The 288,358-nt window shown below is 39.1% G+C and overlaps 1 protein-coding gene and 1 long non-coding RNA gene across 9 annotated transcripts; one reads left to right on the plus strand and one right to left on the minus strand.

The window, feature by feature from the left end:
• Positions 1–19,556: 19,556 nt before the first annotated feature.
• Positions 19,557–67,339, minus strand: MAP3K7 (mitogen-activated protein kinase kinase kinase 7). 7 transcript variants are annotated; one of them, XM_058019608.1, is made up of 18 exons: positions 67,119–67,339; positions 56,032–56,142; positions 54,377–54,442; positions 53,435–53,480; positions 52,632–52,770; positions 51,230–51,354; positions 47,560–47,688; positions 45,339–45,469; positions 44,834–44,915; positions 43,502–43,653; positions 42,730–42,889; positions 40,090–40,170; positions 33,825–33,889; positions 28,194–28,302; positions 26,233–26,319; positions 25,362–25,423; positions 24,707–24,822; positions 19,557–22,660 (listed from the first exon to the last, which is right to left on the minus strand). In XM_058019608.1, exons 1-18 carry the CDS (start codon positions 67,206–67,208, stop codon positions 22,480–22,482), a joined length of 1,932 nt encoding a protein of 643 aa, XP_057875591.1. In that variant the 5' UTR covers positions 67,209–67,339; the 3' UTR covers positions 19,557–22,479. The 7 variants fall into 7 exon arrangements, with proteins under 7 accessions (XP_057875591.1, XP_057875590.1, XP_057875593.1 ...); XM_058019607.1 differs by having other exon boundaries at positions 33,825–33,892; positions 67,119–67,337; XM_058019610.1 differs by lacking the exon at positions 40,090–40,170.
• A 325-nt stretch (positions 67,340–67,664) lies between these two features.
• Positions 67,665–202,516, plus strand: LOC131082085 (uncharacterized). 2 transcript variants are annotated; one of them, XR_009114309.1, is made up of 5 exons: positions 67,665–67,695; positions 118,317–118,418; positions 119,317–119,423; positions 197,053–197,103; positions 202,368–202,516. It is a non-coding gene; the product is annotated as an uncharacterized LOC131082085 (long non-coding RNA). The 2 variants fall into 2 exon arrangements; XR_009114310.1 differs by lacking the exon at positions 119,317–119,423.
• Positions 202,517–288,358: the final 85,842 nt, after the last annotated feature.

Genomic DNA, 288,358 nt, shown 5'->3' on the forward strand with positions numbered 1-288,358 from the left:
CAGTGACTGCACCTGCAGGCTCACAGGATCTGGGCTGCAGTCACACGTGGCAAGGCTCCCCCCCACCACCAGTGCTGTTTGCTCTGGCTCCAGTGAGAGGGGATGCAGGAAGGAGAGAACCAGGACACAGAGTGTGCGTGTCCTGCTTGTGGCAGCATCAGATGTGCCTGCTCAGCACTCTGGCCTCTGCTGTGGGCTGGAGAGGGCATGTGGTTGATGCCTTGACAGCATGAGACTCCAAGGAGGCGAAGTCCTCTTTGTGGAGAGAGGCACAGCCTGGGATAGGCCTCTTCCTCTCCTGGGGCACTGCAGAGTGCTGCAGGGGACGTGTGGGATGGCTGGGAGGTGATGGAGTCTTGGCCTGTGTGTCCCCCTGCCCTGTCCTCTCTGCAGACGTGCTGCTCTCCATAGTGTCCAGGCTCCTTCACCCGAGGCTCCTGGGCCATTCCCAGTTTTGCAGTGGGCAGGGCTCTGTGGGATGCAGGAGCCAAGGCCAACTGAGGCACGGCCCTTCTCTGTCCTGCAGGAAATGGGGTCAGTGTGCACAGCAGCGTGAGGAGCTGATGCTCTGCAGCAAAGCACGCTGCTGATGTTGCAATGCCTGAGGTGACACGGGAATGTCTCCCTGATGGAGGCCAGAGGAGTCCTTGTGAAGGACACGTGAGAGAATGCCAAAGGTAATGTCTACTTTAGCTGTTTCTGAGGAGGATGGCCCAGAAAGGCAAAACACAAAGGCCTGCTCACGTCTACACACAAGAACATTTTGTGGTGTTGTACGTTAGGATGGTGACTGTGGTGGAGAGAGGTAACAGAAAGTCTGCCCAGGAAAATGGCAATTATAAGCAAAGCTGTCCTGTACAAAGGAAATGCACTACAAGTGAAAGGACTATTTTCCAATTAGAAAACCTTGATGGTTAACTTTGTTTTTTTAGGGGAAAAAACAAAATCTTATTTCTAAATATAAAGCTGTGCTTATAGTGGCACCTAGTGGCTATTCTGCTTACGGAGTTCTCTACAGGATGGCTGCGAGGATCGGGCTGCTGGCAACAACAACTTTTGTGTCCAAGGTTCATTTTCCAGCATTTTTCTTGTGCTGACACTTTTGATTAGAATATTGTTTGATGGACCAATGCAAAGTTCAACACTGAAGTCAGAGGAGTCCCAGACTTCGAGGTGAATGTTGGGTTAAAACACCTTAAAAAAAATAGGTGAAGTTCCTGACTCAGATTTTCACTTTATTTCAGAATTACAGAGGACAACTCTAGAAAGACAAAAATTTAGGGTGGTTCATCTTGCTGAAAGGTGGTGGCAGCTCAGATCCAAGTTCCTATTTCATGTGAACTTTCAATGTGTCAGAAAAGGGAAATCCACAGGGACAGGTTTGCCAAAGGGCATGTGAGCCAGGTTCTGTCTGTGCCCCTGCCACATTCCCTCAGTGGGACAGAGTCAGGGCATTTGGTGAGAGATGGGCTGTGCCTTCTCCTGCTAGTGAGCACCCTTAGCAGCACTCTTACAGCCAGGCTGCTGACAAAACAACCCAGTAAATGCCCTCAAGAGACTAATCTTGTAGGAGAGGTCTTCCCACAAGACAGAAGGAAGGAAGAGAGGTCAGTGTGAGCCCATGCCTGTGGCCTGGCTGCCTGTCTCCTGCTCCTGCCCGCCATCTGCAGCCACCTGACACGGAGGGGACCCTCTCCTGCCTCCTCTTGGCTGTCTGCTGGCTCTGCCTCCAGGGCAGCCTGCTCCTGACACAGCTTCCCTGCTCCTGACACAGCTTCCCTGCTCCTGACACAACTTCCCTGCTCCTGACACAGCTTCCCTGCTCCTGACACAGCTTCCCTGCCCTGCCACCCCAGCTCCTCACTGCTCACAGCTCCTGGCTTTTCCTGACCTCCTCCCTCAACCTGCTCCCCAGCTGCGTTTGTCTCTTTCCAGTTCTGTGGACATCACCAATAGAACTATTAGGGTTATGCTGGGTTTTCCCAGTTTCCCCAGTGCAGGCCCCTATTCTGGTTTATCTGTCTTTGCACTAGCTGGTCTCTCCACCTGCACTGAGACCTACACCAGGAATTTCAGCTCCTCCTTTGGCCCAAGCTTGTCTCTGCCCCTGCAGCACCTCCTGCTGTCCCTTTCTCAGAGCTCAGCAGGTTTTGCTAAGAGAACCAGTGAGCTCTGCTGTGAGCTGCCATCTCTCCTGTTCGACCCACTCTTCCTTCTACATGAGCACAGCTTTGACTAACACAGATATTCTGGGGAGTCCAAACTCTCCCTGTGAAGGGCAGACACAGCAGCCGTGCCTCTGCTGCAAAGCTCCAGTGGCCAGGGAGCAGGGCCTTGGGCAGGGGCATGCCATGCTCTGCATGGTTAACTAGCAAGGTCTTGACACACTAGAGCTCTCTCCTCGGAGCTGAGGCACACTCCAGGAGTATTCCTAGCTGACAGCAACAATTGGCCAAGGTTACCCAGGTGCTGTGAGAGGATGGGTGTTGTTGGACTCCAAAAGCAGTCTCAGGCACATTTTATTTAGTAAGGTAGCTGTAATTAGCCTGATCAATGGTGTTACGATGAATGACTCACCCATCAGCCAGAAGATGAAACAATTCCTCAGTGAACAGCTCTCTGCTCCTTTCCTCTCAGCAAACAAGGGCTGTCCTGGCACGGCTGTGCACCTCCCATGAGTCCTGCCCTTCCCTGACATGCCTGCCAAAAAGGTGCCACACATTAGGGGAAGCACTGGGATAAACTCACACCAGAAACACCCACCAAAGAGATTCAGACCCTTCATTCTCTCTTCAGAGATTCCCAGGCGGCTGTGAGGTGAGAGGGGGAGCACCTCACACCTGCTCTGTTTCTGGCATGTTCCCCACGCATCCCCCACTGGCCAGACACAGAGAGTGGATGTGCCCCCGATGGCTTTGCCTGCCCTGTATGCAGCCACAAAAGCAAGTCCAAGGACAAGAGCACTAAGGAGGATGTTTTCTTTAGTGTGAGGGCAGATAGAATTACACACAATAAATGTTAATGTTAAAACAAGTCAGGCAACAGCACTGGGGAAGACTCAGAGAGCTGCAAAAGCCCAAGGGACCTTTTTCTTATGTGCATACCTTATATTGTAAAGTATGAAATATTGTAGCTAATGAGTCCCATTTACCTGAGATGTTAATACATCCACATCCTGTGCCACTTTATCTTTTGACATTTTACAGCTTCCTTTTTTTTTAATGGAAGCCATAATTTCCTTGGGTATATTATCATGAATTCATTTCAACACCTAAAAGCTCAGCTATACTTTAATTGTGACACAGATATTGGCAATATGAAATCTGATTTTGCAATGCAAATGTCTGTCTATTAGCAGAATATTGTAAATTTGATCTGGACTCTGGAACAGCAGCTGTTTATTCAGTTCGCAGGTTTCTTGCGGTTTGTGGTTTCTTGTGGTTTAAACATTTGCAGGGTGTAGACACTAACGAGAGCACTGAATTGTTTATGGTGATCTTTGAAGCAGAATTGCAGATTTGTTATGAATTTTTGCCAGGCCAGCAGAAACCTATTAACCTCTCCTTATGCAAAGTCCCACATGCAGAGGAACCTCTCCAACCCAGCACTGTGGGACCATGACATCATGCAGGTCAGGGAGAGTTTATGCTGCTACTGCACAGCAGCTGGTCATGTCCTGCCTTCTGATCCCTTGTCTGGAGGATGGGCTTTTCACCAGAATACACCATCCTGGCATTAAGCAAAAAGCCCCATCAAACCAACAACTCCCCAAAATGCTTGCAGGAGCCCATGTAAGAGCACTGGATAAGGCAGCAGGTTAGTGGCCATCTCAGCAACTCGTGATCTAGCTTTGTAAAGCCAGCTCTGCCCTGGGAGTGATTGAAGGGATCCTCCTCATGGGAAACGTGTAACTGTCAAAACAATACTGCCCTACAGAGGAACAGGAAAATTATTCTCACAATAGTCTCTCTTTTCTACCTAATTCTTGACGACATGCCTTCTTCCTTTAGGTACATAGCAAGAGGGAGCCCTCTAGAGTAAGTGTCATATAGAAAGATCTTGGTTTCCAGATGCTTTGCAGTTGGTTTCATTTTGTACTTCAGCAGCTGTGAAGGTTCATGGAACATGGTGATTTATGTTTCGACCTCCAGCTCAAGGGAGGCACAAGCTGCTCACATGGGCCTGGGACATGCTGCCAGAAGAAAGATCTCATCATCTGTGCCCTGTTTCTCTAAGCATTCATCAAAGACTTCATCCATCAAAGGCAGAAAGCTTTGGGAAACCATTGTACTGGCTCAGACTGGCCATTCTCATACTCCCTAAAATGAACAGGGGAATGAAGGCTAGGGAGCAGACACCCCTCTCACCATGCTAGCTTTCACCTTTTAACACTTCTCTGAATCTTTCACAGCTCCTGAAGTCCCTTGTAAGTGCAATGCTTCTCCTTTTCCCATTGTTATCCATCATGGTGCATTGCTCCCAGTCCCACTTACCCATGTGCTGCCAGTACTGCAGCACAGTGGGTGACATGAGTGAGTGTCATGTCCTGTTTATTTCCTTTGTCTGTAATGACCATGCCTTTTCCTCCCCCTGCTTTCAGACTCCTGCAGCAAACCAGCAAACCCAACCTGCTCAGCTTGTGTTAGCTGCAGTGAGGGGAAGGAGCAGAAGGGCAGGGAGAGAAGAGTCATCAGGGTATCAGTGGTGGGCCAAGGAGAGAGATAAAGGAGATAAAGGAGGATAAAGAGACAGCTAGAAGGAGCGGGATGAAAATTGAAAGCAGAACTTTGGCCCTAGCAAATCAAGGAGCCTCTGGTGTATGTATGGTCTCTTCCTTGCAGGTGACTGAATGCCAGACTCAGACCTGCTCTGTGCCTGTGACAGCAGCCCCAAGGACAGGAGGGTGCAACAAGCTCCTCAGTGCCCATGGACATCCTTCAAAGGGGACATGGCAGACCTTGGTCAGCTGCAGCCCTCCTGAGCTGCCTCACCATCCCACACCTGATGGGCCCCGTGGCCTCCTGACGTCTCCTCATACAGAATTACTGCCGTGCCAAGGCTAACAATTCACAACTGCCTCCATTCCCCATGCCATTCTGGCTAAAGCACAGAGCAGTAGCTCAGGTAAATTACAGGCCTGCACCAAAAATTACTGGGTGTAACTCCCTGGCCTGAGTTGAAAGGATGATAGACCTGGGGATTGCAGATCTTCCTTGTGAGCCTGGGAAACCATGAATCGCCTTGTGGAGCCTGTGGCTTTACTCAGTATTGCAAAGTTGTCTCCCTTTGCAGCCCCTTTTGTTTACAACCCCAGGGGCAGTGCTTGCACCATCTCGGGCAGCTGCATTGCTCCAGGGTTACACATCTGTGTGTTCCCTGGTCTTTCCTTCTAACCCAGAAACACCATGGAGAGTAAGAAATTCTTGCTCAGAAATGACTGTCTGGGAGGCAATGTAATGCATCTTGATTTTGATGGGATTTCCCATTTCTTCTTTTTCAGCTTTCACATCAAAATAACAGAAACAAGCAATTTTTCCTTGGGTGCCAGCCTGTGGTGGCTTCTCCATCATGTGGCAGCTTGGCCTTAGGCTTCCACCAGGACTGAATACTCTGCACAGTGCCCAACTGCAGGCAATGAAATATGTGAGAGAGTGAGGTTGTTTGGGTGAGAAAGACACAACTTTTGTTATTGCTGTCATTTTTAATATTGGACTAGAACAAGGGTAGCAACAGCAAAATTAATTTCCATTTCTTTCCTAATCAGATGCCATAGAAGAATCAGAGATAATTATGTGAAAGCTTCCTCTCAGACTTCACTGCTGCCCTGGAGTGGGCTTTACATTTCAATGCTTTAATTTTTGTAAAATTTCTGTCCAGTTTTGTACTGACTTAACGTGGGAGACATCCCTGTGCCAATGTGTCCCTCTGCTCTCTGCTGGGGTGCCTGGTGGGTGCTGTGGGCCAAGCCCATGGTGCTTCTCCCTCTGCAGGGATGCATCTCCTGTCACTCCTCACTCTCCCATCTGCCTGCATCTCTGAGCTGCATCCTGCTTAGCACACAAACACAGAGGGGCTCCAGGCATGGGAACACAGCTCACAGGAGCTGGAAGGGCTCCACTGGTGCAGCTTATAATGAGATCCATCTGGGGGAGAAGGCAAAGGGAGCACTGGCTGGCAGGGCAAAACATTTTCAGGAGTTGTCATCTGGCACAGTGCCCTTACCTTCCCCTGATGGGAACAGCCTGTCTTCGTCAGAGAGGCATGAAGGCTTCGTCTTGAGTCACCAGTCTCCAAAAATACCTTCCTGCTTCTGGCACAGCCCTGGTTATTAGGTCAAGCACATTCAATACCCAGTAAGTAATACAGGAGTTTGGCTGTGACACATGCTGATTGCAAAAGGCTTCACCTGATGAAGAATTGCTCAATTAGTTAATGAGTTCCTCTGAAGGAACAGAGAGTGGCAAAAGACCAGATTTTGAGGTATTGGCTGCTGCTTCTGGAGTGACAAAAATCAGAGTGTAAAATGGTGTACACAGAAAAGTCAGACTGTTTCCAACCAGTGTACTTGTCTCTGAATCAGAATGGGGGGATTAGGTATGACTGTCTTTTCTTTCAAAAAGCTCTTTCCATCCCAGCAGGCTCCATGTTCCCAACACTTATGCTCCCTTTTATCCAAACACTCCTTCTCTGGAGAAAAACACTTTAAAAAAGATTTGGCAAAAACCCATCCAAGAATAATACACCAGCAAGCAGAAACTTTGGGACCTCCCTCAGGACAACATTTCTACTGCTTCTTGTATTTGTGAATCTTGAATTTGTGAGGCTTGTTTCCCATGGCAGTGGGGCAGCACCATAATGCCTAGCTAAGCAGGGATCAGGCCACTTGCAAATTAGCATCAACAACTGTACTACAAAAATTGGTTTGTCAGATGCTCATACAGATGTTGTAGCTCCAGAGCATTTAAAGAGGCAAAGTGTAACTGAACAGCTCCAAATTGGCTTTTAGAGGAGGAAGGATTGTGCTTAAGGTTCACCAAGAAAAGCAGCACAAGCAATTCTTCTGAGCAAGCAATGCTGCTACACCTCGTGATGCTTTAGCCTCCTGTGGTGCCAGATGTAGCTAGTGTTTTACTATTTCTTTCTTCAAATAGCAGTGCTCAGGGGGGATAAACTTTACTTAACCTAATTAATTTTAATCACAGCTTTCAAATCTCATACTGTGCAAAGAATTACAAATTGGAATACATTAATAGAAGCCGTGGTTTGTGCTGCAAGCTAATCGGGAAGTATGCATTTACATTTTCTGCATGAGTTTGCAATTACCATTAAAATAAAATTCAGTTATGTCCTTTTAAATTACTAAAATGTGAAGAACAGATTGAGCTGGTGCCATTTGTTGTAGAAAATTACTTGAAAATGGACTAGATTTCAAAGAATTAAATGATTCTTAGTGAAAAAGAGGCTTTAGAAAATGATTTCCAGTCATCTAGAGTTAAGGTGCTTCCAGGCATTCTGGTTTATACAATCTTTCTTTAAAAATAAGAGATTGCCTACCTACCTGCTTCAGTAGAGGTTCATGGAGGGAACAGAGAGAGCTCTCCCATGAAGCCTTGGCTATATCTTCCTTTAGGAGTAAAGCAGAGAAACATCTCAGCTGACCACATGCAAACTGTAACTCCAAAATACCACAGTACTGAGCACTAGGTTAGGAAATTTTCTTTCCTGTGGGGAGGTTCCTTTTCATGTTATGAAAGAGGGGTGGTTTGGGAATAAAGATACCTCCAAGTACTAAAATGAATCAACTCTGGATTGTTGTTACAACCATACAACTCCTCCATGTGTCTGAAATTGTAATTCTGGTATGACCAGGCAAAAAGTTTTACACACACTCAGTGATTTAAGAGTCTTTGTGCCATTTAAAAAGAATAAATGCATGCACTTGGGAGACTGGGGGATCCCTCTGGCCACTGCTGGTGACTGGGGCCCATTCCCAGTGCCTGGCTGTGAGATCACTGGGCTACTTCTCAGCAATGCCCACTCTTGTATCTGGAGAGTCAGGTGTCAAATTCCTGTGGTCTGTGTCACCTCGAGGCCAAGGCCACCAATGACCACAGAAGAAGTGATAATAATAATAATGAGGCCTTGGCTTTTGCTGATACATTTGCCAAAAGACTTGAATTTTTTTTTTATGCGATTGTTACTCCAGATAAAAATGGTTTGACCAACTGGCATTCATCTTCAAAAGCAACTTGATCTTTTAGGAATGCCAGTCGCATCCATTTCAGTGAAATGCAGGTTTCAGGGTGCCAAACACTCTGCTGAGCATGGAGCTCACATCCCTAAGTCATTCAGTTCTTTGAGAAAGTGTTATCTCCTTAGAAATGGTCTCATTTGCTAGAAAAGCTGAATTGCTCTGACAGGAACATTGTCCTGAGGAAAGTATAGGGGTGCAGTCTGACAGTGTGCAAAGCTGGTTTTAATTTAAACCTTTACATCATAGCGACAACGTTCAAGAGAGTACAGCAGTGTTTGTATTTAATTTGTGGCATAAACATGCTGCTGCAATTTTCTTTTTCTTTAAATTCAAAATCATGTAAAACGAGCAGTGCAAACTCTAGAGGGAAAACCACAGTGTCATCATGGTTTGTACAGACACAGAAACAGTTTATTCTTTTGTATAGCAAAAAGGTCAAAAAGCATGACTTTGAGGAAAACACAAGCAGATGTATCTATTATAGATGATAACCTTTAGCTAAGTTGTAAGCTCCATGCTTATTAAATAATTGATATTACATCAGAACGTCAGGAAAGCCTTGTTTAACATGCTGAGTTTAAAAAAAAAGGCTTGTCATAATACTTTTTTCTAGAACATAATAAAAAGAACAAACACAGACACAGAGACCAACAGGATGGAACATTTCCATGTTATTAAACAGATCACTCTATGTAAAATAGCTCTAAACCTCCCTGGAAGAGGGAAATTAACCATGTTTTCATGGTGAAATATCACTTCAAACTTGTATTTGCAAGAGGAAACTTGCCAAGGGTTTATACTCTTTAAAAAGGCAGCCTAAATGCTCTGTAGAGTGCTCATAACCACAGAATGATATAAGTAGCTTTAAAGGAAATGATGAGCTGATTCTTAACTGATGTAAATCACCAGAGCTCTGCTAGAGTAAATGGAAATTTATTCAATGGACAATTTTAATTTTAAATAAGGTACAGATTGCAGATCCACCAAACCAGTTTCCATATACTTTCTTTAAATTGCAATGAGAAAAGGAAAATTCACTTTTCCACCCTTCCAGTTTCCGTAGGTGACTGTGAGACGGTGTGCTCGTTTGGCAGAAGGAAATGTAAAAACACACCTCATTTTCCTCTCTGTCACGCTCCAGTAAATCTCCGGTAAGTTTAAAAAGGTTGCAGTGCTGCAAAAAGGTAGTCAGAGGCAGCATGTAGCTAAATGCAGAGATGCTTCACCTCCAAGTGATTCATCTGCATCTTTTATGCCAGTTAGGAGGATGAGAGTGGTACAAAAACCCCACTGCTTCCCTCTGAAGAGCCCTGCCCAGTGCTGAAACAGAAGCTGGACTCCAGCAAGTGCTTTTTCAGCTTCTCAGGGTTAAAGGCAAGTGGCCACTGTGGATATGGAGGTTTGCACCAGGGCTTGGAGCAGGAGAGCCCTGCAGTTGTCCTGCTGCTTTTTGGCAGCTGCTGCAAGTACTGCAAGCATCCTCTGGTTGAGGCTACTCCAGTGATTCATCTTTGGGCCTAAGGTATTATGCTGTGGTTTGGTTGAGTTTGTTTAAATGTGGAATTTTCTAAATCAAAAGAAACACGAAAGGTATTTATGAAAATAAATACAGGTTAATTTCAGATACCTCTGAGATTAATACTTCTTAATGGCTACAATCCAACTTGTTTTTGCATTCGAGCCTGGCCAGCTACAATCAAGATCAGCCTAGATTGTAAGTAGGCCCTTGGTAGCAGCTGCAAAGCCCAGCCTCTCCCCAAGAGCACATTTTCCTTGTTCTTACATTATTAACAATGTCTGATTTTAGACACAAGAAAACCCCAAACCATTTTGCACCCATTAGAGATGCTTTGTGCATTGACTAGGCTCTCCCTGTGATGTTCCTTCCCAACAATTCCGGACCATAAGGAGGAAACCACTGCAATTCCCATTTCCAAGTGGTGAAACAGCTCTCGGCACCACCAGCTGACTACTGACTGCATTTTAATTAGCTCCAGAATGTTCCCAGGCCACTGCCTTGAAATGAAATGTGCACACAATTGAAGACTTGCTCATTGGCAATCAAATTTTTAAGTTACCAAGCCTGCCGGGTTCTCTTTGCAGAGCAAAGCCACTTCTTCAGAAGAAGTGATATTCCTCTGGGGGCAAGGGGGAGAAAAAAAGACCCTGTTTTTGCATAATCACAGTTTTCAGTAGTACAAAATTCACTGCTCTTTGGGAAATGGAAAGACAAAAAGTCTTAGTGAATATGAAGTCGTCAGTGCTCTGGCATGTTAATGCAAGGGAAAAGTTGCCTTGCACAAAAGAGATTATGAGGGCTATTTGGCACAATTTCTCTGTCCCCAGGTCATTTCTCAGGGTTTCATGACTGTTACAGAGCAGAATGCCATGGTGTGAAGGGCTCTGTGAGCAGCATAGCTCAGAAAAAGGGGTTCTGTCCTGCTGCTCAGCTCTCCTTCTGCAGAAGTCTCTCACCTCCAGGAAATCCAGGTTATAGCATGATGTAATTCAGCCCCTGCTGGCAGTCTCAGTATTGGCTAATTAATTTTTTCAAATTTATTGCAGTTTCTTGCAGACCCAGCGTAAATGCTCTGTCTTGGCTACTGCAAAGCTGACACCAAGGAATTTTGCAGAAAAACCACTTGCACTTATGATCACTTACATAGTGAAAAAAATACTGCTTTTGTGTACTGGTGTGCTCAATTAAAAAGGAATAGCACATTTTTCTTTTCCACTTTGCCTGAATTGAAAGGCTTATGTGTGTCTATGATATATTTATCTCTATGTTTCGGCAAATAAGTTCAATGATTAGGTAGTTTAAAACTCATGTGTGCCCACATCCAGTCTTACAATAAAGATTACAGGTAGAGGGTGACCTAAGGCCTCTGTACTCAGCTAAGCTTCAATGACAGAAGAATATGGAGAAAAAAGAAACCAGAGCTGGGCACAAAGAAGACATTGATCAAAACACTGACTGATCCTTTCGATCACAGTGTAGGGTATAGGTGGCACGGGCTGTGGGCAGTTCCTCCCACATTGGCCTTGGCTGGCTCTCTGGCCAGGATGGGTAACAGAGCCCCAGGATGAGCACGCACAGAAATTTCTGCGCGACTCTAAGAGGTTCTCCAGGAGAGGTCAACTCTCCTGGCAAGAGGTGATAAATCAGATCTTCACTAACACAGCAATGATACGCCGAGAGTAAGCCCAGAACAGTGCCATTCTGTGGTGTGCTGGACTCTGGTGTGTGCTTTGGATTACTGCAAGAAACGCTGGCATTGTGTTGGAATTTATAAAGTTAGAGGGTTTTTAGGAAATGGTTAAAAAAAGTATGTAGGCTTTAGACTGGAGTTCTGTTAGCATTGCAGAAATAGTAGAAAAGTTTCTACTATTTCTGTAGAATTGGCTTTAAGATGGCAACAAAGTTATTTAATGTATATCTTTAGAAGGTTAGCATGAATAGAACTCTGTTCTTTGTCTCTTATAAACTAGTCTTTGTTTTAGCTACCATTACGTGTGTTTTATAAGATTAGATAGAATGCTTGTCAATATGTGTTTTCCGTGTATGATTAGCTGAAATCTAGACTGAGATGATTTTATGTCTTTCTGTATTATCCCACCCTCAGCAGACATTTTGTGTAGATCAGTGAGCTGTTAACATCATGTCTTGGTTGTTTTGAGACTGATGTTCTGAAAATAAAAGTAAATATCTCTTCACTAGTCTAGTTCCAATGTTATCCATATTTAGACGTTTTGCCGCAGCATAGTGAGTTCCTTTTGTAAAACGTGAGTTCCTGACACAATTAGACTTATATCTACCCTTCCCTCACAATAGCATTAATATTTTATTTTTACTTTTTTCCAAGTAAAGGAAGCTTGACCTGGTTTCTCAAGCCAAGTAGGCCACAGTGCTTTCAAAATGATGGGCCTCCAGGGAGCCAAGTGTAACTGAGCTAAGTCAAGAGACTCCCACAATTTACTCTTCCGTAGAGCCCTAAAGGTTTTCTGCAGATGGAAGGGAAACATTTATTTATTTAATTCTATTTGCTCGCTCACAGGCATCCCAAGAAAGAATTGTATTTTTATTTACAGCTTTGCAATCACTGCTAGATTCATAAAAGAAAGATGGTCTTATGTTTCCTGTGTTCTAAATAGCAGAGAAGATAGGATTTGAGGTTGGTGAGAAATTCTTTCTTCCTATGAGCACTGCATGTGGAGATACAACTTTAGGCACATTCTTTGCTAACTGCACAGCATTTAAATGTAATTAAGCACAGTCACTTGTACCAACCAACATCATGAAGTGTATAATGTAAATAGATCTCTGTTAACCTCTTCCATCAACAAAAAATGATATCTTGATTTTAAAATTATTTTGCAGAATTTTTAACAAGTAATAATGTGTTTGGTTTAGAATATTTTACTCTCTCCTTGAACTATAAAGTTCTTTGAGGCATTACCAAAAAGTTGTCTCTTAGGGTTTTTATTTCTTTAACAGTTATGATCCTGAACAAGATTAGGCACAGTCAGCTAGTTTGCAGCAAGCCCAAAATTCATGGGCTTTTATTAAAGCCTTTTATATGTAGGAGACACCTTATCTCTTACTAAGATGTAGTTTCATCACCCACCCTACTATGCATACCCAAAATATGTACCCATTCATTCACTCATTTACTGCCATCCCACTTTCACAACGACAGCTGACCTGGTATGTAATTGGTTTGTTTCCATTTGCATCAGCTTAATCAACTCAGACAGCTGAGAAATTAAAAACGTACCAAGTCCTCACTAGCTAAAAGGATGTTTCCTGGACCTGGCTTAGCTAGATCCAGGAAACTTCTCCTGAACTCTGCTGCTTAACTGATAATTATTCAGTGACAGAATCACTGGAGCCCCCCACATACATTAATGGAAGGATAGGCAGGAAGCATGAAACTTACTCCAAAATTCTTACTCCTTTCTGGAAGGTCAGCTGTGCTCCCTTGGGCCTCTATTTTCCTGTAATCATGCATTTTGGAAAGTGATTTGAAGCCTTCAGGTGAGAAATGCTCTGCAAGTGCTATATATCAGTAATAAAATAGGCCTAATGACCTCATCTTTTTCCTTAAAGGCTTCCCATGGAGCCATCATCAGCCATGGAAAGGGTTCTGCAGGATTTTGTTGGTTTTTTTTACCCTAGGAATTATTGCAAGATGGGCTCCAGTTATGAGTTTATCGTCATAAGCCTGTGCTGAGACTTGTACATCTAAATACTGCTGAAAATTCAATCACCAATGTAAATTTCCCTATTACTTATGCTCCGTGCATTTCCAAACAAGCTTGTGCCTCCTGCTTGCTGCAATGACATTTTTTACAAGGCACTGCTGCCTGTGAGACCAGATGACAGTGCTAATGACCCATGTCCTTGTTCTCTGCTTCCCTTGCTTACGCCTCTTGTTTCTCCACACTCAATTAAGGAAAAGGAATTGAGGTTAATATTCCCGTCCTTGAAATTAAATCTACCCTTGCCCCACAGTGCAATTAATGAAAACAACTTGGATACAGAGCCTTTCATCTCTAGTTCACTGGTTTATTTAGTAGGAGTTGACAATGACTCACACCATTAATTTGTCTGCTGAGTGGCAACCACAGAGTGAATTAGTGACGTTAGCTGGGATTGTAGGCACAAACCTTGCAAAATCAGTGCCACGAGTTAACAACCCTGCTGCTCTTTGAGGTGAGGAGTTGTGGTGAATCTCAGACTTCTCCTTGTGTCACAGGTCCTCCTGCAGCCTGCCTGCAGACACACAAAGGATGAACATGGCCTGTGCTGCTCTTGGTAATACTAATTCTAGGGGTAATTACATAAAAATGGCTATTATACATAAAACATTAGCCTTGGTCCAAATGACAGGGCAAGTTATGCTGTGCACTCATACTACGAGAAGTGTTATTCAAGTATATATTTGGCTATTAAAAGATCTTAAAGTCCAAAATAATGTTCAGCAACAGAAACACAACAGATGGGTCAAAATGAGGGCAGGTATAATCTCTGATTTTCCTCACTGGCAGATGCTGATGAGTTCTGGAGGCATTCACAAATGCTAAAGGCATCTGAGAGTAATCTCTCCTGTATGCACCTGTGTAGCCTCACTTGTAAGGCAGAGAGAGTTATTTTCTGGTTCTCTGGGAGAGTAACAATATCTCAGACCAACTGACAGAGCAGGACAAAAGCAAATGTTTTGGAACACCATCTTTCTATGCAGGGTAATATGTGATTTACTTCCTTGCCAGCCAGTTTTAGACATCTGGATGAACACGCCAAAATGACTGTAAATTCATTTTCCTCATTGGTATTTTCTTCCATTTTTCTTGTCAATTTTGGAGATTTCAGCTTTTTGCTTGATTTCAGAAATGAACTAAGTAGGTTTACTCTCTATGATCCCAAAGTTCTGATTTTTCCCAGCAGATAATTTCAATGTCCAGACTAGAAGGAACTGTTCAGGCCAGGGAAGCCACAGTGCTGGTTAAAAACTTGCAATATCAACACCAGCCATGAGACTGGTGCTCTACCTGATAAAGATATTCTGAAAATCACTCACTTGTGAAATCTGCCCCCAAATAAATCAAGTAAGGGCTAAACCTCAGTAGAATCATCTTTAAATTTATATTTTGCTACTTTCCTTAGCAACAGTCTAAACTGTACATAGAATCACAGAATCATAGAATCATTTAAATTGGAAAAGACCTCAAAGATCAAGACCAACCACTAACACAGCACTGCAAAGCCCAACATCAAACCACATCCCTAAGTGCCACATCTACACAGCTTTTAAACACCCCAGAGATGGGGACCCAGCCACTTTTCTGGGCAGCCTGTTCAACACTTGGCAGCCCTTTCGGTGAAGAAATTTTCAATCTAAACCTCCCCCAGCAAAACTGGAGGGCATTTTCTCTTATTACTTGTGAGAAGAGGCTGAACCCCACCTGGCTACACCTTCCTTTTCAGGGAGCTGTAGAGAGTGACAAGGTTCCCCATCAGCCTCCTTTTCTTCAGGCTAAGCACCCACAGCTCCCTCAGCTGCTCCTCAGGGGACTTGTGCTGCAGACCCCTCACTGAACCTCACTGACAGAAACTAAACTTGGAGAAGCTGGATACAATACAGAAAAGCTGTGTGCAATTGGTTATATTTGCATCTTTTCTCACTCTGGGACTGGGCACCAGGGAAGAAAAAAAAAATCACCAAAATCTGAGTTTTCAGATGATTAAACCCAAGTTAGATTCTTAATGTTCATCACTGCACCTTTTGTGATTTGCCACAATAGGATTTTATTAAAGAGATATCTTTACCTGATGTCTGCTCCAGGAATATTTAGATAAAAACTTCTGCTTTACAGAGGAGCAAATACAGCTCTGAAGGCCAGGTGGAGGCTGAGGTTTATCCAGGAGGTGCAGATCACTTGGTCCTAAAACCACTGAATTAAAGCAGCTGGGACTGGAAACTCAGTTCCACCTCTAGCTCTTTTTGGGGAGATCATGGCATAATATGCAAAATTATTAATAAACCAGCCACATTCATCTCCCTAGCTGTGTTGTTATGGCTTTTTCTTTTTTTTCCTCTTCTTCCTTCCAGGTTTGAGAACTCAGAGCCCTCAGGGAAGCAGCCATGAAAGCCTTTACCCCTTGTTTCACCACATGGTTCTTTTGGTAGCACACTCAGAGAAGGGCTTGTACCAAGGCTACAGGTGTACTTCCCTGATCCAGAGGTGTGGGATAGAGTGCTCTCAGTGACCCTCACCCCAATTTTGTTTTCTACCCCAAAACAAACACACCAGATCCCTCCTTAGCCATCTCTTTGGAACGAGGGTTTTTGATAAGCATACAGCTATTGCCCTAAATCTCACAGTTCAGAGCAGCCTTGGTGTCTGCCAGCACCCAAGGACACCCAGAGGGGTGGCTAAAGGTTACTGATGAAAAGCAGCAGCCCTGCTCTCACCACCAGCCCTGTAACCTCAGCCATGGCACTGTGCTCTGGTGCAAAGCACAGCAGCACTGACCTAAGGTGCAGACTCTTCTGAGGTCCCATTTAAGCACATCCTTGACAGTTTGCTCCCAACAGCCCCACAGGCCCCAGACAGCCCTCAGAGGATGAGCTGAATTATCTACACCTCTTACCTCATGAACAATTCCTGGCTGTGCCAGGAATTTGCTAATGATGAAGATGATCTAAGAAATGTGAATAAGAATCTGATTCACACGCGGTAGCTTTGCAAATATGGATATCCTCACATGATAGGATGATTTACTCGCTCTTTTAGTCTAATCTTTGTAACTTTGCCTGGTTTTGGAAGGAGTCTGAGTAGTCTAAAGCATCTACTGTATAGATACAGTAGCAAAGCTGATTGAGCTCCATTTCTTAAGCAGCTTTTTGGCCACCCCTCTTTCCACACTGCAGGAGCTAGCAGCTCAGTCATGTGGCTTTGCACAGCACTCAAAGGGGGCCACAGCTGTGACATCCACACTACTACTCTTAATGAGAAAGAAGGGGAACAGACCCAGGCAGAGCCCTTCACATATCCACCTCATCACAGAATGGTTTGGGTTGGAAGGGGCTTTAAAGATCATGAAGTTGCAACCTCCTTGACATGGGTAGGGACACTCTTCACTGGACTAGGATCTCAGAGCTCCATCCAGCCTGACATTGAGCACTGCCAGGAATGGGGCATCCACAACTTCTCTGGGCAACCTGCTCCAGTGCCTCAGCAACCTCTGAGCAGAAAAAATGTAAAGATTATATAATCTCCAAGCTGCCTACAGATAGGAATTTTTTTCTAATTTTCTGATATAAACTAAGATTTTGTTCCACAGCACATGTTAAACCCATATGAATGCAAGTCACCACTTGTCTTTTGCCCAATTACCACAGGAGAGCAGTCTGCGTGCAGTTGCTCCATTGCTGTTCCTGTTCAGTATCACTGGGGGGGAAAGCATGACCAGGCAAAGGGAAGACCAGTGCATTTCCACCAGGCTGCACATCAGTGTTAACTGATTCACAGAATGTGTAAGGTTGGAAGGGATGACAGTGGATCACCTGGTCCAGGCTCCAAAGGTTTCCTAGATCATGCTACTCATTATTGTATTCAAACATCTCTTGAATACCTCCAGTGAAGGGGACTCCACACTCTCCCTGGGCAGTCTGTTCCAGTGCTCAGTCAGCCACACAGTAAAGTTCTTCCTCATGTTCAGGTGGAACTTCCTGTGCATCAGTTTCTGTGCATTGCCTCTCATCTTACTGCTTGGCACCACCAAGAAGAGGCTGGAAACACCCTCTTGTCAACCTCCTTCAGACAGCAATACACATTGATGAGATCCATTGTGTCACCTTTTCTCCAGGCTAAATAGGCCCACCTACCTCAGCCTTCCCTCATGAGAGACATGCTCCAGTCCCACCATCATCTTCACTGCCCTCCACTGGACCTGCTCCAGTAGCTCCATGTCTCTTCTGTACTAGGAGCCCAGAACTGGACACAGCAGCTCACCAGGACTGAGCACAGAGGCAGAATCACTTCCATAAACCTGCAATGCTTTTTCCAACACCACGCGCCTTCTTGGCCACAAGGGCATTGCTGGCTCACAGACAGCTTGTTGTCCACCACGTCTTTTCCAACCTTAATGATTCTGTGAGTCTACGTGCTCCTCTCTATCCACTTGTAAAAAGAAATGGTTCCCAAGTGCATGGCTGTCTTTATTCCAGTTAGAAGGGGACTACTGACAAACTATGTGGAATTATGCACACACAAGCCTATTGTATCCTTTGGAGTATCTCAAATTTTTAGCTACTTAGTGTAAAGCACACAGCTATGAACAAAATTTTTTTCTTCATTAATGCTTGTTTAGGCTAAAGCCCTAGGATTAGTAGTGCTACAAGTATTTTAAGACAGTATTTTATTAATAATTAAAAATGAAAACTACTTAGTCTAAATTCCTATTTGCCCTTTCATTAAGTACTGCTCCATGACCAGACAGATGTAGGTTCAAAGTCAAAACATTTGCAGCAAACCTCTCCAAGTTTAGTGGAAGATGTGAATTACCCCTGCAAGAAGCAGGAAACTGCTACACTGGCACATAAAATAAATGATGCACTCTCACACCTCTATTTATCTGCCTCTAAAGAACATGATCTTCACAGGCATAGAATATCACCAATCTAGTGACATTACCAAAATAAATAAAAACTAAAGAAAGCTCTAATTTTGGAAAAAGATATATATCAATTCTGATTTGATATATGCAGCTGTCTACAGAATCAATGAGGTTGGAAAAGACCTCTGAGATCATCAAGTCCAACCTATGACTGAAACCACCACGTCAGCCAGACCATGGCGCCGAGTGCCACCTTCAGCCTTTCCTTAGGCATCTTCAGGGACAGTGACTCTGCCACCTCCCTGGGCAGCCCATTCCAAAGTCTAATCACTCCTTCTGTGAAGAAGTTCCTCCTAATGTCCAACCTCAATCTCCCCTGGCACATCTCAAGGCTGTGTCCTCTCCTGTGGGTGGTTGCCTGTGAGCAGAGGCTGACCCCCATCTGGCTGCATCCCCTTTCAGGTAGGTAAGAACACACAAACAGGTAACCCCGTGTTTATACTTGAATATATATCTACACAGGGTTGCTTTTCTAACATCCTCCTCGCCAACCAGCTCACCAGGGATATCTTTATTCTGAGGGGTTGGGTGTGCCACACTTTTTTTCTTTCCCCTTGTTTTTTCAAACTTTCCTGGCAAGTTACAGCAGGGCACCTGAAATCAAGCTGTTCAGAACACTTCAGAACAGATCTGAAGCACAATTTTGTGATCTTCACAGGCAATGAAACACTTTTGGGGGTCATCTCTGTCTCTGGTATGGCAATGGAACATCTCAAACTGTAACATCCATTATGAACAAAACAGGTAAGTTACAGGGAATGGAATTTTTCTGACCTTAACAACAGAAGACAAACACTTATCTCTTTGCATTACATCCACAAGGTAAATGTGGCATTCTTAAAATATCTTTATACTCAGTTATGAGTAAGACTATTCATCCTACACCCTAGTTCTGCATACAGGAAGGAACAAGCTCATAGCAAAAGAATTTTTTTCAGCAGTGGGAACAACTGCAGGATGATTATCTTCCACCCAGTGTGGGATTCCATGAGAGATCACGGATGCTCTGGCAAGTGTTGGGGCATTACTACATGTTTGTGGAAGTCTCTCAGCTTTTATTAATTAGACTCCTGACAAAGCAGTTAAACCCTGTAACAGAAAGCCACACTGCTCATTCCTGAATCATATGAAATCATTCACCATTTTATGTACAAGTTTTGAATTACAATCTTCAACTCCTCATCAGAAAAAATAACAAACCAAAAAGCCTAAAAAAGCATTTTTGGAAGAACTGCATAGTATACAGAAGCATACTTCAATTACAAAATATCTTACAGAACACAGACTGTAACAAAAAGCAGAGCCTGTTACCTTTTCTGAGAAGGCAGTGCCCAGCCCGAACTAGATGTTTCACCTCCATCATTAGAGGAACGGCTTTAACTGAACAGAAGAGTACACGAAAAAAGTTCCTGAACAGTCCAAATAGTTTAACAGAAGAATAAAAGCACATTTGTAAACAACTTTAAAACAAGAGCCTTATGAAAACAATAAAGGTCACTGAAAGTTAAGCTGTTAAAACTCTTCTTAGCCCAAGCTGCCGTGATTTACCCTTAGAGTTTTTTTTTATGATAAACAAATTTTTTCATATGGAAAACTTCAGTGAGAAATCTGGGCAAGTATTTTTGAAATTTTTAGTAAAATTAAGAAAAGGAGAATTTGAAGGCAAAAAGTCAAACTCCAAATTTCTTTTGAAAATTAAGTGATAAAACCAAACTATTGATTGAAGCCAACAATGCATGGTAGCACAGCACTTATTTTATAATCTGAGACCCTTTTTGATGTAAACCCTGGAAAATCATTAACAATTTGTAGAAATTACTTTTGTATTATGTACCATTAATTTTTCACTGCATTCACTTTGATTATTCAAACCTTGCCATAAAGTGACTTTTCACATACAACAGATTGACCTTAAGCATATCTCTTTTACTACACAGCAAAAATGTAAAAACTGTCCTGAGAAATGATTTTGTGTATGTAACTATCAACGCCTCTGAAGCTGAGCATCAGTATTTATGCTGCTCTACTTAATGCTTCAGCATATGTTAAGTAAGCTGCTGATCACTGAGTGTCTCCATTTTGGTAGATAGACAGATGTATGTGAACAGCAATGCTTTGGATAACTTGTGCTATTCCTAATACTAGAGTTATTTTCTCCCTCAATTACATTTTGCTATAAATATGTGTGCCCTTAAGTTGATCCCAATATCAGTTTCAGCTAACTAATCAAATTATCTGTTAAGGTTTTGGGAATGAGAACCCTTCCTTTATTTAAATAAAATGAGGGAAAGGTTTCTAACTCCCAAAGCTTTGCCAACAATAGATTTATTTTCAAGACAGGATGTCCAGTAAGTTGTTCGTCCTCTTGGCTGTTCACAGATAAGCACAACTGTAGTAATGGTTTTTATCAAGTAGGCAGGACGAGAAAGAGAAAATAGAATGAGGTTTTTTCCCCTTAAGGTTTTTCCAAGTTCTGCTCATAGGTACGAGTAACTATTCATTTGAAATAAGTGTACTTTGAATTTCAGATTACTTCTCTGTTATTTATAGGGCTCAGCAGCTAAACTTCAATTTCCTATTTTAATTTTGCAAACAAGTGTTATTAAAACCCTGCCTGTAACTGAGAACATCAAGAACTTATGTATGTATATAAGGAGTAATTTAGCATTGTATATAGAAGTGTCTCATTTTTGTACCAGTTAAAAGTTAATTCATAATCCAAATAATCAATCTTCTATGTAAACAAGTAATTATTTTCTCCTATGTAATAACGGTAAATATCAACACTGAGCATTACATATTCCACTCCACCTCATTAAATGCAATTCTTCAGTCACAAAGGCAGCAGGCATTCTGTAATGAGCTTCCTCTGAGCTATGTTCAAATGAGTGGAATAACTGAGATTCCTGATGGAGATCTAAGCTATTTCCCTCATTTTCTTAATAGTTTCCACTATTCGAATACTCAACTCCATTTTATAATTTGCTTTTTAAAATAAAGTAATTTCCCCACACTCTTTCCCCACTCTATCTAAAACAAACTTATTTACATTTATGGTAAATGCTTTTCATCAAATAACTTTAAGAAAAAAAACCTCCTGAAACAAAATCAATAACGGAGCAAAAACGTAGAGGGAGCAAGTATTTCAAGTAGTGTATTAATTTTCTTTCTGAATTTTCTTTCAAAGATTCTACAGGGACAAAAGTTTTAAAAGTTTGAAACACACTTTTACATATTTTTGATGATATCTCTTTTACACAAGGGACCAATTCTGTCCCATGTATAAAGTGTAAAGTGTGTATTGTGTAAAGTGATCACCTTCCTAACTTTTGGCCCGTATTTAAATAAAACTGCATGTCATTCACCCCAAGAAAGTAAACAAAATACAGCCTTTTACTTCAAATATTTTATGAATGCAAGATTACAAGAAATATATTAGTCAAAATGCAGGGCTATCAAGCACTGAACTGAGAATGCTGGCATCAGCTTGCCTACCATTTTGCATGTGGAAAAATACACTGTCTACAGGTAAAAGGCACCACTAATGCATCATGAATTACTCTGATCAGCCAACATCACCTCTGCAGCTTGCTGCATGTTTCAGTTTATTATGAAAATAATCATCATAATAATAGTTTGAGATGAGACACTGGAACAAAACCATTCTTAAACAGGAAAGTCTTTTCTTTTTTGCTCTTACTGAGGCAACACCAAAAACTAAAAATAAGTTCTCACAATTTAGCAGCCTCCTCAACACTTGTTAGGCTAGCCTTCACACAAGGAGCATGCAAACAGCCACTCTTCTTGCTTTAAATTGAGGGCTATTGGTTAATTCAAGTCACTGTTTTTTCACTCTATTCAATTAACCTGTTGAACTGGATTTTACCTAGGAAAAAGAAAATTAAATGATGTTAAGTGTAGCAGACACGTACAGATCACACCAAGAAGCTAACACTCATGAGTTGTCATAATAAGGGATAATAATAACAATAAAAAAAAATCAGTCTTTTCTGTGCATATTTTTCATTCGAAAGGTCCCAGGAAATCATGATGTGCCTGGCCGCTTCTGTTGCTGATTTCTGATGACCTCTAATTGTTTTTTGCATTGCTGATAGTATGTTGAGAGACTTTTGTTTTCATCTAACAGCTTTTTATGTTCTTGTACCAGACGGGATGTATTTTGCTGGTCTTTTTCATCCTGGTCCAGTTCTGCTATTAGTTCTTGTCTGAAATGGGAAAAAAAAAAGTCATTGTCATTTATGTTCTGTTTTCATTTGTGTGTAGATGACTTCATATGTTTCAAATCAGTATTTGATTATCAATCTGAACTCACAGCTGGTGACATTCTGTGCAAAAGAAGTTGACAAAAGAATGTTATTCTTTGATGTAGTCTGGGGAAAAATTCCCTTCCAAATCAAATCCACATTTAAACTTTAAAACAGCTGAGGACTGAGCCACAGTCTCTAAACCTATCCTTCAGATAATGTCTTTCAGATGTAGTTTTACAGGTCACAGTAAAATACCTAAGGAGCCACACAAAATTTCATTAATATATTCAACTCCAATTTTAAATATCTATATGCACATTTTTAATCTCTAAAAGGTTTAAATCTATTAAAACTTCAAATACAAAATTGCAGTAATTTTTGTAACTTTTTAGTGAAGTGCTATTTTCTATCTGGACTTGAACTTATTAAAGCGGTGGAAAAGTAGAATCAAGGAAATTACTCCTGTAACTGGCATTTCCCATTATTTATGCTGTAAGTGTTCAACATGTTTTTTTAGCAAAGATTTTAGAGGCCTACACACACTGATAATCTTGTTATAATTTATAATTCTGCAAAACTGATATAGCAGTTTGTTTTACTATTTTGTTATGAGGTGACAAGAAGGAAAGCTGCCAGCAATATTTTTGCAACAAAACAGCAAAGGAGAAAGTTAATTAATTGTTGCCATATGGTTTTTAATTACAGTTAAAGAAAATTTAGTAATTATATGAGGTTTGAACTAATAACTACCTTAACCAGCATTAAATTCATCCATCACAACAACTTTTTGTGTTTTAACACTTATGGACAATTATATTCTGACTAAGAAAAAACAGTTTGGAAGAAATGTGAACACAAACTTCCTAGAAAAAAAAACCCAATAGGAATCTAAAAGCAGAAAATTAACAGTTTTGAAATAAATATATTTTAAATAATTTACTGACCATTGGGGACAACATAAATAGAATCAAAATTAAGATATTAACTCTAGCATCTAAATCTAAAAATCCTAGTTACATGTTAAAAAACCAAATTGTTCACAGACTACTAAGCCCAACGTGAATATGTGACAGGAGTTCAATCTTACAGTAACATTTTCCTCCCATTCTGTATGCTATTTCTACGGTACAAAAGGTACACACATTTTTCTCATTAGCTAATCCACAAATACCAAGGCAAGATCTTTACTAACAGCTGCCAGTGGCTTGGACACTTGTGGGTCACAAGCTCATTACTTGGTCTAGTGCACAACTATGACCTCTGAACTGATCCCCAGCATCAGGAAACAGAACACAACAGAACTTGTTATGAACTCAAATTCTGAATCAGCAATAATTTTTGACCTAATACAACAATATGTGCAGCTGCTTTACTTATACATGTAAACACTGCAAGAGAAAAGACTTTATTTCCAACACACAAGGAGAAGGCACATAACAGCTTTTAAGCATCAGGTCCTGAAGCCATGGCAGAAAAATCTAAGATGAATGTTGATAATACAGTTGTAAATGCAGTGCTTGACAGAAGTCAGAGATATGATTAAAACTAAATGCAATGAGCAACACTGACATATTACCCAAAATTCTATAATCTGTTAGGCTAAACAATTCTCTATAAATTACAACTGAAAATACTTCAATGGACAGTGTAGCAAATTAAATTCCAAGGTTCTTTAACAGTTCAGGTGTTTCATTTGAGATGATAAAATCAAACATCACCAGTTTGTTACTACTTATGTAGGACTTGTCCAGAAGAAGAGCCTTGATATTGATTAGAACTTTCAATTACTTGCTCTAAATATTTCATCCGTACTGAGCAGCTCAGTATTCCTGAGTTTAAGGTTGGAAAATAATTATGCCCTACGAAATGCTATTTCATAAAGCCAGAAATAATAGTCACAGTGACTATCATTTTCTTTTTACTATGTATTTTTATTATTATACACAGACTTTGTGGATAGGAAAGACATAGAAGAACAGAAAAGGTTAAACACATTTCACTTACTTCCTCTGCAACAGCAATGCGATTTCTGTCTGAACTTTCATATATTCTTGTGCCATTTTGCAGTGCTGCTCAAACACAGCCATAGATTCTTTGGAGTTGGGGCATGGTGCTAGAGGCTGAAAATAAATCAGACATGTAAAAGACTAATGAACTGATATCTTAGTAAATAGTGTGTTAGAATGTCTCTGCAGTGTATTTATAACAGTATTTTAAAAACCAGTAAGCATTTAAAAATAAGTGTTAAACCATCCCCTGGAAAATGTTACTGCACTGATGTCAAAGTTTACTCAAATCTGAAGTTTTTAATCTGACACTTGTCACAAAAATCAGAGCAACATTTAATCCCACACACAAAAAATAAAGTGTATACAACAATTTGATTCAGTAACACTCAAGCAAATAATGTCTTATTTTGACAGTCAAACTCAGCTTATATTTGGTTTTAGGGATCATGTTTCCCAGGGCTTGTTTTTAATAGCTTGATCAAACCTGAGTCAACCAATCTCAGATTACATAATATATTTTTTTAGCCTTGGTCAAAAATTAGACAGAACATAAACCCAGGTAAATATGTGGCACTATATTTTGCAGCCCCCAAGTCACATGTTAGAATGAAATGCAAACTTGAGAATCTAATAAACTGTATATTTATTACCTGTAACTGATGATCTAATGTGAGATATGCCATTGGGATGGAGTTATCTGACCCATTGGTCTCTGTAAAAACACCAAGAAAACTTTAATGTATTTAAAAAGAGTTAATTCTATTCTTACAGGACAAAAACAAGAAGTCTAAGTAATTACACAATACACAATCTGAATGTGGATAAGCAGATGGAAATAGCAGCGTTCCAATCCCAAGGCAGATGTATCATTTTGTTTTTCTGATAGTTAAGAACATCAAAAGTATTGTCTATCACATCAAGAAAAAAAATTATGGTTACCAACCTACACTTCTAGAAGCCATGTAACAGCACACAGATTTTACAAACACCATTTTTGTACAGTTTGCGATCATTTCTGTTTATAAAAAATTTGCCATTTCATTCTTGTTTATGAAGGATCAGCCAGCCAGCCCATGCATCTAATGATTTTAAAATTAGAAGCTGTGCAAATCAGCTCTGCCAAAATAAAATAAGCACAACCTCCTGCTCAGTTTTGAAACCTGCTCCCAGTGAGGTCTCTAAGTATCTTCCTCACAACATGCTCTAGGGCATCTTCTCTGCTCCATACAGATACTTTGTGGGTAGCAAAAAATCCAATAATCGGTCTGTCTCCTGGGCATGGCTGCTCTCTTCTTACACTGCAGTTGCTCTGGATTTCTCTAGAGCTTTCATTCCAGATTTAGTATGTTTCTGCATTCTTATCTTTCAGTAGCCCACAATCTGGGGATCACAAGGTTATGTTAAGCTTTAAGAAACACAGGAGTAAAGACACATGGAGAAACTACTGATTTTACAGCCGCATAATTGCTACTAGAGGATTATATGGAGGAGGGTAGGTGGGAAAAAAAAGGGGCTGCTTACCCATACCCCAAAAGCACCTGCCACAGAGTAGTCGTGGTAGAGAAACTAAGGTGTTGCCCTCAAAGACTATGCTATTTCCAAGAGCAGCTTCAAAAGGAAACAGAAATAAGAGGGTGGGAATGGAGAAAAAGTGGTTAAGTGTATGCTTGTAAGGAAACTGAAAGGTGGTAAAAACAAAAAGGAAAAAGAAAAAGGAAACAACCCTAAAACCAGAGACTTAATCACCATGGTATCTTAAATGCAATCAACACGAGAAGTCCTTCCCTACATTACACTATTGCCAAATACGGATATTGCGACAACGAATTGCCATGCTTCAAAAATACATCACTACATGTCAATGCTTCAGGCAACATTCCCAAGTGTTTCAGCACCACATCACAGAATTGCAAATTCTTCCTGATTGACCAGAAACGGCTGCATCCTTGTTTTATCACTTTGCTTCATTAAATTAAAAACATAGCTTCTTTTACAGAAAACCAGTATTATTTCTCTCAGAAATTTGAACAATTCTTTGTGCATGGCCTACATAAACCTAACAAGAAAAAAATATACATATGGCACATTCTGTATTTACCTGAGTATAAGGTGACCAATTTCTGTGGGCCAGAAAACAAACTTGACTTTTAGCTCCAGTGCTGTACTGCATTTAAGACCAAAAACTTGGCACAAACTTTTGCTGCACTGGTTTATGATTTGCAGCTTTTGGTTTCCAATGAACTCTTGACTGGGTAAGAGCTTGCTTCCAATGCGAGGCAGCAATTCCCATTAGTGCTCACTGCCTAAAGCAACTCAGGTTCCACGCTGCACAAGAGGGCCCAGGGTGGGCTGCAGCAGTGGGAAAGGGCTTGGGAAAGTTATGAGTGACAAGCCACTGACTTGTGGTCAGGCAAAGCAACAAAGGACAGAAAGAAGAAAATAAGGAAGCAAAACACAAGAGGAGTGTGTTGTCCTCCCACTAACATGGGTAAAAAAGAAAAGTACATCTTACATATCACCTCATATTCAGTAAAATGCAAGTGTGCAAATATACATACATATTTATGTATATATACATATGCTTATGCAAGAATCAGTCACCAAGAGTTTCCATTTTGCAGTTGGTTAGAGGAAAAGAATCTGATCACCAAGATGAAAAGATCACAAGAAAAAGATTACAGCATTTGAGGCACTCTGAAGTACCATCTTGAGACTTAATTTAAGATTCAACATGTACATTTTGGTATCAAAAATGTAATTTTTATTTATACTCTAAAACTGAATTTGTGGGGATCCATTTTTCCTGCATTACAGTACTGGTTCTTTTCATAACAGAATACATTATGACTTTTAAAATCAAACTGAACTATTCAATTATCTTCATTCTTTATCCTATTTTATAACAAAAGAACAGTGATGCTACAGTAGAAGTATTTACAATGTCTCTACAGACACGTGTTAGTGCATTCAAAACCAGCAATTTTGTGTGCACATCTACATCCTGCATAAGCAAAATAACAAGAGGTGGTAAACAGGAGTAACCTACTACAGACGATACTCACCTACATAACATTTAATTCCAGATGTCAGGGCAATGAAATCTTTAAATGTGCATTGAAAATACAACTGGACAACACTAAAATGTTCTAAGATGTCTATTCCCCTAATTCTCCAAAACCACACTAAAAAACGACGGCTAACAAGATGTTCATTAAGTATTATTATTACTGCAATTTACAGTGCCTCCTTACAAGCAAAATATTTACAAGTTTATGTAATTTACCAATTTATAAATAAGTATTCTTACAGTGTATGTGAAAAACAAGGCAGTAATGTAATGATTGGATTTAAGCAGAACTTAAAAAAATCATGATCTTCATTGCTTACTTTTATTAATGTCTGAGCACACACCCCATACTACAATCAAATAAATATTTAAATTTTTTACAGGCAAAAAATTTACAGAAGAAACAAAGGATTACCTGCATCATCTGGTGTCCATGGATTACGTGTTGGCTTTTCAGAGGTTGGTCCCGAGGTAGTGATCATTCTCACACTAGGACTAGATGATCTACTGCTGTTTCTACTCTCCTGAAATGACAAAATAAAACAAAACGACAAGTTAACAGAAGATTTTTCGAGAAGTTCATTAAAAAAAAAAAGAAATTGAAGAAATATGAACTTATAATCCTCCTTAAAAACACTTTCCCCTTTCCCTCCCCAAGCTTTTACCCTGAATGCTCTCCTACTGGTTTGGTCAACTTTACATGCATTGCAGGGATAATTTCATCCTCATTTCTTATTTACTGTGTAAAAGAAATTGATACAACTTTCCTATTCAGCATAACAAAAAGCAATGCTGAACAGTGTGTTCAAGACCTTTATAGAAAATCATGACAATATGTCTAGTGATTTTTGCACCACTGTTCAGTGAAATCTAGCAGCTCTGTAACATAAAGAGGAAATAAATTTTGTTTCCAACATTTAATTAATGAATGGAACTACATTCAATAAAAGGAATACAGCTTAGTAGCTGCACTAGACTACCATGTATTAATCTACAGTTTTCTTCTGGTTCTTTTGTTAACTCAGAGGTTATTTGATTAATCTTCAGAAAACGTGAAAAAAGAGCCTAATCAAAAAGGATCAGTCAATTGAAGCACATCAACCAGAAAATGAGTACATGCTCCCTCATGAAGCAGTTTAAGAACTAAACCAAAATTCTGAAGGTTGCTTTTTCATGTACTGTTTGACTCCTCCAATGTTTTTGTTTACCAAAGCACAAAAACATAATACAGATTTCATTATTCTCCTAAGCTGCTTTTTCAGAAATGTTATTTACAGTATATATGTTTCTATTTCACATACCCCCTCAGTGACATTAAATTAACACATGAATGGATTTAAGACTATAAGCCCCAGCAAGTTTCTCAGAAAAAAATGAAGTAAAAGGAAAGATGCTATTAAAATACAACTATTTTCAGGATGGTGTATTTATCATGAAATGATTCATTAAATGACTCCATTTTTCAAAATAAGCACTCAAATATACATTAACTAGAAACTATATTTCTTTATAACTTTATTTCCAAATATCCTATTTTAATTTAAGCTTTAAAATTCAGGATTCTGGCCCAGTAATGATCCAAAGAATAACAAGATTATACACACTGAAACATCCATTATTTCAAATGCATACTCTTTCTTCTGTGATGTTTATTAAGCATTTTGTGTTTTATGTTAATATCTAGAAACAAGACAACAAACTGTAGAAATAATTTGATGGATATTATCAAGATGATGGCATCAGACATTTTGAAAAATCTTTTGTGTTGGAGTTTTTGTTGACATTAAGTAAGATTTAAGTTGCTGAGCTTACTGTTAGTGTCCTCAAACATGAATGATAAACACACTCTGCTGATGTAAAAGATCAGAAGATAGAGAAAGCACTTGTAACAGCATAAAAGACCTTTAAGCAAAAGAGATTTGTTGTGTATCATAGTGGATAGTGAAAGGCACCTGAGAAATACTCTAGTTACAGTAACTTCTCAGTGCTTTACCAGATTGTTTTGGTCCACCAATCAAAACCACATTTCTTTGATATCTTTATTTACATGAAATTCAGTAGATGTAGAAATGAAGGAATCACATCTGAAGCATATCTAAAAAGCACTATGAAGCTGAAGGGAAGTTTCCCAAACTGAACACTGGTTAGATTACAGTGTTTTGAGAGTTTGTTGAGTGAGATGCTTTAGGCCACCTGCATGGCAGCAGCCCCTCTGACAGGTAAAGTCCATTGTCTGGACTTTGGCAATCAGTTTCTGTACCCCTTCATCCTTGCTTCCTCCAGACTTGCTAGCAGGTTACTCTCAAATCATCTTTGCCAGGTGGTCAAACTCTCATGGCATTCTTAGCTGCCATTTCTCAAAGACTTACAGTCTTGAAAAGCAGGCATATTCTGAGTAATAATCTTCCTTGAAGCTTAAATTAAACAGGCAACATGATTTAAAGAAATCATCATTACTAGTCCTGTTTCTTCATCTCAGCTGTGAATTTTATCTTGCTGTGAAAGGGGAGAAAAAAACCCAAATGTGCATCTGTGACAAATTTCACAATCTCATGGACAGAATGATTCATCTGTGCAATATCAGATCCCCAAATTATCCCACTTAGTTTGCATGCATGTGGGCATGTACATTATGACCTTGCTTCTTAACTCCCCACATCAGCACATGGCTTTCTTTAATACAGTGATTTTTTTCACTTCAAAGTAAACTGTAAAAGCTATGGAGGCGCTGCAACAGTTACAACACCTCCTCTCCCCCAAAAACAACAATCCCAAAACAAAACAAAACAGTGTTTAAAAGAGGAAGCAGGTAGTTTTGGTGTTTATGGTAGTACTGTGAAAGATGAGTACAAAACATCCAAAACAATAAAAGACACACAGGCAAGGAGATGGATACCACACTGAGCATCAGATCACAACCTGCAGATCTTGGGTCACTATGCCAGATATATTTCTCAGTATCCATATAAAACATGACATTTTGTAAACACTGCATGCAGTATTAATGGCAATTTGCTGTGTTACTTGAAATCCCCAAAAATATTAGTCGTTGCAGTTAAGAGACTGCACATGTTTCTATGTTGGAAAGGTGTTTAGGCAAGAGCAATAGCACCAGATAGAGGACACACTATAATGTTTTAAAGTGCATGTACAGAGAAATAGGCAGAAAAAACAATTCCATTCCAAAAAAAAGAAATTGACAGAGAATCACAGTATATAGACAGAAACAAATGAAAATGTAGCATTTGATTTTAGAAGGGACAGTTGCATCAGTGATGCTTATGTCACTTGCAGTAAGGACCAGTCTAAGGTCACCAAGTGCTAAAATCTGTGAAAATTCAGACCTGAACATGTGTTCTCAACACCAAATCACTCTAACAGCTGATCCAAAGATGGAAAACCCTTGACCTACCAAATTTCCTATCTAAACTGTTGATGCTGAGCAGTAAAACCCTCTGCAAAGCACTATTATTGTCTGCTGTTGAGAACACCAGTAAGAGCAATGCTGTTAAGCACCTTAAGTGTCTCAACAACATAAACATATGTCAGCCATACAAGCCACACAAAGAGCACACAGACATAAAACAGACATAAAATCATAAAACATACAAGGTGGTCAAATGAAAACAGACAAACAGGTAACAGGACCAAGAGTCTTGGACTACCCCTTTCAGGTAAGCACCCATATATAAAAATATTAATTAATGATATATACATATATTTATTTATATACAAGCCTGGTGTTTTCCTTCACCTTAACAAAAATTCCATTCTGAATTGGAAAAACCTTTCTAATTAAAAACCCGTAGTAGCAACAGAAACCATTTTCTATAGGCACAGCAGCAATTTTCAGGAAAAATACATTCAGTAAAAATATTTCTGATCAGTTTTACTGTGTCAAATAGTTAAAAGCCAGAGAAGAGGCACCGTGGCAATCCTTCCATTTTGAGTGGGATAGGGCCTTTCATGGCCTGGCTGAGGGAGCAGAGGGGCCATGGCTGCTTGGTGAAGAAGGCTGTGCCTCAGAGTGGCTGTAAGGGAGAATGGAATGCAGGGAAGAAGATGTTTGCAATGAAGGGAGGGAGGGGAAGGGGATTTTCACATTAGAAAGGATACCCTAGATATGGTACAGTGCATATGGGGAGATTGGATAAACTCACCCGAGCTATATCTCTCAGATGTTTTTTCTGCTTTGCCTCATAGATTGCTTATATGGATAGTAGCTCAATATTTTAAATAAAAAATCAAGGCACTGAGGTCCAGATGTATAGAAACCCATAAAGATTAATCTTAAGTCTTTAGCCATAATTACATTGTGCTCTGTTTCTTCATTGTTTTCCATTTTTTTTTAATATACAAGCATGTGTACATCAAAAGTTAGCATTAGTTTCAGCAGACTCCTCTATCTCTCTTCCCATCAAAAAGGGGATAAAAATTCATTATTTGTTTATATGGCCAGTGCAAAAATATCTTTGAAACTGCCTTTTTCATGTGCGTTAAAATATTATGTTTTCCAGATTTTACCATGTTTCCAAAGAAACTGCAGGATAGCAACAGACAGTTGTAATTCTTCCACTTACATTTCCAATATGTACACTATCAAAAGTATGAAAGTAAAATATCACTCTGGTACTTCTATAGACCCACAGGAGATATTGGTGAGGTAAACATAAAACAAAATTTCTATATCATTCTGTTCACAATGACAATTTAGCTAGAACACCCATACAGGCAGTAGAACAGCTTTCAAATAAAGATTATAATAATAGTTATTAAGATATGAAGGAAACAATGAAAATTTGAAATATCAACCATTCATTAAAATGAACAGAATGAAAACTTTTAAATAAAAAAGCTCTAATTAAATATATTCATACATCAATCAGCACAATTTGGTATAACTGATGTATTGTCACTTAATTTTTTCCCTCAAGTCTTGCATAATTATAATTCTACAATTAAATGAATAGGCTAAATTAGTTCCTAAATTTTGCAGATTAATTTCTTTCTAACAAACCTGTCTTCTCTGAAGATATTAAAATATATTGTGTAGACTTGTTATCTTCTGATAAATGTACACAGTAAATTTACTAATACCTACAGGCTTGATGAGGTTTCTGTGGCTGTCATACTCCATGGAATTAAAGAAAAATCAAAGGCTATTTTCCTGACAATTACACCCCCCAAGAATTACCACCCATTTTATATTATTGTAGTAGGCTGCTTAATAAGGAAACCTGATTAACCTGATCAATATGCTAAGCACCAGTATCCCACACTCAAATAATAGTAGGAATCTCAAAATTGCCAATTCACACTAAGGACCAAATAGCCTCTGTGAATTGTTGAAGCAATTAAAAACACAACCACATCTGAAAAAAACACATTAGCTATACTTTTCTCATTTAAAACTGAAATGAAACTAGGAGCATGTTATGTAGCACACCACTGTCTCTGTTTCCATGGCATTTACAATACCAGTCAAATAGCGATGTTATTATAAAATTCCTTTTTGAAATAGTATTCTTTTAAAACAAAACTTTTTGACAACACCCTGCTGTAAATATTTCACAAGAAATAGAGAGATATCTCTGTAATTTACTATCCAGAATTCAGAAATTGATAATAAGTAACATTTATTATACTGATGCACATGCTTTTTATTTTCGTGCAGAAAGTGAGTCTATATATAACTGTTTTACACAATAAGTAGTAATTACAATTATTTCCTACATACAGAAAGATGAAAAGGCTTTCCTGTGTAACATGTGCCCTCAGTCAAATTAAACAGTACACAAAAAAACATGTGTACATAAAAGTGGTAAATACTGCATAAGCTGTACAGAAAATGCTTCTCATCTAGAACTCATTCACAGCTACTCTCATGGAATCTCATTTCAGTGCAATACAAACAACACTACAGTCTGCCAAGCTTCCACATCATTTCTATGAAAGCATCAAAGGTGAAGATTTCCAGATCAGTTCCCCAGTACAGATTTGGTGCTGACTTTACTGAAAGGCAAAGAAGAGATGAGAAGGACATTACCTGACTGGACTCTGTTCCAGCAACACTAAGATCTTGAATGGATCTGCGCCTCTGCTGTCCGTTTCCTGCTGGGAAAAAAACAAAACAAAAACAAACCAGTGAAATATATTCAGAACAAAATAAGAAGGGTGCGACTGTTGCAGAGGAGCTTGGAATTTGTACAAATCCACAGAGACAAAGTGAGAGAGGGGGAGAGACAGCTGCAGAATTTTAACTCAAAACATGCTGGCCTGTCAACAAAAAGTATACCCTAATACAATAACCACTCCTACCACATGAATAGCTGCTGCACTCTACTCCACCATCTTCTGTCACATGTATTTGGTCAGGCTTAGTACTTGGGGCAGGAGCTGATGACGACATCTATTTCAAGTGCGTTACGTTATGGGGATTTCTAAAAGCTAAACCACAAAGATAACAGGCTGCCAGCTTTAACCTGTTGCTCTTTGGCTTGCTCAAGGAACACAGCAAGGACTCCTGCCTGCGTGACGCTCCCCTCAAGGAAAGTAAGAAGTGAAAGCGCTTCCTTCTGCTCTCCTGTCTCCTGCAGGGGAACGAAACTATGTCCTGTTCTCATGCTCCGAGAAGTGTGAAAAGGGGACCGTTCAACTAAATCACATCTCACCATCAACCTACGAAGCACAATGCTGTAATCTTTTCCTCTTCTCCTTCCACCTGTTCGCAATTATCCACCAGTGACAGCTACATAAAACAGTTTAAATTTTAGCACTGACAAGCAATCAAAGGCATTTTCAGGAAACAAAATCTCCTTAAAAATAAAAGGAGATTATGCAACAGAATCTCCCTGACTACTTTGATTTTTATTACAGTGATTGTTTATATTATCTCTTGAGAGCAAGTCAGCTGTCCAAAAGGAAACACCAAAATGTCCCCAGTAACAGCTGACAATGCTCAAAATTCTTGCTCTTAGCTCTGCATTACGTAACTCTGCTACTGGAGGGGAGCATCTGAAACATGTACTGCAGCCATGGCAGCCCCTCGCCCAGCAGCCCCACACTCAGCCACCAACACAGCTCACTCAAAGCCCTGCAGAAGGCATCACATTGCTGACCTTTTAGATACTTCTCATTCAGCATAATTCCCACGACTCCAAGCCTATCCTGACACATGTTTTGAATTGCAACAGTTACTACAAAAATGTAAGACTATTTAATATTAACTGATATATTTGATAAGCCTTTAAGTTTTTAAATATATGTATTATTACACATAGGAGTACACTACCACAAAACAGCAACACAAAATGCTTAGTGTCACTTTATCAATTTGTCATGATGTTTTAAAATTTATAGAAGGTACTTTAAGAAACAACCATATAAGAAAGTCAAGTAGGATTCTAAAACAGAAATATACTTTTTGGTCTGACTACAAACGGATTTGAATTGCAACTGTTCTGTGGTCTTGGTATTTTGCTTCCGAAATTCAGGGAAAGTATATACTTACCTAAGCAACAACAGCTAAGTTTGTTTAATGCTTTCATATGGGGATCTTGTGAATTACAAATCTATGTCAAAATGTCTGAACTTGTTCATTTGCAGTGAACTTTTTCTCTACGCAATTGTTTAACAAACAAGATTATACATTTAATAGAATTCTGTGCTGTGGATACTTCATCTGGCTGCCACAGCTTATCTCAATATGCAACATATGTGCAATCCACCCACAACTGATACAAAATTATGTGCACATTTCATTCAACAACATTGTTATAAAATTAGCTCAGCTGAAATAGGCTTGCAAAAATATCTGAAATTCTCATTTCAGATTAGCAACATTTGTGAATTTAAAGAACCCAGCGCATGTGTTGCTGAAATATTAGAACATGGCTGCCAAAATGTTAAAATAATCAGGGTGGGGTGCAAGAAAGAAAAGAAAATGCCTTGCGGGAAGTGAAGGGGTGGGGGGAAAAGAGGGGCCAAAACTACTGTTGTAAAAAATGAACACCTTTAAATGAAATATCTTCAAGTTAGTAGCATGAGGGAAGAGCAAGCTCAACTAGGCAATGCCATTTTAATTAGTATAATACTGCAGACATCTGGCAAATAGCTTCAACAAGGCAGAAACAGACTACGAATCAACAAATACTTATTGCTCCAGATTCAATACAAATTTCAATTGAAAAATACGCTGTACAACACAACAAAAAAATATTTATTTGAAAAGCTCATGGGTACTTCTATATGCTTTCCTCTCCCAGTTTTGATCTTGTTCTTACCTCTATATCTATTTAAAAATATTTTTTCCTCATTATAAAACTAAGAGATTTGTACATGGACAGAAGTTAATCCACAGTAACTTGATGCACAGTGTCAGGCTTTTGGTGGTTTACAGGATTTTAAGATTAAAAAGCAAAAGTCACAAATATACTTCATGGCCTCAGAACAACCCATTTCACACAGTGTTGTTTATTTTCTAAAATTAAATTCTAAAGGAACAGGAAACTTCCATCACGTCCTGCCCCACATACTCTAGGCAAAAATAAATTGTACAACTTACTAAGCTTTTGATCACCGCCCCCACCCAGCCGCCAAATATCCAGACCAGCTATGACCTCTTCTCCCTGCCCTTTAGCAGATACTTGCATCTCCTTTTACACTTTCTTATTTACTCACAGTCCTCCCTCTTCCTTACACACCTACAGGGCTCAAGCCTCTCTCACAGTGCAGGATGATTAAGTGACTGCAACACTGCTATAAGACATTCTGAAGAAGTTAAAAGATTGATCTGAATTCCAGATGAATTAAGTGATCTGGGAAGACAAGAGTGGGATTTCTGGCATACATTGATTTTAAAAGTAGATAGAAAAACTACAGACCTACAGCATCCATAATTCCTATCTACCTTCTAAAGACCCTCTACAAAATGTGTCTATCTTGAGTAATCATTTATGCAGTGTCAATGCTATAAAAATTGTAACGCTGTGGCACAGTTTCAGATGACAAAATTACAAAGCCAAATGCACACATGCCAAATGCACGAGATGTCTAACATTGCCAGTGAAGAGAAGGCTGTACTTGTAGGTATATTTGCTAGATGCTGCTTGAATGGTTTCTACCAAAAAAGTACACAAACTAGAATTCAGATTTTTTTTTTGTTTCTTTAAACATAAGGATACTTAAACTTTTTGGACTTATTAGGGTTTTTTATATATAAATATGCATATAAAAATAAAGTTGGTGCTTATAACCTGTACTATACATACTATAAATGAAAAAAAAAAGAACTGATACAGCACTAGGCTGGTTACACGATACCACCACTGCAAACTCATTTGCTAAGCTGTTACACAAAGGAGGAATTTTTTGACCCATCTTTCAGTTTTTAAGTTTTGTAAGCTAGTAACACAAAATACCATCTTAAATGAACAAATAGCTCTCTTCACTCTTACAGTACTTACTTAGAAAGAAGAGCAAATATATTCTAAAAACTTTCCCTTCTGACAATATTTTACCTTTAATTGATAAAGTTTGTATTTTACGACCTTGGAAGCATAATCAGCTCATGGACGAAATGCAGTTGAGGCAACGCATTACGAAAACCCCCAATGATAGCAGATGTAGCACTCATACCTCCAAAATAGCCCTGCCCAAAGCAGCTGACTCATGGTAACATGCCTGCCTGGTGCTTCCCCTCTCTGGGCAGCAGCTGCTGTGCCATGTGCTCAGCACAACTCCAGGCAGCAGCACAGAGCGGCGCTTGTGCGGCTCCAAGGGCAGGGACGAGCTGCTCGCCGCACCGAGGGACGCGCCCGGGGAGAGCTGCAGGAGCTGGGTCTGTGGCAGAAGCTGCATGGAACCTAACTGGGTGGGACTGAGATGGTCTGGGGGGCTTGGAAGCTTAGGGGGCTAGAAAGTGAAAAGTGTGTTCAGAGGCCAGAACTGAGAGCTTTGTGCTGAAAGAGTAAAGAAAGGAAAGAAGTGAGAACTATACAGATGAATGTAATTACTTTACTGGGCAGATGATCATGTTCTGTCATGTAATGATTAATCTCATTTTTTTCTGGCTTTGGGGTTATTACTGGAAAGCTGTTCTGACAACCGGAAAATTTTCAATATAAAGCCCAGATTTATTTGCAGACAATTTACATATTTTTTCTGTAGTGCCAATACTGTCTTTTAGCTTAAGTAGTCATCTCTTCCTAGTTTTTAGCAGCAGATTCATCTATAGAAAATAATTATTCATTCTCAGCTTTCACTTTGTGAGCTAAAAAAAGTCATGCTTTCAGATTTGTTTTTATACTCTCTATATCCCTCATATCCTAGTAACTCTTCTTCATATTATCTGAGTGCATGTATGTTTTTTTTATATGGCTGACCAGAAGAGTATGTTCAACTCCTGATTCACACTCAACAAGGGCCAGTAATAGTGTCAGTGCTTCTTTATTTTTCCTAGAAATGCACCTTAAGATTTCACAGTTTTTCACAACTACATTAAATTCGTGGCTCATACTACCTAGAATTAACCTGCATGCATGTGCTATGATCTCATGTCATCTTATTAATAGAAATTGTTGTTAGTGCATGACCCTGGATTTTACCCTATTTCTATTCAGTCACAGCAAAATTCTTCCTATGTGATATTCTAATCCTTCTCTTAATGAAGAGCTGCTTCTGATAAAGCATTAACTCAAACTCATTTCACTTAAATACTTTAGGAATAAATTTTGAGAAAACTCCTTAATATGCTTGCTCCAACCCTATACCTTTTTTTATTTTGACAGGTTCCTATTTCTTTCACATGCATTCCAAATTCTTGAAATTCCCATCCTGTCAAGTTCAATTAAAATAGACCAGGTGAAGAATTTTTAATGACTGCCTCTGCCTAAGAAACCAATAGACTGGTACAATACAATTTGTTTTGTGAAAACAACATTGTATTTTATTTCACTGACTTCTTCATTATTGCTTAAAAGTTTCAAAGCTTCTTGGAAGCCTCATGTTTTTATGGACAGACAGTGAGTGTATGGAGACAAGAGGCACTCATTAGCTTCTAGAGTTTATTTACCAGGCTCTCATCATGAGTTAACACTGAAACTGGACAGATGTCCATTACTTTTGCTTTCCTTCTTTCTCAGGATTTCGTTTATGTCAGTGCAGGCCAGGACTGCTTGAGAGTTACAGTGGAAAGCTACTCTAGTAAACTTTCTTGCCAATTTGTTAGCCTCAGTGCCAAAGAGGTTTGCTTTTTCATGGGTGTTATTGCTCTTTGGAATCTACTTTCTCATATTCTGTATTTTTACTATAACCTTCAATAAAGTTATTTGAAAGAAACCTTTGTACAAAATTATCTTTTGCATTCAACTTTTTAATACCTAACAATATCAATATATACAAGGAAACCTCCTCAGATGACAGAAATTTAGAAGAGGAGGGCCATGGTTTTAAGTGGATTCCTAGATACTTTCACTCACATTTCCTCATTTTCTGCTCCTGACATATCACTCTGAAGTGACTTGCATACTGTTAATGGTATGCCTATCACAGTTTGGGATTGATTATACTTATTTTTAGGCTTTGAGAAGTATGAAATGAAAGAAAGAAAAATGTCATTCTACTAACTAAAAAAAGACTTGGAATACATGAGAATTATTCATTAAATTCCCAAATGATATTCCCATCCATGGTGCCTGATTATATTAATTCTTTTCCTATCAAAAGCCTCTCCTAGTAATTTTAGTTGGCATTAACTTAAACACAACAGTAAAACCTCATGCACACACATTTTAGCCCTAGAAAACTGTACTCAAATATAAGAATTACACAGACTAAGTGTTAATGTTTTAATCACAAATATCACATGGATTTAAAGTTCTGTACATCATTTATCTTAGGTTTTCTTTCCACTATGATCTGATTAAAAATGGGAGCCTAAACACAACAAAGATCAGGGCAAAACAATTACCTAGACAGGAATTTTTCAACTTTTAGTTCAATTTTCACCAAATGACGTACTGTAATACAAGACTGCATATACAGTTTTCCTCTATAAGACTCTGAACATCAAGATCTTAAGGGAAAACATCCTTTATCAGCAGAAGTAAATTTGAATTAGAAGACTGAACAATTTACTGATAAAAGTAAGTTTGTAATAAAATATCATGCTCCTCTTTACTGAAGCATTATGAAAAAGTTAGTGGGATAATTTCTGGGCCTGCCCTAAAGCAACTGGAGCAAGAAGTATTTCAGCAGTCTGATCATTATTCCGGCATCTTTACCAACTGACCCGTTCACCTGGTCTGCGATACCTGGTATGATGATCTCAGGGACATCCAGAATGTTGCCAAATGAAGCAGTTTTACGATGGCCTCGTTTAGGCTTGGAATAGGCTGAAAAAATACACATATACAATACACATGCAAAACACTAAAACGGCAAGAGCAAAATTATTAAATTCCTAATACTGCATTTTTCATATATTTGGTTAAACTAGAGTTCATGCAAAAATGTGTCATGCAGAATAAACTGCATTGCCTTCCACTCATGCTTACACATAGTAAAGCAACTGTTAAAAAGCAAAAAATGCAGAACTAGCCATCATTACAACACAGTGTAATTAGTTATAGTTAGCAACACAAAAGTCAAACACAGAAAGCAGCATGGCAACACAGAAGGGAAAACCAAATGTAATTATCCAAACAGAAAACAAATTAAATAATTTCAATTCACCTATACATTCAGAAAAAAAACGAAAACAACTTGACTGCCTGAACATAACTAACATTTTCTCTTTAGTGTTAGGCACAAACTATTTTATTAAAAAGTCTAATAGCTAGGTACTTCTGCTTCTTTAAATCACCTCCTTTCAAAGGAAATCTTATCTATCTCTGAAAAAATATTTACTTTTACTATATTTGATAATCATTCCTGCCAGTTACTCTTTTGTCCTTCCAGTGAAGATTTTTTGTTCTGAAAACTGGATATAACTACCAATTTTTAAATTTTTGAATAATATTCAAGAAACACTATACACCTTGAAATAAAATCTAATTGTACTTTTTTTTTATTTCACCACTTCTGTAGTTTAAGATAAATAGTTCCTATTTAGAGAAAAATCTGAATGCATCTCCAGAGGGTAGAACATTGTAGCATACCTGTCTCAGTAAGTGATGGTGATGTGCATTACATGATTTGCTCTTACAATTAATCCAGAGGACGATGGAACAAGATTAAATCATTTTCAACTTGATTTAACAACAGCCCAATCCTCACCCAGCCATGCAATTTTTTTCAGGTTCACAGCATATTATTTCTGTCACATGGTTAACAAGATTAAAAAAAGAAACCAATACAGTGCTGTTTCACCTCTTTTTGAAAAAGTTATGGTCAGATGTGCTTGACCTAATTTCTCATAGTCCAGTACTGCAGGAAGTGATTTCCCAAAAATTATCCAAAGAACCCCAAACCAAAAATTGTATGTTCAATATGTACTTTTATTTCAAGAAAAAGAAACCCTTCAGTCATAACAAAAACCACCAAAAAGCCCTTAGATTATTCTGAATAGTAATTATTATTTCAGAGCAATGTACTTAAAGAAGACAAACTAGGAAAATTAAAAACTCTTACAAAGGAGGGCCAGGCTATCTCTGATAATGTCAATCATTAAGAATGTCAGTGACCAAAGTGAGTCCTGACATGTTTTAAAATAAAACCAGCACAGTGTTATTACCAGGTAAGTACACAGCTGCCTTCTGTGTTAAGAAACCTTTATAGATATTCAGGGTGAGATGTGCTACACAGTCATCCAGTCAAAGACTGACAATACAATAGACAGATTTTGGAATAAGGCTTTAAAAAAAAAACATTAAAGTAAAAAAAAAATAGGGCAAGATAAATATTATTTCAGTACCTCAGTATTTAATAAAACAAGATCCTGGAGTAACCATAACACAATGAAGAACAAAAATGAAATAGCCATGGTGCACAAGAAAGCCAGAATTTGGATGTGTAATTTCTTACTAATTGCAGCTACTCAACTACCCTAATTTTAATACTGGTATAAAAGTACTCAAACAGCTAAATAACCCTGAACTAACCAAAGTAATTTTGTTTAATTATTTAAAATTGTGCTTATATATCAAAACACAAAAAACTTTCACATATGGAACTTAAAACCTGAAGTTTACATATATTAACAAACAGTATCTTTGATGAAGAAAAGAGACAAGAAAGTGTTTGCCAAGTGTACACATTTTTATTAATTCACTCTTCTGGGATGAATCAAGATTGCTTTCACCATAAAATTATGTATTTATACGTACAGATAAATTCTAATTCTCTCAATGATTTAGAGATGACAGTTTATATCTGAAGGAAACCTGGCAAAACACCTGTAGCTTCTTTTTAACAAAAGACAACAATGCTTTCTTAACCGGGTGAATAAAATCTAATTATGTTTCTCATTTTGAAATCTGTCACAGTGGATTTTTACACTTATTTGGGAACATGAACTTTAAACCTGCCTTTTAATTTCAAAAGTATTATAGAGCCAACCCTGAAGAATATGTTACTATATAAATAATTATGCTAGCAGAGATGAAATAACTATTTCAGATAAAAAGGAGAAAGTTGTGCATTTGGAATAGGACTGATATTTAGAAGTCTCATAACGCTTTTTTAAAAAAGGTAAAAATCTAATTCAACAAAATCTCTAAAACTTTTTAAATACTCAATTAAAATACTCAGTCTTGCTGAGTGCATAACCATAAATAAAGGCATTTTCCCCCCACAATTAATAAAGGACAATCAAGACTACAGGAAAACTTTAAGTATTTTCATATAGCTACTGTTGTCAATTTTGTGTAAGACTATGCATGTTTTACATTTTTCCTCCTCCTTTATTTCTTTCCAGTTCTTTAGTCTACTCCCCAAACATCATTAAATTTTACCTGTGATGGAAGCTATTCTTGCTTCTATTTCAGACATGTCAGCGCTCATCCTTTTGGCTTCTCCGGAAACAAGGGCGGACGGTGGTCGTGCGCGAACATCCGACAAGCTCTCAACGCTGCTCCCACGGGATGGGGGCAAACTCAAACGGCCAGGGTCACCCTGTTTAACAGTCACACCTCGTGAGAAGAAAATTCTGCACAAGCCCCTCCATAGTAGGCACCAGTATGTTTCTACAGTATGCATTTTCAAAGGGACAAGATTTAAAATTCATAACACAATAAATGGCAATAATTGGTATAAACAAATGAAATATCTGCAGCTTTGAAAACAATCTAACTTCACACAGATAAAAAAATCAGCAGAATTAGGCCAATATTGTCATAAGAGAATCTTTGTATTTTTCCATTCTGCTTGAATTGTACTTCAAAATTCACCTAAAATGTTTAATCCCTTCATGTCATACTAGTATTTTGATTATAAATCAAGGCAACAATTCTCAAACATACTTTTTAAATCTAACAAATCCCTTTAAATACATTGGAGATGTATTTAAAGGGATTTATTAGATTAAAATTAGAGCCTTCCAGTTTAACTTTTTGGCACTGTACAACATTTTTCTGTCCCTTTTCCTCTATATTCTTCTCCTATAACTAACTGGATTCAATTTTGCACTATTTTGAATGAGGACACATGTTTCAAAACAGACACAACACTGAGGTCTACCCATGTCCATTTTTTTACTATGGCTCAAAATTGCACCCGTTGGCTCACCGGCTGCTTGGCTGTATTTTTGATTTGCTGTGCCAATTTTGATTCTAAACGTTTAATAGTGTCATTGGTAGAAGCTCCTTGGAAGTCACTTGGCTCCATGTTAGCATCGCTCTTGTTACTTGTGTTTGTAGAAGTGATGTCCATGAATGAACCTAGAAAGCAGGAACAAGGAAAAGCATTTGAGAATGTCCACTAAAAATACTGAAGTGCATCTCTTCACAGCAAAGCTCTCAGATGTCTAACTTGCCTTTAAAGCAACACTTTAAAAAACTTTTAATGAAAGACAAGTAGCAAGACTGCTACAGATCAATTAGTATAAGAAGCAAGAGGAGTGAAAAAAGGATGTGTATCTAAATAGTATGATAACATTCTGAAGTCAATCTTTACCTTTCTTTGAAATTTTTAGGGTAGCTGTTATATTAACAACATAACAGCAACCTCATTCACAATTAATGACAAAGACCATCATTAACTACAGAGCAGCCCAAACACCTGAAAAATATCAGCCAGTATCTATTCATGGTTTGATGTGATAATTTGACTTAAAATCATGTGCTGAGAGGTGAAGAAAAACTACTAAAGTTAGTAAAATGCTAAAGCTGCAAATATATTTTTAATATAAAGATCACTAAGCTGCAAAGTAGTCAGTAAAGCTTTATCCAAAATAGCAGCAATTTCTTTGGTGATAGAAAATAATTTAACCAAGCAGAGGAAGCTGGAGACATGTAAAATAAAAAAACTACCTAAGTGGAAAAAAATGTACTCTAAACAATGAGAACACGAAATGATTTTTTACTATTATTAAAAAAAAGATTTCTTTGAGGGCGAAACTACCTGAAAATCTAGCCCCCATTTTGTTCCATCCAATGAAATTTCTAGTGATTTTTCTTGCACTTATTTTAAATTACTGTATTTACATGCAACTTATCATAAAACAAATGCAAGTTTGAATCGTGGAGATTGCAACTTAAATCAGATGCAGCTTTCAAGAATAGTGAAACATTTTAAATTGACAACTCCTAAACATTACATATGAGTAAAAGAGTGTCAATTGCTAGCAAAATACATGGGGAAAAAATGGAGACATTAAACCCAGCATTGGGAGACAGCTTTTATTATAAGCTTTTTCTTCATTACAAGTACACTTCAGCAAAACCATTTGACTGAGAACACTAAGTATGAGGTATTAACAAAATAAATGGAGTCTGCTGATGTTTAAGATTTTGGAAGTATTTTCCATTTTGAGTTCAAAATCAATGTAAGAACATGCTTTACAATCTATCTGCATCATTTCATGTTACTGTTCTTTTTCTCTAACTTATACAAATGTACCTGTGCTAGTGGCAGAGTTGCTTTGGCCTTCATCTGAATACTGGCAAGGATATTGCAGAGGTTCATCAGCTCCTGGAAAGTACTGTGAAAAACCAGTAATTATTTAATTAAAAAGTAATTACAATTGTTTTAAAATGATTTAAATAGTACCTCATAATTTATAAGTGTAAATTATATATTACATTTATAATAATTTATTTAGAAGATAAGTAAATGTGATTGTTTTTAATAATGTAATACATTAGATACACTTATGACTTTGTTTATTTTCTCAAATCTATTATGAGTTATTATACTCCTTCAAAGAGGAAATATAAACATATATATATGTATATAAGATTAATTATTTCCCTTCAATAATTTGGTAATATTTGTCAAAACAGAGAGGCAAAAGAAAACACGCAAGCCCACCTTTGGAGTGGGACGAAAAGCATACTTTTTGTACATCAATTTTCCATTTTAATAGTTTAAGAAATGCTTAAAATACTTAAATAAATTTTTATACCCGCATCAAGTGTGTCATTATTTTAACAATTTCCTCCATGGATGGCCGTTGTGAGGGATCCTTGGACCAACAACGGGTCATCAGACTCTCAATTGGTTTAGGTAAATTTTTGATCAGTGGTGGCCGAGTACCTGCAATTGAAATTAGAAAACACTTTTAAACAGACTCTAAAACAACTGAAGGTGTCTGATCTTGCTCCAGTATTTTGCTATATAAATAAAGGAAAATGCAGAACTAATAGTAATATGGATGAACTGGCTTGTACTTAATTTTCTCTCTTCCAAATAAAAAACTGACAAGAAAAGTTCCTTTGCACTACACAGCAGCAGTAGAAAAAAAATCAAACTTTTCCTTCAGTACAAGTTTGAATACATTCACTGACTGACCAAATACAGCATATTACAAAGGCTAATGAAATGTTACTTCTTTCTGAAGAATAAAGTTCTAGGCCAAATTAGAAAGCAAGTAGTAACAGTCTTTGGTTCCTAATGCTGTATTCACAAGAAAAAAAAAAAAAAGTCAAAACAAAAAAAAACCCCAAACAAACAAAAAACAAAATTAAAAAAAAAAAAAACAAAAACAAAACAAAAAAACCCCAAACAAACAGAAAAACCCAAAAGACTTAAAGTATTTTTGAAAGCTACACCTAAGAACATCCTGAAAAATTATCAGGCCCTGGAACTACCAATTTTGTGTGACTTTTTCATGGTCTATACTCATTTTTAATAACATTTTACTTCAACTATTGTATAAATATTCAGCTGTTTTTTGCTTCAAGTTCCTCCTCTTATTACAATTTCTATGAGAACAACTAATGGACAACCAGTTGTGCTGGATAGATGTGATATAGGGACGGTTTGCAAAGAAAGTAGTAAGTATTCAAGAATATATTAAACAGAACAAGTAATACATGAAGTAAGAATGCCACAATAGTTTTAAGTGAGATGAAGTGCACTAACTTTCCTTCTTAAGAAAAAGGAAATGGAAAAAGATAAAGAAGATAAAATTTTAAAGCAAAAGTAGGTAGAGACAGTGAATTTTAAGGTATACTCCCACACCTTACTGAGGCCTCCAAATTTAGTACTAGATTTACACTTAGTTTTACAGTAAATGCTTTTATGCAAGGCACACATCACTCAAGCTCAACAGCCAGTGTCCTTGAAAAACTGGAGAATCTCATTCTTCACTCAAAAATGGCATTTGCAAACATCTCTCTATATGCATTATTAAGACTATAATATTAATTGATTCTGTCGCTGTCTGCCCCATTCTGTTCTTTGAATAGGATATGCCTGTGCCCACCTTATGCTTCTATCATTTACCACTGAAGCAATGACACTCAGGCAGAGTACCAGCCTTCATTGCTTGTTTGCTAATTTTTTCTTCCAAAAAGTTGGCGCTTGCCTTGATGTTGTCTCTCACAAATGGCAGAAACTCTTTGCAGATATTCAGTGAACTACTTCACTATCATTACTTTATTACTCAAGAAATTTGCCATAGTACCTAAAAACGCAGCAGTAAAGAAATTACACCTCTAGCATGAAGATACTACAGCTTACTCTACTACACTGACCAATGTTACACTACTGCTTTAAAGAAAGCAGTCCATTTGAACACAACCACTGTGTCCTGTTCATAGTCTAAGCTCCTGAAAACCTGTTCTGCATAGCACCTAGCACAGTAGAGTGCTGCTCCATGAGTGCAGGTACCTAGGCATAAAGGTAAAACCATTCAAACAACAGAATAAAAAAAAAACAAACCCCAAAACACGAGAGATGAAAAACAAAAATAACATGTTTAATGCCTAATGTTCCTGGAGGAGGTTTCATAGTTTCTAAGATTTATAAACACAGGTTAAGTTACTTAAAGTTACACATTTCTTGTAAACATCCAATTTAAAAAAAAAAGTAAAAGAAAGACAATGCAGCTAATAAAACCATCATTCAGTCAGGTAAGAGGTTTTTCTCAGATCACTTTTAAAATGGAATGTTGTAATAACGAGGACATTACTCTTTATCCTTCGTTCATACACCAGTTACACTGTAGCAGCCAAGTAAATCAAAAGCCACACTGACACAAAGTGGCAGTATCTATTTAGTCTTTGTGCATTGACAAAAATGCACAAAATGGAAACGCCAGTAATTTAAAGCTGTACAGTTAAGAATGTTTAGCAAACTTATAGGTCATATACACAACTTCAAATAAAGTATTTTCAACTCACCATTGTGAACTGCCCACATTATCCGGAAAGCTGGACCACCAATCTCATCAAAAGGTTTCCTACGGGTGATTACCTCCCAGAGAATAATACCCCAGCTGAAAACGTCACATTTTTCACTGTAATTGCTACCTGGAAGAAAGCCATCAATATAATTTGACTCTTTTCTATGTAACATGTCAAAAAGAAATAGTTTGAGCAGATCATAGAATCAGGCTGGAAAAGAGCTCCAAGATCACTGAATCCAACCTTTCACTAAACACCATGATGTCCACTAAACCACAGCACTAAGTGTCATGCTGAGTCACTTCTTCCATGCTTCCAGGGATGCTGACTCCACCACTCCCCTGGCCAGCTTGCTCCAATAAATAAATAAATAGCTTTACATACTTACTTCCACTTCACATTTAGTTTGCTGAGAAATAACAGTTTTCTAAAGCTGACTGATTCATGCTAACTTAAATCTGAAATCACTTGACAGTATGACTGTTAAGAATGTCCCTCTCTGGGAATCAATCCTTTCCATTTGGAGTCATCTTGAAATGATAAAATGCATCACTTTTCTTTATGATATAAACAGCAATTTATTAGGTTTTAAAAATCTCTTGCATTCAGGGTTTAATTGATTATGTTTGCTTCCTCTAAATATTCTTCAATTCACTTCTTCCAACCTTAGTCACAATATGCCAGCCAATAACGTCTGTTATATCCATTACTCTTAATTAATTACAGGTCTTCAGAAGAACAACTAAGTTACCATATGAACAAAACAGGAGAGTCCTCAATTCCTTGCCATCTTATTTCCTCCTTGTTTATTATTCTTATTCTTTTTGGAATGTCATTACTTAATTAAAATTCTTTGACCATAAATTCAATATTTCTAAGACTCCTAAGGTGCTGAGGACAGGTTGGAGATATAGAATAATAAATAAAAATGTTCAGAGGCTACAAAGAAAGAATGTATGCTTTGCAACCATAACTCATGCAAATGCTAAGAAATGTGAATGGCTAATGACATAAGAATATATATGTGTGAATATGAATTATAGGAAATTTGCTCACCTATCCTCAAACAAGGATTAAAATTGGCATATATTGGCCAAAAGATTTTTTTTGTTTATCCCTAATCAGAAAGTATTATTCAGACTAATCATTTCAGTAACAGTGGAATTAAAGAAGTCTAGTTCCATGTGAATACCCACCATATAGCAATAGTTGCAAGAGGCTCCATCCACCACCTGGGAGCCAAGTTCCTCTGCCCCCCTACCTCTGACAAACTGCAAGGCCAACAGCCTGTTCTCTGGTCATTCTTCCAGTCCAGCCAGTTTGCAAGGCAAACACAAGAAACAGGCTGCAGCATGAGCCACAAGCCCTCTTTAAGTGAAGGCACTAATTTGGACTTTACAAAACTCTCTAAGAATATGGATCTCAAAAACTCTTTACACCTGTATCAAAGTAGCTGAATGTGGCTAATGAGTTCAAAAGGTATGAAGAAGAAAAAGTCAGCTTTATCAGTCAGCTTATTTTCAAAAATGTTGGGGAAAAAAAGTCATGGAAACAATGGCAGATCACTAAGGAAAGCAAAATAGTCTCATCTATGCAGTCACAGAACTTCTGTAGCACACAGCCTATAAAACTAAAGTAGTACTATTCCCCTATTTGAGCAATGGAATTCTACTTTATGGCTGAGAAGTCTTGGACTAATTCTGAAAAGTGAGAGTCCAAAAGAAGTGAGAAAGTATTCTGTATTTTTCCTTATTATCCCAAAGCAATTTAATTCTTTTAAAAAGTTTCTTCTAATGGGAGTTCTTATATCAGAATTGCTCTCTTTTATTTCATCCTGATCTATAGCATATTGTTTTTATTTAGATTATTTGAACTGTACAAGGCTTTAGGTGCCCTAAAGCCTTAGGTTTAAAATGGGGGAAAAATTCTTAATATTACAGTAACTAGTTCACTAAGCAACATGTTCTGCAACAGATGCTTTTCATGCCTTTATTGTTCTCACCTAGAAACCTTGTACTAGAACAGCATCAAATTAATATTAGCCTTTATTCCATTGTTGAATTCTGCTGGAGTAACACAAGCAAAGGAATTTTTAATAATTTTGCCATTTAAAGTGGTTATTTTTAGTAGTTTAATGACTGTTCTAAGTGTAATTTGATATGCTGCATTGTAGAGGATGCATCATACTAGATTCTTTCCTCTCCTTGATACTTGTGTTTTTATAATGATTTGTCTATTTATCAGTAAATGCTTTCAGTTAAAAGCACATAAAAACAACTGTAAACTGAAGGCTTCTTGTGCTGTCCAACAATATCTGCAATACAAGGTTTCTTTCTACCTTGCTGGATTCATACACTAGAGGAACTAGGATATGAACTGCAAATCCCTATTACAATACACTTATTTATACTCATTTTATATTAAGATTTTTTATGGAAAAAAAAAATCTATCTTTAACAGTGATCATTCAATTGCTTATTTCTAAAAGAAAAAAAATCTCCTATTTATACAATTTAATTTAATAGAAAACAAGCGTTAAGAAAAGAAGCAGTCCTGGCTAAAAAACCAGAGGAAGTGCCTGAATATAAAATGACATAATGGAAAATTTTCAGGCATTTGAGTGAAACAAATAATCCTCCAGTTGGTACTCTAAGCAATATGTGGAAGAAAATGGTACCTTCAGGACAAAAGTTCCAAAGGTGATGTTTGAGAGGAATATTAAAACTGTATATGGACAGTCTCTGGAATAAGGACAGTAAAAAGAAAAGAGGTCACCTGGATCCAGAATCTGGGAAACCACTGCTGCACATCGGCACTTGCCAAATATATCAAATCAAGGACACCTGCTTCCTAAAGCAGGAGGGTGACTCTTCCAGACCACTGCTAAATTGCATTGGTAATTAAGGTACAGACAGATTAAAAGGTGTTTAGTCTGCAATTTAATATCTATGAGTTTATTTCTTTGATAATCATGCAGCAATTATAGGTATCTAATTATCAAGTATCATCAGTCTTCCCCAATTACACTCCAAGAAATAGCTTGTTTTTCTACATAACCACATTAACTGGTATTAACAAGTTCCTCAGTATGTAGGAAAGAGGAAGTACATCAAATCTCTAGATTACACAAAAAGCAGGTGAAGATGGGAGTTACAAGAAAGTGGGGGATGAAAAAAGAAAGCAATTATGTTCAATTTAGACTAACAGGGAAATTCTAAAGTTAAAAGCTAATCAGAGTAGGGAGTGAAAGTAATGACAGGGTATTTAAATGACAGAAGAGTTAGAAATGATTTAAGAATCTTAGAAACAGCAAAACTGTGGGGAAAGAGCCCTCTGGCTGTATTTTACTGACTTACAAAATAAGGAACTGCTGCTGTCTAAATGTATTCCTTATGTAAATGACGAATAAAGGTTCTACATCTTCACGTAAATAAATATCTAGTAAAACCATAGGAGAATTTGTTCAGTGCTGTTCTTCAAACCTCTGCACAATTATTTGACAATTTACACTTGTAGAGATTTTTTAAAAAATGTTAGACTTCTGCCAAAACTCTTTCAGTTTTTAGTAAACTTTATTGACTACATGACGCTCTTATTCTTACACCACATTAATTCACAGTTGCATCCCTATAAAGAAAATGTAATATTAACACTGAATTTTTATTACCTTCAAAAACTTCAGGTGCCATCCAAGCAGCACTTCCTTTGTTGTTGGTCATGTGTGTTTGAATATCACAGGCTGTACCAAAGTCACAGATTTTTAGAACTGTCCCCCCAGCTACCAAGAGCAAACTGTCAAAAAAGAAAAAGAGTATTTTATAGTCTGGGAAATAAAGAACGTTGTTTGTGTCTAATGCGAACATATTACATACTTTAAAATAACCCAATATATGATGTAATTTATTAACATTTCTATATGCTAGATCTTAAATAAATATCTTTAGCCATAGTAAACCATTAAGCATATACTGACAAAAGCAGACTTTCAGATGCCAGGGGCTGAAAACCAACAAATGCTGTAACAATTTTACCAAAAGAAGAGCAATCAAGACTCCCACCAATGTCAATCAATGTAGCTATTTATTTAAATGGAAGCACTTGAAGTTACATGTGAACTCTCTAAATCAAAACTGGGGAATACAAGAAAGGACTAAAGATTTAAATTGTGGCTTCATATTATAATTTTATCTGGTAATAACTGCAAATTACCACCAAAAAGGGATGATTCTGCTGATCCTCAAATATCTGTTTCTATCTAATCTGTGGAGCCAGATCTGAAGCTGTAAAATGAGCTGGATAACAAACTGACTGGGTAGGAAACTATTAAATTTTGTTTTGGTGGAAAGTGATGGGAGCTTCTGGCAGGGGTAGTGGAAAAAGCAGAAGGAGGGGATAAAGGAGGATGGCCATGTGGCAAAAAAGATCACACCACAACCACAACCATTCCAAAACTGGAAGATTTTAAATGCCTCTGATTAGAAGCCCTATTCCTAATAAAATCCTCTTCCATGATGGATATCGGTAGGGGGAGAGAATATAAGAAAATAAAGATAGTGTAGAAAGTAATCTTGCCCCTAAGAAGTTGCAGCTGGGCCCATTATCAAAGATTAGGAACAGGCCTGACTTTAACAGGCCACAGCTGTACCAATGAGAAGAAGATGCTATAAAAGAGTGGGATGGGCTGTTGAGAAGAGAATTGGAGTCAGTGGCTACTTTGTGAAGAAGAAAGAGTCAATGCTCTGAGGAGCTGACCATGAGAAACACCAAGGTATGAAACTTCTGTGATAGGAAGACAACAGTATGGAACCCCTGCAAAAAGATGACAACACATACCCTGCAAGAGCAGGGTATTTTTCCAGTTGAACAGAAAGTAACTGAATACAGTTAGTTTTCTGTATCATAAATCATCACTCTGCAACTGAAGTTTCATATGCACAGCTTTCATTTGGAATACAGTTAATCTAAGTGTTAGTACCAATTAAAGGTATTTCTTTTAAATGCAATAAAGCTATTCTAAATGATCTTAAATCCAACTGTAAGAAAAAACGAAAAAAGAGCTCTAAACCTACTTTGGTGGTTTCAGGTCTCTGTGAATTAGAGCCTTTGGTTTCATACTGTGGAGGTATGCCACTCCTTGGGAACATTGTAAACACCAACTCATGGCATGTGCAGCAGTATAATGAGGCAGAGGTTCAGCACCGTGCAGCACTGCAAAACAAAGGCACAAACTAAAAAGAACTTTATTGCATATTACAACAGATACAATGGAGTTAACAAAATACCAGTCAGAAAGCTCTATGGAATCTAAGTAATCATCAACACCTCATTACTGAACTAAAAATACCTTTCTGCAGACTGTTAAAATAACAGAAATGTCAAAATATTTTCCATCTTTTTTAGTACATTTTCCATAATAATTTATGTTAAAATTCAATATGAAAAGTGTTGCTTATTCTCAGCTATCCCTGGTAGAGTCTATGTTAAACAAATGCCCAGGGAATTTACAAATTAGGGAAGAATTTTTTCAGATGTTCCACTGGAAAACCTTACATTACTTGTACAAAATATAAGAAACTGCTATCAAGAACAAACCAGTGAACTGAAAAGATGTTTTAAAATGCACACTCCTTTCTCCTTACATTATTTTAAGAATTTCAAAGAACCATATAATAGCTGGAAGAGATCTCTGGAAGTCCACCAAGCAGGTTAAGCAGGCCACCTCCAGCCAGTTGCCCTGGACTGTGTTCAGGTGGCTTCTGAATAGCTCCAAGAATGGTCTCTACTGAATTTCATATTTATGAAACAACTTGGTAGTTTACATGTTTGCCCTAATAGTAGCACTTTAACTCCAGGAAGCTGAAATGATACTCACCATTGTATAGAGAACCTCCTTCAGCATACTCCATAACAAGACACACCTTTGGGGGAAGGGGACAAAAAAATAGGCATATTTTCAATGCAGAGGCAGAAAATAGCTTTTGTAAACTGAAAGAGAGGTTCTTTGAGAGCAATTGCAAAGCCCCCATCCCTAAGCTAATGGAAAATACATCAGTTTGAAATGTATGTATTTACATGTAAGAAAAATCAGAACACTTAGTTCTCACTGGAAGTTAGAAAATAAAAGAACGACTTCCCTCCTCCTCCTCAGACTTAAAAAGCAAATACTGTTTTCCAACTGCAATTCATTGTCCTTTATACCTTTAGTGGCTCACAAAAAAAGTTTGTGAAATACTATGCCAGAAGAATTTCACTAGTACAAAGAAAGAAAAGGGATGCAGCATTATTTTAAGCAATTAAATAGTCCATACAAGAATTAGCTAAGGATACATCTGTCCTGTCACAGTACCCTCTTTTCTGCTTAGAGAATTTGTGAGACTGTTTGCAGCTGTGGCAGAAAGCAAGTAAATCCAGAAAATTACATGTATGAAAATAGGAGCTGATTTACAAGACACAGTCTTGTCTTGATACTGCATTTCTTTTTGTATTGATTTGCAATTAATAGGATTGTAGATATGAATGTAATTACATTATGTAATAGACTAGATGCCATTTTTTCAAACTGAACTATAACTGGTGATGAGAAACAGATTTGGGGTGTTCTTGAAAGAATTAATTTTTTTATAGCATTAGAAAGGAAAAACAAATATCTGAAAATACCAACCAACCTACATATCTGTGTATTTCCTTATTATGGCTAAAACATGAAAAATATATAAAAGATGCATTTTTAATACAAAATACATGTTCTGTGCATTGATGCTTGCATATGTTGAGCAAGTTACCTTTTGTCATACTGACATAAGCTATAACTTACTGGGTTTAGGCAGGCTCCATATAACTTGACAATATTGGGATGGTTTACCCGTGACAGTTGTCGAAGCTGCAAGACAAATCAGAGTTTCAAACCACAGGAAAAAAAGGCTAATGCTTTATTTTCATAGCTATAAATAATACAACAGCAAGTACAGTCTTCTATGTCTGCATAACTCCAGATGGTGATTTCACAAATTACAAGATTTATGTCACTCTTTGCATTTAATTTATGTAGATAGGTTTGTGTCAAAGTGGACATGTATTTTAAAAGAAAGTTTTATGAAATTATGTTTAACGAAAGTATTTTTGTCTAAAATACAGGCTAAAGTCACTCAGGACACAAGCACTATGCAACTATGATGACTATAGATTTGGTGCTCTTCCTGAAGCCTTCAATTCTGGGACTACATAAAAATTGTCTGATTAAATTAAAAAAATCAGAATCATAATTTCTGTTTTGACAATATAGAGGACAAAAGTTCTAAAGTCCCCAAGCCCACAACCCCAAAAAATAATTTAATATTAAAATGACACAGTTCCATGAACCTCTTACTGTTTGTACTGACAACTGCATTATTTTGCATTTGGATCTTTTTACTAGTACACAGTAGAAGCAAGCAAAAAGGAATTTTTTCCCTGTACACAAACTGCTGAAGTACTTTACACTGTCTTTGGAGTAAATGCTATTTTTTCTACACACTTTCAGAAGATCCAAAAAATCAGAATGAAATATTTCAACCAATGCTTGCACTGAGCAGGGTTTCCCAAATAGCAATAATTACTGAAGCATTTCTGGGATTATCTACTCAGATCTCTTTTGAACACAAAAATCCCAGAAGACTGATTGGATTTACTCAGCATTAAACCAGACTCAAATTAATAACCTTAAAAACTTTCCATCATGATGAACAACATATAAATATTTACAGAAAGGCCTACCACAAACATGTTTTTTTCAGCCCTTTTAGTGTCACATTTTGTAAAAGTTAGTTCGAAATTTAAGAGTTTTATTTTTAACATATCTTGTGTATCCTGAACATTCTAAGCTATAACTGAATAAATACTAAGCAGCATGTCACAATATATGTCATTTTAACTAAGCTTTTGATTCTAGAAAATATTATGTATCTTGGGAAGTTTATCAGGGTATCTGAACTACTTAAGATGTTTTTAATAAGCAGACATTGAATGAAAACAGTAATTGCCTTTAAGGTAGCAATGTACTTGCACAGAAGAAAAAAAAATTATCAAATCATTAGAACCGTTGAAAAACCTCAGAAACAGTTTCAAATATCAACCTGATTGAACTGGAGAACCTATGCTGTGGCCTCTGGAAGTGTTAATCAGCTTCAAGGCTTTGGTGGGTATTCCAGCTGCACCCTGACTTCACACTGGGACAGAATCTAAAAACTGTTATTTCCCTACTTGTGTGCCCTGTCTCTCCCACACTCTTGCTTTTCAGCTTTTATGAGAAGCAAACTAAAGGAGCTGCAATGTGCTTTGGCAGGTCTCCTGCTCTGCAAGACAAGGGTCCAGGCCTGAACTGGCAGCATTTCTCTTGTGATAAAGACACAGCTTTTAGTACACTGAGTGCACCCGTGAATTTCATGAGACAAGCTCTACCAAACCTTATATTTTCCATCACACATACTGTACCTCTACAATGAAGGCTTTTCTTTCAGATTCACTTTCTATCTGTTTAATGGCTACATCTTTAGCTCGCCATTTTGCCTTGCAGACTACACCAAAGGCTCCTCTTCCAACAACCTAGATCAAAATATAAAACATTGGAGTTAAAATTTGAAACAGTTTCATTCGCTGCACAGGACTTCACAAACTTAATTTAACTTAATTTAACAAGAAAAAAACCTTAATTTAGAAAACTGAAGATACACAGGCTCGAGTTTTGCAGTAGGAATTGAATACTATGCCATTAAAGCATAACTAGACTTAGCTAAGCTTGCCCAAGAGATCATTTAGGCAAGAATTGGAAAACACATATACAAAAAAATTTTATTACTAATGTGCAGTGACAGTGTCTCAGAAAAGTAGAATATCAATTATTTAGAACAAGATTTGCTCAGAAGAAAATTAGAGGAATGAGACCTTATTTTTTTTCTCTTCAGGTTTCACCCCTGAAATGACACCTATCTGCTCTATTTGTTCATTCTTGCTAAAAAAATCAGGAACTAAGACTTCTGAAATTTAAATGTATACACAACTGCACAGGACCATGATGAAATTGGGACAAGATGTTCCATGTGCTAAGTTATCAGTTCATTTTCTCATAGATGACTCAAGAGTGTGATAGCAGTAAATTATCCTGCAAGTCCTCCAAAAAAGTGTCTATGAACTAAGTTATCCCTATTTCTGTTGAAGTCTGCTTTCTAGCTTATTTGGAAATAACATTGCCTAAAATTATGGAAAAAAACAACCCCAGACAAGAGTCATAACTCTTCACTATAAAGTTGCAAAAGCAGTAGTAGCTGCTACTGCATACTATAGTGTTCAAGTAATCCTTAACCTTTGCTGTGAACACCACCATTATTTAGAGCAGCTCTTTGAAACCAAGCATAGAAATAAAAAAAGCAGGATAGAAAGAAGGTCACTTTCAGTTACTGGTGAATTACACATAATGTTTAATTGAAAATCCACTTCTTTTAATTATTCCTCAAAGGAAAAATGGCAACATACAGGAATAATGACAAAACATGTATGTGAGATGTAAAACTGAAATGAAGGTATTGCCAAAGCAGTGACTGCAGCCACTACAGGAAAGCACAGACAAGTACGTTGTTACTCATATGGCAAAAGAAAATGATGAAGAGGAGGAAACCTAAGGCACACACAGGCGCAGAAGGAAAAGGAGCTCCTCCAAATCCAAAAAATGCAGGGCAGGCAAGATGAGAAGTAGGAGAGGAGGAGAAACAAGGGGCTGACTACCATTTATGTAATCCTTGGGTTAGGTTCTTACTATGTGCTTCCCAAATAAATAAACAGTGAAACTGATTTCCCCTGGGAATGGGATGGTAAGGGCTGTATATGCATAACTCAAGACCTGCTAAACTGTCATGATGGATATGAGAAAGTCTGCAATCAAGGCCCCAATGTGAAGAGATGAAAAATATAAATTAAAAAACCCCATCAAGATCTTACATTAAGAAAGACAGAAAGAGGGAAATTATGTTTAGTATTTCTTAAAAGTTTCATGTGGATATAAGGTAGAGCTGCCCCCGAGAGCCATGGTGATCAAAGGCACTTTCTTCTTCTGGTTTCCTTATTACTGTAAGAAATATTTTTCTCTTTTACATTACAGCATGCACTTTGCCTTCCAGGAGTTCCTGCCATCTCACGTTTACTTTCCACAGCAGTGGTTCTTATCACAGAGTCTGTGATAAGACATGCCCAGGAGATGCACAGAACATGCCCAATTCTGCTCTGTTTAAGAACAGAACCTGTTGATTGTAACCTCATCCCCCAGCCAAAGTGCCTTGCACTTTGTGTTGCCTTCTTACATCTTGTCCTGACGTAACACACACTAACTATTTTCTTGCATTCCACACGTGAGGTTGGAAACACCAAGCCATGAATGATAGATGAGCAGCCTACAAAAATAGTACATATAAACAAATTGGAAACAATGAGTCACTGGAAGACATAAAAGTCCTGAACAGTCTTCCTTGTTATTTCCTTTTCTCTCAGACCATGTTTTGAATAAAATTGCTCACTTTCTAGGGGCTGGCAGGCTCCCCACCATCACAAAAATTCTCCATTACAAAGCCCCTACCCATCTTGTACAGCACACGATCAGACCTACAGAATAAGGAAAATCTCATCAGTCAGTGTGTGTGCTGTAGGACTGCATTTCACAGAAATGGTGATTAGTGAGCACGTAAGTGCAAGCACCAGGGAAATACTAACAAGAGTTAATGACAGAAGGATGCCACAGAGCAGCTTGTGAAGGATGAAGTGTATTGGCAGAAGCAATACAGTTAGTTCCACACCTGCTGCTCCCCTACACTGAAGAAATCCAACCAGGGTTACCCAACTGAGTGGGAAGAACACTCCCTTTCACTTAGGGAAAAGGAGATGGGCATAAAATGAATTATCCTAGGTGGATACAATTGGCCTAATGGTTCAAGTCTCTGTGAGACACCTTTTAGAAGGTTCCTTTTCTTAATATACCTTCTCTCACATGCTTTCAGAGTTTTCAACTGTAACTCTGTTACATTTAATCCAATGACAGAAACAAAAAGAGTGATTTGAAAGCAGTGCATATGTGTCAGTTAAAAGACTGGTCTAAAAATTTAATGAAGTAATTTGACTTTTTTTTTCCACTTAGCCTGAATTACCTACAACAGTTTGTGATGGGTCAGGCTTACTTTTTTTCTGGCTAGTTGTATCTTTGCCTGCTGAAAAGCCTTGTATATGTGTATATGTCCATATAAACAAATACACGATATACATTATGTATATTATTTTAATATTATCAATATGCAATATATACTACATATATTTTTATACATTTTATTTATATTTATTTTTGAGATGTATAACAAAAAAAAGAAACTCCATGTATCTCTTCCATTTGATTCCACATGGTAAATTCAGCTCATAAATCAATATAAACGCATACTACTTCCCTGCAGAAAAATTCATGACTATTTGCATGTTTCATCCTGAGAACTGGTACATGTACTTCCAATTAATATACTAAAGAAATCATTATTTTTTAATGCTCTTGTATTTTTAAATAATATTTCTAATAACTGAAGAGACTCACAGAAACGAGTATACTGCCCCATGCGGTGTTTTACATTGAGCCATGAATGTCACAATATTTGGGTTTTAGCTGAAAAGTGGAATAAATTCCAAGAATTAGATTTGAGAAGTCCCACTGATGACTGGAAAAAAATAATTTAAAAAAAAAAAAAAATCTGTGCTGTGCACCAAGAGGAAGAGTCTACCAGGCAATCTAAACCTCAATTATGTAATGGAAAGCTGTGAGACCACCAAGTATGTAAATTTTATTACTGGTGAAAATAGTTTGATAAATGATTATGCAGTCAAGGTTTCATAACAATTTATCAGTGACTTGTTGCCTGCTTAGGCAGAAGGTTAAACTTGAGAAGAGGACACGGATGCAGTGAATATTTACCTAGGATACAGGGAAAACAGAAGAGCTGATCCTCCATTAAAGCAGCTCAGGCTCTTGGATGGCAAATGAAAGGAGCAACCATCAGAAACAATGACAGATCCAATACAAATTGGTTTCCCATATGTGAAAACTCAGTGTGCTTTTCCTACTTAATCTGGAAAAAGTATATTACTCATAGAAAAACCCCTTTATAATCGACAGAATGCAGCTTGTGGTGGAATCCATTTACATATAATTTTCTTCCCTTAAATTTATTCTTTAAAGGAGTAAGTCTTAGATATTGTCAGAACAGTTTAAACACTATATAGTTTCCTTCAGCACCTCGTGCTGGAACTAGGTAACTTAATATCACAGGAGGGAGGCAGTGCCTGAACTTTAGTTTCTTCATGCTCATTCCTTCTTGTCCCCTGCTGCTGGTGCCACACCATATGCTTGGGCAACAGCGCATATTCGGAATTATATGAAGCACAGTTAATGGAATTATTGACACAACAAATCAATAAACAGCAGTTGATCTGTAGCACTGTGTTTATTTGGAAAATGATCTAAAAATAAACACATTCTTTTAGTAAAAGATTCTGTTTCTTTAAATATCTTCTAGGAAAAAAAAGGAAGATATAGGGTAGATAAGAGATAGAGTAAGAACAAGTCTGCTTCTACCTTTATCACAGAAGAGAATTAAGTTTGTCAAAAAACACTTGGTACACGACACAAACCATTTTAAACTGGAAGTAATACTTAAAGAGGTTCAAAGATTGAGAAGTGTATTAAAATTTATTCTTCTACCTGTAAAATACATACCAGTAAAAAGTTACATTTTACTGTGCGACAAAGTGACATGGTGAAGGACAGTGCCACTTGCATGTTTTCCAGATAATGTATTTAGAGTCTTATTTAAAGAATATGAACCACACAAGAACCCTGGAACAAGCATTACCTCTGTCTCTGTGTACAAATAGTATCAAATGCTGTACATAAACAAAGATACATGATACTGACTTGTAAGTATGTAGACTATACTGACTGGTAAGTTATGTAGACTAGAAATCATGCAGGAAATAGAGACTGCAGATATGTTAAGAGCTTAAGGATGTATTTTGTCCTAAGGGATATGACCAAAAATTTCCCCTCCCCCAGTAAAACAAGAAAAATGCATCTCTATTTATTCAGATGCACTATAATTCCCTAACAAATGTTAAAACTTTGGAAAAATTAATTTCAACTTTGCATAAACTCCACAAGTTTTCTATTAACTCAAAAACATAAAAATGCAAAGTTTTTCTCTTTATCCATAAAGTTTCCATGTAAGGTAGTTCTGCATGCTGGATACTTAGTGCTTTTATTTCTAAAAAAAACCTTGCTGGATATATAAGACAGCAATAAAATATAATAGCTCCCTGGTTAGCAGACATAGTATTCTTTAGAGAACTAACTTCATGATTTGCTGTATCTACTGTATGACTGCTCATTTACGATTTTGGAAAGCAGAACAAGCAGTTACAAAAATCCAAAACCAGAAACCCAACAAAACCTGTGCTTCCAAAATGACAACAGGCTTTAAGTTAATATTGCTTTGTTTACTGGTATATTTGCTAATGAAATGGGATGTATGCAAACTGAATGTTTGGATCTCTCAAGCTCCAGATACTACATGAGAGAGAGTGGAAAAAAATGTTCTATTATGTGTTCTAAAAAACAGAAAAAAGATTCACATTTTAAAATTCAGTTGCTTCTACTCTGTCTGTCTACCAGAGCTCCAGCAGTACCAATAAAGTATACTAATATTTTCAGTTTTTCACGTATGTGAAATGCATGGCAGATGTAACTTAAATTTTAAAAAAAGTGCCAAAAGAAGCCATGAACAACAGTTTAGAGCTTCTAAAATTATATTCCTACACTTTCCATCATTCATTCAACCAGCGTCAAATTCCAGCTTCGGTTCCTCTGTGTGTGCTATGCTTTATTAAGTAGGTTGAAGCAAATCGGCCCCGTGCCACAAATGACTGTGGCCAATACCCTGGCAGCACTTTTAGGAAGGAGCTCACATCTATCTGCCAATTCTTACAGCTATGTTCTTTGACTGGTTAAGTTTATTTGTACTAGTGTCAGCACAACTCTAAATGTTGCTTTTCCTTTCTGGGATTCATACAGCAATGAAGAACCTCCAAATCCTCTCCACTCCCCCACCCCCAAAACCCCTGGAAGCAATCCTACTAATTTAAAGTAAACTAAGTAATTTAGTTTAGATTTAGTTTCCAAGTATGAACTTAGAAGTTATGCAAAACACGGTAGAAAAAATATTTCTTCCTGAAAGTGGTTCTTAAAAATCAACTTAGATTCTTAATATAGGAAAGTTCTGCTTGAGAAACTCATACAGTTGGTCCCTATCTAGGGTTTCATCTGTTAGAGCTGTATAACACTGTACAGTTTTCATTAAGTGGCTGGTCTATCTGAATTTAGTTCTGTTTTAAGAACTAATTCTCTTTTCAGCTTCTTTAGAACACATTTATGAAGAATCAAAGTATCATCACACATGTTCCTGAAACTATAGAAGCACAGAATGGTTTGGATTGGAAGGGACCTCAAACATCTTCTAGTTCCAATCCCTCATCGTGGGCAGGGACACCTTCCACTAGACCAGGTTACTCAGAACTCCATCCAGCCTGCTCTTGAAAATTATGTTTCCAGAAATTCTTCCTTGGCTCTGAACATGCAACCAACCCCTCCCTGCATTTTCATAGCTCAAGCCATTCCAAGAAATGCATGCATCGCAAAGATAACAGTTTATCAGGTTATACTTTCATTCTGGTTTATCACATACTGAAAAGCTTTTATGCACTGATAGGATTTTATACATCTGTCTCGAGAACTGAACTCATTTTAATTAGTGGCAATTAAAAAACATTAACAAAACAACTTTCTGGTAGTATAAATCAATTTGTTCTGTTAGAGCAGCCCAGAGAGTGAATTATTGTTTTAGAAACAAGATGTTGGATAATGAGGCACTCAGGGTACAGGACTCTAACATGAGCTCTCTGGGCTGGTGCTGTCTAAAACTACTGGTCTTTGGAAAAAGCCAAACCTGAAAACAAACAAGTATTCTGCAACTAGTAAAATACTGGTAACAATCCACTGGATGAAATGTGAAATTTGCTCTGTTGTATCAGTTTTTTTCTTTTTTTCATATTATCTCATAAATATGGATCTTGCTTTCATCACTGAAACAGGAAGATCTGTGAGGTTTCTTTCCCATGTGTTCTTTATGAAGTGAAGTATGAGTCTCTTTTACAGGATACAAACTGATTCACTGAATGTATCTGCATTTGTAGAAATGAGTGTAAAGTGTCACATTAAGAGTTTAACTAGCTTATTAGCTACCTTCTAACTCACTAGTAAATTTCATCCACATGGAATAGGTGTTGCATCACTTTTGCTATAAATTCACACCCCAGCTGACATTCCAGCTATTTTCTTGTATAAATGAATGAAGAGAATCTTCTATTGGTGTAATTAAACTACATTTAAGTAGTTATTTGAATTAATCCAGAAATCATTTAGACTAAAATCAGAGAAAATAGTGGCATATGTTTTCACCATGTACTTATTTTTCGCCTTTGTTTTTGAATACCCAGCTTTGCACCTTGATGTATAACTGAAAAAGGCTGAGAAATTTGACTGAGTTCAAATGGATTTCTAACTACCATCCTTGGTTTTTGAGAACCAATCCTTCTGTACTCATCTCAGTTATCCAATAATGCTGTTCAGATCTCAAATCACATCTGGTTCTTCTCCAAATTTCTTCCAAGTTTTCAGACTGGTATTCTACAAGTGGGGATGATCTCCCAGGACACAGAAACAACGGAGGCAGTAACAGCTCCATGTTCAACAGCAACTCACACAAATCTGCTTTACCTTGTAATGGACATAATCAGACACTGCATCTCTATATATAGTTAACTATATAAAGGGAAGCAAAACCCAGTTGCCTTGCTGTATTGCTCATTCTCGTTTTGCTCCAGAATTGGAAGGAACGCACGTAGTTCCCAGCACACTACTCAGTTAATGAAATTAATGAACTATTTAGAAAATATCTAAGATAGGTGGATATACTATAAATTCCATCTCCTTAGTTGCTGGGACCTTAAGTAAATTTTCTAAAATAAATATTTATAAAGCTTACCTCTTCATCTCAAAGAAAACATGATCCTAACTCTCTTAGAATTAACTACTGCCCAAATAGATTGTTGAAAAGAAACTTCAGTAAACTACAATATACCAGTAGAGCATTAAACAACAGTTTTCAAAAAATTTACATTTCAGACCATCCAAAAGTAACTTGCACCTATGCAAATATGGCATTAGTTTTTTAGCTTGTCTGCATCAGGCAGTGACTGGGCAGGGTTGCAGTATACATGACCAGACATGTACCTCTGGCTGTGCAATCCAAGCACACGCACATCATGTGATGGAGAGGTCTCTGTTTTGGTCATGTATGGGACTCTTACCCAGTTACCTGGTGGAGGAAAGCCTGTGGAATTTTCAGGAAAGAGTGGCAAGGAGTAGGCTGCCAGAACAATTAAAAACCAAAGACTGTTTTAGCTTAGATGTGGAAACTCCTCTGGGAAGAGGAGTTTTCAACAACCAGAGTGTTGTTCTAGATTCAAATATGAGATTTTAAAACAAGGCTATTAAGCTTTTTACTGTTGACTTGATTTCAGCTACATTAGATTTTATTTTTTCAGTTTCTAATGATTTTTCTATACAATACTAAAAACTGAATTGCCATTTTCACAATCAAAAACTTGCATAGTGAAATAGAGAGCACTTCTGTTGAACAAAAGTTTTGTGTTGTTTTTCCCATTCTAGTTCTGAAGATGCTCCTGTTGTGTCACATCAATTTTGATTTGACTCCAACTCTTTCATAATAATTGTCTCTATGGTTTACTTCATTTTAAGCACTTGAAATAACAAAAAGGCATTCTGAAACTGAAGATGTGTTTGACTGGTGGGAAGTAACACTACAGTTAGTCATGTGCATGGTAGCTAAACCAAAATATGGTATATTCTTGTTTTTATCTCAGTAGAGTTCAGACAAACCCAATGAAAGTTCACTTAAAGATCTCACATTTATTAGCAAGTTCTCTGTGCCTGCAAGTATTCCAGAACTTCAATATCTATTAATAAACCAGTGGCAGAGTGGGACTGCTATCTGCTGACAAGAGAGCCTTGATAATACAACAGCAAAGCTATGATTATAAAAGCAGTTGAGTTTCCAGTGTAGATCTCTTAACACTCCATTTTGAAACATTTGATGTTTGCCAAGCATAAATATGACCATTTTGAGATATTACAGCCACTTAAAATCCTTGAAAACCTCTGAGCCTAAAGTAAGAGCACAGAAAATCCTCAGTCAGGATGTGTGTTTTGTTATGACTACAAAGTTGACTATTTGTGCTGAAACTGCATCGTGAGTAAGAGGTCAACACCCACAGCTCAGAAAAGCAAGGCCTAAGTAGGATCTCTAATCCATCTGTTTTCTTGTAAAGTGGGTCTTATTTCTTCCTCTGTGCAATGACATTTAGACCTTGTTCAACACTAGGGTATTCCCTTTGCCTCTAAGAACTTCTGGGAAGACAGCTACACTCAAAATGCTATGCCAGCTGTGACCAGATTTTTTCATGGAGACAACACTATCAAAGTTGTCTTGCTTACATCACATGAGTTTTGTATCTCTACGAAGATACTGTGCTTAGAATAACAACAACTGCATTAAACAAATTTCTACTTAAGCTTTGTCTGGAGATACATTTTTGTACTGACAGTTCTGTTTCTGTGAGCCCCAGGCACACGTGTGGGACACAATCAAGCTCTGAGCACCAAACCTTAGTGTTACACCAATTACACACTACGCAGCTCCACATCTCCCATATGTAAAACAGCAATACAATCCTTGCTAACACCTCCCCAAGGGTGTTGTGAGGATTAAAGATTTGTACAGCACTTTATTAATTCAAAGGGCTATGTCTAACACAGCAGATGTGGTACTCACTTCAATGAGGCATCACTGGGCACCTTTTTACAATGGACAACCCACTTAAACTTTCTTCATGGGGTGAGAAATTATATTTCTCCCAAAATATGTGATTTGATGCCCAGCTATTAGTAAGTATTGCAAAAACAACAAAAAATACCTTCACTTCAGAAGAGTTAAATGCATAAAGGATGGCAGAACAACTAGACTTACAGAAACAAAAATCTTTATGATTGCCAAATTCACAAAAAGAGATAGAGGCAATCTTTTGAAATATATTGTCTTCTGAAAATTTCCAGTGCCCAGTGCTTGCTATGGTGAAAGCCAAAGTCACCAGAATACTACCTGAATACAGCAGAAGGTGCCCTGGTGCTCCATGGCAGATTTTAAGGTCCCTGAATTAACCCCAGGTGACCCAAGCCCAGTAGGATAATTACGAACAAACCAGTATCTAGCAAAGTACTGTAAAAATCTGCAATGCAGGTTTTTATAGGTTTTACCTATAAAAGCTACTACATAAAACTCCACTTCCACACAAACTTTTTAAGGAAAACAGGATAATTATTACTCTAAAAGAAAGATGTTAATCTACAAATAAAAGCACACGACCGTTTCAGCAGTCTTGGATGCCTGTTAGGCTCAGACTCTACAAGCTGGCCTCATCAAATTTGTTATGGATCTATATGAAGAAACTTAATTCCTGTAGAGAATTTAGCAGACGACAAAGGAAAAAACAGCAGCAATATTTTTGAGTAATTCTGAGAGTCAAACAACACTGTAGTATACAGAGACTACGGAGCCCTTTATTAAAGCACACAAGCTACCCTAGATGGCACCCACCTCACTTTTACAGGAACCCCTGACAGATGAAAGATACACCTGAAATAATTTCACTATGTGAATTTCACAGAATAAAGCTTCCTTCCAATTTTATTATACAATAACTGAATGTCACTTTCTACATAACAGGCACAGGTCACAAATGAAATGTTAAACATCGATGAGTGCAACACCAATAGCCTGTGTTAAGAAAAAAAACCCATGTTTATCCTTACAGCTCACAGAGCTGTAAATTTAGCAAATCATTAAGAGTGGTATGATCATCACATATACAATGGCTCAGTTTGGTGGCAGAAGGTGAAAGCAGGGGCATAGAGATCTAAAAGAAAGATTAGAATTAACACTTCTCTCTTGACAACTATGCTTGCCACCCGTACTAAAGTGAGTGGCAAAATGGGTGGCGAAACTTTTAAAGTCCTGAACAAATCTATCTCGCTTAAATAAAACTCCACAGTAAGGCATCCAGCAGCAGGGCCGGCAGGAGTAAGCTGGCACCTCCGCTCCCAGCCAGACCGCCTTTGTTCGCTGGTGCCAGCCGCCGCAGCATCCACGGGAGCACAGAGCCCCGCTCAGGTACACCGGGGGCCGCGGCATCCCGGCGCACCCGCGGAGCCCCGCGGGCCCGTCCGCAGCGCGGGGCCGGCCAGGAGAACCGCGGGCTCTGCGCGGCGGGGCCAGGGGGCCAGCCAGGGGGACGGCGGGACCCTCACTCACCTCTTCCACCTCGATCTCTTTGTAGTCGATTTCTTCGAAGTTGAGGACCGGGGGGGTTTCAATCATTTCAGCGGAGGCGGCAGCGGACATGCCTCCTCTTTCACCGCAGGGAGGCGAGGGGGCCGGGGCTACGCGAGGGTCCGGCACCGGGCAGCCGAGGGCCGGAGCCGGGGCTACGCGGGGCTCGGCGGCGGTTCCGGGCGCAGGTCGGGGCGGGCCTGGCCGAGGCGCCGCCGGGGCCGCATCCGCGGCGGCCTCGGGCCTCACTGGCGGCGGGCACAGGCCCCGGCGCCGCCGCTGCGCATCCCGCGCCCTCCCGCACCCCCGCGGGGCGCCGCGCCGACTGCCCTAGGCCGCGGCCTCTGCGCAGCTCGGGACCGCCTCGGCCGCGCGTCCCCGGGCGAGAGAAGGCGGCGCCCCCGGGGCCGCAGCCGGGCTCCGCCGCCAGCCCCAGCGGCGGCAGCGGGAGAGGGGGCCGCGGCGGGGGTGGGGGAGCCGCTCAGAGCCGCGCCGCGGCCGCTGACATCAGAGCCGCTTCCTGCTGCCCCGGCCGAGGAGGGAGGGACGGAGCGAAAGAGTAAGGAAGGGAGGGAGGGAGCGCCAGGCGGGGACGGGCGGGGAAGCGCCGGCAGCAGCGGCCTCTCGGGCGACCGCGGCGGGGCCACGGCCTGGCGGCGGCACCGCCCCCGCCCCGCCCCGCCGCCCGCTGCCGCCAGGGGGAGCAGCCGCGGCCGCTGCCCGGCCCCGCTTCCTGTTCCTGGCGCCGGCCGGAGCCGCGGGCAGAGCCGGGCCGCGCGTCCCGGCCGGGGCTGCAGGGCTCAGTCCGGCGGGGCTCCCCGCGCTCCGGGCGGCTGCCGGGCACGGCCCCCTCCCGGGGCTGCGTGTCACCGCCATGCGAGTGCCGGGCACGGCCCCCTCCCGGGGCTGCGTGTCACCGCCATGCGAGTGCCGGGCACGGCACCGTCCCGGGGCTGCGTGTCACCGCCATGCGAGCGCCGGGCACGGCACCGTCCCAGGGCTGCGTGTCACCGCCATGCGAGTGCCGGGCACGGCACCGTCCCGGGGCTGCGTGTCACCGCCATGCGAGCGCCGGGCACGGCACCATCCCGGGGCTGCGTGTCACCGCCATGCGAGTGCCGGGCACGGCACCGTCCCGGGGCTGCGTGTCACCGCCATGCGAGCGCCGGGCGCAGGCCCTTCCCCTGTGTTTGTGCTTGTATTTGTCCAGGGCAGGAGGTGTTGTACGGGGTCTCGGGACAAGGGTGGGCCTTGTGCTTTCTCAGCACAGCGGTGCTTTCTCAGGGGAAACCTGTGTTTAGGAGGGTGGCTGTGGAGTGAGGGAGAACGGAGCGGTCGATGTAAACACATAGTAAGAAAGGGATAGGGAATGAACGTATACCCTTAACCGCTCCCTCTCCAAGGGAGTCTTGACCCACTCTTTGCCAGGGCTGTCTGCTGCTCCTGCTCCTGCTTTTGGCTGCAGCACCCACCCCATTAGTGTTTCGGTGGTAAATGTGACAGACTGATGCTTCAGGGCAGTCCATGGTGTGAAATCACTGCTGAGATGAGTGAATAGAGCTGCTGTGTTCCACTGAAACAGCTGTGCTTCATTTTGATATGTTTAGCCTTTGGGCTATATATAAAAAGTTATGTTATTATACAATACTATTAATAGTATGTAATTTTAGTAGATCTAGTAAGCTTTCCTAGATCTTCCTCTGCTAGCATGCTAGTGAATGTCTGTGCCTCACAAGGAAAGCTCATAAATATGGAAAGATCTGGTTCACAGAGCCTGAGAAAGCCGCTTAAGCAGTTAACTAGGAAAAAAAAAATCAAGGATGAATGTGGGACGTGACTTAATCTTACGGTGGCCCAGCTGTTGTCAGAAAAGCCAAAGTGAAAGTACCTCTATCTGAGCTACTGCACTTTGTGACAGGTTGCTATTAAGGGTTGTTTGCTCCCCTCCTGTATTTTTCTGTCAGCTTTTGTAATTTGTCCAAGATTCTCAGATGTACACCAATCCAGAAATCGCAGCCAAGCAGTCACAGTACGTGTTGACTCTGTTGCATGCAAGATGAAACTCGTATGCAGGGCTGGTGGGGTTGGTGCAATTACATTGCCCAAGCAATATGTGTGTGCGTGGGGAGCAGACTCATATGCTGAATGTGCTGTTTCTGCTGTTGCTTTTTGATTTTCTGATATGGTTTGGTGTAGAAAGATCTAAAGAATCTTCTGTTAGTCCAAGTACCACAAAATCTGGCTAATACCTGCTTCATCCAGCAGTGATGTTATGCAGAGCCCCTACTTTCTCAGCTTGTTTATAGTTTTGGATGTTCATACTGACCCTGGCACTCCCTTATACCCAGTGAAGCATTTGATTTTCATTTTCTCAAAAGCCACTATTAGTGCTCCTCTTAGTCATGCTTTGACGCAGTCATAAAGAACCGTGTTTATACCTGGACCTCACAACTTCTCACAGGAAAGTGTATCACTTGTGTAAGCAGCTGCTGCTGCTGTCTCAGCTGCTGGAGTGTGCAATATATTGATTATTGGAAGATTAGGAATATGGATTTCTGAGGTATTGAGAAAACTGCAAGTCCAATGAAAACCAGACTCCTTTCAGTCTGGTTCATAATGGCTTCATACTGCTTCAGTTCTCTAAAAACTTGTAGATCAAGACACGAAACACCTGAAGTCAACTGAAGCCAAGGATAAACCGTGAATGAAAAGAAAGGGAGGTGTGAAAATCTATCACTGGATACTTGAAATCCATCATCCTGATACTTAGTTGCAATCATGAGCACGATCTCCGGCCAAAAGCTTAACATTTTATTTCTTTTTTGGGCAAGTATGCATTGGGAAAAGTGAACTACATCAGTAGTTTTTTTTAGAAAGAAAGTCAAGTGCATGGTTGTACTTCAGGGGCTGGCAGTTGGTGATCTCTGGTAAATATAACTGAATATTTGGCTTTTTGTTATGTTTCACAGGCCTCTCTTGAGGGTATGTATCAGGCAGATGGCAGTTGCAGTCCTCTGTTTTTCAGTGGAGAGATTTTTCTGTTACCTTTGTTACATTTTGTTGATGGGTATTAAGACAGCAGAAGAGAGCATTCCAATTATAGCTGCTTGTAAGGTTCATTTCCTCTCAGAAATTGATGTGGAAATATGTATCTCAAAAATAATGAGCTCTTTGTGAAGGCAGAGTCATCATCATTATCAAAATGTCACTGGTGTGAAGATCAGGAGGGGTTTTAAGTACGTAGTAATATTGATATTTTTTTTTCTTTTTTCCTGACTGACACAGTGTTAATTAGTTAAGATTAGCTGTTTTGTGGACTGGGTATTGCTTGTACAGTCCCAAAATATTTATTCAACAGATACAGGAGAAAAAGGAAAAGAAAAGCTGCACCTGCTGTGCTTGTCTTGGAGAAAAATGGTTCTTGTGTTTAGAAGAAAAACGTAGAAGCTGGGAAGTCCACATTCTGGGTCTCAGCCTCTCTCTAACACTGAAAAGTGGTTGCCTTGCCTGGGAGGTTGCTTGAAGACTGTTGGAAAGGTCTGGGTACCATGTCCAGAGTGTGCACAAATATTCCAATCTGAGGCAGCTGCTGTGGAGCTTTTTGTCACACCTGTCTTAGAGTGTAGGGCTGTGTTTTTTACAAAAGAGACAGCAGTAAGTCTGATGCAAAATATAAACAAAGTCCACCTGGACAGCTTAACAGACCTGAGGTTTAACCCTAATATCTGCATATGCTAATGAAAATTTATCCAATATAATATGGAATTGTACAGTTTAGAATTTGGACACATTTTCATGAATACAGACAAAGGCACAGTTACATTATCCTGACTAGCCTTCGTCCACCTGCCTTAAAATTACTCTGACAATTTTTAAAGAGGGGTGAATTATTTTCCACTGACCTAATTTAGAAAAAAGCTAAGTGATTTCTTCTTTCAAAAGACTAACTTGTGTTGTTTTTTCAGTATATGCATTTTAAAAAAATTGGTTAAAATGTCACACTTTAGGTGATTGAGGATTGAAACTAGAAAACAGTGGTGGAACGTATTGAATGGTATCTATAACTGGAATGCCTACAACAAAAAACGTTCCCTTCTAGATTAAGCGCAGGAATATGTTTCTGCCACATCTGACTCTATTTTGTCCCTGTTAAATATTGTCCTGTAAATATGAAGTTATGTTATTTCAGTTTCTGGGAACCCTTTGTGATTAAAGAGCAGGTTCCTGGTGACTGTAGTGTGGAGAACACTATGAAACACACATGTGCCCCACAAATTCATGTCCCAGCTGGGAGGTTCCCCAGAGAAGCCCACTGCTCCTGATAGTGGAGGCCTGGAAAAAGTTAAAGATAGAATCTAAAATGTTGGGCTTAGTGCTTTCCCAGACTAACTGCACCTGCATAAGCAGTATGATAAATTATGTAATTGTTAGATGTGATGATTGTTTAGTAATTAAATGTAATTATTATATAACCATAAGAAGAATAATGAGAAACTACGTTGAAAATTCTGAGAGGGGCTAAATTTATGTATACAATAGAACAATATAAGTTTAATAATTAACATGAAAGTTATGTAACAATAGAGTATAAAGCATGATCATTTCGGATGTATGGTTGGAGTCAGATTTGGGTTGAATATACCCCAATTCCCAGAGCTCTTAATAAAAAGCACCACATATAATCCCTGTGATTATGTGTTTTTGAATGCTAACACTCCTTCCAGTGCAGGAACAGTGGAAATATCTCATGAGGACAAATCACTGTGATGATACTGAGAGACTTCTGTTTCTCTGCATGGCCAAGTTGTTGCTTAATTCTTCTCATGCAACTCCTTTGGCTTGTACATTAATATTTCCCAAGAGCAGGTTGCAATATTGTGTGTGTGTGTCAGATTCCACTTAGAATCTCAATGATTTCCTCATTTATGTCCTGCATTAATGGTTGCAATCTTGGGAACCTTGATGGGAACACCCTTGTGTGTGTTCTGCCAAATACACTGAGATAGCACCCCCAGCATGCTTCATGTATTTTTATTGCTTCTTTTGTAGTCTGGGAAGACTTCCCCATAGTATGTAAAATCTTCCAAATAGCTATTAATTCCTTCAGTGGTGGTGTTCCCTATTATTTGTGATAAAATACATCTATTAAAAAAAACAAACTAAAAAAAGCCTTGCAAAATAAATGCATGAGCTGCTTTGCTAAATAGCAAACTCAGTTGTATGCAAGGAATTGTATTCACTTTAGTAAAAGGAAAAGTTCTGTTGTATGAGTATTACAGAAACTCAAATAATCACATTTGTTTCTTCACTTTATTTTGCCTCCTAGTCTGGGACATGTTAGATCTCCCAGAGTTTTCCAGCAGTCTAAACCACCAAGAGAGCCAGGAAAGTCAAATGATGCAGCAACTGTGCAGTAAGGGCTCAGCAAAGGTGAGAGCCTACCTAGATTCAGACCTGTAACCAAACAAACACATTTTCTCTGGTGCAGCTATCAGCAGCTGGGTTGGCTAAGTGGCCAGGGGGAGAAAGATAGTAACAAATTTAGCACAGAGAAAAAGGAGACAGATGGCTGTGGACTGGCTGATCTTGAACTGAGAGGTCTGAAAGATACAGTACATGAAATTGCTGATAGAAGATGTGTTAGGCAGAGGTGTAAATGTAGTCAGCTATAAAGTAACAAAGGTATTTTAGAAAGCTGCAAGAACAGATCACGACATCTAAGTGTCTCTTGCTCTGCTCTCAGTAGGCTTTAAAATAAAATGTAATGGAGAGAATAATAAAGAGCATGGAGGTAAATGGAATGAAATGTCACATCCTTTTAATCAAAGGTCAATTATCTCGGATTAACAAAAGATCATTTTTGAGATATTCAGTGATATTTTTAGGCAAGGAGAAAGGGTAGAACTATTCTATCTTGAATGTATTTGATATATTGTCTTGTGGGAAATTGTTAATTAAGCTGGACATGATAAGAATCATTAGAAGAACTGAAAATGGGTAAAGAAAGTAGGGGAGTGGTTAGGAGACAGTAGAGACTATCAAAAGGGAAGTATTGGAATGAAGTTACTAATAAAATCTTCTTTTCAGGATTGAATTTTGAGAGAAAGCTTAGTAATTTCATTAACAGTGTTGATAAAAGAATTAGGAGTATGACAGTGATTCTGAAGATGCAAGTTTAGACAGCATAGTTAATGGAGAGAAGGATAAGAATATCAAATGGGAGAAATTAGATGACTCCAAGGATAAGAGAAATAAAGTGGCTAGTATTTAAAATATTAGAATACACGTTCATAAATTAATTTGAGAACTCATGACATCTTGTTATCCTGTGAAAGGTTTACGAAGACGAGGTGAAGAAGATTACAACTTGCATGGTTTAACTGGTTTTAGGAGGACTGTGAGTGTTGTAGGTATCTAGAAATGCATCTAGAAAACATGTAAGCTTATATATCCCGTTTGACATATCCAATAAAGCTATAAAAGTTTATGCAGACCTCATCTGAAAGGCCCTACTGTGTTGGTACCTGCTTTCCAAGAAAAATGAATTGAGACCTAACTAGTTGCAGAAAAAAGCTACAAAGATGGTCAAGATTAGAGAGGGCTTACCACAGAAGGGAATATAAAACAACTTGGCATGTTTAATCTTGCAAAGCAAAGACAGAGAGGATATATGTTGCCTCTGTTTAAAGAGATTGGAAAGATAAAAAGATATTGTGAAGATAAACAGTACTGATGGAAAATGATATTCAAGTAAAAGGAAACTCCTTTTTGCACAAGAACCCTGTTAATGCATGCAGGTTGGAGACCTGTAAATATTCCTTGTAACTGGGGCAAGTCGCTTCACTGGATGGTCCTGATTAATGAAATCATTTATTTGTCATAACTATCTGTGAAAGCAAAGTATTGTATTCATTTCCTAAGGAGGTATCTTCTAATCATATGTTGAATAAAAATGTGCTATTAAAAGTGTAAATAATGTAAGAAATTCTTACTGTGGTATTTCTTTACCTGAATATAGATTGGAATGAACTGCATGTTCTTAAGATTAAGGAAGTATTGCATTGAATTGTGTGAGTAAGGTGGTATTCTAAAGAAGGAAGTGAAATTGGAAGTAGGAAAAATTTTTGATATTTTATTTCTTGGGGAAGTAATATCATTATTTTTCATTTTAAAGCTTCTAATTAATGAATCAGAGCATGTGAAAGGAATTGGTGCAGGTGTGATTTTTAACACAATATTGGGAAAGGGAGTTTACAGCCTTGTGTGTTTTATACAAGACCCAAAAGTGGGTGGAGTATCACAAAACATGGGAGCAGTAGACTGGAAATAAGAGGGGAAGCTGTTCATGATCTTCATCACAAAATGGGGATAAGACATGTAGTCTGAGCTCATACACTAAGGCTCCTGTGTATGAGGAACTTACCTTTAAAGTTTTTTTTCTAGAAGATCTGTTCTGCTATTTAAATGAGAAACAGGAATAGATGCTCTTACTTTCTGGTTTCCTACCAGCTAGAGCTGGCAGAAACACAGAACATAGAGAGCTTTTCATCAAATGGAGAACTTGTATGAGGAAAGTCTGAAGCAGTTAGTCCTTTTCTCCCTGAGAAGAAGAGGCTCAAGAGAGGATCTCATCACAAGTATTCTAATACTTAAAGGTCTTCTCCAGAGAGGATGGAGTCCCTCTCTTCACAGGGAAGAAAAGGTACAATGGGTGCTAGTTGTAGTAAGACAGCGATTGTGATGTTGGTTGGCTTGTTAGTGCGTCACTGTTTCATGTGGTTTGTAGTGTGTGGGGAAGTGCGATGGCTGTGCAGGATGCGAGGTGCAGATAGAAGAACAGGCTTAGTAGTGATGCACAAGAGACTTTTTTTCCAGTGAGAATAACCTATTCTCATTGCCTAGAACAGTATCCAGGCTCATGGTGAAGTTGCCTTCACGGGATGTTTTCAAGACACAACTGGACAGGGTGCTAGATAATCTCATCTAGCCTCCCTTTCCTGCACAAGGTTGGACCAGATAATCTTTCAAGGTTCCTTCCAACCTTGGCTGTACTGTGTTCCTAAGGATATGCTAGCAGGCTGGAAACATCTCACAGAAGGCTCCCTGATTCTTGTGTGGTTTGCAATAACCAATGGAACGAGTGTGGAGCATGGACCTGCAGCTTCAGCCAAATGCGGGGGACGGGACAGGTATAAGTCCCATGGTGTCAGGAACCCACGCCTTAAAAAAGGAACCCACTAGGCCGCGGCAAAATATCCAAATATGGATAACATGGTAACCAGACCAGTGAAGAGATTTTTGCTTTTATTTCCAGCACATCAGTCTCAAAATACAAAATGGAGACATGACAGCTCACTGATCCACACCAAAAATGTCTCCTCCAGCAGGGCTCATACAGCAATACATAAAATCATCTCATACTAGAATTCAGCCAATCAGACACAGAAAACACATATTGACAAGCATTCTATCCAATCTTATAAAACATACGTAATTGTAGCTAAAAGTAGCTAAAACAAAGACTAGTTCGTAAGAGACAAAGAACAGAGTTCTATTCATGCTAACCTTCTCAAGATATACATTAAATAACCTTGTTGCCATCCTAAAGCCAATTCCACGGAGATCTATTGTTATTTTGTCACGTCTACTGCTTGGGAAACTTTTCTGCTTGCATGGGAAACTTTTCTGCTGTATTTGCAATGCTAACAAGACTTCAGTCTGAGGCCTATGTCCTCTGTGTGGCTCTGCTTTCTTGTTGCTTGTGGATGTGTTTGGAAAACAGCCTATGAATGCACATGGAGGACCCAAAGATGCCACCAGATAATCATATTTCTAATTGATATTTGAGTCACATGTTATGTATGCTGTAAGTCAGTGTTCTGTAATGTAAAACAAAAATCAAAAAGATCTGGTTCTTTTAAAGAGGTACTTGTTAACATGCTTTGCCATGCATCATTAGGACAATATTTCTTTCTAGAAGGTATCTAAAAAATGATCAGTAAAAATAATCTGTAATCAAGACAACACATTTCTATCAGTGGAAGAATAAAGCAAATAAAATTATAGGAGAAGGAAGTAAACAGTATAAATCATTGTATCACTTGTTTGTAATGAAATACAGTAATTTTCTTCTGCTTTATACATGATGCTCCCAATTAAATAAGACTATAGTCAAAAGTCACAGTAAATATGGAAGTGATAAATCACAAATTTTTTTTGGTGTTTCCTCTAGAAAGGAAAGAACTTCTTCTAGACTAGAAGCTTCTAGTCCTGTTTCATAAATACAGCCTTCTTCAGGCCATTACTGTAGCTGTTGCTTCGACAGATCAATGCAATAGATGTGATGAGCCAGTTAGCTTGCTAAGACCTAATTTTTGGCATAATCTCAACATTTCATTGTCTAATTCATTTACCTTGATGAGACCCAGCAGCATGTGCCCTCTTGGGAATCTCAATCTGTGTCTGTTGGGCTCTACTCATGAAGATGAAGGAAAATTAGTGAAAAAAATATATACATAGATCTCGTGATTTTGTGGTGGGAAACTCAAAACATCAAAGCTACTCTGAAATGTTAACTTCAGGACTTTCATGCTTTTTATCTGAGAATGTCTGTGGGTCTCCCAGCATACATGGCTAGTGGCATGGCAGGCCCTCCAAGTTCCATGTGCCTGGTGGTGGCATCTTCTGGAAAATCATCTGCTTCTGGGATGTGTGCCAGATCCACTGAGATGGAGACTGGGAATGTGGAGATTGAACTTGGGGAATTTGTGCGATGCCATGATTTTAGGGTGTTGGTTTGTGGAGAACCTGTTGAGAGGGAGGCATATTTTTTTCTGTCTTTCTGGCAAATTAACTGCATATTTGGAAAAGAGAGGTGCTGCCTTCACTGGGAAGAGAGCATGTGATGATAGAAGAGCAGCTGGGTGCAGAGGGACTGTTCATGCACATGAACCATCCCTGGCAGTCAGACCCCAGTTGCTGGTACTGCCACCACTAATGGCATCTGAGCTTACTGGTATCCTGGAATGATGTCTGCATTATCGGCCAGATCACACTGTATAAATCCTATGTACGACATGCAACCCAAACAACAGCCAACAATGCCAATATTGTCAGCATGCAAAAAGAGAGAAAAAGTCTATAAACTGTTATACATTAACTTTCAGTTTAATCTCATCAAAATATGATTCCCTGGAAGTTAGTTCCCACTTAGTTTCAAAGTTCCTTCTTTGATCAGTAAGGACAGACAGGTGTCTTCAGAGGGCATTTCTTCCCAAATTACTCTTTGGAGATGTCTTTTTCTCTACTGCAAGCCCCTGTGACAAACTTCAGTTAGACTTCTAGGGCTTGGTTCAGCTTCCTACTAATAGTCATTTGGTGACTTTAAAGATCCCCAGGGATTCTGTGGCCTCTGCATGGGGCTGGTAAATGTGATGCAGGTCAAGAGCTGAAGGTCCAGGGAACATATTCTGGGGAATCTGAGATGATGTTAGGTAGGTATGTGTGGCAATTGGGCTGCTCACCCAATTTTTAATGAAAGTAAAGTGAAGGGAATCCCACTGTTGGGATCTCACCCCAGCCCAGGTAAAGCCAGTATCAGTCTTAGTAAAATAGTTGTACGTGGATGAGTCCTCAAACTCTAAAAGTCTAAATGTCACAACCTAGTTCTGTGTTAAGAGTAAACCTGAATACAATTTTGTTAATTTCTTGTGAGTTTGTTTCTGCACTGTTCCCATCAATGGCATGTTCTCCACCGCAAGAAGAAAAGCAAGTTGAAACTTTGTTTATATATTGGAGGAAAATATAAAATAGCCCAACAAAATCCCCTAAAGAATACTCCTCTCCCCATCTCCCCCCTACCCCGTTGGTCAACATCCAAACAACTTGGGAAAGAAAGAACTAGTTGTTCTGCTTTATTAGGGATTCATTAAATTCAGAGATGCCTATAAGAAGTTATATTTGAAAGGGTGAAAATTGCATTTAATACAGCTCTTAAAATATGATGGCTGGGCAACTACTTCTTCTGACAACCAGCAATTACTTAATCATACAAATTTCTTTCACTATATGAAAGAAATGGAGAAAGGCAGATGAAAATTCCCTTTGGGGATCTGAGGATTTGATAACCTTATTTCTTCAGATGTAGTCAGGAATATTACTGTCTCTAATATGTACATCAGTTGCAGAAAAGCAATAAAAAAGTCATCTCAAAGATCCTGGCATTAGTTTATTTGTGTCATAGCCTTTAACTTTATGAAGCATTTTGTGTGGGTGGAATTTGACATGCCTGATGCAATTGTTCTCTTGATTCAGTGTAACTAGAGAAATAAATTTGAAACAAATGGAAGTCAAGTAAAGAATGCAGGCAAATGTAAAAGGATACATTTTTCTTTCAGGAAGTTTTTACAGTAGACTTCTGAAAGATTTCATCTGGAACATGGGTTCTTCAAAAAGAGTAATTTGACCCTGGGAGAAATCATGCATCACATACATTGCTGATGTCTGGGTCTCTTTCATTTGTCTTAGTTATAATTTTATGTTTATATGATGAGTATTTCCTGAAACTGTGCAGTGGAAGAAGTCAATGCTGCAGCCATTTTTATTTCCCCACAAGGTGGTACTGTGGTACTGACTATACAGCTCTTGTTTTGGCTCTAGTGATTTATATTTCTACCCCCTTCTGCACATGTTTTAAAGACGGATTTTTGTTTCCAAAGAAGAAAGCTTCAGTGTTAAAATCAAATGTCATTGCACAATGTTCTTAAGACTCTTTTTTAAATGTGCTTTTTCCCGACTTTTTTCTCATTACAAATAAATTTTATTGCAAGTTGTAATTGTCAGAAAAATCTCCATTATTTTTGTTTAGACTTTTTCACCCTTTATTACATTAAAAAAAATTTACTTTGTTTCAGACTCCTCTGTTTTCTAACTAAAACAATAGCTGTTGTATGTTTGTTCAGAAATTAATCTTTGTTTGTCCCCCTTTATACATAAGTAAAGAGGTACCTACAATTCATTACAGATGTAAAAAAAAAAAAAAAAAATTAAGTATTTAGGAGAATGCAGTTTTTTATCTCCTGAAAATGGACCTAACCACTGTCAAGTACAGGAACAAAACAAATTAATAGTTTTAACCTAGCTCTGTGGCAGTACCTGGGGTTATTCCAGTTGCTTGCAGAGCTCTGTAGGATCTATTGTGAGCAGCTGGATGTGTTTGCACCCCACCATTGCATTTCATAACTTTTCTGTGGTCATGTCTATACCTCTATACTACTGCAGTTTGTAGTTTATAATTTATATTAGGGAATGGAATAAGACTAGGGAACACCTGAGCCCTGGCCTGGGTCTAGGGGTCTGCATGCTGCTAAATGGTCAGCACAGTCCTTGGCAGGGCTAAGGGCTCCCCAGCCAGTTTGTCAGGGTTTGGCTGCAGCCCTTACTTTGCACGGAAGAGAGTTCAGCTGTATTGATATGTGCTGTGCAGGGAATATTGGTCTCCAGAGCAGAGGACAGACCTCGGTCCATTGCATTCATCAGGATCAATGCAGCCACTGGGATACAGTGAATAATCCTTATGCTCAAAGCTAAGGATGGACTCGGGTAGGTTTTTGCTCATTTTAAGAAACACAAACTGCTGGTATTATGGCCCAGCCTTTCATCCATTGTGTTTCTCTGTGTGGCTGTTTCTATTCGCCCCCTGTGCAAGGACATACCATAGGCAGCTTGATAATGCAGTTACCCTACAGATGCTGGTGGTACAAGTTATCAAGTGTCATGAACAATCTATACTTAAAAGCAGGAAGGAACATAAAAATGGGCTCCAGTTGTATTTAAAAAATAAAAAATTAACACATATGGAGACTCATATTAACTATTATTAAAAATGTTCAGTGGTCTATGCCTTATTTAGTGATTTCTAAGAGTTTTCTAAGAATAAGTTATTTAGTTTTCTCTGGGTTTTCTATATATTCTTTATGAGTGGGAGAAACTGGAGAGTTGAGTGTTGCTATTACCTTTCAAACCTTCCTTTCAAACTGCATCCCACTCTAAGTTCTTTTGCTCCATTGAAGGTCAGGGACAACAAGGTAGATCAGAAAAGTGAGAGACCCCAAGAAAGACCCCCCCAAATAAGGGGGTGCCATCATGTGTCACAATACGACCTGTTTGGAGGCAGAGTGAATGCCTTGAATCCACAAACAGGACTTGTCAATGTTAACAGCTTGCCCTTCATGGTCTCTAGGTCAGAGGATAGAACTGATCCTGCTAGGGTGCAAACACAGCAGGAGATACTCCTCTTTTTGGAATATATGACTTTCCCACACTGAGATGGGGGTGTGGTAGACCTGGATAAGGGGACACAAGATAGGGGCTAAAAAATCTGAAAGGACCTTGGTCTTCTGGCAAGTAGTGCTTGCAAAACAGGTCTGTGGGATCTATTACCAGCATTATGGTAGTGTTGTGGTGCCAGAGGTAACATGAGAGCAGGATAGGAAGAGGTACACAAAGCACTTCTGCTCAGACATTCTGTACATTTACAAATTGGCACCCTTTCTTTAGGCATCAGATCCCAAGCAAAGAATTTCTCTATGATTATATCTTCTCAAAGCATGAAGTTATGGTCTATTAAATGTCTGCACACCCTACTTGAAAAATGACCTATCAGCATTTTCAGCTTTTGGCTCTGCTTTTGAACAATCTCCATGTATTATTGTTGATAAAGGCTTCTTTCTTCCTACTATTTTCCCTTATCACAAAGAAGTTCCCTGAATTCTGGGACTTTCCTGCAAATGTGAATGCTTAAAATTACACTTTCTCTGGGCTTTTTTTAGATTTTCATTTTTTTCTTGATGGAGAGAAAAATATATCCGGTGCCCTGGGAAAAGTGTTCTGGACCTGGTAGCAATGTCTCAAATGTGCTTGAATGAGATCTAACAAGAATAAGCATGTGTCTCAGCTAGGCTCTTGAGACTGCAGGATGGGAAAAATGTGCTCGAAGGAATCGCACTGAAGTGGTTCGCCAGTAGTACATAGACAGGATTGCTGGTAGGGATATTTAATAACATGGGTATGGTTCTTGTTTCCAGGACTTAGAGTTCATAAAGAACAGGTGAAAAGAGATTAAATGCTTCTCCGACATCATTTTTCTATGTCAGAATTTGCTGTCAGTGCCACAAGTCATCTTTGCAGGGGGAAAAGTGAGCTACATAGCTAGGAGCAGGAAAGGGAGGCGTGCTATGCCCTATAATCTGAGAATCTTGTTTCCCATGACACTAGATCCCAGTAACAGTATTTCTTTGTTACAGAAATGCACTTCAGAGATTGAATCAAAGCCATACAAAACAATTCTAAGAATCCTACTTCTGAAAGCAGAGGAATATCACACAAAGAGTAGCAGATGTTGAAAATATTTGCCCTCTGGCTTCCAGTTTTGGTTTCTATTCCTAAATGGTCCGTTTCTGAAGCCTAAGAAAACTATTAAGCTGGACTCACACCTGCACAAGCCAGACTCAACTCACATGCACTCTGAAACATCTGCAGACTGATGTAAAGCAACCAGAAACCCCACGTTTTATGAGCCATTTTGGCTTTAGAGAACCTCTACTAAAGCACAGCTTTCATATTATAGAAAGAAATTGAAAGGTTGCCAATTGGAGATGACCACGAAGGGGACAGCAGGATCCATATGAGAAGAAATCTTTTAATAATGTAGTTAAGAGGGAATAGATCCAATAAAATGACCTTTCAAAAGTCTCTTATTCTCCTATAATTTTTCAGTTGCTTTAACCAAGTCTACAGGATGCTCCAGGGTGAAGTAGCTGACCTTCAATGCTTGGGAGTCCTTGTACTTTCCTCTTCTGCTTTTATCATTTTTGGAAGAATTCAAACATTTATCTAGTCACCCACTGAAGAATGGGTTCTGATTTATCTAATAAATGATAGAAATTGCTGGTCTGGTCTATCTGGAAATGGAAAAGACCTCAGATAAAAGCCTTTCTTTATTAAGGAGCCAGAGATACTTTAGATCTCATTTGGCCTTCATGCCCTACTCATTCCTCGTTGTTTTATCTAGTGGTGCTTTGCTGATACAGTTATTATGCTTCTCTCTCAGCTACTCTAAACATATAATATTAATTCTGCACTGTCTTTCTACCTCCAGCCCTTTTAAGCGTTAGCTCTTTAAAACCCTGTAAGGCCGATTACCCTATGATCACTCTGTGTTTCTCACCTGAGCAGGCATCCTCTGGTTCCCTCTAAATCCACTTGCTCCATTTATTCCCTTGCATTCTTTTTTGTTCTTGTTGCTCTTTAGAATTTGGATCCTTTTCCAATATCAGGAAAATATTTTTGTCCTCATCTTCTGAGTATTTTTTCCTATTCTTTAGGAAGCACAATAATCCCAGAAAGAGGTGAATAGGCATGGAATTGAATTGCTCCTGTGAGGTGGGTTCAAGACCTAGGTTGAAATATTTCAGTGAATGTCCGTTTTGACATTACAGACTGTTTTCAGCATCATATAAAATGGTTGTCCTAGATTATTCTAATGATCATAATCACTGGTTTTAAAATCTGTGGGTTCTTCTTTAAAGACTCAACTCACCACTTCAAACAGTTTTCTCTTTCTCTCTTCATTAGTAATCCCCTCACATGCTCTTTGTTACAGTGTTGTTTCATCTCGTGTTTGTTTGTCCTAACTAATTTAGATATTAAGTCCTTGGTGACTGACAATGTGTCTATCTATGCAAAGCACACTTAAATAAATAAATTTAATAATAATTAATAATAAATATGCCAGCTGAAAGCTGTGCATCGGAGCTAGCAAGGACGACAGTGACATTGATGAATTTGTTTTCAGGAGCAATGCTTGCTGTTCCCCTGCCTTGGCTCTTCAGGAAGAGCTGTTAATGGCTGTTGTGCTCTGATGGCTGCCAGGTCCCCTCTTACAGCCCTCCCCACCAGAGAGTCACTCTGCCCTGCCCCTCATCACTGGACAATTTGAAATCCAACCTTTGGAACTAACACTCTCCTAAAGGCGATTGAAAAACAAGAGGAAAGCGTGGAGTCTGTTTTGGGGGAGATGATCCTTGAAAATTTCCCAAATCCCCATGCACAACTAGTTCCAGTATTTCCCTAACTGACAGCAAATTTTTTACATCTTTGTTCTCTGTGTGGAAAGTTGTTTTTTTTTTTTTTCTCTTTCTCTCTCTTTCCCCCCTTCCCCAGTTTCTTATGTGTGAAAGGTTTGGAAAGCAAGTTATCACTTCTGTGAAACAGGCTCTGTAAACACTCGGACAGAATCATTAAAACTGGCAGGAACGAATTCTTGTGGTGTGTGCTAACAGTTGTCTAAGCTCAAACACGATTAAATCTGTTATTCCTGGTGGGCACTACCTTGTAGGAAAATAATATTATTACAGATACAATCTTTCAGCTAGTAATAAACCTCAGGAGTGGTCTGGTGGAGAAGGGGGACAAGTGAGTCTTTCCTAAGCAGAAGTAAACTGGGGAAAATCTGTCCTTCGTGTGTCTGCCTGAGAAATTGTAACTTCTGATAGAATCAAGTTATTCACAGTATATATTGCTATTTTATTTCATTGTAAATGCAAGAGATTATTTGCATGTACTTTCTCTGGTCCATTCCAGAACTCTAACTGCAATAAGCCAGGAAAAGAGTAGCTGAATAATAAGTAGCAAAGGAAGAAGAATTAGAGTAATTTCTATGATTATTAATCCATCTGAAGATGACAATTTTTGTCAGAGATGGCAACATCTAGAACGTGTTCACTGTGGTAGCAGTTTTACTGTCATTAAAATCCTGAAGTATTTACTGCCACAAATAACATTTGTTCTCCCAGTTCACCCCTGGGGAGAAGGGGTTAATGTTCATGAGCTTTGTTTTTTGTAGAATCTTTATTTTTTTAGGTAAGTATAAAATAGATTTTGGAGGAAGTTGTGGGATGCTTGGTGGAATTCAGGAGCTGCAAATTAGACCACAAAGCAGTTCTTTTTCAGGCAAATAACTTTTTCTTCTTACTCCATAAGGCTTCATTGTGACAGAACTTTTTGAGGTCCCGGGAGTACTTTGAATATAAACACTGCAATCTTGAGTTTAATTCAATATTTTGTGGAGTCAGTGGAGAAAGTAATATAATTTGTTCACTGTAATCAGCTAGTAGGTATCTCTGAAGGTCTGATTACTTCATGTTCAAATAAAATGCCTGGTACAATCCAGATGGGAGTTGATGATGGCATATATAACTAATCTGGACTTGCTTAGGATGGAGTTTTTAAACCAATCAGAGATAAAAGAAAGCATTATCGATGGATATGGCTCCTTGGGAGCTTGGTGTGAGTGAGAAATCCAAACCTAAATGAAATACTGTGGGCGTACAGTGTCAAAAGAAGGTAATTGCATTGTAACTAAAACTTTTTGAAGTCTGCTGCAGAGCCTCCAACATAATCCTCTGTATCTCACAGGCTTCAGGCTGTCCAGTCACTTTTCAAACACAAGCTATTTTTGTCTTCTGGGGTTGAAAGGCCCGTATATTTGCCTTCCCCCATTCCCCAGCATTTCCCACAACAATAGCAGAGGTATGGCCACTTGTGGCACCTTTTCCACTTTTCAGTGGTGTGTGGTCCATTGGCAGTTTGGGGTTGCTGTCAGTGGGCTCAGCCACCACGGAGGTGCAGCCCTGATTTGAGCAAGAGTGGTGGGTAGTGAGGGCCGCACTGTGCTGTGTGTCACTGCTGGATTATGGCCTGCGTTGTCTGCTCCAGCCATTTCATGGGTGCACAAAGATGCTCACAAAGTCTTGAGAGAGAATGATTTCCTGCAGAGCCCTGTCTTTTAAGAATTCTGCTGAAGGATAAGCATTTTCCTTATTGGCACTTGTTAGGTGCTTCTAACCCTGAATAGACAACGTTTTAGCCTGTTCCTCATGACTTTTTCTTCTAGGCAGGACAGCAATACCTGCCAGATCTTTTAACAGGCTAAATTTGCAGTTCATCCCAGGTTCTCATATGCACTGTATTGAGGATCCCCTGAGCTTTATGTGAAGCAGAGAAATGCTACGTAATGGTCTTTTAATTTTTTGTTCCTTTTGACAGCTAAATACCGAGTCATTGTGAATAAAACTCATCTGCCCAAGCACAGCTGTCTGTAACTGAGCTAATTGTCTTTCTTCATTAATTACTGAAGAAAACTAGGCACTTCTGGGATGCAATTTGTTTCATATCAGAAGAGACACCTCAAAAAATACAAGAGGTCTTATGACTTGCTAGTTTCAAAAATTGTGACCTAATTAGATCACTATAATTAGTTCAGGCCGTGGGAAAGACTGTTGAGGCTTAGGGAACAACAGATAACAATTTATAGTTTTACTTGTTAAGAGGAATCCTGGTAATCAATATTTCCATGTTTTCAAATGCTTTACAGGAATTGTATTTCTCATAATTTCTGTCCTTTTTTTCTCTAGAAAAAAGCAACGACAGGATTCCTTCCTTTCCAATTCAAATGTAACTTCCATCCATATTTTGAAAAAGCAATTCTACCCAGGGATCCCTCAGAATGAATGAGCTGAAGCTGAAAGGTGTGTGTGACTCAGACAAATGCAATGGGCTCAAGACAGGACTAACTGGATGCTATTTCATCAGTAATACAGGAGGTCAGAATAAATGATTTGGTAGTCCCCTTCTAGCCTTAAAGCCTATTAAAAAACCTGAACAAGTTCAGTAAAAATATAACAGTGTTTTACAGAAATTACTTTAAAACGCCAAAGAATTAATAGTCATTAATGGCGTTTTTATGATATTTTCACTATATATTTCTAGTACAACAAATCCTAGAGAGAGGGTTTTTTTCTTTTTGAATTGTGATGGGAAAAAAAAGTCCTAATGATGTGATGGGAAAAAAAAGTCCTAATTTGAATGGTCAGCCTTGAATAGCATAAAAGATTGTTTCCTAGTGTGGATGCCTCTTAAACATTTGCAAGTAGGAAGAACAGTAATTTAGAAATGAGAGGGAGATCTCATTTTGCCATGAATTTTCAAAGCATCACTCTGTGTATCATTTAGACAACCTTTGGCTCTGACTGCTGAGTACAAATGCATCAGCCAGTGTGTGTGGGCAGTGTGAGCCTTTCAATTTTCCTACTGTATAATAATAAAAAAACAAATGGTGGTGAAGCCAGCATTTAGGTCTAGAGAAAGAAGCTGTGATAATGCCATGAATCCTTGCACTCAGGGATCAGCAATGATGGCATACAAAGCAGCCATAATGACAGGCAGATTTTTGCTGATCGGGTGTTGATCTGAGCCACAGGCACATTTATCCAATCTTGTTTTTATCTTGCAGCGCCTGTACCCTGACTAATACCTTTAAGAAAAAGAGTGGTTCTTTAAAACATGGTAACTCAAGCCTATAGGAATTAAACACATTTGAAAACAAGTTAATTCTTTTGGGTTAATATCACAGATTTCTGGCCTTTCTTCCTTCCTCTTATTCCCCTAAGCTATATCTGTTTTATGTTTTAATTTAATATATTGTACAGTAGAGACTGTAGTTTCAGTTCATGGTAGTGAGAAAGAATAGAAATCCAGAGCTGTTGCACTATTGCGTGCCTTCTGGGGATCCCTGTAGCAAATGTGTCTGAAGAACTTCCCTTCATAGAATATAGCTTATTCATTATTGCTGGTAAGAGACATGAATAAACATCCCATAGTATAAATACCTACTCTGCACACACAGAAAGTTTTTAATGACAAAACCTATGGTTTTATTGCTTTTATTAGCACTACTGCACAGAGACAGGACTAAGAATTGCTCTTACGAATTTTATTTGTGGTGAGACATGGGTATTTAAAGAAGATCAAGTGTGGAAAGGGAAGATGATTTCAGTAATTTTTAATAATCAGGCCATTGCATTCAGGTTTACAGGCTGGTTGTAGATAATGTGATGGTCCAAATTAAGAGAATTAGGAATGAGAACTGTCAGAAACACAGTAATAAACAGAGAAAGAGTCAAGCTTCTAATCCCATTACCGTATTCCCAGATAAAAAATAGTCAATTCAGTGGTACATAAACATAGACATGTTGACTCTAGAGAAACTTGGCAAGGCCAATCACATGAGTAGAATAATAATTCTGAAGGCATAAACCCTGCATAGTAAATTGGCTCAAGGAAGATTTTCTGAACTGCTCAGGACTCAGAAAAAAAATTCTGTCCAAAGTGCTTAAAGGGTAAAGCATTATTTTTAGGTCTATATAACTTGAACTATGGAAACTCTAAATGCTAGAAAAAAATTTCAAAATGTGCTGATGATGATGCTTAGTGATGTGAAGAGAAATGTGATATTGCTGGTAATGATAGTGTTGCATAATCTTTTCCTCTGTATTAAAGGGCCCAGAACTTGAATCAAAAGTGTGGGTATGCCATAGCAATGCCTACAGTACCATCCCTTCCCTGCTAGGCTTGGAATTCTGTCAATATTCCTGTGACATTTGGATCCAAAATGGAGCACAAATTATGTGAGGGCTGAAGACTGTTCATTGTTGCTGGAGTAGTAAGATACAAATTAATAAAGAAAGCAGCAGCAACAAAATGCTGCCGGTCACAATTTGTGATATAAAATTAAAGTAGACAGCCTGGAGGAGCTAGTGACAATAAGTAAATAACATTTACAAATATGCTGGAGGAAAAAAAAAAGAAAAAAAAGAAAAAGCAAGAGAAGCAGTCAGTCTCTTGATAGATGACAAGGGTAATAAAAAGCAGAGGGATGAGGCTTTGCACAATTCTCTTATCTTTCTGTCCTTGTTCTCACTCATGCATCCTAAACTGGAAATGTGATCCTCTCATGTCTAATGAGAAGGGACATATAGTATAAGGGAAATAAGAAAAGCAGACATGTTCCAGTGCCTTCACTGCAGCTTGTGTGAGCTTATCACCATACGGAAAACACAGAATCTGCAACCCTCTAGCAAAGCTCAGCCCAAATGCCTGGCAAGGCTTACAGCTCTGCAAGAAAATCCTACCTTTTCTGCTGGGTCTGGCCACATCTGGCCCCACCATCTTCCCACAGCCCCTGCATCCTCCTGGTGTAAGGGAACACATCACAGCCCTGTCTGGGGACTCCATGCTGGACAGATTAGAGGGCAGCAGCTCTCAAGCTTATTTCTGCCTCTGTTCAAGTTCCTCATGGAAGGCTTCATCTGCCTTTCTCCTGCCATGTGCCCCTGCACTACTTATCTAAAACTCTCCCATATTTGTTAGAGATGTGCATCACACAAAAAAGATATGGTACACTTGAGTGATTTTTTCAACTTCCCAATTCCCTCTGAGGGTAGGTAAGACTTTCAGGGGAATACACTACAAAAACAGTGCTCCAGTCTTTGTGTTTCCCCCCTGAGGTCTCTTTGGGTGCCATCAGCCACCTACTCCAGCAGGCTCTTCCAGGATTGCCATAGCAATATTGCCACAAAGCCTCCTTGACTGGTCTGTCTTCACCTCTTAGGTTCCCAGCAGCTCTCTGTTACTGCTTTTCCAGGACTCACGTATTTCTCAGTGACATTCCTCTCTCCTCCCTCCCCCTTTCCTCCTAAACATCCCTTTCCCTGGATTTTCCCAGCAGCAGCCTCTGTCTCCATGTCAGCTTGGTGCCTCTGCCTGAATTCCGTTGTTAGCAGAAGTTCCTGGCGTAACATACAATTACATGGCTATGGATTATGGAGCTCTATTTAATATTCAAATCCTCGCTTTTCCCAAGTGGCAGAATATATTACACTCCAAGTTTTGCCTTCGGTGGAAGTTTAACAGTGGAGGCAGGCCCAGTTTAAGTTTCCACTGTGTTGGAAAGGAAACTGGAAAGATTTATGGGAGGAAGGTAACGAGAGCTTGACAAATAGGAGAATTATCCCATAGAGGATGGCTGTGCTCCTCAGAGCGCCTTTCCTTTGAGCAGGAGCAGCACTGGCCTCCAGGGTTGTTCAAAAGGGGTCTGTCTGCAGACCCGCAGTGCTGTGAGTGTGACAAATGCAGCCAGAAATGTGCTGGCAGCTGGAACCTCCCTGGGCCTGTAAGCTGCTTCTAGGCAGAGAAGAGTGAGATTGAAGGGCAAAGGAAATAATGGAAACGATAAAAAAAATAAATAAAAAATAAATAATGAATAAACTTCAGGTGAAGAAGGTGCCCAGGCCGTCTGGAGCCTGAATGCTGGGAACATGAAGCCCAGGGAGGCTGTCCCATCTCCAGGAAAGGGGCCAGTCGGTGTCTGGGCTTGTTGGGCTGATTCAGATGGGGCCTGGTGCCCTGAGGGGTCAGGAGGGAGCAGATTTGGGGTCCTGCTGCCTTCAGGGAGAGCTGGTGCTCCATCGCCTCCGTCACCTTCACTCAGTGCAAAGCTTGGAACAACCAGCAGGTGTAACATACCAAGGTAGATTAACTAATGCAAAGTGCTTTTTCACCTCTGATGCAGCTATGAGCTATCTCTCATTCTTCATTCAAATAAATACAATAAATTATGTTGCACTAATATGCAGTACTTAGAGTGTATGAAAGCTCTGGTTTGACCTTGTATTTATGTTCCTTAATCATTTCTTCAGAACATGTATCATGTGTGCACTGCTTCTGTCTGGAGAACAAAAAATGTAGAGAAAGAATTGTAGAGAGATGCAGTGAAGAATTAAAAAAAAAATTAAATTCCCACAGCAATGCTGCTGAGCTGGACTGAGAGGACACACTATACATAAAAATCCTTCCAGAATCAAAGCATGTCATTTGTAGTATGCTACATGATAAAGCTAATCCCTCTCTTAGAATAATAAATTTTTGATCTCATGATTTCTGTGTGTATAACATTTTCAGAATTGTGCTGTGATAGCAATCTTTATCATTAATTTACCATCTAGTTGCAAAAACAAAGCACTGCTTTTGTTTTATTAGTTTACCTTTTATTTACTGCATTCCTACTTTACCAGAGGTATGTTAAATTATTAACAGGTTATGTCTATGTTCACAGAAAACCTAAATTGAATCCAGTACAATGTGGACTTATTAAAAGACTGGCTAACAGGTTTGCTTTGCCCACAAAACTGCACTGTGGTTTCAAATATTCTTTTTCCAATTAAAGCTATTTATTTATTTTGATTTCTAGCAGTCATGGTGAATTCTTGACAGTGGTATTTTTTTCCACAGAAATGCTCTGTATTTTTGCAGGAGTAAAACTGCATGTTTAATTGGTTATTTTAACACCTTGAGTGCAATATCTCTGTGCTTTAATAGGCCTATAATTTAGGTCCACTATTTTCTATGGCATGAACATTGGCGGATTTCTCAAGTGTCTTGCTTCTCATTGCTGTCTCTGATTTCACATTAAAATCCCTCTTTGTCCCTTTTAGTCCCTGATGATGACCCTTATTAACCAAAAGGATTTCTAGAGCCAAAAAGCTTTCCAGGTTAGAAAGGGGCATGTTACAAAAATGTGTTTTTGTTAAAACTTGAAGTAACTGTCAAGACAAAAAAAACCAAAACCTTGTCATTGTGCACTGGGGTGCACAAATATAAGTATTACATAAGTTTAGATTTTTTTTCTCTTAGTATTTTTTCAGCACAATGGATGAAGTGCTAGGCAGAATCAATAAGTTTTGCTCCACTAAAGGACAAAAATCTGCATTATCCTTCTTTCCTAGCAATTAACTGAGCCTCCATTTCAGCAGGTCAGGTCTCCATGATTATTGTCAACATGACAAGCAGGTCATCTACCTACATTCCAGATGTGTTTGGGGGAAAACCAGTGGAACCCTTGACTCTTGCTCTCTTTCTGTCCTATTTGGTAGAAAATGATGTGAAGGATTGTGGGAGAAATGGCTTTAAGAATGTCTTGTGTTGAATGCAGGAGGCCAGATTTTTAATTTGTGTCAGCTGATGTCACACCACAAATTGGTAAGGAGTTCTGTACACTGATGCTGGTTGGAATATGGCTCTTTGAGTTGTGCCTCTTTAGTAGCAGAGGTTCATCAGAACAACTCATGTGTTAGCAAAATTGGGCCAATTGTGATTTTAAAAAAAAAAAATCAAGAGTTATATCCTAAAATATGTGTTGCTGAACAAAGGGTAGGGGTACACTTAGACACTGAATGGGGAATTCACTGGGCAGTGCTAAGGACAGAGGGCAAACACAGTATTTAGTTGTGAAAGGGGGAAATATCGAGCACAAACAGGAAACTGGTGTCCCACATTGTTCAGTGTTGGGGACATCTTTATGGGACTACTAATAAATCAGGCTGGAATACCTTCAAGGAGGATACTGAAAACCATGGAAATCTTAGGGCCCTTGTCACAAATCATTCACCAAGATTTAACAAAAAAGTTTCAAGTCTTAAATTTAGAGGTGCAAGAAACTGCATGCATTTTGATTCTCCAAAGAGGATATTAAGAGTGAATTCATTATTATTTACACTTATGTAAGGAAGGTGTTTGTAGAGATAGGTCTTTAATGCAGTGGAAAGGCATTATGGGATCCAACAGTCAGAAGATAAGACTAACAAACATGATGTGTTGTTTAAGTATTGAGGATAATTAATCCATAAATTGACTTAACTTGGAATATGATCTTTTCAGCTGCCTGAGTCTTTGAAATCTGATTCTCAGATACAGGCTATAGCTCACAGAGACATTATAGACTTGGTATAGGAATCTGCTGCTAAAGTTCTGTGGAGGAAAGTCAGATTAACTTATCATATCATATCATATCATATCATATCATATCATATCATATCATATCATATCATATGTAATCTAATCTATGATTTATGAATAATATTTTAATTTATGAATAAATAATGTCATCTTGGCCAGTTCTCTATTTTGATTCCTGTTTTTATCTGTGTTTGGGTATAGAATCTTCACACAGAATAGTCTATTAGATCAGGCAGAGAATCAGCAACAATTTTCCTTGGGAAAATTTGTGAGCTACTAATTTTTCTGCCGTTCTGAAGACGTCAGCATCAACTGTAAAGCAAATGGACACAGAAACCCTCAGCAATCCCTTCCTGCTGACCTGACCAAGCTGACATATGGTAACTTGTGACTGGGTTCAGGGTTGACTGTCTCAGCCTACATTGAGATGTGAAGAAGATATTTTTCTAGCCTGGACCCCTATGAGAGTAGTTCAGGATGAGCAGAGTATGCAACAGGATTTGCATTTCTTCTCTGTTTAAGACTTCATTCCTTCCAAAGTTTGTCCCCTTTCCAACAATGCTACAGGGAGAAGTGGAAATAGAAAAAAACAGTCCTAGGAGGATTTTTTCTTTGTATCCACTTGAACTAAGAACATAAGTGAGGATTAAGCTATCTGAACAAATAGAAGGTTGATTCTCTATAAGTTGTAACATGAATCAAAGCAAAATGAAAATTCCTCTTTTACAAAATTATGTGATTATTTTACTGGTGCTATTGAAAACGCTTGTTTTATTCAAAAGCCTTGTTATAAAACCTTCATAAGACCAAAGAGATGGCTAAGAAGCAGTCCCTATAAGCCATAATTGGAGAATCATAAATGTAACAATTATTTTTGTGCTCCTGGAGTCTGTACAATTTCTTTCTCTCATCAAGGATTAAAAGAAAAAAAATGCAATAATGTTGTTCATACTTTAATTCAAAGTTTGTTGGTTAATCCTGGCAGTGGTATAACTACAGTGAAGTTTATTGAAGTTGCTTAAAAGAGGGATTAGATGCTGCTTTTTCTCCCCATGCCTTTACTTCCACTCTGATAATATACCTTTATGTAATCAGAATTTTTAACCATGGCTGGAATATTGACTGCATCATTTGCATCATTCAAAGCTGCAACTTAATTTTTATTTTGTTTCAGTAACTTCTTTGTCAATTGACAAAAAACAATTGTGAGTATGTTAAGCTTCTACTTATGTTCCAAATGGGTGATGAATGTATCAGAGCAATCAGAAGCAGAACTGTAGTAACTATGATTGATACTATTTGGAAATAAATTGTGTTAATTTTAAGCTTAATGAAATTCCAATAGTCAATTTTACACTAAAAATTATTCCTTCAAGTTCTTGAACTAGCCCCCATCTGTGATGAACTCATTCACATCACAGTGCTCTTACTTGTGAGGAAATCTCAATCTTCATTTACTTTGAAATGCAATTTGTGGCATGAAAATGCTATGTCCCAGAATGGTGCACTCCCTCTGTCCAAATGATCAATACATGATTTTTGTTTTGCAAGTAAGCCATTGTCTAAATTAAGAAGTTAAAAAAAAAAAAAAAAAGGTAAAAAAAAAAAAAAAAAGTAAAAAAAGAAACAAAAAGGTGGGCACTTATTTATAATTCTAAAGATTGTAATGTATTGCCAGTGAAGAGAAGCAATATATTCTTAGACCATGAGCACAGCAATATCTTTTGTGTCATCATGTTCTGGAGGGATTACATGTATTTAGATATCCTTTATGGAATTTAAGAAGAAATCTGAGGCTTATGTCATGGTGCTCTTAACCCTAAGATGCAGAGGCACTTAGAGAAGCTTACCTGATATCTGTACGTTGATATAAGTCTCCTGATGGTTGGTCAGCTGCACAGAAGCACAATACTGAGTGCATTTCCTGAAAAACTGAACTCTCCTGAGCTGTTCCAGTGGAAATATGGAGTGTGTCTGCATCCTCTGGGGATTGTCCATAGGAAGTGAAATAGCCTTTCCTGAATTAGGCCTGCAATGTTTGCTTAGCTCTAGAGGCCAGTGCATGGTAACTGGGGTGGGATCAGGGGGAGGAATGGACTCTTTACAGCCACCACAGAGGCCGTTTGTGCTTTACCCTCTTTTACAGGCCAGGCTGTGGGATGTCATAGCCCATTTTCTTCTAGCAGCTCAAGAGAACCCACATCAGGCAGGAAGAGAAATGCTGTCTTTCCACGGAGGGATAGCAGGGGGTGGTCCCTCCGTCTTTTACAGGGAAATAGAATTTTTTTAAAATACCTTGGAAATCCAATCATTAATGGACAGAGAGTGAGATTTCCAGATGTTTGAGACTGCATATTTTCTTGACCATATAAGTCTTCCAGCATTGATCTAGGCAGGATCTAGCTCCATGTTTTAACACTTTTCATGTGACAATTAAAGTAGCTATTCAGTATTTAACAGTATGAAGCTCACCGCAATGAACAACAAAACTCCCAAGGGCATCTGCAAGATCCAGTTATTGCCTCCTGGGCTTTGTGTATTCTCAGTTGATTGTGGATCTCCTTTTCCTGTGAGGAAGCTTCCAGGCTCTTGTGGTTACTCTAATGTCTATTGAACATCCTTTACTCCCAGTAGTGTTATTTACCCATCCTGCCCCTATATCCGCTTTGTCTCAGGCTCTTGACAAAGCTGTCAGTTGGTGTGGATGTTGTGTTTACTTTCTTCTATATTTCACTTTGAAAAGAGGAGAAAGACTTGGAATTTAAGTCATCGAAACCATGATTGTGACAATTTGACAAACTTAATCTAATAAACTATATGTAGAAAAACAATAAATTCAGTGCAGTAAGCGAATGAGTGAAGTATTTTTGTCACTGGGGAAGCGTTCTGTAAAAGCTGTGACAGGGATGAGCACTATTTATTTTGTTCTCATGTTTCATAGTTTTTCAGACTGCAATGCCAAAAAGGCCTATTAGGATCATCTAATTTGGATCTCTCCTGCATAAATAGAATTTCACTCAGTTATTTCTTTGCCGAGCCTGATAATTTCTTTCTCCAAAGATATATTCTTTTAGCAGCTTTGTGCTTCTTAATGGTTATTGATTTAAATGTCCTCTATCCTGCTCTTAAAAATGCTTTGTTTAGGGAAAGAAAAAGTACACTTTGTTTCTTGTCTGAACAAAATGAGCTTCTTTACTCAGCTTGGCCTTTCTCTTCTTTCTCTATAGCAAGAAATTTCTGCATAGCAGTTCAGGACATTTCAGGGAGTATTTTCAATTGTCAGTGGAAAAATCCTATTGATTTCAGGTAACAATTTCACAAAAAAAAAAACCCCATGAAAACAAGAGAAGAGAAAATGTGAATACATAGCATATGATTAGCAGATTCAGCAGCTTCCCTCACTACTCTAATTGTTAATAGACCAAAGGACAGATTGATAGCAATCACCCAGTTCTTCCACAATAATTATATACTGTCCACATCAGCTTTGCTGCGGTTTGAAGAGAAGACTCCCTAAAATATTTATTCATCAGTCAAAAAGAAGGGAAAAAGCAGTAATACTGTCATGACATGAATTTTTAGAAGTGCATTTGAGGATCAAGGAGCATGATCTGGAAGCATTTGTCAGCTATCTGAGCTATGAGATCACTGGTGTTAGTGATATCACTTGGTGGAATGAGTCCTGTGGTTGGAGTGCTGGGATGGAGTGCTGCAGGTTGTTCAGTAATGGGCAGGGCAAGCAAGTTCTGCACTACATGTAAGAGGTTTGACTGCACAGTCCTTACAGTTAGTGATGACAGGGGCTCTGTGTGAGGACTAGAAGAAAGAAAATGTTGTGGTAGGTGCCTACTACTGTTCGCCCAGCCAGAATGAAAGCATTGATGATTCTATAGACAATTATGAACATCTGAATCAGTAGCCCTTGTCCTTATAGGAGATATCAACTTCCCAGACATCATCTGGAAGTATACTGCTCTGATGAACAAGTCTTGGAAATCCTTGAAGTTTACAGGAGATGAAACTTCTAATCCTAGGTGCTCAGTGAGCCAATACATTTCTTTGTGGTGCAGTGTTCCAACCTGATCCTGCCTAGAGCCAGGGCAGAAACCCCCAAGAAACAAAGGAACAGAAAAGCATGTCGATAGCTGTTTTTGTTGACTTTCGGTTTCACTCATTCAGTTACAAATGGGAAGAGAAAAGAGCATAAACAGTTGGCATAAGCCATATTGTTATCCATCCTTCATTTCTTATTTCTTATCTGCTGGGAAGGCTGTAACAGCCTTGTTTGGACCTGATAAGGAGTACTGTACAGCTTAGATGTCACCGCTGCATTTGTGGTTGAACATTGGTACACGTGCTATTACATTATGAGGTGAATTCTGTTTCACAGGTTCATAGCTAACATGCCACATGGTGGAGAACAAATAGTTTCTAGTAACTGCATCTTAAATTTCAGCAAATAAATTTTGAAATATTTTTTACTTTTAAAATTTGATATAATTTATATAAAGAATTTGGTACAAATGATGACTACATAATGAATACATGATTTTACTTCTCTGGAAGGTGTCTCTTAAGTCACAAACTCCTTGTGTTTTCACTTTTTTTTCATTCTGGCGTCATCTGTTGTTATTTCTAATATGTACTTCTTAGTTTTCACCTTTGATCTTTGCAATTCCTAGGTTTTTAAAATTTTGTGGTTAATTATTACGTGATTTAGTGATGCCAGTTAAAGAATATTATCACTTTCAGTGGCCTCGTGAGAGCTTATTGGTTTACTACCTTGAGAATTGCAAATAAATAATGCAGTAAGTAAATATTATGAAGGGATGCTTGTGTCTCCACAGCTAGAGGTTGTGACTAACTGTGTTTCAGAGGTGATGGTAATGTGCTCCCTCACAGGAAAGTTCACTAAAACCAAAACAAGGTGCCTAATAAATCACACATGAAGTGTCTTGCTGCAGGTTAATCACTGTTGAAGCTTAAAGGATACTTCAACAAGGCTGGACTGGAGTGTAGCGATAGTTTTTGTCTTTTCATATACTAATTCTTCTTTTTCTTTTAAACGAAACCCTCAAAATTATTTTCTTGAGTAGCGCTGAATTTATGCATGTAAACTAAAGCAAGAAGAGTCAATCTTGCAATAGTAAATGGAAAATAAAATAAGAGGTGGTATAGCAGTTAGCACTCAACCTTTTCTTCTCTCTGGCACTTCCTACACTTTATTATAAACTAGATATATTCATGAAACAAAAAACATGCTTTCCAGAAAAGAGCAAAGCAAAAGAAAATGTTATTTATCTGTCTTTTCCCCTTTCATTGTTCTTAGTTGCAGGCTTCATTGGAGCAATTTCAGTATTCCTTTATCACTAGTCTATATTCTCATTCACATGACTATGCAAACTATTAAGATTCAAATATGGGGTTTGTTTGTTTGTTGTTTTCCAAACCCCCTGCCTTTTAACCAAAACTGGCCCAGAAAACCTGTAGCCTACATGAACATCCCTCATTTTTCTCTGACACCTGCCTGGGTCAAAGCAAGTTTTAATTCACTGCAGGATGCTTCAGGACCCCATCCTTAGATTGCTTCAGGACCCCATCCTTACATTGCTTCTCCCCATATCCCAGTGCAAGGAGGCAGGGGGTGGCTGTGGAAATCAGAGGCACACCAGAAGAGGTTCTTATACTCAACAAAATGCAGCCATAGCCCAGGCACACATAACTGCCTTATCTGTGTAATCTACTTTTACAGCCAGCAGGAGGGAGCAGGCACCTAGAAGGTACTGTTTATTTAATCTTAAAATGGATAAAAATTTAAATCAGATGGCTCATGCCTGAAGGGACCTACTTCCTAAAAGGAGGTTGAGGTGACTGGCTAGGATGTACGTGGCTGCTGCAGGTCACTGGCATATAAACACAAAGCTTTGCAGATCAGATCCTCCATCACTCAGAGTAAGCAGAAGGCACCATTTTGCTTTTATACCTTTGGTGTGCCCCATTTTTGACCACTGTAAGCACTTCTAGCCCAGTTTCAAGAAAGACATGGGAGGGCTAGGGGCCATGTAGACAAGGGTGAGTAGAATAATTAATAGGGACAGCTGCCTGATGAGGAGGGGTTGGAAGATGTGGAATACTTCAGCTGGAGAGGAAAAGGCTGCTGGGTAAGACTGAGGTTTCTGAAGTCACCAGGGTACTAGACAAGATAAAGACAGAACTGCTGCTATTCACCAAACCCTCCACTGCTGGATCTAGAGGACAGTATCAGAGGTAGGAACATTCCTTCTGACACACCTCCAGCAAAAGCTGTTGGTGCTGGGGCTATGTAAAGAAAAGGCAGTAGAAACAGCCTGGCTTGTGTGTTTTCCTTAGCAGTATCTCACTTCTTGTGCAAGTCAGCAGCATGATAGTGGGGTAAATGGATTACTGGTGAGACCCAGTGGGGCACTTCTTAACATTTCCCTCCACTGACTGCACAAGGAATGAAGAGGAGCTGTGCTCCTAATTTCTATTTCCTGACAATTAATGTTTGGCATCAGTTCCAAGTTGGGTGCTCTGGAAGCAGCTACCTCTGATGATGGTCTGACCTTCTGGAACAGCAGGAGTCCACCATGAGCTCTGTCTTTACGAATGAGGTAAGCCTAAATGACCTGGGAGAGGCCAAGTTCTCCCTCCTCCTAATGAAATCAATGAGAATTACAGGCACCGAGTCTATTCCAGCAGGTGTTCAGCATCCCACAAGGTCAGACACTTGGTTAATAGACTGAGGCTGTATAAAAAGGTGTATGCTATTAGCAGCCAGGGAAAAATCAAGAGATAGAGAAGGACATTGGGCTGAGCTGTCAATTACATATTGGATCAAGAAGAGAGAAACTGTCTGTAACACTTAGAGCAGAAAGGTTTAGACAAAATAGAAAAAGTCGCTAATGTTTGTTGCTATCAAATTTATTCTGCCTTTCAGAATACTAAGTATTTTTAGTAATGAAAAAAATTCTGCAGCATCAAATGTATTAAAGAGTCACCAACACACAATCACATTGCTCAGTGATACTGAATACTAAGCTGCCTCCAAGTCTGAACATTTTCAGGCTTAGATTATCCTTACATATTTAGGTTAAGTTGACTTGATTTTGAATGCATACCTGTATAAAATAAGAAAGTTCAAAATGTCTGGTCAATGCAGGTCAAAACAACAGTCCACAAAGTTTTTGAAATGACTGAGAAACTTCATGGAACTGGTACCTCCATTTAACAATTCACCACACCAATCATACTTGCTAAACTTAATTTATAGCATCTATACAACACTGTGTCTCACAGTAGTGTAATTAAATTCACAGAAGATTTTCATAGTTTTAACTTTGTAGCTGGGTCTAGCATTCAATAAATAATACCAATCTCATACCACAAATTGACTCTAATGCAAACAGATACAAGAATCAAACCTGTTCAAAAGAGACTATTAGCCATATAATAGAAACAAAAACTGAGTTAGTGTTGCTTAGCTAATCAGCACAGGTTTTATTATCTCATTTGTTTTTTTTTTTTCTTCAAGTTGTAAGAGTCCAAATAGGATGCTAAGTTACCGTTACCATGTTCAGTTTAATTTTTCCTCAAAAACAAAAGCTTCAGCTCTGAAGGACTGTTGGGACCCATTCCACACCTCACAGTCTGGTGGAGGCTGAGCATCCTCTGGAGGTGGCAGGAGCTCAGGCAGTTGGCAGTGCCCAGGTGCTCAGCATCTCTCAGCAGCGGTGGAATGCTGCCGGCAATATTGCTCTCAGAGAATCAATTAGACAGGAAATATTGGCAATTAGTAACATAAACCCTGTGATATTGCTATAATTGGTTTGGCAAGATATTAACATTGGTTCATTCATAGTTCCTTCATTAAAAGTGGCTGTGAAGTGCATCTACCTTTCATCAGAACTGTAGTGGTGCCATCTGCATCCATACTCTTCTCTGGCATGGGGGAAAAAGTTTTCACCCATCTCAAACTCTCTAAGCCAAGGAGGATATCCCTCAAATCTTCTTCATTTTAACTCTTCACAACACTCCTTGCCTTGTGCTGGGGTAAGGTTATCTTTTCAGTTTCTCAAGATCTGGCAGGTATTCCTTTAGGCTCATATTTGATTACTGGGCCTGTGAACACTTCAGGGCAGGCAATATCCACTGCCATAGCACAATGGTTTTCTCACTTGTGCTGAGGCTGCTCGATGTGTCTGCAAAGAGAAAAGATGATATTTTCCAGTTTTCTAATCATCTGATATTGCATTCTGGTATCAAAAGTCCCCTGAAGTAATTGTTCATCCTTCTGATCCCTAATTGCATTTATCAACTCAGTATGAAATCTATTGCTACCTGGAGCTTTGTCTTCCTTTATCCAAATATTTCCTCACAACTATTTTCATAATCTGCAAAAGAAGCTACAAAATATATCCTCACAGGAGGCACTGTTAGTATCTTTCTTAACAAATAAAGAGAAAAAAAGTCATTGAGTTTTTATGTTACATTCAAAATTACTGTTAATATGAAGGAATGTTTTTTTTTCAGCATACAAATACCATGCACCACTATAGGCTGTGAGATAGAAATTGTTTGTATATTATTAGATTCATGCTGTTTTGAACTACAGAATCACTTCAGTAATACTTTTCTTGGAAAATCAATTATATATGAAATTGTGTAGCAATTTAGTAACATAAACCCAGGTAATAATATAATTAAAAAGAAAATATTTACTTGCTGCATGGGGTATCTTGGATGCATCTTAATTATGTACCTTTGCTTGCTGACTTGTGTTGTGTTTATAACCTTTGTGTAAACCTATCAAGTGGATAGGAAAATAATAAAAATTGATACCATCGTTAGACTTTAGGTGTAATTTGAAAAATTGGTACCTAGATATTTGCTGCCAGTGGCACTGTGAATTAGGAAAAGACATAGAAAAAATATTCCTAAGGATGTAAATCTTACATTATAATGTGAGGCATCAGACTGGAAGCATCCAACTAACCATGTTTTAAGTATTTTAGGCCAGATTGGTCTAAGTGGTGTAAATAGTTTGACTCTGGCAGAGTCCAATTTTTGATAATATTTCTCTGCTATGAGTCAGCTCTGAATTAGATAATTTGTTTTATTGTTCATTTTAATGAAAAGGTTTTTTGGGAAATATTCTTCCCAGATATCTAGCAACAGTAGGCATGTACTGTGAGTGATTCCATTTTCCCTTGTTTATCAAAAGTAATTTCTTTAGTTTTTATATCAGAAAGATCCTCTTCATACATCTTGGAGTAGCTGTTTTATTAGGAGTTTCAGATGATGAGATCATCACAGTCATTTGCAGCATCACGGGAGTAAATGAGGCAGGACTTGGCCAACTAGCCAAGTGAGCATCACAGGCTTAAATATCAATATTTGTCAAAGTATTTACAGACTTTTGCAGTCTTTAATCAGCTGTTGTATCTCGAGGATTCAGTTCAGTGAAGACAAACAGAGTGTATTCACTTCAAAAGCTGGAGGAGGTTTACTGCAGTTCGAACTTGAGGATTTGTTCTGTCTTGCAAAACAAATCAAGCTCCCCATTAATCACTTTCTGCATTGTTTCCTTACCATTCCTAACAAGTTTTTTTCTACAGGACTCCTAAATTAAGTCTAAAATCGCTTAAGAGGACGTCTCCACTACTCAGTGAGCTTGGGCACTTTCTTTCAGAGAACTGCTTGACTGATTTGTCTGATTTTAGGCAAGAAGGTGTCAGGTTTGCTGTAGTGGTCACTGATGATCTAACCAAGATCATCAGTGGAGTTCATTCATCTGACCAAAAGCAGGCCAAAAAAGTTGCTTTCTGAACTCCTCTGATAAACTCAGATGTACTCATGTCTGCTGTGTGGACCTGTGTATGACATGAACGCTGCTTCTGGTGAGGAAAATCTAGGTGAAAGTCAGATACACAAGTGAGGTAGAATTGCCCTTTAAACATCACTGTTACAAGAGAAGCCTGTTGTTCAGAGATATGTGTGACTGCCTCTTGTGGCAAAGATGTCTCAAGTGTTGGTAGAGTTTGCTGCTGTTGTCACCCACCCTTTTGCTCATTTTGAACCTGCTGCCTCTTTTAGTTCTGTAAAGTTGATACTTTACAGTTTCCTTCCACCCCTTGGGCTGACAACCCCTGCTGGTATCTTCATATTTGTGTTTTCTTCACTGCATTTCTCCAATCTACCATCTTTATATACACCTCCAAGACAGGAAAAAACATGAGTTTGCTTGAAGGTCCCATCCTTTGGGAAAAGAGGAGGAAGGAAGAATTTTTTGTGCTACACAGTCTCCCTTAGAACCTGTTTTTTGTATAACTAAATTCAACTCAGAGTCTCCTTGCTGCGAGAGGCCAATGTCCTTTATACACATTCTATATTTATACTCAGCTGAAGTCAGTGTAAAATGCCATACTGGGCAACTGCCAGGGCTAGCAAATCCTTGTTTTCTGTGGAGACTCCCATGCATTTGACATTTATCAGTGTTATAAAAGGTCTCCTCTGCAAGTAATAATGGATTCAATAGATTCTCAAAAGGACAGCTTCTCCTGTGATAATGAGTAACCCAATTCAATTTCATCCAGAACATCTCACTGACTGTTCTCTGGCAGTCAACACGTTCTGTAACAAAATTACTGCTACCTCTGGCAATATAAAATTCAAGGAAGAAAGTCAATGCTTAGTTTTAAAATAAGTAGGGCTTTGAAGACTTTTTGAGGACTCTCACCCAAGACCCAGGTCCTGCTGGGAAATGTGTCCCTATCTTTTGACAAAAGCCTGGGCCACTCCGACAGAGAAAACAACTATGGTGAGAATGAATAGACCCGAACAGTGGGAGGTCATCCAGTCCCAATTCCATTGCCATCTCTATTCAGGGGGTTGCTTTACAATACAGTCTGAGGTCTTTGGGGGTGTCATGTCAGCAGGGAGCTTTGTGTCTGTGGAATGAAGGTCCTGTCCAAAACCTGCCCTGAATGCACCCCTTTTTGCCCACTGCTGGTTTTCAGGCTCTGCTATTTTCACTAGTATTGTTTCTTTTACCTACAATTACTACAATCACTGTGTTCTGAGATGTTTCATTGGAATTTTACCTGAGAAAATTCTGCTAGTTTGTTCAAATTCCTTCCTCCAGTTTCTAAAAGGTGTTATCTCAAGCAATGGTCTGTGTTTTTCTTTAGGCTTTAATATTTGAAAGGACTAAATAAAGCCCAGATGTCCTAGATCCTTTTTCTGATGTAGGTGTTGCAAGACAGCTTCTTCTTTCCCTCATCTCAGTCTTTTATTTGGTATATTCTTTCTTTACTAAGTATAGTGTATCAACTCTAATAGCCACCTCCAGCAGTATTATTTTGTGCCATTTCAAGTGGATATTATTGAATTTTCTTCCTTTATCTTCAGTGCATACTTTTGTACTTTCTTCTAGGCATCTTTCTCATTTTTTGAAGTCACACAGCTGCTGGGTTACTTTTTTTTTACCCCTTGGGCCTTTTGAGTCAGCATTAAGATGCTCTCTTAGATCTGTAATGGATCTTAAAATGAGTCAGAAGGAAAAAAGACTGGGACAAAAAGAACTCACTACGGCAACATTTTGGGTGGGTCAGCTTTCTTCCTGATGACCACACACAATACAGCATCTCTGTACTTTTGTAACCCTTTCTAGTATACAATAAAAATAGTCCAGGATTCATTAACAAATTGCACATGCTTGATGAAAAAATGAATGACTATCATTATGTAAAAAGCAAGGGTACCAAATTTGGAAAAAAAGTGTTTCTCCTTCTTTAAATCTCTGCTTGGTTACACTGCCTATGAGAAAACACAGCTAGAAACTGACTTTTGGTTAAGATAACCAAGTACATTAAAGTATTCCTCATCTCTTTGTATCCACAATCAAAAATTCACGTTTTCAGATAATAGAAAAGTTCCACACATCAACCTGAAACAACATAAATTTTGTTGACAGCTAGTAGAAAAGGAATTTATTTTTCTGATCCAGAGGAAAGAATTAGTGCAATCAAAGCAGATATCAGAACATAATCTAAAGTTCCAGGACATAATTTTAGACCTGGGTAAATTATAGGTCATATGCCACTGCATAAGGTGAGTATGCTGCATAAGGTGAGTATGATGCTAACCTCTTTCTCTGACCTAAACTAGAATGGCAACAATGGTAAATGCACCAAGTTTTCTGTCTGCAGCAGTGGATAGGCACTGAATAGGTTTCAACTTGTTCTCCAGTGTCAGGCAGTTGGGCAGCCCAGTGAGAAATCACAAAATTAGGTAAACCCAATAGATTGATGCTGAGGACATTTTGGGTAAATGAGATCTAGTTTATATATGAGGCATTGAGGTAAATGAATAAGGCAAATTGACAATCATTTTTACATGCCAGCAACGGGAGGCATCTCAGTAAAGCTGCTGGCAAGAGGTCACAGCTTGTCTGCCACTGGGACAGCCAGCAGCCAAACTAAAATTTATTCATTTTCAGAGACTATTTAGGTACTTTGTTGACCATGGAGGCAAAATACTTCTTTTTTTTTTTTTCCTTTTTCTTATTTTTAATTTTTTTTTTTTTTTTTTTTTAGCAGGCAGAAGCAATAAATCACCTAGTTTAAGAAGACCCAGCTAGCCCAACAGAGATCAATTTCACAGGGCAGTCAATGGGCTGCTAATAGAATTACAACTACATGTCAAAATAGGGAAAACATATCTGCGACAGTGACAAAGGGCAAATCAATTGAAGAAGTGTTGTGGGCTCTTTTTAGTTTTTGGGTTTTGGGGTTTTTTTGAGACATAGATGAGAAGTACAAGTGAGTCTTTAAAGTCTGCAACTGTGACAAACAGCAATGTTTATCCCTTTACAGGAGCCATCAATCCTGCAATACTGAATTCTATGGTCACTTTATTTCTACTGCAATTACTAGGCTCCCATAAAATAAAACTAAAGAGCCGTATCCAGAGCTATATAAGAAGTTTCTCATGTACTAGGAAAGCTATTTAAATAGGTTTTATTAACACCTGTAATAATTTGCTTTAGGTGAAAAACCTTGGCACATTTTGCTTACCAGAAATGGTTTTTTTTCAATTACACACATGAGCTTGCCAGTTTCAGGTGTTTTTTAGTGTTTGTACAGCTCAAGCAGAAAATCAGTTACAACAATGTTGTTGGCTCAGAAATTGCATTATAATTTGCAGTAATTAGATAAAAATTGAGTTATTGAACAGTGAAAAGTTGCCCTTGTCCTTTAAAACTACTCTGCTGCCTTTATAGCATATATATAATCTGTTCCCCGAATACTTTACATATCTATGTCAGAGATTTAAAAAAATCTATGTAATTGAAAATGTATGTCCTCATACATGTTGTTGCAACAGTTTGTGATGGCTCTGCAGATGCCATGGTTGAATATTAAAGTTGTGAGATATTTACCAAATCATGCCAGCACAGGCTTCTGCTCTACTGGTACAGTTCCTAAGCAATGAAGAAATACTAAAGGAAAGTAAGTAGGGTGGTAGTCCTTATTCTCCCCTCACTGCAGTCATTCTTAGGTCTAAAGATACCTCTGACTCTCTATAGAGAAGATCATGTATTTTTATGCATGATCTATTTTCCAAAATTTACTCCTGTTGTTTGTTTAAAATATGTGTATCTATATACACACACAAATGAAACTGGGGAAACCTCCTTGAAGTCAATTGAATTTGCATTTAAATAGATGATAAAACTTATATTGACTCCCAATGAAAGCAGAATTTCATACAGTGCAATTAAACCAGACTATAAGAAGAGGTCAAAATTCTCAGATCTGAATATCTTGCTTTTCTTACATTTTTTTCTTGTTTTGCCTATATTAAATCAATGCCCAGCCATGCTCTTTATCATGGGCTGCAACTTCTGTCGACTTTGTTGGGTTCTTCAGGCTACTGTGTGTATGGCAACAATGTCTCCAGAGGCAGAACTGTGTTTTAAATTCTTTTAAGAGCAAGGAATAAACCATAACATTAATCTTTCTGTAGAGCATTCTATGCATTTTTAACACTGCGATTTTTAATAGATAGTAATAATAGCAATTTTGAAGTACCCTGCCGATTCTAGTAAAGGACTTTTCTTCAGAAACACTATCCCCTGCTGCTAGTTTGCAAATCTTCTAATTCATTACCACATGGAGTGTCCTATGTGTACAACATTTTTTTTGCTTCAAAACAGATAAATCCGTATATTTTACCAACAAAGGTTTCCCAACAGCATGTCACCATTTCTCCCGTGTGGGAGTACAGCTACTTTAAATCATTTCCAAATAATGGTAGCGGATAATTTAAAGATCATGAATAAGTCATTTATTTAAATTAAGCATTTAGATTAGCCATCTGTATTTCAAAGCTTATAGATCCATACTAAACTAGTATATTTTTCCTGAATGGTGTTTTTATGATGTGGGTTGTACAGTGAGTCACAGTATTCCTCAGCAAGCTGCATCATCCTTAGGTTATATATATCTGTGAGAAGTGCGTTTCCGTGCCCAGCACGACGTGACTGTGGATCTTTGTGCTGCGCAGAGCTCAGGAGCCCAGCAGGGAGTGGCTGGGCTGGAAGTTCACAGCTCCTACAGCAGGGCAAACAACGGGGAAGCTCTTGCTGGAGCTCTTGGAACAAAAGGTACCCAGTGAGATCCAAGCCCCAAGTGATGACAGGGTAAGTGTCTGCCTGCCGTCCACCGTGGCTCCTTCTGGAGCCTTACTCACTTCAAAAGCAGTCTGGGGAACAGGGCAGATTCTCTGTTAGTTTCAAACAGACTTATAAAAAACTGGGTATCCAAAAAGGGCTTAACAACAGCTTTGTATTGAAACTTGGAAAAGAGCAACTGCCTAGGGCTTTGTCATCTTGGCTTCAGAGTGCATCTGGTTTTTGCAGCCCAATTTGCATTCCACGTCACTACACTTTTGATCTATGTTTATAAAATAAGGCTTGAAAACTCAAAGTTTTATATGGGAGAGTTGCCATGAACTTCTGATGTCTCACAAATAAGAAAGATTGAAGGAGAGTTTGTCTCTCCAGAAAGCTTTGCTGTGTAAGTCTGAGAAAAATGCATGTGGAGGGAAATGGGTTATGGAAACTCTGAATCCTAGAATACAAGCACAACAAATATCCTGCCAGCACAGGTCCTGGCCTTAAAATCTTGGCATCTTTGTGCCAAATTGTACCTGGGAGAGAAAGCTACTGGGGAGAGAATGAATAAGCAGAGCTTTCTGCTCAGTGTTCAATCACTTTTGTGGTTGCGTTTAGCCCACTTTTATAAGCCATGTGTTTTAATAGGCATTATGAACACTTGATTAACAAAGGTATTCACTTTCATTTAAATAGAATTTCAGTGAAATATGTTTCGAGAGGATATATGACACTTTTGAGGCAGGAAAAACTATTAGTTACTATAGAAGCCTAAAAAATATTTGTTCAGTGCTCTCTTAAGCATGTAGCCTGAATGCCTCACAAACACCATGTCACCATTATAAATTAGGCTGAGACAAAGTGCCTGACTGTCTTCTATTGTTCTGGTGTGGTACACAAAGTCCTGTGAAAAAGTCCCAGCGCTTTTCAGTAGCATCAAGTCAGGGCAACACAGTAGAAAATCAGCATGGAGGGGTATTCCTGGTGGGTTTGCTAGCACTTTTGAGAAGAGGTCATTCTTCTACTCCTTTTGAGGATTGTGTTTACTAGATAAAGTTTTAAAAGGGCTAATATTTTAATGTTGTGTTTTAGCATGTATAACATATACTGAAAGTGTTCTAAAATGCCAAGGGTCAAAAGCCTGGAACCAGCTTTTAAAAGACATCTTTGGAGGCTATTGAACCATTCAGGCTCTGGAAAGATTAAAGGAGAATCTTACTTTATGAGGTACTCAGCACTTACAGTGTAGTGCTACCAGAACTGCAGGTTTCCATTCAGTTTTAAGGTAGCTGGAAAGCTCTGTATCTCCTCTGGGTTGACATTTGAGAGGTGATCTAAAATGGCCCTAAGCATTAAATAATAGCAAGTATATCTAAAGGATTTTAGTCATCTTGTCTGCACACTCAATATTTTTAGTAATTTCCTTGCAATTTTTAGATGCAACTTAGAGAAGATTAAATAAAATGAGGAAAACATTAACTTTTTTACAATATGGTTCCATTTTAGTGCTACGCTCTATGAAAAAAACAAGCTCATTCCACTAAAATAAAATTTAAAAGAGGCAAAAAAGTATCAAAATTTGAACAAAAATAAAGTCCCTCCAAAAAAAGCCCAAGTCCCAAATGAAGCAAAGTCATTCCAATTAATGTAGTTTCAGGTCTACCCACAGTATGGAGAATTTGTTTTCTACCGAACTTTCACTCTAATTCATTAATTTCTTTATAGAGTTATAAACTGCACTGTCTCTCTTGTGCAGTAATCAACACTGTTAAGGAGCTCATGAGCAGATGTGATACAAGAGAGCCTTTTTATTTTATTTTTTTTTTAACTCAAAGAGTAATGACACCACAATATCATGTGGTGAAGAAGCAATAATTTGATAAACATTGTCTTTCCATTAGATTAGAGCAATTAATCTGATTCTAATTTAGCTGAAACATTACCATACTGGAATCCCTAGAGCCCGATGAATAATCTCTAAACACATTGACACACTCAGCAGACAAACATTATCTCCACTCATACTGTTGTTCCATATGGTCTCCTCCCATTCTGATGGAGGGCACCCTGCTGTTTCAATCAAATAAATGTCAATTATCTGAGATAGATTTTTTAGTTCACAGGCGCAGGCTCACAATTCAGCTGTGGAACAATTGTCTGCAGTTCTCCCCTGATTGCCTCTGCCTCCTTTTTCAGCTGCCCACCTTGCTGGATTGCTGTCAAGCTTTGCTGCATCCTACACAGTTTCCAACACTCTCTCTTGAAAATTGTAGGCACAGGAAATCATTTGTACCTGGGGAGAAAGCAGCAAAACACAGAAGAAATGGCAGAAGTGTTTGCCATGTAGGCTTCTTTATCCTGTTAGTTGGGATGGTCTTTATTGCCTTTTCTATTTGTAGATCTAGCAGGGTGCCAGAACTCTGTGCAGCTAAAGGCTGCTGAGGTGATCTGCTAGACTCTTACTCCTCCAAGGCAATGCCCCACAAGCCTTTTGCTTCAGTGGTTATGGGTTATGGGTTATGCTCACCACATCCCACAGACTGGCTGGCACTTTTATTTGAAAAAACTATGAGAGATGACAAGCTGTAAACTTGAAGCCTTTGGAAGCCACAGTTTTGACCATTGCTACAAGGTTCAAAGCTCATCCAAAATATCTCTTCTGAGTGGTAGAGTAAATGTAGATTAGATTTTAGGAAGAGATTCTTCATTGCAACGGTAGTGAGACACTGGAACAAGTTGCCCAGATTTGTGGATGCCCCATTCCTGAAGTGTTCAAGACCAGGTTGGATGGGGCTTTGAGCAACCTGGTCAACGGGAAAGTGTCCTATGGCAAGGAGATTGGACATAGATGAAGTTCAAGATTACCTTCCAACCCAAGCCCATACTATGATTCTGTGGTAATCAGACTGCTTGCTGTGTTTGCCTCTTACACAACTTGTGACTTCTATGGTGTCTAACAGTGAGGGAGTGTTGTGCAATTCAGGTTGCTGTCAGTAGAGATAAACTAATTGGGAGAGAAAAACAATCACAGCACCTGAAGTAGAACTCTCTGAGGGCTGGTCTGGCTTAGCACTTTACAGACAGAATTCATTATTTTATTATCCCATATATATCCTCAGTTTTCTTCCCTGGATGTGTCATGGTAGGCAAATATACACAATGCTAAGGGCAGATGGAGATGAAAAATTTTGTTGAACTGTATTTTCCTCTGCTTTCTGTTGTTTGGGTTATTAAAGTAATGTAGCAAAGACGCTCTCTCTTCATCAGTACACCTTTAACTGTGCCAGACAACCCTATTGCTTCTGCTGAAAATTATACTAGGTGATTGACCATAGCCGTACATAGTGATATGCAGCTTCACAAAGGATGCCTGCATATATGAGCTGGAAACACCTGTTGGATCAATTGGCAGTCGGACATGGAGAAAATTTTAAAATTGAAATTTCTGCAATTTTTCAATGATACTTGGCATTCAACTTGACCTTCAATGATACGGCCATTGTGAGAAGTTTGTTTTTGAATTTGGGCTGTGATCTGTGTGAGAAACTGATTATTTGATATGCATGAGGGCCATATGCATGAGGGCCAGTGCAGCATTCCTCTAGCTGAGAAAACCTTGGGCTTGAATAAGTCATTTTAGGTCCAGAGACTGAAATAGTAAGTAAGGTGTGGGTTACTTTTCAACAGCTTTAAATTATGGCTATGAAACTAGTCCATTTTGACTCTCTCAAGTAGAGTATACCTGCTCTTCTCAGCTCCCTTCCCTCTTGCCTTCCTCACCGGGTGCTCTTCAGCACTCATTGCATAGACTTGAAACACACTAATATCACTGCTTTGAAAAAGTCTTATTTTGCAAGGTGCTGGCTACCTTCCCCTCCCTGATATCAAATGGGATCCCAGATACTTCAGTACATCAGAAGCAAATTAATTAATCCATGTCCACCAGATATTATTCTTCTCTAGCACAGACATCTGGAAACAGAGAGTCTGTCAGTACAATGCAGTGATTTGCATGCAGTAGTTATCCATACATTCCCACAGAAGAGGGGGCTTTCAAGCAGAGTGGGATGGTTCTCAGTTTCTGATGTAGAATTTTAGGCTACCCGTAATTGTATCTTATAGAAATAAAATGGGTCTCTTACTATGGATTTGGGCATTATGTCACCATTAATGTGCCAAGAAAGGCTTTGCTTAAGGACATCGTGGACCAACACACTTCTGTTAATATTGCTCAATAAAACTATTAATACAATCAATTTCATTTTAAATGTCTCTTGTCTTGTAAAGTATCAGATCATTAACTTTAGCAATGACAGAGAGTTGTAACTATCCTATTCAACTAAATTAGTGTCCAAGGATTAGCTAGGACCTCATATTGCACAGAGGAAAGTATCAATGTACTACTGGATGTAAATAAACTGAGCCACCTTCAATGCTTCAGGAAGGATGTAAGTTTGCACTGATACATGCTGCAAAAAAGGGGCAATGAAAAGTGTGAGGCAGAGAAGGAAACAATAACGGTTCTTCAACTGAAGGCATGAGATAAAGAAAATGGTACTGAACATCTAAAATTTTCTTGTAATCACAGTGATTCTCAGGACCTCAGAGTACGGCAGTTTATATAATTATATTTAACTTTCTTATCTGTTTTGTTTCTGTTTGAATGATGCAAAATGAATAATTGAGCGCAAACCAAGCTCAAGTCAGGGAAAGTAAAATGAAACACACGTTGATAGACATGAGATATCATTTTCAGTCAGAATGCCTGTGTTCTACCACAAATATTTTTCTGTCTTTCTCCTTTCCCTTAACAGCCTGCCTTGTGGTGGAGTAACCATCCCTGGAAGTATTTAAAAGATGTGTAGATGTGGCACTTTAGGACATGGTTTAGTTAAAGGTTAGACTTGATGATCTTAAAGTGTTTTCTAATCTAAGTGATTGTATTTTTCCTGCTGTTGAGACACAAGGAGTAGGGTCAGGAAGTGCACAAAGAAGAAACTCATATACCTCTGCATTAGCATTTTTGTTCAAATCAGGAGAGTACCTCTGGAGCACAAATCATAATCTTTACAGTTTACAAGATTGAGTTCACATTGTAGAGACATCTTGGAGTACATAAAAGTAAAATGAAAGGTGTACGCTCACTTCGTACCTAATTCACTTTGTTCATGGCTGATCAAATCCATAGGAATAGACTGGAGCTAGTCAGAAATAAAATGCCCTGAAATTCTGGTAAAGTGTAAGCTGAGTCTTCAGCACTCTTTCACTCAAAAAATCCCTCTTTATTGGGCTGCACTTCCTGCTTGTGTGGCCATAGCAGGGAAATATACTGAAGACTTTCCCCTGCCCTACATACACTCAGGCTGTATGAACATGTATAAATAATGATCAAACCAATAGTAGTTGTCCCATTTACATTTGGAACATCATGATTTTAAGCCTGTTTTTAAAAGCATCTGTGAATGCTTTGGTACTGGCAGTTCTAACAGCTGAATTTAATAATAACACGGGGCAGAGCCTAGTGTGGGCAGTGTGAGTACAGAAGGGAGAACAAGTGGATAATGGGAATGGAACATGATATTTTTGAACTCCTATGGATGTGTTTTGCATATTTTTATTCCTGATCTGCTCCTCTGCTTAAAATATGCTTACCAATAATACTGAGAGCTGGCTGTCCAAGTGGTAACTGCTGAAAAAAACTGGGTGAATACCAAAATGAATGGGAGGTGACAATGCAGCCTCATTGAAAGGGAGGCACATCATGCAGAGTATGTTGGGAGGAGGGTGGTGGGTAGACTGAGGAAAATAACTCTTCCCCAGTCCCTGCTGGTGATGTTGCACCTAGACCAAGGTAGATTGGTTGGAGGCCAGTCACAAGGATGATAGAACTGCAGTGCTTGACAGTGGTGGCAGGTCATACAACCAGGGGCAGCAGGGAGAGGCTGCATTAAGGTTTGTCATTAGGAAAAAGCTTGTGCCATAAGTGCCACACTGGAACAGGTTGCTCAGAAAGATTGTGTGATCTCTACTGTTGGATATTTGCCCTAGGTGGGCAAAGCTGGACTAGTGCTTGTGGTGGGTCTGCTTCAAGTGGGATGTTGAACAAGGTGACTTTGGGAGACCCCTTCCAGCCTGTGCTGTTCTGACTGTGGAAGGCTGTGAACTCCAGTGCACATTAGGGGACTGACATAATTTGTTAACTAGATTTGTTAGCTAGAACATTTGGCCTGGCTTGGCTTTGCAGAAGGTCACAGGTAGCATAAGCTGTATCACTCACTGGGACATCAAAATCTGCAGCAGTTATCTGGGGAGAGTCTGTTTCTTTGCATGTAAGATTTCTTAGCAAGGAGAGAAGTAAAACTAAGGTGGAGAAAATAGAGGAAGACCCCTGGGGAGCCTGATTTATCATTGCTGAGAGGAAGAGGGGATTGGTGGTTGTTTCTTGAATAAGTCTCCTCATTCTCCCACCCAGAAGTAGCTGCTGCCCTTCATGTTTCCAGCTGTAGTCACAGCAAAGGCTGATTTCCACCTGGCAGCCTGCTGCCTGAGGCAGCTGCCTACATCACCTCACCTTGATGACTAGCTCTGCTCAGGACTTGCAAACTTGCTCTGGGGAACAGAGCAGCTGTACCCAAAATATTGAGCAGACGTCTTCATCTCCACCTCAGGACTGAAGGTTTTCCTCTTTCTCCCCATGGGGTGGCTCAGTGGTACAGGTTAGGAGCAGAGACAGGTGTCAACATGGCCTTAGTGAGACATCTAAATTTCCTCGGCTTTACTGAGGTACTGGGAGATGAAGCTGCAATCTGGCCTCAGAAATGTCACACATATGGACTGGCAACTAGATGTGACCCACAGAGGCATAGCTGAGCAGGTGTCTGCTTAAAAAACAGCTGCATTGATGATGGCTTTTCTTCACTGCCTGTGTTAATTTTCTCATCCAAAGTCAGTGGATCAGTGGCATTGAAAACACTCAGTACAATGTTTCAGCTCTGATTTTAAAATTTAAAAAATTATAATTAAAACATTTTTCTTTCAAAATACATTTTTCCCAAAGTTTGATTTTACTGAGGATATTTTTCTGGTTAACATCACAATTTACATTATTTTCCTAAGAAATCAGTGACCTTTTTTGGTTTTGAGTTCCTTTCTGAGAGTTTCAGTGAGACAAAAGAAACTTTCTGTGGTGGGACTAGAGAAGCAGGCTCCTTTCACAACACAATAGACTGTTAGCAAATGGAAAATACGACCTATGGCTGTAAGACTCTAATGGATTTTTACCTCTGCTCTATTCTCAAGATGTGACAAAATTACTGGGTAGCCTATGTATCCAAAGTCAGAAATATACTGGGAGCTGAATACTGCCAGCAAGGGCAGAGAAGCCTGATTTTAACTCCATTGCAGCACAGCAGAGTTCAGCTTTCATAGTGCACTAATTCAACACCTGCAGGCGGTCTCTTCCCTTGCTGAAATTACAGGCTGTCTACTGAGTAGTTAAGGCTTGGAACTGAAGTGTAAAGTAAAGTCGTGAGGTCTTTATTGATCAACACAGGGACAGATCCTAATAGCTGGATGCAAGCTACAGATGCTCCCTCATATTGCCTAGAATGGAGACAAAGGATGAAACATAGCTGAGATGTTTTACTGCCATGTGCAGTTTTTAGAGTTCTTCACCTTTAAAATAGAAAGTTCTTTAAATTCAAAATTATAGTGATGGAAAAAGATCAACATTCAAATGTTAGTTAACTGATCAGTGGAAATTATAATTTAAATGCCACTTCAGCATCTCAAAAAAGATTTTGAAACACAGGACTACTTGAATCACACAAAAGCCAACCCAAAATCTTTGCTTTGTCGTGTGCATTAATACATTAAATTAGAAACATTAGAGAAGCTTAATTTAATTTGAAAGTTGACAGCATTGTTTTACTGTTGGGCTGTTGAACCACTCTGGTTCCTGTGCTACTAGGAAGGGCTGTAAGTAACAGAGAGTCTAGAGAGGAGGCCATAAATAAAAAAGGCATTTAATTCGGTATCTTAGGTAAAAGTTTAACAGTCATAATGAGACTGCTGAGGGGCATGTTAATATGCTCCAATAAGCAATATGTTATTGTTGTTTCTTTGGTTTCCCTAATGTGGCAGTTGTGTTATTAGGTCTCTGTCTGGCAGGGTGGAAAATGGGGATGTTTCTGAACTCAGCAGAGAGCAAGTGCTGCTGCCTCATTCCTGAAAATCCCAGTCCTCTCCTGTGTGTGGAGCAGTGGTGCTGTTCCTCAAGTGTCCCGCACTGCACTGACTTTTGTCTCTTGGCTGATTTTCTACCTTCAGGCAGGCAGTAACTCTCCAGGCTCAGTGCCTCACCGGAGCTCTGACGCGGGAGATGCTGGCAGCACATTTGGTGGCACCAGGTCTCAGTGGTAGGAGACCATGCTGAATTCCTGCCAGTGCTGGCAGTGAGGCAGGCACCTGAGTCTCAGTGCTGTTCAGTGGGTCAGTGGAGCTGTGCATGCAGTTGCACACACTGCTCCAATCTGAACATCGAACAACTTGCACAGACTTAATGAGGACTCAATGTGTGCTGTAAATTTAGGATGTAAACCACCAGACTAGAGGAGCACTGAATGGGATTGTACCACATGGCTCTCCAGCTCTTTACCCAGTCCCTGATGGCCATCAAAAGGAGGTATCTAGGAAAGAGGATAAATCCAGGGTGAACTGTATGTGATACTTAGGCTTCCCCCTGCTTCCAATCATTTGCAGCTCAGAAACTTCCTGACCTGGAGATATTTCTTTAAATTTACAGCCTGAAAAAATTTCTGATCCGTGAACTTGCCCTTCTTCTCCTTGGATCCATGTAAGCTTTTAGCTTCTGCAACATCCTGTGGTGTGGAGTCCATCAAATGCACGTGCTTGTCTAGGATCACAGTCTCAGAGGTCAGGCTGACTCCTCGTGTCAACAAAATTCAATCCCCCATTGCCATCACGGTAGGATTGTGCTCCAAAACCAGCTCTTCTTCAGTACTCTCGCTCTGTACCTGTTAATACACGTTAATATTGATTAATGTACTCACCACATATGGTGCAGGCACTTATCTTACTCCCCATCCACCTGGGATACACATTAATCAACAGTACAGCATGGTATAGTATGTCATGTCTCATTGCTTAAAGATTTTCCTACTCCCTTATGTTGTTTTTAAATTGAAGAAAACTAAGTGCTCAGACAGAAGTAATAGATCAGTATAACTAGATTTGTCTTAATACACCCCAGATGGATTTGCCCAGAAAAGTTTAACGGAAAATCTTTTTCAGCATACAAAAAATTTCTGAGGAGTTATATCACTGAGGATTGCTTTCCACAGAAAAAGCCGAAAAGGCTCTTTGTTCTGTTCCCATGACTCCCACAAGATAAAGACATTTTTTCTCCCAATCCTCCATTAAAAACAAAATAAAAAATTTTCACTGTGAGGTGTGTTCAGACACTTGGACAGGTCTAAACCTCTCTGAACCCGGGGAGGTTGCAGATGCCCCAACCCTGGTGGCGTTCAAAGCCAGGTTGGATAAAGCCTTGAGCAACCTGGTCAAGTGGGAGATGTCCCTGCACAGGGCAGTGAGGCTGGGACTAGATGATCTTTAAAACCACAGCAACTCTTAAACATTCTATGATTTTATGATTAATTTACTGGCTTCAGAAAGACAGCATTTCATCTTCCCAAACTTTTAGTTTCTGAAAAAGTAATAGGTTATGGGCTAAGTACTGCTGTAGCTTAGTTCAGCACTCAGTTTCCCTGATGCTGGACACCAGAAGTCAGTGTCTGGTCTGAGCAGTCAGCTCTGCAGTGAACACAGATGAATGGTGCCTCCTGAGACAGATTCATTTTTGGTGTTTAAAATCAACCCCTAGGGATGCTTTATTGATTAGAGGTTATTGATTCATTGAAAACTAGACTGCACATTACCTCTGGAAAAAGTTGGACCCTGGGACCTGGAGCTTAGAGGAAAAAGAAACATGATGGAGAATGATTTCAATTATGTTTGGTATAATGCTCTTCAAATATATAACAATTTGTATTCAGTAGACATAAAGGAATTAAATAAGTCAAATTTTCACTGAACATGAGACAATAGAGCACATGGGCCAAAGAGCAGGTCCTTCCAGTGTGAGTGGTTTCTGGCGTGAATTGTTCTGTCATATATGAATAGTTCACATGTCTAACTGATCACTAAATCATTATTGTTGGTGGTCTTGGTGTAAAGTGAGGACAAAAGTGGTGGAAACTATCCTGTGATCAATGTATTTGCTTGGGGTACTAGTGACAAGAATGAAAGAGTAGGAACAGAAGGTGATAACCAGAGATTTTGCAGTGTTCGGTATTGTCTGACTTGCCTCTTGGGTGTATAAACTTTCTTTTTACATTTGTTTTGGAAATTATGAACAAAAGTGTGTTTTTCATTACTTAAGACATTTATGAGCTTATGCACAACCTAGTAATAACATGGTATATTTTAATGTGCTTACCAAAATAGGAAGGACTTGTTGCTCATGTAATCCTTATCATACCATTTTATCACTTCTGAATGCAAGTTCTATGGCCCATTAATGTATGTTTTGAAACTTTCTTTTTTAAATTCTGTCAAACAAGCCCACGGTTTCCTTGGTTTTTCAAGAGATGTCAATATGTCTTGCAGATTATTGGCACTACATGAATACCAGATAGAAACTATGATTTTCTTGCATTGACTGCATATCAGATGCTGTGTGATAAAGGATACAGTCAGGCCTTCTGAGCATTGCAAATGTGGCTTGTGATGCAAAGAGTGAGTCCAGAATAACTTTAATGCAGGAAGTATTTTGATGTATTATGAAAAGATTTTTTCATGGAATTATACTTTCCAGAGTATTTATGCAGCCTTCATCTTTAAACAACTGTATAAACAATAAATAATCCTTCTCATCAGTGTCACTACATCCTATTGAATAAGTCCCCAAGACACTATAAATAAAGGTTATCTTGCAACCATTAATAGTAAACAGAAGAAAGATTCCTTCACTGACTTTTATGAAGTTTTCAGTAGTGCTAAAATTTGGTTTGGCATTTTTGATAATGGCATCGTGTTTGCCTGCCTGCCTGGGATGTTGAAAGGCAAGGATGTTTGTTAGGTCCACACATCCCACAGGGTTCTATAGGATTTCAGAGCTTGGTGGGCTGTTTGTTAATATTACTGCAATCTAGAGCTCTCTAGGGTGTATTTGAAACCACAATTGCATTGACATGTGTCAGAACTGTCCTGCAGGATGTAAACAGGGCAACCTGCTCTTGCTCTAACCAAAGAGGGCTTGTTCAAGTTCAGGACATCTTGGATGGCTTTTAGCCAGCTCAGAATAATAAAAAATAATAGAATAATTTGCCTTGAAAGGGACCTCAAAGATCATCTTGTTCCAATCCCCCTGCCAGGGGCAGGGACACCTTCCACTTGACTCAGTTGCTCAGGACCACGTCCTGGTTTTCTCACTTATTCCTCTCTGTTGTTCACTCACTCACTTGTGATAAAGACCCTCATTTCTCCAGATGTAAAATCTATTTTGTCTTTTTAGGATCATGCCTGCTGGTAGCCTGTGTGGAAGGCTTTCCCCAGTCCTGCCTGAGCAGTGGGTTTGAGGCACCATGGTTGAATCTCCAGCCCCTGCTCAGCATCATCCTTTGAGCAAACCTTTGCCACTGCTCTCACTGGGACGTTATACTTGTTGTATTTCCTAGTTGCATGTTTCTCATGGTAGAATATTTTTCTCCCAGCAGTGGTATGAGCAAGAGAAACTAAGCTCGAACAAAGGAAGAAACTGAAAAAATCCCCGGAAGGATATTAATCAGACAAGACATGAGTAACCTGAAGAAGAGGTGAGTTATAAATTTCCACCTTCAGAGGACACTGCTAGCCTTGTACCTTTCAAACTTGTTCGTGCCGCTGCTGATCCAAGCAGTATTTCTGGTAATTCTCATTAGGATTCTCCTGCCCGAAGTCAATGGACTGTCTGTATCATAGAGCACAAGGACTAAACTTAGCTTTGCACTGCATATACTAAAAATGTGTCTGAAATACTGCCCATTCATAAGAGCAAAGGAATCAACATAATGGCCTTTGCAGGACCTATTCTGAGATGAACTCTTCCCGTGACCTTTATATCATGAAAATATTTCTCTGAGAGAAATAACCTGAAATGCTTCAAAAATATTTTTAGGCATTAATAAAAGGCATAACTTTTCAAGGGCTCCAAACATCAGTCAGTCCCGTTGTCTTTTATTAGTTTTGGAGCAGAATTTTATAGTAGTATTTTACTTCTAAATTGAGAATATTTTTTTAAGAGAAAACAAAGCAAAACATGAGCAGAAAGCCTAAGTCCAGAAATATTCTGATTTGTTTCAGCAGCAAAAAATTTGTGTATTACCAGAGGCCCATGTTGGGTTGTTATGTGCTATGCTTTTGTCATGCTTTGTCTATCTCTATTTAAATTAAATCCCAAAGCTACTGTTGGGTCGATTTTGGGTAGAGCAGAAGTGGCATAAAGCCAGTTTTTCTCAGTTGAGAAAATACATTCCCTGTGTGATAATGTCTTTTTAAAAAAGACACTATCAATAAAGTAATCAGTAAAGTAACAAACATCAAGGTAGGTTCAATAGTGACACCAGAGAGTTTACTAATGCATAGCTGCTCCTTGTGAGATCACCACAATAGACCCGATGTTTTTTGGTTTTAATTTTATGTCAGCATGAGCTCTGTTCTCTCTGTTCAATATAGCACTCTTCATACTGACAAAGTGGAAATGGCATCTATCCAAACACACTGGCTCAATGAGCCTTGGTTTTGATGACCTTATGCCTTGTTGGCCTTCTAGTTTAACTGTGGTAAGTTTATGGTTGGCTTCAAAGCAGTTAAATGTAGTCTGAAAGCCTTTTCTTGTTTACTGCTTCTTTTTTTTCTCCTTTCTCTTTTTTTTCCTTCTCATTGTAGAAAAAAATTACTATGTCAAGGACAAACACTTAGGTTACAGATTTTTTCTTTTCTATTACTGTTTTTATTACAAGGTAACCCTGAAGACATTTTCATTTTCTTGATTGTTTAAAGAGGCTTCATGAAAACATGACATCTCAGATGTAGAGATAGGTATAATTGAGTGAAAGATTCCATTTGCCAGGAGTCTACTACAGTGGGATCCTAAGGAATTCAAAAAAATGGAGAGAGTCAGTAAGGTTTTAGTGGAATTTGAATACAAATATCCAGATGAAACTCTAGCCAATTATTCTGTGCTGAATATTATGCCCTGATGAAAATAAAATACCTGAGTTTAATCTTTCATTCAGAGTAAAGATTTGTAGTATAATGAACTGATTTAGCTGAAAAAAGGAAAAAATAAGTAAGTCTGACAGCTGAGAACAGAAGGGGGATTAATCTCAAAAGCTTCTAGTCTTTGTTTCCCATCCTTTCATTATTATTCAATCAGAGCAAGGAAAGGACTAGCTGCCCTGACACAGCTCCAATTGCATTGCTCAGAGAAAGGGAGAGGCATGGTGGAGAGAGAGATTTCATTATTTACAGAATGAGGAACTGAGAAGAAAATAGGGAGCAAAGGAGCCATTTGTCCCACCCGTAGGTGTGCCTGGGGCTGTGGGCAAAGGCAGGCTGGCAGCCTTCAGCAGGGGCAGCAAGGGCAGCTGCAGGTAAGTGCGACAGGGCGGGAGGTGTCGCAAGGGGCAGGGTGCAGTAACCCACCAGATGCATCAGTACCTCACTTTCAGTCCACGCTTGACCTCCAATGTGCACATGAAGAGAAGAAGGGAGATGATGCTGTGGCCTACATTGGAGTGCTGTCTGCTCTTCTGGTGTCTTCGATGGTGGCTCCTCTTGGCACGTGACACGATCCCAGCTCTCATTCCGCTTGTGAATATTCACAACCACGAGCTCCACTACACCCCCCAAATGCCAGCGGCTGCTGCAAGTCAGACTGCTGTGCACCTACTCACTCCAGCTGACCAGAATTGCACTGGAAAGTACCATGATGTGCCTTGCACTTCTTACACCACTGTTTGAATCAATGCTTTAATCTGCTAGGCTTTAGTTTCTGCAAAAATACTGGAACAAATATTCAAAGTATCTTTAAAGATCTGGAGGATGATGAGGAGGTGAACTAAGAGCCATTATAGATTTTCCAAAATCAGGTTATGTCAGAGGTCTAATTTTCTTCTGGAACTAAATAATAACTACCCTTATAGATAAGAAAGAAACAGGCTATGACACGCTGCTTTCTCCTGACAAATTCTGATTTTATCTCTCATGACATTTCATAAGCTAGCTAAGGAATCACTCTACAGATTATAATAAGACTAGTTGCACTCTCTTCGGAAAACTGCATTTAAAAAGTTTTTAAAAGTTCACTATCACTTTTCAGTATTTTTTGTGAACTTTCATTAGATATCAATATTTAAGAAGCAAACTGTAGGACAGGATTAGTCTTGAGAAAGAATTTGACATGTTAAAGATGCAGTCTAAGGCAGCAGTTCAACAAGAAGAATTTCAAGATATTATGCTTGGACAGGAATAATCTTCTTACACCCAGAGAGAGAGAATAAGAGGCTGGATAATTGAGTATCCTCCTCACTGGAGAATAAGAGGTTAGGCTGAATCTCCCGTCACAGTGAATAACCTACTGAACAGGATAAGAAAAAAGTGATTTTGTTGGGAGTTAATAGGTTAGTTACACAAGGGTATTACCTGTAGGGTATTTGAAATCATCTTCTAGTCTATTAAGTTTTGGTAAAGGTTCATTTAGAATATTATGCCCAGTTTTGAGTACTAACTTTTAACAAACACCTGGCTCAACTAGAGAGATTACTGAAAACAGCAATTGTAGGAGCAGACAATGAGATTTATGAAGAAAGGCTTAAGAAATTGGAATGGTTAAGTAAAGAAAGAAGAAGATTATCAGGAAACATAACAGTTTTGCACAACTTAAAGGAGAGTGGGAAACTGTTCCTTTCACAGTCTACTGATAGAATAAGAAATAACAGGCTTTAACTGGTGTAATGAGGATTTCCACTGAAAGTTAGGAATAATATAATGAGAACAAGGACAGGAAAGCTTTAGCACAATCTGTGAAAGGATGTGGAATCTCCATGTGAAGAACTTGTCTATCTGGCATGGCTTGGGTATAGTTCAGTGAGGAGAAGGATTAGATGTGCTCGAGGCAATTTCAGTAGGGTTTTCTAAAACATTTCTGCTGAGTCTGTTTTTATTTTCCTTTCAAGATGAGATCCTTCTTAAGAGCAACTGTGAGGTGAAAGATGTTATTTAGCAGAAAAAAGAAATTAATTTGACTTGATTTCCACTTATGTGCTCACAATCACCCCTAATATGCTCAAAATGGATTTTTTGCATCCCGTGTGAGCCTGTGTTGTTGGCTGACTCCAAAACACTCCTGCCCTACTTGCAAATGCTTAAGAAATTTGATGAGTTTTATTGTGTACACCGCACAGTTTCCAATGAGGTAGAAGTCAACATGATATTTTCAAAAAATGTCACTGCTTTGGAAAACCTCAGGCTTTGGTTCATCTTGAGACACTTATTTGCCCTAAACTATGCTCTACAGCAAAACAGTGCATGGAATTGTTTGCACTTTGGTGAGTGCTGCCTTTCCTGATTGTAATTCAACTTCCAAAAGAAAGTCTCAACTGTCCTCACTGTAATCTTCTTACCCTCATGGTTCTAGGCTACGAATACATTGGCATACAACTTGTGATCCAAAAAGTTTTCTTGTTAATAAGTTTTCCTGTTAAATTGCAGGTTTGTAGGTCTGGGTGAAAACACTTGGGAGGTTAACCATTTCATCAGAAAACTCTGAGCTCTATTACTGGGATTGTTGATTTTGGCTGGTAATTGCAATCAAAGTGGAATAATTCAAAAAAAAAGCAGCAGTGGTTGAAAATGATTGCCAGTTGTAATTACAAACCAAAATCAACAATCCTACGGCCTACTGCCGCCATCTGTTTTTTCTGCTCACTGTGACTACAGTTTCCCTCATTTCCTTTTCTCACTCAGCATTGGATACCTTCTTTTCCTGCTTGACCACTTTGCAGGGTGTCAGATCTGGGATCTTCCAGGGGCTGTTGCTAGCAGGATGTGTCCAGTTTCAGGCATTCTACTCATGTATATGGGGTTTGTCATGCCTCCTCCCAATAACCTGTCATGGGAAAAATGGCTCTTGTTAAAAAGAAACATCAGGTAGCCAACTGAGTTGATTAAAAAACTTTCACTGTTGTTAGCTAAACTGACAGCTGGAAAATTGATTCTCGGTTAACAGTTCTAATTTCTATTACTGGATATCTAACTCCTATTTTAAAGAATTCAGGTTTGCATTTAATAACTTGAATATATTTTATTTTTGCTTATGTGTCACATACTGGATTTGCATAATGAGATTTGAAAGCATGTCTAGAGGTAAAGAACCCCTAAAATAGCCTAGATTGTCTTGAAGGAGACAAAGAGACATTTATATATAGAAGGCAGAAGAGGGTGAAGAAAGTCGTGATGGTTCTTAAATATTCTGCCAGTTTACAGTATCATCTGATTTGACACTTCATCATGGGCTATGGAGGCAAAACAATTATAACACGGAACATTGCAAACAAATGAGCCCAAAGTATAACTACGGAAAAAGCAAAAGTAAAATATTTTTGAATATAATTAGTCACACTGGTCAGGGGCTGTAGCGAAACCTCCTTCAGCTGCCCAAGTGTTCCATTCCTAGGCTTGTACCCAGTTTTGAGTTCAACCTTTTGCTGTCTGGAAAAGTAAACAGATATGTTGGTGAACTAGTTTTGGGCAGGACAGGGTTAATATTTTGGTAGTAGCCAGGAGGAGGGATAATATTATTTGATACTATCTTGGACTTGAAGGGGCAGAAGTAAGGGACTGGCATTTTGGGGGGGAAGGTTGGTATTTTGTTGCGATTTTTCTGTATAAATTGTTTCTTTGTCTTATAGCTTTTGTTATTAATGTTGTTGGTGCCACTGTTCATTATCTTATGTCATTGCTGTTTCCTGTAAATTGTTCCCATCTCAGCCTGTAAATTTCACCTTTTTGTGGCTCCAATTCTGAACTCCTTCCCCTGGGTGGGAAGGGGGAGGGCATGGGGTGAGGAACAAGCAGGTGGTGTCTGCATTCAGAAAGCCTTGTTTGGGGGATGGAGAAGGTACTGAATTGGAGAGTGCCATTCCTAAGACACAACAACTGCTTTCCAGTGATTTTTCACTCACTCTGGTGATGTAAGAGAAAGTATATACTTCTTATCATGTTAAATACTTTCAGGAGTTTTCAGAAGAATGAAGTAACTGGAAAATCACAGATTTTTTTGACTGCTTATGACTCAGTGCTGCTTATGATGAAGGTGCTCACTAGTCAATCCTATCCTCTCAGATAAAAGGTTTGTTGATCAATATAATCTGCAGAGATATAAGACCTTACCTGTAACCTCTTCAGTTTGAAAGTGAAAAAGCAGGTTACCCCACCCAAGCTGCAAGTTTGCAGATAGTACTGGAGATCACATTTTTCAAGATAGAAAGGAACTACAGAACTGGAATATTGTCTGGGGGAAAAGAACATAATCTTCTGTGGTATAAAGAACTTGGGTGGCATATTTTGTAATCTTTTGTGGAATATCTAGCATTACAATACAGTGTCAAGAAGTGGCTGAACAGCTGTCAGAATATGTCTGTACACAAACCAGACAAATTGGTGGATATCTAGTCAACAGACTTATGTGTATTGCAGCTGTGCCATCTTCCTGTTATGAAAAAAAGTCTCAACAAACAGTATTTTATTACAATTAAGCATTCTTATTTTCTTTCTCTACTATTTTATGTTAGGAATTGGAACTTTATTTTTAAAATCCCAATATAGGGAAGAAATAACAGTAATGAGGTTAGATTTGATAATTTCGTATAAATGATGAACGGGATCCCACATGCATTTGAAATAGTACTGATTGAAATTCATTCTAGTTCTCTCCCATTAATCTTAATTGTAATTCTGTACTTCACTTTAATAGGTTGCTAGACTTTAGGAAGCTGTGTTATTGTTCTTACGTACTTGATTGGTTTTTAATTGATGAAGTTTTTCTGAGTTTTGCATGTGGAAAGGAATGTGAACACTACCATTTTCTATGTGAGTGTTTCTAGGGGAAGCAGTATTGCTATGATTTGAAGCAAGTAGGGAAAATGTAGAAAGTTCTGCTAAAGAGCAGAACTGTACCTGGGATAAATTTGATGGAAGGCTTTTGTTTGTGCTAAAAATTTTGAAACAAAACCAGGTTTTCTGTCTACAATGAAACAGGGTATCTGTAAAACAAACTGACCAAATGGCTCATACATTGCTTCAGAAAGCTGTGCTCACATTTTTAATGTCCAGAAGGAAGACTTGGCATTTGTAATGCAGAACCTGGAAGGACAAAAATCTCACCCTTTCTTCTTTCACTCACTTCAAGGAGAATTGAGTGTTCTCCACACCTTGCAGGATTGAATCCTTTGTAAACTTGCTCATGATTAATATATGTTATGAATATCTATTAAATGTTACAGTAGGTTGATAACACCCAGCCATATCACTCATTTATTAAAAGAAACTGTTCAGTCAAAGTCTGGATAGGGAGGTGAGAGAGCAACTCAGCTGTACTTAGATTGATGATACTTCTAAAAATTGTCCAAGCATGTGTGCAAGAACCTGTCAAAGTAAGTTTAATAAATGAGAAAGTGAAGGACAGGTAACTTTCCCAATATACAAAAGTTGTGCACATGCACATGCATGCTTCATTTATTCCCTGCTTCCTAGCAGGTAAACAACACAGAAAGAGTCTGTTTGCCATTTTTGAGCTAGATTGTCTGGAAAAGAATTTTGCAAGTCAGTTATTACTGGGGCTACAGCAGCATGCTGCATGGCAGCACTGAAGGCTGCTTTTGCATCAGCAGATTTCCACCAAACTGAGTGTAGTGATTCTCTCCTGTCACTCCAAGAACCTGCTCTGCCTTCTGGGCAGTGCCAGCCACAGCAGGATTTGCCCCAGGAGGACAGGGGGCTTCTGAAGAGAAAGAGAGAGAGAGAGGACGGGGAAGGGAGGGAGAGGAAACAGGGGGAGATGCAGACCAGAGCCTGGGGAGCAGCTGGGCCTGTGGAGTTGCCTGCTCCAGGCAGTCTCATCCTTCCTCCACAGTGGCAGCAGCACTCCTGATTTTATAGAAATTTGCACTTTTCAGGCTCTGTTGCCCAAATTAATTGCTGATTTTGTCCCTGTTTACACCAGAATTGGTAAGGCGTTATAGCACCATAAAATTCTCAAAGGCAACAGGATATGTTAGGTATCAAAAGATTTTCCTCCCTACTGACAGTTTGGTATTGTTTGTGGTGACTATTTAGTAAACTAGATGCTTAATACATTTTGAAAAAGAATATGCCTAATACAGGGATTGAAAACTGCTTTTAGCTACTTGTCTGATGTGGAACCATCATCTTAACTCCAGGTTTTGATTGTGTAAGTCTCTGAGAACCAAATATAAAGCACTTGGAAATAGCACTCAAGCAGAAAAGGACTGTTGCCTGAGAAGTTCTTAATGCCTGAGCACTCCATAAAGAGTCTTTTCTGAGCAGTCATCTGCTTTCATTTCTCCCTCATATCTATAGAATCCATTCCATTTGTAATTACAATCGGGGGCTTGACACAGCCCACATTTCTAATGAACTGCTACAATGCTTCTTTATCAGATAGTTTGTTTCACCTCCAACCTTTTGTTTCACAACATAATTCACATGTAACACCTGATAGGTTACTGAGTGGATGCCTGGGAGTACTACCCATTCTGTATTCCTCATTGCCATTTTGACATAATCAGGACTTATATGGTTGCAGCTCAGGCATCTTTGCTTAGCAAGTGAGCTATGGATTTTCTATGGTAACATGTTGTATTGCTAGATCTCGGAGATCCAGGATTTTTTGGGAATAAAATTGCAAAGGCTGAGTTCTTTTTTTTGCTTTAATGTCTGTTTTGGACACTGTGGTTGATATCTGGTATCTGACTTAGTATGATGTGTTAGGTGGCTGACTGGAGCTGCTACCCTCCAGATGTTTGTGATTATCTGTGTTCTGGTGTGTGTACAATAAGAAAGCTTTGTGGAAGCTGGCTATGGTTAACCTTGGTATTTATTGCCTTTTAAAAGGGGAAGGATGCTCTCAGGGCCATAAGAGCATCCAAATGCCTCTGTTGCCATTATCACCCATGCATGCTCTGCCTATGGATAAGGAGTTCCATTTCAGTACAGGTCCTCGCTTTTGACTCAGAAATGTTGAACGTTGCTCAGAGTCTTTCTGTTTGACTTCCAGATGGGATTTTCTGGAATTATCTCAGATCTGTGCTCCTGTCAGATCCCCATCCCTGCCTCCCCCTGCTCCCAAAAAGTTCTTCCTGCACAGACTCCAGGTGTGACTCATTCACTTTGCCTGGTGGTCCCTGGCTGGTTGATGGCTGCCGCAGTCCCTGGGCTCCCTCCTCTCACATGTGGTGGGTCAGCACCCTGGAAGGAGAGGACACTGGCTGTTCTGTGTCCCCTTGGCTCCCAGGGGCTCCTCTTCCCTCAGGAAGAGCCCCAATCCCCTGTAGGCAGCATTTTCTGCCTCACTTGGCTCAGGCAGCTGGTCATTATATAATGACCTCTTTGAATCGCCTGTCCCGAGTCTTATTGGCAGGAGCAGGAGCCTTTGATGATTTGATAAATCCAAAATAGATGGGGGTCACTTCACGGTCATGGTCAGGTTGCCTAGAAACATCTGGTTTATCTGATGGCATTTGGTGCCTTCTTTGGGAAGGTGGATTTGTCAGGGCATGTGACGTATTTAGAGAGTGTGAGTCATCAACATCTGAAAGGACTTCAGTGCCCTCGTGTTGTGTGCTTGGCATTGGCAGTAAATGGAAGTGAAGACAGTATGCTGAGCCAGACTGGAAACATTCACACCATTGTGCCTGCAAAAGCACTGGGATATCTCAGCAATCACTTCTCATGGCTCAGTTTGTCCCTTTGAGGATGAGGAATAATAACTTATTATCAAGTTCTGTGAGATATGAGTAATGTGCAATTCTTGCACTCCTCCTTGCACTTCTTCTTAACTCCTCCTGAAATTGCACTGTGATTTCTGCTGCACACTGCTGCAAGGTAGCTTAAATGTGTTTTTGGGAAAGGGTAAACAACCCCAAACTAAACCAACAGCCCTCAAGAAAACAAAATGAATTGTTTAATAATTTACCTTGATAGAAGACGTACATGAATGGGAAAAGTTAACCAGTCAGGGAAAATATCAGCAGTAAAGAACAGTAATCAGAGTGAAATAATCACCACAGTATCTGAGTGCTTGTTCCAAGTCCAAAATTCTGCATCAAGTCTCAACCTCCTCCTGGCAGGATAGAGGTCACAGTGTGCCACTTTCTGTCATCTTGGCATTAACTGCTTGAGACAAAAAATGTAATGACCAAGAAGTCCAAATCAGGGGTATTTGCCATTTGTAAAGGAAGTATCCTATTCAGAAAAATTACTCCTATTCATGAAAGATGTAAGCCAATGTTAGAAAAAAAATTACTGCAGGTTGCATAGGAATCTGCATAATATAGTTTTCTCTAATAAGCAAAAAAACTTTGCATTCATCAATATGGGTTTCTTGGCATGCAAGTGATATTCAGGAGCACACAAGGGAGGGGAAAGGGAGGCCAGAACACAGGTGAAGAATGAGAGGAAGTTGGCACTGACACAAATGATACCAAAAATGCTGATTTAGTAAGGAAAAATGTAAATCATTTTTAGTGTCTTTTGAAGAAATGTTCCCAAGTTAAAGTTGCCTTGAAGGCAGATGACCCAGGCTGACATTGCTTTGGCAGCAGAATGTGAAGGGTGTGGATGCAGACATGAAATGTCCTTTGATGAAAAGTGCTTGCCAACAGCCTTTGTGACAGAAGCAGCAACCCCAGTACTTTTGAACACCCAGTTATTTTTTCTGTCTCAGGACAAAGACAATCAGGTACAATTTGTTAACTCTGAGGAAAAATTGATGTAATTATCCATATGTGGGGGTATTTATCCCCTCATTTCTTCACAATTAGCTAAACCTAGCACTAATTCTAAGCATATTACCGGTTCAAATCTTGGGGTTTTTTACCTGAGACAGAGACAGACACAAAACTTTAACTTTGAAATCATTATAGTCAGTTTGGGACTGAACCAGCAAACAGTTACCCCTTCAGAATGCTGAGTTGACCATAAAGGAACATCCCTGCTGGGGTGCTATTGAGCACAGGAGCTGTCTAAACTTTCTAGAACATACAAGGCCACATCATGTGAAGCCTCTCCTGCTCCCAGCCCTCCTCTGCCTCTCCCCAGCCCTGGTGTGGGCAGGAATAGCCTCCATTTCTGCACCATGATTCAAGGCCATTATGCTTGGTGCTTATCAATTCAGGTACTTCTTGTGCTCACTTGGCTCTACTCTTCTGGTCTTTGTTTTACAACACGGAACAACACATTTTTATACAGCAGAGCCCTTTATATATATTTTGAACCCTGGCAGTCCTGTGGGGTGCATCACTGTAGAAATATGTATGAGTTTCTGTACATCTGGGGTATGTATGTAGGTAGCAGAGAGCTTAGTTTTTTCTCATGCTTCTGCTTGATTTCTATAGCACAGCATCACCTACACAGTGCTGCAGCACCTCTCCATCCTCTCAAGTCAGATGTGAGTAGTAAGAGGACCCTGTGGCATTGTGCTGCAAGTGTGAAGAGTGCCTGTGCTGCTGGGGGAGCAGGGGTTATCCCTCTGGCTGAGCTGGATGCTTTACCTTTGCCACATGCCTTTGTCACATTCCTGTTTTCAAACACAGCATTTTTTTCAGTGTTAAATGCTCCGAGGGATTGTTGGGCCCAGTCATGTTAATTATGGGCTTGAACTTGGATCAAAGCTGGAAGGATTTTAGTCCCAGTTTAAACTGAGCTACGACTGGATTGAGAACGGGCTGGTTCAGCTTGTACCTGCAGGCTGCTTCAGTTTCTGAAATCTCTGTCCCTACAGAGATTACACATCTCAAATCTCCAAAGGCTGGAAAGCAGCAGCCAGTGTTGGATGGGTCGGTTATATTCTGCAACAGCAGGTCCAGCCTGAAGAGCTTTAATTTCTCCTGGTGCTTTTTTGTTCAGCTTGAATGCTTTATGCACTATCATCACTGTCCACAGCCATGGGAGCAGGAGAATTAGAAATGGCATCTTTACAGAGGCTGCCTGCGTCCTTCTGGGAGAATGGCTAAGTTTCAAGGTGCCAAATTTACTTGTGAGCAGACAGCTCCCTAGAGAGGCTTAAACCTGCTACATGCTGATGTAATGTTTTGACTTTTTGGATCTACCCTTTGCAGTTTCTTCATGTGCTCCATTTGGGGTAAGACTGACCCTTAAAGAGGGAGCCTGAAGTCCACACATAACTTGCCTCTTTATTTAACCTTGTGCTGACCAGTAACTCAGGAATAAATTGAATCCCTCCTGAATTCTGCTTTCCAATATGTATGATTAAAAAACCCAAATGAACTGAGACCTTTTCTGTTTTGCAGAAACCTTAATAACTTTCCATAGACTCTAAATTATTGGCTCAGAAATCTATTTTCTTTCTGAAGACTTCTGACTTTTAATAATAAAGGAGCTGCCTGCCCCGAGCAGAGAAATACAAGAGCATTTTCTTTTTTGGTTAGTCTTCAAAAAAGTTATCTTTAAAAAAAGGTTAATAGCTTGTGACCTGGGTATATCAACAAGGAAGCTTACTAGTATCATTTGTTTAGTCCTAGGTGGAAGCAATTTCTTTATTTATCTTTATCCTTCAAAAGGGAAATTTGTAGACCCTGTTTGGAGATTTAAGGAGATGTGCATTGCTTCATTGCCAATTTAACATTACCATTTAATGTACACAGTATGTGGGCTTCTCTTCCATGTTTTGCAATAGATGTAGAGTAAGAGTTGTAATATATCACTTTCACAAGCAATTTAGCACAGCATAAGGGAGGAAATGTAGCTGTACTGTCTTGCTACTTATTTTCTAATAAAATTCTAATAGATTTTAGGTTAATGACACAGAAGATGACATTTATATCCTTTTTTTTTTTTTTTTTAATCTGCAGCACAATGAAGCAGGAAGTTATAAAAGCAGATGATAAGATAATGCACTCCTTGCTTGTGCACAATAAAGTACCCTTATAAAGTATTGGTTTGCCTTTGACACTTCACTGAAGTCTCTCTGTGAGACAGTACCTGGCAGGCCAGAGTCAGTAAGGCTGGTTAGGCTTTCCTTCCCTGAGATTGATCTGCTCCTCACTTGAAAGATGATCTTCTTTAACTCTCCCCTGCCATGCCAAGAATTATTTGATTTTTTTTAAAAAGAAGGCAGGAAAAGCAGCAATTTTTTTCCTATGGTTAATAAAGGAAGATTTTTAAAAAGAGTCCCCTGTTGATAAGATCTAACCATTTATGTTCCTGTGTGATGAAAGGTGAATACTTATTTAAGATTTATTTAGTATTTTGTCATCTCTAATGAATCTAAAGGGCACAACAATTTGTCTTAACATTCTATAATGCAGTGAAGCTCATTTTAACAAATAACTATATAAATAACACATTTACCAAGCCCCTTGGTTGACTGATTTTGTGTTGGAACTGTAAAACACTTTTAATTGATAACAGACTGAATCTGAAATAGCAGAATAGATTCTTTCTGTATAGAAAAACAAAGAGTGTAAGGCACTTGTGGCTGTGTACATATGTTTCTGTAAATCTTGCTGTACATCTGTGTAGGGTCTCATTTCATGTTTCTCAAAGTAACTACAAATATTACATCTGATTACTTTAAACATGGCACTGGACAATAGCTACTTTCAAGTTCTTTAGAATTTAAATGAAGCACACATCACAATATTTTTTAAAATGCCACAATGTTCTTTGATTTCCAGGGCAGAAAGAAGAGTCAATATTTTCTGATATTTTTTGACTGCTAGCCAATCCTATTAGCCAATACTTGGTAGAAATGACAAGTAAAAGAATATTGTGGCTGGATTTTATGTTTACAGAATCGTGCATCCTATCAAAAAATTGTGGGACCTTAGTGCTACCCATGACTTACTTTTTAGGTCTCAGTGGATGTTTTTCTTTCAATGTATTTGATCCTTAAGCAGGCTTATGCCTGGTACTGTGAGTTGTCTCCTTTTGGAAAAAGAAGCAGCAAATTAATAGGAATTTGCCCAGTGGAAAGACTGGAAGCATAAGAATATGCCCAGTGGAAGGACTTCTCAAGCTTCCTCTATAATTATTTCAAATCACCTCTGTTCTGCTCTGTGCCTACCCATGAATAGAAGTAAGTAGAGGACCTAAGATTTAGTTTCTGTTGTGGAGGATATGCTTTGTGCAGCAGCTCTGTTAGACTCAGCTGGAGTCCAGAAGGACAAAGCACAGGTGCCAGGCTATCATTTGTACCTTTTCCCTTCTAAGACAAGCCCTGAACAACCGAAAAAGGCACTGCTCATATGCCAGTGAGTTTACTTAAGTGAAAACAAATTAATGTGATTGGGGCAGAGCGGGAGCTTCAGACAGAATTTGTCAGAGAAGTTCCTCCCATTGAGTGACAAGGTGCAGAAAGGACCTCCTTGCTTTTGTAACTGCTCTCAGAGAGGAGCCTTGGTGCGACTGGATCTTCCCAGGCTCAGTCAACAGTTCATGTCTAAATGATTATACAGGTATAATTGAACTTTTATAAAACTTTTTCCTGCAGGATTAAAGATGGCCACTCAGATATATTTATATAATTAAAATGAATTATTTATTTGAGGTAATTAAAAATGATAATAATTAGACAAAAAAAGAGATTAATCAGAATTATTTACCATGCAGCATGGTATAACTACTAGTATAGTGCTATTTTTGAAGCAATATTGAAGCAATTATATGAATGCAATTATATTGAAGCAATTATATTAAAACTAGAAAAACCAATTATTAATGACTGTGAGCAAATCTCTTTCTCTCAGCCTCAAGAAATAACCTCAAGGAAGGACCATCACACAGCTTAGGGGTGTCTGCTCAAGGGCCTCACCATGCAAAGCGGGACTGGCCTTCTAAAGTGATGGACTGTCAGCCATACATATTTTTAAGATTATGTTTTGTCAGATTTACTCAGCGAAAGATGCTTTGTGCTGAAAGAAGTTATTAGCAGCTCTGTGTTTTTTACTGCCAAACACTTCTGACTCTCACTTTTGTATCAGTGCTTTTATTTCCTCACTGGTCCCAGCCTCAGGGAGTGTCTTGCACATCCGTGTGGTGGGGCCTGATGTTTTGGTCAAACTGATCTCAGCATTCACCAATACTAAAATCAGCAGACCCTCTTTGCTCCAACACAGGGCAAACTCTCCTTGTTGAAGCCATCAACCTGTAAAAAGATGCAAGTTTTGAGCTGTTGTATCCTTGCTTAGGCAGAGCATCCTGCTACAATGTTCTTACTTAGTTTGAGACATCTGAACAAAATCCAGTACTTTTACTTAACTGTGTCTGGCTTTGAGCAAGACTTGAGTATTTTTTCAGAATGTAATACTGAAATAATTCAGCAACATTCATGCTGGCCCTTAAGCATGGTACTTTTGCAGTACTATCTGATCTCTTTTATTACCTCTTTCTGAAGATGAAAGGAGTTATTTCCAGACCTATTGCTCTCAACAGCCTACAAGAGGTCCAGGCAAGTAGCTCTCAACCTCTCGTGGCTGAGACCCAATATTAGGTATCTATATTACAGGCTCTACCTAGCAAGTCTGTTTTGCTCTTTTTCACTCTGAAGTTGAACTCATTTAGCATTTCATTTTCAATGAAGCATTCTCAGGACTAAAATACATGAGGAGGAGCTGGAGCCACAGCATTGGAGCAGAGGGACTGATTCTTCTATGGTGAGACTCCAGGAGTCCTCCAGGAGTCTTCTGCTCTGCTTCTCTATGCGGTCTCTTAGATGTACATACAATTGTTAGAAACAACAGATTGAATGCATTAACCAGGACCTTTGACTCACCTTGTCTGAAATTCTTTGTTCTATATGCTCACAGTTCTTTGCCTACATCTGAGCAGCATCTTTTAAAAGGAAAAGGGCACAGTCAATGTTCAGCTGAATAAGTACTACAATCTTGTCATATGTTGAAAGCTCTTCAGATGTTTTAAGAAAATAATCAGAATTCAGAGTGTATATTAAATTATCAACTATCTAATAAGCGTGCTACTTCCCAGCTGGGATCCTTCTGGTACATTCATTCATCTTCAACTGGTGTAATTAAAGATGAAAGGTGTAACACTGATGATCCTTCTCTAGAGATCTCATCAGTTTAATTCTAGAACTATCAATGGAAAGGGAATATCATATAAATTTTTCAGACTTAATTGGACACCTGCTGGAGGTCAAGCAAAACAACCAAGGTCTACTGAAACAGGGATTGCCTTCAGTAATTCAGTAATTTGGTAGGAGGGAATTTGGCAAGGCAATGCAATCTTTGTTTCATATTTGCTAAAACCAAGTTAGTGTCTAGCAAAGTGGACGCTGGGAAAGAAATGGAGAACAAGAAGGGCATAAAGGAATGTGCTTAAAATCTCATCATATAAACTGTTAACCTCATGCATGGAGCAACTGCAGCAAAGAATGCCGTGTCAAGGTTGCATTTAATAGCTTCCTACTGCTCCAACAAGGGTGTGCAGAACTATCTCTGGTGTCACAACTTCTTAATAAACTTCTATCTAGATCTACTGGATGAGTGAAAAAACAGCCTTTGTTTCCCTCAAGAGTGATTTTAAATCACATCAGTGTGTTTTGATGTAGTGAAAAAAAAGCCTCACTTTTAAAATAATTTTTCATATGGTGGTGTCAAAAATACTTTTTCATTGTGATGATGTCATCAGATCCTCTTGATCCATTTATAGCTGCTATTTAAATTGCTGTTTCCATAAATGTATATGACTGCCTTGAGGGTGTCTATATTTGTTACAGAAGTTGTCTCAAGAATCTTGGAGCGATCTCCCAATCTAATTAAGAGTGCTGTAATTACAGCATGAAGGGCTGTGCTGCTAATAACAAAGTTACAAAAATCATGAGTCAGGCCCCATAATTTGAGACTGCCCCCCATATATGAATATTTGCTTTTTGAAAGAGTATATTATATTTTGGGTTTGTTAATTTTTGAACTCCCTCTGCCCATGCCATGGTTTGTGTGTGTGTGCATGTATGTGCATGCATGTGTGCTGTAATTCCACAAATAATGTTATTTCTTCACCACAGGTTTAGGGAAATGCAGTTCTGGTACCTAGTCTCATTTCTGTCTATCTGCCTACCTTTAAGCACCCAGGAATTGTTACTCCACAGGTCCTCCTGTGGTACCTTACATTACCCACTCCTTGAGAAGAGGACAAATTGTAGGTTCTTGGGCTCCTCTTGGGCCTGGAAGGGAAAGAGATGGGAAAAAAGAGCTTAGGGGGCTTTCCCACATGGAAGGAAGAGACAGGTATCTTGACTTTCCAGTCACTTTGCTACTCAGATGAGGACTTTTTCTCCTCATCTTTCATTTTCCCCAGAGCTGGGGAACTACACGATGAATGGGCCAAGTTCTGACCAAAATATTTGGATTTATCTAAAGCTTAAACCAGGGCCTTCCTACAGGACAAAGCTAAGATTTGGTGATAATGGTTCGAGTTCTGTGCTGCAGGAAACAGGATTTGTTATGTAGTGTTTTTCTTCTGTCAGCATTGTATTCAAATTTTCTATGGTAAAAGATGCTCAGCTAGAACGCTGATAGGTACAATATATATCAGTCTTCCATATAAAAGAGAAAGAAGGAACCTCTAGTTGAGTAGACTGATACAAGACTTAGTCTTTGCTTACTTTTGTCAGTTTTCTATAGATTAAATAATCCCTGGAAAAATTTATTTCCATTATTCCTAGAATTTCAATTAGAGAATTATCATAAGGCGTCACCTTGTCTTACAAGGCAATTTGAATGTTTTGCCTCAGAAATGGCTGTGTTACACCTTAATGTAGGATGTGTGGCCTGTGAATGGAAATATTTTTGGTCTCCCTCCTCATGGCCATAACATAAATAAAGAAATCATTCAACAGTGCCCCCCAGACAGCCACAGCAATCTGCCTCACCACAAAATATTTGTGGCACTTCAAAGAGGTATTATACTAATTGAGATGGATTTTTAAAAAGGATGAGAAGCTTTCCTGAAAATGGTTTCTCATCCTTCAGCCTTCTCCTCATTCTCTGAATTTCTTGGCATCATTGCATATGCTTCTCTACTTGCAACCCTCCTTCGATAACTTACCCTTTTCATATCAGCTGACTCAAGGTCCCTGGGTATTTTTCTCCCTTCATGATATTTGTAACTTTTGAACATTATCTAGGAATGAGTAATGAGGTGTGCCAAGTTTGACCAGACATTCTAATAAGCATATCTGTCACTTCATTTTCATTCCTCAGTTTTGACTCCACAGTTTCTAAATTATGCATCTTCATTGACTGAGTCAACAACAAAGACCACACATCCCCATTCTTGGCTCTTGTTTGCACATCATCTGCATTGCACTTGAGCAGTGAGGTTCTCAAGCACTCTTGTCTGGTTATTAAGAACTGTATTTCTAAGGTGGAGAGGTTGGGTATGGCTCCAGTGAATCTTGCATACCCTTTTGGGAAAATGCAAAGCTTAGGTCAGAGTGAGGTCTCCTTCAGTATTTTCTAAATGCAGGCAAATCACCTTTTCTCATCATCTAAGCTACACCTGTAGTCAACAGACAGAGAAACAAGCACCATAGAGAAGGGCGTATTTTTTTGTAGAAGGCAATATTAAGCAGGAGAAATTGTCCTGTGCAGATATCCATAGTCCATCCCTTGGTTCTAGGTGAGCTGTGATGCTCTGGTTTGCACTCTCTAACTTCAGAGACACATCAAACCTGTGCTTTCAGTATCTCCTTCTCTTGCACTGAGCAAATTCCCATTGGATGAACTGGAGCACCCATCAGGGATCTCCAGGGTCAGCTCCTCCTGTCTCATGGTGTGCACCTCCCGACATGCCCCAGGTATCAGGTTTCTGAGAGATGTTTGGGGTGCTTCATTGCCTAGACAGCTCTCTGGAGTCTGGAACTTCAACTCAATAAAAGAAAAAAATCTTTTGCCTAGAAATACAGCTATTTATGTTTTGTTATCTGTTCAGGATGCAGGTATCAAGTGTTAGCAGTATGGCTTTATTGTATGCACCAAACACCCTTCCTGTTTCATAAGCCTGCTGTGGAATGGCTTTGGGACAGTGCATAATTCCCCCAGGTTCAGCCAACTCCAGTGCCTCAAAGCACAAACCATGTTCTGTTACAAATTTTTTCTTCTTAATAAAAACAGCCAGACCCTGAGAACTAATATATTATCATAAGCAGGACAATTGTATTGCTACGCCTTAACAGTGCATGATGTATGATTAAAATTTTTTTGTTAAAATATCTCAGTCCCAGAAATTTCCTTTTTACTGGCAGCTTAAGAAGGTGAATTTGTCTTTGGCAGGCTGCAATTCTTCTCTTTGAAAATCATACTTTTTTCCTAGCACTCTCCTACATTATGCTTGGGTACTACAGTGTTGCAATGTATGGCATCAGCTCAGTTCAACAAAGCTATTGAGTTATTGTACTGGTTAATGTAGTGAAATTTATACAAGTTTAATCACATTTATTATCCCTGACAACAATGCAGGTGTTCTGAATGCTAAGTGAATTTTTTAGAAAGAATATAATTAATTTTTCTTGCCCTGTCCAAAAATGCTTAGTGGTCAGTTCTGCCATGGAAATGTATTTGATAACATGTAAATCTGGCATTTTGGAAAGTAATTAAAAATAAAGTTGCTGTAGTTTTAAATTCAGCTAATATCTGTCTTGCTACATTCTAAAGTGGTACTAGGCTAAGTGCTTGAACTAATCGATTTTTAAAAGGGTTTGGTTAGTAATCTCAGGGGAAATAAGGTAGGTTGTATGAAAACATATTAATTATAAAGTCTTCTTTTTTAATGATGCATGCCCTTTTTAGAGTACAAAATATTGATGTAGTAACTCCTTCAACTTAAATTATCCTACAAACCTTTCCAGTTTTTTCTCATCTATCTCGATTGTTAGCTATATTTATTACAGGAAGAAAATAAGATTTTAGATTTTTAATTATTAGCTATAAAGGATTCCAGAGCAGCTCAGTGATTTAATTTCTTTGTGAAAAGTATACAACTTCAGCAAATTTTTGCTGACTAGGAAATTTGTCTTTCTCAAAGATTTATATTACTTTTGGGTTCAGTATGTCATATTTTGCTCTCAAGTGTGCAGAAAGCTTATTCATGAAAAAGCTTTTAGTCTTTGAAGAATATTTTATATTAGACTTAGAATGCCTGTTGCAGTTTTGCTTGATGTGAATCAATATTTTAGAGTTTTTAATTTAAAAAGAATAAAGGCATCTTAAATGCAGAGATAAAGGCTATGCCTAGCCCCTGGGTGGAGTGAAATATCAGATTGTCTGGCTCAGAGGGGCTGGGGTTTTACCTGCAGAGCGCAGGGCAAGGCTGGAACAGTTTCCAGGGAATGTGGTGGAGCTGTTCCTGTCAGGCAGGTGCTGTGCCCAGGGACTGAGATGGGGCAGAAGCTGCTCTAAAGAAGGAGGGTGGGCCTGCCAGGATTCAGTGTGGAGATGGCAGGGGTGGTGAGCAGTGGGCACAGCCTGCTGGTCAAAGTGAGACAGAATGCACAATAAGCCAAAGCACCAAGGAGGAGCTGCCTGCACCTTTCTCCTCCAGTGGGTGTGAAAGGGCATTGAGTATCAAAAACCTGGTTTACTGGACCAGCTTTGAATACATTAGGTTTGAAACTGAGATAATTGAAGTCTGCTACAGAAGAACAGAAATGAAAAGCTTTGTAAACAACTATTTCTCTTAACCATTGCTCCTTGAAGGACAGGTCCTTTCCTCGAGGTCTGCTTTCAGTTTTAGTGTCTTCCCAGGTTACAGCAGACACTATATAAAAATCTGGTCTTTGATTTTAACCCCAGTTGTTTGTCCTGATCCCCAGAGTCTCTGCTTTTTTCCACCCTGGAATCTAAAAGGTAAGTGTGCTTGGGGGCTGACCTCTACTTCCCACAGAGAGTCTTTGACCCAATGAGCACCTTGTCTCACAAATCTAATGGACAGCTTTCCCCTCCAGCTTCTTAATAAAAAAAGCATGAGATACAGCAGTCAGTGAGCTGTGGATCAACAGATAAAATAGAATCACGGGATCATTTAGGTTGGAAAAGACCTCTCAGATCATTGTGTCCAACTGTTAACCCAGCACTGTCAAGCCCACAACTAAATCATGCAACATGTGTAACATCCTAAGTGCAACATCCATACCTTTTAAAATGCTTCCAGGGATAGGGATCCAGCACTCCCCTGGACAGCCTGTTCCCATGTTTAACATTACCTTACATGAGGAAATACTTGTTCCTCTCCAACTTAAACCTCCCTGGGGTAACTTAAGGCTGTTTCCTCTTGTCCTGCCCCTGGTTGCTTGGGAGAAGAGACTGGTTCTGCTTGGTACTCCCTTCTCTCAGGTAGTTATAGAGAAGAATAAGGTCCCCTCTGGGCCTCCTTTTCTCCAGGCTAAACAGCCCCAAATCCCTCACAGGACATGTGCTCCAGACCCTTCACCAGCTTTGTTGCCTTTTTCTGGACATGCTCCAGCACCCCAATGTCCTTCTGGTAGTGAGTGGCCCAAAACTGAACACATGACTCACAGCCTCAGGTATAGGGACCTAATGAATAGTTTTTATGCTTTGTGTAACAGATGTAATAAGGAAAAAAGGGTGTATTTTCTTATTACTGTTTCATTAACTCACTAAAGTAAGATTCCCTGACTTTTTAGACTTTTTAGGTTGTTGGTTTTTTTTGTTAATTTTTTTGCATGGGACACACATTTCAAAAAGGATGTTTATTTATGAATACAAATACCTCCACTGCTAGGCTGCTAAGTGTGATCCTGTGCTGTCTCTGTGACAAATGAAACCACTACTACCAGAGCTAACACTACTTACAATGCCTAATATTAGGCAGATATTTTAAGTATTTTTAATGAAATTTGCAGATAAGATACAGGATCTTATGGGACTGGTTTAATTCTTCACATACCATCAGAGACTGTAGCTTCCAGCCAGAAGAAAATTATTAAGGGAAAATTTATATCTGATTATCCTGTTGGAAAGAAAGATGTGAACATTGTGAGTGTTTCAGCTACTGATTAGGCAGTAGAGTTTTGTTTATGTTCAGATAAACTCCTGAGGTGTCTGCCCGAATTTAACAAGGTGGTGTATGGAGAGTAGAACACCTGGAATAAATCTGACAATACACATGTTATCAGTCCCATTTTCAGTGCTGAGGTGTGGATGACAAGAAATATGCATTTCAGAATTTCAGAAGATGGTTGTGCTAATTTACCAGCCCAGGAGAGCCTGTGCCTTCCTTTCTTGTTGCACTCTGGCTGTGTGATCCTGTACATTTTCTTTTGCTGTCTCTGAAGTCAGTCTGACCCCTTGATGAGACATGTCAGCTTATTCAACAGGCAGAAAATTATCTCCCTTTTTTTGCTTGCTGAGTGAGCTGAATTGAGTCATCAAACTGTTGGAGCTAGCACAAAGGAAGTGGTAAGTACACACAGCTGAGATTGAGAAAAAGGGGAAAGCTGAACCATATTTTTAGTGGTAGGAAGCTGTTAGACCAGCTCAGCACTCTTGTGAAAACTCATTCTCAGTGAAGAACTCCTGTGTCACATTCACTCTGCCTCTGGACTGGTAAAACCTGTGTGTGTTGGCTGCTAAGGCTGGTGGTTCTGCAGAAATCTTTGCCAGAAGAAAGGATGTTTGATTTAAATGGGTCCCTTGATAGAGATGTCATTGGCAATGGATATTGATGGATTGAGGCTAATTACTAAGACTTGGTGCATAACCTTTTCATTCTTTTATATATTTTTATAAATATAAATTTATGCGTGAGCTTTATTTTGTTGACTCTTGCAAAGGATTTTGCCATTTGCACTTCAAAAACATTCATGGAACCCCAGAAGTTTTTGTTAAAACATACAGATGTATCCACTTACTATATCTGTTAATCACATGAATAGGGTGGGAATGCCTCAGAATCTGCAATGCTAAATAATGTGAGACTTACTGAAGAGAATGCTTGCTGGAAAAATATAAAGCTACACAAAAGTGAGAATATTGGAGAGATTTATTTTTGTCATTATAGACAAATGCCAGTGATTATGTCAGTATTTTAAAATTTTGTGGTATTCAGCAACCACCATAAATAAACCCCCACAAGCAATGCAAAACCCAATAATAAAAAACTCCAGCACCTATCTAGGCATTAAAAAAGAGACAAATTTTCTAAACTGTATTTAATACCCTCACACATTGGTCTTCTGTGCACTCTTCAAATGTGGTTAATGCTAAGAGTTCAAGCTCTTAAGAAAGCTGGCTTAAGCCCTCCGTACCATGCTGAACATCTCCACGCAGTAGGGCAAAAATGACTGCCTGTTTTCCACTACAGAATAAATTATATATCCAGATTCAGCTGGACATACCCAGGAATGGATCAAAACAATCAAAACCAGAAGACTTGAGAGACTTTCAATGAAATGTTGTACCAAACAGCAGGACAAGAAACGCAGGTCAGAAGATAATGCACTGGGAGTTCCACCTGAATAGAAGGAAGAACTTCTTTACTCTGTGTGTGACACAGATTTCCTGGAGATTTTGTGGTGTCTCCCTCACAATCCCAGGAATTGTGTTCTAGGATGATTCTGCTTGAGTGGGGAGGTTAAACCCAATGACCCAGTGTGGTCCCTTACAACTTTACTCATTTGTGATTCTGTCTGTTCAATATCCCTGACAGAGGCTCTAAGAATGACAAAGTAACAGAGATCAAATCATGGATCAAAGAAAGGCAGGTATTTTCAGAACACATTCATAGAAAAATCTTTTCTTTGCAGATGTATTTTATTTGAACAACTAGGATACTTGTATTCTGATTTGCAAAAATGAAAAAAAAAAATCTAAACTGTTAAATGACAGGAGATGATAGCGCTGAGATACCTGTAAAATCTTTATATGAGAATTATTTTTGCTACAATAATTACAAGTTTATTACATGAATATCAGGAAATGGGAAAAACAAACAAACAAAATGGTTACTTTGAATAGGTAGGTACTGGGTCACAAGGGAATACATGAAATACCCATGCAAGGGTGTGGGCCAAGAAATGGAGACATTAGAACTGTTAATGTACAGAATTAAGTTGAATATCACAGATGAAAGAGAGGTGGCTGTGGCTGGACCAGGGATATATTCAGAGTCTAAATGATCAGAATCAATGAGATTATCTTCACTCAGAAGTTGTGATGAACACAACACTCGCCCAAACAAACCAAAAAACAAATACAGTGGATAAAACTATCTTGTAGTCAAAATTACTTTTAGAAAGGTGATAAAAGCTATAATATTGGCAATGGACCATCAGACCTTGATTTGGCTATACCTGTGGATCTGCTATTGATTTCAGAATGATAAATAGCACTGGAAATGTATTAATTTAACTAAATCCTAACTTATCCAAGATAAATTAGAAAAAAAATGCTGTGAAGAAGTCCATCACCACCTTATTTATAAATGCAGCCTTTTAATTTTTTTCCCCAGTAGTCACTGAACTAGCAATTGCTGATGCTATTTTAAGCTTGATTTTGCATGAAGATGGTTGACCAAAGGCTATAACACAAAATTACTTTGAATTGAATGGCGCTGCTGTCTTTCAGCCTGAGTGAGAGAGCAGACAAAGGAGAGCCCGCAGAGTTCTCAGTCTGAATGGGAGAGGAGTGCTTCCAAAGAAGGGATTTGGCCAAGGAGAGCAGCAGAGTGAGATATTCATAGACTTGTCTGTAAAGGAAACTCGTAAATAAGTCAAACACGGAAAATGAGTTTAGAATTTCAGTCCCTCCAGGAAAGGGAGGGAAATATGTTGGAAATGCAGCTGTGTCAGTGTTCACTTTAATGGGTACCCTAGGAATGTCCAAAGTGAAAGAAAAGATAATTTCAAGGCAGCAGATAATTGTTATTGAAGAATTGTGAAAAATGAACCCACAGAACCACAGGTCCAGTATCAAGTTTTTCAGTAGTTTTCTTGGTTTCAAAGTGGTTCTGTTTTGGGTATAGAATCTGTAGGGAAGAGTAATCAGAGAAACCTATAGCTGAGCATTATAAAGTTAAAAAATATATTTTGAGAAAAATAATAATTAGGATATCAAAACAATTGAAAGATTGGATAAAATGTAAAAACATTTTACCAGAGTAGAAATCTGCAAGCATATCCTCTCACCTTCTTTACTATAATGAATTGTTTTCAAGGTAAATACAGTATACTTAAGTAATCAGAGCTGCAATAGAATAGTATATGATTTTCTGATTAGATAAAGTTTATAATGATAAAAAAAAATCCCCAACTGTCAGGAGAGGAACTGTCTGAAAAAAGGATATAGCCATATTTGTGATATAGGGTAGTGGGATGTTATTGTTAGACTTCCTCTGGAGAAACTATTTGAAAATATCTCCTACAATCCTTTAATTTATGTCTGTATAAAGGCTCAATATTTAGAGCCCAAATGAATTTTGCTGGTGGTTTAAATTGAGGAGGCACCATTATTGCAGAAGAGGATCATAATATGACAGTGGCAAAATTGGATGACCTTGAGAACTGTGATCACAGAAAGAGGATGGAATTTAAAATCTGAAGTACAAGTGTCAAATAAAGATTTTCTGCTATGATTTGGAACCTTAACATTAGAACAGAGATAGGAGAAAGCTTGATCAAAGAATGACACAAGGAATAGAAATGATGCAATGCTATGGAAAGAAAATTCAATTCTAGGATGTATCTGCTAACAGAGGGAGGGGAAAGGAGATGTAACTGGATGCGATCTTCACTATTACTGCACAACTCCAGTGACCTGTGTTTGTAAAAGATACTTGAAGCCAGAAAAACTGCAGAGAAAGGCTATGAAGTATGTGAGGGGAGTGGAGAGAAAACAAAAAGACTCTCTATTTTTTAGCCAAATTGCAGACTCAGGAAGCATTTAGCATAAGCCTGTATCACTTGAATATATTCTTGTCTAAGACTTATGGGAATGAAACTCTTCCAGTCAGATATTCCTGCATCTGCTGATTTGGGTTCTTTTACTACTCCCTGTGGAATTTCTCTTAAAATACAGCTTCTCTTCAGAGACATCGCATGGGGAATTAAAAGAATTTAAGTAAAACAGCATATGTGTAGATGCTTTCATCCTGTCTTGAACTGCCATTAGATGCATCTAAGGGGAAAAAACTGTGGAAAATGTGCAGAGTAAAATCCTGGCTCCAGCAAAGACAATGGTGAAAAGGAATGGTTATGGTGTCCCCCAGCAGTATAGTTAGTTTGAAATAAAGTAGCTTGAAGTAGTTCATTTTTATGGCCATCTGATCTTTCCAATGTTCACATTCTTTGTTCAAATTTAAAAGTGTTAACATAACTGTTTCTAAAGAATAAAACTCTGAGACTTTGAAAGACAAATCTTCCTGGAATGAAGAAAACAGGACAAGTCCCGTTTTTAAATCTGAACAAATGATTATCAGGAATTAAAAAACCCTCACAAATCCTTAAGTACCCTTTTTTGGAATGAAACATTCTTAGATTATGGGAGAGAGGAGAGTTGTAATTTTACAATGTCTTTCTCTGTCACTCAATAAATTTCAAAGATTATTGGAAGCAGGTTCACACAAGACTCTGTTATTTGTCTTTTGAAATATGCACGAACTCTTAGGACAGTTCATCTAAATCACTTTGAAACACCCAGCAGCCTGGTACTGTAATGCAAACAGAACTATTTTATAAATCAGTCAGGAGAACTCATTCTTTAAAAGATATGCTACATTACTGGAGGCAAAAAGCTCTCTGTTTCATTATATAACAATGACAATAACTCAATTTAAGTGTATAATGACCCAAGTCAGCAGTCCACAGCAACAAAAATTTAATAGGAACCTTATCTAGTTTGCTGACATGTTCTTCTCTAGAAACCATTATAGGCTCTTCAGTATACAAAACAATTGGCTCTAATCTTTAATATTGCTAAGCAGCAGGGGGCAAATAGGCATTTTAGCACAGCTTTGCTTCTTATAAACAGCATTTAAAATATTCACGTGCTCCTAGGCACGGAGCCGTATGTCAAATGTTTCTGAAGTTTGGTCATTAGAAGAGGCTCTCTGGAAGCAGGGAAGCGTTCCTGCACTCCCGTGATGCCCTTTGGAACGGATCGAATGTCACCTTGCTGCCAGGGTGAGAGATTCCAGCCAGGGCTTCCTTCAGGAACAGCGTGATTTCCGACTATCTCCCGATGTAAATTAAACCCATGATAAAGTGAATGGGCTCCAGAGAGCCATTATAAAGAAAATCACTCAATTAAATACAAAACCAAATGTAATTTCCTCCCTATTTCTTCCACTAGTTTTCTATATACTTCACGTAAAGAGTACATACTAATGCCTATATTGAGTAGGTTGCAATGGCCACAGCTTATGACTACTATCCCCTTAGCTTGGGGTAGCAGTGCTGAGATTAGGACAGCAACAGAATAAGAAGCTGTCAGAAAACAACACCTGTATTTACATCTCAGTCATGTCTGTTCAAAACTCCTTCATTGTGGTCATCTAAATGCCATTTTGTCACTTTTACAGTTACAAGGCAATCAGAGGACATTAGGTATAAATATATTTTTCACGGTTTTGGTAATACTGCAATGCTTTAGCAGTGCATACTGGCCCTCCATAACAGAAGGGTGAAAAGTAGCATGTAAAAAATCTGCTCTCTGCCTGAAACAAAAGATTTTATACAGAAGGTATTGCCTGAGTCACTGAGTCTAGTCACCTGCCATCACAGATTAGTGATTTTTAGTTTAGAAGGCTTTGCAGAGGATATGTCTCACATCTCCTTGCACACAGGCCAACAAAAACAACCCAAATACACTTTAATACAGTGAAAGCCAATGGCAAAGATGGAGGCATCTCTAGAAGAGAAATGGGAAAGAACGGTGTGTGGGGTAAAAGGAGCTGTGGTGAAGGACACATCAGAGGGATGTGAATGAGAAAGGGAAACCTAGAGCTAAGGAATGCAAAGTAAAGGTATTTGGGTATGCTTAAAGTGAAGGTATTTGGGTATGCTTATGGAGCTCCAACCTAGATTAAGTCACACCATGTTTACCTTAGGATATTGTCACAAACTTTGATAATTGTTGCACCTTGCCTGCCATGTGTTTGGGATATAAACCACTACACCCAAGCTAGCCAGGATAATCTCTCTGACCTAAAGGAGAACACCAGGCAATTTTAGGACAAGAACAGTTTCCAACATGTACTTTAGATGGGAGGTATTGGGTCATAAAAGTACCTAATTGTCTCAATTAAGCTCTGTGGTTTCTTTGGTTTAGTTTTGGTTTTCAATTCTGTGCATGTGAAATATATATATCGTGCTCGTATGGGCACTTTCTGCCAGAAATAATGTTACAGGACACATCCTCTCTGTCCAGCTCATGGAGGCATGGAACCATCTTCCCATGCATATTGGTATGGTTGTATATGATACGTGTTGTCTGTGCTCTGTTGTGAGGGCTCTGATTGCCTCCTCCCTTTATTGCTCAGCTAGCAGAATGAGTTCAAAAGGTTAGTGTTTCTTCAGCCAGTGCTGTAGGAAACAGAAAACCAGGAACTTTGTGAAAAATCATCCTGTAAAAGGAGAATTTTTTGAGTTTGGATCCATTATGTTACGTTATACATTTCAGTGGCTGCTGACAACTTCCTATTTAGTGTTGTCAATCTTTTCTAGTGTTTCTTGTCTACAGAGCTTGTGGGGCTTTCTATTTATTTTAATTTCTAACTACCAAATAGTTATCTGACACCTTGTGAATAGAACATGAGGAAGAATGAAGTTGAAAGTGTGTGTCATACAAGGATGTTATTTGACAAGATAACTGTGCTGCTCCAAGAGTTTCCAGACTTCCAGATGCCAGAAGGGGTAGTTTTGCTCTTGCATTCCCTGTTTACCACTGCTATCAGTTTTCCCTTCCTTCAACACAATGAATGGCCAAAGGTGGTTTAGCAAAGGCATAAAAAAAAAAAAAGAAAAAAAAAAAAAAAGAAAGGAGAGGGGAAGAGTTCATGGTGCACCAGGACTACTGAAATTGAGAACACAGGACTATGTTGCTGAGTGAATGTGCCTGCAGAAAGAAGGAAGAAAAAACTCTGCTTTGTGCAACAGCAGGTTGCTCCCTGTCTTACCTGAGGATAAATGTGACAACTATAGCCAAGCAGCAGAGGAAATTAATAAGAAGCTGCAATGACCTAGGAATGATGACATTTGCTCAACAGGTGGGTCAGGCAGGTGATTTTCACTGTGTAGAGTCCTGAGTTTACACCACTCTGCTGCTCCTGGGAGCTTACAGGGCTTGAAGGGCTGCTCAGGAGGCTTTCCATTTTAGTGGTGTGAGCAGAAGGAGGCTTAGAGGCTCAACCAAATGTGTTCCATCAGATTTAACAAAAAGAGGTAAAGGTGGGAAAGAGAGACAAGAGTTTGGAGGGTAGGTTCATGTTTTTATTAAAGCAGTCCTGCTGAGTTTCCTTTGGCTATTTTTCTGATTCCCTCAAGTGGGGACCCTTAGGTAAAGACCATGGTTAAGCATTTCTACTTTTAAAATACAGTGTTGGGCTGTCATTAGACCTTTGAGTTGGCCTTAGGTCTTACTGCCTGTGGTTAGGAAGGAAACTTGTTTTACATGCACTAAAATGCCTGAAGAAAAGGCACCCTACCCTGAGGCTGTTTTTATTCCAATTAAAATGTCTTTGGGTTTTTGGAAACATTTAACACTTTTTACTTGCTTTTCCTTTTCCTTATGAAAAGTAGAAGAGTCCAACACCCCTGAAGAGAAGGTGAGCCTGTGTTTCATGGAGAGCTATTTGTTATCAGGTGGTGAAATGTGAACTCGCCTTGTCTCACTAAGGAAGCTGACAGAGGCAACATCTCATTTTCCTCCTTGTAGTAATTGCTGTAAGGCAAAATAATTTTCAATGTCTTGGGAAAGAAAAATTCCTGTTAGAGTAAGTCTTACTGATTTTATCATTACTGACCTTGTAAGTGGCTGCTGACTTACATTTTTAGCAGCCAGTAAGAACCTTCTGGGTTCCTTTAAGAGGAAGTGGGCTTAAGACAATGTCTGTCATGAAGGAAAACCATAGGCTCAGAGGATTTGACATTGTTTATTTCTCTAAGAACTCATTCATTATGTTTCCCATTCTTTTTGGATTTCAGAGGCTTATTTCAGAAAATGAGCAGTTCAATACTGATCTGTGCTAAAGCAAACACATGGTCCATCTGGTGAATTGCACATCTGTCTTCAGACAATAGAGGGCGATTGGACATTCTCCAGGATGGTATTATGCCCTGGGCTGTGCTTTGTCTTGTGCCTTACTAGTGATTTCAGACTCTCTCATTTTTGTAGCAGTGTCTTCATATAAAGACATTTCAGTTTTGAACTTTTCTCTTAGAATCCTTCAGGGAATTTTATCTGTGTTATCATATGAACACAGACTGTAAAATGAAAACATGGTATAAAGCAAGAATCATGTAGCTGATTCAAATACTGATCATGGGGTTCCTCCTGCATAGAACCATTTGAAGCATCAGGGCCCAAGTTTACAATATCTGTAAAGACAGAGATTGGAGAAGACTAAATGATTATGTAATGATGATTAAACACCAAAGCCTTTCTCTAATAAAGAAATGAGGTATGACCTAATTACTACTGTTTGCTAGTGAAGACTGATCCATTTATCATTTTACTCTCTGTAATGGTTAAAGTATTTTCTCTCAATTTTCAATAAAGTGGAACTTTTGAAATGTTTTCAAACTTTTGAGTTATCAGTTCTTGGGGCTCAAGTAGTCACAATTAAATTATGATGACCTGAGAAGTCATTCTGCCACAGTTACCTTTATGCTCTGAGCACACCTCAGTTTAATGTAAAATGCTAAAAGTTTAATGCCAAATTTTAAGCTTGTCAAACTTCAATGCATTTTTTGCTGAGAAGACAGCAGTTGTGACTGAAATGCACCAAAAGCACTCACATTATGGACTAGGTTGGCTCAGTTGACAGAGTAACCTTAACCTATGAACCCATAGAAATTTGGTCATGCTTCATCAAGAGCCAGAGTTCCAGCATTTTTCTCTGGTGTCCCAGTGCAAGGCCCCAGGAAACTTGCTCAACGAGCCTCTGACAGCAGCTTAGGGTATTTTATGTACCCTGAGTCACAGGAGAAATACAGACAAGATATTCTCAAGAGGTCAAAACAACAAAAAGAACTTTAGTGGCAACTTCAGAAAATCAGAGGGCTTTGGCAGAAGTTTAGAGCAGCAATCAGTGAACATAAAGCACTTCACAAGGCATTAACTCAGCCCATTCAACTCCAAGCCTATCTGACTTTACCTTACTCAAAGCTTCAAGAAGAGGGACTTAGAAGAAAAAGAAGAGACAGAAAAAGTATGGAAAAGAACAGGTATCAGTACCACTCCTGGTTCCAGTGGTGTTCAGCTGATAGAAATTCCAAGAGGTGGTAGGGCACATGCTTGCCACGCTGGGTTAAATTCCCTTTGATTGACTTTGTGGGCCCTTCCCTGTTGTAGTGTGTTTGTTAAGTTTACTGTATTACTCCCCCATTTTTGTATTGTTCCCCCCATTTTATGTAAATGGTTCTGCCCTCCCCAGTTTTCCCGCCACTTGTATTGTCAGTCTTTTAAGTTATATAATGCCTCCTCTCCCTCATCTCCTTATAAGTAAACTTTTTCTCCTTCCTGGGCCCAGTCAATCACCCCCCACTCCTCCCCGGTTTCCAGAATCTTCTTCCCCACGGGGGTTATGATTGGCTGTGGTCCTGGGGCCCCTCCCTTACTTTGTATTGATTGGGTTTTCCCTAATGCCTGTTATGTTAGGTTCACTCCCACATTCTCCCTTATTGGTTCTGTGTAAACCCCTCCCTGAAACACCCTCTCCCTTTATAGCCTTGTTCCACCTTCCATTCCTGGTCTCTCCCTGGTTGTGGCCTTGGGCTTTGCATTAAACCTGACTTGACCCCATGGAGAGTTCAGCTCCTTATTCCCGTCGTGTGGGCAGCGGGACCGGTCTGCAGGCGAGCACAGCCCGAGGCCCTCAGACGCTGAGGGGGGCTCGCGTTGGATTGCAGCAGGGTGTCGGCCTGCCCTCTGCCAGCCAGACACTGATCTCCCGGGCCAGATACACCTCGCTGCACTTCCCCAATCCTCCAGGCGGCCCTTCCAGCCATTTGACCATCCTGGGGCTGGACTGGGGCTCCAGGAGAGGGATCAGGGGCATTCCCTGCAGCGTGCCAAGGGCTGGTGGCCACTGTGGGGTGGGATACAGGCCCAGGGGGAGGAATGGGGTACAGGCATCACCTCAGCAAAGGCAAAGCCCAATGTGCTGCTTTATCCCTGCTAGCAATACTCCCAGCCTTTCCACGTCTGAGAAGACTGATGGAAAGCTGTATTTAACTCCTTGGGAGGTCCCATATAAAGTAATTAATTTCCCTTCTATGCCTGATTTTGAAGGTGTTTTTCAGCCGCAGGAGAGCAACAGCATTGTAATGATATGGGTAGAAGTTGAATTAGATAGCACTCTTTCCTTTTTGTGTGAGACAGGACATTTGTTTTAAACCATGGTACAGAATAAATAACAAGGCCTTTGATAGTCTTGCCAGAATCTAGAATTTCCTTTATTGGGCCAAAGGTTTCATGATACTAGTGTTTGAGATTTGGATGGAATCACAGTTTACATAGAATTTGTGATTCTGGAGTCAGTCCCACACCTGGTTGAAGGAAGAGCCTTTCCCCTGCTACTTTGGGGCTTGTATGGTAGTGTTTTCACCTGTGTTAGATTCCTGTGCTCCAGCTTTACTGTTGCCCTGAAGAGAAAAGTGAATATCAGCTGGCAGGCTGACAGTGAGTTTTTTTGCCATAAACCCTGGTTAGCTTTAGACTGTTGATGAACAATGAGGCATCTTTACTCTCGAACCCATGTGAGGCCCTATAGGTGGAAAGGAAAAGGCATCAGGTGATTTAAACTTGCAATGTTAGTGCTTTCCAGAAGAAGGACAAGTCCTTATAGTTCTTACTTGAAGTACAGACATTTCCAGGAGATCTGTTTTGAGTTACCCAGCCAGTTGTGGGGGAAGGGGATTGCAAAGGAATAGATCAGATGATTTAGCTGAAGAGTTTGCTTTCAAGATGGCAAGCAGCACATGTGCTTATTATTAGGCATATATGCTTATTGCAATTCTACCAGCATACTCAGAACTTCATCAATGAGACAAACACTGAAGCTAATTTCCACTGCTCCCATGGAGCTGTAGTCTAATCATGACTGTTGAAGTGACCTTTGGAAAAAAGTTAACAGAGTAAATGACAAACTTATCAAAGCTTTATAAGGACACTTTTGCCTCATTTCATAGTTTTTGAAACCTTCAATAAAAGTGTTTACTGCTGCCACTGCTGGTGACGGAATATATATATAAAATTGTTTGCAATTTTTTCTTAGTACTGCTCCTTTTAAAAAAAATTTGAAATGTAATTGAACTCAAATGTATTCAAATGTATTCAGTGTATGGATTTTTCCATAAAAAAAGCAAATTGTACTGTGTAGCTACTGTTCCTAGGTGATCTGAGATTTTCCTAACAATTGTAGTGAACAAGTTCGCTTCATCTTTATGGAATGAAAAATGAATGGACTGATAAAGCAAAAAAGCTTAGGTAGCACAGGTATGGAATGTATTCAGTTCCTTGCAGAGTTGTTTTTCTTGCTGGGCTTGGTACTGTTAGAGCAGACAAATGAAGACCGCAGGCTAATGGTCTGCTTCTCTGCTAGCGGCCTGGTAGGTATGTGTCTTTGCTTCACAGGCAAGCCAGGAGCTTTCTCTCTCTTGCCACTATTTTTGTCCTCTATTATTTCTACTCCCTTGACCTTTACCTCTGCTGATGCTAGAGTAGATCAGATGGCGCTCTTGACGCTTAGAATTTTAGAAAATGTTCAGTTTAACTTTAGGCCTAAGTCCTTCAACTTAAACTTTAAATAAAAGATGCTCACTGTTAGGTCTTTGGTCCTCTGCAGAGCTGAAATTCATTGCTCTGTAAAACTGTACAATTGCAGCCACAATGTTGTGCTTCCTACTCCTCTCCTCATGCTATAGATTTTATGATTTTGCAATGTGTTCTTTGTACTGCAGCTATAGAAAACCCCTTTTATTTTCCTTGATTTTGCCAAGAGAGCTTAGCAACAGATACTTTATACCCTCAGAGAAGAACTCTAGTTGTGGGGGTTGTTGGCTGTGTTGTTGGCTCTTCCCCTGGGTTCCAGAGTTGTGCCCCACGTAGTGCTGCAGGGGATGTCCCTGTCCCTCCTGTGTCTCTCCATTTAAAGGGAACCCAAGAAAGTGGATATGGCTTGTTCTGTCTCCTGAGGTGGAGTCAGAGCACTGGGATTGCAGGGCACATTAAGAAATGCCTTTTGTCTTCAGTCTAGAAATAGCCTCTAGGTTGAGTCTGAGTGTTATTGACATGGGTGAACTGTTCTTGTGTTCCCCGAAGAAGAGGAGAAAAGAAGGAGCAAGGAAAATAGCAGCAGTTCCAGCACTGCAACAGGTCAGTTGGGCTGCTGTCTGTAAAAGTCTATTTCATTCATCACCTGCAAGATAATTACGTGAAAAACTTCAATTTCTGTTAAATTGCACCATCTGTTTGTTAAAGCAATTATTTATAGTGTTTCCCCAACTGTAGCTACATTCCTCACCTCTGATGTGAGAGCTGACTTTCAGAGGCCTCCCACAGATTATTTCTCCTTGCAAATCTGTTCTTCTTACCATTTTTTTTTAGGCTAAACATGAGGGAAAAGGCCAAACTTTTGTAGGTCTCTGTGTCTGTCAGACATGCATGAGGGGAGAGTGAGGCTCTATACTTTGAAATACACAATGAAAAAGACATCTGTTTTCATGCATTGATTTCCATATATTTTAAATGTATAGTATATAAAGAGCTGACTTAGCACTTTATAGAATACTAACCATTTTTCTCACAATTCTATCCTCTAGTTCAGATTTATTTTGCATGTGGAATTGAGTATTAAGTTAGGCGCCAAGCTATGGAAGCAAATTTTCCTGTTTCTAATTGCACTGCTTGCTTCAATTCCCCTTGTAATACTATTTAAAGTCAGTTCAATGTGCAGTTTATCCTCTATGTACTTAAAGTAGCTGAAAATTTAGCTCCATGTAGGTATATGTATACACATACACACTCATGAATATTTGCTGAGTTTTCCAATGATCAGATCTTTGACTTTAAAATGCTGTCCAGTATGAAAGAAGAAATTATGAAATTTATAGTTGCTAGCACCTTTGTATTTATTTTGTTTTGTAAGAAATCCAAGGCAACAAGCAATTCAAGGGAAAAAAAGCATTGCAGTAATAGAGAGCAGGAAGTCAGTGATGAAACTTTGAAATTCAAAATATAGTAGAGAATAAATTGAATTTCAAATATAGTAGACAATAAAATATGTTAGGTCACTTTTAAAAGCTTTTGACTTTTTCTGAGTGTCAAGTCCAAGAAGATAGACATTCAGAAAGAGTCAGAAGGCATTAATGTATTTTAGTACCTCCTGCATAGGATCTAGAAGTAGCCATTGCTTACCAAAACCAGTTTTCACACAGTATAAAAAACAATCATTCTAGGAAAAAAAATTGTGCTATTTAATAGTGCTATTATTTCATTGTTATTACCCTCAGCTTCAGGATAAAATCTGATGGCTACTGTAAAACTGCCTGAAAGGAAGCAGTACTAACTCCCAGTACATGTGTAAATTTTCTTGTAATTACTGAGGAATGCTGCTTTCTGCACTTTGCTCATGGAGAGGGCTGTGGGGAGGGCAGACACAGCCCTGGCAGTGCCTTGGAGCCTCAGGATGCTGCCACAGCCCTGGCTCCCAGTTCTCCTCCCTGGGGAGAGGGGGCTGCTGCAGCAGAGCTGTGAGTTTACAGCTGCTTGCTGTGACCAGGGTGATGTGGGGCAGGCAGAGCATTCCTGTGAATCTGGCCAGTGCCCTTTTTATAGGGTGAAATCCTACCCTTGTGAAATCAATGGGATGTTTGCTGTCACAGGGCCAGGGTTTCTCCCAGAAGTTCCTCGTTGTAATCTGAACTAGACAGGCAGACATCATTGGGAGTGTTGAAAAAAAATCCTCAGCTTGCTCTAGTTTGCTCCTGCTAGGTCCAGTTTTCCGCTGTTTTGTACAGGAAGTTAAAATTTTCCCTGTGCCTATGGCCTGGCAGCCTGGGAATGAGTTAGGATTACCTGATTTCTTCATGCCCCCAGGTACCAGGTAGAATTGCAGGAGAGAGCTCAGGCTGCTCCAGAAGGCTGTGCGACAGGACACAGGAACTGTAACCCTAATTTCATCTCCTGTTTCTCCCTTCCCTTTTCTCCTTTCTTCCTTTTCTGGCAGGGTGATGGTGATGCAGGAGTCTCTTTCTTCCCTTCTCTCCTCCCTGGTGAAGGCGAGATGGCCGCAGGGGATGCAGGCAATGGAAAAGGACGGGATTTTGAAACACAGGGAAGCACATCTGTTGTTTCTCAGACTAGAATTGAGCCTATAACAGTTGTCTGACAATTTGCAAGTTGGATTTATAAATCTGCCATTGTAAGAGGCTGAGTTATAAATGCACTGTGCAGTTTATAGAAACTGCCAGCAAATCTTAACTGCAAACCCTTGATTTATAAACCATCTTTTTAAACCAGTAATTTTTAGTTCGGTTTTTACTGAAGCATTTCAGTACATGGTAAGTCAGAGAAAAAATTTCCATATCCTAAACGGGATTAACAAATCTTAAATCAGATCTGTAAGTCCTAGAACAGATTTACAAATCATACCAATAAATCCAAAATAAAACTACGTCTTCTTTTTTTTCCCCTTGGCTTACAAATCCTGATTTTGCAGATGCCTGGTAAGGAAGTGATTTATAAAGTAAGAATTCAAAGCTCAACTGTCAGCATGATCAACTCTGAGAGGTCTGGCTCTCACATCTTATCTGAGTGCTTTGATTTACAAGCTGTAGTCAGGGTCTCTCTATCAGAGATTTTCTCCCGAAACTTGGAGTTGTTTATTATGAGATCTACAAAAGGTTAGGCTCTCTCTGTACCAGAGTTTGACTGGCTTGGCAGCGTTATGGAAAAGGTGATACCTAATCAGATTGCAGCTGGCAAAAGTGCTCTGTGTAACATTTCAGAGAAAACAAACAGCAGCTGAGCAACAAATTCTTGAAATGTTAATAAGATGAGATCCCTGAGTATTTCTTCTTGCATGCCTCGGTAGAGTGCAGTGCACACCTTCAGCAGCTCCAAGGACAGAGGTGTAGGTTCATGTGCTGCTTTGCACTTCTTTCAGTCCCATTAGGGGCAAGATGAAACACAGGTTTCACACTTTATTGAGTTTATATGGGTTTAAGCACATGCTTCAGCTTGTGTTTTAGTACGCTGCCTAACAGGATTGCAGCTCACTCTTTTTCACATTTGAGACTGGATTTTCTTTCTAACTCATGTCAATACCTTTGAAATTCATACAAATAAAAATGCCAGACAATTAAAATTATGTAATTAGAGAATGCATTCTGGAGGCTGAAATCAATGCAATAATCTGTCTCCTTCTGATGAAAAAAAATCTCCACCAACAATCGAAAGCAGCTTCAATGACAAGAGAATATTTAATTTATGATATATCTATGTGAATTTGTTTCTACTTGACAGATTAGCTCCCACTAATCCGATAAGTAATTTAAAAATCACTTTCTGTGCTCTAGAGTGATCACTTCAAGTGCCCACTTTTTCTTTATTGATAGTCAGGATTTTCTTTATCTCATCTAATATGTTTTCCTTCTACCTACTCTTCACCTCCTCTTTATAGATTAAATACTAAGAATCCTTCCACATTAGGAAGCTTGGTGAATAGCCTGTGACCATCTACTGTTTGGACTCACTGACTTGTGCATACACCTTGTAGTTCACAGGTTCCTTTCATTGTTGTTTGAGCTCCTTGAGAGCTTGTGGGCATCTTTGGATCAAATAACCTGACAAACCCAAAAGATACTGACTGCAGCTGCTGGAAGGATGTCTAATTTGGGCTGACTTTTGTTGGACTAATACTTGGTTATTCTAATGCTCCCTCCTAGGCACAAACCAAACTAGGGGATAACCAGTCAGTACTGCCCAGTACTCTGGTCTTGTTACTCCTTGTGTTGCTTGGGACTTTCATGGTTGATTCAAGACTGTCCCATTGCAGCAGAATCCATGCAAACCCAGGAAGCCCAGTGCTCTTTTCTAGTAAATTCACTCCTTAGGAAGTGAGTGGAATGATTCTGATGCAGTTAAACATCTAACTTTTAGTGCGATAAACGTGATTTGACAGACAGCTACCTGGATTTGAAGAGATGAGATCCGATGTGCTGGTGCCTACTGATTACACAGTGATTATTTAAATCCTTGTTTGTTGTTGGGAGCTGTTTACTGAACACAGCAGCTCATCAAGAAGAGACTTCCCAATCTGAACAAATAAATCACGTAATCCTAATAGCAAACAAAATGTTACAGAAATAATGAAAGAATTCAAGGAGGGTGTGGGGGCTGGAGCATGGATGAGTAACTTTGTTGGTGCATACATCCCTCACTAGTGCCTGTCAGTAAATTTTCAGGGACCAAGCAACTTAATGGCAGGGCAGCAGTTGTACTGATAACAAGATATTACATAAAGATAAACATAATTACAACCATGGGTCTGTGTGGTTTATTTTTCTTTTTTTAACCTAATTATCGTAGTAGTATGGTTTTAATAATATATGGAGTTGTTCCAGAATAAGCAAGTATCTATTATGCTCAGGAAAACTGTGTTTTACTTCACTTGTGCTTGGTTTTATCCAGGCATACCAAAACTGCCTCACAAAGAGCTATGGGATTTGAAGAGACATTTGACCCATGATGAAAAGGAGAACAGGAATCCAAAAATTTGCTTTGTGGCTTCTGTGGCTTTAACAAACCAGAGGAAAACTCACATATAAAATGGCATAAATATATTTACTCTACTACCTTGGAGAAATGGGTATGTAAAAGTATGCAGACAAAACTTATGCAGATCTGGGAAACTGTGAAGTAGAAGTCATCCTTGTTTTTATTACTATAGTTGGCATACATACATACATACATACATAAAGGGGTGTTTGGATTTTCTCAACTGCATATCAAAATTTCCTCCTTGAAAATCCTTCCCCAGATAAACTGTAAACCCTGAAAATTTTGTATGAGCAAGGGCATAGTAAAGAGTTTGAAGGTCTTTCCTGCATTGCCCTGCACGGAGCTGAAGGAGGAGGAGTAGGGTGTCCTAGGGACCTTCTGTGACATGCCAGTGTATGACATCCTGTACTGGCAGTCCAGGCCACGGTACTAAACTTGAGAATGGAGTTTATGATCTGAGTATACAGTGTCACTTCAATGGCCCAGAATTTAATTTCACAATTGTACGCTAGGTTTAAACCCAACTTGTACCAGAATAAACTGGTACAAATTCTGTCCCACTACATAAATAGTAGAGATTATTAAAATGTGTCCCTACTCTTCTTGGAAGACTGTATTTTTTTCTTTTAAAACATGAAGAAAACTTGATTGAAAATAAAATGCAAAATATTTATTTCAAGTTGTTCCAATATGATTTACAATGTCTTGGTTTATTTAACCAAACCAAGAGGTACCATCTTGGGACAACTCGATGTTAAAAACTGTAGTTTTAAATTTTTGAGTTTTTTTCTAAACTGTATTTTTCTAAAGCACAACAGTGCTTTTCCCACCATTTGAAGTGCAAATAGCTCACACTTTGTTCACCTCGATGGGTCAGCATTCCTTGTCTGTACTGCAGCACAAATTACTTCAGGGACTTCTTGCAGTACAAATGGGAACTGTGGTTGGAATGCAGTTTAGAGGAAGTATGCTGCTTTGTGGAAATGGGGGTGTTTGGCTCCTAAAATACAGTTCTTATGAAGTGTTGTGACAGCTTACAAGGATCCTATTGAACAGTGAACCAAAGTGAAGCATTTTCTTATGGGACTGCTGAGATGTTTTATCTCAGTTAAAAGATGAATGTTCATATTTCCATGCAAAAATCTTCAGCCTTTGGCTAAAATAGTTTTGTGTGTGTGTGTTTTCTTTTTAAACTCTTTTTGCTTTCACATGTTTGTGGTTCCCCCCCACCAAAAAAAAAAAAAAAAAGTAAAAATTAAAATAAGACATTACTGTCAGAAAACTATATTTTGAGAACCTTTCCACACATACAACTATATTTGATGAAAAAAATTGTTTTGGTCTGTTCTTTCCACTATTGTAATGGACAGTTTTTCACTGGTATTCACACACAAGCATGTACAAACACAGACAGCCCTAGTTGGCTGATATACTCAAAGGGAGTCCAAGCATTAAAGATAAGCCATTACATTTTACTCTGTGTTGTAAAAGACTACAACCACTTCTCAGCACAATAAAAAGAGAGATAGATAAATGTGTTTTATATTTAACTTTTGAGGTTTTCAGCTTGTTCTGGACAAAAAATACTGGACAATAAGCTGTTACTGTTCTCAGCTCTATCCAAACCTACCTCCATGCTTCCAAAATTGAGGGGAAAAGAAGAAAGCTCTTTCTGGGTAGCTGGAAGATGGAAAGGCTCCTTAGTGAGAAAAGAGAATAGCAGCCCTCCATACTATCTTTTCTGTGTGAGAGAACAAAGACTGTTTTCCTGGCCCTTTGCCTTGCCTCCCCCTCTTCTCCCTTGGCGGTGGAAATCATCCAGCTCTCACGTCCCAGCAGCCTCTGGCAGCGGGGAGGAACTGCTCTGGCTTCTTTCTGTGTTAAGTCCCTTGTGAATTAGTCTCAGATTTGATAGGGATTTTCTGTCTTTCAGGAAAAAATGCATGTTACTTTAGCAAGTTCGCGAATGTGCTGGTTTACAAAGTTTAAAATTATTGTTAACCTTTGACGGAGTGTCGCAGAGAAGGAAGGAAGGAAGGCAACCTTTTACAAACGGATAGAGTTCTTAACAGCTCCTTCAATGAGTCCTCATATCAGAGGAGATTTAAAGTAAAGAAGAGAGAGACTCCTGATGGGATAAACTTTTTCTTATGTCTTTGAATTACAGGTCAGGCTTTGCTTTATAACAATGAAAAAAGAAGTCGGAGCAGGTATTGACTTCACAATGATGTAGATCAGGTTTGTGTACTCGTGCAGACATAAATGAGCATTCAAAGCCAGACACCATCTCACAGGGCGAAGAAATGGAAAATTAAACCTCTCATTATTGCATTGGAAATTATAGGATTATATCTATCACCCATAGCATATAACAAATGTTGTAGCCAGCTTTGCTGAGTGGATTTGCAAGGCTCTGGAAACGTGACATTTAGAAATAGTAGTTAAATAAGGAAAAAGTGCAAGCTGTTTTTTATCTTTGTGACTGCAAAGTTTTTTGTCTTTGTGGCATATACATAACTTACATCTTGCTTAAAAGGAGATGAATTATCTCGTCAGCCTCATCTGTGTTATAAGTTAGATTTCATTGCAGACTAAAGGAGCAGCTTAATAAGGACCATATCCTTAAACATCTGCATCCATTTGATCACTAGATCAAATCATTCTTTCCCTTAGGTGTATTTGACCTAACCCTATTCTTATTGGCTTCACTTGCAGCAGGGATTTAATTAATAATGTTTAGTTTCCAATTATTAATGCTCATCTACACTGTCAGTTTATTTAATAAACATATAATATTAATCTAATTCAACAGGGTTCTGTTTAAAACTGAGGAAGTTCTGGGTTTTTTTTCACTGCTATCATCAGTTACTCTGAACAAAGCAGACTATATAGGAAAGAAAAAAAATCCAATAGTGACATTTAGAGTTCAACAGTGAGCAGCACACAAGCTGTCAAGTGCTTTCCTTTGACTTCTTGACACAATAAAAAAAGACAAAGATTTTTTTTTTCCCAGTGGCACATACAAATATTCTGGAGTTAATGTGTGTGTCTGAGCAAGAGAAGAATTTGACCTAAGTGCTTACTTTTACCATTTTGGATTCTTATCTGTTACAAATGTGCTTCCAAACATGATGGGCTATGGAGTATAGCCATGCCCAGGCATAGTGGGTATTCCAGGTTTCTCAGGCATTCGTGTTCAGTGAATGGAAGGGATTGTTAAACTGTACTAAATAAGAACAAAAGCCCCAGTGAAGTATTCACTTACTTAGAAACAGCTTTCCGTTTCAATCTCGTTATTCAGTTACATCATGGGATACTGTGCAGGAGACATTGAGCCAGAAACGCTTTAATCAAATAAACTGAAAAGGACTTTCCTCTCAGTATCATTTTATTGAGACTAATATTGTTGTTGTCTACAGTGTCCATATCAAAGAATCTGTATTGATTTAATCATTTCAGGCAAGGTAACAGAGAGAATCCTCAATACACATCCATCAGCATATGTTTATGGAGATCAGTGCCCTCGTACCAATGTACAACAGCCCAGGGTTTAGCTGGTAACTTCAGCCCTCTTGGTGCATTTCTGGATGAACTCTGGCTGGTTCACCAGGCAATAATCATGAAAGGGACCACCTCCATCTGAGAAGATGTGTTGTATGTACTGTTCCAGTGTGACAGCTGGCTGCTTCTTACAGCCTGAAAGGTCTCAAGAGACTCTGTCATTGTCCTTGCCCTCCACAGTGGTGTTGGTGCCTCTACTGCCAGCACAAGACTTGTGTCAACCACCATCTGGACTGAGCACAATGTTTGAATTAAGCCAGATGCAATAACCTTTAAATCAGCCTGTGAAAAGGCAAAAGAGAAGGAAGGATGTGATTGCTCCAGTTTGGCAGTGCTGGCTTGATGTTTCCACAAAAGGTGCTGCATTTTTTAAAACATGAATGGACTGGTTTAAGCCTTTGCTCTAATTAGGCCTTTGGTGATCCTAATTAGGGGTTTGTCATCTAACACAGAATAGCATTTGAGAGAATGTGTAGGGTCTAAATGCCAAAATGTAGGGGCTGGGTTTGCATATCTGTTCACAAGTTGCCCAAAGGGATTTTCATCTTCAATATGCCTTCTAGGTAAGCCGTGTGTTCAGTGGCAATGATAAGGATGGTGGCACAAGCAGAGGTGTCTCACTCTCAGTGCTCAGTCTTCCTTTGTTCAAAAGATTTCTGTTGCCACACCAGGGGAGAAATGATAACACACACTTATCAAGCCACTCTGACATATCAACAGCAAAGGTAAGATTGAATCTGAGCATTATCTGACCGGAACATCATCAGAAGAGAGAGCCAATGTACCTCCATGTGTCAATTGTCTGTCAAAGTGTCTGGCTGATGGCTGCAAGTGGCAAATAGGGCTCTGAAATACACATCAGCTCTGGAACAATTTGCTAAGGGGAACAGGTCACCAATGACTTAAATATCACTAACAGTAATCTGTAATTATTACCTCGTTAGGCTGTGTTCTGTTAAAGCCACCTCCTGGGACAAGGAACGAAGTCAAGGGCACACCTTGGACAGATCTCCCCCTACAGATCTCTCTGTGGGACTACCCTTGTGTTTAGCCTTGCTGTTGAAATAATCAATTACGTTCATCTTCTAATTAATGAACTAGTATCGGTTCCACAGGACACGCTCGTGCCGTAATTAGAGCGGTTGCTTTTCCAGTGCAGCGTTGGGGAACGAATGTGTGTGGAGTGCTGCTGAGCTGGAATTGCATGGAGTGGGGAGTGAATGTGTGTGGGGTGCTGCTGGAATTGCATGGAGTGGGGAGTGAATGTGTGTGGGGTGCTGCTGGAATTGCATGGAGTGGGGAGAGAATATGTGTGGAGCGCTGCTGAGCTGGAATTGCATGGGGTGGGGAGTGAATGTGTGTGGAGTGCTGCTGAGCTGGAATTGCATGGAGTGGGGAGTGAATGTGTGTGGGGTGCTGCTGGAATTGCATGGAGTGGGGAGAGAATATGTGTGGAGCGCTGCTGAGCTGGAATTGCATGGGGTGGGGAGTGAATGTGTGTGGGGTGCTGCTGGAATTGCATGGAGTGGGGAGTGAATGTGTGTGGGTGCTGCTGAGCTGGAATTGCATGGAGTGGGGAGTGAATGTGTGTGCGTGCTGCTGAGCTGGAATTGCATGGAGTGGGGAGAGAATATGTGTGGAGTGCTGCTGGAATTGCATGGAGTGGGAAGTGAATGTGTGTGGAGCTGCTGAGCTGGAATTGCATAGTGTGGGGAGTGAATGTGTGTGTGGAGCTGCTGAGCTGGAATTGCATGGAGTGGGGAGTGAATGTGTGTGGGGTGCTGCTGAGCTGGAATTGCATGGAGTGGGGAGTGAATGTGTGTGGGGTGCTGCTGAGCTGGAATTGCATGGAGTGGGGAGTGAATGTGTGTGGGGTGCGGCTGAGCTGGAATTGCATGGAGTGGGGAGTGAATGTGTGTGGAGCGCTGCTGGAATTGCATGGAGTGGGGAGTGAATGTGTGTGGGGTGCGGCTGAGCTGGAATTGCATGGAGTGGGGAGTGAATGTGTGTGGAGTGCTGCTGAGCTGGAATTGCATGGAGTGGGGAGTGAATGTGTGTGGAGTGAATGTGTGTGGAGCACTGCTGAGCTGGAATTGCATGGAGTGGGGAGTGAATGTGTGTGAGTGCTGCTGAGCTGGAATTGCATGGAGTGGGGAGTGAATGTGTGTGGAGTGCTGCTGAGCTGGAATTGCATGGAGTGGGGAGTGAATGTGTGTGGAGTGCTGCTGGAATTGCATGGAGTGGGGAGTGAATGTGTGGGGTGCTGCTGAGCTGGAATTGCATGGAGTGGGGAGTGAATGTGTGTGGAGTGCTGCTGGAATTGCATGGAGTGGGGAGTGAATGTGTGGGGTGCTGCTGAGCTGGAATTGCATGGAGTGGGGAGTGAATGTGTGTGGGGTGCTGCTGAGCTGGAATTGCATGGAGTGGGGAGTGAATGTGTGTGGGGTGCTGCTGAGCTGGAATTGCATGGAGTGGGGAGTGAACGTGTGTGGGGTGCTGCTGGAATTGCATGGAGTGGGGAGAGAATGTGTGTGGAGTGCTGCTGAACTGGAATTGCATGGAGTGGGGAGTGAATGTGTGTGGGGTGCTGCTGGAATTGCATGGAGTGGGGAGTGAATGTGTGTGGGGTGCTGCTGAGCTGGAATTGCATGGAGTGGGGAGTGAACGTGTGTGGGGTGCTGCTGGAATTGCATGGAGTGGGGAGTGAATGTGTGTGAGTGCTGCTGAGCTGGAATTGCATGGAGTGGGGAGTGAATGTGTGTGGGGTGCTGCTGAGCTGGAATTGCATGGAGTGGGGAGTGAACGTGTGTGGGGTGCTGCTGGAATTGCATGGAGTGGGGAGTGAATGTGTGTGAGTGCTGCTGAGCTGGAATTGCATGGAGTGGGGAGTGAATGTGTGTGGAGTGAATGTGTGTGGGGTACTGCTGAGCTGGAATTGCATGGAGTGGGGAGTGAACGTGTGTGAGTGCTGCTGAGCTGGAATTGCATGGAGTGGGGAGTGAATGTGTGTGGGGTGCTGCTGGAATTGCATGGAGTGGGGAGTGAATGTGTGTGGGGTGCTGCTGAGCTGGAATTGCATGGAGTGGGGAGTGAATGTGTGTGGAGTGCTGCTGAGCTGGAATTGCATGGAGTGGGGAATGAATGTGTGTGGGGTGCTGCTGAGCTGGAATTGCATGGAGTGGGGAGGCCAGGGGCGTGCTCCCTCTGCTCTGGAATGCACACTTTTTGTAAAGTGAGAAAATACAGAAGAATCGGATCAAAGTGCCACTAATGAGACAACATATTTTTCTCTGGTTTGTGGTGTATTAACCATACCTTTCTCTTTCATGATCGGAATTAAGGTTTTAGTTTAAGCATTTGTTTTGTCTGAACTGCAGGAGAAAGTCTGTTTTATACAGTAGGAAAAGTCTGCAACTCAGCGTGTGTGGAGAAAAACCCCCGCATTTTTGCATCTTTCTATTTTTTCATGTTATGCTGTCAAACATTTTCGTATATAAGATTTAAAAATTCTGTGGTATCTTGAAAATCTTTAATAAAAAGTGTAACATCAATATTAAACATGTCTGAATAGAGGCTTTATGGGGAGTCAACTAGGTGGACATTGTATCACTTGGAAAGTGATACTTCCATTTGAAAGGAGTTTACCTGATAATATTTTATTTCTCCTATCAATTAAATTCTATATTGAAAATGAGAAGAAAAAAACGATATGTAAAATTTCATTAAAGCCTACTAGAAAATGTCACCGCAAGTTAATGGGGCAGTTCTTTAAATGGTGTAAATTAACCTGACTTCACTGAATTACAAAAGACATTGCTCTGTAAGTTCTAGTTACAAAAATAGCTTTTCTACATTACTCCTGGAATCTGAGAATAATGTGCAGCTTTATTTCAGTGAATCGGGACTTACAGCAGTGAAAAGTGGCTGACATGATCAGCAAAGGGCTCTTTGTACATAAAACCAAATCACTACAGCCGTACTACACATTTGCAAACCGAAATGAAAAAAAAAAAGCAAAGTATTTGTTTTGTGGGAGTTTCTTTTTGTTTATTTTGCTTCCTCACTTTCCCCCATTTGTTTCCTTGTTATCTATTGAAAACCTTAGTTTAAAATTCGCATTTCATTTGGCTATACAACTCATATATTTTTGTATGGCACCTCTTTGCTACTGATTGTCTGGTGGAGTAATATGCTTAACAAATTCTGGTTCTGTTATGTAGATGATGACAAAATATCTGCTTTATATAATTACAACTTTAGGCCAAACAAGAAGAATTAATTATTCTGTTAATAATTTGTGCATATGGTACTCAAAGAAATTTATATTCTATACTCCAGAAGAGAGGCAGTATGTAATAATTTTCTAAGAAATTAAAGTAACTGTTTCTTACTTTAGCTTCCTTATGCATTTGTGTGCCAAGTTTCAGCCTGAAGCAGACTTTAATGGTTGCGTATGGAACTCTCAAAGTGGCTGTGATGAAGACACTGACAAACTGAACAATGCTGAAGTTATATAAATCATTATGCAGTGGATGTATGCCAGCTGCCAAATGATGGGATTTGAAAGAAAATTCTGTGTGTGCAGCTTATTTCAGACTTTTCTTCTTCAATATTTCTTCTACCTGTCAGTAAAATCTCTCACTTGTCTTGTTGTAAGTGTATGAATACTGAATTAATGGACCTCTGTCCCAATCTAGACAGTTTTCTGACAGAAAGTTCTGTGTTTTGGAGTGGCCAGCTGTGCCAGTATTTGTTCTGGGTGTACATGTGGGTGCGTGCTTGCATTAGCAGCAGCGTGAACAGAAATGGCATTTTAGAAACCTGTGCTGGCCTGAGCTCTCTCTCTTCCCCCTGGATCTAGCAGGAGAAATCTTGCTCATGAAGAGGTATGTGAACACTCTGGACAGAGTTGTGATAAATTACAGATGTGTAGTAAATTAAATTTATGATAGCTACCTTTGACCCCTTCCTATATGCTTTACTTATTAATCACATTTCTTCTGGGATGACTTCTGCTCAACATCTTCCAGGATTTCCACATTTCTGAACTGGTCTGCTATAACTGTGTATGAATATAGGATGCTACTGAAGGAGGGAGGAGGTGTGAGTCAGAGACCTCATCAAGGAGAAATATTTCACTGCTTTGGAAAACTGTTTGAATGGAGAAAGAGGAGGAACGTTACAGCAGTGAGAAGCACTGGATTAATGTCAGGCCATTTCAGTGGTGCTTCTAACTGACTGCATTGTGATAACTGTATGCCCATACATAGACAAATATCTTATCAAAATGAGGGCACAGTAGCTAAATCTCTGCTCCATTTTGATCTAATTCTGGATTCAGATCTTAGATGACAAATCCGTGAAGTTAACCTCTGTGCTGCTCTCTCTCCTCTGTCCCCATAACAGCACTTTCACCCTCAACACAGTTGTGAAAAGGTGGCCATATAAACTTGCTCTAAGTGTCAGCTCCAGGAAATTGTGCTCCTTCCTTTCATGAGTCTGAAGATAAAAATACTATCCCACCACCATCCATTAAATGCATTCTCTATATATAGAGAATATATTAGAATGATACTACGGATATTGAATTTATCTTCATGAGATGGGGATGGTCTCATCAGTCATGAGTGTCACAACTAAGCAAAGACACAAGTGAATAATGAAGCCACCCTTATCGAGTACAGATGAATTCAATTTCCTCTGCACTATAATGTCATATTTGATTCAGTGAACTATAACATCTACTTTTTATTTTTTAAGTTGCCCATGGGTTCTATCTTTTTCTCATTCTCCTTCTCTAAAGCTGTTTTTGGGACACATTTTTCTGCTTTTATGCATTCTGCATGTCTTTTTCCACTGTTTGACATACCAACTAAGTCGAGTTCATAAATGGCATACACAGAAAGAGAAAACTTACCATGTCAGGTGCCTAAATTCCCTGCCCCTACTAGCTTTTCTGAAGGACCAGTCCCTGGGAGTTATGCTGACAGAATTTTATGCACAGAAGTACAGGCCAATGATAAATGAGCTTTCTCTGGGATTCCACTAAGATTATATTCCCTTATGATTTTTTTGGAAAAGTGTGTATGAGTCTGTCAATTTGACAGACAGAGTGGCAGAAAGGAATGAATCCTAGGAGTAACTTGGGGTTAAACAACCCTGTTGTGAACCCAGGCTGAGAATAACAAACCAAATGTGTACAGTGTTATGCAGCAGCAGGTCGCACACAAAAGAGTACAAGGAGCAAAATTTGCTATGGTCTTCCTCTTACCAGGATAGTTTTTAATATGAGAAGAGCTAATCAGAAAGCCTGCTCCTCTCTACTCTACAAGCCCCTTGAAGTTTTGTCCAGAAAATGTGCTCTCTGTGAGCTGCATATCAACCTGCCAGCAAGCTGCTGTTCCAGGATGCTTTGGATGCACTGGGAGCAAATGCCACCTGCACAGCACTGCTGCAGCCAGGCACTAGACACTGCAAGAAGTGCAGAGGAACAGAGCATCTTTGAAGCCTCTCCCACTGCTGAAGTTGTGCCAACATGCTGGCTGCAGACAATGCCAGATTTGCTTTCAGGCAACTTAACCACTCACACAATCCCATCCTTAGACAGGAGAATGTGCCACTCAGCTACCAAGGGCAGAGCACAGTGCTGTCCCTGGGCAGAGCTTCTCCTGGCTGGTGCAGCTCTTGGCACAGCGGCCTCTGGCTCAAATCCCCACAGCTCGCTCTAATTTTTCCTCTTTGCAATAAAGAGAATAAACACAAAGCTGTTGTGTGAGCAATGCAGCTGCTGCATCGGCTCTGGGCTTGGTGTTATATTGTACCTAGGCTGTACATTCTATATTGCTTAATACAGAAAAGGGCACGATAGCTCAATTTCAAGCTAATTATAGCAGTAGAAGATTCTATGGGAATGCCTCTCCAGGTTTTACCAATAAACTCCTTAGAGAAACAAGGAAACGTATTCACATTATATTTACCTAATAGATGAGATTCAGTCTATTAGATGAGATATGAAGTAAATTAAATTCCATGGCAGGTGAACACCCTGAGGGTACTGTAGTTTATAGCACTACATTAATATTCCGTGAGACCACTGCCTGAGCTTAGTACAGCTAACTTCAAAATTAGCTTTACAGGCCACCTGCAGAATTTTTTCTGGTTGCTTTCATAGTCAGTGCTGCAATCATAGATAATTTAACATAAATATTAAGTAAATAATTGGTTCAGAATATTTCAAGGTTAGGGACATAAATCTCATTCTCATTACATGCATGCAAACCGTAAAAATACAAGGTGGTGCTTAACCTGCCAATTTTAGTTTCCAATGAGCCATATTCAATTTTTTGAAATAGAAAAGACCTAAACAAATTCTACAGAATGCAGTTATTGAAGGTGCAGAAGAATTATTGAGGAAAGCAGATATTAATTCAGTACTGTATATAAAAATGCTCAGGCTGGTAAAGTGATTGTAATGAGTGCAACTAATGTTTTAGAATGCATTTGTATAGATTTAGTGATATGAATATAGACTGAAATGATCTTACTATCCTTTTATGAAAGAATGATTTCTGAAGCTGAGCCCTGTTTGAGGCAAGGAGAAAGAGGTAGTGGGTGTGCCTCATTATGACAGCTGTGGCTATGACATGCTCTCTTTTTAGCCTCCAGAAGCTTGCTACTTGCAGGCTAGCTAGAAGCAATCATCACGATAACTAGGTGGTCTCTTAGTCAGAAAAGCACATTTACATTTTGAAGGAGGTAGACTTCTTTCCTAATGCAGTTCTCTAGTACCAGAGCTCGGGAAGGAGATCAAAAACTTCTCTTTGATGTTAGACTTTCGGCTGCTTCCAAAAAAATTTTAGCAGTTCATCACAGTGATACTTGGGAAAAAGTCAGTAAGGTACTATGTCTGTTATGTGCATTTTCCCAACATCAGTAGGCCTTTAATTTAATATTTCTTTTTATATACCACTTAGATTTTTTTATCAGACAGTAGCATGTCTGTGTAGATTCTATTTTGATGCCTTTTTCCCTAATTTGTCCGTAAGGATACAAGGAAACTTGTATTTTAATCTTCACTTTAGAGTCTAAAATGGTTTAATTAGCTTTCTGTTCATTTCCAGATCCTTTTCAAAACATTTGCTCTTTGATATTATTGTCACATTGTAAGAGGTGGCTAAGGAAGGAGAGCTGCAGGTGTTTCTCATGGACTAGACAATGCCTGTTAATGCAAAATTGATCTAAAATAATTTTAACAATACATGTCACAGAAAAAAAACAAACAACAAACAACCCTGCAATCAGAGAACCTGCTGTCAGAATTTGGATTTGTTGACTTTTACCAATTGCTTCCTTACTATGTATAGCAATTATTTTAGGTTTATTAAGATTTTTATGTGTTCTTTTTATTTCATACCATTCAATGTTGAATCTGAAGAAGCTAATTCTCCTTTAAGTGATTCCTTTACAAAACATTTGCAGAGGATACCTGCTGGCTATTCCCCTACTGCAGCAAGGAAATTTTATACAGATATAAATTTCAGATAGCAGGTCTTAAAAGCAAATATGCAGAGGCGTTGGCTTTGGAAGGGAAGTCCATGCTTTGAGTCTTCTAGTCATGACAGCAAAACCCACCAGAGATGGTTGTTAAGACAACATCTGAATATTTAGAAACTTAAGCAACTGTAGGGAACGTTGCTTAAGAGTATCAGAAATGAATTTACAAGAAGTCAAATCCATTGAAATTCTGACACGAATTCTGAGAATTTTTAGGGAGGAAAGACAGTGAAACTTTTCTCACACATGTGATAGATGTTTTTCTTTTATGCCCACAAGTGAGGGCACTTCAGTGGGAACCTGTCATTATTAAGTGATATATTGATTTGTATATAATTTCTTTCTCAAAATTAAGGTATACCTGTGTGAGGATGGTGCTAAAAAAACCACTTGCAGATGAAAGTGTGAACATAAAAGAAACTTAAAGGAGGAAAACAGAGACGGAACTTGAAGGCAAAAGGATTTAAAAAGAAGGCAGGGATTGTCTTGCTTATTTTGGTAATTTTTTCTTCATATTTTTTGCGGTACTAAGGTGTGTCTTGATTACATTTCTCTGTATCTGCTAACAATCCTGATTGTGCACTTTGATGTTATGTGGACTCACACCAACTATTAAAGTTTAATGATTGAATAACTTCAGTAGGGAAAGGTCTGCTTTATTAAAGTGCATAGAAGTTCAATAGCTAAAGTCTAAGGCAGACGTATGAAGTAATATATAGTGTAACTTTTGATATATTTGATTGTTACTACACCCTAGAGATACCAGGAGACAATGGAGAAAACGTGTACTGAATGACAGAAAACATTTGTAAAAGTTCTATGGTGAATATATTAAAGCCTTTAGTCATAGGGCTAATAATAGGAGAAGTGAGGAATTAGGGAGTATAAGCAAGGACAAAACATCTAGCAGAACAAATAGATGCAATAATTTTCAAACATGTCAGCTAGAATCAACTAAGGTAAACATTTGGAGCCTCAGTGCATGCCTAGACTAGGCAAACTTTGCCACTGAGTACTATAAAATGGAAAGGAGTCATAAACTGTTTGAGAACAGAGCTGGAGTGTGTGTTTGACCATTTATAATCTTTTAATCAAACATGGAGCTCATGTCTTGGAGTCTGGTAGCTTTGGAGAGTACTTTGTCTGTGTATTCATAGACCATTCATAATGCAGTGAGCCATAAAATGCTCTCTCACTTTCTTGCTTCAGCAGTTTCAACACCTTCCTCTGGGACAAATTTCTCTAATAACAGGAAGTAATTCAATTTTGCTCTCGCTCTGTTCTAAACAAACAGCTCTGACTGCTGTGACTTACCAGATTTGTGGAGCTTGCACAGGGAAGACAGCAGAGCGATTCGGAGTTTACCAGGTGCCCTGTCAGATTGTAAATTGAGTGTTGTAGGGACTGGCATGGATACTGATGCTTTGAGGACCTCAAGGTATTGCTGTGCTTCGTGGCATGCTGCAAGTGGTGCATTTGTTTGTTGTGCATCACGGTGACAGTGCAAGGAGAGGGCTCTGAGGGGCAGCACCACTTCCCCGCCTTCCTCTCCCGCCTGCCACCCTGCTGCTAATTCTCCTACCACTGAATGTGTGCTTTGCTGATTTCAGGATCTCACAAACAGATAAGATGAGTAAAACTCTCTTCATTCCAGCAGCTGCATTTCTGACACAGGTATAAGGCTTCAGCCAGTGGTAGTGCAGTTCAGGGCACAATTTGGCTGGCTGCGGGTTCACACATTGTCCTAGTTTGGATTTTGTACATCTCTTAAAATTTACAAGGTGGGAAGTTAATTTGTGAAGCTGTTGAGCTTGTAAAGAATACCTTGAAAGGCTTTCCTTATCCATTTATTTAACATTTTTTTTCTTATAGCTATGTCAGAGTGAAATGATATTTATCTTTGTTTTTATTAATAATAAGAACTTACAGGCTTGAATTTATGTTGCTGCAGAGAAAATGCAAATATATCAAGGGCATGAAAATTGATTTAGAAATTGAATACTCTTTTATTATATTCTGTTAGACCCAAACTGATTTATTCGGATTAGTTTAAAAAACAGCAAAATCCTCAGTTGGGTCGGTCTTCTTTGCAAAGCTTCTTGTACTTTTAGAAAGGTAACTAGTGAGATTTGTCTTGTCAAATCAAGCATTTTCTTCCTGTACCTCTTTTTCTCTCTGGCCTAATAATTTGAGGCTCATCTGCCAGTCCTGTTGTGGCTGGGGGTTCCCCTTCATGTGAGGTTTTGAAAAAAAGCATCCTTGCTGTTTCTGAGGATTTCCTGGTTGAAGAAGTTCTGAACAGTTCTCTGTTTTAACTGGATTTTTTTTTAACATTCCAAAGCAGCTGTGTTCATATAATATTTTCCTATACTTTCCTTTTTTCTGCTCTAGATGGCAATGTAGCACTTTTTCTTCCACTGGGAGCCTCATGTTTCTGCATTATTTGTATAAATCCAGCAAGGTAGCAATAGGTATATCTCATTATGTGTATACAGTGCTAGCTGTAATGCTTCCCCTGCCACTCAGCTGTGACTCTCGCCCCATTGCTTGTATCCACCCTCCTTCCTTGTCTTTCTTCTGTCCTCACCTCACGGGCTCCATCTCCTGCTTCTGCCACTCTAATTCCATCACCTTAATTTTTGCCTGCATTAGATCTTGATAACTGTGCAGGAGATAGACTCGACTTTCACCCTTTTGGTGCCAATTGCCCCAGTCTTTGCTTGTACAGTCTTACATTTCCACTGGTTCCTTCATATCCCAGCCCCTCTTTGTGTCTTCATTTTCTTCTTATTTTCTTTTTTTCTTTTTCTTCCTTATTGTTTTAAATTTTTTTTTTTTTTTTTTTGTTTTGGTGTTAGTTTTTTTTTTTTTGGTTTTTTTTTTTTTTTGGAAGAAGAACTTAATTTCTATGAAAACTCACTCATGGTCCAGCCTTAAAAAAGAACTCTTCCAGCTCAGTAGACCCTATTATTTTGCTTGTGAAGTAAAATGTGCTATACTGCCAATCTACAGCACTGAAATTAGGAACAGGGTAATAGCATATATTTCCAGTTATTTAAAGGCAGTTGCACTGCATCAGATACCATCTACCTATCATTCTACCTTTATAGTGTGAATGGTGAGGGAAAAAATGTTAGCCAAATGATGTATAAATTCACTTCAGGCGGCACTTGAGAATTTAAAGGTTCCTTGAGTCAAAGGTGGCTTTGTATTGTTGCAATCATCTTGATGGAGACTTCTGTGAATGCTGCAGTTTGCTCCATAACAAACCTCCAAATCCATTATGGAACCTTTGTAGGCAGTTCTTAATTTTCAGATGCTCTAAACCTTCTTTTTTTGGTTTTAAGTTGTCCCTAGTTACTGGGTTATAAGATATGGTGAACAATTGTTGTCCTTAATTTTTGGGGGATGAGGTACAGTAGAGCATACCATGTAACAGAGTCATGTAATTATGCTGCCTGCTTTGTTCATTTTCATTTTTCCTCTTCTGTTGGTCCTTTTTATTTTAAGTCTGCTGCTGAACATGAATTTTTTTTGAGATGAGAGCAAGATCTTTTTATAATTGATAATAATTAATTTGGAATGCATTGGTGTATCTACATTGTGTGGTTATTTCCCTCTCTTGTTCTTTGCTTTGTATTTACTGACAGGGGATTTCATTTGGTGTGTTATTACCTCTTCACTTTGAAACAGGTATCTCCTGCAGCCCTTCACAGTCAGTCCACAAGTGAGTGATTTTGAATAATCAGAAAACTTAAGTAACCTGTTCATGAATGTGCTGAGGAGCATTAGCTTTAACACAGTAAACCATTGTTGGCTAGTTTCCTAAAATATGAAAATTTAAAATTTATTCATATTATTAATTTTATAGCCCTTAACTAGTAATTAATTCTTGATATCATGAGGGGGACTTCTTTCTATCCCCAGAGAGATATTTGAGAGGGGCATGTGGTGGAATTGTGTAACGGGGCAGGGGAGAAGGTGTTTTCTGGAGTATACTTTTTCATATGCTTTTTAACACTTTAGGAGCATTCCAATAGATTTCTGGGCCATGACCTCCCTGGAAATTGTGTTTACCATCCCATTAAATTTGCCCATGTGTCTGAGTTGACTCCTACTGTAATTTCAAGCAATGGCTGATCAAGTTTGTCACAATGGAAGCAACAAACTTTTGATTTAGAAAAATGGTAAATAAAAGCAATGGAAGAAATGATTAACAGATACAAAACTACAGTTTGAGACATGGGAAACTGGAGTGTGGCTTAAGCCCCCACAAAAAATGGTAGCATTAATATAGGAAGGGAAGGAAGGAGATGAACAAGACAACAGATATTTTAAGGAAACAAACCCCTTAAATGCAGAGTGGTGTGTTTGAAGAGATGGTAATGAGGACATGGACAGAAAAAGCAGCTCAGCTGTGACACAGCACAAGAGGAAGCATTTCAGAAGCCACCTCTGTTAGATGGTGAGGTCGCTGATGATCTCTAACATGTGCACACACACACACACACAAAACTTCTGAGTCAGATTCAGCATTGAAAGATGACTGAAACAGAATACAGTGAGGCAAAAAATGGGCCATGGCTCAGAGTAGGATACACCTGGCAGAAGACATTAGGAGTAATAGGCCATCTTTCCATGTATATGTAATTAGTAAGGGAAATACCAATGTAATAAGTTTCTTTTTCTCCTATGCAGTAAAACTGCTACAAGAAGAGGGCAAGAAGAATTAGAGGGTTGTGTTGTCCTTTTTGCATCAGTCTTTGTAAACTGCTTGGAGGAAATTACAGCATAACTAGTACCAATTGAAAAAGAGGTATAATTCAAGTCTAAAACGGGAAAGAAATTTAATTCTTAGAAATGTTAGGTGTCTTCAGGTGAATAGAACTGACTAACATCACCAAGGGATATTTAAAGAACTTGAAAATACCAGTGCTTTTGTTTATTATGTGGTTGATAACCATAGCACCGAAAAGAACCACAACAAAGAATCACTGAAAAACTAGACATTTTTCCCTTTTTATATTTATAAAAGGGAAAAATAGGCCTTAATTTAAGTTCAGCAAAATTCTGGAACAACGTATGAACAAAACCTGTACTGCATTCACCTTGAAGATAAAACGGTGTTTAACAACAAAAAAGACTTGAGAGGAAAAAAAGTAAGTAAAGAAATTCAGTATCTTTGTGTGATAACAATCCACGTGGATAGGATAGAAGCAAGAAATGCATCTCTTCTTTAGATAAACATGGTCTTCACAAAAGTTCAGAAGGGAGGTAATGAAATTGGTTGATAGCCACATCTATACACTAACTCTTTGTGGTTATTGTCTAAATAGAAACAGAGCTCTAGCCAGAATGCTTTGGGACCTTTCTGGTCAGTGTTTCTGAACTTTACCAATGTTCTGCACTTGGCATTATCACAAAGCTGGGAGGCACTGCAAATCCTCTGGAGAACAAAGTTGGAATTCAAAATTATCTCAGTGAAATGATGAAATAGTTTCTAATAAAAACCTGTAAATCAATAGGGATATTCAGTTAGGCAGTGATAATCGCCTACACAAATACGGGATGGGAAACAACTGATTAAGCAACAGTCCTTCAGGAAAGAGTCTGTGAATATAGTGATAACAACCTGAACAAGAGTCAACAATGTCTTGCTGTTACACAAGGACAAACTTTACAGTGAGAACTATAAGCTGAAGGAAGTTTGCAAGTTGTGTGACATAATGTTTTTGCTCTGCTTGGACACACTGGAGAACCATGAGTATGAACTGGTCTAGAGTACCTCATTGCATGATAAATGTGAGATTATGACAATAAACCTGTAAGATGTGAAAGCCTTCTGTGAGTAACTGCTCTCTGCATTCATGGTGTGTTTCCATAGGTTTGAACTGCAGCAAGAAAGGCTTATGTTGGGTTTAGGTTCCTAAGGGAAGGGACAGGAGGGAATCTGAATCAGCTGAGCTGTGTGTTTTCCTAATGCTGCTATGTCTTTGGAGGCTTTCCCACCACATCTGTTAAGGATAATCTAACATATTAGAAACAACCCATTCTTGAGACAAGGGATGGAATGGTAATGCTTCCAGTCCTGTTCATTCTTTTCTCTTGCTTTGCTTCATTCTACTAACTCTTTTTCCATCACTTATAAGCAACTTGCCATCTGCTTCAAGACCCAAGACCTTCTACTTCCTGTTCCAGGTTTATTATTCTTGAATTTGCCATGGAGAGCCAAGAAGGCCAACGTCAGAGTTGGTCAGACCTCACTATTCTTTTACTTTCATTCATTAGTTTATTGAACCACATTGGTCCCAGCATTGATTTTTGAGGTACTCGTGCTGGCAAATTCTCTGCCTTCTGAGAAGGAATAATTTGTTCCAACCTGTTGCTTCCTGTCCTCCAAACTATTATTAATCCCTGAAAGGTCTTCTCTCTTACATTGTGCCACCTTAATTTGTCTTTGTAACTGCTGCTGAAGGACCTCATTTAAAGTCTGTGTTTGGGTTTTCTTCTATTTTGAATGCATGCTGCATTATACCAACTGAAACACTGTTTTCTCACTATGTCCTTTAAATCTCTTTCTCTTGAATTATATAAATGATGTTGATTCTGCCCCAGCATGTTGCAGTTATTCATATGCTCACCTGTTCTAGCTTCTATTATATTTTATGCTAATTAGGAGGCAAATGAATTTTCTGGTATGTTAATCAGACTCATTAGTCTGTAATTTCCCAAATTGCCTCTGTGGCTCCTTACAAAGCTTGGTCTGATATTTGTCTTTTATCACTCTGCTGGAAAGTAATAAAACTTTAAGTAAGCAGAAGGGGACATACTTCTGTACTTTATTCTCCAGTTTCACAGCAGAAATTCATTAAAAAGTTATGTATGACCTGGACCTAGATGATATATTGTTAATTTCTTGAGGAGTATGATTTAAAATTTCCATTGTTGGTTATCCTTCTCCTTAATCAAGTTCAAAGCCACAAAAAAATTGCTCCTTAAAACCTCTCAGATTTTGACTTCTGTTGATGCTGATGAAAATAATTTTCTTATAACTGTGTTAGCTTTCTTAAGTATATCTCTTTGTGTGTAATTTTGCTCAACTGCCTAGTTGTTATTTTTAAAAGAAAGGTGTATGTCATACCCTTATGGTTTGTCATCCCATCTTTTTGAACCCTGATGACTGCCTTTGGGGAATAATTTCCAAAAATTAAAAAATAAGCTGCCTAGAGAGAAGAATATGGATGCCTTTAATGGCATCCTCTGAGTACCTATGGCACGAACTATTTTCTCTTTAAATGTATTCTTTGCTAAAAGTGCAAAATCAATTAGTATTAGTTAATAAAAACCAAGTGGTCTAGAAACACTTGTTGGAGCACTATTGATTGGTATATTGCTACACTAAAGAAGGGTCCTAGGCAGCAGATAGGGCTTTAATCCACTCTAATACTGTTATTCATACTGCTTTTAATAATTCCAGCAAGAAATTTCCTTTCAGGAAAGGAAAAGGAATCTTGCGATTTCAATGGGGACCAATAGAGGAATCTTTGGTGCACGTCCCTGCCCTTGATGGCATGCCATGCCTTTTGATGGCTTTGACTTAGGGAAAGACTTTTTTCCTTTTTTTATTTTTTTTTTTAAGTATCCTTGCCATGTCCCTCATATCTTCCTCTCCAAGGTTTGTCTTCCTCCTTGACTTTTTCCCCTGCTTTTGCAACATCTGTGAGCTTAGTTTTGGCATGTTTTGGTCCTTTGCAATGCAGCTCATTTCCTCACAGCCTATTTTTTGAAGACACTAAAACTCCCGATTTTCTGTTTTTTTTGAGATTTTTTTTCAATTGCATTTAATTTGTTTTAAAATATCTAAAAAACATATTTACAGATACAAGGGACCTATTAAAGCAGACCCAGATGAAGGCTATGAAAATTCTCAGAGTGTTGGATCCTCTGGTCTGAAGACACACTTAGCCAGTTGGGGTTGTCCCGCGTGGAAAAGAGAAGGCTCTGGAGAGACCTTGCTGGGGAGAATTTTCAGTACTTGATGGGACTTAGGAGAAAGAGAGGGAGAAACTTCTTTATGAAGGCCTCTGGTGACATGACAAGGGATAATGGTTTGAAACTGAAAGAGGGTAGATTTAAACTGGATATAAGGAAGAAAATTTAAGTGAGAATGTTTCGCGGAAGTAGATTTTCCAGGGTAGTTGTGGACGTCCCCTCCCTGAAAGTGTTCAAGGTGGGACTGGTCAAGGCTTTCAGCAACCTGAATCACTAAAAGGTGCCCTTGCCTATGCCAGGGAGTTTGGACTGGATGATCTGTTAAGGTCTCTACTAATCCAAACCATTCTGTAATTCTGTGACTTGGGTTGGAGCTTTTTCACCTCATTAATGCTGTTCACTTGAAAATGTATACCCATAAAATGACCAAATACAAGTACATAAGTCATGACCTAGGAAAATGGGGACATGTATAGTTCCAGATATCAATTACCTGTAATGAGTTTGGATCTCTTGATCAGAATCTCACAAAGACAATGAGAAACTGATGCTATAATATGAGAGGTTCTTCAGTGAAAGGTCTTGTTGATAGAGTTTAACTTTCTAAAGCCAGCAGTGATTTGGTCTCAGACCTGCTTTTCTCTTTCTGTTCCCCCTATATGACAGATGCCAGAAGGAAAAATAGCCATTATATATAAAAACATTTCACCTGGTGTTTTTTTCCTCTTTAAATAAGGATAATCGTAAGTGATGCAGTGCAAATCTAAAAATTTTGGAGTGAAGTAGGAGTACCTTATCTTATAGTAATATGAACAAAGGAGATTCAGGAAGATGAATAGCTCCATAAATATGGAGTTGCTTTCAGTCACTGCTCAACTACTATACAGTGAAAATAGCAGAAGGGAAAATTCTGCATGTTAGGTCTTCTCCAAAAATAAAGTGGAGTACAAAAAGTTTTTGTGAGGCAAATACTCCAAAAAAAAAAAAAAAAAAAAAAAGAATTGAGGATTAATTCTGCAGTTCCATGTCTAATTAGTTCTACAGAGCAGTTGAAAAATAAAAACATTACAGAGCAATTGAAAAGATGACTGTCGTGTAACTGCTGACCTAGCTGCAACTGAGAGCATGATGGATTTAACATGAAAGAACTAATGTGACATTTCCATACTTTGCTGGGGACAGGTTGTGACCCTGATGATTGTCTTGAATTGCAGATGCTGATATCATCCCACTGATTTTTATTGCTTCATCAAAGCAAAGCAAATGCAAACTCATAATAGCTACCCACCTGAGCTACTTTTCTGACCATTTCATGTCAAGGGAGTGGAAAAGCAGATAGACCATGCTATTTTATTTATCCTACCTATGTAGACTGGTTGTTCAAAAGGAGGACCAGCTTTTTAGGTTTAGAAAAATCTGAGGGACTGTTTTAATTGCTTTGCTCAAAAGGGAAAGTTGTGATGCTTCAGTGCTCTACTGTACAAGTAGACAGTAGAGGATGAACAACTTTTAAGTTGTGACAGCAATTTTTTCAAAAAATTGAACCTATGAATGTCCTGTATCAAGTCTCACCTTGAGGAGTTTCTTCTAAACTAGTTCTTTCCCTTTTCTTTAGCCTTTTTTTTCCCAATTTCTCCATTGCTAGATATTATACACCTTTCAAAGTAATTTCTTCAGCAGATTTATGCTGATACATTATTAAAGATAAATATTTCAAGAGATGCAAAGGTCCCTAAACTTCTTTTGAACTATATTTTTAATACCTAGGAAAGTTGCTGTTTCAAATCTTCCCTGATCTTAGTACCCTAGGGCTTGAAAAACATCCCCAGTATTAATGAATGTGATCTGAGTACAACATTTGTCAGAGAGAGCTGGGAAAGGGACCATGAAAAACGTATTACGTAGAGCGGAGCAAAATGGTTAGCCTTCTGATTATAAATCTAAAATATTAAAATAATGAATTCACAGAACCCTATTAGACATCAAAGCTTATGTCTTATTGGGGTATGCTTTTAATTTATATGCCCTCTTTCAGGCCAAAAGCAAACCTGGTAAATTGAACAGTGAATTCCTAACCTGATTGAAAAAACCTGACTCTGGATCGTTGCTGTCAATAGAAGGGAGAGTGTGCAAGCTGAACTCTACCCAAGTAGATGCCTGTGGTATATTTTAATGGCACATTTTCAAACCTTTCAACCTTTAAATACAGAGCTAAACTTTAAAGCAGCAACTTGGTAGCTGTTATGCTCTTTGCTCTTTTATTTCAGTTTTCTTTGTTTCAGAAGTCTGCAGCAGGGGCAGCTGTAGGAAGGGAATTTAAGTGCTTTCAGTTGGCAAGAGCAACAGTGGTAGAGCTAGTAAACATTATGTCTTTTCCCCCCCTTTTTCCAAAGTAGTGAAGAATGCAGTGAAATGAATATGCAGGCAGCTCATAATCTCTACATTCCTTTTAACCCAAATCTCAGTTTAGGAAAATTTAAGCCCTCTTCATTACATAGCCTTTTGATTTTAAAAGTGAGAAAGTTTTGTTATATTCTGTCTAGAAACACATAAGGATTTCAGAGATGACAGATAAATACAATGGGTAAAAATGTTAAATGTCAGTAACAGGCACAGAGGATGAGAGAGGGTGAGTGATTATGGCGTTAATGTGAGATATAGGAGACCTGCTTTCAATTCCTTTATCCATCACAGGCTGCCTCTCTGACCTCGAGCAAATTTGTCTCTCAGGTTTAAATTTACCAATATCTTTAGGCACATAACTCTCTCTGTTTAAACAAATACACTGCTGATGAAATGAGTGGTAAGTTATTGATTGGTACATTTGGTTCACCAGGCTTCCATTTTTGTCAGCAGAATTGGGGGTCATGTTGCTCCATTATCTTGGAGTTGTGTTGGGAACATAAATAGCTTACTAGGCTCTTGGGATGCTGATTTTCCAACTCTAGGAAGCTTCAGAATATCTCATATGATTATGCCCCTGTGTGAATTCACGTTGAGCTCCTTTCTGCTATTGTATTTAGTTCTGATCAACCCATCTCAAAAAAGCCTGTAGCAAACCCAAAGAAGAGCTGTGGAAATGATCAAAGGTATGTAATACTTTCAGTACATGGAGAGGTTGAATAGACTAACACTCTTCATCCTGAACCAGAGGTGTCTGAATGGGGATGTGATGGCAAGCAATGCAGTTGTGAAAAGGGAGCAATTACTGAGTTTCTCACTGTATAATTGCCGTAGACTTAGTTTTTTACCTAACATACAATTAAACTGCAGGACCCTTTTCCAAGGGGATTATGGGTGAGAAAAGTTAGATGGTTGTAAAACACATAATAGAAAAATTTCTGGATGAAGCATCCATTCTGGATTATGGAACACAAAGAAATGACCTTGAGTTTAAGAAATTCTGTAGTCTCAGGCTGCAGAAAGCTGTGGGGAACTGCTGTCTCCTGTTTATCCTAATATATTTTGGACATTTTTGATACTGACCACATCAGAGAGCATCCCAAGATGGATGGACCTTTCATCTTTCCTGACACGGATATTCTTGTGTTCTTACTTTCCAAAAGGAAATAAATACAGACAAATATATTCTTCTCTGTGCTTTGCTGGTTTCCATTGATTCAATGACAGATGCTTGGTGTGCCTGAGACAGTTGAAGGGATAGAGATGAAAATATATTTTTGCTTTTATATTTCATCTTCTTTGCCTGGAATGAGGAGGAAGGGAGTCCCTTTGAAGAGCAGGTTCTCCTTCAGTGACTGAATGTTTAGTAGACAATCATCTTAGCAATGGACCAGAGAATAAACTGTGACAACTTTCCATCATATGCCATCTTTTTTTTAGTGAGAGACTAAACTACTACTTTCACATGATGGCCTTCATCCTTCTCTTACCCTTTCCCAGTTACTTCTGGTTGATAAGAGAAAGCAAACCCTATTCATCTGCGGCTCTTGGTTGTGGGTAAAACCTGAGAAGTCACCAAAACATTTCTGATTTTCCTACACAAACCAGCTGGTATCACAATCACAGCAGAGAAGAAGGGAAGTTACTAATTTTGGAGACACTCAGTAGTAAAGGGAAGGTTGATTTAATCTAGCCTCGAGTGTTTTGCTCCTAGGGCAGACTGTGGACTTCTGAGGAAAGGTGGACACAATTTGAATGTATGAATCTCCACGGCAATGAACAGCAGCACCTGGTAACTCCATCTCCTTCCAAGAGAGGAAAGTGTTTTCTGTTTCCCCCCACCCCCAGCACTCTTCCTTACCAAAACTCTGTTTGTAGCAATATCCTTCTAGGTGCACTGATAGACATATCTCTGCCTCTGAGGTTTGAGAACGTTACTTACCAGGTGGTAACAGGGCATACCCAGCAGCAAAGCCTGTCGCTTTCCTTCGGTAGGACTGCAATGCAGCTTCCAGGCGTGCCACAGCCCCAGCAGTCCTGGGAGTGAGGAACTGAGATGAGACAGTTTATTTGTAAAAGAGAAAGCTGTATTGCTAGCAATGAACTGAAGAATAAACAGAAGACTTTACACAAATGTGGCACTTGCACTTTTCAAATTATAGCCATTGTATTTTTACTACAGATGAAAACCAAACAAGCTGCTCTGTCTTGTCTCTCCCAGCTTGCTTAGAGACTCAGCTTAGTTTGGCTGCATGTAGATCAATTTTTTTCAAGAGATCAGCATTTCCTTTTAACCTTTTGAACTGTAATTCTCCATAGGATCCTGATGTTTTCATCAATTATATATTTTCATTTTGTAGTGGTAATCAATAGGATTTCAGAACACTAATGTCATACTTTAGCTTTGTCTTAGGCTAGTAGATGAATAATAACTAAATAATGCATTTCAAACAAGAGAGAAATGAATATTCTCCCTCCAGTGCACAAAGAAACATGGAAAAAGAAATCTCTGAACAATAGGACATTGATTTTTGTGTCTCCAAACTTTCCAACTGCAGGCAGAAGAGACAAGAATAGAGTTTTAGCGCTGTATCTTACGCCTGAAGTTGCATTTGGGCATGAAACTTCAAGATGTATCTCATTTTCTGAGCATTGTAACTGGGTAAAGGTTTGATGCAAACCATGATAATACTGAGAATTCACTGACTAATAGGAACCTTAGGAAAGCAAAAGGAAATGCTTGCAGTTCAACTTTGTTGGCAGGGGCCTTACAACTCTATGTGTTCTCAACAGAGAAAGCCTCCAAAGAATTGATATCTGGAAAACAAGACTACACGTGTATGAGCAGGCCAGAGATGGCCAGGGAATAGCCCCAGACTCTGCTTTGGAATCGAGTTTGCTGTTGCATTGTCAGCACAGGTTTTGTCGGAATTTTGGCCGGCGCTAAGGAGCGTTCTCCCAAGCAGCACTGGAGTGTACGTGGGTTGGGAGTCAGCGCTCTTGGCAAAGAGCTTGAACATGAATTCCCCGTTTTGGGCACAAGAACTTGGCTGTGCAGCTCGGAACCATGCAGTGTCAGCTGGCCTTGAAGCCAAGGAGGAATCCAGCTCTCATTTCATTTGCTAATGGAGACATGGCCAGTGGGTATTAGCAGTTTGATAGCCCTGTACCAGCTGAAGAAAGAGCATCTCATGTCTAAAGGGTTTGGCTGGGACTGGAGAGATTCAGTTCCTTCACATGGCTCAGGTTTTCAGCCTAACTTGAGATCACTTAGAACCTCTGTGTTTCTTGTTTCACCTATAAAATGGAGATAACAGAACCCTTTAAGCACTGTGACAATGTTACGTGGAAAGATAGATAGATGGATTGTAATGTATTTAATAGAGCAACCGTCTCTTATAGAAATCTCCAGGATAATGGAGAATTCATTTGACTGAGAAAAGTTTCCAGTTCTCTCCCTTTGCCCCACTGTTTATTTCTCCATATCAAACTGCTTAGCTCAAACACTGAAGGCACTGGAGGCTCTGGAATCTGGCTGGGTTATTTTTGTCTTCTGTGAATTCAGCCCACCAGTGTACTTGTGAGGGCTGAACCCCTGCTTGGAGTTTGTCAAAATGTATTTTGAGCCTGAAGTCTTTTGAAGGCAGTTGGCATGTGGCATTTTCTAAGTAAAGCTTTTGTCGCTGTAATACAAATGTCAGTGATATTAGGTGATCCAGTGCTGCACAATTATAATGAGAATAATAACAACAGAAGAGAATAGTGAAAAAGTGTTAAAGATTCACAAAAGGGGATACAGGTTATTTTTCATCCTGATTCAGGACAGTGCTTAAACTTACCTAAGTGTTTAGCACACTTAAACACCTTTCTCAAATAAATGCTCTTATGATCTGATTTTGGCAAGAGTAATGCATGGTACTAGACAGCTATTATGTCCAGAATGAGATCTAAACCAAAATTATTCACTTGAACAAATTTTTCCCATGAAATTGATTGTCTACCTGATGATAGCACTGCTGGAGTTTCCCTTCCTTGAATTAAACATACTGCTCTTCATCAGTCCTGTGGTTCCTTTTCTCCTGTTTGTTTTCTCAAGAAGCAAACCCTAAGGTTTCTCTTGAGCATTCCCAAATATATATGAGTGTATTTATGTATATACTGATAAATTATTCTGGCAAATCAGTGTAATCTTGCAGGTGCAAGTTTAGGCACGTTGCATTTTCTCATTTAGGCATGTTGCATTTCTCATTGAGGAAGTGATGCATTTGAGTAAAATGCCTCTGTCTTATTCTAAACAGAATTTTACATCATGACTGACAACATTTGTAAGCATGATGACTGAGTCATATATGCTGAACACGGACACTTTATTACACAACAATGTTTTAACTTATTGCAGGGGCCTGTCATGTGTTCTTACTTTCAGCCAAGTTACACTTTCCTGTAATAATGGAATGAACAAAGAACCTGCACTTGGGATACACTTACAAACATTTATATACATCTGAGATCTTTTGGCTTGATTCCTCTTGATAGGACAACAGGTCTCCATGTTATTCTTGCTTTACCTGGATATGCTTTTTCCAATGATTTTGTGGGATTTCATTATTCTTTTGCATTTCACATTCTTTTTTATGTTTTGCAAAATGATCTACTTCAGAAAATGCAAATTAAGAAACTTCTGTCTCTCTCAAGATCTATTAAAAGTGAAGAGTTAAAATGATTTTCCATAATCTGTTTTTTTTTTAAATCCAGAAGGTTAAATATAATTTTAACAACTGGCCAGCAACAAATGGCTGAAGCTTTAGGAATGGAGGATGTCTTCTCTGTTTACACACACCAAAATTTCTAAGATCTAGACAAACCCTTATTTTTTTTTATGCTCAAGCAGTTAGGACATGGAGTAGCACATTTAATTTGACTAAAAGTCCTTTCTTTTCCAGCTTCTTACACATATCTCAAGTCTGTCAGTGTAAAGAACATAATACTGTAATGAGACTTTCTCGGCTGCCCTTTAGCTTAAGACAGTCCTTGGCTGCTGGAGAGCTTTCTGCCCCAAAAGATTTATCTGCTCCTTCTATCACCTCAGACCTGCATGCCAGCACAGGTGGGAATTGAAGAAGTTTTCAGACTTTCCTGTTAAACTTTCCATACAAAACCCATTAAGATTTATGTGCAGATGAGGGTAGAGAGGGGACCTGTTGAAGTGGGTATGCTTCTTTTAATCTTGTCTGCAATACAATCAGATTTTTCTATTGATCTTTGATCTGAAGTACAAAACGTCCCTTAAGCCACGGGAATTCAATGTATCTATTGAATTATCTGTCTATCTAGCAACAGTAGAGTCAATTTTTAGAAATACACATTCGCTTACTGTATCATTTTAATTATATTATATGAGTATCTGACATATATCTTTGGTTTTCAGAAGTTTGTAGAAAATCTTGTCTTCACAGGTATATGGACAGTGCAGTTACTTTTCTACTCTGGAGTTAAATTTTATCCTCAACACTTATATGATCTCAGTTCCTCCTACTGATGTTACTGAAAGTCTTTAACTTCAGTGGGAGTTTGATCAGGCCCTAAAGAAAGTTGGCATCAGCCACAAAAGCCAGCAAAGGACCATGTCTAAGGAGAAATTCAATCAAAATATCCCTCTTCATGAATCAGAAAAGACACAATGGAAATACTTGAAGAAACTAGCTAAAATTATGTAATTAAATATATAATATCTCAGGCAACAGAAATTTATACACTTCTAGATTATTTCTTTTATTTATTCTTTGTACAATGGAACTTAGCAGAGGTGATGCCCCCCCGTAATTATAAGTGAATAACATTTTTACTGAGAAATTTTTCCAGTAGTGAAACTCTCGTGAGTCACAAAGCCAGAATAAGTAGAACCTTCTAAAAGGATATTTAAGAATATTTTGCCTTGTGGGCAACGTGTACAACTAAAGAGACTTTGGATTTCACCACTCTGTAGACTTCCAGCACCATCCAGAGGGTCTGTTGTGCTCAGGCCTCTTTGTTCTCCATCATGACAGACCCTGACATGTGCAGAATACTCACCACACCACAAAACCTCTCTGGTGGCAAACCATAATGCAGCCATCCTACCATTTCAGACATTTTGACCTGAAGAAGTGAACCCCAAAATCACAGTATGATATAGGCACGGACCCTCTGGGGCACATGGGAGGGCTGTGAGGTGACCAAGGAAAATTACTTAATTTGTGTGTTAAAAGTGCAGTCGACCTGCTTCAGCAGCAGCCAGGTGTGGAAAGCATAGATGATAACTAGCAGGCTGCACTTCACCTAGAGGCCAGAGGTCATTGTCTGGACTGGACTTCAGGTTTCCCAGATGGTGATCAACAGGCACAACTGACTGATTGCATGAATTTTTGATTTATTTACTGTCATAATAAGGCAGTTCAATTTTTAGAGCTTGCTGAATTGTATGCTTCCTCAGCAAGTGGATGGTTGATGTAAATGAGGACTAGGAAGCATTTTTCCTTTTGGAGGTTTTCAAATTCTTTTTTGTGTAAACAGGACCTGATTTTTCCTATATTCATGAGCAGAAAACAACAGTGAAGTCGTTGTTTAAGAGCTGCAAATGTACAGCAACAACAGTGCAAATGCTGTATGACATTCTGGATACTGAAATCTAGAGGCCATTTGTGACAACCAAGATGTCTCCCATTGGTGCTTGATTGATTATTTAGATCGATTTGGGGAATGAGGCCTTGGGAGGTTGAAATATAATTATCCAGTTACTTGTTCATAGTGGGGGGGAGGGGGTGGGGTGGGAAGAAAAGACAAAAATCTCCCACAGGGAACAGAACAATATTTTAATCAAATAATTTGAAAAAAAATATTTCCTTAATTTTCAGTAAACACTGACATTCATAGAATCACTCAGTAAGGGCATAGGAACTGTTTGAGAAGGAATTTTAGATAAATAGCTGATTTGATATTTCAGCGTGTGTTCTTGCCTGTTCTTGGTTTTGAGTACAAGGGGATTAAATGGAGAAACAGAATATTGTTCTGGGAGGGGCAGAGAGCAATACATGGTAGAAAATTGTAATGTCTCAGCAGTAATTTCTTGAGATCAGTTATATCAGCAGTAATGTGGAATAGTTTGCATCGAGTTATTGCTTATGTAAGAAAGAAGAGCTATTCTTCAAAGATACGAGAGCACCATCTGTGGCAGTAACGTGGGAACGAAACTCGTGAGAAGACATCACGTTTCCATCTGTTTCCAGAGAGCCACAAACAATGGCCAAATCCACCAGCAAGCTTCTGCTGTGCGAACTTGTGAAGGGGTTGAGGAAGTTTTATGGCTTCTGCCTCTGAGCTTATGCATGCAGGTGCAGAACGAGTGTGTGTCAGGAGGAGCTGGCTGTGTCGGCACTGGAGGGCACGGGCAGCATCAAAGCTCTGCCGCGGCAGCCGCCTTTCATGCGGGTCATGTACGAGATCCTGTATGTGCTGAAGCAGGCAGCAGGCTCAATTCTTTGTCAAAGTCTTCCACTTCCGAATGCTGGCTTCAGGGTGTTTTAGATATTTTAGGGTGTTCGGAGATTGTAAGGAATAAAATGTGATAGTACCAAGTTATCTTCTTGTGGTACCTTTATCTGTTTTTGTGTCAGTAAGTTGTCTTGTGGCACTTATGAGGTTTTTTCCCAAAAAGTCATACTTTCCCCAGTCTGTCTAACTGGGTAGTTTAACACCAGCCTGTGCAGTTGCTTTTTATGCTCACTTTGCTGTCTCACTCACTGTAATGTTGGCTTTCAGGGAATCTCAAGAAGGCATACATTTTTTAGGGACCAAGTTTGGCTAAAGAGTAGCAGAGACTAACTGTGGGATGGCAAGGCCATTTATCTCTGGTATTCATTAGTCTGGCAATTATATATTATTTTGATATTATGGTCATTGCTTGATAAATGAATGAAAATGAAATAGGTTTTTTTTTTTTCCTCATGGAAATAAACTCAGAATTTCAACAGACCCTGAAGTCCAGTGCTTTTGGCTAACTCTGAGATTTACCTGCATCCTGGCTGAACATCTGTCAAGTGTAACAGGATTTTGGAGGAGATTGCAGATAATTTCTGGAATATGTCTTCTTTTAAAAGCCCATTATTTTTTCAGTAGTCTTTGCTGATACATCTTACTGTAGCTAGGCACTCCTTTAAATTAGCCTGTGAGCCTGTGAGTGAAATCCTCCTTGGAGATGCCAGTTTATCATCCTGGAGAGCATCACCCCAGCCCAGTATCCAGGAGGGGTACGCTGTGAGTTCCAGCACAGTAGTTCTGCATCAGCAGGAGATTTCTCTCATGAAGGGGAAATCCTCAGGAGAGAGATGGAGAAAGGATTTGAATCCGAAATCACCTGTGTATCCTCGGGAGACTGGTGTGAGAAGCTTGCTGTGCTCTCCCATGGGGCAGACTGTCCCAGCTCTCCCAGGCATTGCATCAGAACAGGGCTTCTCTGGTTTGCTCAACTGGGGGCAAGAAATAAAATTTCATTTTTGCTTTATTAGAAACTATACATCTGTGGTTTTCACCTATAAAACTCACTGACAATAAACAGTTCTGACTGGAAGGTATGCATGTTTTATCTTGTAAATCCAAAGAGAAGTTTTTAAAAAATGTAGTTTCAAGTGAATGAGAAGAGGAATAAATGGTAATATCGTGGTCTTGTAAAGGTAAGAGTGAAAAAGAAAGAAAGGGTGAAACACTACAAAGGGCTTATGCCATTTTCTCTTCCTTTTTCAGGATATATGAGGGGAAAAAAACCTGGGCAAAAGAATACTTAGAAACAAAGAAAAACTTACATGAAATACCCTTACAGACTAATGGGAATGGACCTCTTGTGATTTTAAATGTATTCCAGTACTATGCTAACACATGCAAAGGATGAAGGAAGCAACTTACAAATGGAGAGAGTGTCAAATTCTCAAATCAAGGCAGAATAATTCATCCTAAGAGATAATTTATACCGACTAAGCTGTCTGAGGCTTTGGAGATCAGCTTTTGGCACGTGTTTCTCTACAGCTTGCACAGTGGACCACAACATGCTATATAGATGATTCATGGGCTGGAGACTTTCTGCACATGCAGGGTCCAAGGTGGGTTGGCTCAGCTACAGAACAATTTTTAAAATTCCTTTGCACCTTATGTCTTTGGCTTCTTTTCTGTGGTTTCTAACTCCTACTTCTCAATAGCTGAACAAGATATTAACAGGATAAATTACTCACTCACAGCATTTAAGCAAATTGCAGGAGAGATGTGACTTATGAAAACAATTGTGTCTCTTAGATGCTTAGGCTCCAGCTATAATGCTGGTAAAGATGACACTAACAATACCAATAATGAGAATATGTTGCCACTAAATAGACAGCAACCACGTCTTTATTTACTTTCAAAGCTGTGCTTTGCCAGCACTGCCTGTTCCCTCTCTTTCCTGTAAAAAAAAACTGGGGGGAGGGAAGAGGGGAGAGGGGGGAAGAAAAAAGTGAAAGCCAGAAAATGCAGAGAGGATTCTGGCCAAGATGAACACAGAGAGGCAAATAGTGTAGTGACTCTTTCCTGTTGTCAAGGGTACAAGTGAACAATAGGAAACTTTCAAAAATAATATTTTTAATTTAAAAAGATATTTTAAATGAATGAAAAATATTTTAAATAGTTCATATAACTTTTCAGAAAGACTTTAGTAACTCTTTGGATTAGTGGTATTAAAAATCAGATGGAAAAAAATAACAGTATCCCTTTATACCAGTAAAAGCAGTGGCTGAACTTTTAAAAGCTTGCTGCCATTAAAGTCTGCAGTGTTTGAAATATATAATAAGCTTATGATGATAATTCTCCATCCACTGCAGCTCTTTCTTTTTTTAATCCTTTTTTGCTTTCCCTGACTGTTTGACCTTCCGCATGATGCTAAAATTTATGGGAAGGTCAAAAAGTCACAGGGGCCCCATATGAGACAAAGAAAGATGAATATAGGATATCTAGGCAAAATCAATGATTTCTAAAGGCTACTTCATACTCAGCAAAACACACCAGGTCTGTTTATAAGAAGGGCAGATGGAAGTTTGCTTTACACATATTAAAGGTGCTTTTTATACTCTTATGGGGAAAAACTTTGTTTGCAAGCTTCGCATTCCAGGACCTTAAAACCAAATGCCAAGACTTTTCAGGTCTGCCAAGTTCAAACTCTAAGATTTCAGGTCCACTTGCCAGATCACATTTTCCATTTGGCAGCAGCATTCTCTCCAGCCCTGCCAGTAGCTGGCCCCTGAGATGCCTCCTTATGAGGTGTGGGATTTAATTTAGATTTTTGGTTTTTTCAAACATTATTGTTCTGTGAACATGAAAGTCCAGAATTTCAAGATAAACCCAGGCTGAGCAGAACCCATTCTTTCCTGCTGAAATGTCTCCAAGAGAGAGCCTGCTTTGAGAAAACCTTGGAAATGATATCTGACTTAGCCAAGGGAGTTTATTTGTTACCTGCAGTGATATTTCTTAGTGAATACACATTTGTCAGGGGAATCCTGTTTCTGTGCTTAGTGCAGAATTTTTTTATTAGTTTTCTAACTGTGCATGCTTAATTCCCCTTTCTGTTAATGAGAGTTTAATGTGCTCTTTGAAATGAAGAAAAAAAATTCTATGCAACTGATAAAACAGAGCTTAAAGAGGTGGGGTGACAGCACTTGAGAAGGGGGAAAACAGCTTCCTGGCTGTGAGTTTAATGCTTTTCTGTAACAGGAGTCAAACTGTAGAAAATTGGTGATGGTGTGGGTTGGTTTTTTTTTTCTTTTGGCCTTTTTTTTCTATGAAAACAGTACTTGAAAGGGAGAGAAAATAGGGGTGGTGTGGTAAAAGAACCATGAATTTTAACTACTTGCAATGTGTGAGCCATGTAGTGATTCCCTAAAATAAATAAAGTTAAACTAGTCAAAACAGGGTAATGGAAAAAGTGGGCTGCATAAATTGTGCAGACACTTTGTCAGAGCTCATCCCATTTCTGTTATGTTTTCATTTTGATGAAAAATCAAATCTGACCTTTCAGGCCAGACCTGGATAATTTAAATGTTTTTCCTTGTTGTGATGCCCTCTAGAAGTCCGTTCATTCAAACTTCAAGGAAATTTTGTGGCAACAAATCATGATGACATACTTATTCTTGCAATTCCCCTTGTCCACCCTTAGAGAAGATCCATGACTTAGCATATGAAGTGGATTACCTTTCACCCCAATTAATGTTTTTATAATGAGTACCAAAGGAAGTAATAATGTTTTGCCACTTATTATCAAGTGTTACTGGGGCAGTCTCTGAAACTCAAGACTCAGGTCATTGACAGCACTGACATGATGGCAATCACGTTGCTGAGGTTTAAGCCCTGCTTCAGTGATGAATAAATTGGTCAATTTAATTTCCAGTACTATCAGTTTGATGCTTTGAGTAACAGAATGAGATAGATACAAATGTCCAGGGGTTTTGAAGTTTTGGCAGGGGTTAGACTTGTAATTTCATCCACTCCTGAACCTATTCAAATGTTAATTAAAAGAGAAACAATGAAGTAATAAAATAAGGAATTATAGTTGTGTTTTGTCTGGGAACTAGAACTACATAATTTTTAACTACTGTGATAAATATTTTTATACTATATATGATAAGACATGGTATTTTACAATTAATTATATTTTTCAACTTGTCAGTAAGTTGATTATATTGCACAGGTTTTAAATTGCATTGGTTTTAAAGAATGAGAACCATCTGAGATGTTATTGAACAGCCTGATCCTACCCCACTTTCACTATCTTTCAAAACAGTGTGGTAATGCTTAAATGTACTTTAGAATGCCAGACAAAGAAGGAAAGGCAGGTGATAGCTGCCTGACAGAGATAATGCTTTTAGGTTGTTCCTTGGATTTCTCATATAGGGAAAATTAGGCTGTTTTTATGTTTTAATCAAAAGAAGAAATGACTTGCATAGAACTTTAGCAAGGGGATATACTGGCTTACCAATAAGTCTTTTTCACTTGAGTTATAGTGGCTGATAGCACTGCATGACCATGCACATACCATTAATATGAAGAATTCTCTTCTTACAATGCATATTTCTTTCTCTTTTCTTATTGAAATTATAAAAAGTTACTTCTACCAACAGCCAGTTCCGCCCTACCTGAGGATAGCTAAATAAAGACAGAGAGCAGATGGACAACTGTCTATGTATGTGTGTGTTCTATGACTTTTCTCCCATTCTCCTGGGTACTAATGCCATTCAATACTGTCCATTCATTTCTTAGCACCATATTTACATCAGAGAAGTAATTTATGCCTTCTCCTTTGAAAAAGCTTCATTAATCACTTTTCCTCAAGATGATTGAGCAAAAATGTCTTGAATGTCCTTCCATAGGGAAAATCTATGGGACGGTTGGATAAAACAGGAAAACCTGTGTAGGGGTGGATATTGAGTCACATGAATTGACAGAAAGGTTTCTTTGGGAGAGGAAAGAGTTCCCACCAGTCCCTGTGCTTCAGACTGTTCTTAATTATCAGCTGGGAGGTGCTTGCCTGGCATTTAGGATCCTGGTGAGCACTGCAGCTGCCTTTGCCTGCCCTCTGGTACGGGTGAGACCCAGGCTGCAGCAAGAGGCTTCCCTGCAGCACAGAGATTCCCTGGTACATGGAGAGCCACAGTGTTCCTCAGATGGTTGGAGTACCTGTGATATGCCAGGACTGACAATGTGAGCTCTTATTTGTCTCATCCAGCTGGCTAAGAATAGATACAGATTTTAGTCTCCGTGTTTCAGTTTCCTTCCCTATAAAAAGTAACATTTACTTTGTTTCTTAATCTTTTCATGCGCTTTTAATTATTTGACTTCAGAAATATTTTTGCATTGGTAATACTAAATAGAAAGATTGTGTAAATGTAAAACACTTTTGTTACAAAATGTCTCATCTTGAATATGTTATTTCAAGGATGACAGTAGTAAAATTTCAATATCTGTTAAAAACCAGTTATTTATTTACACTAATGTGCTGTCCTCATGCATAAACAATCACAAGGAGAAGAGTGGTTTTCTCCATGGCTGCATGTGGGAGTGTGACACACCACCTCTTTAGTGTGTGTCTTTCTGTGTGTCTTTGTGTCTGTCTGTGTCAGAGCTAGGCTTTGAGGTGTTGGCTGCCTTTGTGCCCATCTGGAAGTTCATCTGGAAGTTCATACACATTTATTTTTCCAGAGCAGAGAGGGGGGCATGGCTGCATGTTCCTGTGAGCAAAACCAGAGGAAACTGAGTCAAGACGATTTTAGGAAAGTACTTTTGACACTGGCATTTTAAGGCCTCAGCTTTCACAGATACATAGTGCATCTGAAGCCCTGTGGGCAAATTTCTGTTCCTTTCTGTCGCGCATAATGAACAACTTGGGCTCAGTTCTTTGGTTCTCTAACAGTTTTTCAGGTCTCTGAAATCCATCCAGCTTCACAGACCTGCTTCCTACCTGCTCTCATATCTGTAAAGTTGCCGAAACAGCTGGGGGATGAATTATCTATTTATTTATTCATTACAAATGCTTCTTTGACCCGGTGAAATCTGGTGAGCTGGAAAAGCCTTTCTTGTCACTCATGTTACCTCTTATCCTCCGCAGGAGTCGCAGCGGATTTAAAGGTCATTTGAAATGCAGCCTTTTGCTCTTTGACAGCCCTTTCAATATCAGCCTCCAGTTCTGTTTTACAAAGTCATCATTATTAACTGCGTTTGTGGCTACTGCTATTTTCCTGGGATTGCAGAGAAACCCGAGATACTAATTGCAATGAGCTAATTTGGCAATACCATGCAAACTTCCTTAAGGCATTAGTTAAGAATATACTTCCCTTTACACAAAGAGAATTTGAAAGTGGGAACAGACTGCAAATGCAGCAGAAGGTATGCTTTTGTACTCCTATACTTAAGAGTAGATGGTATAATTAGCTTACAATGGTAGTTGAATGTATCTCTCAGAATGAGAACATACAGAATTAAACAGTAGCTTTAGCCTAATGATAATCGGTGATAATGATGATAATAATAACAGTACTTAGAACTTTAATGCAGAGATTTGCATCTTGAAAGTGCTATGCTAAACATTGACTTAATTACTGTCACCTCTTCGGGGAAGGTAGGTATTATTGCCCTGACTTAATAGACAGGGAAATAGAGATATAAGAGAATGAAATGACTTGCCAAGGGCTCTGCAAGAGCCTGTAAAGGGATTCGAACTTTACGGGTCCCTTTACTCTATGTTCCCTTATACCAGGATAATTATGCACATTGTAGGGTTGCTCTGTGCTTTTGAAACTTGAGCCAAAGCCTTTTGAAATTAGAACTGTGTGTAACATATTTTGAAGGCTGTACTTTTCAATCATATTTTAATATGATTTTCCCTTTTAGGTCAACCTGAAACATACAGTTGGAGGCAAAAATTTCAGTTTTGGTTTTAGATATATATATTTATTAATCCTTTTAGTAAAAATCTTGTAAAAGAAAGGTCAAAATTTTGTACAGGGTCATTCAAGAAACAAAAGAAATTTTTCTCAAATTGCTTCATTATTAGTTGTGGAAGGATATGTTTGTGTGGCCTGAAGATTTTTGCCAAATTCCAAATTTACTAAAGCTGTCTCTGACATGCAAATTGCATATTTTTTTGAGTTTGTATCTTGTAGACATATTTTGCCTGGTTCTTATTAAAATCACTGTGAATCTTCCTGCCTCGATTATTTCTCCTCACAGAAGGACTGGAGATCAGCCCTGTGATTTGATTACTTGCAGAATATATGGGGAGTAAAATGGTATGATGTTAACATAAACAGTTTTCTGACCACAGCCACGAGTTAAGGTGATGATGAGATTCTGTAAGAGGAATTGTATTCTGTAAGTACGAAGTGAAAACATCAGCTTTTAGCTATAATTATTTCCCTGTGTAAAAGGCATTAACACCAGACTACAGGAATGAATTTTGCTTTGACTGCACTCACTATGCTTTTAGCATAGATCTTGTAGGCGCCACAGTTCTGGTTAATTAAGTCTGAGTCGTAGCTCACTTTGATAAGAAATGTAGTTCTGTATCTGTAAAGCATAAGGCAATAAAAGATGTCAACATCTGCATTTGTAGGATTTAGCAGGAGCTTTTGATAATTGTTTTGTCTGGCTCCTGCCTTCTGTCACCTTTGATCAGCACACTCAGGCTCGCAGGCATTTAAAAACTGGATGCACCGAGTGCCTTCCTGTGGACAGGGTGAAGTGTCCCTCTGCACTGGCAGCTGGTGTCACATTTATGTGTTTCAGTACCTACGATGCGTGCGGGCGCTTGCTGGTGCTCAGAAGAGAGATGACGCCCGTAGGTAACAGCTTCATGCAGCATTATTGATTTTTACCTTGTGCCAGATGCCATTCCTGGCTCTGTGAACCCCTTGCGGAGCCTCTCCTGGTGGCTGAACTGAAGCTTCAGACAGTTTGTGTGGATGAACTTGAGGAATGCTTTGGCTGTTTCCAGAACAAGATATTTGAATTCATTCAGCTAATCAAAACAAAGACTTATATCCTACAGGCTTTAACTGGGGTATTCATTAAACGCTTTTGCTTTTTTGTAAAAAAACCTTTTTCTTTGTAATGTCACGACTGAACACAGCAGCAAAAATTAGAAACATTGAGAAAACAGTGGTCACACTTTCTGAAAGACTACCTTTGTATTTTCTTTCAACAGACATTTTACACTAAAAGCCAAATGTTTTTCTAACATTCACAGTTTTCCAGTCAGGTTAAATGTAAAGAAACTATTTCTATAAAGGTGAAATAATAGGCCATAAGAGAAGGAGTGGCTAGTCACACAGGTCAAGGTGGTTTTTTTTGAAAAATTGAATTTTTGTTTTCAACAAATTGCTTTGAATGGATAATACCAGCTAAAAATATTCATAGGCATTATTTAGCAAATAATTTCAATGAAGTGCAAGAGAACCACTGTCTAACAATAAGCTAACAGAATGTGCATTCTTTCATATAATTAATAAGAATTATTCACTTCTCTAATAAAACTAAGTGGCTTTTAGGGAGGTGGAGTATGAATGGAACATTAAATTTGCTTCGTCCTGGCAGTCCGTATTAGAATATCAGAGATGAGTGGTTATCTGCACATAGTTTAACAGACTCCCAGCTTTGAGGAGTACTAAATAAGAGGCGAGACTTAATGGAGTGGAATAAGAAATATGGACCTGAAAATGAGACTGTGCTGTATTATATGTTGATCACACAAGGTGGCAGAATGAGCTTAGGGCTGTCCCAGAAATAAGAGGCAGTGAAGCACCATTGCTTTCAGTCAAGAGTGTATCCTTGCTTGCCTAGGAGTATGCCAAGTTGCTTCTGCACATGGAGAGGGATGGAGGAGAGTCTTTTAATATGGTATTTTTTGATGATTATCCAAGTGCTTCAATTTCATTTGGAGATTTAGTGGAAACTGTTAAAAGCTTGTGTCTAACTTTGGAAATTAATAATCATATAATGCTGAATCTGTGCACATCTTCAGTTTTATTGAAAACACAGTTTACTCTCTATTGATACATTGATTCTCTAAGTGGGGCTGAACTCTTCAGATGAAGGACAGCAGCAAGAACAGGCACGTAGAGAACATTTTGCCTTTCTTTATTGATTTATGGCTAAATTCACTTCTATTGTGAGTGAGTGAAACTATTGACTTTCCTTGTGTTGCATTTACTTATATGCTCTGCCTGAGCATGGTAGGCAGGTGTATGTGGCTGAAATGAGGGCAGCCCAAAGAGGAGAAATTGAAACGCAAGACAAAGAGAAGGGTGCACTCTTCAGCAACCTTCATGCTACTGCTTTGGCCAATAAGTGGGGGAATAGTAGCAACACTTTTTCTATGCCTGTACAGCTGCCTCAGCTGCTGAGCCTGTTGTTCTAATGCTCTCTTTGAGGGGCAGCACTGATCTGCACCACCAAAGGAACCTTTGGATGCAGGTTGCAGGTGGGCTCCTATGTGTACTCCCTCAGTTTGCCTCTGTGGAGCTCCAAGACAGACAAGTGGTGCCCCAAAATGATGGAGAGCTTCAGCTCTGGTAAGGGACTCCTTCCTGTCTTCCTGACCTGAGTTGTACCAGTACAACATGAAGGCAGGGGCAGTGCTAAGCACAATTAATGATTGCTTGAAGAAAGAGATATGTCCTTGTAGGGGGCATTTTAAACATATCTGGCAACATATTCTTGCATCTGAGTTTGCTCCTGCCTGTAAATGAGTGAAATAACTGAGCAGGATGCTCTTACAAGTAAGGGTTTTAGAACTCATATCTGTGCATTGCTCCTTTGCAGTATATTTCTGGAAGCTCATTAGAAGCTATTAAAGATTATTCACCCTTCCAACCTTTTCAGCAGATGTTCAGCTGTTTGTTTTTTCCTTCACTGCCTTAAGATATTTGGCTAAGCATTAGTACAAGACTGGGACAGGTCAGGAAAGTATTTATTTCCCAGAAAAATAAATAAACTAGTAAAATATATGGCAATTAATAAAATAACTAATCTGCAACATATTAATGAGAGGTGGAAAATAAAAATTGAAAGTTTCAAATTTAAAGCTAAAGCAGACACTAAAATGACATTTCTCTTTCTACAGAGAGAAGGTTACAAAATGATAAAGAAGGAAAGGAAGAACCAAGGAAAAAAGGTAAAGCAAAAATTAATTCTGAGTTCTGGAAAACTCCTTTTCCTTTGCTGCATTTGTCTTTGACCTGTTGGTCATCAGGGGAGCTGTGAGGCTCATGAGACTTCTTGAATGACTTATGGTCATGTCTAAGAGAGTTTTATTTTGGCCCACACCTTAATGCTGAGCTTCAGACCTGAGAACAACCTGATCCCTTTTTATTGCGTCCAGCTCATTCCACAGCCACAGCCAGACTTTCAGTTCTTAGGTTTGGTTTCTCAGCTGAGCTTCATCATCTGTGTGACGTTTTTTCCACAGCCCAGTGCAAAACCAGGGAGGTTATTTTTAATTGTCGGTGGTTTTAACTAACCTGCTCGAATGTACACTGCACAGGCTTGAGTCACTCACAGCCTAGATGAGGTGAGTGAGTGGAGACAGCTTCTCAAAATGCCTCTCTGCCGTGACTGCCTGCGAGTCCTCCCTCTGTTCAGTACAGTCAGGCTTTAACAACCTAAACCACTGCAGGGGATGCTTTGAGTTAAACTGCTAGCCTTGCACAGAAATGGGCAAAAATCCCTTATACCAGCTCTCTACCACCTCAGTCACTAATTACTGCCTTTCGGTCTGATCTGCCTTGTGGGAGCCTGCTGCCATTGATGGAGCGTCCTGAGAGAGCCAGAGTTCCTCAGAGCCAGCGAGCCCAGTGCTGTGGGGTGGCACAGGGTACTGGTGGGGATGGCAGTGGGGCTGGGGCACAGGGCTGGGCTCACACAGCCATTTGGGGTGCCACCTCACAGCGTTCCATCCACATGGTCCAAAGCTGCAGTGCAGTGTGAGAGATAGGAGCAAGACTGAATATACACACGTACTAGGCAGCAATCTTTATATATATATATAAAACAAGTAATTATTTCATGTCTGAAAAGGCATAGGAAGCTGTCTGCACTCTGAGAGTAGCTTGGCAGTGAGACAGCCATAACCGAACCAGAGCAGAAATGCAGAGCTCTTCTCCTAAGAGCTGGTGATGTGGGGCAGCTCCCTTTGTCACTTTCTAAAATAATTTCATAAAGTAATGTCTGCATATTGGTTAAATAAGTAGAAACTGGCTGAGTTTCAATCAATGTCTAACAGTCTCAGCAGCCTTAGCCAGTGCCCCTGGAAAGCAGAAAGCAAGCAGAGGCTGAGAGAAAAATACTGGGAGAGCTGGCACTGACAGCAGTGTGGAGTGTCAAATTAATAATGGCAGTGACACAGATGCTCACATAGATGCCATCCTGTTAAATGCAGGTGTCAGTCACACCTGCACAGCACACATGGAAGCAGAACACACTCCCTGGTCACGTATGCACACATGTATCTACAGGTACCTATATGTGCTGGTGGGTGGACAAACAAAGCAGGTGGGGGGAGAACATGCTGCAGGGTTCATGTGGTCACTGAAAATGTTCTCATTTGAGTGTGCTGCTGAAAAGCTTGCAGGCCAAATGCATATGGATGACTCCAGTGTCTGGAAAAACATGCTGTGGAACTGCTGTATTGTGCTTGAAGCTACAGACAGTCCCTGACAGCCTTTGTGAAGTGATATGAGGCTAAATGCCTGTGAGAGTGAGGAGGTAATTCTGTTGATTAATGCCAGTCTTGTTGGTATTGATGATTTAGCTGCCTGTATGAAACAAATGTGGGCAATCAGTTCATCTTGAAAAAACTTGTACAACTGAATAAAGGAAGTTGTTGCCTAATCTATTTTATACTAATTGCTTCATGCCACAAATTCAAGGCCTGATCCAATATGAATTGACATGGAGGAGAGATAGTCTATTCTCTGCAGTAGTCTTTGGATCCAGGCTTCGTTTTAAAGCGAGCAAATACTGCGTGCTAAATTAGCATTCATCTGAGTTGTCACTATCTGTTTCTTGAGAAGCAGACAGGCTTGATATTCTCTGTGTAGCCAAACGAGTCTTAGCACTTACACGCTGGATTGCAAGGCAGCAGAGCCAACCTGAGCACAACAAAGTTTTGGTGAGAGCTGGGGCCCCGTGGGCTGCTGCCTGCGACAGACTGCCTCGGCTGGGTGTCTGACACGGGGCTCCCACTGCAGCGCCGCCTTGCACAGTCATTTACCACCAGCAAACACTTAGTGCTTATGAGGCATTTTTCAAAAATCTCACTGGGGCCATACCTGGGGCTTTAGCTATTTAAACATCTTAAAAAAATCTGTCCCTTGAGAGGATTTAACTCGGCAGGATTTAGGCTGCTAAGGCTCGCATCATCAAAGAGACCAAAGCGTCAATCCATCTCTTTTCACGCCTAAGGACATAATAGTATCATGCCCTCTCCCATGAGGGGGTACTGCAGAGAAATTTCCAAGCTCTCAGCACCCAAACTAGCTAGCTCTGGAAGCAGATGGAGTATAATTATAGCAGCGTTGAGCTGCACCTGAACTAATTAGCTCTGCTGAGAAACAGGGATTGAATTTAATAATGCATGTTCTGCCATACCAAAAAGGCTAGGCTGCCTTTGAGACCTGTGTGACTGTCTCTGCATGGTGCTGTGCTGAACTCTGTGGATGTACTGTGAAAGTCAGCTCAATGCTTTTCTGTCACCATAATCTGCTGCAGAATGTAGGCATCACCTTGTCCCAGCATTCATGTACCATTGGAATAATTACTCCTCAGCTGTCACTTATCTCCTGACTATTAGTTTAGCATGTTATGTTTTGCATATGTTCAAGATTTTGCTGTCCAAACTCACCTAAATATTGAGATCCACTTCAAGGACTCCTGTGGCTAAAACCTTGAAGCCTTCAAAATGGGACTGTCTTTGCTATGGACCTGATGTTACCAGCATGTTCTCAACATGCTCAAAGTAAATGTAGCTGTGAGAGAAAGGTAGAAGAGCCAGGTTCAGATTCCTGCTCTGGAGCAGTGATACCCATCAGATGTGGAGTTGAACACCCATCTTAGATACATTTCCTAGTCACTGGGGTTAAAGACACTCTTCCTTACATCAGTCCTTTGCATATCAAATAATTTCTATGAGGAGGGGAAACTCTTGTGTTGGTGTCTGAGAGAATTTTCCTACCCCAGGGAATGCTGACTGTTGGGATTCTGTCTTGGGGTGCTGGTTTGAACTCAAGCTCAGGCTGTGGTTTGGTCAGAAGGAGCAGTTGGACTCCGTTCTCCACACTATCACAAGGTGATCTAACCCCAAAGCTCTTATTTCTCTGGGGCTACCATTACATCTTTAAAAATGTAGATCTGGTGTTTTGTATCATACAAGTGGCTGAGATTATTTAGGAGTTTAATGGCTCTAAACAGAGACTTTGTCTCTCTGGACTCATATGACCACCATTCCTTTCACCTGAAATTTTTTTGTTACTAATGTGATCCATACACTGCTCAGCAGGTTTCTGTTGCCTCCATAATTATATGCCTATCCACAGAAAAATTGTGTGAGTATTGCAAGAGGTGTGTTTAGGACTATAAGGAAGATGTATTGCTTAATTCTGTTAAGTCTCTTTACTGCTTGGGGTGTACAAATGGAAACTGGTCCTTTGAATTACTTGAAGTCTTTTGAAAATTTAAGCCATGTTCAGGACATTTGATGATTTTTTAATGTAGTAAGTACATTTAGACAAAGTTAATGACTCTGTGTGGTGCAAACAATATATTACAACTACTGGATCACACAAATCTAGATGTAAATTTTTCAATTGTTTCCTCAATTTTGTAAAATGCAGACTTCAATGATATGAGCCAGAGGAGATACTTGGTTGCTACTGATGCATCTTGCCAGGTCTGCTGTTGCAGCGACAAGTAGGTCTCTTATCAGAAACCCAAAATACTTTTGACTTTGTATTGAAACCATTCTTTTTCCTGCCATTCTGTTGATAGGGTCTGAAATAAAATCCCTTAACTAGTAAATGATCTTATTTAGGAGACTTGCAATACCTGTGTTGAAACCAGATGTCTGTGCAGGAAACACATTTCTTCTCCTCTTCCTCTATTTGCTCTTCAACATATTTGGCTTGAATAACTTTTTTTCTGAAAATATCAGTGGCAAGTGGATGAGCAGAGGCACTGGAAGCAATAAGGGGAAAGGGAGAGATGCAGGAAGAAGAGATGCAGGAAGAAGAGAGACAGGAAGGAAAACTCAAAATCTGAGCTCCTCTTCACCCTTCTCCTGGCATAGCACCAATGCAGTATGCCTCTTCTGCATGGAGAGGAGTAGAAGTGCAACCTCTCCCTAAGTAATTAAATGAATACTTAACCTGCAGGTTCAAAACTTACAGCATATTATAAAACAATTATGTTTCCTTTGCATGAAAAAGCTGAATTGCCGCTCAGCTTCTTTTGTCATCTGTATGCATGAGTTTCGAGCAATTAGCATGAATATATTACAGGTGCAGTGTCTCAGGAAATTGCAAGAAGCTGTGCTGTATTTTTGTGCTATAGAGAAGTGACAGAGCTATAACTTTGAAAGAGTTGAAAAGTGGGGAGATGTGAGTATCTGAAGTGTGATTTTATAATCATAACAAGCACTGATAGCAATCCATTTAATAGTCATGAAATGAAATGCTGTATTTTCTTAGATTGCTCCATTACTCATTTAATTTAACTGGACACTAAAAACTATTTAATTTTAGATTTTTGATTACCTTTCTAATGTGCCTAGTTTATCCTTTTAACTGCAGATAAAGTTTTTTTTGAAGGGTAACAGCAGTGGTATTATGTTAGCTTTGATGTTATCTCCAGACAACTTCTTATGACAGTGAAACACCTTTTTGCATGTTCTTTAAGATAAATTACCTAGCAATTCAAGAGTCCTGAATTTTGTTTGGTACAGTTTTGTCACATTTAATTGTTCATGTAAAGCTGATTTTTTTCCTGACTCTCAAATGCAATTTAATTTTTAAGTGCAGGTTCCTCATAAATTCAGATGAGCAGAGTAAGATAAATGCTTCCTAAATCCAAATCTCAAAGTGACATTAATGGTGACCTTTTTTTTTTTTTTTTAATTAGAGTGATAGTGATTCACATCTGCTGAGGATCTCACCCTTAGAGTTACCTGACCTGATAATAATTTTTGCTGATGCTCCATTTATATGAGTACAACAGAGGGACCTCAAAGACTACAGCAATTACTCATGTATGGTTTGATGCCCTTTTTTTCCACCACCAAGGCTCAAGGGAACAACTGTGGTAATAAGATTCATATCCACCATTTTACCATCATGAAATCACAGATTTGATGAATGATACTGATATGGAACTTTGCCTTCTTTGCAGGTATGAAAGGACAAATTAAATCCTGGGGTCTTCAAAACAAAACCCAGTGACCTCAGTCAAAACTCTTTGCACATAGAAAAAAATCCTGAAAACCAGTGTTGCACACAGAGAATGACACATGGACATGTTTGGGAAGTGGCAAAGGAGGAGAAAATGTGAGTACCAGATCAAAAAAGCAGTGTTCAGGTAGTCAGCATGGTGGGTCATCTGCACAGTGTTTCCACAAGCATGACAACACCAGTGACTCCCCCTTACCTTCAGCTGCAGGGACACATCAACATTTTAGTGGGGTGGGAGGAGGTCAAAGAGCTTACTCTGAAATGGAAATAGAAGGAGAAGGATATCCCATGAAACGAATTCTGAGAGCAAGAAAGACTTGTGACATGTTAAAGATTATGTCTTCTGCAGATGGCAATCCTAGAGGCACAGTGGCTTGGTGGCTTTTTATGTGAGAATAAGATCTGTACTAAAGCCCAGTGTTGTCCTGCATGATGCACCAATGTTTTAGTGCTAGTTTGGATGCTGATTTCCTATTCAGGAAACTTTCAACTCCACTCAAAAGTAACAATGTCAATAGAAAACATATTTTTCCATAAAATCTTTACCTGAGAGCCCCCTAACCCCTGTTGGTTTTTTTTGCATGGTTTATAAATTAAAAGTGTTTGTGCACCCCAAGGCACCACCTCACTCCTCTGTCTCTGGGTTCTCTGTGTGGGTCTACAGCTAAAGTGGTAACTCCTGTCCTATATTTCAAGTGTAACAGGAGGCCTTTTGAGCAAACTATCATTTACAAAAGAGCCAGAAATTGCACAGCCTCTGTGGCTCTGGGAAAATCTAATGGAGTTGTAGACTAAAACCCTCACCATTGCTCCACAGAGCATGGAGAGCAAATTCCCACACTTCCAAGGAAGAAGTAAATGTTCTCAGTGGGAAACCTCAGACAATTTTTCTCTTTTCCTCCCTCTTGGGGAGAGTTTTCTATGGGAATGACTGAGGATTGACCCTATGGAAAAAAGAATTTGAGAATACTTATTATAAAATTGATTTTATTTCCTTGTCATTGTGAAGTTGTTCCCTATAGCATGTTCTCTAATGATTTATCCAGAAGTTTCAAGAGCTGTAAGTACCAGTGGTTCTGTATTTCCCTGGCCTGTCTCACTGACAGATGGCACAGAGATGGGGATTGCAAGGCACAGCAGGGACAAAAAGAGAGATAGTCAAATAAGATAAAGATGAATTTTTTTTTTTTTTTTACTGTAGGAGAAAACTGCTTGGAAAGATCAGGAGTGAGACCAGCAGCATTTGCTGTGTATATTCTGAGTGAAATAGAAATTGTATTTGAGATCTAGGCTATGTTTAAAGACAATGAAATTTGCCTCAGACACAAGTCCCAACACTTTTATCATTATCTCCCTTTAAATCTATTTCACTCTTTTCTTGTAGTATTTTTGCACAAATGAAAGAAGAGCTTCTGGGTCCTCCTCTCTTCCCCCTGTTCTCTTGTTAATGCCTCCCTCCATGCAAACCTCTGCACACTTCTAGGAAGGTGGATGCAAAGTGCTGAAGCGACACAAGGTGTGATGTTCTTGAGAAGTCTCTGGTCTCCTGAGCAGCTTCTTGTGAGATTTATAACTCCAAAGGATTGACTATAAATAAACAAAACCTTTCAACACCTTCTAGCTCCTGGGAAACAAAGTCCAAAAGATACTGAGTTTTGCTTACCACTTCCTCCTGCCAGGGTTACCAGAGGGTTTGCTGTCTGCTCAGTCCTGTCATGCCACCTGCCTCTTGCATTCTGTCTCCAGCAACCACAGCAATATCCTGTCTCTTCTGCTGCTCATCCATCCAGTATATCAGTGCATGGTAATGTAATGCTTGAGGATAATACCCTGGTATATCTTCTGACTTCTACATATGAGATTTGGTGTTTGCTACTTCGTTTTCTATTTGATATTGACTCTAGAAATTCTTACACAGACAGCAAATGCAGTTGTGAATTCAATCTTCAGATTTCTTTTTTTCTTAGGGCACCTCTTTTCCTTAATTGCTTTTGCTTTGTTTGTTCAAATTAAATATTTATTGCATTTTAAAGAAGAATGAACTTTTGGGACAAGATAATAAAGGATTTATCTGATGATAAAACATGTAAATCTTTCCAGAAACTTCAGGAGGATTTTAATATTAATGCAGATCAAATATGGAAATATATGCAACTTGTGAATAGTTTTATAGAAACAGGAAGAGCTGTGGTGTCAGTGTAGGAATAATCCTTATTAGGATGACTTTCTGATATTGATAAGACAGGATACAGGATCTCTTTTTTTTCTCTTGCTTAAATCTCTTCATTATTTTGTAAAAGTTCAGAAAAGAATGACAAGTGCTTTTCTTTTTTATGTTTTAATAAACTGCTGAATAAGTAATTACAGAAGAAACTACAGGGAACAAGTTTGTTGTGACAAGGAAAGAAAATTGATTGTCTAAGGAGTCCTCTCAGTTTCTAATAACCAGGGGGTCAATCAGCAGTCCCACCCTATAGAAAAAAAATTATAAATTATAGATAATTAGTATTTTGCTGGTTGACTATTTTGAAAAGCATAGCTGTCCCCCATGATAAGGTGCCCTTAGGATAACTCCTCCCTTCTCTTTGTATGAAGTATGAGGGACTAGTACTTAATATTCCTAATTTAATAAAACATAGTTATGAAGTTAATGTTTAAAATACTTAATTTTTAAAAATTTCTCATTTACTCTTTCCAAATCATTGAAACCATAGAATCTACTTAACAGCAAAAAACACCAGAATTTTTAAGTTTGGAGAAAAGTGAGAGGAGGAAATCAAGAGGTAAGATATGGGTGAATTCTCTACACAGAAATATTCTCAGTATCCTTTAAAAGTTGTAGAATTCCTTTCAAGAGTGAATCATGATAGAAGTATTGAAATCTCATAACCATTAAGGACGACCACTGAACTGGGGGGATATTGACATTCCTGCTTCATGCCTAAACAGATTATTCCCTTTTGGCATTTTCTGATCACCATGTTTATCACAGTGAAATCCCAGTTTGATTTGGCTTTCACACGTGCTCATAGTTTGTACCAATCAATTTAATGAGTGGGCATGATTGGAGAGGTTTGTGGTTGTAAAATGCACAAGATCAAGGACTTTATAGAATAAATTAGCGTTTTCAGAAGGTCCTCAAAGACCTAAGTCCTTTGCAGTGTGAAGTTCAGGGCTCCAGTAATCAGAAACATGCTTAGTACAGAGAATTGCAGGGCAGTCACAGAATGCCCTGAGTTGCAAGGAACCTTAAGGATCATTTACTTCCAACTCCCGTGCCATGGCAGGGACACCTTTCACTAGATCAGGTTGCCCAAAGCCCCATCCAATCTGGCCTTGAACACTTCCAGGGATGGGGCATCCACAACTCCTCTGGGCAACCAGTTCCAGTTCCTCACCACCCTCACAGTAAAGTATTTCTTCCTAATATCTAATCTAAGCCTGCCCTCTTTTAGTGTAAAGTCATTTTCCCCTTGTTCTATCACTACATGTCCTTGTGATTAGTCCTTCTGCTGCTTTCTTGTAGTCCCCTTTATGGACTGGAAGGCTGCTGTAAGGTCTTCTTGAAGCCTTCTTTTTTCCAGGCTGAGCAACCCAACTCTTTCAGTCTGGCTTCACAGGAGGAATGTTTCAGCCCTCTGATCACTGTAGTAGCCCTCCTCTGAAGCTGTCTAACAGGTCCTTCTTAATTTGGATGCTCCAGAGTTGGATGCAGTAATCCAGGTGGAATCTCAGGAGAATGCAATAAAGGAAAGGGTCACTCTACAGAGATTCTGCCTTTCAGTGTTATGTCTCTTTACAGACTGTGTTCCCTAGCATGAAATCTTTCAAGATTCATTGTTGTGTTTAGAAGCATGGAATAGCTGGTGCATAGCCCAGAGATCCAGAGATCACCTTATTCTTCTAACATCCTCAGTAATCTATCTGTTCTCAGGCTTAACATTACCATATTGAATAAGTTTTCAAATTTGCCCAACATGATGATTTTGCAAGGCTACATATGAAACTCATTTGTGCTGCCCTCTGAAGTAATTCTGAAAACACCCTGCTCCCATTCATCATTCAGCATGCAGGTTTCTTTCACTTACTGTGTTCTAGGATGTGCTCTCAGCTAACTAGTGAAAAACCTCTGTAGGAGGTTTTGCTCATTAGAGAAGCGATTTAATGCTAAAGAAATATTTTGCTTTCTATTTTAAAATGTCTTTTTGAGTAAATAGTGTACAGATTTTCCTGAGATGTGCTTTGAGCTGCTTGGAAAATGAAGAACAGAACCTTTCACTAAAATTAATGGGAAAGTTCAGTGAAATTTGGATTAGACTCCAATGATAAAGCAATCTGAAACAGAAACATCATTAAAAGATACTAGTAATGGAACTGTGAGGTTATTTGTCTGAAAAACAGCTTGCGAGGTAATAAATAATGAATTACTGCTAAGAAGTACATCTGTCTCTTAAGAGAAAAATGTCTCGTGGAATGCATTGTACATCTGTACTGATGAAATTATTAAAATGAGTACCTTTGAGATAGGAGTATATGTCATGAAGATGACCAAGCAAACATTGGATTAGGGGGCTTTTATGCTAATTAAATGATGGACACACAGAAAAGAGATAAATTGTTAATATATGCTAAACACAAAAAATCTAGAAGACCATCTGATTCATTCTATCAGAGAGAAAACATATCTGCTTAATTAAGGGCTGTAATATTGTATGCATGCTTGCAAGCAGTGATAAGGTAGCTAATCTAGCTTTTCCTGAGGTGCACTCTGTCTTTTTAGTGCTTAAATTTTGGCCTTAAGATTCCCCTAATGTTGCTGTTTGTATGGGATTGTTTCTCTGTTGCTGGCACATAACTGATTCCCTGAGAGATAGATGCTCCTCCAAATAGCAACTGCTTGTCAGGAAGACAGCTTTTCATACCTGGCTTTAATGCAGACCTTTATTTTACACAGAGGCTTCTCAGAGGCTCGCGCTGTCTTATTTTTAATGACTTAAAAAAAAAAGCTGGATGAGTGGGAAACGCTGTCATGCAGGCGTTCCAGATGAGACTGGGACAGCATCGCATTTGGATAACCACCCGACGGATCCGTCAGGCTGAGCTGAGACATGCCTGAGCAGCCTCGGCTCCAAATGCAGCCCTGGGGTGGAGGGCGAGGCGCAGGAGTGCCCACAGCCTGCGTGTGCCTTGGCTCCTCTCTGCAGGGCTGCTGCCTGGGAGGGCGCTGGCGTTGGAGCTCAGTTGTGCCTCTGCTGCACTGCAGGAGCACATGGCTCAACGCCTGCGGGAGAGTATCGCGGACGGAATCTCGCAGCAGTAACATAGACTTTATTTTGCATGAAGTGAAATCAATATTTGTTGTCTGAGCGTCTTCCCAGGGTTTCAAAGCCAAGTGTTGGTAGATTTCACTAAGTTTGGGGTGTTTGTTTCCATTTGCTTCCCAGTCAACATTTGTTTTTATGGGGAAGCTGCAATTGTCAGGGTTGTGTTTGTGGACCGCCCCTGGATGTACATACAGACTGGGGAATGCAGTCCCATGAGAGGGACCTGGGGGTTCTGGCAAGTTGAACGTGAGCCAACAGTGCTATGGCAGCCAGGAGGGCCAAGCGTGTCCTCAGAGGCATCAGGCCCAGCATCACCAGCTGGGCAAGGGAGGGGATTGTCCTGCTCTGCTCTGCACTGGGGCAGCCTCACCTTAAGTGCCGGGGGCAGTTTTGGGTGGCACAATACATAAAAGACATTAAACCATTGGGGACCTTAATGGCCTTCTCCAAAGGAGGGCCATGAGGACGGTGAAAGGTTGGAGGTGAAGCTGTATGAGGAGCTGCTGAGGTCACTTGGTCTGTTTAGTCCAGAGGAGACTGAGGGGAGACCTCACTCGCTGCTGTCACAACTTCCTTGTGAGGGGAAGAGGAGGGACAGGCACTGATCTCTTCTCTGTGGTCACCAGTGACAGGGAATGGCCAAGGGAATGGCCAGAAATTGTGTCGGGGGACGTTTAGGTTGGGTATTAGAAAAAGGTTCTTCACCCAGAAGAGTGGTTGGGCACTGGAACAGGCTCATCAGGGAAGTCGTCACTGTACCAAGCCTGACAGAGCTTGAGAGATATTTGGATGATGCTCTTTGGCACATGGCGTGACTTGTGGGGATGGTGCTGTGCAGGGCCATGAGTAGGACTCAATGATCCTTGTGTGTTCCTTTCAACTCAACATATTCTGTGATTCTGTGATATAAATTTTGCTCCTAATCGTTGCCCATATAAAATGTTGGGCTGATGGATATCTGCCCCATAGAGATTCAAGTGCCAACAATTCAAAGCAAAGCTGGCGCCTTCCTTACAAAGCTCTCTCCCCCCTTTTTTTTTTTTTTTCATTTGAGTATATCTCTGTAGGACCAAGGAAGGCTCCCACAAGCTTTGCAGTGGTAAACTTGTATTAGTAGTGACTACTGATCCCAGAGATGTGAATTGTGAAATTGGTGCACATTGTACCAAAATTCATTATTATTTTAATTTTAAATATCCACACCTCAAAAAGAAAAATTCTTGGTATGGAACAACTTACATGAGTAAGTGAACCTTGATGTGGGTCCCATGGAAGAGGTCAGAGAGCTGCTCTTGGTGGTGAACTGTCACCAACAAAGCAGCCAAAGTGATCTGATTCTCTGTGCTTGAGCCATACATGTTTTCCCAAACAGATTAGTGCTGATTAGCAATGAATTACCAAGCGTGAAATGAGTTTCTTGGCTTCTAGCCACTGGACACATAGAAAGAATGTATCTGCAGGAGGAGGAAAATGAGTATCCACGGCTGCATAAAACACTTGGATGTGTTTGTTGTTGCAGGCTATTGCCAGCTCAGAGTAAGTGTAGTCATTGCCAGTTAAATAAAACACCTCTCTCCTTACAGTAAGCATATTGCTTACTAAAAACAGGATCTTTTAAATAATGTCTTTCTGCTTATCTATGGTCTTTGAATATATTTTTTGCTGAATAGGAGCGCAGTATTTGAGCACTTCTGTCATGCATAAGCAATCTGCTCTTTAGACAGTGATGCTTACTTAAAATGCTGATGTTGATGATGCTGAAAACGTGGGGTGAGGGAAAACTCAGGTCCCGTCTTGAAGAGGCCTGCTTCTTTAAGAGAGGTAAAAGATGAGTTAATCACTTAGCAGCAATTTAGAGCACAAGTAAGCAGTTGGAGTACTTTTAAGAGAGATATTAATAAAAAGCCACTTGTTTCTGGCAGGTAAAAAAGAGGGAAATTGGTCCACCTGATTATGAAGAAGAAAATCAGTGAGATGGTTGGTCTGTTAGGCTGTGGCCTCTGCTCTGAAATAAAAGGACTCTTGCCTTATTTCACTGATGACAGGATGAGGGTGTGAGGCTTCTCTTTGCCAGCAGGAACATGCAAACTGCATCCTTAACCAACCCTTCAGCCAGTTTGTGTTAGTAATTCCAAGCAGTCTGATGCTAGGCACAGCATCTCCACAGTTAACAGGTGTATTATTACTTTAATTATCTTTAACTACTAGGCATGCTGTGATACTAGGCATTGAGAGATTCAAATATACAGTAGGTCTGATAAAAACTGTTTGTCTTGAATAGATTCAAATGCTTGGGGTTTTTTTTGCATAGAAGAGCTAATTTTTGTTACTAGTTTGCTACTCATAATCTTGGCTATACAGGCTAATTAATTTGACAGAAGTCTTATGGTTGACACCTGAAAAAAAAAAGGTAAAAATATAGATGATGTCCTACATTTGCTTACCAAAAGGAGACTGATATTTTTAAAAGGAAAAAAAATCCAATATTTTAACTGTTGTATGAAACTAGATAAAAAGTGGATAAAAACCTAATTCCTATGCATTGAACAGAAAGGTGAATATTTATTTCTAATTTTTGTATCTGTCTCCAAAGAGAGTACTTGCACTCTAATGAGGAAAAGGAGGGGAAAATGGTTATTCAATACTTTACTTTTTAAAAAAGAATTTCCCTTTTGTCTTTTGCAAGCAGACATTATGACAGAAATCTCACTGAATTGCCCAAATTTCAAACCAAAATTTTCTGGTAAAATAATTAATATAATCTAGCACACATTCACTCATCTCTGTTTCTTCTCTTTATATATTCATTTTCTATGGCTGCCTTCTTTACCACTTCCCAAATATTTTCCTTTCTTGGTTGTATTTTGTTTTTTATCCCCCCTTTGGTTTGAAGCTGCTCAGAAGTGTGTGTCAGTAGTATTAACTCCCACCTTAAAATTCCAGCCTCCTGATGCCTAGTTTTTAAAAGCAATGGACTAATGAGAAAAAGATGCATGGATTCAGCTTTGTATTTATTCCTCACTGTGAATCCTAAGCCATGTGATGCACCTGTGCATGCTGGCTTTGCTGTAAGATTCTCAGACACTTACTGTACTGGTAGGATGTTTCCAGACATATACATATCTTGCAGGTGTAGCCCTGTTTTCTCAGAGGTTTCCTGAAGGGTTATAAAGAGCATCCATGTTGGGCAATGCACTAATGTTCAGATGTTTTTGAGGCATTCAGATGTCAGTGGTTAGCACTCACTTGCCTTTAAGTGAATGCATTCCAAGGAATTTGTCATCTCTCTGTTTTCAGCAATATTATAAACACAGCCTTGCATGGATCTCTTGGCATAGGAGGGTGTACTTGGAGCAGTGTGTTCATTGAAGATTCTTTTTCACTCTTCAGCCTTGTGTGGATCTTTAACGACCTGCTATATGCTTCCTCTTTCTCTAATCTTCTGAGAGAGTCAGCAGGCACAAGCTGTACTGAGAAAATTATACAACACCACATTCTGAAACTGTAGGTTTGATTTCAGCCTGTCTGGTGGGACTGCTGCTAAAAGTCAGCATCTAAAGGAGCAGCTCATTTGAATTCTGGATGTACACACAAGTTAATACGAATGTCCTCAGAAACTGAAGGCTGATATATCAAAGCCACCGTTCAACACCACCTCAGGAATGTTCCTAATAGTGCAACCATTTTTTCCTTTCACTTCTGTCAAATTTATCAATGTCTGATGTCACTCTTTCACAAAGAGGCAGCCTATTAATATGTATAAAGTAAAAATAAAAGTTCATTCCTATGCATTAACATTTACTCATGGCAATTATGCCTGAGCTTATTAAATTCATATGTCCCCCTCTTTTTCTTTTTTTCCATTCCAACCCTACAGAAAGTAGTACCAGATTTATCTATTTTTATTATTCTCTCTGTGTGTGTACCCCTGTATCTGTGTTTTTATGTGCATTATCTCTACATCTCTATATATACTTCAGCACTGAGGACTGAATAAATTTACCCACTTTTTGTATCTTACTGCTTGAGCATTTCCCAAGAAAACTAATGACTGCTTACCTGGAGCTAGACTGAGTTATTAGGCAGGCACATAACTGTTCTGCCCCAGGAAGTATACATGAAAGGAATTGGACCTGAGAGCAGGAGTTTGTCCTGCCTCTCCCTCCTCGTTTGTGAAGTGAAAAGGTAATTTGCACTTCTCCTTTTTCTGCTGTTAATTTTCCTGTGCATTGGGGCAGCATGTAAGAGAGGGAACCAAGCAGCTTTCAGCTCTCCCCCCATCTCTTGGGGCCGCAGTCCCTCTCTGCTGAGCCCAGATGATCCCTGCAGCCTGGGGATGTCCCTGTGCCAGGCTCTGCCAGAGAAGGGGCAATTGGATCTCTGCACAGAGACAGCCACGAGGTTGAATGCTGCATGCTTCCTTGCATGGAATGCTCGCCTAGATTCTCCCCAAGGGGATCATCTCCTTGTCCCTGCCCTTTGCTGCTTCCTGCAGGGTGGGATGGGGCTGCATGCCCTCAGTGCCTGGCGTTTGGCTGTCCCTCTGTGGGTTTAGGACACGAGGGTGGGTGAAGGGAGAGCGTGCATGCAGGATCTCGCAGGGTTTGTGTCTGCACTCTCCCCACCTGCAGCTGCAGGATGCTATGGCACAAGTTGGGGTTTGCACTAGTTTTGGTGGAAACCAACAGTTTAAGCCACTGAATGAGGAGCTTTGGTGAAGAGGCCCTGTGTAGGGTGAAATTTTGCTGCAGATTCAGGGAGCGCCTCAAGGTAGGTACCCACAAAGGGGTTGTAAGTCCAATTCACATTCTTGGATTGATGCAGCCTGCAAACACCCTCCTTCAGCTGGGCTGGCCACTTTCTGAGGCACTGGAGCAGGTGAAGTGAGAAGATGGGGGTCATAAGATAGAGGGGAGATTATATCCTAATGCTATGTAATTTTCCAGACTGCTCCTCTGGCAGGGATATTATAACACAATTAAATCCCCCTCCATCCCATTCCAGCTCCACACTGGGAACTGAAACCTGCAAATAAGTCCTTGTATGTATTGAACTGAAACCTGAAAATGAGTCTTTGTATGGACTTTAATTTCAGGGATGCAACTGCTTTCCACTCTCTGACAGGGTGAGATAGAAGAGGAAAGACCAAAGAAACTAGACTCCTATTCCAAGGAATAAGTTCAAAAAAGAGCTACTATTGCAGTAATCACCACAAGTACCTAGAGGCTATAGTCAGGGTTGGAAGGATGCTCCTTTGATGTTTTCCTAAAATAAATACAAACATTTTTCACTCTTTTAAGCTGAGTCAACAAAAGAGCAGCTAACTGCTCTGTTAGCTAAAATATCCCCAACACTACTTTGGTCACTTTTTCTTCTGCCATGGCTTAAATTGCAGGTTAAATATTATCTTCATTTGTTCTCTTAGATATTGACTGGAAATTAGAGGCCAGAGGAGGGAAGAGAAGCAAACCCCATGGCTTTAAAAAGGACAAGAATTTGGTTCTTGTTGACTTGTCTTCAGTCCTCTCCTGGCAGCAGCCTCAATGCTTGCATTTTTGGTTGCTCAAAGTGCAATAAACAAGCAGCATTCCCTGGCAGGAGGCTTCTCAGAGTGGACAGCTATGTCCTGGACATCACCCCCTTGCCTGGTGACAGCCACACTTGTCTGACACTTCGTGCTGGTGACCCCTGTGCTACATTGCCAAGCCCTGTTGGCTTTCCTGAATCCTGACTGAGAGCCCTGAGATGCTTCAGTCCAGCAGCCAGCTGCCATCAATAACAGCTGCATTTACCATTATTAAAATTAGCTTGTTCTCTTCAAAGCAACACTTGTCTATGTGTTTCTGTTTATGCGACTAACAACACAATTAACTTTTATTTTGTCCACATCTGTAAATTTACACGGCTGCTGAAGCCCCTGTGAGCTGGGGGTGATTTATAAGCGCTTTGTGCCACTTGCCTGTCCCACTCAGTAGGAAACTATAACCTAACCCTGTCCCTAATGGCATTAAAAGGTCCAATTAATCAAAAAAAGGGGTCAGTTAATATTCTCCACACGTAAGTGCTGAACATCAGAATAATTTGCTCTCTTGTGGTTGGCATCCCATCATTTTGTGGTTTAGTTAAAAAGGAAATTGGCAGGACAGCCACAAGTGTACACCATGGGATTGCTCCACGGGTTTGGGGCAGCTGTTATATCTGCTGCAGAGAAATGTTTTCTCTGCTGAAAGAGTTTTTTAAAATAAATAGACAAGTTAGTAGGGAGAAAAATTTTATTTTTGTGGTTTGAGAAACTTTCTTTCTTTTTACTTCAAAGACTTAAGTGGCACGAGGGAATCCCCTAGCAGCCATAGGCCCTGGGAATTAAATTTTCTCCATCTGTTCCCTAGTCCCTGAGCAACATAGAACAAATCCTACTATCATATATCTCTTTAAGCAGCCTCCTGTGGAAAGAGTGAAGCTTGATTAGTGCATGTGCATATGATTGCCTGCCCACATTTATAAAACTGGCCACTAAGAGAAATGTTGGCTCAATATTCATTACATCCTGAAGCTCTCTGCACTGTATACATGACAAGGTAATATTTCCACAGCAGGAGGCAATGTGGGAAACCAGGGTTGAGATAGTCTTACCTGAAACCAAATCAATTAATTTGCTCTACAGTTCTCAAAAAGGTCCTTCTCTTAATAAAAGGCTGACCAGGCTTCAGGCTCTTGTGTTTGACCAGTGCTCTACAGATGACCTGGGACAGTTTACTGGCAGATGCAGTCTTCCTAGGAATGCCTTCAGAGTACCATTCAAATGCTGTTTATAAAGTAGTAACTGTGATTTTCCTAACTGAAGTTGTCTTGAAATTTTTTCATCAGCTGTTCTTTGAATTGGGAATATTTTCTTTCCAGAAAATGCCATTATAAAAGTGAGTTACTTTGTTCTTTCAGCTTTCTGGTGAGTAATTAAAATAGGTTTTCATCTATTTGTGTGTTTTCTGTCTGAAGCTGTCAGGAACTTAGGGCAGGTTTACATCCCAGGCTGTTGTGTCTAAATGCTAATGTCTCATTTTGTTTAACACGCCACTGGAGTTTTTCTGGGGCTGAGACCTTTCTGTAACACTCAGTTTCAAGAGGTCTGGCCTTGCTTATGGCTGAATATGGCTCATTTTGTATCTGACTGAGACCATTTGGTACAGTGGTGGTTTCATTTTAAGATTTTCGATACTTGTTTAGAAAAAGCTTTTGGGATATGCCTGCATCCTCTGTTCCTTATTCACTCAGCTGCTCTTTCTCATTCACCTTTGAATTCCCAATAATGTGATCCATGTGTGTAGACTATGTTTTATGGATGAAACGGATTGGCAAATTAAGCTACCTGGCTATGGAATTTAATTCCTTGAAGTGCAGTTCTGTGTCTTTCATTCCAGTGCAGAAAGGGGAAATTTATAACAGACATTAATAGATTTGAGATATTGCAGGGCAGATATTTTTTTATAAGAGGTGCCCTAATAATGAAGAGTTTCAAAAAGACCATTTTTGCAGAATTTATTATTGTCTGGACACAGCTCAGCCTAACATTTGTTTAATAGTTTGGGGTTCTTTTAGGGATATGACCAAAAAATAAAAATGAACTTCATAAACAACCATTAGAAATTTAGAAATTGAGGATCTGAAGTTGTTTGTACAAAAGTTTTCAAAGGGCTTAATTTGTGAATTTTTAAATTAGTAAATATTGTTATTCTAATTTTGATCAAGAATGGGATTGTCAGATGTTATAAACTAGTTATAAATAATTTTCATACGCAACTGTCTCTACACCAAAATAAAAAAATACTTCTATTTTATTACACCAATTTTTATTTTAAAACTTAATTTAAAATTAAAACAGTGTGGTATTCTAATCAATGCAACATATGTATGGCTATTTTCAGGTAAATCCTGTGCTTAAAAATAACAAAAACGCCAGTGATTCTAATTATACACTACTATTGTCTACAAGCTATTTAGTGGATAAATGGCTGGACAACTTTCTGTCAGAGGGATATTGAGAGTGGAGAAGGGGGAGACCTTATTGCAGTCTGCAGCTTCCCCAGGAGGGATCCAGAGGGACAGGCGCTGATGTCTCCTCTGGTGACCAATGTAGGGACCCAAGGGAATGTCCTGAAGCTGTGCCAGGGAGCTTTAGGCTGGATATTAGGAAAAGATTCTTCACCCAGGAGGAAGTTGGGCCCTGGAACAGGGTCCCAAGGGCACAGCCCAAGCCTGACAGAGTTCAAGAAGCATTTAAACAATGCTCTGAGGCACCTAGTGTGTTTCTTGGGGTGTCTTGTGCAGAGCCAGGAGTTGGACTTTAATTATCTTTGTGTGTTCCCTCTAACTCAGCATATTCTGTATTTTATGATTCCATTCAATTTTTCTGTCTTGTTTTTGGGTCTGTCACTTAATGACAATCCAGCAACCTTTTCCTGAATGAAAACCAACATGTCCATGCTCATCATAACTAGCAGCAGCAGAACCGTGGTGTCTTTGGTCTCCAAGAGCTGACAGCAGCCCACTGTGCTAAACACTGTGCAAACACTGCACAGGTGCAAATGTAGCTCTAGAAGGAGCGTCCTCACATTCAAGCGAGTTAAGATCTGGACACTGGCAACAATAAAATGGCTAAACCATCATCAGACTCTCTCCTTTTCTGATAAAGTGAGCATCAGTGTCACAAAGATTCATTGTGACTCAGCTGTCCAGTTCTGCAGTGCCTAAGGGGCAACGCTGGGCCTCACCCAGGTCATTGGTGGCAGCTCTACTGGCCTTGAAATCATCAATAAAAATATATTCATTCCTTATGAAACTAGCTGTTTCTTGATTTTCCGGCCTCTTTCCCTCAAAATTTTCAATGAGTTTGTAAGAGAAGATGGCAATAAAAAATACTTGGATGGATTGTTCTAGTAATAGCTTGTAATATATTTAATGATTCTTTTCATTTACTGAATAGCATTTAAGGTAAAATCTCATTCCAGACTTACACTGTTCTGCTCTTTGTGCTGTTTCTATTTTACAGCAACTTCTTCTTGTAACAAAATCTATTTTATGAGGGTAGCTTCATAAAGGAGTTTTGTTTTCATTTGCAGTTTGTTAAATTATGGCAGTTTCTGTATCTAACTGCTAAGGAATGGGAGCCTTTTATTTGGCTACAGTTTTAGATAAATACATTATTTATAAAAATAAGCATTTCTCCTTATAATGTACCTGGAAATACTTTGCATAATCCCCAACTTCTTGCAGAAATCCAAACGTGATTCATTTCCTTTTCACAGGTTTTGATGGAGTAAGAACATGAGAAAGCTGATTCAAAATACACCCTCTGAGGCCAAACTTGACCTGTTCTCAAACACTTCTGCTCGGCTCAAAGAGGCTGATCCACAGGGACTGATGTCAAAGGAAGGTGCTCAGGGACCAGGGCCTGGGATGCTGAATATGGCACTTTTTCAAGGTGAAACAGCAACACAGAAGGAAGATATTTTTAAAGTAAAAGTCCTTGCCTGATTCTCCTGTCACTGCTCAATGACATGCATTTATGTATACTATTTAAAGCTGTGTTAAATGCAAAAATATGTGTAGTCTGTGACACTCAGCTCAATAGATATTAAAAGATCCCGGTCTGTGGTAGTCATTTAACTTGCTCTTTAAGACTTTTGCAACTGTTTCACGTTTTCTGTGCCTTTTTAGTGTGCGAGATGAAAGCTGCGTTGTGGTGATAGCTCAGAGAGCTATCCTTTTTTCCTCTTCCCATTCTCCTTCCTCCCCCCTCACCTTTCTCTGCCCCCTATCCCTTCCCTCCTCTTCTCTTCCCACTTTTTAAAAGGAAGGAGGACTGGTTATTTTCATTATTATTTTATACCAACACTGAGTTGAAAACATTTGTAGTTGTTTAAGTACTTAAGGAGGATCTGCCTCTTACCTCCGGGTGAGACAGTAAATTCTTCCATGTGTTGACTTCATCTGTTATCCCTACCCATTTTCCACATGCCTGAGGGATATTTACTCAGACAGACTCTCTCTGTACTGGAGAAATCTCCGGCGAAGGTCAGCCAGACAAGCAGCACTTACTCAGGATGGGTGTGTGTGTGAACGGCAGGTCAGTGACATGTGCTGGGGAAAGAAAGTGGGAGCAGCCCTTTCCTCTTCAGCTCCCTCATGAGTGTGACCCTGGCTTCAGAACTGCAGAGCCTCCCCTGCTCTGCCATCGGCACTCCAAGCGGCACTGAGAGTGAGGTCCTCCTCAAAACCCGATTCAAGGTCTTCATTCTCCAGACCTTTGAAACCCTAGTGTTTGCTAATTGAAAGAGTAAAAGCTGGGCCAAATCATGCAATGGGGGATGAGATATCTGGTGTGTTCGCTCAAATGCTCTGGTGCAGACCCAGAGTTTGGCATCCAGTAAGGGGTCTACAGACTGACGGCTCCTGGGGCTTGCATCTGTATTTCAATTCTCTCCTGAAGTTCTGCCTTTTCCTCCCTGAGCCAGAAGTCAAATTCAGCTGGCAGGTGAACATGAATCCCTACAAAATGGCATGTGATATGTACAGTCACAAGGTGGGGGGCAAGCTGCAAAGGTGAACATATGAGTTTGTTTTTATGGGGAGGAGGGAACCTGACATATGGAGAATTCGTGCAAATTGCGTAAGTCACTTTGAGCAAATGAGATTTGCCTTTCCCCGTGACCTCTGAGTGCTAGGAAAGCTCTCCCTAACCACAAAGCTCAATATTCAAATGTCAGTCCTTCCCTTACAACTAATTCCCCTTAACAGGGTTGTATATGTGAATAGCCTCAATGGGATCAAAGGAGTTACTTACCTGCATGCAGTGTCAGGCACACACGTCTGCAGGATCAGGCCCTCCAGGCACACAGCAGCTTTCACTGCCCTGCGTGTTGCTCAGGCACAATCTGATGTCAATTAAGGAAAGTGAAGAGAAGCATATGCTTACATGGCAAGAGTGCTGCAGAATGTTTTAAGGTGTGAAAGGTTTAAATCACACCAAGGCTATAAAAATCAGCTTTGTTTATGGACTGGTGCAGAGACCTATTGTACTTTGTATCGATCAATCCATTGAACACCTGGTTCAAAATGTTCAATTGAAAGCTGGGGAAAAGTGCTAAATTGAACAATCTAAGTAACCTGTGAACCTGACAGTCATAAATCAATGGAGATGTTACACACAGTTAACCCTAACCAGTTAGCAAGTTGTACCAATTATTCACTTTGTTACCTGGTTAGGAGCTAGTTCACCGTTTCAGAATTGTATTAATACAGAAAACATTTGTTCTGAGTGACCCTCAGTAAACAGTACCAGGTTCACTGAAGACTTTCTCCCCTGCATCTAGGCCAGAAAAACCTTGCCTGAAAATCAGCTTGGAAAAAAGGACTCATTTGAAATGAAGAGACAAGTTTACAAAAACTGCCAAATTTGGGGGCCTTAAAAAGTGTGACTACAAAAGATGAAGGATCCGCTTTTCAAATGTGCTTTATTCTGTGGGAAGGTTATTCACACCTGTATGGGCTCTGGCAGAAACTGACTTTTCTGATGCTAGTGCTGTTTTTGTTCACAGGTTCTTTGCAGACTTTGAAGGACTTCGATTTGCTGGCCCACTTTGTCTTTTATATGCCTGGCAATATTTGTCTTATTTTTTACTTCCTAAGGCAGTAAATATGCTGAATTTTTCAGGAAGGCTTATGAGAACTTCTTGTTTCTACTAAACCATTTTGCTTAGGGTGAATTGCACACACACCCCTAGCCCTCTATTAGATTTTACATTATGATTTCAGCTCAGACTGAAAGGGCTTCAATCACCTGGGTTACACATGTAACTTAAAAAATAAAACTGGTGAGCTGTTAGCACTTTTTTTTTCCTGTCCTTCTTGGGACATCTCAGACTTAGCAAAAAGCAGTATCCACGGTTTGGAATTTTCTTCAGCCAGCTTTTTCAAATCTCTTGGGTTTTAAATCCTGCAGGTCTACTGATTTAAATTGCTATTTAACATTCTCCTGATTTACTGGAATGAACAGCAGTGCATTGTCCTCTTATAGGAGAACTGATTTTCTGTTTTTCCTTCCAAGAGAGATCAGATTTATTTACACAATATACAAATTTTTGCATATATTATTAAGATGGCTACAGTTGTGTGTAGTCAAGACCACAAATCTTTCTTGTTATCCTTAACTCTGATGGAAAACCTTACTTCTTGCTTCCCTCCTTATCAATTTTCTGTAGTTCTTATTTTCTGTCTAATTCATATTCTAATAAATGCCTTTTTATTTTTGGTGTAATTATTTTGATTTACATAGCTGTTTCACTTTTATGCAAGTCAACATTTAGTCCAGCTTTGACTCTTTTTTTTAAACCTCTGGTAAAATGTTTTTAAACACTTTCCAGTTATTATCCACGTTTCCTGTCTAATTTCTTTCTCCCAAATGATTTAGCTCATAATTGTTTTCAGCTTTGCAAAATTGGTTCTTGCAATCCATCAAATATACATATTACTGCTCCAGACTTAATTCTGATTGTATATAACAAACAGAAGCAAATCATGATCCCTTTTATCTAAACTACTGCTGATTCCTTAAGTCTACATCTATGATATTTTATTTTCATCTATAAGGATAAAATAATGTGATACAGCTTTCCAAAAATGTTGAATTCAGCACTTTTTAAGGAACTTATAATTTATGGCTTATTCCAGGGATATATTAATTTGGTGGCATGAAAACTCCAAACCATGCTGTTCATATTGAAGTGCTGACACTGCATGGTTTATTTTTCTTCTTGTTTTATGGATACTTACTTAAGGTGATAGTTTTTCCCTCTTCTTCTGATAATTACTTGTAGAAGGCATTAATAACATACACAAAACCCCATATTTTTTGTACCTCTTGTGTAACAGACCAAGTTGCAGACTAAGAATTACTTATGTCTTTGAGCCTATTTCCTAGTTCTATCATATTTCTTCTGCCCTATTTTCATGACTAAATGGAATTTAGAAGGAGAGAACTAGTTCCCCAAAGAATCTTTCCCAAGGAAAAGGAATGGATAACAAGTGGAATGTGTTAACAGTTCCACCCCAACTGATATTTTAAAAAGGGCAGAGTGCCTGTCTCATCTTTCCATGCTTTCTTGTTGCTCTCACCAATAGATTGCCAGATGGCAAGGTGGATTAGAGAGTCAGGCTTCAGTATCACTTGTACCCTAGAATCCAGGAAACTGGTTCTTGAGTGGGAGACACTGCTAATTTTGGTGGTTCTAGGATCTGATGCTGTATTGTTACTGTTAACAGAAAAAGTAAGAAATTACAGCCAGCTTTCTGGCTTGAGATAGGCAAGATGATTTCATTTGGAGTTGTTTCCTGCTAGGGCTTTTTTAGAACACTCTGAAGCTACCTCACTTATGATTCTGTTCATCTTTGGTTTGTTTATGTTAAACATTTAAAATACACTTGTATATATTTAAATTTGAAACCTTATAATGTATTTTTTTTGCAGTTATGAGTTCATCTTTCAAATTACATCAATGTTCAATAGAGTTAGTATTTTTAGTCACTTAGTGTTTCTCTTCAAAATCATCTGTTTTTCATAAAATGACCTTTTTCCTTCAGGACTGTCACTATAATTAATAACAATAAAAATCTATTTTTCTGTGGCCTCTAAATGCTCAGGCAAATGCATTTCTTGGAGACTGGAGATTTGTGAAATTACTTTTTTGGTGAAAAATGTAGGCTCTCCAGTGCCAAACGTTTTATGAATACACATCAGTATATATGACCCCAGTGCTTTTGCCACATTTTATTTTTATTTCTTTCAAAACCGAACATAAACTGTCCTGCTCCTTCCAAAATAACAAAATATTCATCTGTTTGGAGAAAACTCTTCTCCCTGAAAATATTTCGTACCATCTTTTCCATTAGAAAACTAGTGTGCTCAGCATTGCCAACTGGATTAACTAATGAGATAGTAACGTGACACTCTCCTGCTTTCACAAGCATCTGGCCAAATGAGATCTGGGCAGACTAGCAATGATTTCTGTGGTGGCAATATTGTTGTGTCAGTGGGCATGGAGTGATGGACCAGTGGAAGGTGAAAAGATAAAACAGAGTGTCAGGTGACAGCCACACGGAACCTGTAGGCAATTGGGCCCGAAAAGCTTTGATGACCCTCACTGTACTCAGTGAGGCTGTGCTCCAAAGGGAGGGTGAGAATTTCACACACGCTGCCTTCCTCATATCAAAGGATTGCAATGAGTTTTAAAAGCTGAGGCGATGGCGCGGTTAAGGGCATCACAGTGAGGGGCTGCCCTCTGTGCTCAAAGAGGTTTGTAGGAAGCCCTGGGCAAGGAAATGTATTCATTCACTGCAAAATGGTGAGGATTAAAGTGCAGTTTTAGATGTAGGGCTTCCTCTGGTGATGCAAGAAATCCCACTAAGTGGATGACAGAGACTGGCCAGTGGATCAGGAAGGTTCATAGTAATGGTCTTTCTGTGGGACAGATCACTGAACACTGGCCTTTTCCAGCATCCACACTTTTGTAGGGTTAAAAACCTAGGGCTCAAACTTTAGCAGAGCAGCCCAAATGAATTTATAAGGATTATTTCCAGTTCAAACTTTGCATGATCCTTTTCCTGTGAATGTTTGCCTATTCCTCTGTAGCAGTACAAGCTGTGGAAAAATATGAAGTTCTGGCAGATCACACCAGGAATAATGGCAGAGTGTAGGAGGACAGGACCACAACATCACTCTTCCTGCACTCATCCATCCCCTTGTATGAGGTTGCTTGTTATGCTGCTCACATGCCAAATCAAAACTTGTTAATCTTCAGAAAACATGCTAATGCAGTGGGAGATTATCAGATGTATTGGGTCTGGGTGAGATGGAGTAAATTTCCCCAACAGCAACCCTCACAGTTCTGTGCTTTGTATTGGTAGCTAGAAAGGTGTTGAGAATAGACACCAGTGCTTTGGCTCACACAGCATCAAATCTGTCCCACAGACAGCATCAATTCTATTCAACTTCTTTTAGCAAAAAGTTTTTTACAGAAAGGGTGATAAAGTACTGAAATCATCTGCCCTGGGAGAGGGTGGAGTCACCATCCCTGAATGTGTTTCAAAAGAGATTGGATGTGGCACTCAGTGCCATGGTTTAGATGAGGTGTTAGGGCATGGGTTGGACTTGAAGATCTTAAGGGTCTCTTCCAGCCTAGTGATTCTGTGATTCAGTGACACTGCAGTTCTGTGATTCTGTGAACATTCTCATCTGACCAGTAGGTTGAGGGTGGGAAAGATTTTAGGAAGGGACACAGCCAGGACAGCTAGGCCAAGCTGACCAGAGGGGTATATCATACCATGTGATGCCTGCTTAATAAAATAAAATAATAATTTAATAATTATATATTAATTATTAATATATAAAAGCTAAGAGAATAGAGGAGAGGGAGCATTTATTATTACCCTTGTCTTCCAAAGAAAACACTATGCATACTGAAGTCCTGCTTCCCAGGAAGTGATTGGTCATTGTCTGCTCATGGGAAATAGAGAATAAATATTTTGTTTTCCTTTGCTTCCACATATAGTGTTTGTTTTGTTAAAGTGACATTGTCTTGATCCATTAGGTTATTTTTCATCTTATTTTCTTCCCCCCCATCCTGTTGACAAGGGGAGTGATAGAGTGGCTTGGTGGGCCCCTGGCATCTAACCAGGGTCAGCCCATCACACCAGATCTGCAAAATACAGAGGTATGGATTGGGTCAGTGCAACTAAGCATTAACCAAATCACCTTCCAATGACTAACCCTGCTGGCTGATATCTAATTTACTTTCCCTTGTTTCACTTGCCATTGGATTTAGGACAGGAAGCGATAGAGAGCACTGTAAAATCAGATAATAATGTGATTTGAAAATGCAAAAGATATTCCATAAATAATCTGACTTGTGTAAGAGTCACTCTTGCTATGGGAATTAATTAACAATCAAGTCATGTCTGTGCTCCTTCCTGGTGGCTGCAGTAATCTTTTTGCTTGGTCCAAGGAGCTGAACATAAATAAGATTGCAACTAAGTGTATGGTGTGAAGGAGAATTTGGCATTTGGGAAAACAAATTTAAAGCAGCCCCAGAGTATCACTGTGAAGTTTTCCCTTTGCAAATGCTGTCACAGTTGGCAAAAAGGAATCAAGAGACATATTTACAATTTAAATGCAAGTTTGGTCATCGAGGACATTTTCTTCAGGTTGATGTGGATCAAATATGTCCACTGGGTTACAATGCTGAGACCACCCAAGCTTTTACTAGTGCTGTTGTTTACATAAAGAATTAGAAACAAACTTCTCTCCAATTAGAAAGCCAATATCTAACGAGACACTAATTTCTTATATACTCTATAGTCTAAATGTTAATAGCTTTGACCTCCTTCAGTTTAATCTTAATCTCTTTGACAGAGCAAGTGGATTTGGGGTTATATTTTACCAAATTGTTCCCTTTGTTTTCTTTCCCTCCCTCATATTTCCAACAGTGACTATGTCACATATTGCAGACCCAAATGAAAGGCTGTCTTCTTTTTCAATCAGTCATATCACTAAGTATATGAGCAGGAAAACCCTTGTGATTGACACTGCTTCAACAAAAGCAGACTCCGTTTGCAGACGATAAGAGGCAAAGTCATACAAGCAGTGTTTACAAAGCAGTGAAGGAGAGAAAAAAATTAATGATAAAAGGACTAATCTTATTGTTTTACTAGATGAGAGAATGGTTCTTTGTGTTTACTCTAGCAGAAACCGACAGATTGTCTCTCACCTCCCTTGTACACTTTTGGCAGCAAAATAATTTCCAGATTCTGTATCAAATGCTGGCTGATGGATTAAAAAAAGGGCTCTGGAATGCCTGGGAAGCCCCAGAAAGCAGAGGAGTGCCTGCACATGACAGCATGGGCATGCACTACCTACAGCAATGCTGTGTAATTGAGTATTACCTCCCTTATGAGGGTGGAATGAGGTGTAATAGCAATGGGAGCAAGGGCCTTTAAAGGAAAAAGAAACAAAGCTATGTGAAAACAGTGAACTGGCTGATCTGATGTGTTTTCTGTAGCATGGCAATCTCACTGCTATCAAGAACATTCTTTGTGATTTCTTCCCTCTGAGGGAGACCAGACCCATGTCAGCTCTAATCAAAAGGAGTCCCAGCTTTCAGCCCACGTTCCTGATGCTGGAGTGCTTTTATGATAATTTGGTCAGCCCAGATCAATGCAGCACCATTGCCATTTCTTGGTGCCAAGTACTGGAGGGGAATGACTGGAACAGATTCACAGTTTGTGTTGGAAAGGACCTCTGGACATGACATGGCCTAAGTGCTGCCCAAAGAAAATCTGACTTCAAATTTAGATTGCCCAGAGCACTTCTGGTATTCACTCCTGGAAGGCAGCAGGGTGGCCCACTGTGTCTTTTCTCAGGACAGCACATCTGTACAGAAATCTGTTTTAACCACGTGTAATGGCTGCTATTGACTGCACAGGAGGCAGGACAGACCATTAAAATCCAGGACGATCTCGACAGGAGAAGGACAGGGTAACCTTGCTTTCCAGCTCCTCTGCTGTTCATTAGCTTCATGGCTTAATTCCTATCTCTTGCTAGCAGGGCCTGGCAGCTTTGTCCTTTCAGCAGCTGAAGTCACGCTGCCTCACCACCGTTCACCAAAGGTTGCTGAACGAGTGTTGCCAATTTCTTTCTCTTCAAGATGAAGCCTGCCAGCTCAGTTGTGTCCTTCAGTGAGGGTGAATGTCTGGCTGTGCAATAATCAGTAATAATCAGTGGCTGCAGTCTCTGTTGAGATGTGGAACGCTGCTCAGAGAGCAGGTGAAGCAATACAAGGCAAGACAAAACTCTTTTGATGATTATTCCCTAAAAGTCTCTACCGAATATGTTCAGTGTGTTTGTCTAATCTTGCTGTCCCATAGGCAATGTGAGAATCTCAACCAGCACTGAGGGAATACCACACACCTCAGGTTTCATTGAAAGATTTAATTTCATCCCATTCTGCCTCATTGAAAAGACTTTGACACTTTTTGAAAACATTACTGGAGTTAAAGAAGGTACTCTGCTGGGAGAAAAAAATTGACTTACCAGGTGATGAAGCACATGCAATTTTAATGTTATCCAGAACAATTGCAAATGATGGCAAATAATATAGAGTTTCAAAATGAGGAAACCCAAAAATGCCGTTCTTCCATATATTTCTGAGTTGTGCTCAATTTACTGGTGTTTAGCGAGTTATCAAACATCAGCAGAGACACAGAAACTGTATTTACATATGCCTTTAGCTTATGGAAAATATGAATATATTTGGTTTACAGTGGAAGCGTCTTTTACTGTGTGCTAAGGTAAGTTAACATTTTAAATATATATTTATTTGTTGCTAGTAAATGCTTGCATATTGTATGCATTTAACATACCCACCACCGCACAAGATTTAGAGTAATTTGTTAATTTGTGGTAGGATGATCAGGTGGCTGAGCTCTCTCTGACATTTGTGCTGCTTCAAAATCATGAGTTATTCTTGCAAACCTCCATGAATTAATAAATAAGGATCCTGGCAAACTACCCCTCAATGATTTTTCCATGGCATCTGCATTGACAAATAAAGCTGTGAAACATTTTGCTTTGTCAATTGCAAACAGTTACGGTGCTCCACTGGTACATTAGTTAGAGTAATTTGGGTTTTAGAACAAAAATGAGTTTCTATAACACAGACACACAAAATGAATATCAGGGAAATCAATCAAAGTGTAATAAACTTTTATTAAAAAAAGACATCACTCTCTGGCAATTCATAAAACAAATCTCCAAATCTGTATAGACAGTACAAATAAACATAAAATGATTCTTTAAGGGCATAATGAAGGATTCTGTCAACAACAATAAGAAAACAAAGCATAGATCTATGCTTGTGAAAGAAATTGCACATTTTCTGTTTTTCAGAAAGCCTTTGGCACTTCTTTTTGAAAAAAAAAGAGTACAAGATGCAAGAAATGAGTTCCCCACCTGAGCAATGTCTTTTTAGTTCTTTCTATTCTATCAAATTTACCATTGATGATCTGAGTGGGTCTTGATACTCTATGAGGGTTTTTTAACTTGCTGGAGTACTTTAAGCTAATCCTGAATGTCTGGGACTTGGCCAGATAACTAAGTACAGCAGAGTTCTACTCTATTCCCTGAGTATTATTTCTGTAAGACAGAAGCCTCCTTTTTGCTTAAACAAAATATTTCAAGCTAACCCTTTTCCAAAAATTACAATTTTTAATTCTATGAAATGTTGCTGGTATAATGCATGTTATTAAAATCACTGTTCTTTATTTTGTTTTCTTTTTGAGTTCATTTTAAGTATAAAGTTACCAAAGCCCTACATCATATTTGGGTCAAAAGATAATCAGTTAAAAAGGGATGTTTATTTAATAATTATCCTTAGAAAATGAATATGAGGGCAGAAGAGTGAATTACAGGTCACTTAATCAGAATTTGAGTCACTTATTAATTGAACATTTGGATTTAACTCCCAACTTGCAAAAGACTTCAACTTTTGAACTGGCAGTACCTAAAATGAAATGGAGTCTATGTCTAAGAAGGCATTTATTGTAGAACAGGTATAAGGAGTAGGGAAAAAAATACTCTCCATAATGAAAGAAGAATGAGCAAAACGTGATTTTTTTCTTAAAAAAAAAAGGCAAAAAAAAGGCTGAGAGCTGAGCAATACAAAGGCCTTCAGAGATCTTCCATCTGGACCACTCTAAACTCTGCACTGCTGAAAAGACCTTCCTGGTCATCACCTCAGTCCCTCTCAGATAAATGGTATTTTCTTACACTCCTTCTCTCTCTCTCATTCTGCTTCAAACATTCTTTCTTTCTTCCATTACCCTGAATACCTTAATTTGCTTGTCAGGATTCAGAAAAGATGGCAATTAAAAGACATTTCCAATAAAAAAAAAAAAAGACTTTTTCTACAAACTTGTCTCAGTTGCCTACTCAACTTTTTGCTCTCATCTGTTGTTCCTTGTAAAAGCTCTCTGGGTGACTTCAGGCAATTTATTTTCCTTCCCTGTGCTGAAGCCCTTGAGAATTTCCCCCTACTAGCTACATAAGAGTTTCATTAGCTCCCAAATGGTTTCAAATTTTTGTCCACATCCTTATGTTCAGGTACTAGTCATCCATATGACGAATCCCTCTCTGTGTCAGACACCTGAAAGCGCAATCTTACTGCTTCAATGCTTGTTGTAAAGCCACGACACCAGCACTCCGTAGTTAATTCTGTTTCTTGTGTGCAACAAAGGAATAAAGGAGTATGCAACAGAAGAATTGAGGCTTGCATTTTTAAATGAGTCTGAAAACATTAGCGCAAAGTAACAGTTAAATATGTAAACATTAATGTGAACGACAAACCTTGAAATGCAAAACATAAAGTACATAAATGCACACCTGTGTCTCTTCATGTTTGTGTTGCAGATCAGCTGGTAATAAACCTGGCTTTTTTTTTCAATAGGAAATTTTGTATTTCCTGTGAAACCTAAACACTGGTAACTTTAATAGCTGGTTGGGCCATTCTCCTCCTGGTTTGCTTGTTAGCTTTTCTTTTAAAACACCATAACCCTGGCTCCTTTTGATGTTATTATTGATACTATCATAAGGGTAAAATTAGCGTTACTATTAGCACAATGCAGACATATACATACACGTATATAAAAGGTTGCCTTTCCTTCAAGGACAGAAGCAGAGACCTGAAAAAAAAAAAAAGAAATTAATGCAATCTTCCAAATCTGAATGCTATTTGACATTCATCAGAGCCAAGAGGTACTCAGTACATTTAAAGTCAAGGTGCCTAAATAAAGAATTAATAGCTCTGTGTGAGGCACCTCTTTTGAACACCTGAAGGTTATAAGAAATGAGGACATGGATCTAGAATGCAAATTGTTATGCGGCTGTTGCTGCTGCTGTAATAAGCTAACTTTGTTATTATGTTTGCCAGGTAACTGCAATCTTTATAGAGACCAAACATATCAAAGGTTTATTTTGTTGCATTTAAAGTATTAGGAATTGATGGAACATGAGTTAAGATAAAGCACTTGGAGCACTAGGTAGGGCTGTATGTGGGAGACTGGAAGCTGATGACTCAGAACTCCTACACTGAAGCTTGCAGAGTTCATCTGTGATTTGGGTCCTTAAATTTCCCTTTGTTCATTAAAAGGAAAACAGGAGGTCAGGTCTCCAGGTGTTTTCTGGAAGCTGTACAAGCTCTCCAATCCATGGCCAGTGACCAAGAGCCCAAGAGGACACAAATACTGCATGACCCTCTGCATTGCAGCCCTTGTGAATTCCGTTCTTGATTTGTTTGGGGGCACGTGATCGTCTTGCCCCCAGTGTTGGGACAAACCCTCAGGTCTGCCCTGCACTGCTCCAGTCCCACCTCATGCTGCTCACACCTGGGGACCTCTACTCATGAGAAACGATGGACAGAACTTTGCAAATTGTGAGATCCTGCTGGACAAAACGGGGGAACTGATTTCCTTTTTGTCATTACATGTTCCTTTGTGCCAAAAGGGGCTTTGGTGTCAGCAACACAAGTTTATTCAGAAAAAGAATTTACTTTACCAGTACTGGGTTTTCACATGCAAATGATACTGTTTGGATACTGCAGATTAAGCAGTGTGCTTCAAAAATTAGAATAAGCACCTCATGTTATTGCATTGAGAGAGCAGAGGGGAGAGGCATCAAACACAGGAGGCAGAGCTGGTGACGTGGTTCTTTCCTCGTGGCTGAGGACTGTTGGGTAGGTTACTTAAGCTTCAGATGTGTCTGGAAAAATCATGCATTATTTTGCACTGTGACACCTTGACAGCAACAGATTCTTGCTGTTTATTACAAATTGATATTCAGACTGCCTTCTCAGGGGTGACTTTAGAAAACAATGAAGTCAGATGTTGATAAATGAACATGGGAGCCAGGAAAAAGAGGTTTAAATCTCTCTTGGGATGTGCTGCATCATGTGAAAGGTGAAAAAAACATATTCCATCTGTGAGGTGAGGAAATAAACATGGCACTGAGCTGCTACTGTGGTTCTGTGTGTGTGAGAAGTATATTAAAATCTTGTCAAGCAAGGGACCTGGTCTGTGTAAAGATGTTCTATTTTGTTTCCTTGCATAAAATATCTGTAATCACAGCCCTTATCTGAGACACGCTGATCCATTTGTCAACGTTTGAAATCTACAATGAGGACGTGAGAAAATCAGAGATGAGACACAAGAGTTTACTTTCAGTTTATATTAATTATTTTTATAGTTTTAATTTTATTAAGTGGCAGACCTATACATGTACAGGAACTTTCGCATACTGCCTTTCATTGCTCTCAATTACTCCTATTCTGACTCAAGCCTTTGAAAAGTGTATAGAACTTTAGGGGGATATATGGTCAACTATTTCCTAAATTATAGTACTATTTACTTGTAAATTAGTTTATAACACACTAGAAGTGTAAAATGAGTTTAAAATGCATCCCATCTCATTTAGAAACTGAGTCAGAGGATAGCACAAAATAAGCAGTGAATTTAATGATATCTTTAGAAGTTTAAACCCTCATAGAATGAGGATCTAATTAGAACTCACATAAATCAGTGGAAAAACATGGAATGACATTCCATATTTCTGGACTCTGGGGCACACCCTCCAAAAGGGAATGATTTGAAATGTCCCTGAAAATGCATTAGACCCTCATTGAGTATAGAAGTGTTTTGAAAATTGTTGGTCTAGATCACATGTGCTTGTATTTGCAATGTCACTTGATGTGTGTATGCACATTTCTGCATTTGTGTATTTGTGTTCTTGTCCCTGTAGTACTTTATTTTTTTTTTTTTTTTTTAATTAAGGCTTGTAACCTGTAGAAGAGAGACACTTCTTGGGGGTTGCTGAATCCCCTTCTTCATTCCTACAATATGTTTTATAAGGTGCAAGCAGAGTTTTGCTGTTCCTTATACTCCTTATATATCTATCCAGGGCTGTGTTTTCTGGGATAGAGGGAGTAAAATAATGGTACCAGGAATATTTTCTGCATAGCAGGGAGAAACCTGGAGGCACATCTGCCTTCCACAGCAGTGAGCTGCTCTCCTGCTCACTTGTGGCAAAGCCATTACTGAGCCCTAAACCAGCCAGGGCCATCAGCTTCTTAAAGCCAAGATGTGAATCAAAAGAAATATCTAAATCCCCTCAGAGAGTGCTTCAGTGTGAATATCAGATGGTCAGTCTGAAATCCTTTGAAGAGCTCTTGTACATTCCAAGGTAGTGGTTCAGCCTAATAACGGCGCCAGAGATGAAAGGTTTGGGGGGTTTGATCCGGCAGCTGGAAAACAAGTTGTGCTACGTGAGGCCTAAAGAGTTCAGCCTCTTCAGCTTATCTGAGGGGAGATGGAGAAGTGGATTGATCATGTCTAGGTGCTTACACATGGGAAAGACATCCAATGGCAGGGTCTTTTTGAGCTAGTTGACAAAGACCTGACAAGATCTATTGTAAAGACTTAGACAAATTAGGCCTTGAAGTTACTCATATCTTGCTAGCAGAGAGGATAATTAAACTAAGTAACAGTCTCCTAAAAAGGCTGGAGGGGCACAGGACAGGGACAACTCAACATGGATTTAGATCTTTAAAGACAGACGTAATTAAATCCTTCTATGAGATATAATTTAATCTGCCTCTGGGCCAAATTCTGTGTCCAGTAGGTCCAGGGACTTAGTTAGAGTTGTTGTTTTGGTACTTTCTGATCTTAATGCTTATAAATGTATGAATCCTTTATTCATGTCCTCTTTCCCTTTCTGAGGGAAAGGATAATAAATTATGCACAGCTCCCAGAGTGCCCATAACACCTGGAACCCTGTGTTAAGAAAACCACTGCAACCAAAATTTATCAAGACTTCAGGGGATTAGTGAAGAGAAAAGATTTCTTTTATGCACTGGGGAGATGTATTCTCAGGGCTCATGTCTTTGTTTGCCTTTATTTTTTTTCCGTGTCATTCAGAAACATCAGAGGTGGCTGCAGCTGGAGACAGGGCAACAGATGGATAGACTGCAGATGCAGGATTCTATTTTTCATTTTTTTACTCAATAGATTTCCAATTTTTATTTTATAAGTTAAATCAGAAAACACCTTGGTTTATGTAGCTTTTATTTTTGGAGTTAATCTGAAATACTTTAAAGATTCTTTTTCAGCTGTTTCCTGTCCAAAAGTCCTTGCTTATTTGAAGTCTTTGTTATTGTTTTTGTTTCCTCAAAAAAAGAGGCAGGACCCAGTTAACTAACAAGCCCTTTCACTCTATGTAGAGAAAAATTTATAAAAGTCTGCATACCTGTAAAAATAGATTGCTTGATAAGGTGAGAAAATACTGCCAGCACAGCAGAGTCTACTAAAAAAAAAAAAAAAACAAGCAGCAGAATCACCCCCTAGTTTCTATTTCCATTTCCAGATAGCTGAACCAGTGCATAGCAGAAAGGGGAAAAAACCCTCCAAACCTCTGGATCCAAAATCACATTCCTTTTTGAGAAATAATTTTCAGAAATGCAAATCAAATCTTAATTTTACCTTTTACAGTTTCATTCTGGAAGAGGTAAATGTGGTACCTTTAAGTTTGCTGGCTTTGGGAAGTGACACGTTATCTGTACCTGGTTTACAGTGGGTGACCAGGGCTACAGTTTGTTCCACTGACAGGAGTCAAGGGACCCCAAAGGGAATCACACTTTGAAGCAAAGCAAAGCAAAGCAAAGAAGCAAAGAAACACACGACTGAAATCACTGAACCCAAATCCACAAATTAAGGAAATAGAAGACTCCAGTGCTGTCCCACTCAGTGAACAAATCCAAAACTCATACAAGTGGAATTTCAGGGTCAGTGAAAAGAAATAAATTATGTCCAAAAAAATGAGTAATTTCTGCTGCTAGAATTCAATACTCCACTAATGCTTTAATAAGCAGCGAGCTGCTGCTTGGTTCTGGCTTGCTCTGAGTTGCTACTCAGGAGCCCAATTCCTGCATTAAGGTTTCAGGATGTCCCAGATTCCCATCACAATTTCCTTTCTCATCAAGGGGAATACATTCCAGTCTGTGAGGAAAAGGCCATCCATTTTTCATTTAACAAACTTTTATCCACCTTGCCTCTTAAGTGTCTAAATTCGCACACTCAGGTAAGGTCTCTAACCTTGTCTCCTCTTTTGAAAGTCACCCAAAGATGAGAGTCACTTCTGTCATCATGCTCCTGTGGGAAATCAAATTATGATGTTAGGCAGCAATGGTTAATAGTGTCTTATTTATTATGTATGAAGAACAAAATTTTAAAGAGAAATCGCTAGCATTAAGTGCAAACATTTTTCTTAATTTAATTGACATTTTGACAGCAAAATCTTTTAGGCTCCTTAAGGAAATCCAGCCTATAATAATAAATAATGAGCAAAAATATTGCTGGAAGATGAAACTTAATAGCCTATTTCTTAAAGACTCAGATTTTATTATAGGAAAGTAGATGCAGATTGCTACATATACCAGACTAATTTTTCTCTTCGATTCTTTTCCTAATCCCTGCAGACTAAGAATAAAGTGGTAAAATTGGAAAAAATATGCCACAGATTTGGAATGCTGCAGCAGACATGCCTGTATGTGTACATTGTGGGAATCCATGTGTACTTTCCCAGTCAATATTTAAAAGGATTAGCTGATCTGTTTGCTGATTGCTCTTTGAAAATTAAAATTCCTTATAAAAGATTTAGTCAAAGTAGAGGGAATGGAAGATCTGGATTTCCTGTGATCCTGGAATCATTGCAGAATTAGGGAGTTTTATTTCTTCCAATAAAATAAAGACTAAAGACTCCTGTGAAAGGCACAATATTGGATTATGGACTGCTAAGGAGGCCAACTAAGGAAGACTAGCTGATAACTCCCCTAAAAAGCTCTCTTAAATCCTTCCTAGTCAACTTAGTGGGCATTTGGTGTCTGTGAGAGATTTCATTTGGCTCCATTTGCAGAGTTCAGCCTGAGAACCAGGCACAGGATCTAGTGAACTAGATTAGCTTCACTTGATTTCTTGCACAGTAAACTCCCAAAGACAAATGCAACCTACATATATGTGCACACATGTCTGTATTTTTATTTTAAAAAATAAAATATTCGAGTATATCTGGTGTTATAAAACCATAAATTTAAATCAGGATTTTCAAGCAAATCTTCTGTGCCACTCTCCAGTAGCAGGGCAATTTCCACAGTAGAGGAGGCCTCTGTGATGACATATCTTGGAAAAGAAGGGAGGAAAGCACCTGTGGGAAACATTGCATCCCAGAGGGCTGTGCTGACCTTCAGACAAAATGGCTAGGTTGGAATAACCATGTGTTTTCAATGCAAGGAAATGAAGGGCCATAATTAATTTGATATAGGTGCAAAAACCTCGGCAATTATATTTTATCACAGAATAATTTTGTAAAAATCCAGCATCTCGTGCCTATATGAGGAGGTTCAATGCTGCTGACAAACATGTGAATTGAATTAAGGAAAAGGTTGAGTGATAAAATGGAAGTCACTAATTTCCACTCCCAAGGCACTTAGATAAAATAAATGCTAATATAAGACTTTTATTTTATTCAAGCATTCATTAGAGTTTTCAAAGATGATGAAAATGCCAGAATGAATCAGTTATTTGGTTTCGAGGGCTCTGAGAATGTTTAAAGCACAGCTTTTTGAACTTATGTTCAAAAAAGAGTACATTTCCTAAGGATAATAATTATTCCATCTCCAAAAGGGGAAATTCTCTCATGAGGAAAATCAAGGCAGAGGGAATAGGTTAAAAGTCTTAGACCCAAGTCCCATGACAATTAGATTTTGTATACATATATATCTCTATAACAAACATAGATAATACATAATATGCCTGTTACTCATATGCTCCAATTCTTTTGTAATATTATATCGAAATCTCTTTTCCCTACTTAAAAGAATAATGGCAATTAGTTGCTTTCTGACTGGACCTACATAAAATATGAAAACGTGCTATATCACTCTTTTTTGCAACTGTGTTTACAAATTGCATAGGACACAGCTCCACTTATTCAGCGGAGGGAGTGCTGATCCCACAGCACAGAGCAGAGGTACTGGCTCAAAGGCCTAGGCCAGCCAAGTCTCTGATAACTCTGTGACTTGGACTGCCCTGCTTAACTTAACTTCAGTGCCTCAGCAGCATGCACTGTGACCCACAGCACCCCAAAGGCAAGGATCAGCTGTCCCGTGCTGGGGGACCAAAGCCTTGCTGAAAGCACATGTCAAACAGCATTCTGCAAGACTGGGAACTGAGAGCTGCTTTACCCTGAGGGTGTCCTCTGTAAATGTTATCCAGCTCTTGGCTCCTACTGTGCCTTACACTCGGACACAAGAACCTTTTTCTTACCCACTGCTTCTCTTCCAGTCCTACCACGGGCTACTCAGCAGTTCCCTGACCAGGAGATGGTGGCTGTCGTGGTGGGAATGAGCTGTCACAGGGGACCTCTATGCCAACCAGCCTCCAGAAAGCACCTGGATCTGCCTCACGTGTGCTATGAGAGCACATGGTCTGTAGGGGCTGCCCTCTGCTTGGCCATCTGTTCTAGGCAGCCGATCACTTTGAGGTCATTTGTGAATCTGGAAGGTGTTCTGCAAGCAGGACACCCCAGCTTTCCCATCTCCAAGTGGCAGTTCTGGACAAGGCAGATCAGCACTTTATGGAGAGCTTTAAAAATTCCTAGAAATATGAAGATTTCAGCTAAAATCAGCAGCGTGTTCTGGATTTTGCGGTCCAGTATGACCAACAGCAAAGTATGGGTGTGCGAGCACAGGCGTGCAGCCAGCACATATCAGGTGTGATACACATATCAGCACAGATCAGCAGTGATCAGGTCCCTGCTCTGGCTGTGGTGGCATCACCTCTCCCTGTGCACACCAGTGGGAACAGCGATGCTGGTGGTGATTGCTGGTGATGGATGCTAAATGCTCAGAATGCTTGGAAGGGACCTCTTGGTAGATTCCACCTAAGATAGGATTTTTTGGCATTGGCAGATTGTGCCTGGAATTTTGTGTCATGCACGAAAGGGAAGTGTGAGCTGATCGTTTTTGGTATAGTTGGCTAGAGGAAAAAAATCCAAAGGGAAATGGAAAACATACAAATGGATGCACCCAAATCCATCAAGTGCCTGACTGAAGTCTTTAACGACTGTCATACTTAACTTCTTACCTGGAGGGAGGAAGAGAGAAAAATCTGTCACCTCATCATTTTGTCAGATTTAACTGTGTGCACAGGGTAGGATAATTTAAAAAAATCAGGATCCCTTATTCTTTCTAGGTGCAATTGATTCATTTCAAATAATGTAGAAAGTATTTTATGATCAATTTGAATCCAAATACCATGAAATTTAGTAAAATTTCCTTTAATTTAAATGGGCTTTGCTTTGAAGCTGTAAAGAACCCGAAAGGTGAACATATATTTTAGTCTAATTTACACCTTATCACCTTATTATGCTTTGTTTTATTCCTGAGGGCAATTATGTATTAAGAGCCTAACTTTTACCTCTTATAAATCAGTTTTGGATTTGACCCAGAATTGTAATTGTCTCAAATTATGTGTGTTGTGTTAAATGTCAGAATGTGATTATAGTACAACCCTCTAAAACTGGTCCTAAAGGGATGGTTGTGTCTTCAGCCTGGGTTATTTATGTTAGTAATAATTTAAAATATAAGAAAAAATACAGAATTTGAACTGAAGAAAGGCAAGTTTGGAATAGTGTGACGAATCATCTAATGTGTAAGAAAGATTCAAAATCTATTCTCAATATTCACCTTGAAATCAGAAATATTTTCATTTTCTAGGTTTTGGAAGCAGTATTTCCTGTCAATGATGTCCAGTTTGTTGCATTTGTCTGGTATCAGAGACATAAATACCACCAAAGAGTGGACTCACTGTTCAGAGAGCTGTATTTGTATAGGGTCTCTGTTCTGACAGAACTGTTCAGTGAAGAGAAGTAGCACATTGAGAGCAGTGAGGAAAGATTCACAGTAATGTGCACATATGTGTGTTCATACTTCTTATTTCTATAAATAGATACATGTAAATGTTAACTTTTTTATATCTTCATTTCTTGTAGCTAAAATGTCCTTGAGCATGTTTCCCATTTCTTCAAATAATGAGGTAGTTCATAGTTTTATGCAGGCATCTATGCATGTGTTGTATGAGATTTGAGATAGAATGTTTCCATTTATTGTTAACATGCTATTTTCTTTTGTTTATATGCATTTGAGCATAAGAATCATGGCTTATTTAAAAAAAAAAACTTTTAAAAGCTATTGTTCAACTACACTCTATTCTTCTTTAGTCCTAAAGCTTCAGCATTCTCTATTGTTGTAACATCATATCATCAGCATTCTTACCAAAAGAAAAAAAAAAGTCAGTTACAGCTCTAACTCCACACTCTGACAATAAATGCAGATGATAATGAAGGCACTAAATTAAGCAGTCATAGCCAGACTTAGGGGAGTGTGGGGCCATGGTTGCAGTATCACTCTCAGCAGGTGACGCTTGCTGGGCAGGCAGTTCTTCCTATGGAGTTCTGATTTGCCAGATGTACAGACTGAAGCTTCATGTTCCCTTAGCTCACATTTCATCCCGTGCAATGTCATCAGCCATCCCTGTAAAGCCATGCCAATCCTGCAACTGGAGAAAAATGCTAATTGAGACGTGGGCTTGAGTTAATTCTGGGGAAGCACCATGTTGAGCCCTTTTGTATAAAGGGGTAGAAAATGCTGCCGGGCTTCTTTTCTGTTTTTTGCTCTGCAGCTCAACCTTGATTTGAAGAGTCTGTGTTCAATGGTCACTTACTCCCTAATACTTTGGAAGCAGGCAGAACGTTGTAAGTGAAATTGAATGGAATAAAGCACTGAAGGGGAAAGGCTGTCAGGAGCAATTTCTTAAAACTGGAAGAATAGACTACTTAAGATCTTGAAGCTAGAACATAAGGTAGTTATTTAATTTTTGGCTTACAGTATCAAACTTGTCATTACCCTTTTAGGAAAAGTCTAAGAAAATTGTTGAGTACATGAAGGTAGCAAAAGTAATTTTATTTGATAGAAGAGGCTGGCATTGGTAAACAGATACATTCATTCAATGCATCATTAGCCCCAGAAAAGAATTATTGGATTCTGGCCAAAATTGAAGAAAATTCTACTGAGAAAAGGAACTGATCACAGCCAGATGAATTAGGCCTATTATCTAAAAAATGGGAACCTGTCAATTGTGATAAATTATCTTTTAAGATATTGGTGAGCCTTCCAGGAAACATTTGTGTATGTGGCAATGCAAACATAATCACCTTAGCCACTGGATACATCAATGGATGTCTTAGTCACGAGTGACAGCTCATAGAGGTGATGAGATTCATCCTGGCCTGTGGTGCATCCAAAAGAAATGAAAGACAATGAGAAAGAAAGCACAGCCAGAGGCTTGCTCAGGTTTAGAGGGAGGCCTTGCCCGTTCTCCCACAGGAGGGCTGTTTTCCAGAGAGCAGGTCTGTTGAGTACGGGCAGACACTTATGGTGGGCAGAAACTGCACCCTACCACAAAGTTTGGATTACAAAGGAGGATCCTAGGCAATGTGCCAGCTTGCCTTTGAGGTGCTCAGCAATAGTGGTGCAAAGTGCAAAGAAGGGAAGACAGGCATGCAAAAAGAAGAGAGATGGAGACAATTCCTGAAAAGTTATAAGCCAGCATAGAGCCAGCTACTTGAGACAGTAAAAAATTCAACCTAATTTTCAAAAGAGGCAACAAAAGAGGGGATCAGCTTTTGATAAAGCACAGCAGGGAAAGCATATAAGTCATCTGCGATCGATAATTTTGCCATAAGGCTAAGCTACTTCCGTGATAAAGAGCTGGCTTTGATGTCAAAAGGAGCAGGTGCCTGTGGGAGGTCAAAGTTTGAAATGAGATTACTCACAAGGATCAGAAAGATAATCAAATCTGCGCACTTCTGTGGCAGTGACATATCAGTACAAAAGACTCAAGTTCTAAATAGCCACAGTTAGGGCTGAAAAAGGATAACTGCAAAATCCTGATGAGAGGACAAAAGGGAGGAATGGTTTCTGAGGGCAACTCATTTCCGACTGACTTGAAAGGACCAAGCTCACTGGTCTGTTAAATGGCTTTTGCTGTTCAGTTGAGAGGTGACTGGAAGCAAGGACAGTCAGACCCAAATTCACAAACAAGCATGGGCCTTGCAGGGTTAGCAAGTCTTGCAGTTTTAGGGATGGAGTACACAGAGCCCAGAAACATCCACGGCCCTGTGCAGCGAATGGAGAAGGTGGCCACAGTGACTGGGAGGAGGCCAAAGATAGTCCAAAGTGAATGTTCAGAAAGGAGAATGGTGCCTTAAATGCCACTTTTCTCATAAAATTACCCATATCCCAGAATTTAGCACTTAATGTAACACAAAAGCATCCTTCTGCTCTGCGGTACTAACTCATCCTTTGTGGTGGTTCTCTAGCTCCTTTCCTCTCTTCAGAGACCCAGGTGGAGAAAGAGCTGTGCCTTTTCTACACAGCACCTGCCTAGCAAGTGTGACATCTGAGTCTGAATTTAAAACTGAGTATTCTGCGCTCTCAAGAGTGTCCTGGTCTTTCACAGGGGTGAAATCAATGTGGTGTAACTGGAGCCAGAAAAGAGGGCAAAGAAAGAAATATTCCAATTTGATGCTGAGTTTGTGCTCCTGGGGAGCACAATCCTGATACCTCAGAAAGAGCAGGCCAAGCATCTTCACCAAAAAGCATGGCTCAGTTTCACCACACTGAAGTCCTTTGCAGATCTTGACATTTGGATACCTTTCTGCAGACCTACTGCTTCACTATACAGCCAGCTTAGTACAGTGCTGAATCCTGAGTTGTAATAAAATCATTCTTTGTTCAAATCCTCTGTCAATGGTGACCAAAGGAACTCAAGGGCTTACAGCAGGGTCCTGAGGAGTGACTGCCTCGCAGCCTCTGGTGTGCAGCCAGCATGTGGCATCCAGTCTGTGACGCTGTGGATCAGATCTCTCAACCAGTCTCTTTGCTTTTCCTGTTGCAGTGAGCTGAGCCAGGCCAGGTCCAGCCAGGGTGCTGCTGCTGGCACATCTGCAGCAGTGGCGTGGCAGGACTCTCTCTGGCCAGGCTCAGCCAGTTCTGTCACTGGTAACGCCTGGCCATGGCTGAAAGGGTAGCACAGGCCTTTTTAGGGACTGTCCCCACAAAGCAGTACAGGGGGGCTCACCTCATTTAGGGGGGCAGGGAAAGGAATGCATACTTGCACTGCATCTTGCCATTTGTCAGTAACCTGTTTAACTTACTGGTGTAAAAGCAGCTCCTGTGTTCAGGAAAGGCTTGGCCTCATCGCTGGAGCTGGGGCTGGCACAAGCCCATGCACACAGGGGTGGTTTCAGAGGAGGTGGAGAGAGGGTGCTGAATGTGCCACAGCGTTGGAAGGGAATAGAAGCAGGGTTTGCCCTGTGATTATGCTGAGATGCCTGTGAGTCAGCCAATACCCCTTCTACCATTTCATAGCATCCCAAAGGCAAGAAAACACAGTCTGGGAGAGTCTGGCTGGGCAAGTACCCTGATCAGCCTACTCAGATGAGAACAGCAAGATAAAGTTCAGGGTAAGAGCATACCAGCTGCCTTTGGCAGCCCAGAATGCTCTGTTTGTAACCTGACAGCTGCCATGAAGCCTGAGAACATCAATAAAAGCCGTACTTCCTTCACCTTTGTGTATCTTTTTTCCCTTTTGTAACCATGTCTGCCTGTTTTTTCAAAGACAGGAAAAGAAACTATCATTCAGAGCTCATACCTGAACAACAGAACTAACTCTTTCATCCTGATGAAGAAAGATTACTAGACAGAATCAGAGAGTGTATCCAAAATCCTGTCTCTGAAAAAAGCGTTTTGATACAGTTTGATTATTCTTTTTCCTTCACGCAGAAACTCTATTTTAGTTTCAGAAGACTCTTTATTTTGTTTTGATTCTTTTCCCTTTGTGTATCTGAGTCAATAAATGTCCAGACTTGGGCACAGATTTCTCACTTTGTCATGGCAACTGAGTAGTCCTTATTCTTTAGACCCTGAGTCTTGTTTCATTATTTGATGCCATCTAGTAATGTAAATACCTTAATTTGGGCTTAATTATTATGTGGAAATTAATACAAAATAGTTTTAGTAACAACTGTACATAACCAATTACCTACAACATTTATATAATTCCAGACTGTAGATTTGATATCCCTTGTTTCAGCAGAGCTGACCTTCAATGAAAAAATATGTCTCTTTATCGTCTTCATTTTTATATTTGTGTATAAGGAATACATCTAACAAAATATTGGTTTGAATTTTAAAAATTCAGTTGATTTCAGGTCTTTGCTTTGAATGCCTCATCTATATTCTTAAATTTAAATGAGAAATTTACATGTTGCAGCATATGCTTGCCATGTGTTCTACAGGGAGTAAGTAGCTCGTGTATTATCCCAGTCTTCTGAAGGAGTTTAGGCCAGTAAGCCAGGCTTGAGAATCAGTTATAAATTGAGCAGCTAAAGCCATGCCTTTTTCTGTCCCACCACCAAGCCAAGTGTCTGTGTGGAGTTTCCTGGGCAGCGAGTCAAGGCTGTGCACTCCTGTGTGGTCCTGTTGCAGCCTGCCTGCCCCCACTCTCCTCATGTCCTCTGCATAACACAGCTGTTCCCCTGCCTTTGAAGACTTCTGCTCCCAGCTAGTGCACATGCTGTTCTCTAAAACCTTATACAATTTGAAAGGAAACTACTTCCAGTAAATGATCTCATGGTAAAATTCTGCCCCAGTTTCACAAGTCCTTCTGTAACCTTTCTAGATGCCTTCAGTGCCTCAGTGTTTGCATCTCCCTCACAGAGATTTTCTGCTACCTTGATTTTTGTGCTTGGCACACATGCAGATATCTATTTAAAACTTCATTTTTAGCACAGGGATCTAGCCATCTGATTCCTATTAACAGTAATGGGAACTGCATGGCTAAGTTAATTACCATGTACTGTGCTGAACAATTAGCACTTAGTATCTTCCCTTTGTTTTCCCTTAAAGGTGTTCTCTGGCCTTTCTAAAATTAATACACTGATCTGGAGCTGTGGAGCTGGATTTGGGTCACTAAAAATCCTGATTATATTGATGTGTATTTATTGCTGTGTCCAGTGACAGTAGTGAAAAACCTTCCCTGGTATTGCATAGCTTCAGCAATTGGCATTTTGATGCTGTAGCAGATTAACTCACAAAGAAACAGAGGAACAGAGAGAATTGAACCGAGGGTATCACCACACGGCTCTCACTGGGAGAACCATGACACCTCAAGTTCAAGTGCCCACTAAATACCTCACTGAGAATACAAATGAGCCTGAGCTCAACTCTGATAGAGATGACACAAACTATTTCCTTCTGTCAGCTGCTATTTCTCTCACTGACAAGTGCAAATAAAGGTGGGAAGGAGTGAATTCAAGAGGGTAAAGCCAAGTTTAGCAGGGATAGGAATAGCTGGCGCAGGCCACAGACATTTGGGAAGATCAATAGCACAGCGCTAGTTAAGCTGTGTGTGGTCTTGACATCTCAACACAGGCATTTTTGCTTGGGGAGGTGGTACTTTTTTGCCAAAAGTGGTTTTGTCTTTTTTATATCACAGAGACATTGTCCTTTCCATTTAGATAAAGACCTATTTAGTATGACCTATATTTTCATTTTATTGCTGTAAAGAGAGAACACAATTTCTGTCAGAACAGATAAAGGAGACAAAGAAAAAATATGCCACAACCTCTGTTTTATTTTAATTTCAAAGCTGAGAAATTTTTCTGTTTTTCTTTGCAAACTATTTTACAAAGTAAAAAATGGACAAAAAAGTAAAGACGCTTATCACCTTTGTCAGAAATTATTTTATTTTATTAGCTCCGGTTCAAATCTTCCCAGACGTGTAGGCAAAATTCTATGATGGTAAGATAACCTAATAAAAATGAAGAGCAGTGAATAAAATAATATGTGGGTGAAGAGAGCAGGTAAAAACTCCCTCTGCCTCCGTGGAGAGCTGACACCTTCCTCAGCAGGAGCAGCAGCAATGGGAGGAGAGGGCTGTATGGATCAAACATAAGTACTATCTTTTCTTTACATGTGGTTTGAGCTGCTCACCCTTGGATTTTAAATGCAAAACAGGTCATCTCTTAGTCAGGCTTCTCTTACATGTTCTGTTGTCGACACCTAAATATGGATTGTCACAGTTCACCACCAAAAAGAATATCTAGCAGCACAGTTATTCACCTCCCCTAGATGCATTTGTCTCCCAAACATATTTGCTTATCTACCCACCAGGAAATATGGAAATAACATAAAACAACTGGCCTCTTGCTGAGATTAATATTCTGTGGTCAGCTTCAAACTAGCATGTAACAGCATTACAACATATCTGTCTGGTTCTGCTGAACTTCAGATGTCTCTAAACAAGATACACACATAAAAGGTTGGAAAGTCCCTAAAAATAATTGCATTTTAAATGGTTATAGTCAGCACAACTGATAATTTCACACAGGAGAGCTTTCCAGTGCTGCAGTTTAAAACCATTCTGAATAGTGAGAAGTAATAAATCGGGTCAATGAAAGATTCTGGGTTTGGAAAACCTATTTCATACTGAGAAATTTAAGAAGATTCCTCTACTTATTTTGCTGAAAGAAGGCTAAGGAATGGTTTGATTTTCGTCTGTGAGTACCTACCTGAGGAACAGATTTCTCATAGCCAGTTCTTTAATCTATCAGTAAAAAACCATAATGAGATTCAGCAGTTGGAAGCTGAGTCAAGACAAATTTAGATTTGAAGCATGGAACTGATTTTTAACAATGATGGTAGTTAAACATAGACATAACTTACCTAGGAATGTGATTGATTCTCCACCATGTGGACCCTTTATTTTAGGATTGAGTGTCCCTCTGAAACATATACCACAGTTCAAACAGAAATTTCTGAGAGGTTTCTGTGGTGATGTCCTGCTGAAAGTAAAACCTGATCTTCTGGATTTCTGGTGGCTTTCCAACTTAAAATTTAAGTTAAAAAATTTTTAATGAGTGTAAAAATATGAACAGAGTATTAACTGCTCCTAACAACCACCTAAGACGTCAGAAAATATAAAACTTTAGATCTGAAATGGAAAAAGCATATTTTTAAAGGAATGATGATTCACATGTTCATAACTGGGGAAATGTCACCTCTTCACTCCCTATCCAAACAAGAAAAAATAACAAGAACATTCATATTACAAGTCTTTAAAATCAGGCTCAAGCAGTGTGCCATTAAGGTCCCATCCAAGTACAGGTTTGGGAGCTCAGTGCCAACCCTATGCAAATGGGGATAAAAATCCTTTCAGCGTGACTTATAGACAAAACTCCTGAAATCCTAGTTCTAATACTTAGATCACACCAGTTTGGGGGTTTTTAGTTTTTTGCTTGTTTGGTTGGTCAGTTTTCTTTCTTCCAGTCACCTGGCCTGTTGGTTATGTGTTTCCTATTGAATCCCTGTGTCTTTGACAGCCAGGCCAGATGTTCATTTACACTGGAACAGATGTGAGGATGAAAAGCTCTTTGACAGAAATCTGTACCAGTGCTTGGCATTGCCAAAAAAATCAATGCCAAAAAAACTTTGTGTAATCATAGAGTCGTAGGATGGCTTGAGTTGAAAAGGATCTTCGGGATCATCTAGTTCCAACCTCTATGCCATAGGTGGGGACATTTTCCACTAGGTCAGGTTGCTCAGGGATGCACCCAGCCTGACCTTGAACTGCCCCAGGGATGAGGCATTCACAAGTTCACTGGGAAACCTGTTCCAGAGTCTCATCACCTTCTGAATAAGATTTCTTGGCATCTAATCTGAATCTCCTCTTTAGTTCAAAACCATTTTCCCTTATTCTATTACTATATGCCCATGTAAATAGTTGCTCCTCTTCTTTTCTAAAAGCTTGCTTTAAGCACTGGAAGGTGCTGTAAGATCTCCCATGGGTCTAGTCTTCTCCAAGCTGAACAACCCTTACTCTCAGCCTGTTTTTATGGGAGAGGTGCTCCAGCCTGCTGACCAACTTCGTGGCCCTCCTCTGGACTCACGGCAACCAGTCCATGACCTTGGCACATGGGGATCCCAGAGCTGGATGCAACACTCCAGGTGGAGTGTCACAAGAGCAAAGGAGGGGGGAAGAATCACCTTTCTCAACCTGCTGGCTACATTTTTTGTGGTACGGCCCAGGACGGGGTTGGATTTTTGGGCCGCAAGTACACATGGTTGGCTCATGTCCATGAGAACCCAAAGTCCTTCTCTGCAGGGCTGCTCTCTGTGAGTTCTCCTCCCACTCTGTACTCATGTCTGGGATTGCCCCGACCCACTGCAGCACTATGCACTTGGACCTGCTGCTTCTCACATTTGTACAGGTCCCCTTGGGTGCCATCCCTTCCTTGGGTTGTGTCAATGGCACCACTCAGCTTTGTGCCACCTGCAAACTTGCTGAGGATGCTGCTGATCTCATTGTCTATGTAATTGAAAAAGATATTGAAGAACACTTGTCCCAAGAGAGGGATCTGAGCAACACCAGCCATCACTGGGCTCCACCTGCACACAGAGCTGTTAAAATAAAACTCTCTGGCTATGATCTTCCAGCCAATTCCTTATGCACAGAATAGTCCACCCTTCAAATACATGTCTCTTAAATCATCACACCCATCTATGCCTAATGTCTTAAAAAGTTTCCTAGTCCCTGATTTTTTTCTGGACTAATGCAAGTTAGTTGTGAACAACCTTCATTTTTATTTGGCAGTTTTAGACCTCCCAGAGGGTTTTCTCTTCCTAGGGGAACCTATGTAAACAGCTTAAAGAACCTTGAGAAGTCTACTTACTTGCTTTGAAATTAAACCAAATAAACTTGTGAATGTCTCTGAAGGACTTGGCTTCTTTGGGGTAAGAAAATGACACAGGGGTTATATCTTTAAAACAGAATTGATGATATTGTTAGTGGCCATAGCTTTGAATGGAAGTGCCTTACTGTGCAAGTTAGTTGTAGATGTTAAATGATTTGTTAATCATTGGTCCATTTTTTGGCAAATCACTTCTACTTATTCACCTTGCCATTGCTTTCTGCAACCAATAATGGAACTCCTATAAGACATAATGGGATCACTTGACATGTAATTTAATCAGTGACATGTTAAATGTGGAGGGAAAAGGCAGTTACACCTGAAGGCAGATTCTTCTTTAGTTTAACTTTTATACAGTGTGGCAACACTAGGATGAATAAAGCAAAGAAAGAAAGGAAATGGAGGACAGCTGCTAAAGGGAGGTGACAGAAGGTAAAGGTAATTTGCAATTTGTATTTTATGGATGTAGTTAAGAGAAAATATTGTGGAAACACAAAGAGTGTTTAGTATGAACTGAGCCTGTGTTTGGGCGATAGCTGAGAGATAAATATAATGTGGAATTTGGCACAGATACACAGACGCCTGAGCAGCTTCTGGAATCACTTCTCTTTCAGTATCCATCACATATATCACAACAGAGCTGTTTTAGGGGTGTAAATAAATGTGACTCGTAAATTTATCTGTGTTAACCTAAAAAGTTGTACTAAACTAAATAAAATAAGGACAGAAACCTGCTAAACACAGAACGCAGGAGCATTGCACAAGAAATGAAATATGATTCAAGTCTCCATCTGGAAGAGCACTCCTGACTTATCTTCACAGGTTATTTGGGAACAAGTATGAGAGCTTAAAAAACGCATCTGCTAAGCAGGTATAAATCACTGCAAAACTGACTACTATAGCTGTATTTCTGAAACAAACAACCACGACACATTTCCATTATATTTTCCCTTGTCTCTCTTATCTGGTTTAGCTTCTCTATTTTTTAAAGGAGGCAGAACTTAAAGCATTGACCAGGGTTGTGGGAAAGTTCAGCTGCAGGCTCAGACTGTGTCCAGCTCTAGAGACTTGAGCACATTGTTTTATTTCTCTTTTCCTCTATTGTCACTTAGCCCCTGTTTTTACACATTTTATTCTTACAAGTAACTGGATAAATTGTACCAACTGCAACTGGAAGTGGGGCCAAAACTTGGGGATCACACAGCCTTGTTTTTGGGTGGTGGGCTGTAATGCATAAATAGGCAGATTTATGTGGGTATGGTCCAGCACAAGAAGAGGTCAAGGCCTCTGGTTGTGCTCCTTCTCAGAAGTTGCATCCCAGCTCAGAGGGAAGGTTGTGAACTGCTTTGGATCCCAGAGATGGTCTCTCATGGGAGATGAAGGTCGAGGTCACTGTGGTGGTCATCCACACGTGGTGGTCTTTGCAGAGGCTCAGACAGTGCTTGGCCAGCGCTGGGGGCTGCTGCAGGAGGCACAGTGTTCTGCTTTGCCCACCCACCATACCCTGCCCACTCCCACAGGTTTGGACTGGTCCTATCTCTTGCTTGCGTGTGATAATTAAAAGCCTTTCTTCCCTGAGAATTCCCTGAGCTGCTCTGTTGTGCTTTGCACTGAACTTGAGCTTAAGCAAGATATGCTCAATCTAAGAGTGTGTGCTGAACTGTGTGTGGGAAACTGCCTGGACAATTGTCCAGGGAATTTTCTTGGGTATTTTTTTTTGGTGTCTGTGTGTGTCTAGACATTTCTACTTAAACACATTTTAGGTACCTAGGGTCATTGTTTCTCCAACAGGAATCTACTCTCGGGTTGTTGGAAATTTCATTCCTTGATCTTTGAGAAGATTCCCTTCATTTACTGGGTCTTTACAAATGTCTTAGTCTTTAACTTTAGCTCAAACCAGCATTTGAAAGGTGCAGAAGCTTAAAATGACTTGTACATCCAGCCACGCACCCTGTCTGCATGGAAGAATTATATCAAGTTCTGCTTTGTAACAGGCCAGTAACTTTTGCATCAGCCGTGTAAGGCCTCTGCTTCTGCCTCTGCCTAACTGTGAAAAAGAAAGCAAAGTCTGAAAGCCTCTACTACTTCTGGTGAAAATTTGGCTTGAACGAAGACTGTGAACTTTGGCCCAGGAAGAAGAAAAAAAGAATTCACCCTTGAATATTTTACAATTTTCAGGGAAGAACATTTTCTTTTTCTTTGAAATAGCACAAAACATACTTAATTTTTTATTGATCTGACACTTGGAGTATATAATTTTGTCTTTTTACCCTTAACCATTACTGTGATGATATTTGTTATTACTGTCTTACCTAGTTATTATTTTCACTATTTACTATTATTTTGTCTGTTCTACTCAGAATCCTTTCTAACACGAGTGTTTTTATAATGCATAAACTGATGTACCCAGGTGCATATTTCACGATTTTCTGCACTATGCCTTATATAAATTACCTGCAAGTTTTTTGCAGGTATTCCAGTCAAAAAGCCCTGGTCATCAGATGAGGGAAAGTAGCAATATCACTCATCATATTTTGATGATCTTCTTTTAGTAATTTGTGATGATAAGGGATTGAAAATGAAATTAAAATTCTTTTGTAATTTCATTATCTTGGAAGTGATTTTATAGCCTACTGAGAATTAAATGTTGAAGTACAGCACAGTATACAAAATAATTCCTCTTTTAATACATTTTTATAGCACTCAGATGAGCAGAAGCACAGCTCAGGTCAGAATTAGCCTGTGTATTACTCAGCTTTCCAGGTCTTTAATTCAAAATGAAAATTAAACAATACTGCTTTTACCAGAGTAGTTCATCCAAAACCAGCTAAGACAATAATTTTTCATTTTGAAGGGCTCTTACTCAAACCATTTCAAGGTGGTTATTTAAATTGTTTAGACCCAAAATTGAAACCCCACAATCCTCTGTAATAAAAGATGTGGAGCCCCTTTGCATTAATTTCATTGCCTGCCTATTACAGCTAATATGCACTTGTTAAAAAGCTATGATGCTGCACTTAAAAGCATAATGCCTGAAATAAAATTCACATGGTATCCAAACCTAATGAATTTTTCAGGAGGTTCTGCTAGACTCTCAGGTATCTCTATAAATAAAGCATTAGCATTTCAGGATTATTTTGATAATTCCACCAGTAAATCCCAATGAATAGTAGAGATTGCATGTTTTGTTAACCAAGTTTCTGACCTCTGCAGCAGATGTTGGATCACACAGCAGCAGGCGTGATGCTGGGATCACCACAGATGGCAAGGAATCGGTTAGAAAGGGACAGCTCAGCTGACACATGAGGAGCAAAGGGCTGCCCAACTTATTTCACAGGATTTTCTCCCAGGATCTGTAATGGATCCAGAGCAGAAATAAGACGGGCTCTCTCCCTAGTTAATCTGTGAACTTGCCTATGACTTCATCCTCAGCAGCTCAGCTCAGCCCAGCTCACCTCCCTGTAGCCCGTGCCAGTGGCACAGCAGAGAGCCCTGTGCCTGTGGTGGCTTTGCCCCTGATTCCTCCAGCACCGTGACCCTGCAGTACCCTCTGGGACACTCTGAGGGCCTCTCTGCCCTTGTGCTACAGCCTGGGGCAGCTGCAGGGCCAAGGTTTAGGAACCAGCCTCAATATGATGGGCAGAGGCACCTAAGAAAGGAATAGATGCCGACTGACCGTGCTCTGCTTTCTCAGCTTGGGGAAACCACAGAGAGAGCCATAATACCTAATGTCCTGTCTCCTTAGTGTGTGCTGAATAGGGCAGAAAATGCAACGTGTTTGCTGCACGCTGATTCCTTCATCCTGTGATTTTTCCCTCTTCTGTTTTTGTTTGTTTGCTTGTTTTAGGATACTCCTTTAAATTAATTTGAAATGAATAAAAGACACCATTCTTTTGAAACAAATTAAGATCTTCCATAGCATTTGCATTCTCTGCTGAATCCAGCGTTTTCAGTGTCAGCCCCAGCAGCAGTATGAGCTGCCTTTGAAGTCTTTGAAGTCTCCATAGCTCAGGCTAAAGGCATTCAAAAGGGAAAAAGTATCAGGTTGGCAGAGGTAAGGGGGAGAAGTCGTCTTTTTCTTTACCTACAGCCACTCTTTACACTGTGAATGGTAGAATTAGAACACTTTAAAAAATAAAACAACCCATTGATTTTTCCTTCAAAAGAAGCTTCAGCCTCAGCCAGGGTTATTTAAAAGCCTTCTTAGTGTGACCTGATGAGTTGGAACCACAAGTGTCCATTTTGGGGGGTAAAGAGGAAAGGGAAGGGATTTTCTATAGACCTTTTTTCCAGTGTTTTAAAATATCCTGGATAGTCAGAGTGAATCTATATTTTAGGGGAAAACCATGAGCAGAAAGCTGCTATTAAAACAGATTGAGATTTGTCCATCATGATACTGCAATTTTGTTTTGCTATTCAATTCCTCAAGAAAAAGGGGGGCGTTGTTAGCTCAAAGAGTCCCAGCTGCACAAGAGGCCACTCAGCAGCCTTGCCAGGAAAATGGACTTTTTCAGAACCATGGTTGAAGTGAGAGGCAATGAATGGAAGCTGTGAGGATTTCAGCTATTGCCACGTAGACTGCAGCCAAGGGGAGACACAGTGTAAGAGGAGGATGGGAGGGCAAACTCTCAGTGTCTCTGGCCACGTTTCCTCTGAGATCAGAGGCAGGGTGCATATGGCATGGACCCTCTTCAACTAATAAACGCAGCAGAGAGGATTATCTCCTCAGCTGTGGCACTGTGCTGATGTGGTCACACTGCTTCTGGACCCTTCATACTCCAGGAGATGTGCATGACATACCAAGTTCATGAACAGTTCCCAACTTGTCAATGCCAAAAGCTTGACAGTTGGTAAAAAAATAGTTGGGGCAATAGTTTTGAAATAAATTCTGACAGACTGGAGACCTACTGATTTATTTAAAAATATCAGCTTGACAGCTTGAGTAAGAGAAGAACTCTAAAAATTTTTAATGTTGGCACTGTCTTATTTGGAACTGAAAAACTGATATTTTGCAAGAGTGAACTGAAAATCCAGTGGGGAGGAACATCAGATTGGGTCTGTCAAAATGTTTCATTTAGCTCAGTTCAAGAGCTTTTTGTGTGATGCTTCTCATTTGGAAACATAATTGTCTGTTAATTCTGTTATCCCCTAAAAGACATTTTGACCGAGAAAAGACACCTTCCTGATTTTGAAAACCTCTAAATGGGATTTAGTGAAAATTCTGAAACTTTAAAAAAATGGTAATTTCTGAGGAATTATGTCAGGAAATGATGGGGTTAGCTTTACTGGTGCTTTCTAAGATTTCCTTTGTTTCTGGAAAAATTGCAATGTGCTGTAGGCAGAGTAAAATTGAAAGCAAGCTGTCAGCTAGAATGAAAACTGGAACCTTAAGTCCTTAGGGTCCTTAAGTCAGTGAAGGAGCATGCCTTAAAATTAGAGTGCAGCCTGTGTTACTTATCACCACGAGTAATTGCATTCATCAGGTAAAGGGTAATATGATCCAAAGAAATTGACTGTTGGATAGATCCTCAGGCACAAAGAGATTTTGGTTACTAAGGGCAAAAATAAGAACAGATTAACTGTCTTTATTATAAGCAATTATGTCAAAAGGAGACCTCAGAAAATTTTCCTAACAAGTATATGGGAGTTTGCTCAAATATGCTCAATCATATTTCTTTCCAGTGTCAGTGACATGCAACAGGTAGCAGAGAAACCTTTATGCATATTATCTCTGGACCAATATCCTATTAATAAGAAAAGACCAAAGCATCTCAGAAAATAATTTTTCTCTACCTTGTGTTACAGTGTGTGATAATATATGCAATACTGCTGGATGTGTGTTACTCCTTTGGAAGAAAATACAACAATGAATATTAAAAGTTGTGCTAGATCTGTGCAATAAAACCTTCTTTCACCAAGGTTGAGTGCTGAACTTCATGCTTATAAAATGGACTGTCTCGGTTTTTAAAGCTAGAAATATAATGAATATAGGGGATGTTGCCTAACACTGCAGTTAAGAAAGCACACCCTTTTCTTTAACAAGGAAAATTAATCCTCCTATGTACATTTGCCAGTGCTTTTCTTGCATGATGGTTGAACGCTGGATGTAATGGACTTCTATCTCTTCATTTGAGAATTGCTTTGAAGCTGTATAAATCTTACTGTCACCCTACTTGGAAGCCTCTTATATACATTTATTTTCTTCATTTTACCCAGTCCTTTACATCTTTAATCCCTTAAATAAACAAGTAATTAATTTCACACAGTAAGGTATTTACTCCTGCCCATATGCTATATATATGTATATATGTTCTCTCTGTGCTTTTTAAAAAATAATCACAGATTTTACTAACTTGAATCTTCTAAATCCCTAAGTATATCTTTTGTTGTAATGTGATGACAATGCTGCAGATTTAACTGTTTCAAAAACACAGTGAGAAAATTGGGAAGAACTTCACAGACCCATGAGGGGATGATGCCATTTTCAGTTTTCTTCAGTGGCACACTCAACTTCCAATCTTCATGATTTTTGCACTTGAAATTTGTTTTGGACGTCATGACTTTGAAAAAAAATTAGTCCATTGGCTGTGAGCAACCTGCTTAATGAGTTTTAACGTGTTACCCACTACCTGCAGCATTTTTTTATTTCCAAGTCTTTGATTCGTCCTCATCGTTAGTTGATGGCTCAGATTGAAGGAAAAAAATTTCATGAGTGCAAGGAAATGGGTGAGGGGAGTTTCTTCCCTCAGGAGGGAGGTTCTTTTGTGACTTCACAGAGCCACTGTTGTTGCCAGAACTGACATTGCCACACCGCCTTTTTAACGTGAGTTCATACTGGTTTTAACAGGAACCTACCTTGGCATGTTTGCATGTAATGTCTGCACTCCAGGTGCCAGAGGCTAACAAAGGCACCAGAAACATTGTGGGAGAGGACTCCAGGAATTAAAAGGTGGTGACATGAACATTTTCAGTTTAAAATCACAAGTAAATAGAGGTAATTGGCTTCCTTTTAATGGTCTTGTTAAAAATATATATCCTGCTAATGCAGCAGAAGACAATGTTTCAGATGCTGTTAGTGCATGAAACAGCAGTTGTTTTAGCACCTCATCAACATGACATTTTTCTTTGTTTTCTTGCAGGGTTCTTTTTTGAAGTAATGAATCATCCATTATGCTATCAACCAGAAACTAGCCTTTTGGCTAAATGAAACATGTGTAGCATTTGTTCAGCCTGTCAGTTGCAAAAGGATTTAGTGTCATGTAGAAAAATAATAATTACTTTCCTTCCTGCTCACATGATATAAGGAAGAATAAAATTTGGCAGGCCTGTTGGGCAAACTGAATTTTTCTTGTTCCTCAAGTCTTTATGTTTTACATTCTGCATGCTGCTGTGGTCTAAAGGAGCTGAGATTTTTGATATCCACAGCATTTATATTTGGAATGCCATTTAATGGAACATGTGAGCACTATAAAATGAGTTCTTTTTCACAGACAGGACATGCTAGCATTGATTTGAAGGCCTGCTTGTTGAGGGTCACCTCAGTTTTGAAGTTACAACCTCTTAGTATTGGGTTTATATCTTCTTAGTGTGCAAACTTAGCCTAACAGATGGTATAAGGACAGCCATGCCAAAGACATTGTATGTGCATCTGTTTTGATTATTAGGATCCACATGGCTGCTCAGGAGTTGCACAAGCAACAGGGGTTTTCAGGTTTTCAACACCCAAGGTGACCAAAATGAAGCTGTCTTTCTTCAAATGTCCTTTAAATTTAAAATGAACAAACAATCATTTGTTACCACGTAAAATTAATGTCCGTTTCCAGTGGCGCTCCAAGTGGAAGCGAGATTTTTTTAGAATAAAACCCTTGTTCCCAGGCAGTGCCCTCTAGGAGTCAACTATTGATGTCATTCTAACTTATGAAATCCACCAACAGTTTCAATCTCAGTTTTGATCTAATTGTTGTAAAAACGTCCTATACACTAAAAGCTACTGATGACCTTCAAAAGTAGCTAACAAAGGCTTGTTCTCTGCTTTAGCAGATTCAGTATTTCAACTACTTTTCAAAAAGGTACATTGGATTCTTCATATGATTGTGGTTGATGAAGCGACTCTGAGGGATAGCTCTAGTCTCATTTGTCCATTTGTTAATACAATATTTTTCTTCAATAGCTAGACAATTTTTTAAAACCCCCAACCCCTATACATTTTCAGATTCCCTAGGGGTTTCTATTGCAATTTATGACCTTTTGTCCTCTTACATTTCAGTTTTGAGTGATTTTTCTCTTATAACTATTTTTATTGTACAGGAAGAATTGATTGTTATTATCTTAAAAATACAGCAGCTCCTGCCAACTGTTCATGAAATCGCACTTCTAAGACTTTAACTTTAATTGAAAGATTTCATATTTATTTAATTGTATAAGCTTATTCCTCCCATCCATATTGCTGGTGATACAATTGCTTCTGTGGTACACGTTTGGAAGTCTGAGTCTTTGTTCTCATTCTGTGGAGTTCCATTATAAATGTCACCAAGTTGTAGCTCTTCCTTGTAGAAATAACTTTGAAGTTAGATAATATTGGTCCAAGTTCTTCTGAACTGAATTAAGATACATCATAGTAGGAATTAATTTTGTCTGGTATATGCAGCCTAACTCTATTTTGGGAATTTCTGTGCTACAGAAGATTTTTAACCAATATGGCTGTTGACTGTGACTTCCTCGTCTCCAAATTTGCAGAGAATGTGAGTTGTGGTTAGCAGAAGATTTTTCCTTGTTTTTCCTTTTCTACAACAACCTCCCCTCTTCTCATAGCAGTTCGATATGGTGGGATGAGGATCAGCACAACAAAATGCATTGCCTTCTTTGTGCAACAGTTTTAATCTAATACACCATATGGAGCTCCATGGTAAAGTTTAAAAATAAGACGGAAAGCAGGGATGGAAAGTAGATGTACAGCAAAGAAGGAAATGTGTTTTAGATCATATCAGAAATAAATGGAGAGTCATTATTCACTACAGGATCCATTTCAAAGCCGTACAGTAAAGTTAGGGCACCCTACTCATGAGTTCATGATGGATGATGAACAGCATGGTCTTTGCAGACTGGCGCTGTGAAATCTGAGGCTTGGCACAGCCACAGAGGAAGCAGGAGGTCTGCAGGCATGTGTAGGAACAAGTCTGGAGAAGCAGTAGATTGATTAAAGTTGTCAGAGCTCCCATCACAACCCTTTCTTTAATGCATGCTGAGCCTGATGCAGGTTGACTGATAACACCCGTCACTTCTTCCCATGTCTTATCAGACCTGGAGTTAATGCTGGGCAGAGGGGTAGCTGGCACAGTGAGTGTGTAGGTTCACTGTACAGAAAATCACCCCACCACTCTGCAATTTTCACCTATCAGCAGTCCAGACTTGTTTTTGATGTGAGAAATTCCAGCTGCATTTTGAGAGATGACAAGACTTTTCAGAAGAGGAAAGGCAGGATTCTCACAGTAGGCTGGCTAGAAATGGAAATTCCTGCCTCCCATCTGGTGCCCTTTGTTACAGATTTGCTCTGCTGCATGGAGAGAGATCAGAGCTTTCCACGGTGTGACGAAGGCCAACAGAAGAGGTACCACTGATTTCATCTGGGGAAAGTTTTACATTCTCCGTTTTAGAAGACATTTGGTCAGTCTAAAGCTCCCATCAGGTGTTCCTCTTCTCCCTACTACACAGATGTATGCATACTTCTCCTGAAGCTAAATGTCTAGGGGGAGAATTGCAGTAGTCCCAAGGTCTGAATTGCCAGTGAGGAAGAGAAAATAGCAAGGGAAAAGAATGATGTTCAGGCAAAAAAACAGAAGCTGGCTAGCTAATGGCAGCAGTTTAAAATTAAGGATATATCCTCATGGTCCAAACAGTCAATGGCAGGTGCTCACTGGGAGCAATGACCTGCTAAGCAAGGAAGCAAATATTGCAATTCTAACTTGCAAAGCAATTAATATTTTAGACAGAACAGGAAGGATTATTTTTATTTTCTGGTGCCATCATCAGATCTCCATGTTCCTTCCAGCCAAGTACACTCCATTTGTGTAGTTCTAGAAACTACTTTTATTGCTTTTCCACTATAGAAAAAAGTAAACACTTTGACTGATCTGCAATTAGATGTTCCCCTTACACAGCTCAGCACAGAGACAACGATGAATGCAGCTCTGATGTTGATGCCAGATAAGAAGGCTTATCAAAAGGGTAGTGACAAAGTGACAGAAGGGTAAACCCTCCATCTTTCTTTGTAGGATACACAAGGGTAAACCCTCCTTTTTCCTTGTAAGATGTTCCCAAGTGGTGAATAAAGCTTAAATCTGGTGTAAATCAGATTGTGCTCAATCAAAGAGCTTAAATGCCTTGCAGAATTTGAGCATTTTCTGCTCTAAGCTGAAGTATGCATCTATATTTTAATTTTCTGGTGTGTAAAAATTGGTAACCTTAATAGTCCCTCAAGTTTCATTGTACTGTTAGATAATCATATAAGAACTTTTTAATATTAATATTATGAGCTTGGATGTTACTTTATTTACTACTTTGTGTCTATTTATTGTGTCTAAGGAGTTCAGACACTCCCCTGTCAACTGGTGGATTTTCCTGGTTACACAAGGTGGGGCTGGTTTATTGGTTTCAAGACGTGTTCTCTGTGTGCTGAAATCTTACAGAAAGAGTTGAAATGTGACTTAGAGTCAGAGCAAGAGCAGGACTTCCTGGGTACAGTGTTTGTTGGACTTGTACACTTGGGAATTCTTGAAGAAGAAAAATGTCTGCTTTTAATTGCCTTTTTTGGGTTAGGCTTGGCTTTCTGTTTCCTCTTTGTAAGTCAACAAAACAGATCCTGGTGCAGGGCTGATGTGTGCTTCTAATTTCTTAAACAAAGGGAAACAAATTTGGAAACCACAACCCTGCCCATCTTCACTAACACAAGTATGTTAACAAATATATATTTTAAAATCTAAACCCTTAACATTTCCCTTGGTGCTGAACATCCCGTGTGCTGAGAAGTGGCAGCAACAGGGCTGAATAAAACACCAGGCCTCCAAGTCTCCCCTCTCCCTGGGCACAATTTCGCATCCCCAAACATTTCAAGCATCTTCATGTTCCAGTTTCAGCAGGTTACACCCAGGTTTGAGTTCAGTGTTTGAGTGAAATTAACCTTCTGTGAAACCTCCTTGAAAGGTTAGATCTGTGTTCATCAGAAATTGGATTTCACAGCCTGTCACAGAAGTGATCATTCTTTGCTGAGGCTTGTGTTGATTGAAAACCTTCCACCCTTTTCTCAGCAATACAGCACAGTAAATTTTGCATTATTGTCATCCCATCCTTTTCCTCACCCTTATAGCAACAGCCAGCTGAGGACTTTTTCATTTCAGACTCCTATTTATTTCTGAAAGAAATGGATGTTATTTAAAATTCCATTCCACCCACGATGTGAAACTAATAGACCTGCTTAATTATGGGAAAGCTATATGTATGGGTATTAAGGAAAAAACCCTGAGAAAATGTTTTTTAAATGTTGATTGCTAATGAGATTTAATGATACCAAACAGAGTGTGCTGCTCTAAGAATTTCAGCATGATAAATGCCTTTAAATTCTACTGAAAGAAACACCAAAATAAGTTACAGTGCCACTTAGTGAGACGCCCTTGAGTGAAAGTAATAGGCACGAGGGAGCATGACTTCAGAAAGTAGGCCCAATTACACACATTACATATATATTTCCTTCCGAACATATTTCCCTCCTTTCTTCTTTAATAGTCTGAATTTCCATCTGGTTTCTTTGGGAGTTCTGGCTAAGTAGGAGTAAGCTTCACATTGCAGTTATTGTCAGCTTCCTGTGGACTAAGAAAAAGACATGTAAGGTTAAAATAAAAATGTGCTACCTCCTGTTGTTCCAAACACTTGACTGATCAGAATAAAATGTGGTGGATTGGGAGGGTCGAATTTAATGATGAAGAATCTGAAATGTCTTACAAATGCTGCAGACAAAATTATGTGACTGGGAACCTCGGAGTGCCATGGCATCCCTGGAGCCAGATACTTAACAAGGCTTCTGGAGGGATGTTTCCAGGCATTGGATGATGCTCACAGATAAAGAGGGAAGATCAACCCATATGCTACAGCAGAGCTTCTTCAAAGCTTCACGGTGGTACAAATAAAATCCAAATATTGTTGCTAAAGGATAGCAGATGAGACCTTGTTGGAGTAATGTTTTTTTCCCAGTGTGGGAAGGGAAGGAAGGGAAGCAAGGTTGGAGATCTGGGATAGTAGAACTCCTCTCTCTGCCTTTCAGAAAGCAGTAGCAGCCCTAAGTTTCCCTAATGGCATCCCAAATAATGCTCGGAGGCCAGAGAATTCTGCTGTTGACACCCCAGAGCCCTTTCCTTCCTGGAGTTCTGGTATGGTCAAAACAGGCAGTGAGTTAATTTTGCTGCCTCTTAGAAACTTTTTTATCTTCAAATGGTTTTGTAATTTGGCTACAAAGACAAACACAAGGGGAAAGCAGAGTGCTTTGTACCAAATTTGTCTCATTTTACTTTAGAATAACATTTACCTGGAATCAGTCATTGCTGTGCTTCTCTGGTGGCAGATTTCTATTTTGTGTTTACAGAAGATCCATAATTCACTTAGTTAAGTGTTCGTGTATTCTACATTACTTTGGGGATACAAACCATGAATAAAGCTCTGACACTTGCATTTCTTAGCACAACTGTTATTTATGTATATGTAGAAGCATTCTAATAGTGTGAGACTTAACAGGGTTGGAGTTATGCTTGATGAAAACTCTAGCAGAACTTAAATGCCTGCTTATATCCAGAAAAAGTACTTCTTTTTTAATTTATTACTATCCAATCTCATACTTCAAGTCAAATTTTAGACTTAGAGAAGATCTCAAAATCTACTGTATGTGAAGGATTAATGTAATAAAAATATCTTCTTAATGCAGAGGAAACAAAAGAGATTACTATGACACAGTGAGCATCTATATAGTGTGAACCAAAGATCTCTGAATGCCTGGGAAAGATTCTCAGCTACCTCAACAGAATTTGAACAGAATCATACTTTATATTGAAAAACTCTGAAGTGGCTATTTTCTTTGCATGCTTTTCTTCTTCCTTTTTTATTATTTTAGCCTCTATCTGTTACAAATTATAGCTTTTGTGGACACATTCCTAAATACTCCATTCTTAAAATATCAGTGGCATTTGAAAATATGAATTTATTTTTAAAAGTTAATAGAAAAATATGTTTTAATGACTTGATCTACTGTAATCTTCCTCAAAAAAAAATATTAACAGTCCATTTTTTTTTTTGGATGGCATCAACAGCCTCTGCCTAACTGAGCTGCCATAGTGTCTCATGGGAGTTTAAAGTTCATGTGTACCAGACACTGGTTTTCATAGGAAATGAAGCTTCTTAAGATCATTCATTGCCTTTAAGCATATCCTTGGAGTGTGAGTAAATTTTTATGCTGTGTTTCACTTCAGGATGACAAAAAATTACTGAGATTTTCCATGGGATGGATGCCACTTTTGGATGGATGCGTCCTTGTGTGTGGAATCTGAGACACTTTAATCTCTGATCATGCAAAGCATTGAAATAATAGTATTCTTTCAAAACAGAAGACACCAAAGAAACTAAACTCCCCTGTAAGACAGGGAATTTGTTGGTGTTTCTCAACTCAGTGGAAACTACGAATGATCAATATTTTGTGAAAGTGGGTAAAAAAGCAACAAGAAACTCACACAAAAACCTCCTGTGAAATGATCAGATCAATGATGTAAGGTGGATGGAAAGTACAGTGGATAATAGAAATATAAAAATCCACACGAGCAATCCTAGCAAAAAGTACAGTATACTCCCAGACACTTTACAAAAAAGTACAACCCATGATACAATTAATGTTTAGTATAAGTTTGTGTACAGTAGTTCTGAAAATGTAAGTATATTACCTAACTGCTTAGCAAGGCAAAACAAAAAAAAAAAAACATTCATCTGCTCCATTTGGCCACGTTACACATCCTGCAATGCACCTTGATAGATAGATAGATAGATAGATAGATAGATAGATAGATAGATAGATTAGATAGATAGATAGATAGATAGATAGATAGATAGATAGATAGATAGATAGATAGCCTGTTGGTGGTTTCAGAACATCAGCTAGGAAGTGAAGGTCCTCCTTTGTTTCCTATTCCCAGCTTTGGAATGCCAGCCAGGTAGGTTTACTTGTATTTCCATTTATCACTACACAGAAATAATTCTTTCATCTGTTTTCTACATCTGAGAGCATGAGCTTTCAATTTTATGTAAGCTATCAGGACAATCTCCGGTACCCTACTGTTGCCTCTAATATATTGTTATGATATTTTGTATCTCTCATAGCTTCTAAGAGTATTTTGCAAAAAAAATCCCACAATGTTTTTTTTTTCTCTCAATGTTTTCTTCCTAAAACACAAGGCATAGTGCTAATAGTAGTTTGCAATACCTCCTTCTAATTCCCTAGAGATTTTTGCTGTGTCCTCCCTTTTTTCTTTTATGATCATGCCTATCTTGAAAGAAAAAGAAAAAAAGCCCTTCCCAATGGCTAAAGCACATAGGAAATATAGTAGACAAAAGATAATTCAAATCCTTTAGGCAAAAGAAAAAGATGTACCTTCTGTCTTAGAGACTGAAAAATTTTGGATTCCTGTCTGCTCTATTCATCAGGGCTACCAGTTTTGTCTTTTGATCTGTACTTTATTCTGCAGTGCTGAGTCCAAGCAGGGTCCAGGTCTCACCTTGGCTTCCTGTAAATATAATGGCAACAGCAACAATAAGAAAAATTATCAGCGGTCTCAATATTCCTGGAACAATTTTCCTGGGCTACTGAAATATGCAAAACTTTGGTTAGTATACAGAAGCTACTTTTGCTCTTTTTGCACAAGGTGCTGAGCACTAAACTTTTTTATTGAAACATAAATTAGAGACAGAAGAGAAATTACTAAATAAAAAGCATGCTACATGCTACCTGTAATATCTGTGTAGCTGCTGTTTTGGTAAAGATTTTTCAAATACAGAATAAAAAAAAAAATCCAAGGTAAAAATTATTTGAAGTGTCCTATGACACAACAGCAAGAGCAGTGCAAAACTGCTCATACTGTTTAGTGGAAAGAAACAGTCATTCCTAGGGCTTGATCTATGGCATTGCAAAGTGAGTAAACATATAAATTAAGTTAAACAGATTGTTCATCATAGCTGCTCCTTCTGTTTGCAAAAAAAGGGACAATATCTATGTGAATAGCTCACATGTAAATGCCCTATTTGTTATTCTAAATTTGCACACATATCTCATGTAACCTAGCAAGCCAGGAGGGGTACACAGTAAACATATTGTGCATCATGTTCTGCCCTGCCTGGAATGATGCATAACAGCTTACTGCAACTGGTATAGGATGAAAAAATGAGTAACCAAATGGATGCAGTCCACCTGGTACTTTACTCTAAAAATAGAAATTTTCATTTCGTGTTCAGTAAAGAAAAATTTTGAAATAGTGAAAGATCTTGAAAAATAGAAAAGCTGCATTTTTGCTGGCTCTACTAATAGCAGTCATACAGTAGTAGGGTTGATAATATCGTCCCCAGTTAGGGATTTCCATTCATCAGAATCCTTCTGTATGGAGTTAAGTACAGGCTAAAGTTTCCCTTTATATTTTCCAGGATTTTTTCTTTGTTCAAGATCAATAATATTTCTGGCATAGTATGTGGCATGTGTGCAAATTTTGATACAAAAGATAAAAATTGAGGAAGTCAGAAGTGTTTCTACATTGTTTTGAGGTCAGCTGTTATATAAACAAAGTGAGTTAGGGAAGTAAAAAATGTGTGGCTTAAGCCACAATGTAAATACACAAAGAAAATAAAATCATATTATCACTATTGTAATGTATATTAATGTACTTAAAGAAGAAATTTTACCACTGGAAAATAAGTAGCCAGTTTGAACTAGATTTTTTGAAGACATATTAGACATAGCTAGAGGAAGTTTTGAGTGAAGAGTATGCTTAAAGTGTCTCATCCTTTAAAGTTTTTGATCTGATTTTATGTATGATAGGGTGGAGGAGGGAAGAAAATTGAACTTGAATATTTGCTTATTTTTTACTTAAGAAAAGAGATGGCTTATGCATAAATACCTTTCTCTCTTTATGTTGTGCACTTTGTGCATTTTTTCAGTCAATAACGTAGAATTTCTACTTCTGGGCTTGATGGCCCATAATCAGTTTTTGTCAGGTGACAGATTCATGTTTTCCAGCTGTATGAAAGTGTCTGACATAAATACTTGTTGCTTCCATAGTCACATTCTTTCAAAAAAGAGTCTGTCACAAGAAAACCTCAGGCATCAGAACTTCTTTTTTCCCCTTCTTCTTTGCTGCTGTTCTGTGCCACTGCTCTGATGTCTCATTATACCTGCACAAGAAAGGCTATTATCCTTAACACATTTAGCTGCTGATCTAAATGAAAGTACATTATCTAAATAGTTGAATCAAGAAGCATACAACTAAAACTCATTTCAGTTTGATCTGTATTCTGTATTTCTTGGTGCTTTAACAGGTTAACAGCTTCCTGTTAAATTACTTTATTCAAGGGTTTTCGCCATAATTTGGCCATAATGTGGTCTAGACCTAATGGTAATAAGAACTTGCAGAAAATCTGCAGTTCATTTTATGTCTCAGTAGAAAAACGTCTCTTTTCTAAATAATTCAGAAATTGCACTCAGAAACAATATACCCATTATCAAGGACAGGTCTAATAGAGAATTTATCTAACACCACAGAGTGAGTATTTCAAATACTTATCATAGCATGTGAATATTAAATATCATCCTATTAGCATTAAATGGTCAGTTAGTTAAGTCCCTAAATATTTACCTCAGTAATACTGGAAATAAAATACAAATTAAGTTATTTTTTGAGTGCTGTGCCTTTATTTCACACTCTCAGAGGCTCTCAGTGGTACTGTAGCAGTATTCTGTCTATGCCAGCATATGTTATTATCATTGTGGAAGTTTATATGGGAGATCATTTTGTCATTAATCCAGACTTCTGGAAAACTTCAGAGCAGGAAGAGCATGTCATGGTTGAAATCAAACAAATATATCATCTTAAAGCAACAAAAGTGGATTCCAAGTGTGTGTGTTGTATTTCCATTCTACACCCTGTTTTCTGGTTGTGATATTAACATTTGTACGTGATGTAAGCTGAAAACACTTAAGAGGCTTTTGGAAGAAATGAATCATATTTTCTGCAGTGTTAGGGTATATTTTTTGTTTCATATTTAAAAAATCATAAATAATTTAAACCTGTAACAGTATTGCAAACTGTTCAGTATTGCAAACAGTTTAAAACCAAGAAAGTCCAGTGCAAAATGCTTTTACACATATCCAAGGTACATTCTCATTTTCACCATAAGGATTCAGGAAATTTATCCAAATCTGATGTATTCGAATTTGCCAGGCATTTTATCTTCTCAAAAGTCAGCAAAGGGATTTATTCTTCTTTTGAACCTCTCTTGTTACTCCCTTTATTTCTGGTGCTCTTAACTGTTTGACCCTGTGGTATATTAAGGAAAGATGGATTATTGTTAAAAGCCTCCTCAATAAGCAGGCACCCCCTACTTCAGCATGGCAGAGGAGACATTTTTGAGCACAGATCTTTACCCTCACACACACCTGAGCCACAGAGAAATGTGAAGCACAAGGGGGAAGAGAGACAAGCCCATGAGCAACTCCTGACGTGGTCACGAATTCTGGTTATATTCCATTATCTCCTGAATGGCAGCTTTCTTTGCTGGCAGAACTGCAGCCAGAAGAATGGCCATTGTGTGCCTAGACCAAGGACAATGACTGCAGTTGGTGGTTACAAAATCCTTTGTGTGCTCGATGCAGCAGGCATGTGCTGCCCCTAGGGAGCACCTGTCTGCTATATGAATCTTTTGGAATAAAAATTGTTCAGTCAACACTTATGCATGTTCCTGAGTTGAAGGCAACCTTTTACGTGCCAGCTTCAACACCAAATTTTGTTTGAATTGTGGATGGCAACTTCTCTGGTTGTGTGACTGGCTTTGAGGAATCTGGTCTATGTGGAAGGTGTCCCTGTCTCAGGTAGGCAGATTGAACTAGATGATCTTTCAGGTCTCTTCCAATCCAAACCATCCTGTGATTTTATGATTCTATTTCTCTGCCTTTCTAAGCGGGTGCACAGAGAGTAAGAAGAGAATAACGGTGTTATTGTGTCTTTATAGACACAGGTGAGGAATGCAAACTGGAGAATTAACTTTTCTTACTCTCTGAAGTATGTGTTTTGTTGGAGACACCTGAACTTGCGCTGAACAAGCTGGTGTGTCTCTCCAGCATAGCTCGGGCATGAGCTCAGGTCTGGGAAGCAGTGAAGCTGTGTTATCTCAGCATGCCACCCTGGGGAGAGCGTGTCTGGCTTTCTTGCTTCCAGTTTTGGAACAGGCCTGGTTGTTGTGAGCTTGGGAATCTCTGTGCCACAGATGTTTGCATGCCATGAAAAGAAAATCCAGCCTATTATACTGCATACATCAAATCTGACACGCAGTTGCTGCCCTTTTTGTCATCCTAGTTAAAACTATAAAAAATTGAAATTTACTTAACTTCATGTCTTTATTCTTTCTTACTTGCCAGACTCACTGGTTTCATCTTTGAACTGTAGCATAATGCTCATGTCTGTGCTGCAGAGCTACATTCAGGATTTTGAACTCTTTCTTCATTTGGGATATCTGCATCTCACTTTTAAGCTGAATGCCAGTTCATGTTGCTGTGCAGGAAAGTACTTTCAAGTGAAAAACTTAAGTTTTCTGCTTTTCCAACTATCATTTTCAATCTTACAGGCTCAAAGTGTTCACTCATCTGGTACAGTCAAAGTTCTTTCTTTTCTTGTTTCTTTCCTTTTATTCTCCCTACCTCTCTGTCCCAACTTGTCGCTTTCTCACTGGTCCTTTACCTCACACTTTCATCTGTCTTCTTTTCATTGGTCTGTTCTTAATTTTATTTTTTTTTCTACAGACCTTCAGTTTAAAAAACACACTTCTGACTCATTCCCCTCAAAATGTATTCAAAGAAAGATCTTCATTCCTCATATTTCTTCAAGACCCATACAAGTGGGTTTTGTTTCTGAGATTTTGGATAGATATTTCACTTCCATGACAGTTATAGATATTTCAGGGTTCATATCACTGCATCAGAAATACAGCCAGTCCAGACTCATAAATCAGTATTACTAAGGTGTATCTGAAGAACTGAAACACTTTTATTGCAAACATCAGTGATAATATGGGCCTCAGAATTGCCCTGGAATATGGATGAGTACAAACCATTTAGGAACAAATATTCTGGCTGATAACTGACAGCCAGCCGAAAGCAGCCCCTGATAAAGATAAATAACCTGTACTCAGGGAAATTTTTTGCATCATTAAACATGGTGAGCATATTAGCTAGCAGGGGGTGGAGCTGAGTCCCTAAAGAGATAAATCTAAATTATATGCGCTGCAGTGATCATAACAGTAATGCACCATCTTGGCTAACTAGCTGACATCAACAGGGAAGGGAATTTCAGATTTAAATGAACCAAACTAAAGAGCATTGCAGTGTGCATACAGATTAATTGGAGCACATTCATGAACTTTTTAGCCTTTTTCTCTGGTCAGTTTTCAGTGGTGCCAAAGCACAAGTAGTTTAGACTATTCTTGTCATTTTTGCATTATTTTTTACTCTTACTTACTTATGTGGTTTGATTAATTACTCCTTTACTTGCCTTTACTTTATTAATCACCTTATACCACGGTTGTATCAACTCTTGCCAAAAGCTTATAGATGGACAGGAAAAATTTAGTGGCATTTTTCTGTAAATAGGAAAGTACATTTAGCAATTATATACCTAATATTTCAAAATGGGACAAGTCTGAAAGGCAAGAAAGCATTTAGTTATCCAGACACATATAAGCAACCAAATTAAGCTTTGCTAGATGAATATAATTTGGATGAAATATTTCCCTTAGAATTAATGTGTTCCCTTAAATTAATTTATTTTTAAAACCATATCAAGTGCATTTTTTTCAGATAAGGAATGTGTTACTAAAGATAATTGCCTGCTTTCAAATATTTGTTATTTTTATTTTCCAAGAAAAGTTTGGGTTCAAGCTGGTAGAAGTGCATGAAGTAAAAAGATTTGGTTGAAAATGATTTGGTATAAATTGCAGTTTTGTATTATTAGTTGGGTCCATTTATTACCTGCTGCCTTGGAAAGTAAGAAGGTAAACCGGATGTGACAATCACAATTTTTAGTCAAAACCAAGTATGCATTTTCATGATAAATAATTCTCAGGTATTGTTATTGTCCTGATAGTAAACAAATCTGTTCAAGAGACTCTTAGACAAATCAATGGATATCCTAGTGCTATCTAAAAATCCACTTGCAAATGTCTAAGTGTATTTGATAACGTGGCCTGAAAGAAGCAGGAGGGTACGGAAATGTGAGATGCAAAGGACACTGCTTTTGCTTATTCCCGATCTGCTCTCTGCTCCAGGTCTATGATTGCAGCAAAGAACTCCTGTGTGAGCTCCTGGGCATCAGGCCTGTGCTTGCTGAACATCCATCAGATTGTCCAGGCTGCTTTTCCCCCTGGGGAAATGATGATGAAAGGCAGGAATTGCTTACACTGATGGTGGCGAGGAATTTTTCACCTGGCTCCCTGTGAAGCTTGTGCTCTAGCTAGGAGGGCTGCATCTGACTCTGGCAGCTCTCTGGCCTGGATACGTGGTTTAAACAGGCTGCAGTGAATCAAGGAATTTCAACATCTGTACTTGTGGCCAAAAGGAGCTTGTCCCTCTGAGGAACAAGTGAAAAATGGCAACTGGCATTTTTCAGTGCTGTTGCACCCTGGGGAGATACAACTTCTCAGAGCAACTGCTCAGCAGCTCACGGTATTCAGCAAAGTAGGAGATATATCAAGAGAGATGGCTGAGTACACTTGCTAGACAAGCTGCCCCTGTAAAGTAACAAACAGAAGAATTACAGCTTGACTGCGGATGAAATCAGCTAAGCTGATTTGCAGTACTGGGCATTCAACAACATGGATTGAGGGCAGGAAATCTCTTGACTCCATGAAAAGCTCCAGCTTCAAGTCCTGATTCTGCAGAGCACCTCAGCATATATTTTAGACCTCTGGGTATTGTTTAAACCTGAACTTGAATGTTTTGCTATCCTGGGACTCTAATAAGGAGGTAGGCAGCAGGAAGTTTCTTAGGAGCTTAGCAGAGCTTTTGCATGCAGGAGATTAGCCAAGAAATGATAGAGAGTACCTCCTGCTCTGACTATCCTCAGCTGTAAATAAAATTTAGGATGATGGGATTGCTCCAGGTCTTCCTGTCATGCTGTCAGGGCATGATCCTGAAATCCTGCATGCAAAATATCATGTTTCTGGAGCAGCTTCAAAATAGGGATTTCATACCCAATTTTTCGATCAGAAACTATTCTGACTGGGTTCAGTAAATGAGCTGATTTTGATGCTGAATCATAAAGTCCCAAGTGAAGGACCTTGTTTAGGTTGTTGTGGCAGAAGAAAAAGCTCAGTAAAATTATGTTTTCATAGAGTTCTCAGTTCTGTCATGATTCTGGTGAAAAATTTGTGAATTTGTGACCACTTATGTATTACTTACATGAATGATCCAGCCTAATCTCTGAAAAGAATTATTATTGCCACTGCTCTTGAGAAACCTCTGGATTTAGGACAAGAAATGTTGACCATGCTCCCTAAGCACTGCTTTGCCATAATCAGGCATTAGTCTATTTTGAAAAGCTGCGACTTCTTAATTTAAAAATTTTATCTGCAGATGTGATGTTGCCACTGGATTTCATCAAAGCCTGAGAACTGGAAACATGTTTTCTCAGATCAGTCCTTCCCATTATCTGTTGCTCTCAGAGGAACTGGTTCAGCAATATGTTCCATTTGGGGTATAGTTAGTTCAAAGTTTTGAATGGGACTTTGATTTCTGCTCCTCTATTCATGTGGTTAAAGTTACAGACTTGCTTATGGGTTATACTGTATTGAAGACTTGTTGTCTTCCTCCTACTTTTGTTTGCTGCTTTTGGTCTTTTTCTTTTCTGTGTTTTTTTTTTTTTTTTCCCTGTCTTCATATTTTCTTTTTCTTCATGCTTTCTGTTCTGACTTCTTTCTTCTACTTTTCATTTCTTCTCTTATTTTAATTTCATGTAGAAATTCCTAATGGAATAAAATACTGAGTAAGACAGAATAGTAAAGTAGAATCAACTTAAAATTTGAAAGCTGAGCAATTTCCCTCTGATTGAACGCTAGGTTTTGTGACTTGGAAATCTTTTCAGGGTACAGAGAAAACCAAAATCTCTTGAAGCGAATAGGAAATTTTTTACTTCAGTGGGTTGATATTTAGGGAGTACTCTGATATTCCTCCTCAGTTTTGGTAAGAGTCCAGTAATTCTAACAATGTAATTTAAATTCCCAGGAAAAAGCCCCAAACTAAACCCAAAACCAGGACAGTGCAAAATTTTGTATTCCTTGTGTTCTCTATTCCCATAATTTTATAATAGTCATGATCATGTAAGATCCAGGGAGGAAAGATTAGTCCTGCCACCCATTTACTGAAGGCAAAAAATGCTTTGATATATTTCTCTCAAGCTGTGAGTTATAAAGCTTTGTGAAAATAGAGTAGAAAAAGCCCCAAACACCCTTGTGATAAAACTGTGAGTAAGCAGTTCCATGCAGACTGTCATTTTCTCTCCTAATTGCAAATGCCTTCTAACACCTTTCCATCACTTTATTCAGCATTTTTAATAACCAACAGTAAATGTGAGTAAATCACATTGACCTTTAAGGTCCATATATAGATCAAAATAAACACACAGAGATTAAACACGTTGTTGCTTTTACTGCAATGATATGCAAACAATTATAGATGGGGTCAATCTAGGGCACCATTGATATTGCTTACCAACCAATTTATTTGTGAAACCTCTAACCCCCTTTAATGTATTTCTTCAAAGAGGAAGACCTAAGAGGCTCTTAGGTATGACTGATGGAAAATTGACTGTTTTTTTTTTTTAACTAGTAAAAGATTTTACATAATTTTTTATGATTTATTTCTTACTTAAATGAAAGATAAATGTATAGCATTTTAAAATCTGCTTGGTGGTGATTTCCTGAGCTATTTAAAAGCATAGATATTTTATGTTTTAAAATATCTCAGAAAAAGCATTCAAACAAAATATTAACATAACACGAAGTTTAATATAGTTTAATATTTTTTATCCACTTTTCCAGTGATCACAGAAGAATATGTCTGTCTATTCTTTCAGGATATGTTTAAGATATTTTTAAGGAAAAAATTGTTCAGGCATGAGATAAAGTGATTATTAAAAAAAAGACATTAATGTAGTGATTAACTTATATTGCTCTCATTATTATAACCTTACATTTGAATTATCAATACATGATTCAGAGAGGGGAAAACAACTTTAGAGCTGAATACAAAACAGACAGCGTAAATCATGACAAAACATTAATCTACCAGGGTTTAAAGCCAATTATTTTTTTAATGCCCTCTATCCTCAGTAGATCCTCAAGAGAAGTACACACACAATACTAAATTAAAAAATGTACTCATTAGGATTCAAAAAATTAATTTAAATCTTTTAATGTCAAGTATTTCTAATAATTTCTAAATTTAATTAGTGAGCAGCATGCTTGATATATTATGTGTATGATTGCATTTTCAAGGAATGATAAAAACCAGCCAGCTAAGGTGGATATATTGTTTGACAGCCAGAAGAAGGATAAAAGTACAAAGATATATTTTCTTGGTACCCAACAATTTTCAGTTCTAGTTCTTGACCTTTGAACATTATTCATATGAAAGCATAATCACAAACAAAACCCTGTTTTCATTTTTCTTCTCTCCTCTAATACCTTATTATGTAATTGACCTAAATTTTACAACAACTTACACAGGATGCTATTACTGAGATAAGCATGATTGTCCTGTTGAGGTGGTCTTTTTATAGTGGTTTTGTTTTTGTTTTTTTTAATGTGCATTTTCCTTTAGGAGTCCATTTACCATTGCAGATCATGATGTAATTGTGGTAGGCGGGTGCTGATCCCTTTAAAATTTTGGCATAAATGCCAAACCTTGGAATGGTCCCCAGAAGAGGCTGGAGTGTGTGAGATGATAAAGGGGTAGGAAAAAGCACTTGCATTTGAGAAAAGGAAACCATGCACTGCCAATCACAGGCAGTGATTTTATAGCAGGCAACTACTAACAAATTCAGGAGGCTCTGAAGGCTTCAGAGAAGCTGAATGACACAATATAAAAGTGGCTGCATTTATTCTGCCTGGGAGATGAGTTCATTTGTCCAAGCAGCTCTTTGTTGCCTGTCTGAATGGCACCAGCACCCCAGTTTTGCATACATTAAACTGGAGTGGCTGTTTGTCATCAAGGTGCTTTTCTCTAGGAATACACAACATTAATAGTTGTGCACACTAAGAAAACAGGGAAGGCAGCACGTTGCCCTGAAGGAATATTTGACCATGGAGCTCATGGCAGCCTTTTCTGTCTGCAGCAGATTGTGGATGGTGCCAGTGTTAACTAGAGCTGCCCACTTGGCATGGCCTGAGGGCTTGGGCATTTTTACTGCAGAAGTTTGCAAGCAGACAGAGGTGTGTTCGTGCTTGTGTGTGCATGCACACACACATACGTGCTCCTTCAGCCCTGAGGTCTGCTCCAGGTAAACAGACTGCAGCTAAGGCCACGCAGTGATGTGACTGGCCTGGGAAGGGTGGAGCAGTTTCACTGTTTTGAAATGGACTTCTGAGGGTCTCTTCATTGAACCTGAAACTCTGATGAGGTGAAAGATATTATGTGATGTTTGATTAAGCATTTTCTATTTATTGCCTTAGACATGAGAAGCTGATGGTGAGGTTGTAGTTGGAGACATTGGCTGCAGGTAAGGCAGGTTCCATATCACTTTATTGATCTTAGAAGCGCAGATCTAGTAAAAATTCATTTCTGCCAGCTCTTCTTGGTAGTCCAGGTTGAGGAAGAAAGCAGCTCCTTCCATTTGTTTTAAACTTTGCACTTGTGTGAAATGAATGATTATTTGATCTCCTGCCTCTTTTTGTTGACTAGAGAGGCAGTGAAAAAGACTACCTTAAAAGACATATCTGTCTTTCAGATGACTAAAATTATGTGACAGGAAGCCTCAAGGACTAAATGGGTTATTCCATCTTTCCTTGAAATAACCAGATTTGTTTCCACGAAGTAGATACTCGTAGCAGTCATATTTACATTACCTTTGTTGCACATCCACCACAGGGGTCATGGATGTTCTTCCCAGACCTCTCTCACAGTTCATCCCATACATATTCCTGGCAGCTCTAGGCTTCTGCCTACACGTCAGATTAAATTGGGGTGAAGATGCAATTAGTGTCAGGAGATCTGAGTTCAGAATTTTATGCCATGGTGAGCTCAACTGTGGATTCAATTGTGGAAAACAGGCTAAGTGTTTTGAGTGGTATTATTACCTAATTACACTTACCTAATTACATTTTAATTAGGATGAGTAGCCAAGGGTTCAGTATTCCCAATAAGAAGAGGTTTCTGTCTGAAGGTTTTGACAGTTTTTTGGAAAGTGCACAAGAAGATTATCAATTTCAGTCTGTTTTGGTTTTAATAGCCCATTCCTGTCATTTTGTGTATAGATGGACTAAAGAATTAGTCAACTTTAGGTATACTGTAAATTCTGTAAATATGGATTGAATTTTTACTTTCCTTTTTTCACAAAGTGATTTTGCTGTGTGAATGTGTTCACAGACTGACATTTCACAGAAGTTTTACAATGATTAGCACAGAAATGAAACACGGACTGCTCTGCCTCTGCATATACTCCAGAAAGGATTACAGCAAAGTCTGTGACTTAGACCTATTCAATGTTTTCTATTTGGTGTGTTAGCTGTTTTCAATCTCCTCCATTTCTAATTTTGGTACTTTGTGAGGAGGATGTGAAATACTCAGTCCATCAATATATTGTAATAGTGAGAAGGTCAAAAATGCTGATGTCAGTGAACAGAAAAATAGCGTTGCTGGAAATTTGGTCACCTGCAAGTGTGTTTGCAATCTAAAAGATGGTATTGCAAATTTTTATGCTCATTGTATTACTATTTCTTTCTCTTCAGATTTATTCAGTTAATTTTGTTAAGAAGTTGTCTCTTTTCTAATTGCAGTATGTTTCTCATGTTAGACTGTTGTTTTAACTGTTCTGCATTCCAAAGCTATTACTTTATCTACTTCAACAGAGACCAGTAACCTCTTTCATGATATTTGAATGTTTCCCTGGTCACTGCTTAATTTATACTTACACAATAATTTCCCTGTGACTGCTTACATGCTTAGGATGTAGTGTGTGTATGTTCTGAATATTTCAGAGTTGTCACTCAGTTAAAAATTATTTTAATCATATGCAAGTCAGGATTACCTTATTTCTAACATTGTACATATATTGCAGATTGCTCTCTTTCATGGGGATAGAATACAATAAATCATATTGTTTAGATAAGCAGATATAATGGCTCAAAAGACACAAAGTTTACACATCTGTTGGATAAAGCACTTCCATGTTTATAGAATAACTTTCCAAAGAGGAAATGTGCTTTAATCACTCATGGTTTTTATTTCTCTGCCTGATGTTCCCAGAAGCAAGTTCTTCTGGGCATCACATTAAACATTCAGAGATCCTAGTCAGTGCTGCTGCAGCATCATTCCCAGTCATACTTTGCCTTTTTTGCACAAACAGAGAACAAATCAAACTGTGATGTTTGAATTCTCATGAGAAAAAGTGCAGTGAGAGACAAATGTGAGTCCAATAAGAGACCAAATAAAACTTACACATATAATCTGGTTTTCACCCCACAACTGTGACTTTTCAGACTTTCCTAGATACTCTGTTTTGAATTGTGTCTCAACATGAAGATGTGCTTAATCCAGGACCCTGCTGTTTAAAACAAAACAAACAAACAAACAAGCAAGCAAAATGTTCATGGGATTCTATTAGAGACGTATTGGTAAAGCATAATGACAAAGTACAGCACAAAGTGTGATTCAGTCAGTCCTGCTGGATTGGTTACATAAACCTAAATCCTACAGAAAAAATTAAAAAGTTTCCATTTGTTACAGAGGGACAGAAGATATTGTTCATGTTGTTCTCCAGAAAACTGCATTGAAGGCTCTTTAACATTCTTAATATCAAGGGATTTTAATGATAGAAGCCCTTTGCACATTTGCTCATTCTAGTTTGTTTCATCTTGTTCAGCTGTTCTCTCACCATTACACATTAAACATATATTTTGAAAGGATTCGTGCCAGAACATGTTTGTGATGATGTAAAAGCCATAACCTTTTCAGTACTTCTTCACAGTACATTTTCCTTTAATTATTTCCATGCTCAGTATCTGAAATGTAATTTTTCAGTTTTAAGAGAAGTAATTTCTGTAAATACACTCTGATATCTTCTTTTGTATCCTGGTCCTCTTGTAAAAGAACTTTGGCACCTCTGTTTTTGACAATCTGGCTTTCTAGCAGAACCCCAATGGATTACTGAGCACAAGAAAACTTAAATTGATTACAGGAAAGGTAAGGTTGGCGCTTTTATATTGACTGCCACTCAATAATATTCCAAAGGATCTCATGCAAGTTCTTATGCAGAAACTTGCGTACCAGAAAAACCCAATAATTTCTTATAATATTTCTTGGTCTTCAATTCAATTTCTGCAAAATTATGTTTTGGTTTTTCTGATGGCTATTGTTTGTGCATCTTTACATTGACTCTTCAAAGGTTCCATTTTAACTTTGTTTGGCACATACATTCAGTTCTGTGATTCAACTGAAGAATATATAAGAAATCTGCATTCTGTACATACTGATTTTTCTTCTCCAGACTTCAAGGCTGTCTTGACTAGCTGCCTCATTTCCTGAGAGTCCTCCTAGCCCAATATTACTGAACCTTTCATATTACTCAATACATTTTTTTCTCACAGATGTGTTTAATTACATCACAAGAGCTTTTTTTTGGCTGAACTGTTGTTCCTTCCAGATGCAAGTCAAACCAGATGTCCTATTTAAGGCCCCAATCTCAAATTGTACTTTTTTTCTATTCTGTTAAAACCTGGTGCAAGGCAAGAGCTGAGTGCAGAAATTTGGGGTCTTGGTTAGAGGTGGGACCCTCTGCACAGTCTCTGGCATGAGCTAGGAAGCAGGAGCTGTAGAAGGGCAGTTGCTTCAATAGGGAGAAGGATAAAAAAATTACAGAAAGGAATCCCAGAATATTCTGAAGTGGAAGGAACCTAAAAGGATCACTGCGTCAAACTCTTAAGTTAATGGACTATATGGGGGTCAAACTCCCAAACTTGGGGTTGTTAGCACTGTGCTCCAACCAACTGAACTAATCTCACTGCTGTGCTCACTGATCACTGCTTTGCTGTCTTCAATAAGAAAGGTTGCCATGGTCTGAATGCTGGCTAATTTCCAGCTAAGACTCATGCCCATAAAAATAAGCTGGTCTTAAATTAGGAAAAGTATTTTAAAGAACAGGCATAAAAGTTCTAGTCGCCTATGTGCTGACCATATTCCAGATGCTTCCTCCAAATTCTTTTTCCAGCATTTAATTCTCATGGAAAGTTTATTGAAGTATACTATCACTTAGTGATGCTTCTAAATCCCCACAAAGAAGACTTGTTAAATGGAGGTGTGGAAAAGAGGAACAGGTTGTGGGGAACCTGCAGAGTACTGGAAATCACAGGATTTATTACAATCTAAGACATTTCTGTGAAAAATTGTGTGGATTCTTATCTTGATCATCGTTATTATGTGAACATTTCAACAAACAAAAAGAATTGTTCTTCAATTTAAAAGAATTTGATGATAGATAGTGACATGGTACTCTGACATTCAACCTGTGAATTAGAAATTATGTAATAAAAATGAGGGGGGAACTGTTTATTACAAGTGTACCAAGTTCAGCTTTTTGCATGGTTGAAAACCTTGGGAATGGTAGGAGAAGGGTGACCTATGTGTGATTCTAGTTTAAGAGACCTAGTTTAAGTGGTCTGGTGGTCAAGCTCAAGTTAAGCCATCAGACAGCTTTTCTATTTAGTATGTGAATTGATGACCTTAGGTTCAGTGAATTAAAGGGAACGCAATGCTCACCCTCTGTTTACACATAGGAAGAAAATTTGGTGCTTTCTTCGCTTCTGAATTTGGAGCAGTAATTTTTACTATGGCAGAGTGGATTTTAGACAATGATGGTCAAATTGCAAACAGTAGAGTTTCTAATACCTAAGGGTTTATCAGGTTGTACTCTTGATTGCTTGCACATTTATGAGAGTTTCCTGGGCTCAGAACTAATAATGGTGCTTTGGCAGTTTTCAAAGACACACTCTAACTCGGCATGTTTTACCTTGTTACTGCTTCTACTTCCAAGTTACTCATTGTCACCTGTGGCCCCCTCCTTGACAAGACTGGGCATTTTAGGCTGCACACCCATCACTACCTGCCACATTGGTACTCTAAAGGAACAGACAATTTTCCAGAGAAGGAAGTGCAAAGGAGTCATTGTTTCCTTGGAAACATTTTGCATAAACAAGTCTGAATTTTCATGTGAGTATTTCCCAAACCTTTCTTGAACCACTGGAGTGAAAAAAGATTGGTTGTACCTAGGCATAGCAACAACTGTGAAACAGAGGGCAAGAATCCAGGTATAGCACTTCTAGTTAAAGATGAGGTTACCTAGAGCACAGGGAGTACCTCAGTGTCTTAGGAGTGTCTTCAGTACCCTGAGATGTGTCTGGCAGAGAGGTATTACAAAGCCATCAAACGTTTCCTTAAAGTGGAGCAATTCTAAGATTTTATGCAGATTCATGCCAAAACTAAGTGTTGGCACTACCCTGTGAAACAAGACACCACCTGCGTCTTCTGCACCAGCTTGTGCTGCTTCTGGTTGCAAGGTTGTCTTTCCAACTGTCTTCTACTCTGGGATATTTCCAACAGATATGTCAATAGTCATAATAAACTGTGGAGTAATGCCATTATATTTAGCATTGGGAAAGGGTGAAGACAGTACTGGTGTAATTTCCATTTTTGACCTAAGACAAGACTTACATGTGTCCAATTTGAATAAAGAGCAGCCTGTGCAGAACCCAACAGGAAGATTTGTTTCAGAGGCAACATATTTGCAAAAGGTTAATCTAGGATTTTTAAGAAATGAATGGCTGACTGAGACCACTGTTATCTTAGAAAGTCTTAAGAAACAGGCACTGTGTAATTTGATTTTTTAGATGGAAAAATTTTAAGATAACAAGAGAAAAGAACTAAAGTAAATGAGAATGATATAATGGAAAAAAGAAAAAAAACCAGGACTGACAAAAGCTTTGAGAAATATACTGATGAATGGAGAAAGAGAAAAGACTGAGATCTTGTCTGTTAAACATCTCTTTGTAGAAGGAACAATATCATAGTGAAATAAAAGGTTGTTTGAAATCTCTGATTTAACTTCAGGTGATATTCACAAACAGTCTATTTCATATCCTTTAAGACCATGTCAATTAGATACAACAAAACTGTTTGCAGTACAGCAACTTGTTGAAAATCAGTGGGAAAATCTTTGTTGCATTTACTAATTGGATCAAAAGCAGAACTTAAGAGCTTTCTGATCATGAGGTTTTTCTTAAGAGCTCACAAATAAAGAACTGGTCTTTAATTAATAATAAACATTAAAAATGACATCACATAGAGATGTGCCAGTGTACTTATAGAGAATGGTTTTATCCTGTTTTTAGCAGAAATGACTGTTTTCGAAAACAGTTTTAAAAACAAGTGTTTTTGATGAGAAGTTTGCCTTTGACATGCTGGGTTGTGCCAAATGAGGTATATGGTTTTTTTCCAGCGCAGTCTTATGAAATTTAATTACCAGAGAAGACAGGCAAATCTCTGCTATTTATGGATTTTGTCAGTGCAACTGTTGTACTTTTAAGTTCACATAGCGCCATCACAGACAAGGAACTTGTAAAACCTATGGCTTTCCCCAGAAAGTGCATCATGGTGCAAATTTTTATTGTTGGTTTGTTAGGATGCATGCATCCAAAGGAACTTTTGACCTACTTCAGAACTATATATAGAAGCCTCTACTAATCCCAACACTTGAGACTGTATTAGTAAAACATACTTGATCAGACAGTGCTGAAAAAATAACTTAAACAGTGTATCTCTCTTTTTGAATGTAATATTGTCTGTTCTTTTTTTAATTTATTTTATTTTGTTGCAGCAGACATGTTTTTGTTGTAAAGGTCTAGAAATTATAACTCTGGAAGACTTAAGTACATTAAAAATTTGGAGCATTAATCACAGTAAGAGAAAAGAGACAGGCTTCCTTTTCAATGCAAGAATAATGTATTTCCCTCTTTAATACAAGAATAATGTATTGCTCTCATGACAATATATTCTTCAATTATGATTTTGATTATCATAGGACTGACTTCACTTATAACTGGTAGTAACTTCAATGCTTGCAGTTCATGCTGAAATAAATATTGCATTCATCCTCTCTGAACTGAACCTAACCCAAAGTCAACACAGTTATGCTTCTGTATTTACAGAACTGAGGGTCAGTTTATATTTCCATTATACCCTTTATTTTTAAAGGTCTTTACTTGGATTTTGATTTTTGTTGTGTTTATTTTAGGCTTTCTAAACTTAAAATATTAACTGCATGAAAACCACATGTGTTTGCAAAATAAAATATGCATGCCAAAGAAAAATTGTTATTCAGCTTTGAAATATATGGGTTTTCAGTGCCTGGAAGGTAAAAAATAAAAAACCCAAACAAAAACCTCCCATGAGGAGTAGGCCAAAATGAATTTGGTCCAGAAGTAACAGTCTATAGTCCCAGAGCTGATTCCTGGGAACCACGTAATTTTGACAGGACTTCAGGAAAGTTATAGAGATTGGAGGCTTGAAAGTAAAATTCAAGCATGTTCTTGTATGCAGTCCTGCATACAGTCCTGCAAACTCGGCTCCACACAGGATATCAGTCTGAGCTACAAGTTTGCCAAAGCAGAGCATCCAAAGTCAATTTTTTAATGCACAGAACTGAAAACACTGGAGTTATCCAAGTAATAATCTACAATCATTTCTCCCATACTGGCTCATTCCTTGACTCATGCCCTGGTGTATCAGCACAGAGAGAGATATTTGCAGTTGAAGCTGATGCATACCTAGCAATCCAAATATTATAAGAGAAGATCTTATTGCAAAGTTTTGAAGTATATTGCACTAGATATAATTTGAATGTAAGAATTGCCTTGCCATTCTTGCTGCAGAACCAGTGCAGAACTGTTGAATACCAGGAATGCCTGAGGAGACTTAGACAAATCAAAACACTCCTGGTGTGTCCTGGTAAAATATCTCTAAATTTGTACTGGATACAGTTCTATACCATGATTATCAAATTGGATAATATCTAAGGTAATGATACAACCTATATTTTGAATTCAGTTAATCCAACTGATATGATTAGAGAGTATATTTCTGTATTATGTTAGAAGACAGATGGTGTGTACAATCAGGCTGAGCTCTAAAAACATTACTTGTGAGACAATAATTGAAAAAGGCATGTTTATTTGGTTACATCAATGTTCCATTCTTCTGAATCCATGCCTATATTGTCTTAGGACAAATTTCTAAATTATTTTTAAAAGATGGAAATCTGATTTTCATATTTTTCTTTTTTTTTATGTGCTCCTTAACATTTTTTAAAAATTTTCCTTAGTAATTTTTCCTGTAAACGTGCCCACAAATGCTGCTCTATCACTCTCCTTCTCAGTTGGACATGGGAGAGAAAATACAATGAAATGCTCATGGGTCAAGATAAGGACAGGGAGACATCACTCACCATTTACTGTCATGGGTAAAACAGACATGACTTGGGAAAAATGAATTTAATTTTTTACCACTCCTTCTGCACTGACCTTGGTATAGTTGCTCCTCTCGCATATTATCACTCTCTTCTCTGCTGCAGTTTGCTCCCGTACAATAACTTTTCCCCTTAAATCCATTATCCCAGAGGCACTACCACCACTGCTGGTTGGCCCAGCCTTGACCAGCGGCAGGTCCATCCTGGAGCCTCCTGGCTTTGGCTCTCTTGGATGTGGGGGCTCTTCTGGCAGCTTCGCCCAGAAAGCAGCCCTGCAGCCCCCCTGCTACCAAAGCCTTGGCACACACACAGCAGTGTGGAGGGCTGTGTGCTGGAACGCCTGAGAGCAGATGTTGGCCAATCTTGGTGTTGACAGCACTGGGCTGGAGACCTGTAATGATGATTAAGAGCACCTACTGAATCAATGTCATTTTGATTGCCATGCTGCTGGTGGTTGCATATGCAGGGATACACCACAGGTTATTTTTAAGTCTAAAGTCTGAATTATTGCCTTGTTCAGAGCAACACAGTAATTTTCTAGTTCCTTAATTTGTTGCTGAAGGGAAACTAAGGTCTGTATTGCCTCCTGTGGGTCATCTTTTCTTTGTGTTAGATGATGGAAATGAAGCAAAGCCAATTCCAGTGACGCTCCAAGCTTCTCAATGAACGGTACTGGAGGTCCAACAAGCTAAATGGGAATGTATCAGCTGAAAAAAACCCCATAAAATGAAATAATAATGTTAAGAAGGGTAGAGGCAGGAAATTACTTGTGAGAAATGTATAACACTGAGTGATTTCTTTTTTAAATGTATGACGCCAATTTAGTGTTTAAAGCTGCTCGATGGCTGGAATACAAACTTCTTGTGAAATATATTAGGTGTTTAGAGTCACTTAGTGGTTAGTAAAAAGCCCTCCTAATGAAACAATGTATTAATTGCTCAGGGCCACTCAAAGCAAACACACATAAAATATTTAGATGTCTGGAGATGCTCAGCAGCTTGATAACCAAGTTTTAATAACGTCCATTCAGTGTTTAGAGTTGATCAGCAGCTAGGAAAACAACCTGTGCTCAGCAGTAGAAATGCAGGGCTAATAAAATACGGAGCTGCTCAGTGGCTGCAGCAAGGTTTTTAAAGCTATGCTGAAATTAGGGAGACTGAATTAAGCAATAACAGTAGAGGCACTGGTAGTTCCATAGGATTAATGGCTGTCTGGGATGAGTTGATGGCCTGCAGCTACATTTCAGGTCATTAATCCCAGCTGGTCATTAGTCCCCAGGAAATATTGAGCACTGAAGTCATTATTACTATTATAGCCAGCTTAAAAAAAACCTCAATCAAAACATTATGTGCATTATGGTATATGAATGTATGTAGTGCCTACAGATATCTTAAGAAGAGACCTCCATGCTCATATTAACACAGTTTTTCTCTAGAGCAGCTCTAACACCTTAAAGTCAGTAAGATTATTGGGAAGTCTATTTATCTTTCCACTTGGAAATATACACAAATCGGAACCAAAGTTTTGGTGCCCTGCACCTCTTAGTTGATGCTGTCTGGCATCCTTAAAAAGGAGCACCTCTGTTGGGACACTTAGTGTGGCCTCATTTGCATTAAGCAGAAACTGTATTTGGTAACATTCCCAACGTCCTGTGTTCTTCACATACTGACCTACTTTCTTTTTCCTTTTTACGAATAGCAGAGTGATAGCATTGCATACTGTTATACTTTGCATTTTTATAGAAGCGTGTACCCAGAAGGATACCAAGAACCTCTCAGAGACCCTACAAAGATTGCTGGGCTTGCTGCTGAAATGCAGTTTCCCTTGAAAGAACAGTGACTCCTTCTGCGACAGCAATATTACACAGTAGTGTTTTAACAGGAGGAAGTGAAGATAAAATTTAATTGAAAGTACAGGGGAAATTCAGGTAGGTAATAATACCTGCTGGAGTTTGGCCATGATTAACTTTCACAAGTAATTGTTCAACTCATTCTGTCTGTCCAGTTACCTACCTTGACATGAATTTAGTATTCACCTTAATTTTCTCAGTTCAGTAATTTAAGAAGTAGTAGGTAACAGCCATGCTCCACATTCCAGAGCTAAAAACCATACTTGCAGCCTGCTTCTGTTATATAGAGAAGAATTTTAGATCTCAGGACTGGAATATAGCTTTGCAAATCACAAGGAAACAGCATGATATTTTAAATGCTATAACTTATGCTATGGATTTTACTCTGGAAGCGTTTACCCTTTTCCGTTAACCTAAGCTGGCCACCTGAAGCAAAAGTGATAGGAGTACCTTCATAAACAGCTTGCAACACCAGTAAGGCAAGACAGAAAGGAAAACAGCAGATATCCCTTTCACTGGAGAAGGAAATCTGTTTTGGATTGGCTTTGTTGTGATTGGTAACATCTGTTCTGAATTGTCCAAGATGGTCTGCAGACCAAGGAATGGAAGACTATCTTCCAGCTCTCACAATCAGATATCCAAAAGGCATCTGATCATACCTATGAGAAATCACTTCTTGTGTTTCCAGCTGATTTTATTTTTTCCTCTTTATCGAGGTGATCAAAGTGGATTCACATCTTCCAGCCTTGTCTAGACTGTTATAATCACCTCTAACTCTTCAGGTTAAAATATTGAAGTAAGTCTGAGAAACTGAGTATGAGTTTATGCGCTGATTTCTGCCCTTAAGTTTGATTGTTAAATTCTCTTGCTATTAGTTCACAAGCATCTTTGCAGATAAATTTATTTATCTGCTATTTATATGCAATAGAGGCCTGAGAGCATCAACACAGTTAACTAGCTGATCACATCACTGTGTGAATAGGTGAAAGAACTCTCATATTACTGACATCAGAAAAAAACCCATTCTGTGAGATTACAAAATCTTGCTCACATCCCATAAGAATTGTAACTATCTTTAAGATGCTGTCCTGGGGTTGAACTGATAAGGAAACCTGTTCTTACTGTGTGTGAGTGAGGTGTGTGGGGAGCCAAGCAGGGACCCCTTGGGTCACTGGACCCACCTGCTGTGGAGGGGCTTTGGGAATGATCATGGGAAGGGTCCTCAGCAACCTCAGGGCTCGAACGACACCACTCACTGACATAAAATGGAAAATTCATTTACTGAGTGGGATGGGCATAGCAGGTGGCTAGTGGCTTCTATCCCAAGATTGCTATTTTACCATGCACACACACTGCAGTCACATTCACATCAAAAAAAGCCCTGCTGCCTTGGTCCAGTCTCAGCCTGCACCATGGAGTTGAGGATGCCAGACACTCACTAGAGCTGGTGACTGTGTCCAAGCCTTTACATGTGGCCTGGCTTCCACAAATAATGGTGCTAACTTGGGCTCAAATTTCTGCCCAGCACTAGGCATTTGAGGATATGTTCACTCCATGGCACTACTGTCTCAAATATTTATTGCTTTCTAGGGTATGTGGTCAGAATAAGCTGTCAATAGCTTTGTTGGCCATGTAGTTGAAGGCCAAATGCCTTGGACTTTCTCTCTGTTTAAGACTAAATTAGCTGTCATTACCTTGGTTGCTATGACTTTCTAGCCTTTCCCCCAAACATGTTACAAGGATGTAGATTTAACAGTTCAGCTTTGATTATTACCTGTGATCTTTTTTCCACACTGTTTACCAGAATCGTCTAATGAGTTAGATCTACTCAGATACAGTCCTGATATTTTTCCAGATGCTTTCAGGCACTCCTTGTCCTGTGACAACAGCCAGGATGTGTATATCAGAGTACAAGCCACTGGCATCTTGAATCCTGTTCTGGGACGATGATGGTCCGATATCAATGGCTTCTGCTTCCCCTCATGTGACTTTATTTATTTATTTGGATTAACTAGATGCCATTTTATAAGTTTTCAACATGCTGTTGTATCTTGCTTCTCTTGGTCTACAGCTGGACATTGTATCTGAATTTCTGTTCCATTCCACGGCTGTTAAATTCTTAGTCTTTGCTACACCTAAACCTCATTTTTTTCAACTCCATATTTGCATTTTTTAACAGTGTCATGGTGAGCTATTTACTCTCTTACGGTCTCAGGTATTGGCCAACTTCTCATCTCTTACCATTCCCTGCCTGCTGGTCTGCATCACATCCTGTATCTCCACTTCTTAAGACACCTGCTGCTGTACTAGGTTTCTTTTCCTCTTCAGCATATTGCTACATTAGAGTAATACATACCTAATTCACCACAGCATAACTACTTGATGGTATTGTTAGCACTGGTCATTAGGCACACTACTCTTAGGGCTCTGTTAAAACAGAGTTGACTGCAGTTAAAGAAAGGTTCAGACAAATGGATCCTGACAAACCTTGAGGCCTTGAAAGCTCAGTGAAAACCTGCGGCTCGTTACCAGCAAAGGCGACACCAGGACAGTGATCCTGACCTGCAGGGCTACTGCAGGGATCTTCCTCTCACCTGCCACAGAGAGGAAGACCTCCCACATTTTTTGCATCCCTTTTCTTTAAACAGAAAACTCCGTGTAAATAGTGCCTTATGACAAAACCTTTGCAAACCCTTGAGCAGCTGACCTGCATCTTGCAGCTGCAAAGCTGAATAATTCTGTCCTGAACTGCACACGAGATTGCAATGACACAAAACATTAACCTTAACTGCTGATGAACCTATTTCATTACTTTTAAAAACATTATGTCTGTGTTGTCTGCTCAATGCAGTGATAACTTAGTGAAGGTGAATTAATTTTTACATATTATCCACATAAGCAATAATGAGGGAAATCAGTTTCCTCTAGAGTTGAGGAGAGAAGTTTAATTAAATTTGGGGATGTGCCAATTGATTTCAGGTTGGTCACTTGCTTTTTGGCTGACAATGGGACCTTGTGCTCAACGACAGGTGCAAAATCATGTAAATCCATGAGTGAAAATGCCCATGCCTGAAGCACAGTCTTCAAGATATTATAATAGGGGTGAAAAGGGAGCAATTTGAAATTAACTGCACAGAAGATTTTTTGGTAAGGTTAATTTTATTAATCTTATGCTCTTGAAGGGATTTGAGCAGCTATGAACACATGTACCTAGCAAAAAGTGGGGTAGTATTATTGGTCAACTGGTGAAAACACTGCATAATGCAGTCTGTAAAATCTCTGGGATACTCTGGTGTTATGCATAATGAGGAAAGCAATGCATAGGCAGGCACAAGATAAAGTAAACCTCTGACTCTTGAGTAAAGATGTAGTGCGTACTCAGACGAGAATGACTAGCAGCTTTGGGCTGATATTACAAATGAAGTCTCTTTCACCACACCCCGTGTTCATGGGGAGCAGGCACTGACTGGTTAGTGGGACTTAGGCACTCTGATTGTGTCATGGACAAAATTTGTTTGAGCACCAAATAATTTAAACATTGGTGGTGCTAGTATCTTAATGAATCAACCTGTATAATTGCCGTCTTTGATAACAACTTAAAAATATTTTTGATTCAGTGAGTTCTGAAAAAGCAGATGAAGTGGCTAATTTATTAATTAAACACTGAATTGACAGCAGGGGATAATTGGAGAAAAATAACAGGTTCTGATACTTTCAATTTAAAATTCATGGCCATCAAACTGATCTCTGCAATCAAACTGATTTCTAATAAAAAAATTGCTGAAAGATCCAATCCTCAGCTAAAAACTTCTTGATATTACTTGCTCTACCAAATTAGAAGAATTTTGGACAAAGGTCTTGAGGTTGCTGCTGTGTAAAAAAAACAGAAAAGGCACACAGCACTATACCTTCAGCTGCATAACAAAGCTTTGGGCTCAATTCTTCCTCCTCTCAGAGGAACAAGGGTTAGGCACTGACTTCAGTGGCTGCAGGATCAAGCTGCAAATCATCGATGTGACCTTTACTTCATCATGACTCACCTCCCAGTTCAGGGTAAACCCAGAATCTGCCTGGGAGTATTTGTGTTCCTCGAAGACAAAGGACAATTCGCAGTCTAAATGCTGAATATTGCCAAGGGGCTGCTGTAGGCTCCAGGAACCTGGCAAAGGCGGGAGTGAAGGAGTGAAGGAGTGGAGGAATGAGCAGATTTGTTAAAACTGTACTAAGCTGTTGCTGTTTATTAAATTTAATTTTTCAAAGATGTAGTATAAATTGCTCTATCAGTTGCTTCTAAATGACATCATTATGTATGGAAAAGGATAAAGAAAGGTTAAAGCAATGTATTTAACTTCCAATATGCACCTAAAATATGTCTTCCCAGAGAGCTGGGAACTGACACATTCACCAACACAGAAATGCATGTGCTGTGCCTCCTGTGACTTTTCCCCTCCCATGTTTCTGGGGCAAGTATGAACTCTGAAAGAAGTGCCTATGAATCCTTGGCAACATATACTGGCAAGAAAGAGCCAAAATTGCTACACTGAGTCATCATATCCAGCCACCGGCAGTAACATTATCAATAGCAAATTGCTATGTTGCAAGACAGCAGGTAGCAGAGGAAGCTCCTAGCAGGGAGAGATGGATCAGAGATACAGTAGATTACACCCCACCAGAGGGAATCATGAATGAAGCCTCAAAGGAACACGAGCAATCTGATAAAATTAGAACAGAGATATTAGTAGCATGGAAAGAGCCTTTTCCAGGGAAATCTTTCACTCTGATGCAGAGCACGTCAGGTGAGACTCTATATTGTGCCTCCAGGAGATGCAGCACAGACCTCAAAGTCAAGCGGGAAAATAATGAATTTACCTCTGAATCCTCATAATTCTAGGCTGGTCCTGCAGAGCTGGCCCAAATTTCTGCAGCCATACACCTACCACACCCATTGCATTCCAGTCTGGATCTGTCCCTTCCTAGGCCCAGACTGAGCAAGAGCCTGGAAGAAAAATTATACAAATGCACAACCTACAAGCAAATTCATCTTGAGACAGATATATGCTGTGAAAAATATTAGTCTAAATGCTTAGAGCTGGGCTAAGCAATAAACAAATAAAAAGTCATAAAATAGTCACAAAGGCCTTAATGAGATCTTAAAGTTGTGGGTTTGTTGTTGTTGTGGTTTGATTTTTTGGTTTTTTTTTTGGTTGTGTGTTCATTTTTGACATGACTGGTTTCTGAAGTATTTTCTTTAAGTATTTCTATATGCAAAAACCTTCCCTAAAGTCTTTAGGTAGTTGGTATATCCATTTTTTTCACAGGTGACCCCCATGTAAATTCTGGTATGTAGCAAAACTCTAGACCAGTGAATTTTATTTATGAAGGCTTCAAATCTGTACTGTAAATTGTCTTGTGGCCTTCTCAGATACATGTATGGTTATTATCATTGCAAATTGGCAATGGAATGATACATCTCTGTGCATTGGTTTGGGTTTTTTTAAATAAAAACAAATAATCTAGGAAGCAGTTTTCTGCAGTACAATCTTATTAAAAAATTAGCATTTCAAGTGTAGCCATCATCTTTCACACTTTCCAAGTGGCTTGACTCCCATCCCTGTTACATTTTTTCTGATTAGCCTGCTGTCCTGTTTAATCAATAGAGCTACAAAGCCAACTATCTCTCACTCTATGGTTATCTTTCATTGTACAGTACATAATGCCACTAGTCCTGCTGATAACAAAGAGCACACAGAGGGAACGTGGCACTGCATGTTTGTTATCTTCCACTCAACTAAACATACTTCTTTTTCTCTCTTGACTCTTATCAATGCAAAAAAAATGCTGAAAACAAATTACTCCTGGTGTTAACACTGCACACGCCAGTTGGGACTGAGATTTTTGGCCTATCTTATGTCTGTGCTTTGCCAGCACTACAAAATCCTGCCAGTTTGATACATCACCTCATCAACCTTTAAGAAAGCAGTGCAAAGTACTGCCACTGTCAGCCAGCCTTACGTAGATGGAGGGAAAACTCTGGATGCACAGAGACTGTAACGCAGGGAGATTGACCCAAAAGCTGCTCGTGGTCGACCCCAGACCTGAAAAAAACCTGAAAGTAATCCAGTTCTATACTTTTTCATTTCTCACAAAACATGAAAGCTGATATACTTAAGTTTCTCTCTTGGCAACAAGAAAACAGCTAAATTGAACCTTTGCTTCAGTTAAAGAACAATCTAGCAGTTTCCCTTCTCATAGGTCTGCCACTCACAAAGGGCAAAAGTGCTTTGCTTAGAAAAGGATCCCAACATTTTTTATGTCTTTCCTGACAAAAAACACCCTGAAGGATTTGGTTCTTTCCACTGTGATCTTGAGAATTTTAACCAAGATACATTTTGATGGTGCCTCCACTATATGTATGAGAATCTGATGTCCCGCAGTCAAAGACAATGATAACCATGTATACAGATAATATTTAAGAGAGAATAGCAGTTTTAACCTTTGCTCTCAATTTTTATCCACTGGTTGAGTCTTAAAAAAAAGTCTTAAAAATAATGATTATTGTTTTATACAACATCTTCCTGCTTTACTTATTTCAAAAGAAAATACTAGAATAGCCCATGAAAAAATTTCCAAAATTGGAAGCTTCTTAAAAAGAAAATAAATAAATTTTATTTATAAAATTTATAAAATAAATAAGTTTTCCTGTTTCCTTTGGGCACAAGTGTATTGGTTTATATGTGTGTAGCATATGTATGGTTCAGAATCCTTGTTAACAGAGAAAACTTTGAAGAAAAACATCCTGTGCATGTGTATAACTACATAGCACATCATCTTTAGAAGTATATGCAGAAGATCATTATATGTTTTGCAACATGAATTTTATTAGAAGAAGAAAAACTTTATAAATGTAGAAAAAATGCAGAAAAACAATTTTGCTTCAGCATTGTATTTGACGACCCTGAAGTAATCCCCAAAACATGGGTATGCTTGTGTGGGAATCACTTTAAAATTTATAATTTCTAACTGCTCTGAACTTTCAGATAAGAGATGATCCTAAAATTGTGGTTTATGTCTTGCTTGATAGCACGACCTTTGATAATGTGTCTCAGCAACAGAATTCAAAGCTTTGCATAGTATTTATGATGTGTTCATAACCCTATTTCTTTTAGCTCTAGGCAAACATTACATATCTTCATTCAGATTTTAAAATAAATTTACTTCAAGCATGTTGATATAATATCTGAGTTTGCTTTCTGCAAATATTCATCAAATGAGAACGACTAGTGTGAAGAATTCCAGATAAGCAAATTTACTGTCTAATAATCAAATATCTTTTTGAAGCTGGTGTTGGATTTTGTTATGGATTCTGCATTTTTTAGTTCCTTTATGTGGTCTGCTGATTAACTAAAAAAAAGAAAAAATCATGCAGTCCAAAAGCAACATAATATTACTTGATACACTTAACCAGCCAACACAAATATCTGAACACTCTTTGTGAGCATTCTATGAAGTAAAATATTTCTTGGGAATAGTTTTTTCACATGATTACTCTTGCAAAAACTGTCCATTGGATAAATTTAATTAGATTTTTGGTTAATTTAGGATTAATTTTTTTAAATTGCAATTTGAACCCTAATCTACAGCAGTAGGTAATTTTGCTCTCAAAAAAACATGTGCTAT

This window comes from Melospiza georgiana, chromosome 3 (assembly GCF_028018845.1).
Source record: "Melospiza georgiana isolate bMelGeo1 chromosome 3, bMelGeo1.pri, whole genome shotgun sequence".
NCBI classification, from domain to species: domain Eukaryota; kingdom Metazoa; phylum Chordata; class Aves; order Passeriformes; family Passerellidae; genus Melospiza; species Melospiza georgiana.

Coding starts and splice junctions, on each gene's coding strand:
- MAP3K7 (XM_058019607.1), bottom strand. CDS start 67,208: ATGTCCGCTGCCGCCTCCGCTGAAATGATTGAAACCCCCCCGGTCCTC. Junction 43,654..44,833: donor CAACTCTGCCACTAGCACAG/GTACATTTGTAT, acceptor CCTGCTTTCTAG/GTTCATTCATGGACATCACT. Junction 24,823..25,361: donor CATTAGATCATCAGTTACAG/GTAATAAATATA, acceptor ATTTATTTTCAG/CCTCTAGCACCATGCCCCAA.